The sequence below is a fragment of the Impatiens glandulifera genome, chromosome 7, assembly GCF_907164915.1.
Source record: "Impatiens glandulifera chromosome 7, dImpGla2.1, whole genome shotgun sequence".
Classification (NCBI taxonomy): domain Eukaryota; kingdom Viridiplantae; phylum Streptophyta; class Magnoliopsida; order Ericales; family Balsaminaceae; genus Impatiens; species Impatiens glandulifera.
In genome coordinates, this window is record NC_061868.1 from 50424165 (window position 1) to 50653492 (window position 229328).

Below are 229328 nucleotides of genomic sequence, written 5' to 3' on the forward strand. Positions count from 1 at the left end.
AGTGCCTTTACTTCGGCCACGAGATCATCGTTTTTCTTTTCCAGTACCGAGACTCGTTCAATTGTCGGATCAACCCGTTCGAAATCCTTCTGTAATTTCGAAGTGAGACTCTCCAGAGCTAAAATATGATGAGCGCAATTTTCTCGCTCACCGGCCTCTTCCCATAGTCCGGTGCTAAGTTGCTCCAGGCGCGTTTGATGGTAATCCACAACGTTCTTTGTCACATCGGCGAACTGCATGGCCGAATCGAAAACGGTCTCGCATCTATCCTTGAGCGGTTGAAGCTTGGAGACGTTGTGGTCAAGTATGCGGTCATCAATCTTCTCTGATATTGAAGTGTCAAACTGCCGGAGTCGGTCCTCAATCCGCTTCGAAACAACTACTTCAAATTTTTGAAATAGGTCATCAATCCATTCCTTAGAAGGAACTGAGACGGTGGCTGCCGGTGGAGGAGTGGGATCGGACTGCTCGGTTTGATTAGGGTCGGCTCTCTCAACATCGGAGTCTAGTATTTCAACAACCTCAGTAGGTGTTTCTAATGTGACCGCATCCACCAAGTTTAGTGCCGCATTTTCCAGGATCGGTACCTCGACATCCTCTAAAGTTTGTACCTCAACAGTTCTTGGAGTCGATACCTCAACAGTTCTTGGAGTCGATACCTCATCATCTTCTGGCATCGGAGTCTCGATGTCCCTCGGTGTCGCGGTGTCTTCTCTCGAAGTTGATGCCCAGTCCATTTGAAAGTCTTCGATGACCGGAGCGGTATACACCGGAACTTGTTTCTGAACGCAAATTGCTTCTAACCGCGCTATCTCTTGGCGTACTTCCCATTTGCCTTTTTCAAGTTTTTCTATTACTCGCGGTGCTACGGTAGACACCGATCCCCCTTCGGCATATTCTTCCTTAATCTTTCTGATACGCCTTCTTATCTGTCGAAGATGACTTCTCGGTATCAGTAGGCAAGTTCGGCACTGTACCTCATGAATGGTACCGGATTTTGTGAGGCTTAAGATATTGTCCTCTACGTCCTCCAACCTGGCGAAGCAATCCTCTTGGTTCAAGTCCGTCATCATGTTATTATAGTTCGTGTTGAAGCGGTGCTCATGCCACTCCAAGTATAAGTTTATAACGTCCTCATTCCGCCTGATGATGCCCTGAAAGATATTCTGGGCTAATCTTTCGGCCTCGGCATCATCGGCTTCTTCCCTGCTGAGGCCTTCATTATCGGCTCCCTCATGATTCCCTTCCCCACCCTCGGTGGTCTCAGGATTGAAGCTTTGTTCGGCATCGGTCGGACTCCGAGCCGAGAGATCGTCCTCATGGACCGTTTCATTTTCGGTTCCCTCTGAATCGGCTTCCTCATCGTCCCATTCTTCATCCTCTGTTTGTTGAGGTGGATCTTCGAAAGTTACTTTTTCTTTTCTCTTTCCTCCTGTGCTTGCTTTTGCCGGGGTATTTTTCTTTGCGGCTTTCTTCTTTCGGCCACCTGTGGAACTGGAAGCCGACTGCTTTCTTGGAAGAAAATGCCTTGATCGAATGATGCTGCGTTTTAGTATTCCAACACCGGGACCGACATTGATCTTTAGATGTAAGAAGATCTTGCCGAGTTGAACTGCATACCCCCAAGACCTATCTGAGTCCGGTCTCACCATTTCCATAAGATTGCCGAAGACCGATCTTGCCCAGTTGATCTCTGTGCCTTCCATTAGACGAAAGATCATTCTGATTTTGTCCTTGGTCAGATTGCTGAAATTTCCTCCCCTTGCCAGTATCGCCCTAGCAAATACGTCACACGCCGGGATGAGCTCCGGTTTCAGCAGTTGTTTCTTTCCGGATGTGGGAACCGGCTTGTTTGTTGCTGATACACGGTGGCAAGCCATCTTAAAAACGTCATCGTCCATCTCCGCTGTTGCGTCCATACCGGTGGTTGGGAGATGCAGACTTTCGGCGACTACAGCTTCGGTGATTTCTATTTGGGAGCCGCAAACCGTTGCGAGGATCCTGTCGTAGGAAACGGTTGCGGTTTTGAAGAACTCTTCAACCGCGTTCTTGTAGATTACGTGAGGTCCCTCCAGAAAATATCCCAGACCGGTTTTAATGAGTCGGTCAATTACGCCTTTTGCCTCGGTTGTTCCATGTTGCCGAATCTCATCAAAGTCTACTTGAGAGTATAGTTTGAACAATACCGCATCACGACCCATGTTTGAATAGTTTGAGAATGAGAGAAATCGGTTTCGAAGGATTTAGTAGCTTAGAGAGAGAAAGTGAATTTCTGTGAGAATGAAAAATATGACGAAGGCCCCCTTTTTATAGGCACGGTTTGGAAGCCAAACCGTCCCATCATGAATGGGCGGGAAATTTCCCTCCAAAACGAAAGGACGTGGTTTCGTGCGAAACAGTGTGCGGTGTCTTTGGGCGGGATATTTTCCCTCCAAAGTTCTTTGCCTATGTCATCGGTCACGCAATCATTTCTTTGAGACCGAATGGCAGATCGGTTTCTAATGGTGTTTCAGATTTTTGATTGATCGGTGTTTAACAGTTTTAAGCATATTTTATGAAACCGGATACGAACGATGTGAAGCCGGTTATGTTAGATAGATGCAAAGAGTAAAGAGAAGCGATCAGAACTCAAACAGTATTTTATTAGAATGGAAACCGATAGGATCGAAAGAAAGACACTTAAATAAAGATGTTTAATCAGTAAACACCATTTTGGAGTACTTTTCCACCACGGCATCTCTATCGAGAATATTTGAGGGGGATGCCGGTGTGCCCGGTCCAAAATCTGGCCGGTACTTGAGAATCAGCCTGCTGATGTGGGGTGCAAAGCCGAGACCCTTCTTGGTCCGCACCATTTTCCTCAAAGTTTGAAAGAGGACCGCTGCCCAATTGATGGGCGTGTGGTTGTAGATGTGGGTCATCATATTATAGGTATTCTTTGAAAACCGCTGATTTACAGATTGGCACAGAATGGACCGAGTGACAATCTCAAGAAGTAGCTGAGTGCTTCGACCGAGGCGGGTTTTTAACCCATAGGTTTCCACCGTCTCGAAGGTTCCTAAGCAGCGGTACACATAGTAGTATTCATCAGTGCCCTCCAATGCCGGAAAATCAGAGAACCCTTCTTTGGGCAGATTGAAGAGGGTGGCAAATTCGGCTTCATCAAGCCGGAAGGTATGATTCCTTACAGTGGTTACAATGCGGTCTCCCCAGTTAACGGCATTTCTGAAAAATTCCTTGACATCCTCAGTCAGTATGGGACCAGATTCGTCAAGGAAGGCTTGAAGACCGGTAACAATGAGACTTTCAAACATGTGTTTCTTTGGGTGGTCATAGTCCCATTCGGCCAAGCATGAGCCGAAGTCAACACTTAGGAAATTTCCCAAAGTTCGGCTTGGCATGATTATGATGTAGAGAGAGAGAGATTCAAGAGAAGTGCAAGTGATTGTGGATGTGAGAAAGTGAAGGGAGGATGGCTCCTTATATAGAATCGTTTTTGGAGGGAAAATCTGAGCATTGATTGTTAGTTTTGTTTTATTAAGGGAAAGAATCTTTTCCTTTCCAAAGTGCATTGGGAAGTGGCGGTTTGCAGATCTCGAGGTAAGTATTTGTTGGAAAGTGACCAGATTAGTTGGGAATTAAATATGCAAGTGGTTGGGAGTTATCTCATTAAATTGGATTATCTCATTAAATGCATTTAACACATAATGATATATAATAGATGGAGACCGAAGACGGTAGAGACAACACCGAAAATGACATACATAAATGATGAAGTTAATGAAAGCACAAATAAAACCGAAGTGGACATGGAGGAGGCCGATATGGTTAATGATGCATCCGGTACATGCAGCAAAACGACCGGATGCCAGATGAAGTGACTTAACGAGGAGGGTTGAAGTTTCTCCTCCTCCATTCTCTTTCAAACCGACTGTAGAAAGAGTCGGTCATTTCCCTAGTTAGCACCTGAGCCTGGTTCAGGCTTTCGCCAGGGCAAGTTGGAACACCGAGTTCCACCAGAAGGGTGCTCATTTGGGGAATGAGACCGACCGACTGGACGTTAATCATCCAAACTAAGGTGTCGAACAGCACCCGGGACCAGTTTACCGGTGTGCCAGTAATGATGGCGGCCATCATATTGAAACTTGCCACGCAGTAGGTGTTAGTGACATCTCTTCCAAAGATGCCCCTTCCTAACACATCATTGAGGAGCTGGTACTCAGCCCTCAAGAGAGATTTAGAACCATGATCATTGACAGGTTCATCCGACCGGGCAAAGGCTAGGGATACCTCAGCCTTAATGTCCGCAGGAGGATTGAGATCCGTGATCCCTTGCTTGGGCAGACTGAAACACCGACCAAAGTCCTGTTCGGTGAAGTCGAAAATTACCCCCCCAACTTTGGATTGGATGTGGGTCTCAAAATGGGGTGTTCCCCGGAATACTCTGGCATTGTAGTAGAATTCCATAACGGATGCAGGATAGATGATTTGCTTATCATCCAGAAAATACTGGAGACCAGTATCTTCTAACTTCTTAATCATCCGATACACTTCATAGTGTTCGGTACCGGTACAGGATTCAAAATCTACTTGGAGGATGTTTGGGAATTGAGACATGGTTAGTTTGCCTTAGTGAGAGAGTATTCTTGTGACTTGTGAGTTTTGTGGTGAGTGTTGCCCTCTCTTAAATACTAGTTTAGGGGCTATCCTATTGTCCAGACATTAAATGGAATGACATGTATTAACTGCAGGATAAAAGGTTTTTCACCAAAATGGGTATGTTTGCAGTCTAGGTGTCGGTCATAGGCCTGAACCGTGAAAGATATCAAAAGATCTTCACGTCTTTTTAGGCGCGACCAGTTTTCTTTGAAAAGGCAACATTTCAGAACAGATATCTATAAACATTGGTAGTTGTTCCACATCTGTGAAATTCAAATAATCTGGGATGACCTGCTTCCGAACCGGTCAATCATCAGTTGTTCATCCCGATGCGGTTAGCTGGTGTTTCCACCAAGTAGCCGGTCAGTTTACTCTGTCTGATGAGCTGGGCGGTTCTTCCATAGGCATCTTGAGAATTCAAAGATCAGCAGCTTAAGAAGAACTACCTGTTTTATCTGTCGAAGCCGATTTTCCTTTTAAGTATCCTTAGGAAGGATCTGACTGATGTCGGTTAAACCGAGAGTAAGTCTAAATTGAGAGAACTTAGCTTCCTGTAGAGGCTTTGTGAAGATATCGGCTACTTGTTGATCGGTGGGTACGTATTCCAGCCGGATATGCTTCAGCGTGACATGCTCTCGAATGAAATGATGCCTTATGTCGATGTGCTTGGTTCTGGAATGGAGAACCGGGTTGTATGTAATCGCAATGGCACTTGTGTTGTCACAGAAAATTGGGGACTCTTCGGCTGTGATGCCGAAATCCTTCAGTTGCTGTTGGATCCAGAGAAGTTGAGAACAGCAACTTCCGGCCGCCAAGTATTCAGCTTCTGCGGTTGATGTAGCCACGGATGTCTGCTTCTTGCTATGCCATGATACCAGTCGGTCACCAAGGAACTGACATGTTCCGCTGGTGCTCTTTCTGTCAATCTTGCAGCCTGCATAGTCTGCGTCTGAGTAGCTCGTTAGATTGAATGATGAGTCCTTTGGGTACCACAGACCGACATCAGGTGTGCCCTTTAGATACTTCAGTATCCTCTTTGCGGCTGTGTAGTGGGATTGCTTTGGATTTGCTTGAAATCTCCCACATACACCAACTGCAAACAGGATGTCCGGTCTGCTTGCTGTCAGATATAGCAGGGAACCGATCATGCCCCGGTATGCAATCTGATCTACTGATTGCCCTTCATCATCTCTGTCCAATTTAATGGATGAACTCATTGGAGTGGCCGCCGAGGAGCAGGTGTCCATACCGAATTTCTTTAGAAGCTCCTTGGTATATTTCGGTTGACTGATGAATGTTCCTTCCTTGAGTTGCTTAACCTGAAGACCTAGGAAGAAACTTAATTCTCCCATCATACTCATTTCAAATTTGTCAGTCATCATTTTTGAAAATTTATCACAGAGCTTTGGATCGGTGGAACCAAAAATAATATCATCTACATAGATTTGAACAAGTAGGATATGTTCCTTCTTTTCAAATTTGAATAAGGTCTTATCCACAGAACCGATGGTGAAATCATGCTCTACTAGGAATGCGGTCAGTGTATCATACCAGGCTCTTGGTGCTTGCTTTAGACCGTATAAAGCTTTGTTTAGCCGGTATACATGGTTTGGAAATGCAGCGTTCTTAAAACCGGGTGGTTGTTCAACATACACTTCCTCACGTATATCACCGTTCAGAAATGCACTTTTAACATCCATTTGAAAAACTTTGAAATTTTTGAAAGCAGCAAATGCAAGAAAGATCCTAATGGCTTCAATCCTGGCTACAGGAGCAAATGACTCTTCAAAGTCAATGCCTTCTTCCTGTTTGTAGCCTTGAGCCACTAATCTGGCTTTGTTCCTCGTGACCAGACCGTCCTCATTGAGTTTGTTTCTGAATACCCATCTTGTTCCTATGACCGATTTATCTTTCGGTCTGGGAACTAAGTACCAGACTTTACTACTCTCGAACTGGTTTAGTTCTTCTTGCATTCCCAAGATCCATTCCGGATCTGACAATGCTTCATCTATTCTTTTCGGTTCAATCTGGGATATAAAAGCAGAGTTAAAATATCCTTCCAGAAGTTGACTCCTAGTTCGAACAGGTTCTGAAGGGTCACCTATAATTTGCTCAGGAGGATGTTTACTGTTTCTTCTGAGATTCAGTTCAAGGATGTCTACCGAGTTACCGTTTAATTGATCAAGGCTAGACATGTCGGTAGGCTGACCAAGATTGTCAGACCGACCGGCTTCCTCGGGTTGGACCGAAGTGTCAGCTTCCTGCTGTGAAACAGTTTGATCCGGCTGGGTATCAATATTACCCATTAGGTCATGGACAAATCCCCTGAAGACCGGGGTCTCATCTTCGCTATCAGAATGAATATCGTTATTTTCCAGTCTGTTATGTAGATCAAAGCATGAAGCAGTGTTGCTTTCAACCGATTCATCGAAAACAACGTGAATTGTTTCCTCCATGGTTGCAGTTCTATTGTTATATACTCTATATGCTTTGCTTACCGACGAGTATCCTAGCATAATGCCGGTGTCGGTCTTTGCATCAAAAGCAGTGAGTTGGGTTTTACCATTATTATGAATATAACATTTACAACCGAAAATCCTGAGGTATTTAAGTTTAGGAACTCTGTTAAAATAAACCTCATATGGTGTTTTGTTGTGAAATCTGTTAATCAAAGACCGATTTTGTGTATGGCATGCAGTGTTGATAGCTTCAGCCCAATATTTCTGAGCAATGCCGGAGTCGGCTATCATGGACCGTGCGGCTTCCTTGAGAGTCCGGTTTCTTCTCTCGGCCAGGCCATTTGAGGAGTCATAGCACTAGACAACTCGTGTCTAATGCCGGATTCATCAAGATATGCAGTTAATGTGCTATTAGTAAATTCGGTACCTCTATCGCTTCGAATGCAATTTATACGAGTTGATTTTTCATTTTGCAAACGCTTAAGGAGGTTGATTAGGTTTGATACCGTTTCACGTTTAGATGGTAAAAATATGACCCATGTATATCTAGAATAGTCATCAATAACTACCATGGTGTAGAGCATACCGCCTAGACTTATGACCTGAATTGGTCCAAATAAATCCATGTGAAGAAGATCTAAACATCGGCTAGATTGGAGATTTCCTTTGCTTTTAAATGATGACCTAGTTTGTTTACCCATCTGGCATGCTGAACAAACCTTATCCTGGTTAAATACTATATCTGGGATGCCTTCAACTAATTTCTTACCACGAATGTAGTTTAAGGTTTTCATGTTTAGATGGTTTAGTCTTTTGTGCCATAGCCAGGTTTGATCAGTTTTAGCTATCATGCATATAGGGTGTTCTACTCTAGTTTTCCAGTCTACCTTGTAGATGTTACCTATCCTATTTCCAGTTAGTAGTACTATTCCTTGAGAGTTCTTAACTAAGCATGCATGTTTAAGGAATTCTACTGTGTATCCGGCATCACACATCTGACTAATGCTAAGTAGATTAAAACGTAGGTTTTCAACTAGAAGTACGTTGTCAATAGTTAGGTTACCATGGACAATCTTACCCTTGCCCACGGTTTTACCTTTAGAGTTGTCGCCGAAAGTGATAGGAGCACCGGTTACTGATCTAATGTCGGTTAGCAGATTGCTATTTCCGGTCATGTGTCTGGAGCAACCGCTGTCCAAGAACCATTCGGAGTTTCCTAGCCGTTTCTTTGGATCCTGCAAAACGTACATATTTACAACTATTTGGTACCCACAGTTACTTGGGTCCACATGCGATTAGTCCCTTAGGTACCCAAACCTTGATAAATCGAACGGTCTTCTTTGCTAAAGTTTCAACTGTTCTCCTCACACTTGGTCTGGTGTAATTCGGTTTCCCTACAGATGACCTAAATGATGATGGTCTTTGGTTTGATGATCTATAGTTTGATCTACGTGGTTCAGGGAAGTCTTTCTTATATTTAAGGATTTCTGCTTTCCTTTTCTCAAGGTCAAGCCATGAATCGGTTGGGCCAACATAGTCATACTTTGTCTTTTCTTCCCTATAATACGCGGTCTCCTCTTCTTCAGCTGTACAGGTGCTCTTAAGAAATTTTATAAAGGGAAGGTTTCCTTTTGTAAGCTTTGCTTTCCATATGGATTTTCGGTTTTTAGATCTGTTTTCTGTGTATCCTAGGACATTCTTACAACGTGGATGCCTGTATTCTTTATTCAGGTTCTTTACTATATCGCTAGATCTCCTATAGGCGGCCATCGTATACTGAAATCTGGCATTCTCTTTCTCGGTTAGTTCTCTAGTTGACTCATTGGGTTGTTCGATCTTAAGGTCTAATTCGGTTTCTAGGGTATGAATATCATCAGGTTGTATGGCTTCCGGTTCGGTTATGATGGGTACCTCTGGTTCTACTGGGATAGGTACTATGGGATCGGTTTTGATGTTGAGGTGCTTAGGTAACATGGTCAATAGGTTCTTATATTCTTCTACCATGTCATTCAATGCTTCATATAACTCATCTTTAGTAAATTCATCACAAGGAGAGTCAAATACCTGTTCCTCATTTGCCATGAGACATGTGAGGTCATCGTCACTGTCACTGTGAGCCCATAGGCTTCCTCCATCATCGGCTATCAGTGCTTTCGGTACTTCACTTCCTTCACCGGTTTGTTGATAGTTGTTTCGGTTATTTTGGTAGTCTGGTTTCTGTGTATCTCTCCTTGGTTTCCTGCATTCCCACTTAAAATGTCCCATACAGTTACAGTTATAGCATCTTATATTGGATTTGTCACCATAGTAGTTGTTTGTCGGTTGGCTCCTTTTCATGAACCTCCCAAACTTCTGTGCAAGCATTGCCATGGCGTCCTCAGTAAACTGTTCGGCGGTTCTGATCGGTGCAGGTGCAGGAATCGGTACCGGTGCAGATGTAGGTATAGGGGCAGGAACAGGTGCAGCCGGTTCCGTAGATGTGAACAGAGCTCTGGTTGACGTTGAGGCCGAGACTTCCTCTTCAGTTCTGGAATTCATCTCGAACTCATATGCCTTAAGATCTTCGAATACATCGTATAATTTCATCTTACGTAGGCTCTTTGATTCTCTCATGACCATCGTCTTTATGTCCCAAGCACTCGGAAGAGATCTCAAGACCTTCATAATGACCTCTTTGTTGTCGTACTTCTTGCCCAGATTTGCCAACTCATCTAATACACCAGTGAACCGGTCACTGTATTCCTTCATAGTTTCCCCTGGTTTCATTTTGATGCTTTCAAACCTCTGTGTGGCCACCATTATTTTGTTCTCCTTTGTTCTTTCATTTCCCTCAAAGATCTGGATGACCGTGTTCCAAGTCTCCTTTGCGGTTTTGCAGTCTCTGATCTTGCAGTATGTATTTCTGTCCACGCTGTTGGAGATCCGGTTTCTTGCATGGTTATCCAGATTGTTCCTTCTCCTATCATCAGCTGTCCATTCTTTTCTATCTTTATCAATGAATATCGGTCCTTCGGTCAGAATGGATTCCATTTCATCATCCAAGGTGACTAGATGTAGGTGCATGCGTGCCTTCCAGTTGGCAAAGTCATCACCTTCTAGCATTGGAGGCCTATCTTGATACATGTTTGCTTGAGTATTGAAACTAACTGCTCTGATACCAATTGTTAGGATCTAGGTCGCCGCTGGTGGACCGGGGGTTGGACCGTTTAGCGGTTCTCACTCGTAGGGTGGTGGTTAATCCGGTTAGAGATTAACACCGGGGTTTCAATACTACACAACCTGTCACAAACCCTTGAACTAGGTTCAAGCGCGGAAGAGGTTTGCTTTCAAGTTGAAGCGGTACACGTGTATGATAGGCGAAGTCGGTTTCGGATGATGGAGATTTGAAGAATGGTGGGTCGGTTTCGGTTATCTGGATATTCGGTATGGTTAGTAGTGAATCGGTTTGGAGCGGTATGGTTAAGTTAGTCGGTTATATAATGAAGCCAACAGAAAGTAAATAACACAACAGATTTTATGGATGTTCGGAGATAAAACTCCTACGTCACCCCTTCCTCTCGAAACCGCGAGAAGGATATTCACTAAGGAATACAAGTACAATTCGATCGAGACTTATTTCCTGCTCGATAACACTCTTACAATTCACACCGAAATTGTAGCACACACTTAGAATTTAGCACTTAGGCTTTCTTAGAATACCACACTGTTATCACTTGTAGTAAATGCTCTCAACGCTTCACTTGTCTCGCTTAATGTCCCACTTTTTTGTTGCTCTAGTAACTGCATTTACTCTTCTTCAACTGCCTCCTTTTATAGGTGAAATATGCCAACGGTCATATTTCACTTCCTTGAATCTGATTGGCTGGTCAGCGGTGCAGTGATTCAGTGTCTCAGACCTGCCGGTCTTCTCCTCAGACCTGACAGTCAATCTCAGACCTGGCATCCTGTTTCAGACCTGCCGGTCTGTAGAGCAAACCTGCCGGGTTTGTCTTTTACTTAATGTAGGCACTGTCTGCTTGGACAGTTGTCTGTACTTTGAAGATTTCCTTTCTGGCTTATCCCGAAGTGGAAAGATCCGGTAGTACTGTTTTCTGCAGCCTACAGTCTTTCCTCAGACTTGCATGGATATGGAAGTATTCAGTCTGTTCCTTTGGTATCATTCTCAACAGATACCCAAAGTGTCTTCTTGTGCAGGTCGGCCTCTTGACTTGGCCTAGGTTGGCCGCTTGACTTGGCCGAATATCTTTTGATAGTGAAGTGACCGGGCTTATTCCGGTTATGTTTGTCTTGAGGGTTGATCGGCTATTTGATGGATCTGGCTTTTAGGCTTTGGCCGATCCTTCCTCTGTTCGGTCGCGTACCGAATATTCTTGATCGGTTTGGTAGCTTGACCGGTTCGGTTTCTTCAGTTGGTTTTCTTTTGTTCATCCGGTCCGGTTCCTTGTTCCTGCGTAGGAGGTTTGTTTAAGTTAGGTTTATTTGAACCGGTATGAATTTATCTAACAGTAAGGTAGATGGATTTAGTCAACCGTTGCCATGTCTTCTTCCAAAGAGACAATTAATTTACTTTTTCTTTTCTTTTTATCACATTAAGAAGTTATTTTAAAATTCATAAATTACCATTATTTTTCTATACCATTAGGTTACAAAAATATGAAGAACATACTAATAATGGTTTTTGCATAATTTTGTTTTTAATGTGTGACAATTTTATGGATTTGTCTTTACTCTAATTAACAACTTAGGGATGAATTATACTCAAAGACAACATTATCAATCCCCATAAATTAGTATTTATCTACCTTTTTTTATTAAACTTTCATCTATTCTTATATTTTAAACTATTCTACCCCATATTAAAATAATCATCATGGTTGAATTATGAACATAGTTTAACTTGTAAGGTACTTTAAAAAATTTTTCAAAGTCATAACTTGATGAGTTGAAACATGGAAGCAAGTTAAAATCGAAAAAAATTTCAAATTCTTTACTCCCATTACATATGTGAAATAGATGCTCTACACTGTCGAAAATTATACGATAAAATTAATATAATAATATTAATAAATGTCGGATATTTTGAAGAATGGTGGGTCGGTTTCGGTTATCTGGATATTCGGTATGGTTAGTAGTGAATCGGTTTGGAGCGGTATGGTTAAGTTAGTCGGTTATATATGCCTAATCGATCGTCTAAAGATATTGTTACGCCCTACTTTCTTACTTTCATGCACCTTATTTCAACGTGATTTCAAACATAAAAGTCGGTACTACGGTCATTAAAAATGTTCCTATTGGACACGATCATTAAAAATGTTGAGATAGAAGTCGGTACTACGGTCTCGGTCCCTCCTCCCACACACATCTTCGACATCATGCTCTACTCCAAATCTTCCTTCACCTGTCATAAAATCCGTTTGCTGGATTTCTATACCACACAAGCATAGTGAGTCTAAGAACCCAACAAACATTTATAAGAAGACATTTTACTACATTGCATCCATGAGTATTTTTAAGGGTATCTCATCAGTCAATCATGTACAGTTTCATACTTGAGCCATATTGGGACCCTTAGCCCGGAGAGCTGATCCTCTAGGGTAGGCATCCATTCGTCAATTCCACCAGCCATATTTTGGGAGCATCGGACCACCAGAGCTCATGCTGGTAGTCATCCTCCCGTATCCGTCAATTCCTCCATCATTATCTCTTATATTCCATAGCCCTTTACTCAAAACATCCTTCTTTAGAAAACCATGGACTTGCAATGAAAATATACTTTGGAAACCTTTTTGCACCATTTATATAAAATACATGATAAATAGCATTGTGTGGGTTTTATAAAACGTTTAAAAAAGTATTTGCCTGATAATTCCTTGTTTGCGGAATCATCGGTCGGACCACTCGATCTTGGGTGTCATCCTCCACGGTCATAGATCTCTGTCAAGACCGCAGATTCCTCGGTCTAGAAAAGTTAAATTTTGGGACGTGACAAATATAATCCATTAAGCTATACCTTTTGATTCGTGAACTCGACACATATTGCAGTATGAAAAATGAGAGTTCTACGTGTTGCTCCTCTAGTCGGTCCACACGAGTCCGTTTAGATCTTGTTGCCTTCAATTACTAAGACGATAGAACAACATAGACAATCTTATTATTTTTTGGAAAAAAATTGTTATATCACAATAAAATCATTTTATCTCTCGTTGATTAAAAGGAGAGATGAAATAATGGCAGAATCCAAAGGACTATACTTTTTTTCTTTCGTTGAAAAAAGTTGTTATATCGCGGTGAAATCCTTTCAACTCTAAGTGTGTGATCTCACATGACCCAATTATAGTAACTATATGTTTAACCTTATTAATCGCAATTGACTTCTAGCAAAGCATTGCAACTCCAGAAATAATCGGATTAGATTATCTCTGTTAATTGTCTTACCCATTTAGTAATTACGCATTGAATTAAATGACACAATTACTTTTAAAATCACTCTGTTATACTAAAATGGTCACTAAGAAGCTTTTATGTGAATCATATAAATTATAATACACTATATGTTTAATGGGATTGAGATTGATTTTTCGCCTAATGCAACGCTGTTATAAAGGTCTACGTACTCACAAAATTTATAAACCAATGTATGTTGAGGACATAACCCACTTCAAATTCAAAATAATCCATAGCATGTTTCAAATTGGTTTGACATATTGTTTATAGGGTTTAGAAAAGTAATAATATGTTTTTTTTTTCCTGCATCGCAACACAAATGATATATATTGACGGGTAAGAAGTTAGAAGTTAATTAATAATGAAGTATTACTTTTATTTTATTTTTGTTAGGAAGTTAGGTACAGACTTTATCTAAAAGTTGATGGATTATCTTATCTGTATTTTATACAGTCAAGTTTGTATTCAACATTTATTTTAAAGATTGCAATTTAATGATTTAAGGGTTATAAAATGGTGAAAAATAACTAGAGGATCCGAATATTTTTATTATTTAAGATTTAAAATATTATTTGATTATATATAAGATGTTGGTCCAAATAAATAATTCAAATTATTGTTTATCAAAGGAATTTGTATGAATAGCTATGAGCCTATGCCCATGTGATGGGGCAGCCGACGGCTGATTTGGGTCAAGGGTGCTCTATCGTTACCCCAATCAGGGAAGACTAAGAAAAGTAATGATAAGTACTGGACATAAAGATATCATATATATAATCCATATTTATAGAGTTGAGGTCCTTGAGGAGTTGTTTGTTTAATTTTTTATAACTGTTAATCATTATGATAAAAAAATTCATTTCTTTTAAAAGGCCCCATTGCTCTCAGCTAAATGAGGCCCAAAAGAGTTGCCCAAATTTCTAAGCCCCAACTCATTTGTAATAGCTTATAGTAAGTAAGTTAAATACTTTTTAAAAATAGAAGAAAACACTGATATAGTTTTGAAATTTCTGTAATTAATTTGATATTCAACATTATATATATATATATATATTTTTTAATTTTACATTGTTGAACGTGTCTTATAATATTGAATTCACGTTGACATACTTAAATAGTAGTAATCGAAATATGAATATCACCCACGATACTATTATTATGAAATGAAATTTATAAAAGTCGTTCTTACAAGTACGTAGAGTCGGTTAATGTATTTATCGTCTTTCTGAAAATCTGTGTTCGATAATTTATCGGTTTTATGAATTTTATTTTTTAATTTTATATGATATCATGCTTAAGGACGACAATGGGGCGGTTCGGGACGGAAAATGCATTTATCATTCTTGCACTATTTTTATTTCAGATATTTTTTTAATACTATCCATGCGGACACCTTTTATAAAATATTTTTAAAAAAATAAAAATTATAAAATAAAATTATATAAACGAATTTTTAATATAATATATATGGTAATATATTAAAATTTTATATTATTATAAAAAAATCAATTTACAACTCTTATAGAATATAATAAATAAATAAAATATATTTGTAATTTTATATATTTAATTGTGTTTATAGTGTTCGGGACAGAATCAGAATTAAATCGGGGACTCAAATATCATTCCCTCCCCATTTCCGTTCGGTTTCATAGAAACGGAACAATTCAATTCGGTTATTACGAGCGGTTTCAAATTAAGATCCTTAATTATTCTTAGTTTCATTAGGCTTAAACGGTCTTTATTTATCATAATATATAATCCATTTAAAAATAAAATTATGAAATATAATTAAACTTGTTGACATTAAATGATAAATCAAAACATGTAAAAGTTTAAAGAAAGCCCATTTAATTTATCCCTCCATTTAATTTTGCATTCAAAAGAGATTTATTTTTAAATATTTTGAAAGACAAAATCTCATGATAGATTGAATGATTTAATGCACTATTTTATATTAAAAAGCTAATATCTATTATAAATATTTTGCATGTCAATAAATTAATAAAGGAATATTGTAATCCATATAATATATGCAAAATATTACAGTTCTTTCTTAACAAAAAATATATATTTTTTTAATTCTAAAAGTATTAAATATTTTCTTAATAAATAATTGACACAACTAATAATAATAATATAAATAAAAATATATAAAAAAGAAAACATTTGAAAATATTTCCTAAGAAAGAAAAAGCAATGACGTAAGTTTGATTGACGTTACTAGCATTCCATTTTGAGACCAAAAAATAAACTTGATAGATCCGAATATCTGATGGACGATTATTAACCGTGGGATGAGAGAGTAATTTTGTTAAGGTTGACAGATTGTTATAACTCCGTGATTTACCGTCGTCGGATCCGAGTGTTGGCAAAAGCCGAGTCACGCAAAGTCGGAAGGAATTCGCCATTTAGAATGCAGATTACTACTGCTTAATCTCCACCAGGATTTTCTCTCTCTATCTTCCTTCCTTCCTTCATTTGATTTCATCATCATCATCATCATCAATATACAATCAAGGATTGTTGGCCGACCGAGCGAAACAATCGAGGACGGAGGAAGGAATAGATAGAGCTCCGCTTATCTCAAACGCATCTTTTGCTGGCTGGCTGGCCGCCCGCTAACTGTTAAACTGAGATTTCCAGCAGGTACATTCGGCCGATTCATCGATCACTTTTTCTATTTCTTATATACACGACTTACTTCTGCAATTCATTGGATTCTAAACCTGTAAATATGTTTATTTCTATTGCAAGCTATTGTTGTTTACAGTTTTTACTTGTATTTTTTGAATTATCTTTCTCAGTTTCTTCAATCGGTTATTTTGTTGCTGAACCGATCTATGAGGTTAGGTTTGCTTCTGGATTGAACCGTTTTCCTTGGGAGACTTTGAATAATTATTCACAAGAGTTTTAATCAAATTGGAGTAAATTTAGCAGGGGATGTTTCCATTTCCCCTAATTTTTGTAATGTATTGCATTATGGAATGGTACAGCGTTTTCAAGAAACTTAATCAACCATCTATGGCTATATCTATGTCTATGTCTATGTCTAGTTCTTGTTATGTTTCCAGAGCTGCATTTTAACTGTGACCTTATGGAGATCGACAATTTGTAGCATTTTCCCTTACCTTGTGGTGAAACTTGGGACTTTTATGTTGATTTTCCAACGGTTTCTTGTATTTTCTCTAATCCCTGAACTGAAAAACGATGCAGCAGAGTGTAGAAATCAAGTTTTGGTTATGACATCAACATGCCTAAGTTGTAACTTGTAACCACAGTGTAGAAACTGATGATTAGCAAACTGATTTCTGGTTCTGCTAATATACATTTTGAAGCTTCTTCTGCCTTGATTTTACTTGTTTGAGACAATCTTAAAGAGGAGGACGTGTTGACTCTGCGTATCACTGTTCCATTTTTTATTATTATTTTAAAATGGTCCATGCGATATATGAAAATGAATTGTTTAAGCACAACGAATAAGCATGACATGAGAGAAAAAATCATATCACTGTTTCTGTATCTACACTTTGTATATGTCTTGGTTGAAACTGATTTTCATGAGATTGCTTACTGAGACATTTGACATTTTCTCTGTGCAGATGGTCTGAAATCTCTCTTGTGGCAGCCGTTTTCCCTAGCTACAAAATTCATCAGCAGATTGTAAAACGGAACCTGATGCAGGGGCAAAGGAGGATGTCTAATTCATTTACTGAATCTGTTGATCTTAACCAGGGATCTAATGACAGTAACACTGGTGTGGATCAGTCATCTTCCTGGAATAACATGTCAGGTCCTGGGGAGAGCCCAGTGCCAAGCTACAATCATTTCGCCAGAGACAGTGATGCATCTGCTGTTGGTAGAGGTGGTCATACTTTTCGTGGTTGGGACTTTGGTCAGTCTAGCTCGGGTGCGAACTTACAGAACCATGGATCTAGTGATGAATTTAAAAGTGTAAGTGGCCAAACCTCTTTTCGTGGTAGTTATACAGGTCTAGGATTAGAAGAAAGGATATTTGGATCAAGTGTCAGTAGTGGTATTGGTGCCAATCAGTTTGGTGGGAGACCTCAAATTTTGCCGAGTACTGGTCGGATTCCTAGACCCATAAACTTGAATAGTGAAGAAATGATAGAGAGTCATGATATTGAGCTGGGTATGGGTTCGTATGCTGGCCATTACCTCAATAAGTTGGACAGACCAGAGACAGATCCTTCCTTGAACAATGTAGGCACATCTTCTGGTAATCCTATCTACTGTGTTGAGAATGGTCAAGGCTCGGGTTCTTCTTTAGGAAATTGGGGTTCATCATGCAAAAGAAAGGCCCTTGAAGGTAGTTCTGGACACTATCAAGGTGGAAGTTCAAGTAGCTTCCAACAATCTGAGAACATTGCACGCCATAGCGTTCCTGGTCGTTATGCTGCTTCTACTTCCTTAAATATATCATCACCACCAGCGAATTCTCCAAGCATTAATCCTGAATACCTACAATATGGAAATCAGACTGGTCTGCCTACTGTGACTTCTGAAGTCTTTTCATCTTCAGGGTTGACAGGTGTTGCAGAAAGCTCCTCAAGAAACTCTTGCTCTAGACTGGATTTGGGGAGTCGTGAATCTCGAAGGTTTCATGTTCCATCATCAGGAATTGCTTTAGGACTCCCCGATGTGCCTCCCCACCAATTGTCTAGACCCTTTTCTTTTACTAGCCCTTTGGACCCTAGGTCGATTTCTTTACTTCCATCCACTTCAACCAACCCTCCAAACCAATACTGTTCTGAAAATAACCCTGATATCTCAAGGAACATACCCGCTTTCACCTGGAACGGGGGCCTTCACCATCAAGCTAGTGGTTCTTTTATGAGTGCTGGACAGAGAGGTCTCTCACTGCTTGAAGAAGAAAATTTCTACGACCTTTCTAGAAACAGTACAGAGCATCCCTATTTTACTCTTGGGACTGAGTTAAGAAGTATGACCCAAGATGCAAATAATAGGAATACATCTATTGGAAATCCAAGCAGTTCTTCAGGTGTTCTTCCTGGTTCTCGTACCTACTCTAACTCTGGTATATCTCCTTTCCCAAACCCATGGATTTCCCATCAGAATTCACCACCACAAAGTCAAAGGTTATCGGAGTTGACTCCTTGGTCTCTCTTTCCACCTGTTAACTCTGGTTCTGGAATCCAGAGAGGTCAATTACCTCACTTGCGTCCAAGTTCCTCACTGATTCAAGAAACTGGAACGCCTTCTGGATCTAATCATGGTCATCGTTCATTGTACCCGAGGAGAGGTACATGGTCGATGGATGTAGCAGATGATGAACTGAGTGGCTGGCATGCTTCATCTTCTGACAATGAAGGGAGACTGAGATTAGTATCTGAGGTTTGTTCATTTGCATCTTTCATGTTCACATCCTGCAGTCATATTACTTAGTTATTTTCAATGCTTAGGTATGTCAGTTTCGTTTATAATTCTGTAATGATCTGGTTACTAGTATTTCATGATTTTTGGTTACTGTTTATAACTCACATTTATGATGTTTCAGAAGGAAGCATTTTCTTTGCATCAGATATTTTTAACTTTACAGTAGCTTCATTTGGTTTAATTAGGTTTGGCCTTGCATGATATCAATTGTCAATTAGCTTGAAATCTCCCGGGCTTATAGTTTTAGTTAATAAATCTTTTATAGAATGTAGGAAGTAGGAACGCTTGACCAATGGTTTGAAATATTATGTGAATTAACTCTGCTATCATTTCAATTTCACTTCTAGATAGCTTATGTATCTCTGTGATGTTCCTCCTGTGGAGTTTCCATATTTCATGATTAAACATGCTAAATTAATATTATGTGAACGTTCCAAATTGTGAGCCTTGCAGAAGTATTGTTCCCCATGAATTACTTGTTATATGTGGCATGCTTGTGTATGAATTACAGTACTTTGTAGATACCATAATATTGATTGATGCCTCTTATTTTGTTTTTCAGATTCGACAAGTGTTGAATGCAATGCGTAGGATTGAGAATTTCCAGGCAGAGGTTTGATTCTCTAGATCAATGTTGTTGACTACGATTTACATATATACAAAATTTGACTTGGTTTTTTCCATTATGGCATCATGACAAAGCCACCCTTAAGTTACTTTTAAATTTACTACTAAATATTTATGATTAGTTAGTAACAAATTTTTTTAAGGGCTTAGTAAGAAGAGCTGGCTAAAATTTCTTCAGAAATGCGTCATTTTGTTAATTCTCTGGCTCATGGACCATGTACACCAGGATTACGTGATGTTCGACCCTTTCATAAATGGGGCTGCTGATATGCATGACAGACATCGGGGCATGAGGCTTGATGTTGATAACATGTCCTATGAGGTATGTATGTATGTAAGTATGTAAGCAAAGGTTTGTTCGCATTATCAAAAAACTAAATATAGTGTTACTGCAATACCAGGAGCTGTTGGCATTGGAAGAGCAGATTGGAAATGTGAGCACTGGGTTAAACGAAGAAACCATTATGAAGGATATGCAACAGAGCAAGTTCATGTCTCTTGACTCCTCACTGAAGTCTGAGCCTTGCTGTATATGCCAGGTAAGGGGGGGTGGGATTTTGTTGTTGAATGAGAAAAATATTGACGAGATTCATGTATATATTGTGTTGTTGTAACGCTGCAGGAGGAATATGCAATAGGAGATAACATGGGGAAGCTGGAATGTGGACATGATTTTCATACCAACTGCATTAAGAAGTGGCTGACAGTGAAGAACATTTGCCCTATTTGCAAAATGCCTGCTTTGGGTACATGATGATGATGATGATTTATTTATACAATGAATGTTTGGAAAGTGGGATCCCCCTTATTTTGGTTGAAAGTGAAAAAGGCTTAAAACTCGGTAACTTTGATCCCATAGACAGACAGACAGACCGACTATTATTACTTACTTTGATTATGACATTTACTTTGGTATGCAAAAAATCCCAGACCTTTCTTGCTCTCATATTATACAACTTTCAAAGCTAGGTAATTGGTGCATTTCTTCAACATATATTTTCAAATTTCATTAGTCTTTTTTTTTTTTCAAAACAAAATTTCCAGTTTGTTTTTTTGGGAATAAACCATATCTAAATACTTGTTAAAAATGTTATTTTTAGAATAAGAAAATAAACTTTTCATTAGACTATTGTTTCCCTGGAAGTCTTATTACAGATGTTTTTATTTCTTTTGAAATTTAGATCAAGAATATAGTGAAAAAACGAAAATACATATTTGTCCTTTATATTTTTACAAAGTGGTTTTTTAATTTAATATCTGTTTATCTTTTATTATTATTATTATTATTATTATTAATATTTAAATTAATTAAAAATAGTAATATTCATTTATTATCTAAATATTGTTTTAAATAAATGTTAATGCTATATGATTATATCAATTATGATTTCTTATTCTTTTAACTTTTTTGTATGATTTTTTACATTTTAATTTTTATAATTATATATAAACATTCTAACTCACAATTATATACAAATCTATATATATCTAATAACACTTAATTTAAAATGTTAGAGGTGTAACCTCCACCATCATTAACAAATTAGGTAATTTCTCTTTCCTAATAATTATTTATTTTAATTATTTTCTCTCTCCAAATAATTATATATATATATATAAATTTCTTTCCTAATATATATATATTTCTCTCCCTTAATTTAATTATTGAGTATTTTTTACTCTCTCTTACCATATAAATATTTATATTTTTGTCGCATTTATAATATAAAATATTTTTTTATCAATAATTTTATATTAAAATATATAATATTACATAACATATTTATTTTTATATTTAATAATAACAATATATATATAATAATGTTTAAAGTCAACATGCACCACATTAATCCATCGTCATTAGATATATAATCCACATTATCAAATATTTTATCTCTCCTCTCTCCTCCCCTTTATTTCATAATTTCTCTTTGCTAATAATTATTTATCTTAATTATTTTCTCTCTCCTAATATATATATATGAGGAGTGATAGAAGGAGGGAATTTAGTGAGGGAATTTGGTGAGGGAATGACATTGCATCACCTTCATTGCTTGGAAAATGTAAAAGTGGGAGGAAAGAGAGAAAAAAGAGAAATTATTTGATTTTTCTAGCGAATAAGATTATGCCTCATTCCCTCACCAAATTCCCTCACCAAATTCCCTCACCTAATCATTTCTCTATATATATATATAAAAGTTTCTTTTTTAATATATATATATATATATATATATATATATATATTTTTCTCCCTTAATTTAATTATTAAATATTTTTTACTCTCTCTTATTATATAAATATTTATAAATTTTTCACTAATAATATAAAATATTTTTTTATCAATAATGTTATATTAAAATATATAATATTATATAACATATTTATTTTTATATTTAATAATAAATATATATATATATAATAATAATATATAAAGTCAATCAGCACCACATTAATCCATATATAATCTATATCATTAAATATTTTCTCTCTCCTCTCTCCTCTCTCCTCCTCTTCATTTCTTAATTAAATTTTGTTTTTCTATTATTATATATATTATATATAATATATATTTCATTATCAGATATTATCTAAAACATTATCTATATTAATATTAATTCAAGATATATAAAAAAAATTGGTTATAAATGAATTTAACTTCATAATTTTTATATTTATTTATATATAAATATAAACAACTTTTTTTATATTTTTATAAATGCACCTACCTTCATAATTTTATATTTATTGGTTACCTTTTATATATATATATATATATATATATATATATATATATATATATATTATATTAGTTTTCATCATTAATTTTATATAAATACATTTTATCTTTTATCATACATTTTTTCACTCATCATATATATAATAATATAAATAATTTTTAAGTTAATATAAAAATTAATTAATTGGTAATAAATATTAAATACAAAATATATATGCATACACAAAATAATAAAATTATTTCAACAATCATAAGTGGTCTAGCGGTTTAAGTGTTCATATTTCATGCGAAAGATTAGGGTTCGAATCCTAGAACATGCAAATTTTAAACAAATCATAGGCATATGAAAGTGTGATGTTGGAATTAGTGGTTGGTTGGACGAGCATTTAAATGTTTGAGGTCACGAGATGGAGGTTGGGAGGTTAGTGGTTTGTCAAGTATGATATCAGAATTAGTGGTTGGTATGACGAGCATTTGAAATTGTGAGGTCACGAAATGGAGGTCAGGTGGTGGGTGGTGGGTGGTTTGTCGAGTGTGAGGTCGGAATTAGTGGTTGGTTTGGCAAGCATTTGAAAGTGTAAGGTCACGAGATGGAGGTCGAGTGGTGAGTGGTTTGTCGAGTGTGAGGTCGGAATTAGTGGTTGGTTTGGCAAGCATTTGAAAGTGTAAGGTCACGAGATGGAGGTCGAGTGGTGAGTGGTTTGTCGAGTGTGAGGTTGGAATTAATGGTTGGTTTGAAGAGAATTTAAAAGTGTGAGGTCACGAGATAGAAGTCGGGTGGTGGGTGGTTTGTCGAGTGTGATGTCGGAATTAGTGGTTGGGTTGACGAGCATTTAAAAGTGTGAGGTCACAAGATGAAAGTCGGGTGGTGGGTGGTTTGTCGAGTGTGAAGTCGAAATTATTGGGTGGTGGGTGATTTTTTGAGTGTGATGTCGGAATTAGTGGTTGGGTTGACGAGCATTTGAAAGTGTGAGGTCACAAGATGAAGGTCGGGTGGTGGGTGGTTTGTCGAGTGTGAAGCAAAATTATTGGGTGGTGGGTGGTTTGTCGATTGTGAAGTCAGAATTATTTGGTGGTGTGTGGTTTGTCGAGTATGATGTCGGAATTAGAGATTGGGTTGGCGAGCATTTGAAAGTGTGAGGTCACAAGATGAAGGTCAGGTGGTGGATGGTTTGTCGAGTGTGAAGTCGGAATTATTGGGTGGTGGGTGGTTTGTCGAGTGTGAAGTCGGAATTATTGGGTGGTGGGTGGTTTGTCGAGTGTGATGTCGGAATTAGTGGTTGGGTTGACGAGTATTTGAAAGTGTGAGGTCACAAGATGAAGGTCGGGTGGTGGGTGGTTTGTCCAGTGTGAAGTCAGAATTATTGGTTGGTTTGACGAGCATTTAAAAGTGTGAGATCACGAGATGGAGGTCGGGTGGTGGTTAACTAATTGTTAATAAATATTAAATACAAAATATATACGCATACAAAAAATAATAAAATTATTTCAACAATCATAAGTAATCTAACGGTTTAAGTATTCACATTTCATGTGGAAGACCAACTTTCGAATCCCAAAACATGCAAATTTATATTTTCAACGATGTATTCTTGACTATAATATATGGTGACGCAACTTCTAAACAAATGATAAGCATCTGAAAGTGTGAGGTCGGAATTAGTGGTTGGTTTGGGCATCTGAAAGTGTGAGGTCGGAATTAGTGGTTGGTTTGGTGAGCATTTGAAAGTTTGAGGTCACGAGATGGAGGTCGGGTGGTGGGTTGTTTGTCAAATGTGAAGTCGGAATTAAAGGTTGATGTGGTGAGCATTTGAATGTGTGAGGTCACGAGATGGAGGTCGGGTAGTGGGTAGTTTGTCGAGTGTGAGGTTGGAATTAATGGTTGGTTTGACGAGTATTTGAAAGTGTGAAGTCGGAATTATTTGGTGGTGGGTGGTTTGTCGAGTGTGATGTCGGAATTAGTGATTGGGTTGACGAGTATTTGAAAGTGTGAGGTCACAAGATGAAGGTCGGGTGGTGGATGGTTTGTCGAGTGTGAAGTCGGAATTATTGGGTGGTGGGTGGTTTGTCGAGTGTGAAGTCGGAATTATTGGTTGGTTTGACGAGCATTTAAAAGTGTGAGATCACGAGATGGAGGTCGGGTGGTGGTTAACTAATTGTTAATAAATATTAAATACAAAATATATATGCATACACAAAATAATAAAATTATTTCAACAATCATAAGTAATCTAGCGGTTTAAGTATTCACATTTCATGTGGAAGACCAACTTTCGAATCCCAAAAATGCAAATTTATATTTTCAACGATGTATTCTTGACTATAATATATGGTGGCGCAACTTCTAAACAAATGATAAGCATCTGAAAGTGTGAGGTCGGAATTAGTGGTTGGTTTGGGCATCTGAAAGTGTGAGGTCGGAATTAGTGGTTGGTTTGGGCATCTGAAAGTGTGAGGTCGGAATTAGTGGTTGGTTTGGTGAGCATTTGAAAGTTTGAGGTCACGAGATGGAGGTCGGGTGGTGAGTTGTTTGTCGAATGTGAGGTCGGAATTAAAGGTTGGTGTGGTGAGCATTTGAATGTGTGAGGTCACGAGATGGAGGTCGGGTGGTGGGTAGTTTGTCGAGTGTGAGGTTGGAATTAATGGTTGGTTTGACGAGCATTTGAAAGTGTGAGGTCACAAGATGATGGTCAATTGAGGGGTTAAGTGGGTGTCGAACGGATAAAATATAAGTTAATCTTAAGTTTAAAATGAAACTTAATTTTATCTAAAATATTTATAAATAAATAATATTTTATATATATTCTCATCCGTCATGCTAGTATTAATTAATAATTTAATTCAGATTTATAGTGAAAGAATGAAATTTTAAATATATATATATATATATATATATATATATATATAAATAAAAGATTAATTGTCAAAATATTTTGAATTTAGTTTATAATGAATTTATATTTATGGTTAAATTAAAATTATATTATATTTTATTTAATCTTGTTATATTTTTATTATCATTATCTAAAAGAATAATTATTATTTACATTCAAAAGAAAATTATATAATTAAGAATATTTTTGGACGATAATATTAAAAAAATAATATATATATCATTAAATGGAAATGAAATTGATAGTAATAAATTGTCATGTTAGTTTATTTATATATATATATATATATATATATATATATATATATAATAGTTTTTTATGTTAGTTTCTGGATTCAAATCAAAAATATCAAATACTTGGTAATTTATTAATATTTTTATGAAATAATTATATTTTACCGTAAATATATTAATTATAACCCGAAAATAAGTTGTTTCAATGCTCACACATATTGTATATATACATTAATTACTTTTTCTCTTTCAACTATATATACACTAAAAAGGCAAAGAAACTGTCACTTAGAGTAAATAATCTTAATAAAATGAAACTAGTCCCATTACAACTAAAGAGGAGATAAGTATTAAATATAACAACTTTAAGATCTTATATTAGAGAATTGTTTTAGTAAGAAGAAAAAGTACAATAAAGTTATTTTCATAATGACCAAAAGATTACTCAATCATTACATTAATAGTATATATATATATATTCAAATATATAAAATGTGAAAAGTATTATAGAAATCTAATTAAATTAGTTACATCTTTTTAAAAAGTATATAATTATATAAATCTCCTAAGGAAATAGCTGTAACCTTTTTCTTTTTCTTTTTTTGTATTTTAAATTAAATATTTTTTTTTATAAATATACAATTATTTTATCAAAATTTGAGAGATTATTTTTATACCTGTTTATAAAAAATGATTCTTAATAATAAAAAAAGTTAAATAGTTTTTTTACAAGTAGTCTTTCATTCTCTATAACTAGTATAATTATTTTTTTTAATGAAAATATTATAAGATATTTTTCTCAAAAATATAAATTATATATATATATATATATATATATATAATTAATTGATATAAAATAATCTAGTGCTAAATAAACAAGTTAATTAATATTCATAAATTAAATAATATATCAAGGGTTCGCCAGTTAGGGCTTCACCCGGGGTTGTGGGATCCAAATTGGATGTCCATTTTAAAAATTATTTCTATTAAAATAAGTGACAAAGGTAATTTTCCTACTTTTAAAAGTTATTGAAAAAACTATTATTTTAATTCATAAACTTTACATTTATAGTAACAAATCAATTAAAGTTCAAATAAATTACATGACTGAATTAGATAGATTTTGACAGCTCAAAGGTTTAAGTAATTAAGATGATTAAATTATTTAAAATTAAATTCAAATAATTTATATTATAATTAATAATATATTCTTTTATAATTAAATTAAAAATTAACATATAATAAATAATTATTTTAATTACATATGATATTTTTTAAAATTAAAGAACTAGGTTAAAATATCTTAACTGAACATTTAAAAGTAGAAAATATATATTTAACTAATTTATAAGTATTTATATGTTTTAATATCAATATTTGTATCATATATAAAAACTTCTTTACATGTAATATATTTATAAGTATTTTACTTATTTGAATAAGAATTAAAATTATCAAATTATATATAGTTTGTGATATATATATATATATATATATTAATGAATTATGTGTATCTAATTGATTAAATTAACTTTATAAAATGTGTGGTCATCTAAGTTTCAACATCTTTGATTAATTTTTATTTTTGAAAGAGTATTTAATTAAATAAATTTTACATAGCTATTGCACCCTTCATTTCTATAAATTGCCTAACTCTATCTTTCACTTCCCACCATTATTTTATCTGTTTGGTGCAATGGGTGAATCGGAAGAGAATGAGATGGCATTACGCGAGTTCTCCAACTCGGTTAACTCATCGGCAAACAAATCCGGAGGCGATATGTCTCCGGATTTAGGTTTTCATAGCCACATGATTAGTCCGATAGTATCTGAATTAGTGGAGGCGCTGCCTCCTCCGCCGCCACCATCTTCCTCTCCCGTTCAGAGGAAGAAATCAGGCCCCGGAGTCGGATCAGGTAACCAAAAGAGGAAAAGAAGTGTATCAGCTGCTGGATCAGATGATCACAATTTACATATATTGACCGAGAGGGAAAGGAGGAAGAAGATGAGAGATATGTTCTCCAACCTACATGCTTTGCTCCCTCAACTCACTTCTAAGGTATATCTATATATATTTATCTTCTATTGTTTCTCATTTGATTAACTCATAATAAATCATGTTATGTTAGATCTACTTTAATTGACAAATTGTTTTTTATTTATTTACGTCTCACCACAGTTTCCGTGACCTTGAGTTTCTATTGAATATATAGTGTAAATAATTTTATTCTTAGTAAAAAAATTGAACTTTGTTTGTTTAATTGAGTTTGATGTATATGTGCATGCCATGCTTGTAATTAGGTTTTCAATTATCTCTCTAGATCTCCCTCCCTCCTCTTTACAAAAAAATAAATAAATTACATAGTAAATCTTCTTCATAAAAATCTGAGTTATCTATTCTAAATAATAAGATTTATTTTGGGATTTATTATTCAAAAGATCCAACTTACATACATGATTGACAAGATGATGTAATTGTGAAACCCTAATAATAAGCATGCGATTCGTTCGAATTGTAGTAAGAACAATAGATCGATGTATTAAATTAAGAAACGCTTAAAACAATTAGGCGATTCCTCTATCTATTAAAAAACAAACTACCTATTATTGTTCTTTGGTTTAGCCGCCTTTGCGAGCATTTTTCTACGAAGGATACATCATTTTTTCACAGTTTTGCAAAGATCGCGATAAAAATAACAGATCAAAAATATTTGTGTATCAATCTAGGTTTTCTGCTTCAATTATATTTTTATTTATTTTTGTTTTTTGTTTTTGCTGGATATATTATTTTCACCAACCACACAGTGCACATTCACAAAAATGTGGTTCAAATGAAATGATGTTATTTTAAGACACGGGGAAGTGGGTCTTGGAGACTTAGACAAAATATATTGTTTGAGATAAATATAAATAAATTAAGATTTATTTTGAGTTAATTAGATTTGTTTGATATTATTGCTTTCCATGATATGATTGGATGGATGGATGGAATGAATGAAATAAAAATAATAATTTGATATTTGTGTCTTAATTAGGCTGATAAATCAACTATAGTTAACGAAGCAGTGATTTCCATAAAAAGTCTGCAGCAGACACTTGAGCAGTTAATCCAAAGGAAAAAGGTGGAAAGAGACATGAATGGGATTGGACCTGATCATCTAAAGTATGATATTATTCCTCCCAAACAGAAGTTAATAACAGATCATATTGAGGAAACAAGAGATGATCAGTCGACATTCATGGTGGACTATGTTTGCAACCATAGGGCCATCGTCTCTGGCTCTGGCTCTGGCTCCAGGTCAGGGTCCAGTAATAGCTTCCCTCCTGGGCTTTGGACATGGGCTTCTTCCAATGTGGTGCTGAATGTTCTTGGAGAACAAGCACAATACTCTATCTATGCACTGAATAATAATCCTGGTCTCTTATCTGCAATCTGCCACATTCTCGACAATCACAAAATCCAGCTTCTCACTTGCAACATTGTCACTCATCATGGCTGCACTATGTACACTATACATGCCAATGTAAGTTCTATTTCCTTTTTTACTTTTACACCCATTTTTAATTATTATTTCTTAACATTTTAATATATATATGATCATATAGGGAACTACTCCTGATGCTCAGCTCCCTGAGGGATTTCCGGTGGAAGAGATCTACAAGCAAGTGGCTTTGGAAATGAGTTTCTTGGCTACTTCCTGAACAACATCATCATCATCGTTCATTTCATTCTATAAACAATTCCTTCTTTAATTTGTGTGTTTCGGATTTTATTGTTGGAGTTTCCAAAAACAATTTCTGATTTTATTTATTTATGTTTGTTTTGAACTATTATTAATTAAGAATTCCATATTTGGGTTTTATTTCTGCTTTTTTTTTTTTTTTTTGTGTCACTACCAATTATTATTATTAGATATATCTCTACATAGTCCTCAATTTTATATGCAGTAGTACAATTCTTATACATTTAGAAAGAAAGGAATAAATCATCTTCTATTAATATTTTTTTTTTTTTGGTAGGTTGCTATACAAGCTGATAAAGATTTATATTGTCACTATCAATCATATTATCGTGAAAATTTGTGTTTTAAGTCATAATGGTTAAGATTTGTATCTCCCAAATACAACATGCTTGAAAACAATCTGTAAAAACACAAGAAAGAAGAACACAAGAACACACAGATTTATAGTGGTTCACTCAAATTAAGCTACATCCACTTCAGTCACCACCAGATTTACTATAAAGAAGAAGAAATATAGAGTTTTTGCCTCACACTTTATCTCTCTAGAATTCAGTCTTAACAATGTAAACTCTTAATAATCACATATTTATAGAGTACACATTCATGTAATAAACCTAAATAACTTTGGTCAGACCCAAGCCCAAAACCAAAAAGAAAACTCAATAAACTCTAATTAACAATGTAGAATTTATTATAAGTGTAGGCTTCATAACTCAACAATCTCCCACTTGGAGATTAACTTCATCATCTCTCGATCGGTGGCGGCTTTCCATCTAATGTCTTAACGAAGAAGACCAACTGAAGTTGCACACAACTTCAGTTTCTCATTTGTCACAGATTTCGTCAACATATCAGTTGGATTCTCACTCCCGGGAATCTTCTCAAGAGTTAATACTCCATCTTCTAAAGTTGACTGGATGAAATGATAACGAACATGTATATGCTTCATCCTGCCATGATAAACAAGATTCTTTGCCAAATGAATGACACTCTGACTGTCGCATCGCAACACACTTCCCTCGCAGTCTTGACCCAATTCTCGCAAAAAGGGTTGTAACCACATCATCTATTTAGCAGCTTCTGTCACAGCAACATACTCTGCCTCACAACTAGAAAGAGCAATAATATTCTGCAATTTTGAAACCCAACTGATTGCAGTACCTCCCAGAGTATAAATGTACCATGTTGTGCTCTTTCTACTATCAACATCACCACCATTGTCAGCATCAACATATCCTTCTAAACTCATATTAGACTTTCGAAAACACAAAGCGAGACCCGTACTTCCTCTTACGTATCGTAGTATCCACTTTACTGCTTCCCAATGTTGTCTACCCGGATTGTTCATGAATCTGCTAACAACTCCCACTGCATGTGCTATGACTGGTCTTGTGCAAACCATCGCATACATAATACAATCAATGGCAGAGGCATACAGAACAATTGCCATGTAATTTTTCTCCTCCTCTGTTGAAGGCGACTGATCTTTAGATAGTCTGAAGTGACTAGCTAAGGGGGTAGTAACTAGTTTTGCATCATACAAGTTGAACCTACTAAGAACTTTCTTCACATATTCTTCTTGTGAAAGCTTGAGAACTTCTTCATCCTTGAAAATTCTCATCCCAAGGATTTGTTTAGCAGCACCCAAATCCTTCATTGCAAACTTTTCAGACAACTCTTTCTTGAGCTTGTTAATCTCATACAAACTTGCTCCAGCAATCAACATGTTATCAACGTAGATGAGCAGAATAATGTACGATTTATCAAATCTTTTGATATAATAGCAATGATCAACTTCACATCTTAGAAAATTGTTATTTTTCATGAAGTTATCGAACTTCTTGTACCATTGCATTGGAGCCTGTTTCAAACCATACAAACTCTTCTGAAGCTTACACACAAGCTCATCTTTTCCTTTGATTTCAAATCCTTCTGGTTGTCGCATATAAATCTCTTCATCTAAATCACCATGAAGAAAAGCAGTTTTGATATCCATTTGTTGAAGATGAAGGTCTTTTTTCACAACCAAACTCAAAATAGTTCTGATTGTCATCAATTTAACTACTGGAGAGAAGATTTCATTGTAGTCAATACCTTCTTTCTATTAAAATCCTTTCACAACCAACCTTGCCTTGTACCTCATGGTTTTATCATGTTCATCTTTAATCCTGAATATCCATTTGTTGTGAAGTGCTTTCTTTCCCTTTGGTAGCTCAGTGAGCTCCCAAGTCTAATTCAACATCAAAGAGTCCATCTCATCTTTCATAGCAGACTCCCACTTAATCGATTCATCATATTGTATTACTTCCTCATAACATTCAGGTTCACCTCTATCTGTCAACAAGATATAGTTCAGAGATGGAGACTACCTCTCAACTGGTTTTCGATTCCTTGACGATCTTCTCAACTATATAACTGGTATTTGCTGATTTACCTTTGGGGCCACATTCTCAACGATTTCATCTTCAACAACACACTGGTCTTCTTCGACAGTCGGTATATATTCAGTTGAAAATTCTCTCAAATCGACTGTACCAATCTCTTCCAATTTGGAATCACCATCTAATGTCTTCCCAACACAATCTTTGTAGAGAACCTGTTCATTGAATATAACATTTCTGCTATGAATGATCTTCCGATTTTGATTATCCCAGAAACGATAACCAAACTCAATATCACCATAAACAATGAAAAAACATTTATTAGACTTTAGATCAAGCTTGCTCTCATCACATTCATTAATATGAACATATGATAAACAACCAAACACTTTCAAATAAGAAATGTTTACCTTTTTATTGCTCTAAGCTTCTTCAGGAATTCTGAATTCAAGAGGAACATAGGGTCCCCTGTTTATCAAATAGGAAACAGTATTAATAGTTTTTGCCTAGAAGGTTTTAGGCAGCCCTGCATGCAATCTCATGTTTCTAGCACGCTCGTTCAATGTTCGATTCATTCGTTCAGCTACTCCATTCTCTTGAGGCGTTCGAGGAACAGTCTTCACCACACTGATCTCATTCACAGCACAATACTCTTTGAAATCTGAATTTATATATTCACCTCCGTTGTCGGATTTCAAGCACTTAACTTTCTGATTTGTTTCATTTTCAACCAAAGCCTTCCATTTCTTGAAAATAACAAATACTTTAGACTTGTGCTTCATAAAATATACCCATACCTTTCTTGTCGAATCATCTATAAACGTCACGTAGTATTGTGATCCGCCAATAGAAAAACAGGTGCAGGTCCCCACACATCAGTGTGTACCAACTCTAGCCTTTCTTTCTTGAGCTCCATCCCAATCTTTAAGAAACTCACCCGTTTCTGTTTTCCAAGAATGCAGTTTTCACATAATTGATGTTCAACAGACTTCAGTTCTGGAATCTGTTCATTCTTCAAAAGAATTTTCATCCCTTTTCACTCATATGGCCCAACCTGCAATGCCACAACTCACTGTTCTTCGAGTCATCAACTATAGCAGCAATTGTTTCTCTACAAGTTGAAGTCGTGTATAACGTTCCAGTTTTATGACCTCGAGCAACAACAATTGCTCCTTTAGTCACTTTCCACGCACCATTTCCACAACTGAAATTGTGACCTTCTTCATCAAGCTGTGTAACAAAAATCAAATTGCGCATTAAACCTGAAATGTGTCTCACCTTATTAATCATCCAAACAGAACCATTTGCCATCTTCAATTTGATGTCATCAATGCCAACAATATATAGTGGCTCACCATCTGCGAGATAAACTTTCCCACAGTTTCCAGCCACATAATTCTCCATTAATTCTTTGTGAGCAGTGGTGTAGAAAGACGCTCCTAAGTCCAAAACCCATGAATTTATCGGGCTATCAATAGACAGAAGTAACGCATTAGTGACAGATTCTGTAACAACGTTGGCTGTATCATTTTTATCATCACTGTTTTTCTTCGGTTCTTTGCAGTTCCTCTTCAAATGACCCTATTTACCACAATTCCAGCACTCAAATGTCCGCCCAGACTTGGACTGACTCCTCTTGCTCCTCGACATAGATCTGCTCTTACCTCGGTTGAAATTTCTATCATAACCTCTGCCCCTGTTTTCCACATTCAGAGCAGATGCTTTGAATATTTCACCAGAATCAATTTTACGAACCTCTTCAGCAAGAATACGATCTCTAACTTCAACAAATTTCAGTTTAGCATTTCCAACTAAATTACTAATTGATGCCCTCATAGGTTCCCAACTATTTGGTAGAGATGCTAACAAAATCAAGGCACTAACTTCATCCCTAAAATCAATCTCAACATATAGCAATTGATTCACAATTGTATTAAATTCATTCAAATGAGTAGTGACAAAAGTACCATCAACCATTCTTAAGTAAAAGAGTCTTTTCATTAAGTGTACCTTGTTGTTAGCAGATGGTTTCTCATACATATCAAAAAGAGCTTTCATCAGACTTATGGTGGTCTTCTCCTTTGCTATATTGTGAGCAACTGTCTTGGCTAGCGTCAATCGGACAACTCCCAAAACCTGTCTATCAAGGAGTTTCCATTCAGCTTCATCCATCTTCTCTAGTTTCTCACTCGAAGGAACATGAAGCTTCTTTACATAGAGATAATCTTCAATCTGCATTCTCTAGAAGGCATAATCTGTCCCATCAAATCTTCCAATCCCATGTCCTATACTGTTCTCACTTGCCATTGTTTCCAATACTCAGATCTAGCCTAGTTGCTCTAATACCAGTTGTTAGGATTTGTATCTCCTAAATCCAACTTGCTTGAAAACAATTTGTAAAAACACAAGAAAGAAGAACACAAGAACACACAGATTTATAGTGGTTCGCTCAAATTGAGCTACATTCACTTCAGCCACCACTAGATTTACTATGAAGAAGAAGGAATACAGAGTTTTTGCCTCACACTTTATCTCTCTAGAATTCAGTCAATGTAAACTTTAATAATCACATATTTATAGAGTAAACATTCAGGTAATAAACCTAAATAACTTTGGTCAGGCCCAAGCCCAAAACCAAAAAAAAAAAACAATAAACTCTAATTAACAATATATAATTTATTATAAGTGTAGGCTCCATAACTCAAAAATAATAACATATTACAATTTGAAGAAAAAAATTTGTACAATTTTATAGAAGTGTTTAATCCAAGTAAACCAATCATGTCTCAACGAGAGAGACATATTTAAGATTTGTATTTTGGTGGGCTTAAAATAAATTATTGGGCTTAGTTTTTCCCCGGCTTGAAAAATAAAAAATACAAATTAAGTAAATATTTCATCGTATTATTGAATTAGAATTAAAAAAAAAAATAGGAAATTGAAGAGCAATTTAATATTATTTTATTAAAAAAAAAAGAATGGACTTGAGCCATTAAATACATTCCCATAACCTCACTCAAATCTCATCAAAATAATTATAAATTTATACACACAAATTTTAGTATAAATAAATAAATAATGAATCTCTCTTAATAATCAGCAATTTATATAGCTTATTTTTTTTTCTTGTAATTAACGTAGCTAATTTTTTTCTTTGATAATAAATTTTAATTTTTTCTCTCCTCTCTTCTAAAATTAATTTCTCTAGCTATTTCCTACCTATATATAATGATAATGTATATACATAAAAAAAAAAAAAAAAATTGGTTGGTGTGGGCTTAACCCCCGGTCCCCCACCCTTACATGGCTCCATCTCTAGCCTCAACAAGTGAACATATTTTTGGATACCTAGGGTTAGTTTTATGTAAATTTGAAATGTATATTAATTCTATCAAATATTTGTTGGATAAGTTATTTTCAATTTTATGTCATCATAAAAATTGTTTTTCTATTATTGTTTACTATATTTAATGGTTATTAAACTACAAACAAATTTGTAGATGTTCATTCAACCAATATTGATGATTTTATAGGACAAAAAGACAAAAAAAATTAATTTCTCTTTTTCAATTTTCATTTCTTAATTTTATTTTTTTATAAATTATTATAATTTATACATTGTCATTTGTTAACCTACATAAAAGTTGAAAGAATGACATAAAAGAGATCAAGATATGTAAATTTTAATGCTTAAACTATTACCAATGAAGTATAATAAAAGAATTGATTATAGTTAATAGAGGAAAAACTACATAAATGATCAAATAGATACTGGTACTTTTATGATAGAGAGCTTACTTTAATATGTTTTTCAAATCCATATATAAATGATAGAAATAAAACAGGATTGCACATTTGTACCCCAAATAAGTGAAGTGATGACAATAAATTAGCTAGCAAGATATTAATGCACGCTAGAGATCAACTTCATTATAACTGCTAGCATGTTCCTCCTTAATTGTTTTTTGCTGACTGAAAATCAATTAGATTGGTTATATTTGAATGTTGTGTTGGTACTTGTTACATTATTATTATTATTTAATATTATATATAATGACTTCCATTTATACACCTTTCTCATGGCCTGGGTCATGGGCATGCCCTAGGCCCCATCTCTGCTGCCTACTTTTCCAGCCCAAAGTCAAAGCAGCATCTTTCTTCCATATAATTAATGATCATGATCATGACAGACCGCCCCATTTTGAGATGTGTATGGAAGAACTACTACTTTGGAGAGACATCAAAATAATCGAAATCTTTTGTAAATTAGGCAAAATAGCAGTAATTGTTTATTTCTAATTGAGCAAGAACTTAAAGGTAAGATGTTATCATGTGATTGTCCTCTTTTGTTTTTATTGTTATTATTTAAAAAAAATTATCATAACTTTGTATTTATTGTTTCTTATAATTAAAATAAACAAATAAGATTTAAAGACAACTTTTTCAAGAAAGAAACTATTAGACTTTTCAGTTGAAACATTTTACCTTTTCAATTTGGATCTCGTATATACCGATGCATATGCATCTTTATGGTACACCCAATTCAGAAACTCAATTCAGGAAGGGATACAATATTTTTATAAAATTAATAACAACTAAATTAAGTTAAATTAATATTAATATTAAATTATTTTTAAAATAAATAAAAATTAAAAACAGAATATCCAATTTTCGGTTTCGGTCAGTGTCGGGTCAGGTCGGGTCGGGCGAGCCGGTTGGGTGGACTATACTATTATACACATTGATTCGATCAAACATTTTATTTATATTAATTATAAACTATATATGGGGAAGTAATTGGATCAGTTCATGTAATGATGAAACGAGGAACATGATTATCAAAAGGCAAGAGAGAGTGACGTTAAACAATGTTTGTTTATTAAGTGAACTAATCCAATAATTATAAGATGCCTACTTTATTAGTTATATTTTTGTATTGTAATCATATTATTTAAACATATACGCCCCTTTTTTTTATTATTATTCTATAAAGTTTATTATTTTAATACAACAAATTGAAACTCAAAGTTTTGAAACAACCAACATGAAATGGTTGATGAGAAAACAAAATAAAAGGAAAATTTTTCAAAATTTGGAACTCATTTAAATCAGTAGTGTGGAAAATATTAATATATATATTATATTTTTTATTTTTTTGTATAAAATTAGTGATATAATTTAATAATTTATTAATCTAGCTCAAATGAAAAAAAAGGATTTTAAAAATCTAAAACACTTCAAATTGAAGTAAAAAAAATGAAAGGATGGTAGATAACACTATTTTCTGAAAAAAAAAAAAAATGAGTGATAGAGTTGAATAAATTTAATCCTGATAAAAAAGACATATTTTATTTTTTAAGTGGGTCCCTGCTCTTGACACAACTGGAATTCCATTTTCAAGACTTTCGCTTTCTCATAAAATTCTTTGTTTTCAGAGAGAGAAGGGTTGATCTTCAGTCATATATCATCTTTCCAACATTTGAAATATCTCATTAATCAAGTTTTTGAATCTCGATTTACTCCTAGGTCTTGTTTGTTTGATGTTGGCTTATTTGAATTTGTGTTGTTTTTTTTGAAAAAAAAATATTTAGATTTGTAATTCATTAAATTAGTTAATGTTTTTTTCTTCTAAATTTAAAATTTATAATTTATAAAATAAAAATATTTTAATTGATAAATCAAGTGATATTAATAAATAAATAAAATAAAATTATAAAAAATATAATGATAAAAATCAACCTAGCTCATATAGTCATATTAATTACTTCTGAATTGCAATATATTCAAATTTTGAAGAAAAAAAAAACATTTTAATAATATAAATCTGATAGGTACAAGATACATATCCATACATACACAGATTCAATCTTCTCTACCACCAATAATAATAATCCTAATAATATGCCCTTTCTTTTTTTTTCATCTATTTCATCTCAAATTACTAAAATGAAACAAAAAAAAAGAAGTAGATTAATTAATTGAAAACAAAAAAAATTAGAATGGAAAGACTTGGCTGCAAACTACATCATCGGTGGTGTTGTTGTTGGATAGTCGATCCTCCGGCCATGAATCCCTGAGAAGCTTCAACAGCATCTGCGCCTTCCGCTTTGCTCGTTGCGTGCAATCGCTCTGCACAAGAAGCAGCAACTGTGTCAACACGCCCGCCGTCACAGCATCTTTCTGGCACCGCTCCGACGAAGAGCACACCGAAAGCAGAGCTCCAGCCGCATACTCAGTGGCTCGATCAGAGATTTTCAGAATTATTTTCACCAGAAGCGGAACAGTCAGAGCGTGATCCGCAAACGCCGCGCAACCAACCGGTAGACGACAGAGTAGCTCCACCGTCGCTAACGCCCTCTCTGAATCACATTTCTCTAATTCAGTCAGTCGATCGATCAACGTCTCCACCGCTCCGCCGTCCACCGCTTTGTGCCGGTGTTGTTTATTCAGACACAAGGAGAATAATGCCTTGATACCGAATTTCAGAGCTCGAGGATACGCCAGAGGACATTTAAGTATCCCGATTATACCTTCGTAGATGCCTTCGGTATTGCTGAACTGAGATCGGAGCTCCGGTGACCTCGTGCCGGAAAACACGGACTCGATGAGGGCCGCCGAGTTGACTCGCACATCGAGCGACGAATGGGATAGGAAGGAGACGAGGTACGTTATCCGGTTGGCATCCGAGGATACAGATAGGCACTCCGATTCAGAGAGCGAAAACAAGGGTAGTGTCGCCAGCGATTCATAACTGAGCTCGGAAGATTCAAAGAGGATTCGGAGGAGAATTTCGCTTGCTTTAAGAGATGCTATTAGCGATCGATTCTTGTCGCAGTCGCAAGCCAGCGTCCTGAGTTGTCGGATAGCTGAGATTCGCGATTGCAGCGAGAAGGAGTCGGATGATAGCTGAGTGAGAATGGTCTGGACGGTGAGGGGGGTGGCTGGTTGTTTTGGAGTTGGGATTCGCTGGACGCCAGAGGAGACGTTGGCGACGCACCATTCTTGAATAAGGCGGCGGAGAGTGTGGTTAGGGATGAGAGATAAGTCAGGTAGAAGGGAGCGGGTGACCGGACAGGTTGTGTTGCCGGTTGCAACCCATGACTCGATGCTTGATCGGTCGTAGGTTTGGCCTGTGGTGAGGGTGACCGGGTCACGCATGAGCTCAAGGGAGATCGGACACCTGAAATGGTATGGAATCTGTACGCCAACATCCAAGGGCTCCAAGCTGCTAGGCATGTTTAGTTAACACTAGTTTCTTCTTTCTCTTCTGTATGTATGCAAAAACAAAATGCTTTTTATATATATATATATAGTTCTACTACTAATACTGTCTGGGAAAGGACGAGACTGAAAATCTGATGGCCTGCGAAAGGTCTTCTTGTTCTGCACTTTGGTCCGCAGTGCTGCAGGAATTGGGAAGCAAATCAGAAATGGCAGAGAGAGAGGAAAGAAACAGAGATACAACAAAACAGGGAGGCAGCAATGCTCTGCTCTTATCTGACTTCACTGACTGCTTTTACCACCGCACGTGTGCCATTCACTAACTCAACCATGGTTAGTGATATGGGTTAGGTTTAGGGAAAGGGACATTATAGTAAAAGTTTGGTCAAATGTGAGGTGCGACTCAATGGGTCCCATCTTGTTTTGTGTTCACAATTCTTATTCATCAGTCCAAGTCCAGTGCACATCAGAGCTGGTAATTGTCTCCTTGTTCCTTTCTTAATTATTTCCACATTCAATTCAATTGAATGCCGTTATTTCCCATTTTAATTCAATTCTCTAATACTCTTACATTCGATATATCATTAGCTTATTTCTAACTTTTTTTAACATTTTTTTTATAATTTAGAATTATTTGGTGATAATGTTTATCTTCAAATGTATAATTTTTTTTATTTTTTTTATCTCTTTTAAAAATCAATTTATTGATTTGTAGAAAACATATATTATATATTTGATGGGGTACTATATTTATATATATATATTGTTTATAATTTTCTTTTATTTTTCTCTCTTTTAAAAATCAATTTATTGATTTGTTGAAATGCCAATGGAAAGAAAAACATATATTATAGGTTTGATGGGGTACTATATAATGTCCTACAAATATGTCATGAAATTCCTCCTCCAGAAAATGCCATCCTTGTTGCATCTGATCCACCACATATATTAATTTGTTTTGTTTGTTCACTTATAAGATTCTACCAACATATTCACATGCTCATGCATTTTTTTATGCTTATATATATATATTTTATATGAAGTTAACCTGACTACTCAAAGTCATCATTTTCATTTTTTAAATGATAATCAAATATATTTGACCTCTTAGACATTAAATTTATCAATTGAAATACCTATGTTAGGTTAGAATTTATTAAAAAATATTAATTAATAGTGATTTTGAGAAGAAAAAAAAAACTTAAGAAAATATTTGTTTATATTAATAAAAAAATTAAATAAAAAATATTTTAATATTTTGATTAATAAATTGAGTAAGGTAATAAATATTACTAAGACTTTGTTCGGTAAAGGTTTTATTTTAAACTTTACAAAATCAATTTTTCAATCAATCACATCACTTATTTCATTAACTAAAAGTTTAAAACACTAAAATACTATTTATTTTAAATTATTATTTTTTTTAATTTATATATATATATATATAAACATTATTTAAGTTTTTTTACCAAAAATAATTATTACCTTCTTAAAATTATCACTCATCATTTAATTTTTCTTTCTCTTACTTTGAAAAAAAATCTACAAACGAACAAGCTCTAAGAATAAAATAATATTTAATTATAATTAAAAAAAATAAAATCAAACCGAGCAAGTTTTAATATATATATATATATATTAATTTAATTCATGATTTTTATTTACAATATTTTACTTTATTTGAATTTGAAATAATATATATACATATAAATATGAATTAAGGCTTGTGGAGTGAATGGGGGACAGACAATGCGCCCCCAGAGCCATGTTTATGTCTGTGGTCAACCGGGCAAGTTCGACCGTACTGCTTCTCCGATTCACGTGCCCATCTCATGCATGCGTTACCAGCTAAGCTAAAGCTAACCCTTCTCTTGACCAGCCAATCCCCTTCTCTTGACAGACTATTCTATTTAACCTAGCCCTCACAGTGATTTTCTTAAATTTATTATTATTATTTTAAAATATATAATATTTTTTAATTAGATGAAAATAAATGAAGGTGCCAATCAACTAATTAGAATGGAAAGTTGCCCACTTTCCCTTAACAACAAATTTCTCCTCTTAATAACTATTTTATAATATTCAACTCATATACTAAGAGCTCGTTTGATCTGGGTTATTTGGGGGTAAGTTCTGTGTTTTAAAAAAAGCAGTTTGATATAATTTGGGAAAAAACAACTTTTTTATGTATATTATTTAAATATTCTCATATTTAATAAATAATAAAATATTTAAATAAGGGTAATTTAATATTTAAAAAAAATTGATTAATTTGATTAAAAAAAATAAGAAATTTAATAGTTGAGTTTTTGGGTACAATTCTCAAAAACATTTGAAACAAGCCATAAGTAACATATTAATAATATTTTATTTATTATATATTAATATTATTAAAGTTTTTTTTTTTTAATTATCAACCAAATTAATTTCAAAATTTTAATTTGGGAGAAATTAATCATTTTTTCGAAGACTTAGGAGTTTGAGAACTTATTTAGTAACTTTTTGTCATTCTGTTCAAATATTTTTTATCATTTTTAATATATATGGACATTTAAAAAAATGATAAAATATTATTTGTTTTAAATTAAAAGTATTGATTAATAAATTGATTTTTTTTTGTTAAATAATAGAATTAATAAAATAATATTTAATTAAGATGTAATGTTGATATTATTTAAATAATCTCAATAAAATAAGGCTATAGGTAATGAGTTATTTAAATAATATATGGATTATTCAACATTGGGGTTGAGATTTTGAGAAAATTTGTTTTTTTTTGTAAATATATTTTTTAAAAAGAGTGTTAATTATAATAATTAAAATTTAAAATAAAAATTATTTTAATATAATACGTAATGGACTAAGTATGTAATAAATGAGAGCAGTAGAACAATGTTTAATTAATTTTAAAATTATTTTATTTAAAACAAGTCTAATTTTATTCAAATTAATTAAAATCACCGCTCATAACTAAACAAACCATTTGCCAGGTAATGCACACAAATCGATGTGGATAGTTAAATAAATAAACTATAACATTTTATAAAAACATATATAGTAAATTATTTTAAAGTGTTAACATGCATGCATGTGTAATGATAATTTTGAGTTAATGACTATTAAATATTTGAATATTTTCCAAGATTCTCATAATCCCTTAAAAACATTATCTCTCCCTTAAGCAAAGGTATACAATTAAATCAAAACATGATTTTGAAGCAATAATACATATTTAAGACTAGCTAAGTACTAACCATTCATTGAAGACATGCTTTACTTATATTTTAAGTTCTAACTAGCATACATCACTCACTCTTTAGTTTCTGTCTTTTTGGTACTTAATAAAGTTGTCTATTTAAAATGACTTTAGTTCTTTTTTTATTACAAAGTATGCCATTCTAATAAAATTGAATCATTAATTAGTTATGTACTTTGTCCATTTCTGTTAATCATGCATTACTATACTCTGTACGTGTTTGAATTTCATATATAAGAGCTAGCTTAGGTTAATTAATTTGGCTGTTAGAAGTATGAACTTTGGCCATTTTGATATGCTACGATATTCATGTACTATAAAGATGACACCACTATGAAGTTTCTTTGTGTCTATCACTATATTTTAAATAAGAATATTGAATGTATCTTAGTGTTAATATATGAATTATTAAATAAACATAAATGATTGAGCATGGTGGTGGGTGTAATTGTAAAGTAGCTAGGGGAAAAGTCTAGTTGGCTTTTGTGATTTGGTCTAAGGTTAAATAAAGATGTCCCACAAAAGAAAATAATTGAGTGATACCAACGTGGATTTCCTTGTCCATAGATGACACGTGTACATCACCACAATAGTAGCTCATCGCGGTGGTCCATGAAGACTATGACCACCCCCACTAAGAACGAATCCAATAGTCTATAAAAAAGCTATTACACTATTTTTACATTACACATATATGTGCTACACTTCTATCAGTGCCAAATAAAAACATTATTAAGTATATATGTGACTGATTTTTATTTATTTTCTATTAAATTTTAATTTTACCGTAATTATATTATTACGAAGCTTTCGGATATTTGTTCCGGAAAATCGGTACAGAGTCTGTTGGGGAGTTAATCGTTTTTTTCGTGAACTTGCGAGCTCGATAATATAGTGAGTAACTTTTTTTTATGTCATATTTTTTTTTTGTTACGTGCTTAAACTATTTTTATCATTTTTAATATATATACACCTTTAAAAAAACAGTTATAAAGTGGTGTAGTGACAAATTAATTAATCCTTAAATTAATTTTCTAATCAGTATTAGATAAGTTATGGCCACTTTAAGTTGAGATTATATTTCAGCTGTACTAACTTTAATCAATAACAGTGCTCATGAGCACTGCATACTAAATGCATATAGGGACTAATTAGATTAGCTTCTTTCCTTATTTCAATTTTTTGGAGGATACTTTTTCTTTGATCATGTACTCACTTATCTTTTTATTTTCTTACAAATATAATATGCGTGGTTATTCGCTTCCAAATTACTTGACTACAAATTACATATTGTTTTAGGCATAAAAACATTGCATTAAAGAAGTTAACAAAAAAATAATACTTGAGATTTGTTTAAGGTGGGGTTATTTTCAAAAACATGAAATTTTATTTTATTTTTAAAAAAAGTTAGTACTGTTGGTTTATTTGTCTTTACCACTTTCTCATTATTAATCACATATTCATCAATCAATTACTAATATTTTAAGTGAAATTTTGTATTGTATTTTTAATTTAAGAGACTAGTGTCTTAAGTTAAAATTCATACTAGAGTACCTTAAATGAAATTAGAGACTATTTAAACAATAAAATGTGATGGTGTTAGACTCCTTTAGAAAATAAATCTCATTAAATCAAATATAAAAATATTATTAATTTATCTTTTTATATAATATTGTATAAACTAATTTTTTATCACATCTAAATTTATAACTTTTAAAAATTTCGAGGTTATTTTAAAAATATATTTTGAAATTTAAAAACAGCTCATTATACTAGATTTAAAATAAAAACAATTAGTTAAAAATAACAGTGTCATATATCCTGAATTAATTAAATAATGCACAAAATAAATAAATAAAATATAATGATGTATAAATAAAATAAATGATATAAATTTATACGTATATGTTTTTTTTTATTATTAATTTTACATTTTAATATTTTGGAAAAAAATAAAATTTGCTAAACGGACTAGCGTAAAATTTGGGAAGAATTTGAAGAAATAAAAAACTAGAATTCTAAAGAAAAAATAGTGAGAAAAAAATTATAAAAAAAAATTATGAAGGAGAAAGAAGATTTTAAACTAATAAATCTTTCTTTTAAAATAATTATATTTAAGAGACAATTCTACCCCACCCATGAGAATAAAAAATAAAATAGGAGAGGATTAAAAATTTATGTAGAGAGACTTGGAGGAGAAAAAAAACCTAAGTTAAAAAGAAGAGAAGAACTCCTAAATTGCTCCCTAGCGAAATTCGCTATTACCAAACCAAAGCTTGTCGGAGTTATTCGTCTGACCTTATGAAACGTCACCATTGATCTTCTAAGTCTTAGGTACTTGTTTTGAACAATTCACAAGTTTCCTAAGCTGTAAGTCATTTAATCCTTTTGAAATTCGATTTTGAATAAAAAACAATTAATTATCTTCTTTGTTTGTGTCGATTTAGTTTAATAATAGTTCGTTTAATAATAGTTCGATCATTGCTTGTATTGTTGCTCTCTTATTTACTGCAAAACATTAAGTAAAACATAATTGCTCAATTCAACATTTAATTCATAATTTGATTTAAGTAGAAATTTCGATTTGAGCTCTAGTTCAAGGATGACGCCTCTTGAATAATTTAGTAAGCATACCTGATAATTAAAAGTAATTAGGAACAAGAATTCTCTGTTTAAAGAAAATTAACAAAAATTTCGATTACAATTCATCTTTTCTTAAAAAAGAGAGTCAGTGATTAATCCCATTTTATGTCGATTGGATCCGTATAGTTAGCCTTACAGATGTTGAAAGACTAGTTATTGAGATAACAAATTCAAGGATTTGATATGGTCGAGAGGGTGTTGAAGTTGTAGTAAATGAGCCAATAATTTCTCGTGAGGATGAGATTAAGCATTCGTCTTCACACCCTTTAAGTTGTGAGGCCTTTCTGGATATCGAAAAAATGATAGTAGGCCGATGTTGGTATATTAAAAGCTGAGTTCATCAACTATTCATCTTATTTCAGATTTGTTGTCCGAAAAATAAATTATTGACGATGTAGAAAATAAATTATGGTCGCCTGTAGACATAATCCAATTCAATCATATTAGAACACTTTATCTTGAAATTAGTGTTCTTGAATCACTAGTTTTCATTCATGATGTGTCTAATGAAAAATCAATGTTTCTAAGACAGATTTTGATGTCAAGAAAAATATCCAAGTAGAATTCTCGATACATAATATGACGTAGAATGAAAACAAATCCACAATGAAGGAAGTCGTTGAATTAGAGACTAAAATGTGACCCAATGTGCACGTCGACTTTTCACCTAAGTTCAACTTCATCGAAAAATTATCAACATTGTCAGCTGAAAAACTAAATGATTTACCGTAGGGTTATATGCAAGTAGAAAAGCGTGGTTATTCCAACTAGATTTTATGATTGGAAATATGATTAGTTGGAACATTTATGAGTTAAATGATAGTTTGATTAGATGTATTATTAAGTCATTAATGAGAACCCTTAGTTGTGATATATATTGTTTTAGTGAGAATAAAATTTAAAAAATGGATTAATGCATCGTTAAGGATCTATGTAATTGACGTTGGTGTGGTTGAGAGACTCTTGATTCTATAGGGATGTCAGGTTGTGCCATGGAATGACGGCATGTATCAGGAAATCAGTGTTCTAAATGGCGGTCCTACACCGCCCTGCCTATATATGAGGCGGTCATTTAATTATTTATTATTTTTAATTAATTAATTTCTAATATTAATATATATATATATATATATAATAAAAAATACTTTTTACCTTCCATTTATTCACTATTTATATAAAATGACTTTTTACCTTTCTCTTTTTAATTTTTAGTCCGATTATGAGAGAATTATAAATGTAGTTCATGATGCATATATATATATATATATATATATATATATATATATATATATATATATATATATATATATATATATATATATATATATATATATATATATGATTTAGAAGATTATTTATGTTTATAGTCTTATTTTTGTTAAATGTTACTATGTTAGATAAATTATTAATATTAATTTTGATTTTTGGTAAAATGGTAATTATAGAATATCTTTATTATATTTAAATTTATTTATACTTATATAGTAAAAATATTTCAACCGTTTAGGCACCTAAGGCAGTAGGTAGTCACTTACCATCTCACCATTGCCTACCGCCATTTAGAACATTGGAGAAAATATATGTTAATTTGAGTATATACTCGGTTAATGTTCAATTAATTAAGAAATCGAGTGGATAATTTATAATTGGTTATTTCTACGGTGTATGGATCGTTTCTATCACAAAACATATGTCTTTAATAAGATGAATAACATTGCTAGTCTCTAGGACTTACCAATTGTTTTGCGGGCGACATGAAAGAAATTAGATCCATATCTAAAAGAAAATGGGCATATAAACCTATTAACATAATGCGCGAGTTCTTAGAGACAATTGAAAACCTTGAACTTATCGACTTACCTTTGAAAGGCGATCAATTCACCTTTAGTAAAGGTAATGACAATGGGGTCACATTCATTCTCATATCGATAGATTTCTAATCAATGAATCATTTTTTGAGAGGTTTCTAATATATTTCAAAAGGTCCTTACATGTTGTTCATATCATCGACCGATCATGATGGAACGACGAATGATAAATGGAATATGTTGACCATTTAGATTCGAAAATAAATTGTTGATCAAGAAAGACTTTACACTACGTGTGCATTCATGGTGGACGAATAAGACATCGGTTGATTCTCTATCGAGTAACCTTTTTATAAACTTAAGGAATCTGTGTAATCTTTTCAAAAGTTGGTTCGTGGGAGATCGTGCTTTATTTGTGCTAAAATCAATGACTTTTGTAATTAAATTAATGTCATTGACGAGCCTAAGGAGATTTGTGAAATTTCCGCTGAGTAGGCTAGTTCTCAGATTCACATTGTTAGTGAGTTGTTCGATATGTGTAAGGAGGAAAAAATTTGCACACCAACAAAAAGAGCTACATTGTTAAGAGTCGGAGATATAAACACCAAAATTTTCTATGAATCTCTAACGCGAAAGCAAAAAAAAATAATTGGATTAATTTGATCTCGATCAAAGGGAAAGTTCATGATAGTGAAATAAAAGTTTTTACGAGTATTTTCAAATTTTATAAGGGTTTATTTGAGGAGACATTTAAGGTCAAACCTAAATTGAATGGTATGATTTTTTATTTAATTAGTACAACGCAAAAAAATATGTTGGAGGCTCTTTTTTCGTTGGAGGAGGTTGGGAAGGCCATTAAGGGATGTAGAAGTGATAAAACGCTGGGATGCGACATTTTTACTTTGGCCTTTATTTTAAGAAGATGTGTATTTTCTCAAGACTAGAATTATGGTATCAATTGATCATTTATATTGTTTTTCATCATCATTTGACAATAGTTGAAACTCTATTTTGATATGTCTCATTCGTAAAATTTCAAGGACTATTAATGTGAAGAACTTTAGACTTATTAGTCTCGTTTCGTCTTTTAATAAGATTATCGCAAAATATTTGGTCAACAGGTTGCGGAGGGTGTCAAAGATTATTATATCTAGTAATCAGATAAAGTTAATCAAATGTCGTCAAATATTTGTTGTTATATTAATAGTCAATGAGTGTTGACTAAGCTAATTCAAGAGGTGACAAAATGTGTTTTTATCAAGATAGACATAAAAAAAACTTATGATCACGTAAATTGAGATTTTTTGTTTAATGTAATGTGCAGAATAAGAATGGATGTGAAATTTATTGATTGTATTAGATTTTGTCTCTCAACGGTTAAGTTTTATGAGAGTTCTCAAATATTTTTCAAGAGTTCCCGAGGCTTCAAATAGTGTGATTCACTCTCTCCTTTCTTAGTCATTATTGTTATGGAAGTCCTCTAAAAATGATGGATCTCGCAGAAAACTCGTAGCTTATCCGTGTAGTGAGCTGTAGGTCAAAAAGATAACATTTTGTCATATCACATTGGCTTTTTGTTGATAACACGCTCTTCATGGTTCATTTTACCTACAAAATTTTAAACACCGTCAGAATATTTTATGGTTACTCGGTGCATTTAATGGTATTCGAGTTAATTTTATTAAGGCAAACATTTTTTTCCTCATATTATGTTTTGAATAGAAGAATGATAAGATTGATAAATATTTTCCGAGTTCGATCATCCATTGAGTAATGTTTTTTTTTCTCATGTAATATTTTTTTATTGCGTTTAAACGATTTTTAATATTTTTAATAATTAAACATATTCCAAAGAAAAAACAATTAATCTTTTAACCTGATTGATTTTTGGATGTATGTGTAGACTCCATTAAAGTAAAATTCATTTAGTATTTTAAAAATTATAGATATTATAAAATAAAATAAGAATAATTTAGTTAATATTTTAAAGAAAGGGATAAATTTAGATTTAGGTCCAAAATTATAGATATTATAAAATAAAATAAGAACAATTTAATTAAAATTTTAAAGAACAAGGGATGAATTTAGATTTAGGTCCATTTGATTCAGCTTATCATTTTAGTATTTTGTATTTGCATAATAATTTAATACAATAATTTGTATAATAAATTAACACAAAAAATTATAATAAATATATGGCGTTTAAACCACAATTTTTTCTCTATCCTATTTTAGTATAATATTATTGTTTTTATATCTTTATTGCTTTTTAATATTTTTATTCATTTTCTCTATTTTTTAATTTCTCTTTTTATTATATATATATATTAAAATAAGGTAAACTAGCATGACACCACATTTATGATCCCGCTTTGAGATGAAATCGAATTGTTAACTCTAGAGTAGATACAAAATCTATATATATATAATGATGCTTAATTTTTAAAGTGTCCGGATTGCCGGGTCGAGAGCTGTGGTTAATTTGAATACTTGGGTCGGATTGTGTGTTTACCCGTTTTTAAATTTAAAACGGTTAAAAATAAAATTAAAAATGCTAGAAGTATGTTTCGAACTTGCAACCTAACAAAACAAGTACAACTCTTTAACCAACTAGGCTACAAAGACTTTATATTTTAAATTCAACACCAAATTTGATAAACGCGGGACGTTTTAACATTAAAATAAGTTCAACTTTTTAACTAACTAATCTATATATATATAATGATGTTTAATTTTTAAAGTGTCCGGATTGCCAGGTCAAGAGCTGTGGTTAATTTGGATACTTGGGTCGGATTGTGGGTTTACCCGTTTTTAAATTTAAAACGGTTAAAAATAAAATTAAAAATGCTAGAGGTATGTTTCAAACTTGCAACCTAACAAAACAAGTACAACTCTTTAACCTACTAGGCTACAAAGACTTTATATATTAAATTCAAACACCAAATTTGATAAACGCGGGACGTTTTAACATTAATATAAGTTCAACTTTTTAACTAACTAACTAACTAATCTATATATATATAATGATTATATATAATGATGCTTAATTTTTAAAGTGTCCGGATTGCCGGGTCGAGAGCTGTGGTTAATTTGGATACTTGGGTCGGATTGTGGGTTTACCCGTTTTTAAATTTAAAACGGTTAAAAATAAAATAAAAATGCTAGAGGTATGTTTCGAACTTGCAACCTAACACAACAAGTACAACTCTTTAACCAACTAGGGTACAAAGACTTTATATATTAAATTCAAACACCAAATTTGATAAATGCGGGACGTTTTAATATTAATATAAGTTCAACTTTTTAACTAACTAATATATAATGATGTTGAGTAAATGGATACTTGGGTCGGATTATGTGTTGACCCACCCATAAATTTAAAACGGTTAAAAATAAAATTAAAAATGTTATCCGTAATTTTTTTTACGGTTTTTTATATTATTACTCGTGCAAATGCACGGGCTAAATGCTAGTTATAATAATAAAACATGAATTTAAACATATATATCTTATTTTTTATATATACAAATACTAGGTCATATGCTAAATTTATTATATTGATTTATTCCCTCCACTTTATTTTTATACATTATTTAAAATAATATAATATTTTAAAAAATATTAATTATAATATTTTTTAGAGAACATATTAAACAAAATATGAACAAAAAAATAAGGTACACTTATATTATTAAAAAAAATCTCAAAAACTAAACACTAAACAAATTTTTAGATATGTAATTTTTTAATTTTATTTAATAGTTTTTAAACATATTCTTTTGTTTAATAAGGATTTTATTTAAAATTATATATTAATAAAAATTAATATATACATATAATTCCAAAAAAAAAAATCAGTTTGATTCAAGCGTTATGAATGGAACTAAATTCATGACAATTAGTCTCATACTAATTCTCGTTAGTTTAAAAAAAATATATAAATATAATTTATTTTAAAACAAATTAATTTTAATTTAAATAATTTATTAAAATTTAAAATTAAGTTAATAAAAAATATATAATATAATATTATTAAAAATATAAAAATAGATAAGTTGGGCTTATGAGTTGAATGAAACTTAGAAAATAAGATGAGTATAAGCCGAAACAAATTTAGCCAAATTAATTGTTTAATTTTGTTGGAACAGGCTAATGGAGCAAGCCAGGACCATTGAACCAAGGCGGGCCTGCTCACTGTCTGGCTAAGTTGAATGGGCTATTAAATAAAATCCCAATTACTTTGATTTGATTTCAGTTTGCTTTTAGAAAACCACTAAACACAACGATCTGATTTGAAGACTAATTTTCGCCTTCCCTCCCTGCTAAGTTCCAAAAACATCTTTGCAGCAACTCTGAAAGCTTGCTCTCTCCAACCTCTACTAAATGGCTAGGGTTCCGAGCAAGCACGGTCGCGATCAACCTCTGGTACTCTCTTTCTCCCCCCTCCCCTCGTTTTGCTCACTTTAAGTTTTGCTTGTTGAGCATTTTTAAACATATGCGTGCATCAAATCCAACGCCAATTTTGTTTTCTCAATTATGCATCCTGGACTATTATTTTATGCGATGGACATACTCGTTATCTTTTTGAGCGGGAAGCGGATGATGTTGTCTTAGAACATCAATTGTTTCCTTGTAAAATATGTAGTTACAGTTACAAGTTAACAGTAGTGAGAAGTAAAGTATTTTGATTATATAGATAATAAAATGTGTTAAGAGGATATTCTACATTGTGAATTGCACATTCCTTGTTTAATTTTGTGTTTTAGTTTTTCATTGTGTCTACCTCTTCTCTTTGAACTATATCACCTACCAGGATTTCCAGGGATTTTTGAACGACTTGCAGGATTGGGAATCGACAGTCAAGGACAAAGACAAGAAACTGAAATCACAAGCTAAGAAAGGAGAAAATGTATGGATCTTGTATTGAAAAAATATATGCTCTTAGTTTACCCTTACCCGGAAATTTCTAAAGTACAAGGGGATGACAATTTGAATGTTTGGCCTCTTAATGTACTTTTTTTTAATAACTTCAAACTGTGCTTTATTTGATTCTTTACTTTCATTATGTTAGAAGATAAAATACAACTTTTACAAGTGTAGTTTAATTTGGAAAGGTCAATTTTGTTCATGAAATGAATAATTTCAACAATCTGCACTCTGGGATGTAGGATAAATTGTTTTCCAATGATGTTTTTGTAATGTTAAACCAAAATTCCTGCTTAGTTATTGCATATTTTGTAGTAATTTAACCCAATCATTTAAAATCTATGAATCTGATATTGATTGACATGATTTGAAAGAGAATGTTATTACTAGTTCACTTGTAGCATATACCTATTGACTACTCGAGGTTCTGTTGTTCCAGATGGTTGAGAATTTTGGTAAGAATAAAATACCTGTGAAGAGAGTATCACCCTCTGATAATTCAAATACTACAAGGCAATCTGACTTCTTGAAAAACTACAACTCAATCGAACAATTATCAAGTTCTCTCATGAAAGAAGAAAGTTCTCCTAGTGCCGCTTCAGAAAAAGATCTGGTAATACAACTTCCTTACGATCTACTTTCTTATAAAATTCTTGATTGTAAAGTTGGTATAGATGTATGCATATTGCAGGGTAATGATTATTTTAAGCAAAAGAAATTCAAAGAAGCGATTGAGTGTTATTCTCGGAGCATTGGATTGTCACCAACTGCTGTCGCTTATGCAAACAGGGCAATGGGGTATATCAAAGTAAAAAGGCAAGTCTTCCCCTTCTTTAATCTTCATCGATGCTTATACAAAAAGAAATGCAGATAATAAAGTGTGTTTTCAATATGACTTCTTGTTAAATGTCCTAACAAGCCTTCACATAAAATTGTCCAACCACAACCGTTTGATCAGATTCCAAGAGGCCGAGCACGACTGCACAGAGGCTTTAAATCTTGATGATCGTTATATTAAAGCATACTCGCGACGATCCACAGTCAGGAAGGAACTTGGGAAACTTAAAGAGTCAATGGATGGTATGTAATGGTATGAGTTTCCTTACTGAATTTCTTGGTTATATTTAACAAATAACTGGTATGGCTAAATGCAGATGCTGAGTTTGCTTTGAGGCTTGAACCACAAAACCAAGAGCTGAAGAAGCAACATGCTGAAGTGAGAGCCTTATATCAGAAGGTGAACATCTCACAGTATCCAATATATCTTTCCACTCTTCTCAATGCGATATTCTCCATTCTGGATTCAAGTTTGATGCTTGAGAGCATTGATTCCTGCCCTGAATACTTGCTTCTTCTTTTTTTACCATCTTTATAATAAATCAAGGACTTTGCAAAATTATATTGCTTTAAATTTATGAAAATACATCTTGTTGAAGTAGTTTCGGCACAATGTTTACTGTTGCTGGTTTTGGATACTGGAATTGGTTGCATTTTCTTACTTTAGAATGTTGAATATGCTAAAAAAAAGTTTTTTTTATATCAACTAATTATAGGTAAAAGCTGAAGATATGAACGAGTTATATTGCAACATTAATATAATCAATTGACTAGATTTGGATTATGGATCCACCTCTTTTCTCTATTGGCATATAAATTCTAGCTAATTTGTCTGGAATAGACTAGCTGTAGGATGTGAAGCACTTTACACTGGGCAAGTGTTCTGTTATTTTCTCTTCTTACCTTCTTGCAAACTGGTGCGTTATCAAATGAATATAATCCTTTGATGAAATTGGATTATGGATGTACCTCTTTTCTCTATTAGTCCTATTATAGCTAGTTTAATGATATATTTTCCGGAGTGGATAGAATCTGAAGCACCTTTTTTTCTGGACAAGTGTTCTGTTACTTTTCTTTTGTTTACCTTCTTGCAAATTGATGCTATATGTTAAAACATACATTGCAGGCGCTGCTTGAGAAGGCATCTGGATCACTGAAGAAGTCTGTGCAAGGGGAGCAAAATGCTAGGAAGTCAAAAGTAGCCATTCTTGAAAATGCTGGACCGATACAATCGGTCTCAAATGCTTCTCAAAAGCCAGGAATCAGTACAATACAAAATGATGATAAGAAGGTTTTCATCTTACTAATCTCTGAAGTCTAGATTATGCTCTTTATTGAGGAATGTCTAGACTCTAGAGAATGCTACTTGGCTACTAACCTTTATTTCTGAAACTTAGTGATTGACAGCATAAATGGGTACTAACCTGTATTTCTGAAACTTAGTGATTGACAGCATAAATGGGTACTAACCTGTATTTCTAAAATCATGTTTTGTCACTTATTTTAGTTAGTATATCAATGCACCTGCTAAACTTACAAAAGGAAGGGCTCTCAAGATAGTTCAGACTCAAGTTGGACTTTCTTGTTCTTTTGGACAGAAGTTCTTACAGTTTCTAAAACCAGACAAATTGTGAAGGAATATAGATTAAGGAAATATTGTGTTTATTTGTATTTGCAAATTGAATTCTAAATGTATGATCTTTTAGCAAGATTTTTTATTGGCAAGTTATCATGAAGCAGGAAATATCTGGGATAAAAGCAGAAACAAGAACTTTGAGAGCAGACAAACAGGAAGTCACTGCTCTTCATGAAAATGTTGGCACTGAATCAAAGATGGCTAAGGTCAGAACATAAGATAAATCTTGTCTTACTGTATATATCATTTAGGTTTTATGACTTTAAGTTCCTGCAGTTTCACTAGTTTGATAGTGGCTCATGTTTTTACATAGTCATTACATGCCATCTAATTAATGGTGCAAGTGTTTGAAGTATATCACTTAACTTGCATTCATATTTGATCCATAATGTTGTACTGCCAATTTGGAAACACCCATATTTTATTTATCATATCATATCTTCATTTGTGATGACTGTGTGGAAGTTTATTTGGATTTGGGCTCTTTCAAAGATGCTACAAATAAAGAAAAAGAAGTCCATTTCCATATATGCAACGCTCTCAACGGTTTTAGTAAATTCCACAACTTTTTTTTATAAACAATATGTTCTGCAGTGGTACATTTATTTGTAAAATCACGATAAATTCAACGTGCCAACTGCTACCTCTTTTTTTTTTACCTAAACCAGAGAAATATTAAACAAATAGAGAATCTGGTGGAATGGGGCATACAATCATGGTTAGCCTCGTGTAACAAGATATGTATGTGAGTTATTTTTTGAACTATAATTTGCAGAATACTAAAAAACCTGGGAAACAGTTGAAGGAATCTGTCCTAGATCTTGCAACTCGAGCATCTTCTCTTGTGATGGTTGAAGCTGCAAAGAACATCACTCCACCTAATACAGCCTATCAGTTTGAGTCTACTTGGCGACGACTCTCCGGGGATCGCACTCTCCAGGTCAATTTATTGAAGGTTTGTAATGCTGGTCCTTTCTTGATAATTATCTTGACAATTTATTGAGCTACACATGGTGGATTCTGTTCATTTCAGATCTTCCTCACTTTTCCAGTGTTTTCATCCATCATACCAATGTGTGGAGCCTCTGAACTTTGCATATATTTATTTGTGTTGTAAAGTAGTGTATCATGACTTTCCTTAAAGAATTATTTTCTTAAACATCCATTATATGTTCACCTGATTGGAAGTACGATGCTGTTCTCTATTGGACTCTACTTTCCCAATTCTTCAGGCTGCATAAGTGAATTTTGAATAATTGTTGGGTAATCACATAAGTATTGCAGATTTTGTGCTGCTTGCTCTAGATGATAGATCCCTAGCTTGACTCACACATTTGAGTTGAGATACATTTTGCATGTGGTTGATATTTGGAAGGTTTCTCTTTCCTGTTAATGCTAATTTTGATATGTTCATTGACTGAAGCAAATAATAAGGATTTTCTTGTGTCATAAGGTTACGCCTCCAACTGCATTGCCACAAATATTCAAACATGCGTTGTCTGCCTCAATGTTAATTGACATGGTTAGGTCCATTGCCATCCTTTTCAGGTAAAGCTCATACTTGTCAATTTAATCTTCTTGCTTTACCATATTGGTCCCTGTTTTCAACCCCTTACCAATCAGGGGCACTCACTCTTGCCTTTTGTCTTATTGGCAGTGAAGAAATGGATTTGGCCGTCAGATATTTGGAGAATTTGACAAGCATATCAAGATTTGACACAATCATCATGTGTCTTTCATCTGCTGACCAAGCTGGTATGCATCTAGGCTAATTGACTTTAAATGCAGATTTTTTGAACATGAGATCAATGTATAATCTAGAAGCAGTTCATGCCTGCAATACCAAAAGGCAAAAACTAAGTGAGTTTTTATTCATTCTGACAGAACTCGACAGTACATGGAAAGAAGTATTCGGCAAGAGTGTGACGCCAATTGAGTATGTAGAGAGGCTTGAAGAACTTCGTCCCAGATACTGTTTAAAACATTGACCAGTTAAGTTAACCTATTTTGTTTGTTTGGAGCTCTGCAAGATTGAAAAATAAATATATATATTTTTTTTTGGAAAAATGATGGATGATGATGATGATGACAGAACATGTACATTTTTGAAATTTTGTTTGAAAATGGTTCTTCTTGTAACTGTTAGGGTTACCCATCATTTACCTTTTTCTGCCTAGACAAGTCATGATGGGGTTCATTCATACACAGAGAGGAGAGGGGAAAGAAATATGATGAGAACCCCCACGTGAAGAGTTGTTTATTGGGGACTATTCATTCCATAGGAGTTGGAACTTGAAAAATGCAAAAATAGGTTGGGGGATTTACTCAAAATGAACCCAAAAAAAACGTTGTCTCTTTACACATTGCTAGTCCGCAGTTCTGCTGGATTGGTATTTTATTTTCAGACAATAATAGTTTGAGCTAGTGTCCAAATTCATATTGCCTGCTTGCTTGCTTTTTTAAAAGTGTGATACTTCATTTCCATGTTTTTGCTAAAAGCACTAAAATAGGGAAGCATGATTTTTACCCTTCCACAATTCACCACCTCAAAAAAGTACTTCACAACAACAAACTTTAATCACGCCTTGCCTTGCCTTGCCTTGCTCCATTAGTTTGATTTATTACATGTTTATATATTAAACTTGCATTAATACTAATAGACAAGCTATAGCAAGGAATATAGGGCAAAATATGGTACAATTGTCTGGTGTAATCAATTTAATATTAGGTTGGTTTTAGAGTTGGCCTTATTTGGGATTATTCCAAATATTATTTGGGAAGAATTTTATTTGTTTATTCACAGATACGGTAATATAATCTCAGCTTGTGTAGGTTTGATTTAGTTTATATGCCTATTTTATTTAGTATTTTATATTTATAATATTATTTAATAATAAAAATTATATATATATATATAACCTTATATATTTTTATTAATTTAATTTTAAATATTAATAAATGATTTATATTTTAAAAAATAGTATATTTGAAAATAAATTATATTAATATATAATTTTAAATATTAATAGATCACTTAAATTAAAAATAAATTATATGAATATGTTAATTTTTATAAATATATAATTTTAAATATATTATATATATATATTTAATAATATTAATATCAATTTCTTACTTTCATATTATAAATTAATTAAACTAAAAAATAGTTTATTTTAAAATAAATAGTATAAATATATTATCTTTATAAGTTTTTATTAATATATATTTTTTAAATTTAATTAAACTTTGGTAATTTTTCTAGGGTATTCATAAGTACAATATTTTTTTTTGTCTCCATTTCTATTTTCAATTTTTTTTAAAAATATTTAGATGATTCACTCGTTTATGTACCTATTATTCGATGGCCATGATCATAGTCAATAGTTATTATATATCTTTTCACATTTTCAAACTCTCCTTTCTAACATAATATTTCAACCTTAAACTAATTTTAAGGTACTCTTACTTTATTAAAGATATAATTAATTTTAATTCTAAGTACTTTTAAATAATTAATTAAAGATATATTTTTCTTAATTATTTTATATATTAAATATATATTATAAATAATAAATAAAAGTATTTTGAAATGTATATTTTATTATTATAATAATTTTATAAAAATATTAAAAATAGTTGGAATAATGGAGTGAATGAATAAATGATTAGAAATATATTAAATAAATGAGAGAAAATAAATAAAATAATTAAAAAAGAATGAAATAAATGAGAGATATTGAATAGAAAAATATTTAAAAGTGATTAGAGAAAAAACGTTGAGATTATAAGTTTAAACAACGTTGAGAAGGGAGGTAAAAAGAAAATTAAGTTTAAACGCAAAAATGTGTTTAATTATAATTTTTTGCGTAAACTTATTACGAAAATTACAATAACATATTATTAGCAAACGCATATATAAACGCCAAATCAAATTACATCTTCAATTATTTAAAATTATATGACCACTGTACGTATAAGATACATGAGGATGATCTTAGATTGAGAGATATTGTAGGTCATATCAAAGTGTGAGATTGACTTGATATTGCATTGAAAAGAGATGGGGCCAATTATTTCTAAATGAAACATATATTTTTTTTATATATAATTGAAGAAAAATACTTTTAAGATAAAAATAATCAAATATTTAAAATGAATCAATTTTTCTAACTAGAGGTGTGGCACCTGATTAGATATTTAATTGTTGACCAAATAAATTCACCATATTTAATTAATCTGCATTTCTAGACCCAGAATTTAATAATTTTCCCCAAATACCCAATATCATTGGGTACATACACAAGTTTTTGTTACATAATTGGGACAGAAATACAGAATAACATTCATCCGATGTTCATTACAATTATTCAATTATTTTAAAAGAGTTTGACTTACAAGTCAATCTATACTAATTTTTTATTTTGATGATGAACTAATTTAATAAATATAAAAGTTATTTTTCCCGTATAATATGAGTAGAAATCACATCATTATCAATTCAATTCAACTAAAATCGAATGATTTAATGAACAACCTTTAAATTAAGTATTATAGAATTATTTGAATTGTTTCTATTATTAAGGGTTATTATGCAGCCGCTTAAGCATTAAGGGCCGCCCTTCCGGACACCCTAATTTTTCTTTTAAGAAAATTATTGTAAGTAGTTCTAAGATTAAGAAATAATGTAATAATGTTTTTTATATATTTAATTAAGTTTGAAATATATTCTTATATATTATTTTATTTTACATTTACTTTTATTTGAAATGGTTGCTTTTACATTTTTTTTTTTAATTTATACAATAGATACATAAAATAATTTAAAATATTATAAAAATATAAAAAAAAAATTTTGAAAATATGCACAAATTTCTTTTACAATTTTTTTTTTTAATTTTCTAAATTATATTGCGGGTAAAATTTTCACCTTCGTATTGAGATAACTTCTCCAACTCTATTTTCAAACGACGACGCATATGCTTTGTTTTATTTTTAGACAATGATATTGCAGACTAAGACAACGACATTGTTAATTATTTGTCTATTCTATATTTAGATATTGTGTGTTTGTTGTTTTCAAAATAATATCTAAAAAATAATGAATATTGATATTGAAAGAGAGAAAAATATTTGATAGTTAATATAATTAAAATTTAAATAATATGATAGAGATTAAAAAACATAAAATATGATATCGTAATACAAACCTGTAATATGTTTAATTTGACGAGCTAGACATGATTTAAAAAAAAAAAAGGTTATCCCCTGAGTGAAAATGAATTTAATTTGATTTGAAGACATTACATAATTAACCAATAAGAAGTTATCCCAAATTAAAATGAATTTAATTTGATTGGAAGACAAAATGAGTTTATTAGTCAAATATGCTCTAATTAAAATCTGATAAACATAGTATAATTAAAATTTTAGGCGATCAATGATTTCAAATTAATTAACATTAGTGTTCAAATTTTGATATAGAATAAGAATTGTTCATATTTAGAGTTATATTTTTTTTTTACTGTTTTAATGATTATAATTATTTAAAATAAAAATAAATATATAAAGCATAATTTTAAACAAAAATAAATGTACCATGAACAATTTTAAATAAAATAATATATAAGGAGATATTTAAAACATAGTTAAATGAGTAGATATTATCCCTAAAATTACAATAAAATTTAAGATATCTAATTAACTAAATGAATAAGTTACGTTAAATTTAATAAAATAAATATTAATATTTTTAATATATAAAAAAATAATAATAATAATCCCTTTATATTATTAATATTAAGATTTAAAAAAATATAGAGAATGAAAAGTAAGTGTACATTATATCTTAATACACAATGTGGTACAATATATCTTAAAAAGATTGTAATGGTCACATTATTATATAAGAAAGCTAAAGTAAGACCGACACAATCAAGGGTAATCTTCATTAAATTTGACAGCGAGAATAAATATATACTCTTTGTTGGGCAATTTGTTATCAAAAACATTTTATTAAATGTTAATTAATATGCCTTCTGCTCTCCTTTCTTCCACAAAAAGAGTAAAACGATATTTTTGCCTGATTGGAAATTCTTTTTCCTTGTTATTAGATAATATTATATAATGCATAATAATAATAATAATAATAATTAATCTTCAACTAAACTAGTGCTCTAATCAGAACAATTAGTCTTTTAGTACTTGTATTGTTTTTAAAATTAATTTCTTACAAAAATTATCATATTAATACATTTTTAACTCTATTAAATATATATATATATATAATATGTTTAACTTTTTATAATACTCACATCGATTGGTCCCATTATTAGGTGTCGTTTTTATTTATTTAAACTATCTACTTCTGAGAAAAATATTATAAGTTTGTATTAATAAATAAGTAATTTTTGTAGAAAGTTTAATATTCAAATATTGGTAAACAAATAGATATTTGTTATAATTTTCATTCAATATTATGTTATTAAAAAAATGATAAAAGTTATAATTGAAAGTAATTTATATGTACAATAATTTTTTGTATGAATCATTATCTCAATATTTTGAATTAATGATTATATTATATACATGGTATATTCATGTGTTATTTATAATTGATGATTACACAATTAAAATGGTTATGTTTTTATCTTTCTGTTATATAGACAATTTATTTATTTATTTTTGTAACTAGGGTTATTTCCATGGAAGAGAAATCACATGTTGACTGTAAATTCAGTATTATGAAAATTAAAATTGATTTGTTTGATTTAATTAGTCATTTTATATTTTAGAACATGAATGAAGTTATTTTCATTTATTTAAAGTATAAAAATGTATTTAATGGCTCTAAAAATATACAGGAGAGGAAACAGTACATAGCCCGGTATTTACGCTGACAAACAGTTATAGTGGAAAGAGAAAATGGAGTAGAGATGGTACATATACGAATACCCACCCGGCCCATACCATATACGCCTTCTCCAGTCCCCCGCAGCAGGGTAGTTTTCCCCATTAACCGTCCGTCCGTCCGTCCGCACTGTGCAAGAGCGTGCGTAGTAGTTTCATCCATTCATTCATTCATCTGTATCTATCTATCTATCTATATCGCTTTACCCAAAATATATAAAACTTTCTCTCTCTTTCTTCTTCCTTCCTTCCTTCTGCTTTACTATTACTGTTGTTACTTTCTTCTCTATAGATTAGAAAGTAAGTAAGTAAGAACATGTGAGGTCTCTTTCATCATCAACTCAGTCACGAACTATCGACATCTCAGGTATTCTTTCTATCTATCTATCTATCTATCTATCTACCTATCTATCTGGATTCTTCTTCTCCTTCTATCATCATTCTAAATCTCATCAACTAGATACAGTTTTCCCCCACTCACATGCCGCGGATCACATTATTATACTAGTTTATATTTTATGTTCGTAGGATAATTCCGGAACTCGCTATCTAGCTATTATTAGATAGATCATGCCAAAACATTCTTAATCAAACAAGAAACAGATCGATCGATCGATCGATGCCATCAGAATGTATTTTCGTCTAATTAAATGTTCAATTATGGAAATCAAATGTATCCGGATTCAGGATTATTATTCAGGATTGATTTGACCAATTGATCGCCCGATCAAACTCCCAAACGGAGATTTACTGTTCACAGAGTGAAATGGACGATTTCTACAGGCTACACTCTTCGATTTCGTGCTCAGATGATGATATCGCCGTTATGACTACTGGCCTTCCTACTGCTGTTGATAGTTTGTTACGATTCGAGATGCCAGAAATGGAAGAGGAGGAGGAGGAGGAGGATGCCATAGGTAAAGATGTACCTGATCTGATTAAAGCTCAGATCGCCGGCCATCCTCTTTATCCAAAGCTAGTTTCCTCTTATGTCGAATGCAAAAAGGTGATTGATTGTCTCTTAGTTTTCTACCATAACAGCACAGCATGTTCTTAATTAGATTACTGTCTATGAATTGCTGCTGCTATATATGTATAATAGGTCGGAGCACCGCCAGAATTCGCTTCACTGCTTGAAACCACCAGCAAAGATAACATCCTACTTCCAATCAGTTATCACTGTGAGATCGGAGAAAATCCCGAACTAGATGACTTCATGGTATCTCTTTCTCTCTCTCTCTCTCTCTCTCTCTATATATATATATATATATATATATATATATATATATATATATATATATATATATACTCGCGTAAAGCTGGTATTCGTCCGGCATGTTGTAGCATTAATTCGATTCTGAAACGATGAATAACATTCTTCTTCTATAACCTGCAAATGCAAGTTACTAAGCCTGTTTTCATCATCCTTCTTCTGCATGTAGTAATTAAACTATTGTTAGATTTTTTTTTTTATATGATAAGAGAGGATAAGGTCTCCTCAGTCAGTCAGACATGAGAATAATTAATTAATTTTATTTTCAAGTTGCAAGTAAAATTAATTTCAGCAATAAGCTTTCTGAATTGAAATTGATCCATTGAAGGAATCATATTGTGAGATTCTGCATATATACAAGGAGGAGCTGTCGAAGCCCTTCGATGAAGCCCAAACATTTCTGTCCAATATTGAGTTGCAGCTCAGTGACCTCTGCAAGGGAACCACCACGACTACGACCTCCTTCAACTTTGCCGACTATCATTCTGGTAAGTCTCTTCTTCCTTCTACCAATCGCATGTTATTCACCGGAATTTACCTACCCTAGCTAAACAAATAGAAAGCAAATTTATATCATCGATAAGTGTGTTTTATTTGGCGAATGAAGTATACATATATAGCTTAATTAGGTAGAGATTCATTTTTATAAGTTAAATAAAAATTATTAGTATAAAATTTTACAGATATTTAAATTATATAAATACTTTTGTAATATATTATATTTAAATAATTTTATTTATGTACTGTACAGGGCTTGTTCGGATTCTTTTTTTAAATCAAATAATAATTATCCATCTTTATCCATTAACTAAAATACTAATTTGAATATTTTATATATTAATATTTTTTTTAGATATGTTACTAAAAGATTGAATATAAAACAAACAAGCCCTTGAAACTGCTGAAATGTAGAACCTATGAGCTGTACGTGTAGTTCCGACCGTACTTCATGGCCTGCCGGAGCACCATAACTCACGCTACATGATACATCTTTCACTGGCTGTGTTGTCTTTTCTAACTCCCCCTTTTCATTACCCATGCTTTTGTTTATCTCAAGAATATATGCATAGTACAGTTTTTTTTATATATATATTTTATGACTGTTTTAATTAAAAGTTATTTAAAATATTTACAATACTAGAGCTTGTTTGATTTTTTTTTTAATCTGGATTTTGGATAAAATCTTTGTTTGTATAACTTAATTTGTAAAAACTAGTTTTTTAAAGTTTAATGACTACTCTATCATCTAAATAGATTAGATAAAAGATGAGAGAGAAGATATTAAATAATATTTTAGTGAATAAAATAGTGATGGGATAGATGAAGCCAAAAAAAGAAAAAATATTGGGTTTTGGATAAAATTTCCAAAAAAAACTAATATCAAACAAGTTCTAATGCTAGGTTTTCCTAATTGTGTTCACCTAATATTTAAAACAGATGAAGTTCATCCTAATGTTATCTTTTTCCTTTTTAATCTCATTGCAATCACGATTCAAATCAGATCAATATAATTGTGTGATTACTTGTATGAATGCCTTATTTACTTTGGGATTATTTGAATAATCTGAGTTGATTTTTTTCAAATAACCCTGTTTTATGTGATTTTGAAAAAATGAGTTATTTTGGATAAATTTGAATCCAGAGAGTGAATTGCAGTAAATTTGAAGTAACATTTTCAAAAAATATTATAAGGAATTAATTTGATGGTGAAATTGTACGTACAACTATAAAAATATTGGTTAGAGTTATTAGAAATAGACTAATAGAGTTGATGATGATATTTGAGAATTGATCTTGTATTCTCTTGTCCTGGATATGAACTTCTTTGGTGATTTGTTGAATTTTGGATTCAATTAGATTATTTCTAAATACTCTTGAAAAGAAATAGATTATTGGATGATCAAATTATTCTTAGTATTCACATATTTTTAAATGAAAAGAAAAATAAATATATTTTTGTATAAATTGAGAATTTGAATTATTTAATGGAATGATATATATTAGTTTATTTGGATTTAATTCACATCAAACAAGACCTTGGTCTAAACGTGATGATGATGGTTGTTTGTAATATTTTTTTCTCAGATATATACTATTCAAAATATTCATTTCTCAGCTCCCCTCTTTGTAATATTTACTTCTCTAGAACTCTATTGTACCTTTATCATTTGAAAAAGTGAGATATTTTATCATTGACTCATTGTTCTAAGACCACACACTTGTGTTCAAGGAAAACCAAACCAATTAGTCACAAGTAAACATTGTTTGCCAAGATCTAAAAGACCTCAACATCATAAGAAACATAATTTCCTGAAAAAAAAAAGAAGAAAAAAACGTCAACTACATCTTTTGTGTTACCGCCACCACTTTGTGAGAACTCTATTTTACTTATTGACAAAATATTATAATCTTCCTATTATTTTGTTTATTAATATAAATATTTTTACATTTAGTAGAACTTATGATATTACATATTAAATGTAGGAATCATCATTTGTTTTTATATATATATCACTATCAGAAGTCACTTTTTTCTGTTTCTATAGATTCTTCTTTGACCATAAGAAAAAATAGTAATAAGTACAATTTGTTCACGTGCAAGCTGCAGATTCACATATTTTTTGTATTTAACACTTAATTACTCATCCCCATGCACTTAAAGATCACAAATTTGAAATGGTAGGCAACAATTTGATAGATGTATTCTACCCCCCTTTATTTTGGCTGGTCAATTCAGTCTAATATGTCTGTAAAATAATATTGGAACTTGCAGTTCTGACTGCTCCAGCTAAGAAAAGTTCTGTAGTCTGATTCTGTAGTAGAACTTTAACTTTTGGTTATTTTTTTAGTTTCTTACAATTATTTTATTCTCATTTAAAGAAGAGACCTGCGTGAAAACTGTTGAGCCAAGTCACCACGTCAATCCATTTTCAACATGAAATTGTACAACATATTTATTTACTATTTTTCCCCTTATTCCCAAAAGAGCCTATACCAACACATAGATGTAGACAAAAAATTGGCAATAATTTGTAATGATAAGAAAAATTATATTATTGATACCCATTTTTTGTCAAATATTTTTCTTAGAAATCGTTGAGACAATACTGATATTGTTAAGGGACTCGGATAGTACTTTAGTGTTGGTGGTGAGTTTCAACAAATAAGTTGAATTAAGAATTTTTGGCTGATTTGTTTTACTGATTGTGAGTGGCATTATGAACCAGATTAAAGTCAATTGTAGACAAGTTACTGCTCTATTGTTAGGGTTTTAGGGATTTTTTTTTGGTTTGTTTTTTGCTAATAAGAATAAACTATTTGTGCTTCATTTCAATGACTTCTAATTTAGGGTTCCGCGACCTTTGCCATAATCAGTATTATTAATACAATTGCTTAATTTGGAAAAGAAAAATCTTAAGGTTCTAATTTGGAAAAGAAATTCTAAGCCTTAAGAACCTTAAGAATTAAGATTTATTATAATTATTTTATTTTCCTTGGGGGTAGAAGGTGTCCTGGTTTGATTTGGTGCAAGGCTCTTTTGGCATTTGATTTTATGAGTTTATAATATTGCCATTTGATTTGCTGTTGTTTCATGCTTTTGAGGCTTATTTTTTCCTTCAAAGGATGCTTGTCTCTTGTTGTTGCATTGTATTGTAATGGAGCATCCCACCACATTTTTACTCACAAAGTCGCTATCATCACGACTGTGACTAGTGAAAAGTTCTCTACCTTTTTCACAAAAAACACGGGGTTAGAATTAGAAACATCAAGAAAAAACAAGAATACTTTAAACTCATTTACATTATTCTTTTGAATAATACTGATCTATTAAACTCCACGCCTTGTTGGCACAAATTTGAATACTTGTAGTTGAAAATATAATATTTACCCAGCCTGCAACTATGTGATGAATTAAGAAGATTATTAGATGGGCAGTATTAATATACCTTAGTATGCATCTTAATTCACATGGGTTTCTTTTCAAGCGAGCATTAAGGATGTACAGCCTTAATGCTCCAATTGGAGTTATTTGTTAAGATGAGTGGAAGTAATAAAAAAATATGTGATGCTTACAAATATCAATCTATCTCTTTAAAATATATAGGGTGAGAGTGTGAGACCATGAATACAATTCTTTATACACTATTTTTAATAATTTCCTCAACATGTACTACATTCCAGACTCAGCAGTGGGCCTTATTGGTCCCAATGGCACCACAAAGCTTGATATTCCAAATTTCAAACTGGTTTAATGGCTTTTGAAAAGTTTTTCCTTCATTTTTTTTGGAATTAAAGGAGAACTAGCATGACACCTCACAGTCATGACCCCCGCTTAAACTCAAAACGCTTCTAGATGGAATCGAACCCGTGACCTTTTGGTCTTTTAAGCCGACATTTACCACTGACTACTTTGGTGGGATAAAAGTTTTTCCTTCATTCTTATGATCCACCGAATTATAATAGGGAGTTTCCGCATTTGTGGCCACTAATGTTTATTTGCATCTTAATTTTCACTTTTCGATAGACAATTGGAGATGCAAAAGTTAAAATTTCTAAAGAACTGCAACTAATCATGTCTAAGAGAGAAAGTTGGGCAAATTAAATGCTGCTTGAAACTGGAGACCAATAGGAACAAATTTACCTTATTTGGAAACATCTTCAGAAGTGTACTTCCAAATATACCAATTGTTTTTATTTAAACAATTCCTCTTTCTTTACGAGCTGAATCCACTTCTTTTCAAGCTATAACATGCTTAATGTCCTTAAAATACTTTGATTTCAGCTGATGTTTCCATATAATCTGAAGGAACTATGAAGTGAAAGATAATTGAAAGTACTTTCATGTTCTAACATCCCAGACACCTAAACTTCCTTTTATGGAGTTTTTTAGGTTGGACTAGGGTATAGAGATATATAGTAATTATTTATGAAGTTAGCATTGTAATTAGTTTTAGTAGAGAAGGGAAGCAATATATAAATGGTAGGTGTATTATATGAAGGCATTATGTTGATTATGTATGAACTGATATATGCTTTTCTCATCTCCAAGGTAATCTAAGTTATTCTTATTCTCATCTAAAAGTTTTTCACTATTTCTCTAGATCATAATTTTCTAACTGCTTTATTATGTTACTACTACCTAGTACCTACCTTAATTGGTCAGTTTTCCTAACTGTGTTTCTTTTGGTACAAGATGAAAGAGGGTGTTCATCAGACGAGGATTTCTGTGGCAGAGATGTAGAACCCGCTGAAAGCCAAGAGTCTTCCAGTACTCATGTGAACGATCAGGAGTTGAAGGAAATGCTGATGCAGAAATACAGTGGAAATCTCAGTGGCTTGAGGAAGGAGTTCTTGAAGAAAAGGAAGAAGGGGAAGCTACCAAAGGATGCAAGGATGACATTACTCGACTGGTGGAACAACCACTACAGATGGCCATATCCCACGGTATCCTCTTACTCATTTTTTATTTTGAAGATAGAAAGCATTAACTATTCACAAAATTTGAAAACGATAAAAAGCGTCCCTCAAGCCAATAGATATTGGGAAATAGTCAAATTCTTTCTTTCATTATAAGACACGAAATATGCCTCCACTAAAATATATAATACATCAAACCACCTTTTACCCAATAAAGCATGAGCTTTCCTCGTACAGAACAATAGATGAATATTCCAAAATCCCCAAACTCTAAAGAAGCACAAAGAAAATTAATTATTAGGTTGTAACTGATTGAACAAAGTGATTAGCTTAGGGTTCTCCTCTTCATCCTCCATTGTCCAAGAAAAGGACCCAATTTTAGATGGTTTCTGGTAGAGACATCTTTTATTGACTCTTAAAACAATCTCTTTAACCTTGAAAGTTTTATTCTTTTTCTTTCCAATCCTTCCAAAACATCTCTCCTCCCCATGCTTCAAATTGTTCATCAGCTCTTGTTTCCAATTTGTGTCTTCCTCTCAGTGCTTTTAGTAAAACTACTATTTTTACTTTTTGTCTTTTAGCCTGGTGCTTTGTGTTTTTCTATCTCGAAGATACCCCCGGTTATAAATCCACAATATTTTGAATATTTGCCCCATATATTAGTCCCAAAATTGATCTTGTTTTCTCTCCCTAATTTACATTTTCATATAAATACAAATTTTTCAATGATGTCTTCCTGGCAGGCAACACTCTAGACAATGTGCCTACAAAGTAACGAGAATAAAACCTAGGATGGGGATATTTGTATCAGTTAATTACTTCATATCTTTTGGTTGATGAAAAGTGAGTTTTGAAATGTTTATGAAAAAGAAAAAATATTATGATGTTTGATGGCTACATGGCAGTGAAATAAATTTTAATCTTAGCTCCATATATTTTCTGTCTGGGGGTTATTAGGACAAGGTGAATTATAGTTTATGTGAATTTGAAGTGATTCTATATTCACTTCCAAATAGGCTAAAAAACAGGTTAATATAGGCCTCATAGGACAATCCTCATCTGCCTTTGGGTCAAAATTGACCGTGTTTGGTGTTTTGGGCTGATACACGACCATTTCAAGCTGTTTTAATTTGTTTTGTTTGTTTTATTAGAAACCATATTTCTCTGAATTTGTATCTGGAAGAGTTTCACAAAGAAATCTAAATCTCAGTTTATTTAATGAAACAGGTTCATTTAATTTGATTTAATAATGTCGTGTTTCATATTTCAGTTTAAAAACATAAATATATTTTAATTTGTATACACAATGTGGGTAATTGAAATGGTTTAAATGAGATAAGTAGGAAATTAGTCAATTCTCCATGATAAAATAGGACCATTATATATTTTCACTCACATCAGCCCACTCTGCTTGGAACCTATTGTTTACTTCTGTTTCTAGTTGAAGAAAGCTTAAATTTGAGAAGATGACCGACTTATGATCATAGCTCCTTGATTAGGGCAGCCTACAATTTAACTGCCCTTAAGTTGAGCTCTACCAGTTAAAGTACATTTAATTTAGTTTCAGTTTCAAATAATGTTTGTTGAGTATAAACATATATATATATATATATATAATGGGGACAGGAAGAGGAGAAAACAAGTTTGTCGGAGGCGACTGGATTAGACCAGAAACAGATAAACAATTGGTTCATAAACCAGAGAAAGCGGCATTGGAAACCATCAGAAGACATGAGATTCGCCCTCATGGAAGGTGTCGGTGGAGATCTTGGTGGAGGAGGAGCACCCATATACTATGATGCTGATCATGTAGTAGGAAATGGAAATTTCCACCTTTGAGCACTAGGTCTCTAGCTAAGATCAATTACACTATATATTGAACTTAATTATCCTGATCTTCAATTAATCATGTACAAAAGGAAACCGGAATTTATTTATGTTATTGATCCTTCCTCTTCTTCCGGTCCCCTGTCTAAACTAGGGAGAATTTGACAAGTTAGTTGGAATATATATATATATATATATATATGTATCTTTGCTTCTCAATATGTTCTTTGGTTAGGATTTCCAAATAATTAGGTTATTCAAGTTTCACCCTTTTCTAGGAGTACCACAAGGGCTCCTATAGTGTATGGGCTAAAGTTGGACATTGGGTTCTTGTTTGTGGCCCAACCCAGCCTTAACCCCTGATAGTAGGGATGGAAACTATACCCACTACCCAAACCCGTTTCCGAACCCTACGGGGATATGTTAACTCATTCCCGAACTGGGGCACCAGAAACTTAAGTGGTATTCCCTTGGTCTCCCTCACATGAAAGGGGGGGAAAACAGTCATTTAAAATATATATTACTGTTTTGCCCCCTCCCTTTGAGAGAGATGTGGTTACTACATTTGCAATAAAAGAAAGAAAGATATATAAACAAAAATTGTCATCTTATACATGATATATAACAAAAGAGTCATGAGATGACAATAATAAGAAATCGTACTTATTACAAAATGCCATTATACAATACAAAAGTTGGAAGGATGTTGATGAGGCTGTTTTATTTTATGGGTAACATCAAAAGACAAAACATTGCAAGTAATGAAACTGTGTATTTATTTAGAATAATACCTACCAACAGTACTACAACAGTACGTACGCACTTCAATACTCCATCCATCCATCGAATCTATGTTGAAGCAATAAAATGATATCACGCGATGTGATCCTCTACAGCCAGTTCCTCCATCAAGTTCATCCGATTAAACCCCCTGATCTGTTGGCAGCAACAATTGTAATTAGGAAGTATGAGATTAGCTGATCCCATATCGGCCTGATACTGATGATCATGATCTGCAGCCACCGAAAATGACAACTTGCGCGCGATCACCACCGAGTTGATGACCTCATCCGTCGGATGGAACACAGACAGAACCTCAAACCCTCGAAGATCACTCGGTTGCACCACCGGATACAGGAAACCCCTAGCACCGTGGGCGCTCCTTAACATGAGGAACGCCCCGGGAGCCATATGCTTTCCTAAATGATCAATAACTCTCACCTTCTCCTCTTTATCCATCCCCACAAGAGCAGCCAGAAAAACAACCTCAAACTCCTTCAACTCGCTGCAAACATCGAGTACATTAGTCGTGTGGAAGACCATGCGAGCGGACAGGTCGGGATCGGACTGAACGAGCCTGGAGGCCACAGAATTGGCGGAGAAGTCAATGTCGTAGTTGTGGAATGAGGTTTGGGTTAGGTGGTGAGTGGCGAGAACAATGGAGGTGAGAGGGAGTGGGCCGGAGCCGATGAAAGCGAGTTTGGAGGGAACGCGGTTGATCATATGCTGGGCGAGGATGGTGTACTCGAGTTGGCTTAGTTTAAGGTAGTTGGAGAAGTATGGAAAGAGGGAGAGGTGGTTAAGTGGGTTTTGAAATGATCCCAAAATGGTGGAGTAGTGAAACTCGAGGAGGCCCTCGGCTTGTCCACATAGTTTGATGAGATTAGACCTGATTTGTAGAACATCTTCGGGGAGTTTTGTGACATCGAGGTTAGGGTAAGATGGGATGCATGTGTTGACTAGGTCTGTGAAGAGAGTGTTGACATCTTGGGAAGGTTTCAAGGTTTCTAGCTTTGAGATTTTCTCGTACAATTCGCACACTTTCTCTATCACATTATTTAGGTCTTGTTCTTCTTGATGGCTAACCATATTCTCCAAAAGAAAGAAAGATAGTTTACTACTTTTGTTGTTTGTCGGAATATTTTGATATCAGACACCCTTCTCCGCAAGACCTTATTTATGGGCACTTTTGTGGGGTCCACATAATTAAACAGGGGATTAGATGAATCTTTCTAGATTATTTGTCTAATGAATAATTTTTAATGATCAAATTAAAGTCATTAATTCTATAATAAAATCTTACAAAAATAAAACAACATGAATCATGCAAAAAGAGTAAAATAAATAAATAAATATGAGTGTACATAGTAGGGGTGGGGGACTAGATTCTGCTACTTTCCTAAGGTTTCACACACTACTACACTAGGTTTATGGTTTATTTTATGTGGAGAATATATATATATATATGGATGGCCGTTCAATGATTGGTATCAATTTGATTTCACACTAGCTAGTTAGTCTTAATAAATAAATAAGTCAAGCATATATATATATATATATATATATATATATATATATATATATATATATAAATATATATATATTACCTGTTATTATGTTATAGGCAATAACGATGTAGCTAGTCTTGGATTGGATTGGATTAGACAATTACATGAAGAATGCCTGATTTAATTTGGACTTAGCTCACAATATTTAATAAATTTAGGGACACATTCAATATTGTAATAAGTAGTATTGATTCACTTCCAAATATTTATATATCAATTTTTATTTCTGTTAATCAACTTCTTGCTTGCAATCTATCTGCATTACCTTTCATCAACTCTAAAACTATGCCAACAGACCTAATAATATATACCTAGGGTTAGGGTCCAAGTCCTGGTCCAGGCCATTAGGAATACATGCAAGAACAAATAAATTATTAATGATAAGTGTGAAGGCTACATACACATATATTTTATTAAATAATTATATATCTTCATTTATTTATTTTATTTTCAAAATAGTCTTTATATTAAATATTATAAAAATCATTTAAACACAACGACTAAGCATGACATGAAAAAATAAAATAAAAAATAATCCAACCGATTATTGAGCTCATAGTTGCTAGATCTTTAAAAGAAGAATAACTACTCGACCTCTCCTACTCGTGATTAGTTTTATTTTATTATATATATTTATTTGTGTCCCTCTCAAATTAAAAAAATGATAATTTAAACGTCTAATACATAATAAATATTTTGTCATCGTGATATCATACCAGAAGACAAATATATTATATATTAATTAAATCAAAGTGTGGCTGCAATAGGCCTGTTATATATATAAATTGCACACTCCATTTTTCATTTATGCTTTTGTCTAATTACATGCAATTAATTTATAACCCCAAAAATGTGCCAGGTAGTAGTAGAGTGAATAAATTACCAACCCTTCTGCTTAATTCATTTAATTAGGACTAGGATTATATACGATTCTAACATTAGTATATATATGTATTAAGGATAAAAAAAATAAATTATTTAAATTTATTATCATTAAAATTAAGACACTCAGTCACACTTTTAACCTTCAATATATATTTATAGTACTGTCCTCAAACTAGTATGATCGTTTTCACTAGAAATGGTTCTGTTTTTTTTTTTTTAATTAAAGGAGCATTATTCATGGCATTTATAAATTAAAATGCTGGTTTAATTATTCTTGGTAAAAAAACATGGCTCTGCATAAACTTGAATGGGCATTAATAATAATAATAATAATAATATTTTATAGTTATAGTTCTAGCTAGAGCTAGTGTGAGTAGTGTTGACATTATTGTTGGTGATCCTTTGAGCTCTTATTCAACTTAAATAATAAAGCCCAACATTATTGTGTACATGTACATTATGTCCCAATATTTAATTTAAATTTGTTATCTCCAACTTTCATTGGAGGATATTAATCCATCTCTTTATGCCAGTGCATGCTTTTTCACTTTTGAAATTTGAAATATATTCTTATTCATCTATTTTTCTTTTTCTTTAAGTATCTGAATATGTACATTTTTGGTAATTTATTTGAAGCTGTCCAAATAATTTATCTAAATCTCATGATGATGATGTTGGTGTGTTATTGAACTTATATTATATAATATGAGTCATACTATAAACTACTTTGTTTGTTTCATTGAAGATGTTTTCAAATGAAAAAGTGAATTTGATTGTCGGTTGTGGTGGTTGGTTTTTATTACTGCTTTGTCCTGTTTGTTTTCTGAATTTAATTCGTCTTAAATAAGAACCCCACTAAATGCGACTACTCGACAATGATAAAATTAGTGGGGAAATGGAACCAAATATTTCCACAGTAGGTAGTGTTGGGGCCTAAAGAAATGGCTGAATAATGGATGGTGGAGCTTCCTTTCTTAATTAATGTTCTTTTTCCTTTCCTTTCCTTTCCTTTCCTTTGCTTTGTCACCTTCTGTCAAAACTCTAACTTGTTGTTATTTGGTCAAATCAAAATGCACCAGAAAAGAAAAGAAAAGCCACCCCACCCCCATGTTGTTTTGCCTCACTATCAGAATTCTGATTCCCTTTTAAAGTTGCCCCCCACCCACAAAGGCCAAACTATGGCTCTATTTGGAAACCGTCCCACATTGAAATCCAATTTTTTATTATTTTCAAATAACCCTACGCAGTACATCAATCAAACAAACTCTAATAGGTGTAGGAACAATTCAAGTAAGTGTATGTATGTATGATACAACACTACATGCAGTTAGCAGCAATACAATCTAATTAATAATAATAATAATAATAATCAAAGATCTTCGCGGCTTTCATATGTAGGAGGAGTAGGAGATTCATAAGACTCCGTTTCATCATAATTTTCATAAACTGTTGTTGTTTCCTCTTCAGCACTTTCAAAAGAAGCAGCATCAGTTGTTGTTTCCTCTTCAGCACTTTCAAAAGAAGCAGCATCAGTTGTTGTTGTTGACTCCAAATCATTATTATCTTTAATTTCTTCTTCTTCTTCTTCTTGGAGATTTTTAAGACCATCACCATCAGCTTCACCAAATTGAAGCAAGAAATGAACTCCATTCACAACATCATACACCATCAATCCAATCCTTCCTCCAACCCAGCCTCCAAATTCACTTCCAACCAAATACCCGACCCGCCCAAATTTTTGCTCTCCTATGTACCCGCCCGCATAAGCACCAACCAACGTACCGCTACCCCTAAGGAGTCCTTCGGCTACAGTACCCCCATAATATAGTGCTTCAAAAAAATCCCATCCAGAAGAAATGATGGGGCCTATGATGCGTTTGGCTTTACGCGTCGCTAGCTTTGCTGCTTTTGCGCCTTCCTTCTGTGCTTGTTTGGCTGCTTCCTGTGCAATTAGCCCTTGGCTTAGAGCTTCTATAAGTGCCTTTTCAATTGCTTCGTGTCGCGATCTCTCCACATGGGACGACCTTATGTTGTAGAAGTAGATTTTTACGCTCTCCTTCACTGCACATGCCAGACTCCCTGTAGATCCGTCTAAGCAGTCAAAGATTGTGAATTTCCCACTCGTTGAAGAAGCCTCCTCACCAACCAGATGCCTACATTTATCAGCTGCAAAGCGGAAACAACTAATCATCGTGAAATTCAAAATGTTCTAAACAGAAAACGGGTTGTCTTAAGGTGCGTTTGATCAAACTGACAATAAAGTGTTAATTACTGAATTTTAAGTGCCAAATCAGTTGAAAATGATTGTTGAATAAACGACATGAAAATATCTGAAATTTAAGTACTGTAAGTTGATTTTATAAAATGTCGGAAAAAGGTGCTCAAGGACTATTTTAGCCTTACTGTAACGTAATTTGATTAAAGTTATGTTACCGAGTTAAGTCATTAATAGTAGTTTCTTCAATTAAGCTGCTTAATAAATCGAGTCAGACTTTTTCTAGCTAAATTGTTTAGCTTATATTTATATTTTTGCTGAGAGGAAGCCTCATTTTATACATATAGAAAAAGCAAATTACAAAATTGAGCACTGCTTGGAGGAACAATCAAGGAAGGACAACTCCAAAGTGCTGACAAGACTGAGCACAAGAACATAGTTCATGGGCTAGTTGAACAAATGTACGAGGTACAAGTACAATGGAAAGAAAGCGAGAAAAAGACTACATGATGTAGTTTACTTATGTTTTAGTTGATTCTACATAATTAAATGGTTTTAAATAACAAATATGAAACAAACTTAATTCAAAATAAACAAAGAGTTTTGATTATGTGATGTGTTAAACACTGCCTTAAAATGAGTTGAATGATCTTTACAAAAATCTTATTACATCATTTTATATTCCATTATCTAGATTAACAATTTAGCAAAGTCATAACCACCATAATGCTAGCATGCCTTTTTCATTTTTTCTGGAGAAAAAAAGGACACACTACTTAAGTATCATCATTCCTTCATTGGGCCTCTTGTTTCAAATGTATGGATCACTTTTGCATCTAGATGTATTGTTTTTAAACGACTAAATGTTGAGCTAAATAAAATAAGAAAAGGCTATCTACTTGAACCAATAATACTTAATCGACATGACCTCACTCACATCCTCAAGCAAGTTGATTGAGGGTTCTCCCAATGGATGATTCAAGACCACAAAATGAAAACAAACAACAAGTAGAATGATGACCACTAAAGGAAAGTTGACAGCTTAGCAAGTTGCTAAGAATCACAACTAAAGGCCGATTGACAACTGAGAAGCTTAAATTCAATTCAATCACAAGACAATCAAGATCCCACTTATACGGCACAGGTTATTAGTATATCCAACATGAAATGCTTCTAACATAGGAAGCAATAGCCACCACATCAGGTACGACTACACTTCATTCAAGAAAGTCTTCAAATGAATATAACTAGAGTGTTGAAGAGACAACCGTAATCATAAGTTGACATGCGGCGAAAAACTTATCACTTAATTATAATTATTAGTTACAATATTTACATTAGATTTAGAGCTCTAGTATGATTGTGTTGGTTAGTGATTGTGTTGTTAGTGTATATATAGCATTCAAAGTTGTATTTTTCTATCATATTATCTAGATTTCTCATATCTTTCTTTCTGACCTCCAATCCTAGATTTGGGTATACTTTTATGTTCCTGTTTAATTTGAGTTTAAGAAAAATAGAATAAGACACTTGATTCCCAATGAGCATAATGGTGGTGTCCGACCAACATGTAAAGAATCCAGATAGACAATTCTCATAAAGGAAAAATAGCACAGGACATAAGAAACTGAAACCAACAAGTACATGGTTCAATTCATGTATTATTGGCTATCATCCGTTACAGTCGGATCTCAAATTTAACAATTCAATTGCTATCAATGAAATATTCAAATTCATTAGAGAAGGGTCCAAAAATAGAATGCATAAACAGAAGATAGTAGTAGGGGTATAATATTGATTAGAAAGAAAGTTTACATACCAACCATACTGAGAGAGACAACGCCAATGATGAAGAGTAACAGTTGCACTCTCTTCTTCTGAAAATCCATACTTATCCTCAAGAATTTGGCGACCAAAGCTTTGGAAGTCTTAAAGATCAAAACAGGTTGACTTCTTCTTCTTCACGCAGATGAGTTCCTAGTGCTTCCGGCGAGTCTGTGCCGTTCTTTTGAGAGAAGAAAAAGTCAAAATCGAGACTTTGTGAGATCCCTTTTCCGCCTGCTATTGGGAGAAGAAAACGCGATCTATATATGCGTCCCTCTCTTCTCTTGCTAACCGCCCTCCTTCTGTGGAGAAGAGATCCAAAAGCGTCAGTTGTAGACTTGTAGTAGTAGTAGTAATAGGTCAAAGGCGTCGGTTGTACATCTTCCTTCCTTCCTTCCCTAGAGAATAAAGAAGAAGAAGAAGAAGAAGAAGAGGGAAATTCCTTTTGCGTGACTTATTGCATAATAATAAATTCATTTTAAAATGAGGAAAGCAATTTATGTTAGATTTTTGTAATACTAGTAATTAATTATAATATATATATATATATATATATATATATATATATATGGGATTGAGATTGCAGCTCTATCTATGGTATCTATATATACTTTGATTTGTTTGGGGGCAGTAACAATATACTTGTGAAATAAGAAGAAAACTTAAGGCATGATTTTGGTACTCTCATGTGTTAATATTTTAACAAAGATATCATTTTTCTAGCTAAAACCGTATCCTTGTTAGTTATCTGAACAAAAACGACACAGAAACAATGTTTACGAAAATATGGAATTTTATTAGGTAGGATAATCGAGGAGGAGGATGATGACAATTACAATGGTTCTTTTATTGGGACTCTTATGAGTTATCTTATTATTAGTGATCATTGCTAATTTGAAAAATCAATTAATTGAGATGTGTTTCTAAATGGTTACTTTATCCTATCCTGTTAGTTGCTGCTTAAAGAGTAAAAATAGATAGGTAATACTAACTTATGGGGGTGTGAGACTTTTCTGAAAACAAGCGTTTTTGCCCTGATAACGTTCTGTTCTGTTTCTGTGGTCAGCAGCCACCCATTGAATAAACCCCTTAAGTTCAAATTCTATTGATTTCTCAAAAATATCTTACAATTTTTAGTGGCAACCAAAAACCAGTCCAAATGAAACAAACAAACAAACGAAAGATTACGTGGTTCAATTCATGTATAAATCAAATCAATCAGCCAAAATAACTGTAATATAGTTAGTAATATATACACACACAGGGAAAAATGGAGGTTCTGTCTGTTAAAACATCATTAGCTTAGCTTAGTTAATAGTAATTCAATTTGGATAACCATTGTAAAGATGTCCATCAATATCTGGAACAAATCCTTTTTCCATCATCTCCTCTTTAATAATGTCATAAGTGATCTTATTAGGAACCAATCCCTTCTCCAACATCTCATTCACAAGCCTATTAGCTTCTTCAAGCTTCCCCTTCTTACAATAACCTTTTATCAGCACATTAAAAGTTACAACATTCGCCTTCTTTCCGTTCCTTTCCATCCTAGCCCTGATTTTCAAAGCCCCCTGAATATTGTTATTGCCCAGTTCACTGCAATATCCATCCATCAATGTGTTGTAAGTCACCTGATTTGGATTTAAGCCCTCCTTACACATCTCGTCCAGAAGTCCAGTCGCATTCTTCAGCTCCCCTCTCTTGCAAAATGCACCTACCCGTATGTTATATGTTATAACATCCGGTTTCAAACCTTTCTTCTTCATATCATCTACAAGCTTCCCAGCCATATCAATGTTTCCATTGTCTAGGAATCCTCCAAGTAAACAGTTGTAAGTGGAAACATTAGGAAGCACCTTTCTATCATTCTTCATCTCAAGGTACAAGGAAATCGCTTCGTCGGTTCTGCCCGATTTGCAATAGGCGTCGATTAGTGTGTTGAACGTCAAGACATTTGGATCGAGTCGTTCAACTAAAATATCATCAAATAGCTTCCTAGCTTCATCCAACATTTTTTTCTTGGAAAATCCATTGATAAGGGCGTTATAAGTGACGATGTTGGGTTTCAAACCGGACCCAATCATCTCGTCTCGCAAAAGAAGGGCATCGTCGAGCTTGCCCTCACTGCATAGTCCGTGAATCAGACAGTTGTACGTGACAACAGTCGGTCGCAGACCTTGCTCTTGCATTTCGTCGAACACCTTCAAGGCGGCTGGAACATTTTCGTCGTTACAAAATCCACTGATAAGAATGTTGAAAGTAATCACATTCGGGGTGACCTCTTTCGAGACCATTTCCTTCAACAAAGCATCTGCTTTGTACATTCTTCCTGTTCTACCCTTGTTGCAGTATCCAGAAATAAGTGTATTGTAAGTGACAACCGAAGGAGAAATTCCCATTGCTATCATGTCTTCTATAACATCCTTAGCCTTATGCAACCTCCCAGCTTTACACAATCCGCTAATTACTGTGTTAAAAGTAACCCTGTTGACCTTAATCTTCCTCTTCATCATCTCCTTGTAAACAATCTCAACGAGACCAAACTTACTTTCATCAACCATAGACTTCAAAATCGGATTACAAGATAAAACTGATAACTTAAACCCATAATCCCTTGCTCTCTCGAATGCTTCGAATGCTAAATTAATCTTCATATTATATACATATGCTAGTACTAGCATATCTACAATGATTGAATTAGCACAGAATTCATTACTCTGTGAAGAAAGCGTGTGGAAAATAGCCGAATTCGTGTACCTTTCTTCCTTGGCCATAAAATGCAACATAGACCTGATTTTTCCATATCTCTTCGCATTCGCTAATGAATGAAGTAATCTACAGAAAATTCCAAGACTATGCAAGACTCCGAATTCCTTTTCGTTCCAATCAAAGTATCGGAGGACTATTTCCGAATCGGCTCCCAAAGCGAACAGATTTTGAAGTAGGTTTACAGGGTTTGTGTTTTCGGTTGCGGATCTAATCTGGGGCCAGTCTTGTCTCCTTAATAGTTCAGCGACATTAGCAATATCGAAATTTTCTGAGACAGGAGGCTGGAATCCTGAGTCGGATGAAATAAATCTGAAGTGGGTGTGGAGGAAGTGATTGAATAGGGAAACTCGATTGGAGTGAAGATGTTTCTGAAACTGGAGACCAAGCCAGAAATTCATGTGCAAACAAGGGGCAAAGGGAACAAGATTCAGAGAGAAATGCAAACAGCGGGTAACAACGGATATCTATCTATCTATCTGTAAGATGAAAATATATTGAAATTGTTATTAAATACGACGAACTGAACAAGCAAGATGAAGAATTTTTTTCGAAAATGGTACAGTTTTGGTAAGGGTAAATACGTAATTTGAGAAGATAGGAAGCATAGTTTCGGCAAGGGCTTATAGAGGGTTTTGCGCTGCTCGTAAAAGCTGTCTTATTTTCCTTTCTGGCTTGGTCTGCAAGACATGATAGAAAACAATGGTGGATCCATTCCATTCCAGTCATTAGCGTAAATTGGCAATAAACTTAACCAACTGCATAATCACTGAGAAAAGGGTCAATTTTGGAGCTTAATCTTCACTATTTGCAGCCACTCATGTTGAAGGCCATTACGTCTTCGTGCTTACGAGCTCGATACCATGCCAAGGCCTCGACGTTGCCTACCTATAAACGTCTGGGGACTGAGTCGACTTCGCCATTATTGCGGGTGTTTGGTTCACTCAGAGAATCGAGTCGTCTAAACACTAATTTATACTGGAGAGTGTTCTTTTGCTCGGAATCCGGCGGCGATGGGTCGGAGCCCGTTGCAGAATCCGGTTCTGAGGCAAAGAAGGGTGAGGTGGAAGCTGAAGAATCGAACGCCAAATCTTCCGCTATAGTTCCTGTATTCAAGCCGGAAGATTGCCTTACGGTAAGTTTCCAATCGCCGATGATTATGTTTCTTAGATTCATACTAGGTTTATATTGTTATCATGGATTGCCTTACGGTAAGTCTCTGCTGAAGGAAGTTGTTTGACATGAAAAGAATGATGTAGATAAATTTGAATTTTCCTTGGACCATTTCACTAAATTGATCAATTTATACCCCTTTGAAATGTAATGTATTGTGTTATGTTCCTTGGAATTTTTGCTTGCTTTATGATTTATTAGGGGACAGAACTGGCCTTCTCTGATTGTGGCTGGTTTTTCTCATTTCAGCATTTCATCAACACTCTGAACTGATTTCTTTCAGTACGTTCCTATATCTTGATTGATAAGCATAATTTGTTCTATTTATAGTCCTTGATTTTTTAAGAGAGAAAAATGCATCAAGCCATCAACATGGCAGTAACCCTCATCTGCATTCTTAAAGCTATTTCTGATGGCATAAATCCGCTTCTGCATTCTTGCAAGAGTTATTTTGCCTATTTATAGGAAATCCCTCTTCCTGGCAACTCTGGGTTATGGTTGTGGACCAACCTTTTTTTTTTTTTTTTTTTTTTCATTTTGTGGATCCTAATATTCTCCCTTTTCTTTGATTTTGTTCTTCTCCTTACATGTATTGAATAAAACAACATATTGACACTCTCTTTCTTGTTTATATCATATGCAGGTTCTGGCATTGCCACTGCTACATCGGCCATTATTTCCGGGATTCTACATGCCTATTTTCGTTAAGGTGTGCTTGCTTATAGAGTTTGATGGATTCCAATGTTGTTATTAGGATTTGTTTATAAATAGATTAATGAGTCATCTTGTTCTACCATATTGCTTTCTAATATTATGCTATTTCTTTGCAGGATCCCAAGTTATTGGCAGCTTTAGTGGCTAGTAAAAAACGTCAAGCACCCTATGCTGGTGCTTTTCTTGTTAAAGATGATCCAGGAAGCGATTCTAATATAGCATCTGGTTCAGACACGGATAAAAGTATATATGACCTTAAGGGAAAGGATTTGTTGAATCGTCTTCAAGAAATTGGTACACTAGCTCAGGTATCTGATTGGTTTGACTATTCAAATAGTTTGACTACCACATGAAGAAAGAAGCCAAAGTTTCTGCATTTATTGCTTTGAGTTCAACAATCAATACTGCATGTTTGCATGATATGTTATTGTGCAAATGCATATCCTTACTTAAATGCATCTGACATATTTAATGCTATTTTTTCTTTCTTTCTATTTGGTCACATGATATGATAGATCTCAAGTATCCAAGGAGATCAGGTGGTTCTGATTGGCCATAGGCGACTTCGAATAACAGAGATGGTATCTATACATACAACAGCTTATTCATACATACAGTTTAATTATTTATGCTATGCTCATGCACTGAAGTTCTGTTCCTTTCTTCTTTTTGCAGGTCACCGACCATCCTCTAACAGTTAAAGTTGAACATCTCAAGGTATGACCTTGCATTTTGATCCTATCTCTGTGCTAGAGGTGTGTTTAGATCTTATTTGAAGGTTCATACTAAGTTTCCTTTCATGTTACAGGACATGCCTTATGATAAAGATGACGATCTTGTAAAAGCAACATCTTTTGAGGTCATATCAACTCTGAGGGATGTCTTAAAGACAAGTTCCCTGTGGAGAGATCAAGTTCAGACTTACAATCAGGTAGATATTTAGGTATTTTGCTCTTGTTTTTTTTTTCTTGTTTTTTTTTACAAATTTCACTTGGAATCTATCACTAGGCATCTGATTTGTCTAAAATTTTGGCTCATCATGCATACATTTACATATTTTTTCATATTTATGGATTGTTAAGGTACTTCAATTATCGTACATAGGTGACTTCAATTAAGGTAATTCAGTTTTATTATATTGAAATATATGGTTCCCTGATGAAAATGCGTGTTCTATTTGCAGCATATAGGTGACTTCAATTACCCAAGGTTGGCAGACTTTGGAGCTGCGATATCTGGTGCAAACAAACATCAATGCCAACAAGTTCTTGAAGAGCTAGATGTAAGTAACCAGAAGTACATTTTGATCGTTAAAGGTTGTGGGTCATTTATTGTATAAGAAAGTTATACTTGTTATAGTTCTATGTATTTACTTAAATTTCTTCAAGCTGCATAGGGTTAAGGCTGAGTGCCATTAACTTTTCTAAAGCTTGATTGTCAATGCATAAATAGCTTTAAGGTCAACTTGTGCAGGAAATGGTATAAACCCCAAGGAGATTTTTACTTTTCCTTTGATGAATTGGTTTATCATAGGTACATCAGGCATTTTTATTCATAGTGTGGGCAGTTCAGATAGTTTTTCATATTTGCTAGAAAAGCTTGTATGGTCCTCTCTTGTGGGGATAGAAAATCTTATCAATCTTCTTTAGATTTAGTATCAGGATCAAACTGTTTCTTAAACAGGTCTATAAAAGGTTAAAGCTTACCTTGGAACTAGTAAAGAAGGAGATGGAAATTAGTAAAATTCAGGTAAATTTGTGTAGTTTTTTCTTGAGAATAAAGTATCCCTGTAAAGTTGTGCCATTTTGTTTATAATTTTTAGGCTTTTGTTGGGTTGCTTGTAGGAATCAATAGCAAAAGCAATTGAAGAGAAGATAAGTGGTGAACAGCGTCGTTACTTGTTGAATGAACAGCTTAAGGCCATAAAGAAGGTATTAAGCTTAGATGGAGGTTCTGAGTCCTATTTAGATCTTAATACAAATTAATATTACACAAATCTAACCTTTATTTGAACATTCATTTTCTTCAATCAGGAACTCGGATTGGAAGCTGACGATAAAACGGCTCTTTCTGGTTAGTTATCCTCTATTATTTTCATTTGGTGATTTGAGATGACTTTTCTCTTATAATGGAATTTGGAACCTCTCCGCGAAACTATCAAAATCAATCCTAACCACTCATTTAATCTGAAACCAAGACCCAACAATTCATTTGATATTATGTGATAATAATTCTTGATATAAAAATAACGATATCGTTATGATGTATTATAATGGTGATATTTAAAAGCAAAACATAAATGTAAAGATATTAATGAAATCCAATATCATTTTGATAATATCAATAATACCGGTGATGATGAAAAGGGCCCTATTTGGAAACACTTTTGTTTTTTAATCTGGATCCGGATTGGACAAAGAAATCGCGAATGAAATTCTGAATTTAGGCCGTACTAAGTATTATATGCACACCGTTTCCAAATGTATCTTATATTCACACATGTATGAGAAATCTGGGAGAAATAGTGTTTCCAAATGAAGCAATAATAACTGTAATAAAAGTCAATTATAAGAAAATAAGCTTCTAACAATAAATTTTGAAATTAAATGTGCGGTGGAGATTTTGTTCGATTTGTGATCATCATATTTGGTAGATGGAAATAGTAGAGATAGTGTTGTATGGTAGGATCCAATTGCTTATAATACAATTTCAAGGTTCTTTTGATTTTACTGATATCAATTTATTTGTGATCTGTTTCATGCTTGTGGAAAAGTCCATAACGTTTCTTCAAATTTACGATCATGTTGCTAGAGGGTTATGTAATAATATTATACACACGTTATGGAACAGGACCTTGTGCATGTAATGTAGGGCTGTGAATGGTTGTTGCATCCTAATGGAATATTTCTTTGTTGACATTGTGATCTATATAGCAAGTCAACCATGCATATCAATAATGTTACTTGATACCTTTTCTTGGCAAACTTGCAGTAATTTTTGGTTGTTGCATACAGGAGGGACTCACTGTTGGTTGAATTGATATGTTGTGCATTAATATTCATGGTTCAACTAATATTTCCCCCCTTCTACGCAGCTAAATTTAGAGACAGAATTGAACCCAATAAAGAGAAAATCCCGGCTCATGTTTTACAAGTTATAGAAGAAGAACTAACAAAACTGCAGCTTTTAGAGGCTAGTTCAAGTGAATTTAACGTGACACGTAATTATCTTGATTGGTTGACTGCTTTGCCTTGGGGCAGTTACAGGTGTGTTATACAGAAACAAAACGAATCACTTTTCTTAGTATGTTTTATTTGGTCATTTGTACTGATACAATACATTTGTTGCTTGATTTTGGTAAGAGTCATTTACTTATACATCTGGAAGTTAATAACAGACACTTATGTTCTGTGACCCCAATCTCATTGCAGTGATGAGAACTTCAATGTAGTTCAGGCACAAAAGATTCTTGATGAAGATCATTATGGTTTGTCTGATGTGAAGGAAAGGATATTGGAGTTCATTGCTGTTGGGAAACTGAGAGGAACCTCTCAAGGTATCTATCTTGCTATTTTCCCAATTATTTTAACAGTATTGTTTTCATGTTGCTAATCTGAGATTTCACAGGAAAGATAATCTGTCTCTCTGGACCTCCCGGCGTGGGAAAAACTAGCATAGGCCGCTCAATTGCCCGTGCTTTAAATCGAAAGTTCTATCGGTTTTCTGTTGGTGGATTGTCTGATGTTGCTGAGATCAAGGTATAAAAGATAATTTCATAAATTATTGAACGGTAGCATATTATAGTTAAAAACTATATATAACTTACAACCAAAAAAATATTTTATTGGCTATCTAAATTAGTTTCATTTATTTATCACCAAACAAGGAACTATATCATCAACTATTTATCATCCTGCAGGGGCATCGTCGTACTTATATTGGTGCCATGCCAGGAAAAATGGTGCAGTGCTTGAAAAATGTTGGAACATCTAATCCCCTTGTTCTTATTGATGAGATCGACAAGGTAGCTTTTCTATTTTTTATTTTAATAGAATCCAATTGGGACCAATTTAGCTTGATTATGTTCTTTGAATGAGCAATGGTACTGTTCTTTATTTATAGCAATGTGATTACGCAAGATACAAATTTTAAGTTTATTTTGTTACTGCAGTTAGGAAGAGGACACGCGGGCGATCCAGCAAGTGCAATGTTGGAGCTTCTTGATCCAGAACAAAATGCAAATTTTCTTGATCACTATCTTGATGTTCCAATTGACTTATCAAAAGTTAGTCATCTAAAAGAAGAAGCTTTTAATTTCAATTCTAATGTCAGCAGAATGGCCTGTTTCATTTTATTACCACTAAACAAAGATAGAACAAACTTATTCTGCCATGTTTTCTCTAGTAATAACTTTCAGTGGTCAAGTTTTTAACATCCGTTCACTAGACATCAACTTTCATAATCTCTAATTTAAGTAATTTTTTCTTTCACAAAGAGAGCAGAAAACAAGAAGTAGTGGACCCTTTATTTGTATTATCCAAAAATACCTTGCTTTATTCTTTTATTATCCTAGAAGGTCTTTATTCATCTTTATGATGGAATTAGTGTGCTGGTATAATAATCTACCCATCTAAGATTCTTGTAGGGTCTCATTGGGATATCTCTTAGAGAATGATTGTAAACATTCTCTTGGATTTAGATGTGACCATGCTCACGTAGGTTTCCTATTATTGATTAATGTTTAGACTAGATCTTATTGTCATTTACTGAACAATTGTTAGTGCGCAATTGTGGAGCGAGATAGTAACTATTCATCTTTCTCATGACAGGTCTTATTTGTCTGTACAGCAAATGTTATCGAAACAATACCCAATCCTCTGCTGGACAGAATGGAGATTATTTCCATAGCTGGATATATAACTGATGAGAAAATGCACATTGCCAGAGACTATTTGGAGAAAGCTACACGTGAAGCCTGTGGGATCCGACCTGAACAGGTAATCTTGTGGTTTGTGTATGTGTGGCATCTTGAGCTGTTGGAAATGGCCCTATTATGAAATCTCAAATTGAAGTCTCTTATACATGAATATCATCCGAATTAACCTTTTATCAAATTTCAAATGGGCTAATGTGTCTGGAATTCATTTTCCTTGCTGCATAATTTTTCTGCGAAGGAAATCTACTATTTAATATCACCATATTGAAGAACTACTGTCTCACAATTAGACAGTAGAAGAGGTGTTAACTCATATTCCTTTGTGTTCTTTTTGGCTAGGTGGAATTGACAGATGCTGCTCTTCTTGCTTTAATTGAAAACTACTGCCGAGAAGCAGGTGTTAGAAATCTTCAGAAACAGATTGAAAAAATCTATCGAAAGGTTTGGAAAACAATGCATTTCCACTTCCATATGATAATTCTAGCCTTCACATTTCCTAATACAATTAGTTACGTGTCCTGAGATAATCGGGTCTGATTCAGTTTTCTTCTGTGATTCTGTTGTGACAGGTCGCCCTGCAACTTGTGCGGAGTGGGGCAGAGAAAGAAACAACAATTGAGGAAGTTCAATCTATAGAACCTACAGAAACCAAGCAAGAAACTGACCCTGAATTGGTGGATGAAGAAGTAGTGGTTGAATCATTGGCAGATGGGAATCTTGAAGTGGTACTGGAAACTTCTAGTTTTGACATTAGCATAAAAAACATTGATAAACTAAATGAACTTAGTTTTTCTTTCATAATTAATGATCTTTGTTCTAGATGTTCAAAGAATGTTTTGAACTTTGACGATAATTGTCACAGGACGATAAGAATGAGGAAGCGCTTACACCAGTAGAGAAAGTGTTGGTAGATACATCGAATTTGACGGATTTTGTTGGAAAACCGGTGTTCCATGCTGAGCGTTTATTTGATCAGACACCCATTGGGGTTGTAATGGGTCTTGCTTGGACTTCTATGGGGGGTTCCACCCTATATATAGAGACTATTCTTGTTGAGCAAGATGAAGGGAAAGGAGCCTTGCATCTCACTGGTCAACTAGGCGATGTCATGAAGGAGAGTGCTCAGATTGCTCATACAGTTGCCAGATCCATATTGTTAGAGAAGGAACCGGATAATTCATACTTTGCCAATTCCAAACTTCATCTCCATGTTCCTGCTGGAGCCACACCCAAGGATGGTCCTAGTGCTGGATGTACTATGATCACTTCATTGATGTCTCTTGCCTTGAAGAAGCCTGTTAGGAAGGACCTAGCAATGACGGGAGAGGTCACATTGTCCCGTAAGATTCTCCCAATTGGTGGGGTATGTTTTGTCCGAATAATACCAAATTATTTATTTATTTTGTAATCAGACCCATATGGAAACACTTATTGTTTTTGTATCTAGCACCCCAAAATTTGTTTATCTTTTTAAATCTAGAAACGGATCCAGATACAAAAACAATCAGTGTTTTCAAATGGGGTTTTATTGTCTCATCATCCAACTTTCATGAAACAATTGTATTCTTTTTTATGTTGGATAATTAGGTCAAGGAGAAGACTATAGCTGCAAGACGAAGCGGTGTGAAGATCATAATTTTCCCTTCTGCCAACAGACGCGATTTTGATGAGCTTGCGCCTAATGTGAAGGAAGGACTTGAGGTCCACTTTGTGGATGATTACAATGAAATACTCAATTTGGCTTTTGGCGATGAGCAGTCATCCGAAAAGTAAACAAGCCTCGTCTCTGTATCGATGCAAGAGTTTTCAGGATCTTGTTTCGTGTTGAAGAGGTTAGGTAGTGTAAGTTTAGTTTTATAATTTGGCTGGCTGGGCAGGGATTTGTTTTTCTGATCTGATCAATTTGATTCTTATTGATTATGTTTAAGGACGAAGTTATCCCATTTCTCATTTGATGAATTTTTGGGGGTGAAATAAGGTTTATGTGGCTGTAGAATGTATACGAGAAAAGAAAATGATCATAACTCGGATTTTTTGAGCCTCTTGAGACTTGGTTTAAAATGTCTTTTCTGTACCAAATGTGTGGGAAAATACATAGAAGAAGGGTCGTTCTCAAGGCCTCTATGTTCTTTAACTTCTTAAAGCATTTTGACTGTAGAAAGTGTATTTGTTTGATTGAGAACAACAAAAGCTTTCTGTCAGTCATGTTATGCAATACATTTAGAAGAAACACTTATTGTTTGTTCGATTTTTATAACTGTCTTCTATTTTTCCATGAGTTTGATGGGGTAATATACTAGTATTATGTATGGAATTATGGATTAGTTTAAGAAGATGAAGATTGTTCTTTTCTTTTTCTATCAATCAAATATGAATAGATTTTAGGTTTTATTCTCCAACAGAGACTACAATTTACAATTGTTATTCTCATATCTTTTAATATTTGGTGTTGTTAATATTTTTAGTGTTTTTATTTTTTTTAATAAAGGTATTATAGGATGGATAGATATGGTATACTTTAATTTTTATCTATATTTTATACATTACCTAAAATTTCGGTATAAAAAAATTTATATTTTTACCTTTGGGTATGATATTTGTATTTTTATACCTAAAAATCATATTAATTTAAATAAAATAAAAACTAATTTAATATGATTATTATATAAAATGTTACACAAATTAAAAAATATTTATTATAAAATATTTATTTTTTAAATTGAACATTTTTAAAAACTAATCAATATTAAGAATTAAATTTAGTAAAAAAAAATAAAGTTTAAAAAAAAAATTATAAGTATAATCTTCAAGTTAGAATAGAGTGAAGGCGATGAAGTATTTTATATTTGAGATAAACGATATTATACACACATTAAATTTTTTTTTTAAGTTATATGAAATAAAATTAATTTTATATATGATAAAATATAATGTTTAAAAATTATATATATATATATATATATACTTAATAATATTAAGTATAATTATATTATGATTTGATTTTAAAAAATAATATTTTTTAATTAAATTAATATTAAATTTATTTATATATTAAATATTTTTAATTTATATATATTATTTCAGTATATTGTATTTGATATAATTTTAAACTATTTTTATTATAAATGTATCCGTTCTAAACAATCTTTCTAATGTTGTTTATCGAATTCAGAAACAAAAAAATCACTTTGATTTAAAATATTTAGTAAAATTTTTTTATAGACCATTTTATTATTATGAAATTAAAAATACATATTATTAGAATTTTAATTATAATTTTAAAAAAATAATTATATAATATTTAAATTATTGAGATTTATAAAAGGAAATTTTTATTATTTATAAATTAATTTATATTATGTAACTCTTTATTTTGAATTAAGTAAAAATTAACAGAATTTATACTTTTTATAAATAGGAAGGATTTTAAGGAATATAAATATGAAGAAGAGAGGAGGATCTCTTGACCTAATTCGTTGCGGCTCATCGATCAAGCAGAGAGAGAAGACAGCGCCGCCGTTGTCTGCATTAAACGACGACCACCACCTCTGACCTAATTCCTGTTCTGTCCGGATACACCCTAGCGAGAGGCAATTCTCGGCATTTGTTTGGTCTTGTAATCAGAGCGACGTCATGGCAGGGGGGAAGATGAAAAAAGACAAGGTTCGAAGCGGCGCTGGTGCTGGAAATCAGCACTACCAGGGTGGATTACAATTCCACAAATCCAAAGGTCAGCATATTCTGAAGAATCCTCTCATTGTCGAAAACATAATCCAGAAGGCCGGAATCAAGACCACCGACGTCATTCTCGAAATAGGCCCAGGAACTGGAAATCTTACCAAGAAGCTTCTGGAATCTGGAAAATCCGTGATAGCAGTCGAACTCGACTCTCGGATGGTGCTCGAGCTTCAGCGCCGTTTCCAAGGCACCCCTTTAGCCACTAATCTCAAGGTGTACTTAAATTTGCTTTTATTTTACTTGATTTCCTCTACTTGGAGCGTGATTAGTTTTGTTAAATTAGGTTATCATTCTTAGATTCATTTTAGGCAACTGTTTTGAACTGGGAGCTTCATCTAAGTAGCTATTATCCAAATTTGTGTTGGGTTTGTTTGTTGATATGAACAATATCTGGAATCAAGCAAGATCGAACTCAAAATCAAACCTTTTTCTATTGCACAGACTCTCATTAGGTTTATCATTCAACAAGAAAGAAAACTCGATTCCTTGAGAATTGCTGTTTTCTTTTATGCTGATTTCCAAACTGCTCTCATGTTTTGTAGGTTATCCAAGGAGATGTACTAAAAGTTGACCTTCCTTACTTTGACATCTGTGTGGCCAACATTCCTTATCAAATATCTTCTCCCCTGACTTTCAAATTGCTAAGTCATAAGCATTCCTTCAGATGTGCAGTCATTATGTACCAGAAGGAGTTTGCAATGAGACTCATTGCACAGCCTGGAGACACACTCTACTGTCGGCTTTCTGTCAACACCCAACTCTTGTCTCGCGTTTCCCATTTGTTGAAAGTGGGAAGGAACAACTTCCGCCCTCCACCCAAGGTTGATTCTTCTGTGGTTAGAATTGAGCCCAGGAAACAAATAGCAGTAAGTTTCAAGGAATGGGACGGCCTAGTTCGAATTTGCTTCACGAGAAAGAACAAAACTTTGGGTTCGATATTCAGGCAGAAATCTGTGCTTTCTGTAATGGAGAAGAATTACAAGACATTCCAAGCGATACAACAGTCCCAAAATCAGATGAATGAAGAGAATGAGACTTCGGGAAGTGGTATGAATGAAGATAATGAGATGATGGGAATGGAGATTGATGATGATGATGCTGAGGAGGATGTTGAAGACATGGAAGAAGAAGAAGAAGATGGTGGTGACAGAAAAGAAGGGTCGGAGTTTAAGGAAAAAATATTGGGTATATTGAAGGAAGGAAACTTTGAAGAAAAGAGGTCTTCTAAACTTGCACAAGCTGATTTCATGCACTTATTGTCTCTTTTCAATAAGGCAGGAATAAGGTTCTCTTGATCCCAACTAGTGGAAGTTATCTCTTTTGTTTGTTTGCTACCAACCCCTACTTATTCATTTTTGTTTAGCTGCTTCTTGTTATACATTGAGAATGTAAAACTTTTGCTCTTTTTATTTATTTATTTATTTATCATTAGTATTACTATATAATTTTAACCCCGGTTTATTCTCGATGTGGCTTTTATGATACTACTGTATTTATTTGGCGAGGAATGAATATAGAACATCTGTATTCAATTTTTATAGAAATGTGTTATGATCAGAAGAAAGTATAGATAATTGATTTTGCTTATTGTGGACGGAATGTTGCAAGGATACTGATGATGAAGAGCACTACCCCAATATGAAGAGTATAAATGAAGAATCATTTCTTTATTATATTTATTTACTTTTTATGTTAAAATATGGAAATCTAAACAATTAATTCACACAATTTTGAATGATCTCATCTAAATTCACCATATTTGTTATTAATTACACAAATAAAAACTGCAAATTCTATTTTAAATTTTGTTTATATAAATTAGTGCTTTAAACAATTATATTAGAATTTGTTTCCCTAAACTCAACTTAGTATTAAATTTTATTTTATTATTAAAATAGTAAATTAAACATTCAAAAAATATCAACCTTGATTGACATGGATTATTTGTAATTATTTTTAAATAACTTCTTATCCAATTACTATATATTATGAAAATCCAATTCATCAACACAAATATCAGATTATAATTATTTTTACTTTTGTAATATTTAAAAATATTACACAATAAATTTGTCATTAAATAACTTCTTATGCCAAACAAGATGATTTAAAAACAAATGGTTGATTGTTGAAATGAATCCATATCAAACAAGGCAATGCCATTTGTTTCAAGTTGATTGCATAAATATCTCTACTACCAGTTGATTTGTAATGTCAATAAAAAAACAAATGTAAAATAAAAAACAAATGTAAGAGTGTATCAAAATTAAATAAAGTCATTCAAATAATCTAAACAAAATATTTGTAGTATTTACAAAATAGATAAATTAGATTTTCGAAAAATAATTCTCACTTAATAAATTGGAAATTACATGTAATAAATAAATTAATAAATAATACAATATAAAATGAACAAAATTAATACAAACAATGGAGGATCTAAATATACAATTTTACCAAATATTATGAGTGTGAGTTGAAATTATTTTTAGCCGAAGTTGGTAAGCAACATCGAAAAAATCCTAAAAAAATAATAATTAATCATCTTCGTATATTTTATATATATATATATATATATTTTATATATATATATATATATATATATATATATAATGGTAAGAAATTTTTACAAATCATGTGAGAATTCATTTAAGTGACATCCATATTAAAGATTAAATTAAATAATTAATTGTTGAGAATAAGAACAAACAACTCTATATCCGATAATCTTGTCTTTTTTGCTAAAGAAACAAACTCAAAAATATATTATCAATACCATTTTGAAAGTATAAACAACAAACAACCTACCAAAAATTGAGTTTATTATAAAAAAACACAGTAAAAAAACAAAAAATAAATAATTTGTACTTAAAAAAGAAAAGAAAAAGAAATGTTATAAAATGGGCAAGAAACAAATGTATCTACAATATCTTTATAACCCATTTATTAATAAATTATAAATAAACAAATGTTAATAGGATATACGTTACTTATTATTCAATAATAATTTAAACCGAACAAGGCTACTAGTATAGTATGTGGTTGGTTTCCAATTGTAGCCAGCCACGTCATAAACCATGACAAGTTATCCGATTTGTCATTCGATGATTCGTCCAAGTAAGCAAATGCACTGTTGAGCGGCCCAACACAATTGTAAAAACCGATCTTATCCCTCTGCAAAAGGTTACCAATAAAGATGAATTCCCCCGCACTATAAAATCTCCATCAACTCAGTCTTTCGTCTTCAGAAGAAGAGTCTCTTTCTGCAGTCAAGTCAAGTCAAGTCATGGCAATGAAGACGCGAAGATCTAGTTTGTTGACCTCCTTCCTCCTTGTCCTGTCCCTCCTAGCGATTGCCACTGCTGAAGTGTTCTTCGAGGAGCGATTCCAAGGTATATTTCCTCTAGTAAACACTAAGTAAGTGCATTGCCACTTCCTGCTCCTAATCTGCTTCATCACGACTGATGCTACCATTTCAACGATATGATCATCAATGGTTTTCGAACTAAATTACCTTTATGCTGGAGATCTTCATTTTCTTTTAACAAATGATGAATACTGTGTTTTGTACTCGGAAAAATGAATTTAGGTAAGGTGGTAGATAGATCTGTAAGTAAGTGCAGTACTGATGCTAGCTAGCTAGCTAGCTCGCATTTCCATGTCAAATTGTTAATACAAGATATCTTCTAGTTTTATTTATTGGCCATCGATCGTTGCTCCTCCTCCGTATGAATCTGTAATCTAGCGTTGCGTAATTAATATGATTTTAGTTCTCATCATTTTTTCTTCATCACAAAATACTTTTCAGATGGCTGGGAAGAGCGGTGGGTTAAATCTGAATGGAAGAAGGATGATGGTATGGCAGGGGAGTGGAACTACACTTCTGGTAAATGGAATGGTGACGCAAACGATAAAGGTACACTTCACTTCACTTCACTGATTTATATATTTATCATCTATAATCACTATGCAAAATATTCCATCAGACCATTCAGCTTGCATTGTGTTTAAACTTTACTTCATAATATCTTTCTACAGGTATCCAGACCAGTGAAGATTACAGGTTCTATGCTATATCAGCCAAATATCCTGAATTCACCAACAAGGATAAGACTTTAGTTTTCCAATTCTCTGTTAAGCACGAACAGAAGCTTGATTGTGGCGGTGGCTATATGAAGCTGCTTAGCGGTGATGTTGATCAAAAGAATTTTGGTGGTGATACGCCGTATAGGTACTGTTAAAGTCTTATTCGTTACTATTTTTCGAACAAGCTCTGCCTGTCTAGTCTCCCTTTATCATCTGTGTACTAATATATTTCCAATACAGTATTATGTTTGGACCAGATATCTGTGGCTTCAGCACCAAGAAAGTTCATGCTATTCTCACACGCAATGAAACAAACCACTTGATCAAGAAGGATGTTCCATGTGAAACTGACCAACTAACCCATGTGTATACATTCATCCTTAGACCAGATGCTACCTACACCATCCTCATTGATAATGTCGAAAAGCAATCTGGAAGTTTATACTCTGATTGGGATCTTCTCCCACCAAAGGAAATCAAGGATCCTGATGCAAAGAAGGTTATTGTTGTTATCATCAGAATGTTTAAATTGGTTGTAAACTGTACTTTGCAATATTAATAATAACAACCTGTCTGTCTGCCTATTGATGACAGCCTGAGGATTGGGATGAAAAAGAATACATTCCTGATCCAGAAGATAAGAAACCAGAGGTAGATAGATACATGCCATTTTTAATATCAAATACATCTGTGTTCCAAATATAAGTTTTGCAATTGAGTTTATAATTTTTTTTCAGGGTTATGAAGATATTCCAAAGGAGATCTCAGACCCAGATGCTAAAAAGGTATGCATCAATAATCATAATGTGGCCCTCATTTAAGGGTTTCTTTAAATATAAATTGTAAATATATGAGATGGCCTCCAAATCCAGCCTGAAGACTGGGATGAAGAAGAAGATGGCGAGTGGACTATCCCAACTATTCCTAACCCCGAGTACAATGGTCCATGGAAGCAGAAGGTATACATGAATTTATTTATTTTTATCTAAAGTATTGGAAGCATTTTTCTTATGATGATCATTGACTTCTTATTTCAGAAAATTAAGAATCCCAACTACAAGGGAAAATGGAAGGCACCCATGATTGAGAACCCAGGTTCTTTTTCGTTATCTTTTAGCTATTCCTTTCTAGGTTATATACGATGAATCTAATTTAAGCCTGCTGGTCAAGACAGATTTCAAGGATGACCCAGATCTCTATGTTTTCCCAAAATTGAGTCATGTTGGAATTGAACTATGGCAGGTAAGGTTTCTTTTTCTTTGACTAATTCACCCTTTTAATATGTTATATAGGTTTTGATTTTTTTTTTCTAATGCTTGTTGCTTGACCAGGTGAAATCTGGAACTCTCTTTGATAATGTCCTTATCTCTGATGATCCTGAATATGCAAAGCAGTTGGCCGAAGAAACGTGGGGCAAACATAAAGATGTATGATAAAATAAAATTTGAAATCCTGGTTTCGATACGGTTGATTATTGTTATTCATGTTTTAAGATTTTGTGTTTGGGGATTACAGGCAGAAAAAACTGCATTTGAGGAGACAGAGAAGAAGGGAGAAGATGAGGTTTGATTACTAACTAGTTTTTGCAGTTAAAATTAGAAGGGTGAACTTAGGATAAAGAAATCCATGCTTATTGTTTTAAATGTCTTAAGAGTCATATTTCTCTGCTGCATTCTCTTCTTCCACAGGATTCAAAAGAGGATTCAGTTGATTCAGATGTAAGCCCTAAGCATGCATGCATGCCGTAATTTTATTTATTATTTCAGAATCTGTTTGTGTGTGCTATTTATTCAGCACTGACCGAGTGAAAAATATATTTCAGGATGAGTCTGAAGACAATCGCAATGACAATAAACCTGAATCAGATGCAAAGTCTGATGATGAAGGTGAAGACACTGATGAAGATGATGTAGCTGCTGCTGCTGCTGCTAAACATGTGAGATTTAGCTATTTCAGTGATAGTGTGTAAGAAGAACAATATACACTTACACGTTTATATTGATGTGGTTTTTCAGGATGAACTATGAGGAGGAGAGTGAAACAAAGCAGATGGAGTTGGATTTTCTTTGAAGGATTTTTTAAATAATTGTTTGTCTCTGTTTGAAGCAGTTAGTTTGTCTTTGTTTTGTGATAAAAGATGAATGGGATTTTATAGATCAGATAAATAGGGTTTGTATTAGAATTTTGTTTTAAATAATGAATGAGTGAACAAGTGTGTCGGGTTCATATATATATATATATATATATATATAATATATATATATTATTAGTAGTATAAGTAGCTGCTGGTGTTTGGAAATGAAGAGAAAGTATAATAATAATAATATATATATTTATTTTACATTACATATTATTATTATTATTATTATTATTACATGGAAGTGAAAGTGGGTATTTATTTGATTTGTTGATGAGGGGATGAGTCAGTGGGTTTGGGTTTGGGCGTCTTTACAATTAAGACAGGACATTTGACATTCTGCGCGCAGTGGTTGCTAACACTCCCCAGAAATGCCCTGCCACCAACCCAACAAACAGAATTTAATTAATAATTATTGTATTAATGATAATGAAATCGGATGAGGAGACAAGAGACCTCTTGATTAGGCCATATCCGTGGGTTCCCATGAGAAGCTAGCATATCGACATCCAGGTTTTCTGCAGTTTCACAAATGACGTCCCTTGGATCCCCTGTCAGCACCATCGTCTCCACCTTAACAGCAGCCTGCACCACCCACAGGCAAATCAAATCAAATCAATTTCCCTACAAGTTGGATGATCCAAATATCCAATACATACTTCTTTGATGATTTCATTGCAGATCCTCTTGAATTTGTTGATCACGCATTGCGCCACCTCATTCTTATACTTCTCCATTGTATCAATCACGTCCGTGGACAACAGATGATACCCTCCTCCCCCTCCTCCTCCTGAAATCCACAAAAAGCTACTTAGCTTTGAAATTCCCATGGATAATCGGTACTCCTATATATATATATATATATATACAGGGACGTGTATCCTGTTCCTCCGGCGGCGCCAGGAGACTTGGCGTAGAGGAGGATGAGTGAGTATATCTTTGGAATTAATCCCACGAGGACGGTGATGGATAATGTTTTTCAGACACCATGTGAGAGCGTACTCGCTCTCCTCCCCTTCGTCCACCGCCAGCCACCATGATCTTTCGCTCCCTAGACTCGCCGCTATCACTATCACCCATCGGATAATTCACTTTCAATTCTTGATAATTCTCTTTTATTTCTTCCTCAGCTCCCTCTACTCTACTCTACTCTACTCTAACAACCACAAATATTATATTTATTATATTGCATATGGTGGTGGTGGAAGCAAAGGGATAGAGATGTATTTAGCGGTGGTGGTGGATCGAGGGGTTGGTGTTGCCATGTTTAAAATAAATAAATAAATAAATAAATAATCTTTTGGCGGTTTTTTTATACAATGGGCCGCCGGCCGGTATATCTTGTCCTAATACAGGAATTCTAGTTTTATCTGTTTTTTCTTTCTTTCTTTCTTTCTTTCTTTCTCATTCTCAAAATTTTATTAAATCCCTTTACAAATAGATTAGGTACAGAGTGACTAAAAGAACATAAACCTTTTCTTTTCAAGACAACCATATAAATAGGATGCAAATGAGTGAGCATCTGCTCTCACTCAAACAATTTTATGAATTTGAGATTCCACTCTTGTTACAAACTTAAATTAAAATTAAATTTTGAAGTTAGATATATAATTTAACAAAAACAAACAATTTTCAAAATAAAATATCAAACCAAACAATTTAAAATTTCAAAACATATCGCACTCTCTCGTTAAAACCTGTGATGATCACGTGGTCGTGTTAAACAACAAAACCCATTATCAGTATTGACAACAGAAATTAACCACAAATTGCAGTTATTTTACTTGGGTATATCAAATGCCACGTTGATTAAAGTAATGTTTAATTATTAATCATTCTAATCATGTATGGAACTCACTGTATACTCGTTAAGACTAAAACATATATTCTAATATCTTTCTCTCCTTGGAGAAGGGAGACAGTAATGAGAGGAAGGTAAATGTGATAATAAAAAAAAACATTGATTAATAGAGTATTGTTTAGAAAAAATGGTTATAGACGATGATAGATGTGAAAGGGTTAGGATTGTGGAAAAAGTTTTGATCGATGCAGTAGATGAATGTGATTGATTTTGCTTTTGATAACATGTTTGTTTTTAAGTTTGACATTAAAAATAATTCGGGCTATGCTATATGCAGTTCTTCGTATTCAGCTGGAAGTGGAAGTGGAATTTTGTGCAGTATAGGCCCATTTAATATAATATAATATAGTGGGCCTCGTTAAAATCACAGGGCCAACCCAACTGTCTAGCAGACTAGACTAGACTAAACTCATTGAGCTTAGCGCCAAAGAAAGAAAGAAAGAAAGAAAGAGTTTGTTCAGATAATCTAAGTATCTGTTTTGTTTGCCAGTTGCTTCTTTGCTTGCTGCTTCGTTAGCTCCGCCTCTGCTACGGAGCTCTCGAGGTGGTCTCATTACTTGATAAACATATCTCTTCAATTACTCTCTTCAACTCTCTTCTACCAATCCATCTATCTTCCAATATGCATTCTACTCTTTCTCTATCTTCGCCTTCTTCCATCGCTCGATCCGATCGCACCTTCTCCAGTGCCATCGTTTCTGCAGGAACTGGATCAATTGTTCCTCGTTCTCTTCGCTTCTGCGGTCTTCGAAGAGAGCTATATGGATTCCGCTCTTCATCTTCACCTCGCCCAACTCCACTCTCATCCCACACCCCGCATTTCAACAAGGTCACGGCCTCATTATCGGCAAATGGGACTTCTTCTAAGGATTTCGACTACGATTTGGTTATAATTGGGGCTGGTGTTGGAGGCCATGGCGCAGCACTTCACGCTGTCGAGAAGGTTTGTCCAAATTCACGACCACATTTCTCATTTCACCCCCAACCTTTTTTACTTGCAATGCAATGCAATGCAATGGCTTGTGAAAGTAAAGACCTATTATGTGTTCATACTAATAGAAGCTTTAAAATGAACTTTGTCTTTTCACTATTATACTTTTAGATGCTAAATATTGTGCTACACGATGCATCAACTTTCCCAGGGCTTGAAAACTGCAATAATTGAAGGAGATGTTGTTGGAGGTACATGTGTAAATCGGGGGTGTGTTCCTTCCAAAGCCCTCCTTGCCGTCAGTGGTCGCATGAGGGAACTTCAGAATGAACATCACATGAAGTCTTTTGGTTTACAGGTAATCTAACATCTTATACTTGGATCGTGCTGATTTTGCTATCAAGTAAATTGTAAAGTGTTAGGTAAGGTAACACTTTTGTATTCTTGTCTTTTATCATACAATATTACAACATACAGATATCTTCAACTCAGTGATCGCACTGATGCCTATTCTTACCAATTCCCATCAGAAATACATTCTACCCCAAGGCACAAAACTTAAATGGAGGATCAGATCCCAGGACAATGTATAACATTGTTTATGCTTGTCATTTTGCCCAAACCAACCACCTGCTACTATGTTAATTGTACAACCTTTATTAGTTTGCTTCTCATAGTAAATCTAAGGCAACAACTTATCTTAAAGGATTATATGGACAGAGAACACATTTGTTTTCTTTTTGTTTTCGCAATTTGATTCCAGAACGAACAAACTAGTTGAAAATACATGTTCTCGTATCAAATTTAAGGCCTTCCCCTTTTTTAAGAAATCAATTATGATGATCACCCACATGATGCTGACTTGTTTCTCGAGTGGCAGAATTCCATAAAATACCTTAGTATCTCATTCTTTTTTTTGTGATGTTGGGTTCAACACCCTCTATTATATTGGTTTGACTTGTCATTTGTATATCTACAATTATAGGTTGCAGCTGCCGGGTATGATAGACAGGCAGTGGCTGATCATGCAAACAACCTTGCTACAAAAATACGAAATAACCTGACAAATTCGATGAAATCACTTGGTGTCGATATATTAACTGGTGCTGGAACAATCTTGGTATGCTTATTATACTGGTGACATTCTTTGTTGTTCATTTAATGTTGAGAGAATAAATCTTGTGCTTTGATAGTAATAGAGATCCAATATATCCATCAATTGGCAGTGTGTAAATAATAGTGTTTTCTCGTATATTAGGGCCCACAAAAAGTGCAATATGGTGCTAACAATGTAGTGACAGCAAAAAACATTATTATTGCTACGGGTTCTACTCCATTCGTGCCTAAGGGTATTGAAGTTGATGGTATGCACTTTATCAATTAAGCTTTTCATTACTTCATTTCTTTAATCATTGTACTTGGTCAAAGAAAGCATAGCATTGTGTCTATGAGAATTGGGCTTAAGGTTTTTAAGCTATTCTTTGTATTGTCTATTATCTTATCTATTTTAATGATCAAAATATTTTAAATATCAATATATATTTAAATAATATTAGCTCAATATTTTATCACAAGAGAACTCTTTTATAGGCGAAATATAATATTATTTGACCTTCCTTTTATCCCCCTTCGAAAAAATGCATTTTACTAGGATTTTTACTTGGTACTATAATTTATGAATACCGGTTAATTTAATTTTAGAAAATATTCAGAACTTTGATATGGTCAAACTTTTTAATGGTCTATAGGTCTTTATAAATTGTTGGGAGTGTTTGTATTTCCTGAATTTCTTGGAGGTCTTTGCTGATAATCCAAAATTCTTGATAGGTCATTACAGATTACCCAATTATAAACTGTTACTAAGTGCTCTAGGTATCTAGAGTTTATTGATCCATATTGAGAATTGTGAACATGATTAATCTTTTAGATCACTTGAAATACCATTTCAGTGGAAATCTTAAGTTGTCCAGTTTATTTTTTTTAAGGATAAAAACATTTCATATGTTCAGTTATAAAATTTGATTGATTAGGTATTGTAAATATTTGCCAATGGGTCATGTCATATAAAATAGAGGTGTATTGCATTTACAATTTTCTTGGATTCCTTTCGAAAGAGACCACTTTGAAATGTCTTTATCCTTTTTAATGAAGTCTTTATCTTTTCCTTCTCCTTTTATAACTTAACAAAAGAAGCATTACGAGTCATCAGTGAATCATCAGGAAGATATAAGACCGTATCTGCATGAACTTTGGATACTCCTCTTAGAACCTTTTATTTCCTCCGGATTGGTTTACTTTCTTGGTCCACAAGTTAAAATGTATATTTTTAATTAATTTCCCTACTGTGTATGTTTACTGGAAATCCACTTTGGTGATTTTTCATTTGAGACCTTTTAAGTTACTGTGTATAATTGCTTGCAGGTAAGACAGTAATAACCAGTGATCATGCACTTAAATTGGAATCTGTTCCCGACTGGATAGTCATAGTTGGAAGTGGTTATATTGGTTTAGAGTTCAGTGATGTTTATACTGCACTTGGAAGTGAGGTACAATTATACCCTTTGGAAGTCGTTATATTGGTTTCGAGTTCAGTGGTGTTAATGAAGCGATAGTTGTGCAGGTCACATTTGTGGAAGCCTTAGACCAGCTTATGCCTGGCTTTGACCCTGAGATTGGGAAGCTGGCTCAGAGAGTCTTGATTAACCCAAGAAAAATTGACTACCATACTGGTGTATTTGCTAGCAAGGTCATTTACATTCAATAACTATTAATTAACTGTGTGTCAGATAAAAAATTATTTATAATTCTCCTTGGAGTTATAAATAACTCCAAATTTGTCCAAGTTTTGCTTGCATCCTCTTATGATTTGATGTTTTGATCAGATTACTCCAGCGAAGGATGGAAAACCTGTGACTATTGAGCTTATCGATGCCAAGACCAAGGAACTAAAAGAAACTTTGGAGGTATATTTTCAGTATATGGTCTAAAAAAATATGTTACATCAATAGAAATTGATGGTAAATATTTTTTTTTGAAAAATAGAAATTGATGGGAAATATTGATCAAGCAGTTTTAATATTTTAGTCAAATATATAAATGTACTTCTTCTAGATTACATTTGTATGTTGTTTTCTTGTTATTCATGAGCATACAAAAGTATATGTATATACATACATCAGATTTGAAAGACAAGACATTTTTTGTTACTTTTGCTTGTCCTTAATCAGTAACGGGAGAACATGTTCAATATCCAATTATGTTGTCATCCAATTATGGAACATTTGCTCCTGTTGATACAAGGCTCCTCAATTAAGAATTGAAACTCTGCTTTAAGTCATCACTTCAGTTAAAAATTTACAGTTTCTGATATTATAAAGTTCCAGAGATATTTCCATTCTCTAGATTACAAATACCCAAAATCATTTTTTGCAATTTCTGTTTTTGTGACACTGTAACATGCCATATACTTAAGGATTCTCTATGATTTTAGGTGGATGCTGCTCTTATTGCTACTGGAAGGGCTCCATTTACAAAAGGGCTCGGTTTGGAGAACGTAAGTGGTCAATAATACATGTAACTAGAGCAACCAACCAAATCTTCCATGCTACTAGTAACCAATTCTAGTAAGCTTGATGCATTTTTTATAAGCAGATTAATGTAGAAACTCAACGCGGATTTGTTCCTGTGGATGAGAGAATGCGAGTTATTGATGCAAAGGGAAAACTGGTAAACCTGGAATTTCTTCAATGTGTTTATGGATCTCTCTCTGTATGTATATGTTTCACCCACAACAGTTCAAACTTTCAGGTGCCTCATTTGTATTGTATTGGTGATGCAAATGGTAAAATGATGCTTGCTCATGCAGCAAGTGCACAAGGAATCTCGGGTAACTACCTCCTATCTTCAGAATATAGTTTTCTGTATTTGACATATTTTTCTTATGAGTTGGTTACCCTGTGTTGCTTTCTGGGCATAGTTGTGGAGCAACTTAGTGGAAAAGATCATGTGATCAACCATTTGAGCATCCCAGCTGCATGCTTCACTCATCCTGAAATCAGCATGGTTGGACTAACAGAGGTGAGAAATTTTCTTTTTGTCATTCTAGGAAAATTCCCCATCTTTAGAGATATGTGTGAATTTGCAGAGGCTTCTTTAATTATTCTTGCAATATCACATAAGCAGTGTTTATAAGCAATGCAAGTTAAAGAATTGAAGATGCCAGTAATATGCCTTCTGCTAAGCCTCTAGCACTCAGTGCCATTTTATGCAATTCCCTTTGGGTATCAAAGTTTCAAATAAATGGAGTGTAAAGTATTTACTAAGTGTTCTTAGTCCTTGGCATTGACGTAGATCTGAAGGGCTTCTATGACAGTGTTCAAAAGACAGTATCGGCCTTTTATCTTTCCCAAGTTGGGTTTATCCTTCTTTCCCGAACCTAAACGGAATAGACAAGCATGTATCAATAAAATCTCGGTGTTACAATTTCTATATCATCAGGTTCTTTATCGTGTCTTGTAATTGGTATCGGAAACTTCAAATATGAATGCTGTAAAATTGGCCTTTAAGCTGATAATTGTGTGGCCAATGTTCATAACAAAGGGTATTGGTTTCATAACACAATCGTTGTTTTCTTATATTTGCTTTGTTTTTCCACTTCTCCTTTGTAATGTTTGAACGCATCCTTTTTCAAAAAAGAATTATATATAATCATGTGAATTAAAATACTTGACTTTTGCAGCCTCAAGCTAGAGAGAAGGCGGTAAAGGAAGGATTCGAAGTAAGTGTTGCCAAAACTAGCTTCAAAGCTAACACAAAAGCCTTGGCTGAGAATGAGCCAGAGGGACTTGCAAAGGTAATATATACAATGAAGATCATTATCTCATCTAGATACTTTGATTACATACTTCTGAGTTCTATTGCTTTTGCAGCTAATCTACCGACCTGATAATGGAGAAATACTTGGTGTTCATATCTTTGGCCTCCACGCTGCAGATCTCATTCATGAGGCATCTAATGCTATAGCCTTGGGAACACGGATACAAGTATGTTTCTTAGTTCCCTTTTGTTATTGTAAAATGGCATATAGCAAATGCTGACAGGGAAATGTCTCAAGTATTTGAACATGGAATTATCAGTAAACAAAATAAAAAAATAATTAAAAAAAAAGGCGATAAAGGCACATGCAAAGTCAAATCCTGCTTTTTCCCAAAAAAAAAGTCAAATCTTGCTTCTTCTTTTTTTCTTAGCTTATACATCTCTGCATTAATTCAAAACATTTTTTTTTTCAAAATCAACCTTATGTTTCTCAATAGTTATCCCAATCATATGAGTATTATTTTTCTCCACCCTTCTTTTGTTGGTTATTCCGAGTTATGACAATGCAAAATCTTTCAGGACATAAAACTTGCAGTTCATGCCCATCCTACATTATCTGAAGTCCTTGATGAACTCTTCAAGTCTGCCAAGGTAAGCAAGCCTTTATGATTTATAGATCTTTACAATAATAAGCTTTTTAGCTAGGTTGTCTGTCAACTGCTAGAAGCAACAACAAATTGCATTTTTCTGGCTAATTAATTATAACTTACCAGAAAAGTGTCCATTTACTACACATTCAAGTTAGATATCACTAATTTAAAAAAAAAATAATTAAAATTAGAAAATTCATTTGCTTAATTTTCACATGAACCTTTCTTCAAATTTAATTTATTTGTCAAACTTCTTAGACATATATAGGCAGGTATACAAACTTACATTATTAATTTGAAACAGGTTAAAGCCAACGTTTCAAGTTCAGTTTGTGAACCAGTGGCAGCCTAAGATGATCCTCTTCTTCCAAGGCATAATTTATGATTTGGAATTAGCTGAGCGTCCAAATTTGCAGTTGAGCAATGGTTAAATAGATTACCTGTTTAATTATGTTATTGTATTTGTGCCATTTTCCGTAATGAAAGGTGCCTTATAATAAATACTATGAAGAGTACCAACTAGATAAGACAATTTATTTGGATTAAAAAATTATGGTGGGTAATAACATTTGAGGTGGTTGTATTTCTAGGGAAGAAGGAATGTCAAGTTTTCAATCCCATGATGATGTGTGTAAAATGATATGGAGTATAATCTTTGAAAGATTAGGGTTTAACATAATAATACTTATTCACCAAGGGATGGCTTGATGGATTCCAAAGAGAAGCTCTAAACATGTTATGAAGTTCTCTTTGTTTACTCAAACCTTGTTATAAATTGCCATTTTTTGTTTCATTTCCACAAATTTTTGAAAAACAAACTCCCACTCCCACATCATATATATATATAACAGCAAAACCCTAGTGAACCCCAATTCTTCTCAATTTCTTCTAGCTTACTGATTAACTTTCAAAAGGTAAAAGAACTAAACTAATCAGAGCATAACAGTCTGAATTTTTAGAAATATAAATCAAAATTTTTTAACCCAATGTACATTTAATGACAGAATTTGCAAGCAACTGGATATAAATTTTTTTGTCAGTCCGCCAAATTCCATCAACAACTGGGAGTTGGCTTCTTCTTTTTCACTTCTTTGAAGAACCGAATCCCCCAAATCCCATCATAGCTGCAACATCTGGGTCTATTTCCTTTGTTGTTTCCTCCTCGGCCAACATCTCCTTCTGCTCACATGAATAATAAAACTTGTAAAATTAGACAGCCACATTCGTCAATGATTGATAAATTTGAATGCTCTCAATATACTATTCAACCTTTTTCTCTTTCTTTTTTTCTCTGCGTTGGCGTTTCCTTTCCTCCTCTTCTTGTTGCTGTTTCAAGATCCTTTCATCCAAATCTAACAACATAAGAAAAAAACATATATGAATGGAATGAAACCATTTTAAGAAGCTTTTGTAGAACATTAATAATAATAATACCTTTTTCTGTAAAGCTTTCTACATCCTTCCTTTTCTTGAGAATCCCGAATCTCTCCTGAACCTGAGCACCATCAACATGATAATTGTATATGAACACATGAAAGTCGAAACCACCTAAAATTGATCGAAATTGTTTCCTGTATCCAATAAGATTTTCAAAAGGCAATACCACCACCACCACCACCTACCTACCTTCTCAAGGGATGCCCGTTCCACTCGCATAGACATGCCCAAAGCTCTTTGATCTATAGAAGAACCAACAAAAACCAATAAGAGCATGTTTCTGAGTAAAATGTAGATGAATTATGATCTACATACGTTTTTTTCCATTGATATGATCCAAGTAGTTTGCTGAATCTTTCACTACACATTCACAGACTGAGCAGAAATATCCTGCCTGTAGAAAATGTAATCATGCATACAAACAAACATGTGAGCAAATGTGGGGGGAAATGCAGGAAAAAAAAAAAAAGAGTGACAGGTTAAGAATATCAACTGTAGATAGAAGAAGTTGATTATGACCTTAAAAACACAACAAATTAGATGACATATGTCTATAATTAGATAGCAACCAATATACCTGCTGGCTTAAAGGTGCTATTGGAGTGATAACCTGCCATTATAAAAGAAAAGAAAGAAGATGAGGATACCAATAATTCGGAGCAAATGTTGGTATTGAAATTCTAATAGTACAACATAAATACTCAAGGGGATGTTTTAACAGTAGTGAAAACGGCTTCAAGTTAGGCTTCAAGTCAGTCATAATCACAATCTCATAGATAGAGCCAGAAAGGAAGTAAATGTGATATGCGTGAGCCAATTCCATACATATTTCTTAAATTTACAATGACAACCTCTCGACTAAATTTTATACATGCATATTTTGTAAATTTGAACATGAATGTCGTTGACAAAGAAAGAAATTGGTTAATGGTAGGTTTCATGTTGGAAAAGAGTAGGAAATAAAATAAAAAACAGATGCATATGATATGATACATTAATACACATATTTCAATTGCTAACTTCAAATTCAAAATACAGAACTAATTATTTCGGTTGTGAATACAGCATGATGGTGTACTGTACTAACCTGAGTCTTCCCCAGGCGGGATTCAAGATCAACCTCAAAATCCCTATGCTTCAATGGTTGCCTTTGGACAGCAGGACCTTTTGCTGTCATGTCATGTCATTCAGAATCAATTAAGAAGCATATTGTGAATACCAACAAACTATTAACTAAGAAGACGAATTCTCTTTTACTTACATTTTTTGGATTTAGACTTAGCCTCTTCCTACACAGAATGAATAACAAAAATAGAATGATCAAAACACGAAACTACAGGGAAGATCAATTTCTTATATTTTGTGAATAAGAGAGAGAGAAAGGGGATAAGCATGTAGAACCTTTTCCTCACGCTCACGAGCCCGTTGGAGGTATTCTTCTGGATCAAACTTCCTTCTGAAAGTGTTGTCAACACCTGCAGCCTACAAATACGATGAAATTCAGTTTGAAGTTGTGAGAGATTTCTACAAACAAATCATATACGTGCATGTATTGAGAGAGAGAGATGGAGCTTACGGGATTGCTAGACTGAGCCATTGTTCAATTTAGGTTTCCCCCGCAGAGCTTCTCTTTTCGTCTAATTGGTAATCGAGGAGATACAATGATCGCTTGATCAGTGTATATTTTAGTTAGTCTGAAAACGCAATGTCAAGTGGGTGTTTGGTCTAGTGGTATGATTCTCGCTTCGGGTGCGAGAGGTCGTGAGTTCGATTCTCGCAACACCCCTTTAATGTTATTTTTATTTATTAAATCCATATTTTTGGAATAAATAAATAACAGTGTAATAGCTTTTTCGTAGAAAAACACATATTCCAAGTAAATGGAACTAACTATAAATAGCATCGGTCAAACAGATCTTTCATTCTTTCTTTGATGCTCAGTTAAGACACAGACGACGACTCGATTTGCTTCATAGACGAGGAGAAGAAGAAGTTTGGGAGCTGCTGGGAGAAAATGTCTAGATCATCCATCACTGCGGCGATCGCAATCCTAGCTCTGTTTCTGATATCCTCCACCTTTGCCGATGATGTCGTCATTTTGACCGAGGAGAACTTCGAGAAGGAGGTCGGTCAAGATCGAGGTGCTCTCGTTGAGTTCTACGCCCCTTGGTGCGTACAAGTAAATTAGTAATATGTCTATTATCATGGAAATGATGGTTGTGAGGCCATCTGTAGTTAGATCTGTATTTCTGATCATTCATTCATTCATTGATCTCTTCACATCTAGATCTGAGACTGGAAATTGGATTTATTTAACTATGATTCAGTTAGTTATCTAGTGCTTTCTTTAATTGACTGATGGATCTCTTACCGATTGACTATAAAGATTTGAATAATAGTCTCAACTTCAATGTGTAGATACATTAACTGTAACGTTAAGGAGAAAATAGTTTCATTAAGCTGCATTCTAGCTCATTTTTGCTATCGTGAACCAGCATTACTTCGCAAACAAAAGAGTTTGATGACAACTATTAGCTTACCGATAGGGTGCGTATTTTATGGATATTTCATTCAATCTGTTACATAACAAGTTTAACAACCTGCTTGATTGTTGTACTATAACACTTCTCTACATAAAACGTTTGGCCTCTTTAGAGGACTTTTATGTCCACATCTATCTATCAAGTATTCTGGAGTTTTTTACTTCAGCATTTTGATCACTGTGTGAGATGGCTGTAGTGAGTTTGATTTTCTTGTCTGGCTTCTGATTCTACAATTTTGTATAACATTGTAACTTCCTCTCTCAAATTATGTTTTGCTGCTCAGTTCGGTGATGACGAATGTTCTATTGTAGGTGTGGACACTGTAAGAAGCTTGCTCCAGAATATGAGAAACTTGGTGCAAGTTTCAAGAAATCAAAATCTGTTTTAATTGGAAAGGTAGGTATAAAGATCTGCTATCATATTCTATTCTAAAATGAATTTCACAGCAGGGTGGTGAAATTCTGCTTCAATTACACTACAAATAGGTTCCTTCTAAACTGATGATAAATCTTCATTACCTAGAAAAGATATAAAAAGTTTTTTTTTTTCAGTTGCCTTTTGGGTATTCCATCCATAATATGTTTGTTATAAGTCAATAAGTTAGGTGTCAGCCCAGTTATAGTGTCTGGTGTTCTGTATATTGAGTTGAAGGGATTACTTGTTGCAGGTTGACTGTGATGAACATAAAAGCGTGTGTAGCAAGTATGGAGTTTCTGGATACCCAACAATACAATGGTTCCCCAAGGGTTCTTTGGAGCCTAAAAAGTAAGAGTTCTGAAAACTTAGTTTCATTAAATCTACATGTAAAACATTTCTTCCACCATATATGGATGTGAACTTATCATATAGTTCTTTATTTATTTACCAGGTATGAAGGTGCACGTACTGCTGAAACCCTAGTTGAGTTTGTGAACACGGAAGGAGGTGATAACCTTACTAATGGGAACTTTCTCTATTACCACAAGCATCTCTCTCTTTCCTTTGTTTTATGTCCTTGCTTATTGTCAATGAACCTTATACTCAATATAGATAATTCAAGGAGTTTATGTCAGCATAAGGCTGCACAGTCCTGACAGCCGGATACTTTGCCAAACAACATTTTTCTTCCTGTAGGCATAAATATTTTACCCATGGTGCAATATAACCATGTAGATGGCCTTAATTATAGACATGTTCTACAATTGTATATGATGAGATTCTATCCTTTCAAAAAGAAAATTGTATTTGTTGCTACCATATTCAAGATAATAATTCTGAAATACGCATGTCTCTTCTTCTTTAGTTATAAGAGTATTGGTTAGCTTCATAAACTCTGTTGACCACTAGTAGATGGTATATGCATGCTATTATTGTCATTATGAGCATATAAAACAAGTCAAAAAGTTATGTTTCCATTTTAGGATATTTTGTCTTCTCGGGAGTCTGTCTATGACAGTGAATTAATGCTTATTTACCCCCACCCCCAGGAACCAATGTGAAGATAGCTGCAATCCCCTCCAATGTTGTGGTGCTGACATCTGAAACTTTTGATGAGATTGTCCTGAATGAGAAGAAAGATGTTTTGGTAGAGTTTTATGCACCCTGGTAAGATTGTCCTGACTTCTTTTTGGGTAATTTTTAATCAGGCACGGGCATAAATATGTGCTTGTCGGCTTTAGTTGAGATGCAACTTGTTGGCTTTTAGTGACTGATTCATATTGTGTTGTTCTGCAGGTGTGGCCATTGCAAGAGCCTTGCACCTGTAAGTGGGTGATTGGCTCTTGATTGTAAAATTTTATCTCATCCATAAAACCTATTACTGATTCACATTTCATTTTATTGCCTTGTATGAAGATTTATGAAAAGGTTGCCAGTGTATTTAAGTTGGAAGAAGATGTTGTAATTGCCAACCTTGATGCTGATAACCACAAAGACCTTGCAGAGAAGTAAGTGAATAGTAATAAATAAATTTCATTTTACCTAGATAACGAAACACATTTAGGCTATGTTTGGATTGATCGAACTGGGACTAGAATTATAATTATATGATTTTACAAGAATTGGAATTGAATTGTAGTTCAATTCCTATGTTTGGATTTGTATACATTAAAATATTAATCTGGAACTAAAGAAGAATATAAAATAAAGTTGTTAAGAATTGGAATTTTGAATGACAATTCTACTACCTATCCAAGCATAGCCTTGAGGATTTGGCTTTGTTTCAAACAGAATCCTATTTTATATATATTGAGAAAAAATGTTGCATTATGCATACTATAGCTTGCATAAAATAATTGATTATGATTGTCTCAACAGATATGGAGTAAGCGGGTACCCGACATTGAAATTCTTCCCCAAGGGTAACAAAGGTGGTGAAGATTATGATGGTGGGCGTGACTTGGCAGACTTTGTAACTTTCATCAATGAGAAGTCTGGCACCAGTCGTGATACTAACGGACAACTTACTGCCAAAGTGTGTGCCCTTTTTATAGTCATTTTTAATATATTCATTTATCTTGAATTTATTGTTGTTGTTTGGTTCAGGCTGGTACAATGGAGACTTTAGATGCTTTGGTGAAAGAATTTGTAAGTGCTGGTGACGATGAAAAGAAGGTTGTTTATGCCAAGATGGAGGAGGAAGTTGAAAAACTTACCGGTTCTGCTTCAAGGTTATAATTTTTCAAATGTTCTTCATAGGAAATTATACTAATGAAATGGTTATCTTACGATCTGAAATGTGTTTTTCAGACATGGAAAAATATACTTGAAAGGTGCGAAGAACACTATAGAAAAAGGTGGTGATTATCCCAAGAAAGAAATCCAGCGGCTGGAGCGTATGCTGAGCAAGGTAAATTATCTGCGGTTGATTTTGACGTTTCTTTCTTTCTTTCTTTCTTCACTCTTTGACAAGTGAAGTATTGGATGTTAATATTAATTATGGGTATCTTGTGCACAGGCAATCAGTCCATCAAAGTCTGATGAATTCACTCTAAAGAAGAACATCTTATCTACCTTTGCTTAAAACTGCCTGGTATGAAATGAAATGGCATTATTATTATTATTATTATTATTATTATTATTATTATTGTTATATGGACACATTATTGATGAGGTTCTATTATCTTCACACACAAGTTTGTCTTCTGTTTGTATTATTATTACTACCTTGTAGAGGGACCCCCTCCCCCTTTTTGCAGTGTTAACGGATAATTTTGGTTATAATCGAAAGGAAACATTCATTAAATGATGATGTAGTTGAGGACAATGCATTAAATTTACCAAGCTTGATTTTGTTATTTATAATATTTGGATGTTGAAAAGTTGAATTGAGAAAGAAGTAAAAAGAAGATATCATATAATTCAAATACACTTCTCTACTACTAATATAGAAAGAAGAAAGAAGGAAGATTGTATGTAGTTGGAGATGGACCCAGTAGTAGTCTTATTACCCAGAAACAACAGCTAAATGGTCCATCGTGCACTGCAGACTGCACCACCTTAGCTTTATAGCTTATTATTATTAATTTATCTGTCCACTGTTATTGCATTATTTGTCAAACTCAAACAGATTGGCCGACCCACACCCACACCCAGAGGTTTCGACTTCAATACGTACGTACTATCCTCCTCCTTCCTCTGAGTCAGTATGTATTTGACTTGGTTCTAATTAAGATATAGATAAATAGATGGTAGTTAGCATGGGTAATAATAATAGTATAATACTCCTCCACCACCATCATCACCAATGGAAATGGAAAAACGAAAGATGAATAAAAAGGAAAAGATGTATATACACAGAATCCCCAACAAATCCATTATTTTTTATTTGATTTGTTAGGTGTTGGAGGAGGATGATAGGTGGTTGAGTGGTCTAGCTAGCAGCAAAAGCATTGATTGCTGCTGCAGCACTGTATCCCTTGGAGCTGAAGCCTAAGCAGCCGGCAAGCAATCCTTCCCTGTAAGGCAAATACGTCTTCTTCCTCAACTCCTCCGCCTGTGCTCTGCTTGCCTTGTAATGCACCTCGTGGGGCGATAGCACCACCTCAATCCTCCTCTTCCCCCCCTCCGCCACACCCCCACCTGCTTTCATTCTCTTTGATGATGAACAAATCCCACTACCCGAATCCTCCTTCTCATTCTTCTCATTCTTCCCACATTCACTACTACTAGCCTCCTCACTGTTTGAATTAGCACCCTTTTCTTTTATGTCCTTCTTCACCTTCACTGTAGTAGCAGCAGCAGCAGCAGTAGGAGAAAACGAAATTGAGCTCCAGAACTTACTACGCCTACCATTGTTGTTGTTGTTGCTGCTGTGTCCTTCGCTCTTGCTTCTGTACAGAAAATCCTTCAGAAACACTAACCCCCACCTCTTCGACCTCAGCAGGCTTCCCGATGACGACGACGACCTCGAGGAAGAAGAAGACGCCGACATTGACGGGGTTGTTTCTTCCCCTCCTCCTCCTCCTCCTCCGTGCTTGCTGCTGCTGCTTTCAACTCCTCCTGCTTCACTTATTTGGGACGACGTCTTCTCCTTGATCTCGTACTCCTCCTCCTCGTTCCACTCAAATGCCGGCATTCTAAGGGGAGACATAGATTTCGTCCTCCGCCTCAGAGATCTGTCCCACCATTTCACATCACGCCCCCCTCCCCTTCCAATGACTTCTTCTTCTTCTGTATCATCATCATTCTCTTCCGATTCATCCAGATCTAACAATGGCTCTAGAGTCTGCGGTCGGTGAAGGTGAGAGGACAGTTTCATTGGACGGATTTTTCCGTTGAGGAAGAGCTCGTCGGCCGAGCTCATTGATCCTCCTCCTCTTCCTCCAGATGCCGTGCCAGACATTCCTCCGAACCTTGAGGAGAATTCGAACTCGTAGGAGCTAGATGTTGTAGATGATGATGATGATGATGATGATGCTGCTGCATCGGAATTCATTGAGACGAAATGCATTGGACTGGCCGGAGCACTATAGAAGAAACCTCCACCACCACCTGTGGGACTGCACGGAGCACTGACGAAGGGAGTGGAGCATGAGCTGTTGTTGTCAATGTCTTCCAAGTACATCATCATCGTCATCATTTCGACGGTGTTCTCGAGCTGCTGCTGCTGCTTCTGCTGCTTCTGCTTCTGCTTCTGCTTCTCTTCCATATATGTGAACGAACGAACTCTGTGTGTAGTGTGAGATGAAGAAAGAAGAAAACGATAATCGAAGGAAGATATACTTGGAAATAAGTAGTACGTTACAGCTGACCTCCAATGTCTTATTTATATCTATCTATCTTCATTTTATTCCTACACAATTATTTCTTGCCTTCCCTTATTAGTGCCCCCCAACGATACTCTTTCATTTCAATATTATTATTGTTGTTATTCGGTTCAAATTGGAAATTCACCACAAGATTTTTAAAAAAATAATTAGGGAATGAGAAAGTATATCAAATCTTGCCTTTTCTTTTTTTAAACTTGTTCCATAAAATGGTATTTAAACATTTTGTATTGATAATTTATCAAAATGTATTTTTTATATTCTAAATTTGATATTTTGATATTTTAATTGATGAATTAAATAATAATAATAATAATAATAATAATAATTGTTATGCGATAAAAAGATGTATTTTAAGAAAAATTAAATAAAATATGCAACATCAAACTAGCTTGTCGGCACCTCCATTTGATTGTCTGCAACTTCTTCTTCTATTCTTCTATTATTGGATGGAGTAGGATTCTCCTACAATATTTATTATTAGTATAAAAGTGATTAAGAATTAATGATTGATGAAACATATTATTAATTACAAATAAGTGTCAACTAAGACCTAGACATTTATTTATTTCTATTATTAAATTAATGTGTGCTCGAAACATACATACATGTTGTCATGTTGGCTGATAAATAACAACCACCAATACAAATTAGAAATTATACTGACATATTTTATATTTTATTATTAATAATAATAAATAATATGATGTGGAGAAGTAAGGTTTATTAGATGACAGATTGAATCTCCTTGGTCTCTGATAATTAAAGCAGCAACCAACCAACCAACCAACAGCATGTGCTTTGGTTCAGAATTCAGATGATATTATGGGGGCCGGCCGGCCGGACAACAAGTTCAGTTTTCCCATCATCATCTAATCATACACTTCTTTCCAAAATGATACATACATACATACATACATACGAATTCATTCATTCATTCATTCAATCAATGTTATTTCATATCAAATAAAAATGAGTCAAGGCTTACTTAGTTTTTATCTAAAAATGAAAATGAAAATGAAAGTGCATGAATCTATCTATCTATCTTATCTTATCTATCTATATGATGGTCAAACTTCTTTCTTTCCACAGCTCAAATGACAACCAACACTAATCTACATACAAAGCCCCCAAGATAACTAACTAACTAACTACTACATACATCATCATCCCAGGAAAATAAACAACAAGGATTCAAACTAACTAATAAACACAAACAGAAATACAAGTTCCAGTAGCCAAGATATCAGAAACCAATTCGTCTACCAAGGAACTTAGTATATCTCTCTCAATCTCAATGCCTTGTTCGAATGCTTCTGTTTCAAAATCCACCCATCTCCCCTTTCCACAGCTCATGTCTCTCTCTACAAGCTCATCCACCATTACATCTTCTTCTTCCGCACAGATCATCCACCCTGACATTTCCTTGTGTAACTCCTCCGCCACCCACCAGTTCTTTTCTGTCCATTTTGACCACTCCTTGCAGCTTCCCCAAGACGACGACGACGACAGCAACTTGCGTCGGCTTTCTTCAAAACATTCCCCTACATAATCAAACAAAACCTTTCTCCACACCTTCAGACACTCGCCGCCGTCATCCTCATCAGATGATCCTATTTTCTCATACTCTAACCGATCAAACAAATCCTGCCTTATTGGCGGGTTGCCTTTGTCCAATACAACATCTTCTAGACTCAGTTCTGCATGGGAAATAATACATGCCAGATATTCTAGTTCCCAATTGAACGACTCAGAGAGTCTAGTTGAACTACCAAGGATAGCTGTGTTAGTAGTAGTAGTAGTAGTAGTACTACCGTCCTTGCCATTTCTCAGAGGAGAAGAATATGTGGAAGAGGAAGAATCTGATAGTTCCATGTCAACTTCTTCATATGCTTTAAGCTTTTGGGGAGTGAGATAATTCATTGTTTCATGGTGAATAGCACTTGACAACAAGGAGTTATTACTGCCTGAAATGGAACCCCGTGAAAAAATTCAATTAAAAAGCATTTTAGAATGTATATATATCTATATCTATAGATATATATATGGTGAGGTAGAGAGGAAAATGTTATTTGTAATCAAGTTAAAAGGCATCTCCAGCTATTAATGAATGGCCTTTCTAACTTAGTTTTTTTATTTCCTTCATTTTTCAAATATGACATGTTTTAGTCTTAATGAATGTTTCAAACAGAAGGCATATCCTTTGTTACAAAAGATTTAGTTGGCCAAATGCATATTCTTTACTAACAGAAAATTTTGATGAATTCATAAATGCATATTCTACTGTAGAGCTTCTTTAAGGACAATCCCAGTTAAGTTAATAATTGAAGATAAAAGAAATAAACAGACAGTTTGTACCTTTGCTCATCGAAGAATCATAACTTCCAACAGAGGACGAGGGTTCCAGACTATAGACTGGGCTGGCGTATCCACCAGCAAGTTCACTTTCGTATTCGGGATTAGTGCTGACACTGTTTTCTTCTATTTGTTCAAGTGGCTAACATATTCAAGAATTTAAATCAGATATTAGAAATTGAAAAAAAAATAATAAAAAAAAGTATTAAAAATACTTGTCGCTCAAGCATCAATGGTTAAGCCAAGGGTCTTACAAAAATAAAGGGGAATATATATATATATAAGGTATACCTATCATTTTATGCATGGACCTTTTTCATAAATAAAAAATAAAATATTAAGATGTGCCAAAGACCAAGTTAGCTAGCACATTATTCCAGGCTTTTTTTCTTGAATACCACTCAACAATGTCAATGTCAATCACAACCAGAAAGTCAAACTCCTAGAGGTTATGTCAACCTTTGAGCTACCAATACAGTCTTACCAGAACCTGATTATTCATACTATATGAGCTATCAAATTCCTTGAATAGTGAATCCCAGTCTCAAGGTGATATAAAAGGAAACTGGATAACACATTCCTAAAATAATACTTTGGACAAATCCACTAATTCCAGTTCCTTAAGTAAGAAGCTGATATTGTATTAAAGTGATAGATGTCTAATAGGCTAGTAGATATTATTTTTGTATGGGAAGTTATAGGCCTCTTGTAGTTAGTTATATTAGTAGTTATTTATCCTTTTGTTGTTATTTTTCAGTTATAGTATAAATATTTAGTTTGTAATGGATATTATATGTTGAATGAAGAAAAAACTATCTCTTCTAAGGCTTCTTCTCTCCCATGGAATTCTTCTCTTCTTTCTTATGGAATACTCAGAAATAAGATAAAAATTACAGGACGGTACCTGCTGTTTGCACACATCTTGCAGAAGCATATTGTCAACATAGGCCGGAATATCATGAATGTATGTTGATCTATCATCTTGATCATTAATTAGAAACTTTGGACCCTGTTCCAGTGCAGTAGTGCACCTCGCTTTGAGTTTGAGTGGTGAATGTTGAAGTTTCGATGAAGAGGAACTGTTCAGCCCATCAGGCAGCCTGTATTGAAATGACTCAACTCTGGATGACAATTCCTTGAGCTTTTGTTCTAAGAGCTCATCCAAGCCTTGGGAAGCTAAAGATGAACTTCCCGAGTCATACAGTTCACCACCTGAACCATTAGATCCATACCTTTCCCTTTCAGCTCCCCGGTCAGACAACATAGACATGGGCATTGATTTTTTTATTGGAGATGTGAACGTAAATGAAACTACATCCATACTGACTATCCTGTTAGTATCCCAGTTCATGTAACCATCAGTTGAAACATTATGCATCACGGACCTAGCTGCCTTGTGGGTCATATCCTTCCTTGCGCCACTTTCCACAAGATGGTCATTCCTGTTGATATCTGATTGATTCATCTGATCAAATGTCTTTGAGTTAGATGGATAAGGCTTCTTCCTCGAATCACTTTTCATTGAATTGATCTGCTTGAATGCACTCAAAGAGCCAATGTCTTTATTCGCATTACCAGTACCATTTATGCTTCTTGATTTTTGTTCGTTCTGTTTGGACCTAGGAGCCTTTGCAGTTCCTCTGTCTTTATTGGCAATGCAATTCTGCTTTTGATTATTTTGTTTGAGCACATCAGAAGCCCTGCTAAGAGAATTTTTCTGCACACTCTTTTGCATATTGCTTTGCCTCTTGTTAAGATGATTCAACTTCACAGCTTCATTTCCTTCTTTTTGATTGATGGACCCACTGTTTCTACTAGAGATTAATCCCCCTTTTCTCCGAGCATTTGCTTTTTCTTGTTTTGGAATTTGAACCGACTTATCCTTACTTTCCCTTCTCGAATCCAGACAAGTATAAGGAAGCTGGGGGTCTTTAGATCCTATCTGTACATTTTCCCTTGGCTGTCCTTTTCTAGACTTGTAAGAATTGAGACTTTTAAGTGTTTGAGAAATTTCACATCCCTTCTCTGATCCTTCATCTCTTTGTTTCAAATTCCTGATTTGGAAGGGAAGAGAAGATCTGAAAGATGGCATTTTATCATGGGATGTTGAACTAGGACCTTCACTAATAATTCTTGTAGTTGCCTCCATACTACTGTAAGCCACATTGGTAGGCATATATCCTGGACCCTTGATGGGAGGTAAAAGCCTATGAGTAACCGGCACTGGCCTTGCCGATTTAGGAGGCACAATTTCTAGCTGAAATCTCTCAATTGACCGACTATGCACCCTCTGCTGTGCTGAGCCTATAGGATGGGAGACATTTCTTGATGTATCATTATCGTATATGATATTGTGTTCAAAGTGGAAACTGTTTGTGCTCCTCTGGCCAGTAGAATGTTGAATTAGGTCATGGTTAGAAACTGGTGCCGAAGTTTGCTCACTGGCAGTTGATGCAGGCAAAGAATCTAGACCCATAAGCCTAGCAACAACACTTGGGGCTCTAGCTCCATATCTGTTGTCGTCATTAACACCAAGAGGTGAAGTAAATCCAGTGTCTCTATTATTAGCCTTGAGTTGAGACCTAGAGGCATTTGCATTCCCATCCATCTGAAGATAAGAAGAGGGGGTTAAAAGATGAAGCATGCAGAAATGTAGATGTCTGTGTATTATATGCTGGGTGAGGGTAGGCGGAAACCTACCAGTTGGGATTGTGTTGTCTTTGAAACAAATAATTTTTGCTGAGCATTTTTCACGCTTTCTATGCAGAAAAACGTTATAGGTTTCATTAGATGATAAACAACAAAGTAGAGAATGGAAATCAAATCAGAGAGGCGGGCGGTAATGAAATTAAGAAAAATAATAAAGGGTTTTACCGGGGGCGGGGGCGGCGGCGGAGGATAAGTGAGATTTGTTATTGGAGAAGAGGAGCTTCTTCTTTGGTTTGACATTCCAGTCAAATAACTGTAGAAATCCACCCTTTGAGCTTCTTTTCTCCACGTCCATGATATTATCAATCAATGAATCACGCTTGCTTGAGAATCATGAGGGACAGAAAAGTTAGGAGAAATAATCCAAGATTTCTAGAATTGAAAAACACCAATTCTAGATGATGGGCATGATTGATGTACATTGAAGTTGATATGGCAAATAAATAATAGAGAAATGGCAATGCATATATTTCAGCAGCAGCGATTAGAATGATTCATGGATCATCAGTAATATGAAGAGAAGACGAATGAATCTGAGCTAAACCTAACAAACAAATAAAAAAGGTAAATAATAATAATAAAAGTAACTCACCAGTGATTACGCGGCAAGCAAGCAAGAAAGAAAGAGGAGATCTACAATGCCTACTAAGTTAGGGTTCCATCTTCAGTCAAAGGCAAGCAGGCAGGAGAGAGAAAGAGAAGGTAAAAGACGATGATGAAGCACACAGAGCAGCGTTATTATTATTTAATTGTACCCTTCAAATTCAATTCAATTGAATACAGAGAGAGAGAAAAAGGAGTTTCTGGTAAAAGTAGCAATCAGTATTTATTTAAGATATAGCGTATACTTCATTTTTACTATTGGAGAAACCACGACGACCCGACCACGATTGACTAAACCGTTACCTTTCTTTCTTTCTTTCTTTACATATATATATATAATATATTTGTTTTATCTCCATTTTAGGTTTTACTTCACCTGCTGCTGCCTGAGCCCACAACACACACACTGCTTTCTTTTTACATTCGTTAATTTATTTATTTATAACTCAATCTAAGAAAATCTAATAAACTTAATTGTTATATATCAACAACTTAATATATTCTCGTTTTTATTTTTTATTTTTTCAACTACAGTCCTTAGGATGATGGGCCTGGACCTGGGCTTATTTAATATTTTTATTTAGATTTTTTTTTTTTAAAACAGTCAAATCAAATATGTATATATATAGTATATATTAAGAGATTTTGTATACAAAACTATTTGAATTATGCAAGGGTAGTTCAATCCATTATTCAGTTAGTAGGGTGATATCATATAATATAATTGGTGTTTAGTAAAGGAAACAAATACATAAATAGGGTTTGATTTGGTCCACTCTGACATTAATATTAATAATAATAAAAAGTAGTAGTAGTAGATACACTCCATACTTGCCACCAACCAGCCACATGACTTAGAACTGTTGGGAAGTAAGGTATCAATTCTTTTTCTTTTCTTTTCTTTTGGATATATAAATGCATGCATTATTATTATTATTATTATTTCAATCACAATAATTATTTATCTACTAAAATTATTAAAACAAATAGAAATGAATACAACAAAACAGTTGCATGTGCCTCAAGTCAAAAAGTGTCCCAAACACCCTCTGTCACCATGTAAATCTAAGATCCAAGTCCATCATCATCATCCTTTGACTGTCCAAATCAATTTTAAAATAAATAAACATCAGAAAAACACATGCATTAATAATAATAATAATAATAATAATAATAGTTGGCAATGGGATACATGATCTGACAAAAGGATAAGGCCATAATCACCAGTTCAGCAGCCATAGGTGTCCTCAATGAAACACCACATTGCCTTGCAAAATGGAAGCTCTCCTCTTCCTCCTCCTCTTACACTTAAAAACTTTGGACAAAATAAATAGTATACATAAATGGGATACTAATATACTTTCACTGTACCTTTTGATCCAAAATTAACATCTACTTACTTATACTTGAACCAGTCATTCACTTGGAACCTTTCATACAATTATCACAGGGATTTGGACCATATTTACAGCCATTGCTATTGAAGGACTCTCCAAAGTGCTCTATTAAGGTCTTCCTACGACATCCTTCCTGCACTCATAACAACAAGAACCTTTTGTAATGTTTTTTGCTTTATCATGGATGGAACATTATAAACACCTGTAAATAATATTAATACCACCTTAAGTTCGCAGTATTTCTTCATTTTCTCTGCCTGAAGCATGCCCGTCTTAAATCTGTTGCTTTTGTATCCCTGTCCGCTGCGTAACATGCAAACAACTCTGCTGAAATCCTTCTTCTTGTACAGCACAACACATACTGATGGAAGATTGTCTCTTCCTGCTCTTCCCGACTCTTGATAATAACTCTCAATTGATTTTGACAGTGTATTGTGTATAACAAAACGCTGAAACACATGGATGCTAGTATTTAGATTATCTTTTCTCAAGCTATCATTGATTTTCTTTTTCTTTTTCTTTTTCTTTTTCTTTTTCTTTTACTTTTTCTTTTTTAAAGAACAAGGTATCATTGAATTATTATTATTATTATTATTATAAGAAAAAGAAAAAAAAAATAATCTCTTTTGTGCTTCACAAAAATATGTAACATAGTAAATAGAGGATAAGTTTATGCAATACTCACAACATCGGGCTTGTCTATTCCCATTCCAAAAGCTATGGTGGCGCAAATAACATTCACCTCTCCCGTGTGCCATTTCTTCTGTACAAGTATCCTCTGGCGGGCTGCCAACCCAGCATGATAGTACACAGTCTTTACCTTACATTTATTATTCAGAAAGTTTGACACTTCCGCGCATTCACTTTTTGAAAGACAATAAACAATTCCACAAGAATTCTTGAAACGATCCTTTAGAAGATCTCCAAGTTGTTTCAGTGGCTCTTCAGTCTTCAGGGTCACCTCATACTTCAAGTTGGGCCTGTCAAAACTAGTCTGGAGGACAAGTGCTCTGGGAATTTTCAAGGAATTTAAAATGTCCTGAAAAAAAATATAAATATGATTGTCAAGGAAGATCTGTTCCGCCCAAAACAGGAATAGGCTAGAATTAACCAACATTCCGTACCAAGTTTGAGAGGGAAAGAGACTACCAACCCTATTACCTCGCGAACAGATTGGGTTGCTGTAGCTGTTAGTGCCATCACTGGAACATCAGGAAAGTTCTGCTTAAGACACCCTAAACTCCTATAATCTGGGCGAAAATCATGACCCCATTGGCTGGAAAATATACATGAAAGCCATAAATGACTGAATAAAATTCTTCAAAATGACCAGTAAATGAAGAGAACTGATGGAGAACTGATGGCCTGCCACGTAGGCCATAGGAGAGGCGCAGTGGAGGCAATCCACCAAAATCCACAAGGGAAAACATAATGGCAAGCGGTGCATAAAGTACAAGAAGTTGATAGATATGATGATTGATGACAATAGAACACGTTGGATAACGGTAAATACCTTACACAATGTGCTTCATCCACAACAAATCCTGTTAGTAGACCCTGTAACATAGGCAGTAAGCAATCTTAGAATGCTGACAGTTGTACAATATTTGTAAGGGCCTATAATTGGAAGATAGGTACATTATAGAGCATAGAGAGTACCAACAGAACGTCTCACCTTCTGATAAAGGCAATTTAAGATATTAAGAAAGGAAGCATTTCCAGAAATCCTCTCAGGAGTTACATACAACAGCTTGCATGAAGGTTTATCTTTCCTATACATGAAAATGGAACAGAAAATAAGAAATAAGAAGCATCAATCTAGCTGTAACTACAAAGAGGTGTATCACTGATAATTTAGATATTTCATTGTTCATGTACACAACATTACAAGGTATCCGAGCAACCCGTGTAGTACTGATGATTTAGATCTTCCGTAGATCATAAAAAGTATAAACAGCTTTACAAGGTACAAGAGCCATTTCAAACATATATGTGGATAAGAAAAAATGATTGGAGAAACTGATATAAATAAAAACATGGAGGAAAAGGCAATCAGATGGCTACGGACTATTGAGAAATTAAACAACTTAAATAAAATAAAACTTGTCTTAAAAATGATTAGAATATTGCCTTAATTCTTGCATAATAGTTGCTGATTGGGAAGAAGTCTGTTGTGAATTCAAGAAGGTTGCAGGTACACCAAACTTTAGGTTTAGTGTAATTATCTGATCCTGAATAAGGGAAAGTAGTGGAGATATAACAACAGTTACACCTGGTTGGAGAGTCGCTGGAAGCTGTAAAATAAGAGCCACAAGAAACTAGTCAATTACCAATATCCAACAAATTCCTTCTCATCACACCCAAGAGAAGATTTCAGAGGGAACTTAGTGCTATAAGTTTAAGCAGAATTTCAGGGTTGACAACAAAAGGAAACAAGGATGCTAGGCTGGCTACATGCCAAATATGCTGAATGAATTGACCTGATATGTTATTTTCTTTCTTTTTCAGGTGATTGGGTTTAGATATCAAAAGTTCAACCAAAGAGAATAAAAGGCATATGTACTTGGCAATATTTCACTTTCTGGTCGGCACTGGTAGTCCAGTGGATACAGTATCTGTTGTCTAAGAAATAGGTTGGTAATTTCGACCCTTATCATTGAAAATAAATAAATAACTTTTGAAATGGAAATCAAAATCACTTCATCAGCATGGTAAGATAGTCCAGTTAAGTTTCTGATTGGCTTCTATTCAGTGACTTCTTTTTCTTTTCTTTTTTACATTCAGTCACTCCAGAACAAGATTTGACAAGGTACAAGAGACTTAAAGCACACATAGGTTTCACATGTCTATCTTGACGGAAAAAAAAACTGACCTGATAGCATAGGCTTTTACCACCACCAGTAGGCATAAGAATAAAACTATCCTGCTTGGCCACCAATGCCTTACAAGCCTCATACTGCAATGGCCGAAATCTCTTGTTACCAAATATAACAACATTTGCCAATTCAATTTCATCCAACGCCTTCAGTTCTTCCAACCCCAGCATTTCACTTTCATTTTGTGATATTTTTGAGGCCAGGACTTTGGAAGACGATGCATTTGAAAGACAATTTATGCTGCTCTTGCGATTCTGCAAAGTGGGGGGGTAACATATCTTAGTATTTAAATCTATATTCAGAGGGAGTATCCGCAGAAAACCAAACATATTAATGCCTCATGAAAGAAAAAAAATGGTCAAAAGCAGTACTACGCACCCGATTTACTAAGAGCAACCAAAAGTTTTTTCTAAATACATCCACACCATCAATATACTTAAATGATCTTAGGCTCTACGTTCCTAATATAACCTACAAAATGTCCCTTGACTGCAATAACAGACCCAGTTTTATCTTAAATGTCAGCATAAATTCATAACAATGTTACCTTAGGCATTCCACAATAGAAGAGACAAAGAAGTACAAGTTTAACAGAAGTTCTTACTGAAGATTTATATGGATCTTCAGTTGAATTGAGATGTAAGCCCTCTCTCTTTCTATTATTTTGGCTAGTCTTAAATCCAGCATCCATATTGATGGTATTGGGAGTCCTGAAGCACAACTCTTTGCTTTCAATTGAAGAATCCAAATCCATGGAATTGTGGTCTTTCTTTGATGCTGGATAATCTTCCAAAACATGGCGTCTGGACTGATCATTACTAAGTTCACTAATATTGGGAGTCTTCTTGTCAAGAATATCAGCCAAAGTTCCACAAGCCTCGGATTCCATAGCTAGTAAATCATCCCAGTCTTCAGTGTCTTGCATGGACTCGGCAAGTGCTTCAAGAAAATCATCACCGCAGTGCTCCACGGTGATGAAGGCTTGCCCATCATCGCCTAGGCAAATAGACAGCAACAATGTGGTTAAGCGTTAGACGTATGCAACCAAATTTGCCTGAAGAAACAGCATTTCATATTCCAGCTGCTGAAGAATACACCCAAATAAAAACAGCATTTCATATTCCAGCTGCTGAAGAATAGTATACACCCAAATAAAAACAGCATTTCATATTCCGGTAAACATGTCGAATAAATAGCGACAAATGGACTCTATACTGAAAGGTCTAATCAACTGCGTGCGAATCAAACAGTGGAAAAGAAGAAGGGGTTCCGAGTTCCAACACGTTTATTATATAACTTTCTAAGAAATGCATATTTTGGCGCTATTTCTCCATGAAACGAGTTGGAATTCCTACCATATAATTGAAGAAAACGATCCAAGCATTTGTTGGACGATGACTCGTCGAATCCAAAATTAGTGGCTAAGCTAAGCAGTCTCGCCCTTTCCAGCTCCAGATCCCTTGTGTTGGCCATCTCTCTCCGTCGCTCCGGGCGGTTCACCAATTTCCCGCGCTTTTCTTCACCTCTCACGGCTCACGCACAATCCCCCCAGCCAAGAGCTTGCTTGTTTTTTTTTTTTTTGCATATTAGAACTAATTATGGGCTCTGACATTGACTTCATTTGAAATTTGGGCTTCTATTCTAAGACCCATACCGTACCATTACCAATTTTATAAATAAATGGCCATTTCGAAATTCACTTTACTTTTTACTTTTCCTAGGGCCTATGCCATCCAATAAGATACTTGTATCTTTCAAAATAGTCATTAATGTTCAAACCTACCACCTAAATAAATATATATATATTATAAATATTATATAGTTTGAAGAATAATTAATATATATGACCATTGACTTCAAGTAAGTATTAAATAAGTCACTAAAATGAAACAATATTTTTTTTTTTAAATCTATACAATATAATATTAATGAAAATATGTTTAAAATAAATTGAAACATTATTAAACTCTCAATATATATAAATGAAAATTCTAAAAAAGTGGTAAAGTCATTTCTTATTAGGTTGAGATTTATTTTTTATTACTGTAGAAATGTGACCGAATTTCTAATTTCATAATTTAATTTATTATTTATTTTTTTCATTCTATAAAAAATAACAAAATTATTTTCATTCACTTATTTCATCCATAATTATTCTTTATCTTTTTCAAGTTCACCCTCTTTAATTTATGTATTCTTTCATGGGAATCTACAATCGTTTTTCTAACATTAGAAAATGCTCGTTTTTTTTTCCAGTTTAACGTCTTGTTTAATTGGATCAGATTTTTTATAATTCGAATAATACTCTCAACCGTTAATGAATCGTTTGTTACTCATACCCTCCGATCGTATTGATGATCATCAGTTTGTGTCGTCTCATTCGTATCATCAAAGGAGACAAAATTATCGGATCTAAAGTTATTTTTGTTTTTCAATAAATAATTAATGAAATTGGTATTTTGTATGAAGACACTCTTACAAATATCCTATCATGTTATGTGCGAGTTTCTCAATTTTTTGGTCATATATATAGATAGTCAATTATCATTTGTCACGACATTTTTTGATCAAATATAGGTTAAGGATAATTTTAACTGAATATAATATTTGTTAGAGATTCTACAAACACGTTTCATTAGTTTGATTAGCTTGTTTTATTAGAACTCATCGTTTAAGATCTTAATTGAGTTTATTTTGAGTGACTTTTAACAACTTGTTCAAGAATTTTTATTTTTATTTAAATTGTTCATATAATTTGGCATTTGAATTATTAATTGTTTATTTTAAATTTTGTAGATGTTATTTTGTATTATTTAATAATTAATTTTTATATATAACTCTGAGTTGAATTTATTAAGAAATTATAAAAAAAAATCCTTAAATTTAAGGAGGAACATCTAAGTTCTCAATTTACATTACACTAATATGTTGCTAAGTTTTTAAATTAAAAATATATATATATTAAATATATTAGTTATCGACATGAATAACTTATATATATTATATTCACCTAAATTTGTCAATTCATATGCTAACATTTCTTGTTCACACGGTTGTATAATTGTACTCTTCGTTATTTTGCTTTTAGCATATTTTTGTTCATAGGTGCATCAAATTATATTCAATTTTTTTAGAACACATTTACAAGGATTTAGAACAGCTAAAATTAATAAGACTTTGGAGGTGGTTGTTTCTAGTTGAAAGAGACGAGTCATTTAGATTTAGATCGAAGAGACTAATATGTTTGTACTAACATGGCAATTAAGTGTAAACTTGCAAGAGACATTTTAAGGCACATTCCTAATAGTTCACATTAATTTACTTAAAATGTTACTAAACAAGAAAGTAAAAAAAAAAAAAAGTCAATTAAATGACTAAATGTTCTTTATAGGCTAGCTGGTAGTGTACATTTATTCTTCTAAGTTTATTTATTATTTTGTTTATTTGAATTTTACTTACATATTTTTTCTAATAACTAACCTTATAAAAAAAAGATTCATCTGCTTATTTACATGCCGGAATTATTATTATTATTATATATATATATATATATTTTTTTAATTAATACAGTTCATATAAGCTAATGTGTCATGAATGATGTGATAACACTTAAGTAACCTGAAAAATGAAAATTTTCTTTCTTATTAGATTTCAAGTCTTATCAAATGTTACAATTAATTATAGTAGTTGAAAAATGAAATTCTTCTTTCTCATGTATAATTTATAATGTTATTATTATAACGATTTTTGAGATTTGTTTCAGAAAATTAGTAGATTTGTTCGGAGAGTTAATCGTTTTCTAAAAAATTTACGAGTTCAAAAACCTATTAAATACATTTTTTTATTATGATCATAATCGTCTCATGTATAAAATTTATAATGTTATTGTTATGACGCTTTTTATATTCATTCCGAAAAATCGGTAGAGTCGATCGGGAGTGTTGATCGTTCTTCTCAATGATTTATGAGTTCGATAATATATTCAATAACATTTTTTTAATGTGATGTTTTTGTCGGTTATGCTTATAAGGTTTTTATCATTTTCAATATACATACTTTAACCAAATATATATATATATATATATATATGAAAATAAAATTAATTAGGTGATGTTAATCCATTAAAATTATACATGGAGATGATATTTAAAAAACAGGAAAATCCAGATGAAGAGAGTATTAAAAAAAACAGTGAAATGAGTATAGTATAGAATAGAATAGAATAGAATAGAATAGAATAGAATAGAATAGAATAGAATAGAATAATAGATAGATAGCAGGCAGCTTCGTTGAATTTAGTTCTTCCCCATTGTTTGTGTTAAGAAAGAATTTCTGGGGAATTCATGGGAAGATACTTGAAATTAATGTGGAATCGCGGTCAGTCAAGTCGTCTTTGTGAGTGTGTGCGTGCGACGGTGCGAGTGAGAAAGAGAGATTCTCTATCAGCAGGTCAGTCAGGGCATCATCTTTCTTTTAAAAAACCCTTTTTCTTTTGTTTGTTTAATTTCACTTTGATCGATTGATTCGATCGGAATCGAAGAAAGACTTTTGGAGAATGAATTCAAAGGTCGTGTGTGTGTGTGTGTGTGTGTGGCCTTGGAGTCTGGTCTGTCCTTTTACCGTAACCGCGTTTAATCTTCTCACATACTTTCTCCGCAATACTGTAATATACTCCATTAGAGCAGGTAACGCGTTCATCTTCTCACATTTGTGGTTCATATTAATTCCTAATTACTCGGCAATGTGGGTCTCACTCAAAATCTTATAATATATTTGTCAGTTTAACTTTTCATTTCCATGGTTAATTAATTAATTAAGCTTGACTATTTATGGAACGCGTTTTTTAATTTGGTTGTTAAGCTTGATTGAAGTTTCCCTATACTTTCTCTGTTGGTCGTCCATCTACATTTCCACACATATATATTGCCGCCGCTGTCAAGTGTGGAGTTCAAGTTACCATCTGCTTCAAATTTTATACTACTAAATATCTATCTATCTGTCTGTCTGTCTAGCTAGCTAGGAGTCTGATCAGTGCTTAAATTGATTTGATGATACCAAAACGAAACTTTACTGATTCTTTTGATCAAAAGGAGGAGGAGGATCAGTCTCCAAAAAGGCGATTTACGTTTGCAAAGTGGGTGCTTTTCATTGTCTTAATTTTGGATTATATCATGTGTTCATTTCTCAAGTTTCTTGTGTATATATATTCTGCCTGCAGTCTTGTCAGGGATGTTATGAGAGCACACATGTTGCACCAGACTTTGATCAAAATGGAATCCTTTTTACGGAAAGTGGTAGTAACACAAATTCCACGCCTATAATATTGATATATTCTGTTACTTCTGTCACTTGAAAGAAAGAAATGATGAAAAGATCTTCATCTGTGCAGGTGCAGGAAGAGGTAGAACGTGGAATTGTAAACCATTTCCATACTCTACCATCATCAATGACAATGAATGATCATCAATTCGAGAGTGGTAGTGGAAGAACATGCAGGCAGCTGCGTTTTCCTGAAAAAATACCCCCAGTCTTGTTTACAAACAACAGGATGGAAACGGAGGATGGAAAACCAATCAGGATTGAGATGTGGGATGTTAATTCTGAGAAAATTGTTACGTCGGGCTCTCTATCTTCTATCAAGGCTGAGATTATGGTGATGGATAGCGATTTTGAGCCGGAGGAGTTAGAAGAAGGAGATTGGACGGAAGAGGCTTTTAAATCCAAGATTCAACGGGAAAGAGAAGGAAAGAGGCCATTGCTGACTGGGGAATTGACAACTTGGTTGAAGAATGGAGTTGGTTACTTTGGTGATGTCAGTTTCAGCGACAACTCAAGCTGGGTAAGAAACAGGAAGTTCAGATTGGGTGCAAGAGTTGTTCCAAACGTATCCACCAAAACAACAAGGGTCAGAGAAGCCATCAGCCAAGCGTTTGTAGTCAAAGATCATCGCGGAGAATGTAAGTAGTATGTAGTACTCATATGTATATTGTTCTGTTTAATTAATTAATTAATTTATACATTCAAAATTCAGGCCAGAAGAAACATTTTCCTCCAAAATTGGTGGACGAAACATGGCGTTTGAAAAAGATTTCAAAGGATGGAAAGTTCCATAAGAGACTGACTTCAAAAGGGATTATTACAGTAAAAGATTTTCTGCAGTCATATTACACAGATCAGTCCAATTTGCGGCAAGTAAGTATGATATTGATCAACTTTGAAAAGTCGTAGGTGGGATTTGATTTATTATTTTTCAGTTACTTGGAGGAGGTGCGAACACGAGCAAAACGTGGGAGACAATAGTAGAACATGCTAATACAAATACCTGTACTTTAAACAACGCTGCTCAAAATTACGTATACTATAAGGAGGTGGGGGAGGCATTAGTGGGGCTGATTTTCAATTGTGTGTACAAGAATGTGGGAGCGAGTTTCGATGGCGGACAGAATTGGGTGTCATTGGAGAACCTCAATGCACATCAGATGGTGGGTGGGTGGGCAGGTTTCATTATATTATACTAATTTTTGATATAAAGACATATATGATAAAGTTTCCATGTGCTTGCTTGGTTGTTTGTTTGCTTGTTTGCATGCAGAGGGTGGTAGAAAGATTGAAGTGTGATGCATATAAGAATATAAATCAATTTTCTCCGGTTGATATTGGATTTGTGTCAAACATACAACAATGTGAGCTGACAGATCCATTCAACAAACAGAGTAGTTTGGGTATGTACGTAGTGTTGCTAGTTGCTACTTGTTGAATCTAGAGAATCTGTCTGTCTTATGTTGTTGTTGTTGTTTTTGTTTGAACAGATGAGCTGAAGAATGTGCAAACAATATTGGTACCGGGTTCTAATGAGAATGGGATTAATTATAATTTGTTACCTTTGAGCACTACTAGTTACATGAACCAGGCTGGAGATCCTATTTATGATGATTGGGCTGCTCTAGATCAACTTTGACTACCTTCAATCTCTCTACAACTCAACTCAAGTCAAGAAACAAACAATTCAATATGTTTGGTTAAATCTTGTACATATGTAAGATACAAAATATATAATATATATATATATAGTTGTTGTTTTTTAGGACAGAATATCTGGAATTGGACAGAGGAGATAATAACTACGATCCTGTCTTTCATTCCATTATGTTGTGTTTTGCTCAATTATTTTTTTTCTTCTATTATTTTGTCAGTACACTAAAATAAAACTCAATGCAATCTTCTTCTTTCTTGAAAGAAGCAAATTTATTTTATTTGCAATCACATGTTAATTAATTAACAAATTTCTAAGTGAAGATAAAACAACTACTAATGTTAATTTATTACATGCCTATAATATTTGTTGACAGCAGGTCCAATCAAAGAGGCGGGGTTGCCTTGTACTTGAACGATTTTTTATCAAATTGATTATTTAAAAAAAAAAAAAAACATAAATATGTTGCAAATAATATGTCATTTTCATTTATTTTTTTTTACTACAAATTAACTTCTTTTTAGTGTGTCACTAGTGAAATTGTGCTAAAATGATAATACATTTCAATAATGAAATGATTCCTATTCAACCTAACTTGTTAACACCGGCCGGCCGCATGCATTGAAGTAGAACCATATATATCTTATCATGTATGTAATGTATTAATTGTATAATCTTGCTGTTTCTAATTAAAACAAAATTCCACTTATTCAAATATTAATTAAAACAAAGAAAATATCTAAGATTAATTGATTTGGCCTAATAATAATTTCCTGTTTTTAAAATTAAAGCCACTTAGCACCTTTCACAACATTTAGGTTATATATCCCAAATTAGGGCTCATGATAATGTATAAATACCAAACTTATAATGACAACGTCTACTTCATTAATTTCACATATGGAAAACTATGTGTAACAGATTTGACAAATCACCCACTTTATTTTTTTTTAAGTACTTGAACTATTCCTCGATTTAATTTGATATTCAAAGTTAATTTATACCATGAATTTTCATTTATTTAATTAATTTTGAAATAATCCAATATTCTTGATGATATAAGTTCAAGTTGCCTGTTTTCAACTTACAATTAATTTGGTATAAAAAAGAAACTTAATTAATTTAAAGGTATAAAAAATTTAGGACTAAAAAAAGAACAAATATTTAATTAGGACTTATAAATAAATAAATAAAAACCAGTACTTATGCATGAAATGGATCACAACTCATGCCATTGTGGCTTTGTCTCAATCTGTTAGAAGAAGAAACCAATTAATTAATTAATTAATTAATTAATTAATATATTCTTCTTCTTGTGGCGCGCAATATTAGGACAAAGCCACAATGCCTGCCTTGTGAAATTTGTTAATTAAGGTTTCCTCTCTATTAATCAATTATTCGGTAAAATGAATCGTACCCGATCTTTGGGTTAAATTGTATTTATTTTAAAATAATTAAATATAACTATCTTAACTAGGGTAGAAATCATGATTGTATAATTATGTTAGTTTCTATATAAACAAAATTATAATTAGTTAGGATATATAAATTAATTGGATTATTAAAGATCACTTTTCTCCTTAACTATAAGCCTCTTTAATTTGATTCATTAGTAAATAATAATAATTAAAAAAAGGAGGATTTAATATACTATAATGTATTTTAGGAAATAGACATTTTACATAGGTTTAAAAATACTAAATAAGTATATTGGATTGAATTATTCTCGATGAAATACACTATTTCCTCTCCGACCAAATTTTCGGTGACCGGCACTGACGTGACAACTTTTAGTCAACAATGATTAAAAAATCGTTTACAGAAAGTTTTTTTTCCTATTAATATTTTATTATATTTTTTCTTCTCGTTTTTATATTTCCAAGAACCTTTTCGAACCTTAACTTTGTTTTTCTAACTACTAGACATAAAATATCTTAATTTTCATTCAAAGCGTAACATATAATAATAGGGAAAACAATTTAATTCAAGGCGTAACATATAATAATAGGAAAAATAACAGCCTTTAGAAAACGGACATTTTTTTTAATCACGGATGACATAAAGTTGTTACGTCAACGTTGTCAACAAAAAATTGGCCAAAATAATATTTTTTTTTTTTTTTGTAAGCACTAGACAAATTGCCTATTACTAAAACATAGGGTACTCTAAAATCTTTATTTCAAATAAAGAAATAAATAAATGGTTAATAATTTAATTAATATTTAATTGTGTATTATTTATTATCTTCAAGTAGTGATAGATTTCAAAATCTGATGATCTCAAATTAGTTCGATCGATCGATCCACCAATATATATATAAAATCAAAAATAATATCAGTCAGATATTGTTGATCCAAGTGGCTAAGGCCCTACAGGATCTCCGGTGGGACCTCAAATTAATGAATTTGCTAGCAGCTGCTTTTGCTTTAGCCTTTACCTAGCTAGCTAGCCAGCCAATACCATCATTTAGATTTTGTTTTTACCAAGCTACATTTTAATTGTGTTGCAATATAATTATTTATAAGTTCCTCATTAAAAATAGATAATTAAATTTACCATACACAATTAAAAATTAACTCACTAAAATATTTTAATACAAAAGTATCGAATTCAATTTTTATTAAAAAAAAAATTAGTTTAAAAGCAGAACAATGTGACTTCGTTAATTTTTTAAATTAAAAAATATATATATATATTATTAAAACTAGTAATGCACCAAAGTTGATCATCATAATTAATGCATTTTCATCATCAATATGCATGGGACCATCAACAAAAAAGATACAAATCAAAACAGGACACAATGACAAATACAATTCATGTACTTTATCAACCCATCTTTAAGTTTGAAAGAACAAATGCTTAGATATTTTAGTTTGCTATAGTGAACAAAATAAAAAATAAAAAAAAATGTCACAATTTTAGTTCCCATTTCTAAATAGACAGCATGATCAAAGGAAAAGGAGACCTTCCCCTACCCTTGGTCCGGTATGTATGTATGTAAGCGATGCAATTTGTAAACTGCTTTATTTCATTTAGTTATTCGTACAATCGCACATGGTGCATGATACGTAGGTGTCAATGACCCTTTACTAACATTGTGCAAGTGGACATACAATTTATTGTAATTATAATATATCAATAAAGTTACAAGTCTTCGTTCCATCCTTTATCTCAAACAAAATATATATAGTCGTTAGAAATAAGTAAGTCGCACAATTAAAGCTCAATAAATATATATTTATATTGTTAAAGAATACACGTACATATATATATAGTGACAAGTTAAAAGAAAAATAAAGTTATTTTTGTTTAGAAAGAAAGAAAGAAAAAGAATAGAGAGCATATATATATATATATATATTTAGAGATAGGCATGCTTTGTTGTTCTGCTGTGATAAGAAAGGGTTTCTTTTTATGCTTGATTTGGGCAAGTAAGAAAAATGTGATGCTTGCTCTTTTCTAATCCAAATGATCAACTCAAGAAGAAGAAAATGAAGCTAGCTAGCTAGCTAGATCTCATATCAAGTAATTAACCTTCCTAGCTAGCTAGCTAGCTCATCATTCTCGTATAATTAATTAAGTACTTAATCATGCATCCTTATATATATTTTTTAGAAATATGATGTAATTAATTTCTTGAAATTAGACTTTTTGACTTTTGGTCATTATAGCAAATTCATAATCAGTTGATTTCTCCCTATATAACTTATGATCAATAGTATATTTTAACCCTGCAAATATTATAACGGTAATTTATGTACAAGACAGAAAGTTTTAGACTATATATATATGACAATGGTTAAAAAAAAAAAAAAAAAAAAAGTGTTGTTAAAATTTCCTTATCATTTGGCTAAAAAATTAGTGAATTTCCAGCACTTTTCATAAAAATATGTTAATTTTCTAAAAAAAAATAGTAAAAATTGACAATTTATTTATACTAAATATAATATGTTTAAAAAAAATCACTTTCACATTTCTATTTTAAATATGATTTGTGATATAAATGTATAAATGTGAAAACTTAATTAGTTATGGAAACAGCTAGCTGGCTAGCTAGCTAGATTTGTGAATGAGTGAGTAATGTTAGCTAGCCCATGGTAATGGTATGACGTGGCCGTTAGTGGTTGGGTGGAAGTGAATGAGGGACCCCCAAATGTGATAGGCCCGTTCACATGCAATCAATCAATCAATCAATCTCTCTCTGAAGCGGGTCTGTTGTCTGTCTGAGTACAACAATAACAATAAGGACATAATAAAAAGGAAAGGATGGAGAGAAAACCATTTCATCATTCATTCTGCAGAGCAACCTTTGATTTGATTTGATTGAGGAGGACTTCATTCTCTTTCTCTCTCTCCCAAATAAACATTGAAATCTGAGTGAGTAGTGTCGGAATTAATCCAATCCATGGAGAGTACTACTACAGACTCTTGTAATTCGATGATGATGATGGTGGGACCTGATCAGCTTCCACCGGGGTTCCGTTTCCATCCCACCGATGAAGAGCTTCTAATTCATTACCTCAGGAAAAAGGCCGCTTCAATCCCTCTCCCCGTTCCTATCATCGCAGATATCGATCTATATAAATTCGATCCCTGGGAACTACCAGGTAAGTAATTCAATTTCATGAAAAAATGAAATGATATATATAATATAATATAAAATGGAATTACTACGTATATACTAGGTATGGCTTCGTTTGGGGAACACGAATGGTATTTCTTCAGTCAACGAGACAGAAAGTACCCGAACGGCGCTCGGCCAAACAGGGCGGCGACGTCAGGGTACTGGAAGGCAACGGGGACGGATAAGCCGGTGATGGCGCAGGGTGGTACTGGTACTGGTGGTACTGGTGGGAGGCAGCAGAAATTAGGAGTCAAGAAGGCTTTGGTTTTCTACGGAGGAAAGCCTCCCAGAGGGATTAAGACTAACTGGATTATGCACGAATACAGACTCTCTTCTTCTTCTTCTTCTTCTTCTGATATTATAAATATTAGAAATTCTCATCATTGCTTCGATCCCTCCAACAACAACAACAACAACAACAAGAAACCCTCCCTCAGCCTCAGGGTAATTAATTTCATAATTCTTTAATCCAATCTAATCTTATAATCTAATCTAATCTGTTTTCATTTATGTATAACTTGAAGTTGGATGATTGGGTTTTATGTCGAATTTACCACAAGAACAATTCCCCTCCCCCGAGAGATCATCATCATCATCATGACTCGCCAGCAGCAATACCTAATTCCTTATTACTTCATCCTCCTTCTTCTTCTTCAAGATCCGTCGACATTAACAACAACAACAACGATGTCGACCACATGAACTTATTTGAAGGACTAATAAGCGGCGGCGGAGGAGGAGGAGGAGGCGATATTGGTGGTCAGTTTATAACACGGCTACAGTTTCCTAATTATTCGTCGACAGGTCTGAACACAACAACAACAACAACAACAACAGAAGTAGTTCCGATGAAGAGGACTTTCCCTTTTCTATACTGGTCGACCTCGAATGGGTCCACGTCGACGGCGCCGGCAAAGAGATTCCATGAAGATGAAGATGAAGAAGAAGAAGAAGATTATCATCATCATCATCATCAGAATACTACGACGGAAGATGAAAGTAGTATTAATAATACTACTACTTCAATTGCGACGACTATGCTGAACCACCAGCATGTTCAACAGAGCCCATCATCATCATCATCATCGCACCAGCAGCAAGCCATGCTCGCCTCATCATGTCTTCCCTTTCAGCTTCCCGGCGTCAACTGGTACACTAATTAATTAGTTATGAGGATGCGGATCGATCCGATCATACAAACAAACAAACAAACTAATATCTTCTTCTTCACCGCTAGCTAGCTGGACATCATCTTGTCTCATCATCAATATATTTTTATTTTTATATATATATATCATATGGTAGCTAGCTTAGGTTGCCATATCCCAATATCTAGTTCAACAATTCTTATATATATATATATATGCATGCATGAAACATGTATATTATAATTATTTATTGTGTTTATGATGATATAAGACATTGCATATTTTATGATTTCAATTGTTTTTTTTTTTGTGTGGGTAAGAGAAAAATAATGGATTTCCCAAATATTTGTTCAATTTTGAATTATAGTACTAACCTCTCTAATTTCTAAACTATATATATATATTTTAAATAGTTAATGTGATAGTTATTTATTAAATTTTATTTATTTTGTAGTTAAAATTTAGTAATAAATAAACAATAACAATATTTAATGTGAAGAATTAATTAAATTAATGCATTAATTAAAGTTTAATCTCATATATAATTCCATTCCAAGGAAACAGCACAAGCCTACTTTATATAACTAACCACCATTCTTGCTTAATTAATTTTATACTTGCCATTTGATCGATGACATCCTACTACACCTAGCTAGCTCACAACCACTCAAAATACACAAATTATTTGTCTTTTCTTTTCTTTTCTTTTCTTTTGTTAATGTAAACCGTACACTTTATTAATATATATAGATACTTCTTTTAAATGTGCCTCAACCACATTTTATTATTATATATATTTGTTTCTCAAAACAGATTCACCATATTTTAGTTAGTGACACGCATTCATATTTATAATATATATATATTTTTTAATTTATTTTTTTTTGCCTTCCCTAAATTTATTGTTTTACGATATTATAATGGGCACCTTTTAATTTTAGTTTTTAAAAAAAAAATCTAAGTTATATCTCATAATATTTATTTTATTTTTCTCACTTAAAAAAACATTTATTTCAATTCTTTTATTTGCTGCAAATAATAAATCAAAACTTAAAAGTGATGTAAGCTAGCTATTAGAAGTGGAAGTGGTCATGCATGTCATCAATTGTTTTTTATGATGGTAACTTAATTATGATCAGTTTATCCTTTAATTAAAATATAAAATATTTCAGAGGAGTAATTAGTTGTTGTTATCCCTAAGAGTGCAAGTGACAGGCTAACATATCTCAGATTAGCTTCTACAAAATTTGTCCCAAATCCATCATTATTGCCTAATCTATCTATGGCTATGGTCCCAAACTCAGTTTTCTTTATTTTATTTTATATTCTTGCCAAAATAATTACCAAAAATTTCCAACTTTCTTTATAATATATCTCTTTCCAATTCAAACTTTTAATAACATTCAAAATAATTATTCACCCAGTTAGTTAGCTAGTTTTATAATAAATAAAAAATATCATTCTTCAAATTAAATTAAGTGATAAAGTTAAGCTAGATCAAAGGGTTAAATTGTCATTTAAGTATAAAATCTTAGATGATTTAAGTTGTTAATTAAAAAAACTATTCAATATTGCATGCATCAAAATATTTAATTAGTACAAAAGGCATTGGGCATTTAAACTAAAAACATTGGGCTTGTCTCAAGCAGCTCGAAGAATGACTCTTTACTTCGGGCCATAACAAAACCAAAGCAAGTTGCAATACAAGTATATATATGTAATCTCAAAAACAATATTTATTGGGTATTTTGATTTTGATTTTATTTTTATCGAATTTATTATCTAAAGAAAATTAATTTAACTTAAGACTACTTTAGCAAAATGATCATATCTTATCATTAGGATATCAATAAATGAATAATTTTGTTTGTAGTAAAAAAGAAAAGAAAAAACTGTGTCTCTCCAAACTCTCACAGATCTATTGCTATTAAACAGAGAGACTTATCATTTGTCAAGAAAAGTTTGTTTATCTATTATAAGAAAGAAAATTATAATTGAAACATTAATTATTAATGAAAAACAACAACAACATAATAATAATAATAATAATAATACAATTATTTAAAAAAGTTAAATACAAATTATATATAATTAAAGTGACATGTAATAAATTGAAAGAGAATAGAATAGAATAGATGAGATGATCATTTCCTGCAAACAATTCCATGGCCGGCGGCGGCGGCTTTACCGGTACAGTCAAGGGCGCCATAGTCGACCATAAGCATAGAGGTGGTGGTGTTAGTATTAATTATATGGGGAGAGTAAATGCAAGATGCACAATCGGAAGAGAGGAGAGAAGATGTTCTGTACTTGTCTTCCCCTCCGACAACCGGCATTGCGACGCCAGGCTTGGCCGGGTTCTTGAAATCCGGCTGGTACGTCCTGCCTAAAACACCTTCAACGTTGTCGGACAGCCGGTAGAATCTGAACTGTACCTCCAGATGAGCGAAGCAGTCGTCCACCGGAATCCTGTAATTGTGGACTCTGTTGTCCTCCTCTGTAATGGGCACAGCGCTGACAGAAATTTCAGCGATTTCCGGTAAGGTAATTAGAGCGGCGTTGGTGTCGGAGATTCTCTCGACAATGATGTTGTCGTCGTCCGGAGATCTCCAAACGGATGGGTAGCCTTCGGGGAGAGCCAGTTCTTGTCCGTTGTAGGTGAACTTGAGGTGATCCACTTCTTGGTCCCACGACTCAGCCCTGGTGGCATCCACGGAGAAATTGTGGCGGGAATCCGCCAAGAGAATTCCAAGGGCTTGTATCCATGTGAAATCTCTTGGCCTGTCGGCGGGACGAACGCCGATGAATCGACCGTTGATCTGAAGATGGGCGTCGGAGACTAGTGCGAACTGTTGGTTAATCTTGCCGTGGAAGTAGAACACGATTCCATCTGCGCCGATGAATCGTGGGTCTAGACAAGCTGCCCCGACACCGTTGCAGTTAGCCTTCCGATCTGTCGACGTTATATATTATATATATATTAGAAACAAAACAAAACAAATTTAACAAATGATAAGTAATTAATTAATGTATAGTACTCTTGCACTCGGCCTTGCAAATGGGTGAATTGCAGTTGATGAAACAGACTTTGGCATGCGGGTCAGATGGATATGGAGTCGGGCATTCACTTGGGCATTGAACCTGCTTGTAATAGCATTTGCTGCTCTTGCTCTTGCACGTCACTTTTGCTGCCCTTGCTTCATCCATTAATAATATTGATATCATTATCATTATTAATATTGTAACCATCAACCCTTTCTTCTTCTTCTTCTTCACAAACAAAAACTCCATTTTTGTTTGTTTGTTTTTTGCACTTTGAAGAACTAAATAAATAAATGTCTTGATATTGATGAATTGATGATGATCCCATGCATCCTTTTTATATACACAATTATTCATTTCCAACTAGTTAGGGCTTGTTTGGGAATCCTATATATATATATATATATATATATATATATATATATATATATATTGTGTGCACCTTAATTAATTATAAATTAATAAGCTACGTACACTCAAACAACCCCTTACCTTAATTAGATATTTAACTCATTCTTAGCATGAATCAAGGAGGAAGGGAAGGATATAAATAATTGGATGGTTGCAAGCTTTCAATTCCTTATTTTTATTATCTTTTTTAATCCTTTAATTAATTTGGTCAGTCAACTCAATGGTTCTCTGTCTTCTCTACTCCTCATGTTTGCATGTGAACCCTCTTTTTTTTTTTTCTTACAATTTTTATTCTATAACCATCCATTATATTATTATTATTTTTAAATCTATTTAATTATTTCCCTTATAAATAACTACTACACTATTCTTTTAAATATATGATTTTAATCATGTAGATAAGAAAGTCGTTTTCAATTAGCCAGAGACTCATGGCCTCTAGCATGTTTTTGTTTGTATGCAGTTTACGCGTAAAATAAAATAATAGTTGTTTTTTTCTGGTCTAAATGTCAGCATTTGCCTACTATGGAATGATCCCAAATTATTTTGACATTATTAATATTAATTATTATTCTTAATATAATTTGTGTCAAATGATCAAAATATTTTTAAAAATATACTTCTATTAAAGAATAAAGCTGGAGAATTTTTATATTTTGATAAAAATGATTGAATTAATTATGTCTAATTCAAGTAAACAACATCAAACTAACAAGGCCTAGAGGTTGGCACAATACATATGTAAATGTTTCAAAGTCAACATTTCACATGTTTACTTTGAGTGTGTACAGTTTGACTTCTTGTAACCTTTTACTTTCTTACAATAATTTGATTCCTACCTAAATTTTGCAAAATATTATAAAATTTAAATGAATAGAAAAAAAAGGTGGAGGATAAAAATAAAATTAAAATAAAAACAATTTGACGTAAATTACAGAGATAGAAAAAAAAAATCACAAAGTTACGAAGAAGAAAAAAATCACAAATTTAAGAAGAAAAAAAAAACTGAGAACCATGATGAATATATAAGTTAGCTATTAATTAATAGTTATCTTGATTATGTTTTCTTTGTGCCATTCTTTTATTATATTTTTTTTACGTTTTAATTTTTATTTTTGAATTTTAGTTACATAATGTCATAATTTACTTTGCATTAGATTAGTGAATATGTTAGTCACAAAACTTATAATATATATATTTTTAATTTAAATAAAATATATATTATTAATTTTAAAAGTGGTATAATTTGACCCATGATTGGAATGTTAATTAAAAAGTTTTCAGTCTTATTAAACTTTTATTTATCTTTTAACATTTTTTAAAAATAATATTAGAGATATGTAATATACTAATATAAATTTCTTTTGTAATTAAAAGAGACTAGCATGATACACTACAACTATTATCACCCGCTTAAATTTAGAGTGTTTTTAGATGAAATTGAATTCGTGATCTTTTGATCTTTAAATCACTAATGTTAAAATTAATAAAACAACAAATTTTAATTTTTTTTCTGAAAATTAGTGATATAAATATAAATGAGTATGTTTAAATTTGGTAGGACACGTATATTTAAATTTGTTTAGAACTTGGTCATTATATATATATATATTATGTATAATTGTATAACCTACTTATGTTTTCTTAGCTGTTAATTAAATTTATATTGATGTATGAAATTGTTTGAGATTCAAAATATTCATTTAATATTAACACTACTAATGTGTAGAGGGATGGTACTGCCTACTAAACTAAGTATATATATATATATATATATATATATATATATATATATATATATATATATATATATATATATATATATATATATATATATATATATATATATATATATATATATATATATATATATATTACAACTAATAAGTAATTAGTGTGATAAAAAAATTAACGTGTCAAGTAATTATTGTGATAAAAAAAAGTTTAAATGCTACAATGAATTCTATTATCTAAAATTATATAATTTTATTCCCACCATTCCAAAATTTTCAATTCCATAGTCACATGTCAACATTTTCTGCCAATTTATTGTCAGCTAATAATTGATTGCGTTCACCCTTTTCAGTTTTCACGATCTAGAACCCACCACCGTCATCTCCCAATATATATATATATATTTGTATAGTTAACTGATTATAATGTATTAATTATAAAAATAATTTAAATATATAAATTATTAATAATATATAAATTAAAAAATAATAATAAATACTAATACAGTAATAATAAGAAATTTATAAAAAAGATAAAAGTAGAGATAATTAATTAATAAAAAAGAATTAAAAAAAAAATAATATTTAATTAATAAATATATAAATTAAAAAATAAAAATTAATTTCGTTTATTAACTTGAGCTAAATAATATATTTATATTTTTTTATAATAAATATGTTTAAATAATCTTTTATTAATAATATATATTTAAATAAGCTAGTTGTATATACGTTGATATTTTCTTTAATGAATTTTTTTTCTAAAACTTTCTTTTTTTTATTAATTTTTATACATTATATTTTTTATAAATATCATTTTTAATATACATCGATTATTTTTTAAAAAAATATATAATTTATTTAAAACAGATTAACTTGACTTTGGGCTAAATTTTATTCCAATCTTTGGTCAAAAATCAAATTAACTAAGCTCATTAATTTTAAATAATTTGGATCCTCATCTTATTTTTATTTGATTATTTTTGGTATGGTTAAAAATTTAGACCCGAATTATTAAATATGTGAGATTCAAGTTATTATAGTTCAATTCGTTAATTTACAAACTCGAACTCAGATAGTAAAAATATAACTTTTCAAAAAATCCTATATAGTTACAGTATATATCATACAACTTTTTCAATTAAAATAGTGATAGACACTTTGCAAATAGTTTTATAATTTTGGATTTCAATCCCATATAATTTCATGTCTCACATAATACTGTCATCTAAAGAGAACAATTATTTTTAATTAAAAAATTATATGAATTAGAGTGTTTAATTTTAACGATAAAAATAATATATAATTATAAGGTGTCAAATCTTCCTTACCAACTAATTACAATGCATCATTAGTAGTAATCCTTAAAATATAACTGATATCATCGATCTATCAATGTTCATTAATTTTCTTTTCAATATGTTGTCATGTTCATGCAAATGACATCGATCCATTAAAAAAAATGAAAATTTGGAAATACATGCAATGTTATGTGGTCATATTGATTAAAGATCGAGGGAAATAGTTATCAGCATCCTTGACAAGTGAATGATTTTATAACACAGTAGTACTTATAACCATTTACAACAAAATCCTGAACAATATAATATAAGGTAAGTACGTAGAATTTTAATGAAATCTAAAAAACAAAAACAAAAGGTACGACTGAATTATTTTAAAGAGTTTGTAATATTGTCTTAATTTTTAATGAATGACACATACAAATGTTTAAACGATATGAGTAATTAATGATAAATGTCATAATATTTTGAGGAAAATGGAAAATTGAAAATTTTCTTTTTACTAATTTTGAACCCTGGCTTAAATTAATATTCAATATATCTATCTATATTTATTACCTTCACTATAATTTAAGTATGAATCGAATTCATTATCTTTATGTTTAGTATTTCTTTTTTCCGACCTTTGCGTTAGTAAATTAGTTTTTTATCTTAAAAAAATAAGAAAAAGAATAAATTAAGTTATGGTTGATGAGTGAGATAGTATATATATATATAATATATATGAGATAATATATATGTTTTATTATTAAACATATATGCACCACTGTGACAATTTAACTAATTCTTAATTGTTAGTCATTTATTTACTTGTCAATTTCTCCATTATAATTACAAGAATATTTGAACTCTGTATGTACGTAATATTGATCAAATGTACATTCCAGATTTGTTATTTATCTGAAAATTTGCTCAGTTTGATTTTAAAGTTTTTTTAATTTGTTCACATTTTCCTTTAATTAATTAATTAATTAATTCTCTCTGATTTGGACTATGTATTTTAAAAGAAAATAATATGTATACCTTAAGCTAGGAACAAGTTTTAAACAATAAATTAATATACAGGTCATGGCCTCCCTTCTTTTATTCAAGCACAAGCCCTCCAACTTCCTTCCTATTTTTTTTTTTTACAGGCTTATTACAATTAATTGTTTAGGTTATTTGAAAAATAATAAAATGACATATATAGATTTATTATAGGTACAGTGAAACTACCCAAAACATTCCGATCAAAATATAATTTGAGTGACAATCCAATTTAAGATTTCAAACTCTAAATCCAAACCCTTTTTTTTTTTTTTTTACTTGACCCCATAAAAAAGTAAGAAATAAATTATCCAAACTAATTTGACTGGCAAGTAAAATATTAATTATACAAGAAACAATGGGATTAGATTTTAGAAGAAGAGAAAATCATGATAATTTTTTTTACTTGACCCCAAAAAAGTAAGAAATAAATTATCCAAACTAATTTGACTGGCAGGTAAAATATTAATTATACAAGAAACAATGGGATTAGATTTTAGAAGAAGAGAAAAACATGATAATTTATAGGTTGCTTAAATCTGATGGTTGTTAGCTACTTACTTACTTACTATATATATATATACATGACAATATCACTACTACTATTACTATTACTATTAGTATTACTATTAGTATTACTATTACTACATTTATTAATTTGTTTGACGCCGGAAGGAAAATATTAATGGCGCCGGCGTGGTGGAGGACTCTGTCCGACGACAAGATGAGTTGGAGGAGAATTTGGTTAAAAGTTCTGTGGGTAATTAGAAGAGTGGCCGTTGTTATTGTTTCCATTGGCGCAATTATTATTATTATGGTTGTTAGCTACTTCAATATTATTAATATTGCTGAATTATCATGCAGCAGCAGCAGCAGCAACTCTAGTCCATTAATCCTCCTCATGATCATCAATATCGTTATCCTCACAATCCTCACATCCGACTTTATTCATACTTACCAAGCTCTTGCCGGATCTGACTGGATTATTAACACGCTCCAGACTGAATTAGGCTATGATTTTGCAGCGGAAGCAGATTTCTATACGGAGGACAATATTAAAACAACGAGAAAACTACTAGACTTAGATGGGATTTCTGAAGAAGATCAGGGAGGGGTGTGAGCGTGTTTCTCGTCAAAATAATATCATCCACATACTCTTTTAAAAATATGTAATTGATGTGTATGACATAATATTAATAAAGTTGTGTCAGATTTGAATTCAATAAAAACCAATTGATATAGAGCACTGCGAATTAGAGTGGAGTACACAACCCCAAAGGATATATATTGCTTTGTTAATTTTGTATATCTGATTAGAAATCTAGCTATTTCGTTGTTTCGTTGTTGAGACGTGCATACTTCTTCACCGTGAAAAAATACATACAAACCATTGATGAGAGATTACAAAAGTTAAAATAATGCAAATAGTTGTAGATTTGACTATTGGTTAAAATTCTCTTCATAGTCAATAATATATTGTTAATGAAAATCTGTTCTCATTACAATTCAATTGTCTCATCTGATTTCTGTTTGAGTTTGAAAATTCATTTATAGTCAACAATATTGTGTGACGAGATACGAGGGATAAGAGGCCACGTTTTATTTTGAATAAAAGCATTATATCCACCTGTATGTTAATGAAAAATGTATGTTTGGCAGCGGAAATAATATAAATGAGAGCAGAGAAAGGCATGAAACGTTATTTATTTTGAGAGATCATATAATGATTAGAACGGATAGACACATAATTTGTTATATTAGTTTGTTGTGAAAATGGGATAGTAGATCTAATATCCAATAGAGTAAAATTTATTAGATTTGTAACATTCACGAGTGTGGTTGAAATCATAGAGAAAGATCGTGAAGATAACAAATTATTATGAGGCGGTACATCATTAATCATTAATATGTTTGTTGGAATAGATGGTTCAACATCATACTTAGATAGTGCAAGTCATTATTTTTATATGGAAAAATGAGCTCGTCAAGTGTAACATGTCGAAAGATAAAATGCATCCAGATAAATGTAAAAACACATATAACTTTTGTGAGACGAACTATAAGAAAGAAAATTGCGAAGTGTAGTATAAAAATTGAGTTTATGTTGTTAATTATAAGGCGGTGTTATGGATATCAAGAACACCCAAAAATCTTAAAGAGAGGATGGTGATTAAGAAGTCCATTCAAGATGATGTCTAATTAGTCAGAGAATCACCTCTGGACATATTTATTCCTTAAGAAATCTGATTTTGGATTGTGTGGCATACATATTTTGTACATCTCGAACACTGTCGGAGATCTCGTCGGAGAGCATACATATATAGTTCTAATTCCAAGTTTGAAATAAATAATAGTCTGATTATGCATTTTGATTGTGTGTTTAGAGGATAAAAAATTGTTGTGCTCAAATTCGTTTGACGAAATTCCATTGAATATCCAACATTAGCAAAGCTACTACTCAAACTAACTAACTATAGTATTTGTCATCTAATCTGAACTAAAATATTTTTTTATAAAATTTACAATGATATCAATACAAATAAATAAAATCTACCTTTAGTTACCCCTCTTATATTAAAAGAGTTCATAAATAAGTTTAACCAGGAAAAATGATCATTATGTGCAAATTATTTATAATTATTGTTATTATTATTATTTATATTAATATTTTTTACTTATAAAAAGAGATGATGAGAAAAAGGATGGGTTTAGAAGGGCAGAGTCTAGCCTTAAAAATGGGAAAAATAAGTAGAACACCAAAACATTTGTATCATGCCGTTTAATTTATTGCATTTCACAGAATATATAATACTGTATGTATACTACAAACCTTTTTTGTCATTAGCCAATGCTGAACCAAATTTGAGCTTAAGCTAGGTTGCAAATGAAATTGAATAGACCTCAAACAAAGAAAACTAATTAATTAACTATATATACACTTCAATAATAATACAACAACACTAGTTCCCTTTTATGGTAAACAATAAATGCCCCAAGGGGAATGAATCAGTTTAGGTTTTAAGGCAGAATAATTCTTCCCATATGTATGTATGTATGTATGTTCTCGGCCCAAGGACATTGTGTGTGTGTTAAAAATATGATCTTCGCTTTGACATATGTAATCTTTAATTTTATTCCTTCTAATAATGATATCTTCTTGGAGTCAGCCTAATAAAAATATTTACATGGACATGGACATGGTGATAGGGAAAAGTTTGTCCAGGAGAGTATACACGCCACCACCTAAAAGCAAGGCGCCACTGTGGGAATGACAAAGATTAACCATGTATCAACAACAACTTTACAAAATATTAATTTTTCAATCTAATCACTATTATAACTTTTGATCAATGTGTTCTTGTTTCCTCAGATATATAAAAAAGAAGGGTTCTACGAGGTTGGTGTGGTGATCTATATAGCAATAACATACCTCATGGGGTTGATCCAAGCTGAAAACTTACGGAAAGAGAGCAGACCCTGAAATTACATATTAGATATGTTACATTCGCAATTTATCCCTTAATTCAAAACAAAATAACTTATAAATGTAACTCATTAGTTATAAGAGGCTCAGCTGTGATATGATTCTTATATACAGTTGCTCCTATACAAGAGTTTGTTCATCAAAACAATAAATACCTGCAAAGCTCCTGCAAATGAAGCGGCCAGAAGTAAAGGAGCAACGTATCCAGTTGTGTATGTCAACAGCAAGCTGCCGCCAACTATCGGATCCTAAAAAAAATCTTACCTTGTCAGGTACTACTGCTCAATTATGTATTACAACTCTCACATATGAACCAATTTAATGTTGCAGGAGGTACCTTTGTCGAAGCCACGTATCCAAGAAGAGTGGCCAGAACAGGTGTGCTGCAAGGTGAAGCAGCTAAAGCAAATGCAAGTCCAGCTAAATAAGCTTGCACACCTGTAGAATAGAAAACACATTTGTTGACAAATCAAAATTTTATTTATAGCTGCAATTTTTTATTAAGTCAAATTGAGCTTCAAGAGTAAATAATTAGAAACGAAAAGGATAGTATAAAACTCAGTAGTCCATTACTTGTGGGAAGGCTAGCAGCAGATGCACGGGGATCAAAGTTGTTGAAAAATGAGGGAAGCTGTAACTCAATGACCTGCATTGTTGATCACTAAAATAATGAACAAAAATGAAAATTACAAGCATCTAACAAATGTTAATGTCCACCTAGAATACCAGAAGAAACTACTTTGAACATTGAAGAGATGGGAGCACAATGGAAAATATATCAGTACTGAGAGGTAACAGCATAAATACAGACAACAGACCTCGAGGAGATTGAGACCCATAATTATAGCTAAACCAGAAGCTGCCAAAGGTAATCCCTGTCCTATCTGTCCATATGCCTTTCCTGCAAATGATGCTGCTATACCAAGGAGAGCAAGGGTAGTTGCCAATCCCAAAGAAAATGCAATCGAATCACCTACGACCTGAAAATGCAACATCTAGATTAGGGGACCTGTAGTAGAATATAGTTTTCAGATAATGAATGATGCTACATTTTGGAAGTATGAGCAAAAGTGTATGGTTGAATTTTCTTAAGTTGACATGATCACAGAGATGGAAGGCTTGAACTTGTGAATCAACTCAGAAAATATATAGAGGACCTTACATCAAAACATAATTCGAGAACAGGAACTATAGAGAGAACTGATTAGGTAAGTCGTCTATCTACCTGTGTCTTGCTTTTTCCAGAACCAAATGCTCCTGAATGTGAAGACAGAAAGTTGATTGGTTAGTATTAGTACATTGCACATTAAATTTACAATATTTTACTAACCAATATAGCCAAGGGTCAGTGGCAGAACACTCAAGGTACATGGAGACAGGCTAGTTACCAGACCTGCACCAAATATAACGGCCAAGCTGTACAGATGAGATGAATACTTATAAGTACTAGATTTGATCAGTTGTTAATAACTTTTTACTTGGCAATTTTAAATTGAAAGAACCACACAAAGACAAATGAACCTGGTGAAGCTGAGGGCTGATAGCTGATCACGAACAGCATCATTAGCTTGTTGTCCAGCAGAGTACATGAGACCTCCAAACCAGTCTCCAAGTCCACCATCTGCCAATATATAATTTGAAGCAGCACTTTCCTGAATTGGAGGGAAATAAAATTGTTGAGATTATACAACGGAATCATGTAAGCATGCAGGATTATAAGACAGTAAGACACATGTCTGGTTGTGAAGATAGACCCTAATAAATGCCCAATTGAACAACAAGGTGAAAGGAATATTAAGGAGCTTGAAACAAATAATACATAAAAGCAAGAATTTTGTTTTTTGAAAAAGGTCAACTTTCATAGGAAGGAAGAGCGCAAGAAGTGTTCAATGGTTACAAATGAGGGAGGGAAAAAAGAAATCAGAAAACAAAACAAAGGGAAAGACAAGAATATTATTGCTTGATAAGTTTTTTCAATCCCTAAATTTCATATGTTGTGCTTCAAGCAGATTGCTTCAATGTCACAGTGGCAATCATATTTTGAAGTCATGGTTTTCAAAAGTAATCAGAACAAATTGCTTCTAGTTAGGCAAGCCAATTACTCACCATAAAGTTATCCATAGGAGAAGCACTAGTAGCATGTGCAATAGCCATGTTTGCCACTGAAAACAATAGGAATGTGTTACCTTGTTGTATACTTGATTACAAAATTCTTTAGGATCGGTAATTAAAGATAAACAAATAAATGCTAAATTACCTGCTGCAACACCAGTAATCATCGCCACAGCTCCAAAACTGGTACTCTGGTTAATCGTGGGTAACGGATCGACATCCTGCACAGATCTTGTCATGAATCCCGTTGGCAACTTCACATGTCCTTTTTGAAGCAAGAAATTTCGAAAACAAAACGATGAGAACATATAGTGAGTGCGCCTGGAGACTGTAGAGTATTTAGGTCTAGACTCTAGAGTGAAAAATGGCCACTCATTTATAATCGACATGATATAAAGAGAGCAGTAGTTTAGAATGTGCAATAATCCGATTGATTAGAGTTTGCATTAATTAGTGTGTGCGGATTTCTACTCACCGCTGCTGCTGCTGCTGCTGCTTCTGCTGCGTCTATGATCAGGTTTGCAGCACCGAGTGATAGAACGATGAGTGAGGTAGCTGCTAAAGTTGTTTATGACCGAAGAATTCATCTCCTCTTCAGCTGGGAGAAGAGAAGAAGGAGATTGAGAGCAGCTAATACTGAAACAAATTGATTATCGAAATCGGATATCCCTCCACTATGCTTCTCTTTCAGCTGTCAAATGACCGGAGACCTTTCTCTTCAGGACTGTCGCCGGACGGACGGAGAATAATCAAGTACTAGCTAGAACGGGAAATTTGATAATATGACCCTAAGAAGGATATTTTGATTTTTAACCTCACTAATAAAGTTTTTGTTTTTTAACCTTTTTTTTTAAAAAATTTCCAATTTTACCTTTAATAACCTTTTTACTTTTTTTTTTTTCTTCCTTTTCCTTTCCCCTTCTCCTTCCCGTTTTCCCTTTTCTCCCCGTCTCTTCCTCTTCCTGGCGACACAGCCCCACACTCTTCCCCGGCGCCACCGCCCCGAGCCACCGTCCCTCTCTCTTCCTCGGCGATACAGCCCCACGCTCAACCCCTCTCTTTCCTTTGCTCAACCCTTCTCTCACTATGACCGCATTCTTCGAAACATGGTACTTTTTGCGTTTTTCTAGTTGATAGTTTGTTTAAAGTGAAAGTTCTTGATATACTTTGGTTGTTCCTCTAATTCTTGCTTTTCATAAGTTATTAAGTAGTATTTAATTAGAGTTGAAATGCTTAGTTTAGGGTTTGGGCTTTGGGCGTGGTCCTTGGGCTTTGGGCGTGGTCCTTGGGCGTGGGGCGTGGGTCGTGGCCCTTGGGCGTGGGTCGTGGCCCTTGGACGTGGGGCGTGGCCCTTGGGCGTGGGTCGTGGCCCTTGGGCGTGGGGCGTGGCCCTTGGGCCTTACTTCCCTACCCTGTTTCTGTTTTCATTATCTTCCTTCACTACTAGCTAGCTACCAGTGCTAATATCTGATTTGGTCTGTAAAAATAGGGAAATACCCAGAAAGTTATCGGGAAAGATGTCACCTTTTTCTTCTGTAAAGACTCTCCTCCTCCCTAGTTCGATGGCATGTATCCACATTCACTCTTTAATCTCTATTAATCTTGATCATAATACTGTCTGATATTCTCAATAATAAAAAAACTTGTATTTATTCTTCTACACATACTGCATCACTAAATTCCTTGTCATTTTTTGTTCTCGTAGTATTCCAGGAGATTTTGGATTCGACCCACTTGGATTAGGTAAGCGTGCATTTGTTTGATAGATTGAAGAAAACCAATGATATGTTAAATGGATGGTTTGATCTCAGGATCTGATCCGGAACTGCTGAAATGGTTTGCACAAGCTGAGCTAATACACAGCAGATGGGCAATGCTTGCTGTGTCTGGAATTCTAATTCCAGAATGGCTAGAAAGTCTGGGGTTTATTGAAAAGTTCTCTTGGTACGATGCAGTAGCACAAGAATACTTCGCAGATTCCACAACTCTGTTTGTGGTGCAATTGGGGCTAATGGGTTGGGTTGAAGGACGGAGATGGGCAGACATAATAAAACCAGGGTGCGTGGATATAGAACCGAGTTTTCCACATAAGAAGAAGCCAGAGGTCAATGTTGGCTATCCAGGCGGGCTTTGGTTCGACCCTTTGATGTGGGGTAGAGGGTCACCGGAGCCAGTGATGGTTCTTAGGACTAAAGAGATCAAGAATGGTCGGCTTGCCATGCTTGCATTCATTGGGTTTGTTTTTCAGGAAATTTATACAGGACAAGTCCCTTTAGAGAATCTTTCAGCTCATATTGTTGATCCAGGACACTACAATGTCTTCTCGGTACTGCAACTTTCATGCTTCGATCATATTCTTAATTTTCCAAATTGAAACATCAAATTTTGTACTAATTTTGAAAACATTTGGTTTGCAGGCTTTCACATCGCATGCTCTGCAGTAAGGAAGGAGCGCCAAGAATTTACATGCCACGATGCTGTGTTTCTTCTTGTCTTCTTGATTTTGTCCATTTGCAAATGTAAATATTATTTGAAAATGACCATTCGGATTATTTGTTGGTCAAATCTCGATGTGCTCTTAATGAAAAGATACGAAATTCATGCTATATTTCTATAAGTTTAAACATGGTGAAAGTTAAGCTTAAACATGGTGAAAGTGAAAACCATGATCCAACTTCAGAATTGAGCTCAAATAACATGCCTGAAATTCCTACCTAAGTCAAGTGAATTAGATGCAACTGCATAGAAACTTGACATGAGTTAGGTTCCTCAAAAAAAGGATTTCAATTTGACAGAATTCAAACCACTAAATCAAAGATGAGACAAAACTATAATAAATAAAAAGATATTATGTATTATGTAACCCCTGAACTAAGGCATTGCTTGATATTTTAATTATACTTTTCTATGAATATCTTGTTTTATATAAAAAAAAATATGAAAATTAATCCAACTAAAAAATCAAAAAGTAATAAGTAATGACAAAATATATACTTCCCCTTGAAGTAAGAATCATTTTGTAGATTGTATGATATGTATATACATTATACAATATACATAGGTCCAACTTTAACAATAAATGGCTATGTATGACAGGTCGTCCTCATGTTTTTCATGCCTAAACCCGAGCAAATAAATAAATGATTAATTATAGGAGGGAGATCTCTAAAACGACAAGTACAAAATATCACACAACATTGAATCTACATAAAGAAATTGACAAAATCTGAATGACTGACAATAATTATAGCATAATAGATTATTAGCGTAGAGAGAAAGGTGGACTTAATTTGATCATCCTCCCTATCGTTTCACACGCATATCTTTCACACATGAAATGATATGGGGTTTTCCATTTTCAGAATATATATAAAGGTGTGGAATCTGCGAAGTATTCTTGTGCTTCTGCATCGTACCAAGAGAACTTCTCAATAAACCCCAGACTTTCTAGCCATTCTGGAATCAGAATTCCAGACACAGCAAGCATTGCCCATCTGCTGTGTATTAGCTCAGCTTGTGCAAACCATTTCAGCAGTTCCGGATCAGATCCTGAGATCAAACCATCCATTTAACATATCATTGGTTTTCTTCAATCTATCAAACAAATGCACGCTTACCTAATCCAAGTGGGTCGAATCCAAAATCTTTTGGAATACTACGAGAACAAAAAATGACAAGGAATTTAGTGATGCAGTATGTGTAGAAGAATAAATACAAGTTTTTTTATTATTGAGAATATCAGACAGTATTATGATCAAGATTAATAGAGATTAAAGAGTGAATGTGGATACATGCCATCGAACCAGGGAGGAGGAGAGTCTTTACAGAAGAAAAAGGTGACATCTTTCCCGATAACTTTCTGGGTATTTCCCTATTTTTACAGACCAAATCAGATATTAGCACTGGTAGCTAGCTAGTAGTGAAGGAAGATAATGAAAACAGAAACAGGGTAGGGAAGTAAGGCTCAAGGGCCACGCCCCACGCCCAAGGGCCACGACCCACGCCCAAGGGCCACGACCCACGCCCAAGGGCCACGACCCACGCCCAAGGGCCACGACCCACGCCCAAGGGCCACGACCCACGCCCAAGGGCCACGACCCACGCCCAAGGGCCACGCCCCACGCCCAAGGGCCACGCCCAAAGCCCAAATCCTAAACTAAGCATTTCAACTCTAACTAAATACTATTTAATAACTTATGAAAAGCAAGAATTAGAGGAACAACCAAAGTATATCAAGAACTTTCATTTTAAACAAACTATCAACTAGAAAAACGCAAAAAGTACCATGTTTCGAAGAATGCGGTCATAGTGAGAGAAGGGTTGAGCAAAGGAAAGAGAGGGGTTGAGCGTGGGGCTGTGTCGCCGAGGAAGAGAGAGGGACGGTGGCGCGGGGCTGTGTCGCCGGGAAAGAGTGTGGAGCTGTATCGCTGTGTCGCCGTGTCGCCAGGAAAAGGAAGAGACGGGGAGAAAAGGGAAAACGGGAAGGAGAAGGGGAAAGGAAAAGGAAGAAAAAAAAGAAAAAAGAAAAAATAAATAAATAAAAAGGTTATTAAGGGTAAAATTGGAAAAAATTTAAAAAAAATGTTAAAAAACAAAAACTTTATTAGTAAGGTTAAAAATCAAAATATCCTTCTTTTTAGGGTCATATTATCAAATTTCCCGCTAGAACCACCACCAGTTGAAGGAGACCGACCAAATAAATAACCGTAGCCACTCTCAGGGTTATTATTTGGATTTAGGTTAAAATTATAACCTTAATTATTTGAAAATAATAATTATTCGGATTTTGAAAATATTAATATATAATGATAAAATATATTTTAATATTTTATTTAGTGAAACAAAATAATATGAGTGAAATATTGTTTTTTAAATTTTAGTTATTTAAATTATTCAATTTAGTTTTTTATTTATTTAGATAACCATTTGGAGCTTATTCGGTTTGAGGTTATTTTTAAAACTTAGAGAGAGAAAAAAATAATGATTGGTGATGATTTTAAGGGTTGATGATTATTTTTGATAAAAAGACTTAAAGGAGGGTATTAATATATATATAAATAAAATAAAAAATAATAATTTAAAATAAAGGGTATTTTAATATTTTGGTTAATGATTTGAGTGATGTGATGGATAAAAATGGTGAAATGATATTTGATTTTGTATGGGTTTTTTTAAAAACCTATACCGAACAAGGCCTTAGTTATTATTTTCAAATGACAATTTATTTTTTAAAATTATGACCATAAATCTAACTTTACTATTCAAATTCACAATTAATTGGTTAGATTAGGGTTGTCTTAAACAGTTTGACATTTCAGCTAATTTTTGGTATTTGTGGTAAGTTCGGCTCTCATACCAACAAATAACAATCATATTATATTTTTTATTCTAGGCTAGTGACAATAAAATGAGGATATTAATCATAAGTTCCTGGGTTCGAGCCCGTTAGACGCAAGTTTAAATGGTTAATTATGTTCGCGTGCTACAAACTTAATGCGTTGTCTCATTTTTAATTAAAAAAATAATAATATTTTATGATATTTTTTAATAAGAAAAAACAATTGTCACAATAGAAATTAAGAAAGTGAAATAAATTACCTCGTACGTACATTAAAACTATTTTGAAATATTAGGTTGGCTTGTTTGATATTCTCTTATGCCTTGTATTTGCTTACTCTATCCATCATACATACATGGACACAAATTAATGTTATCAAGGATGGAAGAAAATAATTAAAATAAATAAATAGCAGCTCACTAATTAATTGATTGGTCTTCAATGAAACAAACACTACATACTAAAAACTGATACACATAAAATAGATTTATATAAGTATATTATATTATTGTGGTCAAATAATATAATTAATTAAGTCCTTTTATTTGAGCCATAAGAATATTAAAATTAAAATTTAAGGTTGAGATGTATACAACATAGAATGGAATATGCTTGAAGGGGCAATTATAAATTTTTTGTGGTCCCTAAATTAAGTGAACTGATTGGAGAAGAGAAACCAAGCAATCAAATTCAAAACCAACCAAATAAAATAAAATGAAATGAATTGAATGTTTCCACGTATATATATTTTAAAGTAATTATTTGAACCATAAATGTTAATTTAAATTATAGGGCAAGACTTGCCTTCCAATAGAACTCAAGTTTTAGATGAAATATTTGACAACCAACTTACCTTAATGTGATGTTCATTAAATTTGGCTCTTCCTATATTAGTTATAATATATTGACATTAGTTGTTTATTTATTTATTTTTTTACTTATTTATAAGAATTGGTTTAAACAAAAGAGAAAGTAATTCAAAAGAATTAAAGTTAATACATTGACAAATAACTCAAATTAGAATACAGTGAATATAAAATCAATATCACTTATGATTTACAATAAAATTTAAGGATATTATTTAGAAATATGATTCACCATGATAATTCATAATTAACAAATTTTTTTAAAACTCTTTTTAACTAAGAGAACAAAATTGGTAAATTTCGCTCTCATTACAAAAAAATTGTTTTAGAAGTGATGCTAACCGCCATAGAATAAATCTCATATTGAAAAATGAAAGAAAGCCGAATAATAATACACGTCTATATATTTATAATAATTATTTTTGTTGAGAAACAAATTAATCATATTGTTAATAGCTATCTAAATAATTTATTTAGTTTAATAATTAAAAAATATATATGTATATATATCTTTAAAAAAATTCAAAACAAACCAGGATGAAGATTTTGAATATCTTGGAATTCAAATTGCAAATTGGGCGCTCATAATTTATAACAAAACAAAAAAATAAACAGCTGTATTTTAGGATAAATTAGGAAGACAAAATTCAAAAGAATTGAGGTGGGAAATGGATATTAGGACAAATGAAATTTATTTTCCTATTTTAAGATTAGGTGGGAAATTACAGGATTCATTAAATCTATAAAGATGAGTGGGGTCGTGTGTTTCGATATAATAATAAAAAAAAACAATTCTAAATTCAAATTAAAGCATAATTGATTTAGTTATAAAACCCAATTTATTTAGTTACAAGAATTGAAACTAAATAATAAAAATAAATTATAACATGATTTATTATAATATTATATTATAAAAAGTGATCGTTAAATTTGATTAGGAGAGTTTTAATTATTCTAAAACGTATATTTTGTTGTTATGAATGCTTAATTTGCAGTTTAAAAAGATGAGATGAAAGGGGGAGAGTTTTATTATTAAAAAAAATATATATATTTATTTATTGGGGACATGAATGAATCACTCTGGATTTAAGTAGGCACCTCGCGCTCTTAGCATCGGCTTCTTCTTCTTTTTCTTTCTTCACAATTCAAACGAGGAGGAGGAGGAGGAGGGGTGGTTGTTTATTTGGCAGGCAGAAGATTTCATTGAAAGTAAATATGCTGAATCGAAAGAGTTGCTGATTCATTCTTCTTCTGGCTCAGATTTCGCAGTAAGCAACTCCCCCAATCCGATCTCAACTCTTTGGGGGTTGTTGTTGTTCGTTCGTGTTATTGGGGGCATTTGTCATCATCGGCCATTATTCGAAGTTTCCAGCACAACAGAACAAACAAGTGCTTCTGCCTGTTTGATTTCTGTATGGTATAGGAATCCCGGGGTAAAATGATTCTTTCCATGTCGCCGTCAACGGTAACTAAGAGCTCTCTCGAGGAAATGCTGGAAGCGCTTCGCCGGAGGGATCATGACAACGAAAAGTCCAAGGATCTGCCACCGCCGCTGCCTGTTCGTCCGCCTTCCAAGGCTCGCCGTCCAGCTTCGCGGTGCCAACTGCCGATGGCTTTGGAGCTCGCCGCTGCTACCGCCTCATCCTCGCCGGCGAACTACTTGACTAGTCTTACTACCAACTCAGAGTCTACAAGACCACCCAAAATTGGTAATTTTGGGGGCGAAAATGACGAAGCGTTACTCGACGAGTCACCATGTGTTATGGTGATGGAGGAGAGGATGGGACAAAGCTCAGAGGAATCGCCGGATGAAACTCCGCCGACGGAGGACACTCCTTTGCTGCCAGAGTTTCAGGAATCTCAGTGGGAGAACCACTTCATTAATCAGGTATTATTGCCTGTCGTCATTATCTTTTGCTATTTTCTCATTCTAGCTAATGCATTCTCTTAGTCTAGCAGTTCAACCACTATAATTAATTTTGGCAAGTGATCCATTTAGAGTTAGTCCTTCAGCCGCTTACCATTTAGAGATCATGAAATGGTTAGTAATAGCTTCCAGCAAAACCTAGAAATGCTACTGCATTGAGTACTCAGACTATAATACTTAGTTGTTTCCTCTGATCTTAGTTTTTTTTTTCCCTGCAAACAACAATAATATCATTTCCTCAAACATGACGGTTTTTCCAAGGCTTTTTAAAGTAGAAAACTTTATTTCAGAATCTGCGGGTATGGTGTCCGCTTCCAAATGGGCAGTGGGAGTTGGGGAAGATATCATCAACTTCAGGAGGGAAGGCAAACATTTCGCTCTTAGATGAAACTGTGAGTCTCTAGATTCAGCATTTCTTTGTATCCTTATGAGGTGCTAAGTGAGTAATTTGATTAAGTGGGTCTTCCAAGTTATGGATTTGTATTATGCTTTCACTATAGGTTGTGGAGGTGTCGACAACAAAGTTATCACCTGCAAATCCAGATATCCTAGAAGGTGTGGACGATCTTGTGCAGCTCTGTTATGTGAACGAGGCATCAGTATTACACAACCTTCATAGCAGATATTCCAATGATATTATCTATGTATGCATCAATAGAACTCTCTCATCATGCTGAGATTTTCTCTCATCTTCTTAAATCCCTGGATTTCTGTTCTTTGACTTTTTTTGTTGTTCACACAGAACAAAGCAGGTCTTGTTTTGATAGCAATGAATCCCTTCAAACATATTGACTGCTATGGAGATGATTTCATAATAGCTTATAAGGATAAGATTTTTGACAAACCACACATTTATGCTACCACAGATACAGCTTACCGTGAAATGATGAGAGGTACTCTGCTAGGAGCAATCTTATTAGCAATTTTGTCTTGCCCTTACTGAATAATGCGCTTTTTTTATCTGATTATTATACACTTTATAATGCAGACAAAATCAATCAATCAATTATCATAAGGTTAGTTGAAGCATTTTATATACACTTTCTTCCAGACTTTAAGGCGGACTGTAAATGTCTTTGCTGTATTTTGGATTACAAAAGTTTGTTTTCTCGTGTGTGTAATTGATTTAAATATCATGCAGTGGGGAAAGTGGGGCTGGGAAAACGGAAACTGCAAAAGTTGCCATGCAATACTTGGCAGCTGTTGGCGGTGGCAATTGCGGGATGGAATCTGAAATTATACTGACGACGAGCTGTATCTTGGAAGCATTTGGGAATGCGAAAACATTGAGGAATAACAACTCCAGCAGATTTGTGAGGCTTCTATAATGAATTCAGATTCTACCCTTTTATAGTTAGAACTTTCACATATGTCAATATTATTTTTGCATCTTATTCTCGTATTAAATTAAAGCACTCACTACATAAATGTTCAAAATCAGAAATAATTGAGTCTAGCTTACAACTGGGATCCTTTGTTTAAGTTGACAATATAATTAACCCTTTTTTTCTGACGTGGCAGGGAAAGTTGACCGAAATACATTTTAGCGACACTGGAAAGATATGTGGAGCTGAGATCCAGACATGTAAGCACGTCTTATTTGAAAATCGAAGAAATGGATTTTAATTATATACTGAATGCATATCTAACTTGATTTATTCCATGACTTGTTGGTTGCTGCTTTATTCCTTACAATTTCATCCACCAGTTTTGCTTGACAAGGTAAGAATCTTCTGCATTGAATTGAAAGTTAACCAACATTTTAATATATAAAAAATGATGCTTAATAAACTAGTGTACTTTTGTGTAGTCAAGGGTTGTTCAGCTTGCTCGTGGAGAAAGGTCATACCACATCTTTTACCAACTGTGTTCTTGTACCTCGTCCAGTCTCAAAGGTTATTATCATTCTGTCATAATTTCAGTGAGAGCTTATAGAATTGTAATTTTAGAGATTATCACAAAAATGGCATCAATCGGTTCTCCCTTCAAGGGTATGAATCCCATTTATGAAGCCTGTAGATCAAATAAATTTGAGAAGTTTGTCTTTTGCCCCTTGAATTGTAATTTTAGAGATTATCACAAAACTGGCATCAATCGGTTCCTTCAAGGGTATGAATCCCATTTATGAAGCCTGTAGATCTAATAAATTTGAGAAGTTTGTCTTTTGCCCCTTGAACTTTTCCGAAAATAAACTAGAAGGCAAACAAAGGGTTTAGAATGATTGTTTTAAATTTTTCTGTATTGAAACAAAATAACGTAAGTGGCTCTGGGCTTAATTTTATTAATAAAAGACAGTCTTTTCTCAAAAAAAAAAAAATGGCAAGGCAAACTAGATGCCTAATAAGCTACATTATTCCTTGTTATTTAGCTAATTCTGCTGTTATATGTCTTACTGAGATGTGATTGTATTGCTTATTAACAAATCCTGGAAACTTGAGCGTCATCTATTTAATTTCTGGGGGTTTGCAGCTCAACTGAACCTCAAAACCGCAAGGGAGTACAACTATCTCAATCAGAGTGGGTGCATGGAAATTGATGATGTCAATGATGCTCAGAATTTTCAGATGCTTGTGGTATGTTACCAAATTCTACTTATACCCTTCAGAAATTTTCTGTACCAGTCTTATGCATAATCTTTCACAGGAAGCACTAGATACTCTTAAAATATCCAAAGAAGATCAAAACCATGCGTTCAAAATGATTGCCGCAATATTATGGCTTGGGAACATATCATTTCAAGTGACTGATAGTCGAGATCATGTAGAAGTGGTAGCTGATGAAGGTAAATCAAACTCTTTGATATGCTATTCATTCTTATACACTTGAGATGAATAGTAATAATAATAATCATGTATCTGGACAAGGGCTCATTTTTTCATTTATCAAGCAAGCAAATGCATGTAATTCAAACCTTTTTTCTTTTCGACATTTTTTAGTTTCGTGCAACTAAATCCATGTTTAACATAAATTCCTGTTGAAAGGGGTTGACACACTTCGTTTGCCTTTGTGTTGTAACTGTTTATGGAAATTTCCTAAAATTAGCTCGATATTTGTGTTAAATATGTAGTACTTAATGAAGTTGTTCAAAAAATTCATGCAAGAGAAAATTAAGCTTTTTTCACTTCCTTCACAGCCATTACCACGTCTGCTAAACTGATGGGCTGCAGTATCAGTGACCTCATGGTAGCTTTATCTACCTACAAAAGTCATGAGAGGAAGGATAAAAGTGTTGAGAAAAAATTAACAAAGCAGCAGGTGAGTCATTATAAAGATCTCATTTTGAAATACTTGTAACTTTTGTTTCTATATATGGCCTGATCCAGATAAGTAACAACCAATAAGCTATGAATCAGTTTCTTAATAAGTTTAATTTCCAAGAGTGTGTTTATTTGGTGCTTTTCCAGTCTTTTTCCTCTTTCAGCATTTATTTGATGCACATTTTCCCTTTATCCAGCACAATATTCTGCTTGATAAAAGAGACACGAGTTCCATCATATGAGCTTACTGATGCAATATGTTCTAACAGACCAAACCTGTTGTTTCATTTGTGTAGGCAATTGAAACAAGAGATGCTCTAGCAAAATTCGTATATGCAAGCTTGTTTGACTGGCTTGTTGAAACGATCAATAGTTCTCTTAAATTGGGAAAACAGTACACGTGGAGATCCATATGCATCCTAGATATGTGTGATTTTGAATTATTCAAGGTATGTAGCATGTATTTGTTGCTATATTATTTTCTGTCGCAATAGGGATAATTTCTATTTCTTTCATCTTTTATGATGTAGCATTTACCCATATCTTTTCCTTCTAAGCCCTTGTTTGATCTGTTTATTTGAGATTACCCAATATCCCATGGCCAATCCACTCATCAACCAATACCCTCGATTTTAAAAAACCATATTTAAAAGGGCAATATACTAATAGAAGCCCAAATAATCCGGTTATTTTAATGTGCACCTTAAACAAGGTTATTTTCCAATAACCTGGCAGTTATATAAATACTCCAAGGTCAAACAAGGCCTCATTCTTAGAGTAATAACTGTTCAGTCTTGGATGATGAATCTAATCAATATCGTTCTTATAATTTATTTTATGTTTTCAGGAATATGAATTGGATGGAACTGATTGGATGCATGAAGTAGAAGATTGCAATGATTGTCAAGAATGTCTGAAGCTCTTTGAGAAGGTTTTGTATCTTTTTATGTTCTTCTGGCCTTGCTCTCTAAATCCCTCCAAACTGATCTTTTAGATGATTTTGCTATATTTTAACTTTTATAAGTTGCTATAAATGGCAGATAGTGCTTACGAGTTTTGTTTTGGTAATTTCTGAATAAATTCAAGCCTTGTGGTATAGTGTTGTACTGTGTTTCTTTTTTCTGCAAACTGCTTATGAACGTTTCTTGCGTTCCACTCTCGATTTCAATAAAAAGTTGACATTTTTTCAAAAAAAAAATGTATTGTACTGTGTTTAAGGAACTATAGAGCAATAAAAATGAATGATGAAATTTTTGGGGGTTTGCCACTTCTGTTTATTCCTAGTTGCATTTTTTTTAAATGTCAACTTTTATTAAAAAGAGCGCAAGATGCGTTGAACGTTAAGTTGCATATTCTAATTATACTTTGCTTTGAATTGGGTAGTAAAGTAAATGTCTCTGTGTGCATGTTGCAGAAACCAATTGACCTATTATCTATGGTGGATGAGGAATCAAAATTGGCCAAAGCTATTCATCTTTCATTTACCACCAAGCTTAAACAACAACTAGAAAGCCTTCCTCACTTCACAGGAGAAAGAGATCAGGAAGTCATGATTCGCCATTATCCTGGAGAGGAGGTAAGGGGGGGATTAATTGAAATATTAGTTTATGTTGAAGAAACAACTAACCTGCTTGAACGGAATTTAATTGATCAATTTGATTGCAATTTTTTTGTGGCTATTAAATATTGCAGAATATGATTTGCTTGGTAGAATGACAATGATTTATGCTTTTGATTAAAGAATACGACTTGGTTGAAATCATTGTTTTTGCTGCATGATTTTATTTTAGGGGATATGTGACAAAAACGGATTGATGGAGAAGAATAAAGATTCACTACACAGTAGTAATATCCTCCAGCTGTTCATATCAAGCAGAAAGCAGCTCCTTAACCATCACCAGGAACCAGCTAGATCCTTAACCCACAAGCAAAGTGTTGGAATGAAACTGAAGGTAAATATTCTTTTGTGATCAGTTTGATTGAGAATAAAGGCATATACTTTTTAGATTCCATGGTTGCAATTTCATTTGGAATTTTTTTGCTTGTTTGTTTGACTTATAAATCATTTGCAGTGTGGATTGTTCAAGATAATACAAAAGTTGGAGAGCTCCACTTCACACATCATTTGTTGCATAAAACCAAATAATAAGCAACTGTCTGGCATCTTTGAAAAGGATCTTGTCCTAAAGCAACTAAGATGTGGTGGAGTTCTGGAGTTTGTTCGCATCTCAAAGTCGGGATATCCTTTTCAACTCACGCATCAAGAATTTGCAAGAAGGTGTAATGCAGCATCTATTTTAAGATTTATTTCTTCTTTGACGTCATTCTAAAAATATTTGGAACTTATTTCTCTCCTTTTTTTTTGCTTTAGGTACGGGTTTATACTTCATGAGGAAGACACTGCTTTTGAAGAAGATCCATTGAGCACATCAGTTGCCATTTTACAGCGTTTTGATGTTTTGCCTTGCATGTACCAAGTTAGCAGTACACAACTATATTTCAGAACAGGGCAGGTTAGTTAATTTTCCCTCCATCTGTTCACATTTGGAAACACTTTTGTTTTTTAATCTGGATCCAAATCTGACAAACAAACCGCAAATTAATTTCTGAATCTGGGTTTGACTTAATTCGGATACATCCGGTCTCCAAATGAAATCCCATCTGGATGAGATTTTTTTTTAAAATGTCAACTTTTATTAGAAAGAGCGCAAGATACGTTCAAACGTTACAACCGGATGAGAAATTTGAGTCAAAAGATTTTTTTCAAATGGAGCCATAGATTCTGTTACTCTTATGGTTGTGGATAATTTTCTCTCAATCCAACCTTGTGGCGCACGTGCATGCAGTTATAAAAAAGTCCATTGAACTTTATTATGCCACTCATTTTTACTTTAAAAATTATGCCAGCTCGTTAGTTCGTTGTAAACAAGGCATAAGTGACCCTCTATATCCATAATAAATTGAGGTTGTTAGCCAAAGAAGGGAATCCATCAATGAAGAATTAATCTTCACAATTTTTGAATACACTAATTTTTCACGTACTTTTCTTTTCTTGACTAAAGACTATCATTCCTGTAAAATGTTTGCATTGCATTCATAACTCTTTATAAATCCTTTTAATACAAGATGACCGTTTTAAAAATATATATCATTAAACTGCAAAAAGACGTAAATGTTACAACAATCATTGAATAGACTTGACCACTCCAGTGAAATCACTACAAGATTTGTCATGAATTATTTAAACAAGGGAAATATTATTTAGTAGATATTTCCCACTTTTTTTACCTTAAAATCACAAATGATGCTTTAAGGTTTCAAAGAGTCTTCATCACATTTTATGCTTTGATTATTAATCTTCAGGTGTTTATCTGTTGAACTTACTACAAGTGTGGCTTGTCTCCCGTAAGAAAACGCTCTCATTTTTATTACTGGTTGCAACAGATAACTGCATTAGAAAAAACGAAGAAACAAGTTTTGCAAGGCACATGTAAATTGCGGAAGCAGCTTCGTAGTCCTTGGATTCATCATAGCTTCGGTGAACTCAGAGAAGGGGTAATAACAATGCAATCATGTAAGTACTTACAGTAATGTACAGTTCAACTTTAAAACTTTATTTTGTTGGGTAGACCAGTCAAAAACAGGACTAAGTATTCAACAAGGAAATTATTATTACATGTGCTTTAATAACAAGTGTGTTAGATTTTAAGCTCAATAAATCACATCTTTTGCTATATATACTGTAACACACGAGATTTCCTATCACTATATTATATTATTCCTCAATTGTTCCATAACGGAGTATATGTTATTGCAGTTATTCGTGCAGAAAATGCTAGAGCAAAGTTCAATTCATTTAGAAAATCAAGAAAGGACTCTTGCAAGATACCATCCGAGCATCAGCTCGGGGCGACTATTTTACTACAATCTGGTAATAAAATAACTTACAACGCTTTTGTGACAAATCTGCAGTTTGATTCCGCAGAGGGAAGGTCTGAATCCTAGTCTTTCTATTATGTTGTAGTTACTCGTGGGTGGTTGGCTCGAAGGCATGTTAGCAACATGAAAGAGAACAACGATCGTGCTCATAAGAAACAAAAGCAACATAGGACTTCAGAGGATGAGGTAACGATCTTCATATTTCTTTACTATAATAAATATGATTCAACTGGGGGCAAATTGTTTCTATATACTCTATTTCTCTCAAACATGCTTACTGATGCTGCAGCAATGATCATACATTGCCCGTGTTGTTGGAATACAGTTTTTACAACAGACCCTTGATATAAGTAAATTTAGCAAAAAATAATTATTTGGAGGCCTTTATAATGAATGGATATAGCAAACAGTAACCATATATCTAAAATGATTATGTTGAACAGAGGCCGGAAGAGGAGTTTATTCAGGTGCTCCCTTCCGTTCTAGAAGATCTTGAAGCACGGGTTTCGGAGGCAGGAAAAATAGCAGAGCAGAAAGAGTGTGAAAATGTGGCATTAAGGAAGCAATTCCAGCAATCTGAAGCCAAATGGTTGGAGTACAAGGCAAAGATCAAATTAATGGAGGAGACTTGGAAAAGGAAGATGGTCTCCATGCAGGTAAGCTTGGGTGCAAGTATCTAAATTTTCTTAGCGCAGTTAAACGGAGATGATGGGAGAAACTAAAATTTGGTTAGAATGCTGAATGCAGATAGAATGCCCTTATTATAAGACTATTTGTAACGTAACGGGGCCTTGTTGTTTGATCTAGGGTTATTTGGGTAATAAAATAAAAAAGAGTATTTTGGTTGATGATGAGATGAGAAGACTAGAAGAGAGATGATAGTTAGAAACCCATATTTATAACTAGAATATTGATATGAACCTCCTCCTCCTTCCTCTATTAATAATTACAATATTATCTCGAGTGCAGGTCAGCCTTGATGCAGCGAAGAAGGCACGTGTTGGCGAGAAAACTGCCAAGCAGACTGGAAGTAGAGATGGTTATATGTCGCCACCAAACAACACTGAGGACGGCGGTTGTTCGTTGAATGGGTCTCAAAGTAGATGTACAATAAATGCACCGGTTAAATTTTCCAGCATTCTGAGGCTAGAAACAAACTGTGGAGTGAGCAGCACCGTGAGTCACTTGTCAAAAGAGTTTGAGCAAAGGAAACAGAATTTCAACGATGAAGCAAAGGCCGTGACAAATATGATTGTGCAGTCTCATCATCCTGACGTTGAAGAAGTACAGAAACTGAAAATGAAGTTTGAGACGTGGAAGAAAGAGTACAAGAATAGGTTAAGAGAGATGAAAAGAAAACTCATAAAGTCTGATATGGGAAGTTGCAAGAAGAAGTGGTGGGGATGGAGCAACAAATGATATCTTTTTTTTATATATATATTCTGTTAGTGATTGATGGAAGAAAGGATGAAGAACAAGAAGAGGCAGTCCAATTCCCTATCATTATTATTATTATTATTACAAATATTGTTGTTGTTGTAGTAATCCATCACACATAACATCCCTGTCTGTTGTTGTTAATGTTCAATGAAGAAGAATCCTACTTCTTTAAGAGTGAGAATATATATATATATATATATATATATATATATATATGGTAGAGAAATGTAAATTAGCCTCTCCAGATCGATCCTCTTATTAGGGATAATATATATATATACTATTTATAATCAAGCTTGTCAGCTTTAGAATCTTCTCTTTCAGATATCAGATAATCCTAATTAAATATTCATTGCCATTCTATTTCTACCTAAATACACCCTCTATTTCTATCTAAAACATCCAAAAGAATTTGTTTTGTTTAATTAGTGAAAGTTGCATTGTTGGGTGGTTATAATCCAAATATTGATACTTGTACTTGTCCATCCATCCATTCATCCCAATCTTCCTTCAACCACGGTTTCAAGTTCCCATTGAAATGCTATGCAGGAAAGCTCCCTTCTCCATCACCTGCCAGTACTGCGACATTCATTCGTATATCCCAATCCCCCCAAGTTCAACACATGCCAAAAGGCTCGGTGGTCAAGCCATAGAATGAATGTCTGTCAACAGCCCCAGAGGATAGCGTTCCCAACTTCCACAATGTTCTATCGGATCTCGTTCTTCTCCTGCTGCCAGTAATGGTAAATTCCCGTCACATTCCTTTTCCTCCACTCAATCAGATCGAAAACATATTCATTCCAAACGCCCATCCGGATCAAAATGCGCCGCCGCCGCCCGTATTAGCGGGTGGGTGGTACCTATGGAACGTCTCTGTACAGGTCTCCACCGCCCCCGTTTACATTTCCATTCAAATGAACAGTCAAGAAACACCACCTTTTCAAGAGCCGGGAAAACTTCTGGAATGTAGAATCTGAGGTGGTTGAGCATGGACAGATACTTGGGATTTCGGAACTTGATCGGGGGGATGTGCTTTGAGGTAAGTTGTTATTGAAGGGACTGGATTGTATGTACCCTTGAGGTTCATTAACATATATATATATATAGGAAAAAAGCTCACTTAAACGTATGTATTTGTACAACTAGCTCATTTAGACGTATGTACTAATAAAAGATCATTTAAACATACGTACTATCAAAAATTGGCTTATTTAGCCTCTTTTAGTAACCATGATTAACTTTTATTTTTAAATTTATATATTTATTAATTAAATATTAATATATTTTCTCTCTCATTCTTTTTCATTAATTAAACCAGGTAATTTATTTTATTCTTAATTTTTTTATTATTTTAATATTAATTTCTCTTTTATATGTTATCTTCCATTTTTTATTAGTTTTTATTTCTCATATTGTTTAAATTCTCATTTTTGAAAAATATTTAACAACTTATTTATAAATTTTATGTTTTACTATAATATTTTTTTAATGAATTTTTTTTATTTAATTTAATATAAATAAAAATGAAATTAATACTTTTTTATTTAATTTTTATTCACGACTTATAGTAGTAGTAAGTGCATTGTTTTGTCTAATATTTGATTATTACTCTTTTGATTTGATAAATGAGTTTTTATTATTATCCAATTTTTAATTCTTAATTAATTTATTTTTGTGTTGAAGAATTTTTATTGTTGAAAAAATTTTCATTATTGAAAGGATTTTCATTGTTATATTCAATCATTGATACCAAACAATTTTAAAATAATTAATAATTTATGTGAATATAAGAAAAAAAATATAAAAAAGAAGAAAAAATATAAAGTTAAAATAATTAATAATGAATGTTCATATATATATATATATAATAAAATTAAAATAATCAATTCTAAATGCTCATATAAAAAAAATAAAAAAAATAGAAGATTCATTTATTACTAATAAATGAAAAGAAGGAGAGAGAAAATATATTAATACTTAATTAATAAATATATAAATTTAAAAATAAAAGTTAACCATGGTTATTAAAAGAGGCTAAATGAGCCAATTTTGGATAGTACATACGTTTAAATGACCTTTTATTAGTACATACGTCTAAGTGAGCTAGTTGTACAAGTACATAGTTGTACAAGTATATATATAGTGGGAGTTGGTGGTGGGCTTGATAAAGTAAGAGTGCCATGTCTCGAATTGCAGTAGTGAAGGGAGGAGAAAAATATCATGCGTCTGTCTTCTTCTTCTTCTTAAAAGAAAAAGATTTTATGAAATCTTTTTAATTATTTATTTAAAATGAATTATAAAAAATTAATAATATTTTGACTCTGGAGGATTAGTGTGTTGTTGTTGTTAAACAATTATTAATTTTTATAATAAATATATGCTGTTAACAACATTCAAGTATAATACAATGAATGAACGAATGAAGCTTAATAATAATAATTGATTGACAGGAGACAAGAACATAAAATAAAATTTGAGGAAATTTTCAATCTATATATATATATATATATTATTTGTATAATTTCTTCTCCAGATAAAATAAATATATACAAATAAGGAGAGGAGAGGAGGGGAGGGTAGCAAGCAGCAAGCAAGTTAACAACATTGATTTGATGATATGAAAAGTAGGGGCAGACAGGCAGGCAGGCAGGCAGGCAGCCTCATCTGATCTGATCTGATCGTTCTTTTATGTGGTTCTCTTATTATTATTATTATTACTACTACTACACAGAATCTACACCTTCAACCTGTTGCCTTGCTAGGTATTTCTCCCTTCGTTCTTTCTATATATATATATATATATATAAAGATCAATTAAACATGAATTGAATAATCACATCATTTTCAAATTAACAAACAATTGCTTACCCATTCGTCTATAATAAGGCCATCCCCTCCTCCTCCTCGGACTGGTGGAGGAGGATTTGTGTCCACCAAATGAGGTGGTTTCTTGTGTGCTTCAACAGCAGCCTCTGCCTCTGCCAGCTGCCTTTTTAACTTCTCCATTGCCTACAACAACAACAACAACAACCACTAAGTAACTAACTACCTTTTCTAATTAATTGCTTTTACTTACAGGACCAGGCCGCTCTACATCCATGAACACCACACGCAATATCCTCTCTACAGTTACATCATCTTTTTGCTCCTCAAACTGCACACACACACACACTCAGATACATGTGTCCCGGAGATTAACATGAGGAGGCGGCAACTAAATCAAGCATGACAATAACAAAATAAGATTGGAAATAAGCACAGTGTATCTAATTAATTAAGTTGAATGTTACTTTTGAAAAAAGCTAACAAAAATTTCCAGCTACAGATGTTTGTAGAATTGGAAATGTCAGAATAATGAGACAAGTCTTCCAATTGGCACTATATATATCTTTTTCTAAAGTGAGAGAAGAAGCATATTGAAGGCAATCTCAAGAAATATATCTCTTCTCTTCTCTTCTTCTTACAGCTCATATATTATTTATTAAGCTAGCTAGAGATGACGACAAGTTTTAGCATATGTTTGGCTCCATGTTCTCTTATTTTTAATTAATTAATCAATCAATCATAACATGAAAAATTGGGCTGTCAGTCACACCACCTACCTTGTTGTTGTAAAGCAAATGAAATACCAATTATTTATGGCTAACTAATTATGGAGAGGAGAAGAAGCATTTATATAACTTACCAGCTCGGGTATATACTCAATCCCTTGTTTGACTTTTAGACTCATGATCTTAAACTTGGCCTTGCTTTTCTGAGTTAATGGTTTTTCATTGTTCTCTGGATGCTCCACATATTTGAACACTTTGAAATCAGAACGAACAAAGTGAGGTTACAACATTGTGTTGTGTGGATGCCAGAAGCAAGAAGAAGAAGAGTCATATAAGAAAGAAGCAGAATGCTAGTTGTTAGTTACCTGTTGCAATAATGCTTTCTCGAGGAGCAAGGATGCCTCCAGGCGGTCGCATATAACTGCTCTTTGGGGCTGTTGTTTGAAACTAGAGTAGAACATCATAAATAAGAAGAATATGTTTATTTAACAAGAGAAGAGAAGAGCAGAGCAGAGCAGAGTATTCAAAGAAAGCTATTAGTGTTGATTGATTGATACAAAGTAGTTATAACAATTGAAAAAAAGAAGAGAGATGAAACCTTGAAAGCCACATGAGACTTGCTGCTGGTGTTCTTAATCCTAACAGCACTTCTCACCTGCTTTCCCGGTTCATCTTCATGTCAACACAGGACAAGAAGCACAAATCAGAATACAGGAAAATCCTTAAGCATTAGCAGCAGCAGCATGATATTGATGAATGAATGAATTAATTAATTAATTTAAGAAGTCGTAATAAAGACAAGAAAGAACGCACAGGGAAAGTATAGATTGGTAGCCGGATCGAGACGGAGGCGACGCCTTGATGGAAGAAACGGTCTGGCAAGTGATAAAAGAGAATTGGAAGATGGAAGAGCAGCGTTTTCAATTCGAGTGTGGCTGCTAGTGCTAGTATGTATGTTGTGTGCAGCAGCAGCAGCAGCAGCATCAGAAGAAGAAGAAGAAGGTGACTGCCATAAGGGACAGAACCTCCACATCTTCTTCCTCACCCTCTCGGAGTGAGATTTCCGAGGGTCAGCAGCAACAGCAGCCACGGACATATAGAGAGATTTTGACACTGTTATCTCTCTCTCCTCAACACTAGTAATTATTAGCACTCAGGCAAGGCAACGTGAATCAAGCTCTGGTCCAGCCAATTTTGGAGGAAGAAGACGACGACGATAGATTTTCGGTGCAATCCTCTCGGAATTCAGATCGGCCCTTCCATTTGTATCTCTTCTTGCCAGTTTCTTCTTCTATCTACGACTTCTTAAATATATATATTCTCAAATTATTAAATATCAAAGTATTGACGTCCGGTCCGTCCGTCCACGGTTCACGTTTCTGAATTTGAGGAATTCAGTTCAGTTCCGTTCCGTTCCCACTCAATGAATTAATTCTCTTTTTTTCGCCAAACTAATTCACTTGAATCCTATTTAATTATTATGCAAATAAATTCGAAATCAAAAAAAAAAATCTACATCTCTCAAGTTTCACTTGAATATATATATATATATATTTAATACGTCCGTTAATGACGGTGCCGTATAACTTATTAGGCCTTGAAACGTTATTTATATTCTCACTGTCATGCACTTGTTTATACTACATATATATATATATAGTATACTCATTTTCTATATTCTCTTTTACAATATACATGTATATATGCTTACCACATTTAATACCAACTCATTTATCGCTAAAAACAATTCAAAATAAATAAATCTTATATTTATAATATTCTTTCAAAAATATATTTACATTTTTATTTTAAATTATTTAATTAATAATTCAATATATTAATATTATACTTATTTAGTTACTCATTATTATGTCCAAATTTATATTTATATTTATTTTCATTTTTATATAATATATTATTTGTTAATAATAACATACTATCCTTAAAAGTATATATAATTACATGTTGTTCTTTTATATACATTTATTTTTAGAAATAAAGATAAATAAATTCATTATGCCATACATTTACATTTTATTTAAATTGAGTTTAAGATTATTAAAAATTATTTCATTCATATATATTTATATAAATTTGTATCTATATACATATAAATACAAATTTATTTTTTAATAAGAATATTAAAATTATATTTAATATGTTATTTAATTGATATATATTTAATTGATATAGGTTATTGTAACCCCAGGAATCGCTCCCCATGTAGTTTAGAACGTGTCATGGACAAGTCACAATAAGGGAATATCGCGGGGTGGCTCGAAGTTCGATGCGTTTCAACCTTGGTTTGCGTGTCAGACGTCTTTTAAAATTAAACATTTAATTTTTAAATTTTTTTTAAAATATCAAAATCTTTAAAATTAATCATGTAAAAATAATTCATTTTGTTCAAATTTTAATAATCTAGGGCCAAATAATAATTTAACCAAAACCCAGTTTAAATTAATCAAACATAACTAATTTAATAGATTATTTATTTTAAAATCAGTCGTCAAATTATTTTAGAAAAATCAATAAAAGGTACGTGTATAAACGCTTTTTATACTAGAGTTTCTTTAGGGGGTCGTATATTGGCTACGCTCGGGAAAGAGTTTTCGCGCTATGTTCTCCGCGTCCGTCAAATGACGGTTTTAAATTTTAAAATAAAAAATTATGGTTATTTCAAGGATTATTTATAACATTTATTTTCTTAAATTAGTAGGTCGAGGGTCCTAAGCAATGATAGGTTTAGATTGCGTAAATAATTGTGAAAAACTATTTAAAAGGGCGTACCTAAGATTGCATTGATATTATACTAAGTAAAACCCTGAAAAATATTAGAAAAGTGTTAGAATTTAAAAAATAATTTTCAAATGGGGCCTTAGCCAAAATATTAGTTTAGAAAATATTCTGAAAATATTTAAATATTATTTTCTCACCTTTCGGGATTATTTGAAAATGGATTGGGGTTCGAAAATTACAAAAATAATTTTGGATTTTAAAAAGTGGAACCAAACAGGCCTTAGGACCGAAGTCCTAAGGTCTGAGTCTGGTTTTGGTGATCTAGGCTCAGACGAGCTCAACCTAGACTGGAGTGGTCTAGACTAGGGCTCGGGAGCATGGGTCTGTGGGTCTGAAGGGTTCGGTCTTGGGTTTGGGAGGCTCGGTCCCGAACTCGGACTACTCGATCCTAGACTTGGGAGGCTCGGTCCCGAGTTTAGTTTACTGGTCTGATATTTCGATCCTAGGGTTATAAGTACTCGTTCATAGGGTTTAGAGGTAATCGGTCCTAAACTAAGTAGTTCTCGGTCCTATGTTAAGAGGAGGTTCGGTCCTAGACTAGGAGGTTCTCAGTCCTAGGTTTAGAGGAGACTCGGTCCTAGGTTAGAAAAATCGGTCTTAGACTAAAGGAAGTGCTCGGTCCTTCCTCAAGAATATCGGTCATAATCATCTGTCATAGCTCAAGAACATCGGTATTGAATCTCGGTCCTAACTCAAAAACACTAGTCATCGGTTTCGGTCCTGACTACAGAACATTGATCCTTGGTTTCGGTTCAATTTCTTGGTCCCAGTTCTACATGACTCGGTCGTCGGGGACTGAGTGTTCTTGATTTGTTCAAAAATTTCAGAAGCCATAACTTTTGATACAGGTAATTGAATCATGATATGTAAATTGTAGATGGTTCATGTGATTATATAGAACAAAAACCCTAACCCTAATCACGATCAATCGATCTTTACAAAGATCAATTTTTAAAACTATTTTTATGTCAAAATTTGGGAGTCATTTTAAGGTCTGATTTTTGTTCTATTAGTTTTGAAATGATGAATATATAGTTGAAGACAACCAAAACAAGAACATCATAACATCACTGTAATAGTTTTTGAAGATGAAATCAAAATCCATTTTTTTCAAAAACACAGTTGGATCAAATATGATCGAAATAATGTTACAGTCATCTGGAAATCATCCTAACATGTTTAGCAACTATTTGAATAAAAACAATATTAAAACTCAAGAACATTAATTTTTAAAAATCTAGAATTTCAATTCAAATTTTCGTTTTTTTAGTTTAAGCTTGATTTGATCGAATCTCTTTCAATAGAAAGTTCATATAACATTTAGGAATTGATTCTAAACAAAGAAAATACATAATTAAACTCTAGAACATATCAAACCAATCAAACTTAGAAAATTTCAACTTTCAATTACAAACTGAAATTCAAAGGACTTGAATGCTTACAAATAGTTGGAAAACACTCCTTAGATGTATTGGAAATTTTCAGAAGCCTGGATCAAGTGTTTGATCGCCGGAGATGGTTTTTACATAACCAGTTTTGGCCGGAATCTGAATTCTTTGATTTCTATTGTAATATGAGATGTTTGTTTGATGGACTGATAAAATTATGTCAATTATTTTTAATTTCTAAGTATTTTGTTGTATTTATTTAATTTTTATAAGTCATAAATTATGCCTAATTTATATTTAAAATCCTAATTAAATAATTTCAATCCCTCATTGAAATTCAAAATTTTAACATTAAATTATTTTTGAATATTTATTTATTTTTTTTAAATAGAGTTTAATTAACACTATAATTAATTCTAATTTGATCTTTAATTTCATTTTGAATTATTTTGAATTAAAATTTTTTAAAATATTATTTTAATATTATTATAATATATATATATAATAAATACTGTAAAAATTTATAAGTATATGTTTCGTTTAAAAAAATTCTTTAACAATAAATATAATTATAAAATAACTTTATCCATCTTTTATTTTCTTATAACTTATTATTATCTGAGTGGGTAAAGATATAATTGTTTATATATATATATATATATATTAATTAAATAAGTGCTTATTACATATGTAAATAATATATTTTTAATTATTTATTTAGAAAGTTAACTCAAATAATTCTTCATAAGACTATAACTATTTATTTTCAAATAGTATTGTTTGATTAGTTTTTTCACATTAGTTATGTTTTTTATTTTATTTTAAAATATATTAGTTAATAATTTTTATTCGATTGTTCATAATATTTTTTTTATCAATAAAAGGCTCATTTCTTTAAAAATTAAAATACTAAAATGTATATATATTATTTTTCTTATAAAATTTATTAAGTACAAAAAATATTAGTCTGTTAAGTCAAATAATTAGTTAATTTATCAAATAATATTTCTCAAAATAATATATTATCTTATGTAACACTATATCAAACTAACCGTAATATTAAGATTTGGAATTAAAAAAACAATACTATTATTTATTTTGCTAATAAAAAATAAAACTATTTAGTTGGGCATTTAGATTATTATGTCGGCGGCGAAGTTAGTTGTTGAGGATATTGTTTGGTTGAAAAGTATTAATTAATTAATTAATTAATTAGTAGGTCTGAGTATTTATTATGACTTCACCAACAACTTGTGTGATTGACTGAGATGAGAGAAGAGTCAATTTACTTACTAAATTTGCATTTATTTAAATTTCGGGTAACAATTTATTTAAGCCTAGTTTTTTTATCTTTTAAATAGAATAACAAACACTTAATAATAATTTTTAATTTAGTTAATTAATTATTTTTAAAAATAATTTAAAGCAAATTATTAACTATAATTTAATCTAAATAGTTAATTGTCTTATTAATGTAATTGTTACCTTAAGAAAATAATATGTAGAAATATAAAACAAATTCTTTGAAAGTGATATGATTTTTCAAAATTGCACATCTTGACAAGGTAAATGATTTGTCAAATAAGATTGGATCATTACTTTAATTTTTATGTTTTAATCATTTTATCTTTAATACTTTTTATCTTCTTCTATAAAATATATAATGATTATTTGAAAAAAAGAAAAAGAAAAAGGCGACCTTATCCCAGGTCAGGCAAGGCCCTGAAACCATGATGGGCCAACAATTTGTTAATCTTCTAGTTGCGAGGCTTGATTTTGGGCTAATCAAGATATGTATTCTTTAAAGATTTATAACATTTTTTTTTTATAAATAGTTATATTTTAATAATTCAAAATTTTAAACTAAAATTATTTGATATTTTGTTTTCAAATAAATAACAGGATAGTTTAGCGAAAAGAAGCAAATGGGAGGAGAATAAACGAGAAATTGGATGAAATGGCCTTATTAAATGGTATAAATCCAAGAAAGAACTTGGTTATATAGTTTGCAAAAAAGACCTTTTTGTCCTGCGAAAAGTTCGTATTGCTCATCGCGCGTCTAATTTACCGCTCAATTACGAGAAATATTGCTCTCGCATTTTCATTTAAAACGCATGAGTTTATAAACGTGTTTTTAGATGAAACGCGTGAGTGACATTTCCCGTAAATGGAAAGTCGAGAAATATCACTCACGCATTTCATCTAAAACGCGTTTATGAACACACGCGTTTTAGATGAAAACGCGAGAGTGATATTTCTCGTAATTGAGCGATAAATTAGACGCGCGAGAGGCAATACAGACTTTTCGTAGGACAAAAGGGCCTTTTTGCAAACTATATTAGAAAGGGATCTTTTTTAGATTTAGGCTATTTAGAAGGGCCATTTCATCAAATTTCCCGGATAAACGGGTCTGGGAACAAGGACGACGGAGGAGCGGAGCAGTATCGCAACGCAACGCAGTACCGGACCGCAACGCAACTCAGTAGTACCGCAGCACAGACTCTGGCGAAGATGGCGATGAGGTTGATGTTGTCATCCCATTTCCGCTTGCATACCAACTTCTTTCTGAAGCCCTTCCCGCTATGTAAAACCCTCCCTTCCCTTCATCTCCTCCATTCTGCCCCCGTTTCCGCTTCCATTTCTACCGACCAACCCCTCCCCACCCCTTATTATGGACCATCGCTTCACAAGGGGGGTAAGATTCTCAACGGAGGAGGAGGACTATTGGTTGATGATGATGATAGAGAGGACGACGACGACGACTTGTTCGATGTCACCAGCTTCACTCGCGTCTTCGACCTGGCCGCCCTTAGAGTCCCCTCTGCTGTCTGCTTTTCCCTAGAGAGTCGCCTCCGCGGTCACCTCCTCAACTGGCCACGAATTCGCAACATTGCTAGAGTTCCCGGCGACGAGGTCGAAGATGACTTCGTCACTCTTCTCGGAGACAATTCCCCCAATGATACCAACTTGTTGGCTTTAAATAGGCGAATCTATGGAAAGGCCGAAGGAGACGGTGAGCCACTGTCTCCGGTGCTTTACAGGGATAAGCTCGCTAGGACGTTTAATACCCGGGGATTTTTTAACTTCAGGAACCTCGCCAAGTTGTCGAGGCCGCCGCCGCCGCCGTCGAAGAAGAAAAAAGACAACAACGGTGGTGGTGGTGGTGGTGGTGGTGGTGGTGGTGGTGGTGGTGGTGACGGGAGAGAGAGTAAAAACAAAGGGATTAGAAAGAACGACTTGTCCTCTGTCGAGCTCATTGAAGAAGAAGAAGAAGAAGAAGGCCAAGAAAATGGAGAAGATTTAAGTGGGTTGCTGGGAGATAGCTTCAAAATGAGCAAGTGGAAAGGATCGACGAGGTTGCTGCTCTTGGACGAGCGCTATGCTTCCAAACCTCTGGACGACCTACCCGAGGCAATTAAGGTTCCCTATAAAATTCAAACCTTTCGGTGACCCCTATACTACGTACCTTATGTCTCTCATTCACTCACTATGCTTAATAGATTTTGAGCTTCTAATTAGATTGATTTAGTTTGAGAATCTGGTTTAAATAGAGGTAGAATAACAATCCTCTTCCTTCTTTATTACTCACACACTCCACATATCCTCCTTGCTTATAGAATTGATTAGTTTCGGTTGTGTTGAATATGCAATACTCTAATAATTACAGCAGAATTTGACTTCTCTTTTGAACTGAGACTTATTTGTCTTATACTAGAATGTGAATGGGGTAGATTGTTGTTGTAGGGGAGGCCTTTGTGTTTCTTTTCCTTTTTGAGAGATGATAATTTCAAACAATCTGCTAACACAGGCAGTATTGAATGAAGGGAGGAAGGATGAGCCGACGGTTTTTAAGATAGTAAGATGCAAGCTGACGTTGTTCTATAATTACTGGCAGGCAAACGAGGTGCTTTTAATTTCTTATGAAAAGTAATGTTCTCAATCAATTTGCATTTATTATTTCTCTCTTGATCAATGACACCATTTGAGTCAGATTTTGGAGGTCTTGCTTCCAAATGGTATGGTTATTCCTTCCGCCTTTGAAACTGTGGGACACATTGCCCACCTGAACCTGAAGGATGAACATCTCCCATATAAGAAGATGATTGCCAAAGTAGGTACATTATTGTTTTGTATTCATCATCATTCAAAAAGTTCGAAGTTCTTGTAATCTGCTTTTTGACAGCTGCATATTTTATTGTTTATCAGGTGCTATTGGATAAGACCAAACCAATGATACAATCAGTTGTCAACAAGGTTGAGGCAATCCATAATGACTATAGGACAATGCAACTTGAAGTTTTAGCTGGAAACCACTCTCTTGTCACTACTGTAGTCGAGAATGGATTGCGGTTTCATGTTGATTTAGCTACTGTGTAAGTTCTCTTAAGGCTTGACCTCGCTAATATTATGATAAATACTGGAAATTTAAATTGGTTCAGAAAAATTCCAGAATGACTACATGTTGAAACTTGAAAGCCTATAGCGTGTCTTGAATTAACATTTAAAAAGTAGTATTCCATTTCTCCTTTCTTAAATGTACACCATTAAATACCTTTTTCCAAAAAAATACGTACAGTCGTTTTGTGCTTCCATGAACAGTGTGAACCTTCTAAGAGCTGTATCTTAGTTGAACATCATACCGAGTTCATGCCGTGTCTCCAAACTATTTGTATGTGAATCTTTTGGAACTATTTCTGGAAGAAGGTCTGCTTTTAACAAAATTCTCAGAGTGATGGGATTTCTAAGGAAGAGTAGAAACTAAGCTTTGAACATGAATTTTGATCCACCACTTTCTAATTTGTAGGTATTGGAATACCAGGCTTGGAACTGAAAGGCAAAGACTTCTCCAATGTTTCACCCGCGACGATGTTGTTTGTGAGTATATTTGAGTTTTCTTTTTCTTTCTATTCTGAAGTTCGTGATTAGTTTTCGTCATCGTTATAGTTGCTGCTGTGTTTGTAGCAAAAATGTTCTAAACGCAAAAATAAAAATGCATCACCATCACTGAATCTGGAATACTGTCAAACGAGCATCTTGTTGAGAATTTTGCTTAAATGAAGTTGGTCTGCCCTAATTGCAGAGTTAGTAGTGATGCGGGTTGGAAAAAATGTCTTGAATACTAGCAAAAGGGCTTATTTAATTATTAAAAGAAGACAAACTGGTGTATTAATCGGGAGTTTCAGAAGACTTATTCTGCATGCTTATTTTTTTTTGTGTTTGCGCGCCAATCATATTAGCTGATGATTCTTACATTACAAAATTTGAACAGGTTCTCTAGTTTTTTGGTGTGCTTATCATGCTTTACTAATTGGCAATTGATAGGCGATGTATTTGCTGGTGTGGGTCCCATATCCATCTCAGCAGCCAAGAAGGTGAAATATGTGTATGCTAATGATTTGAACCCTCATGCGGTTGAGTACCTGGAAAGAAATTGCTTCCTGAACAAAGTTGAAAGGAAGGTTCAGGTATGAATCTATATCATCATCCCAATCACCAACCAAAAAAGTTATGTTTTAAATTTTGGGATGAGAGAGCAGTAGGTACAAGCAAAGTGAATTGTGCAATAATAGGTTGGTTGGAGTTGGGAGTTGAAATGATGAATTTGTAACACAGGTGAATACATATGTTGGATGTGTAGGTTTTTAACATGGATGGGAGGAGGTTTATTGATGCGATGTTTAAGAATGAGAGCTTGAAGAGCATAACACAGGTGGTGATGAATCTACCCAGTGATGCTGCAGAATATCTAGGTAGGATCTTGTTTTGTCTTGTCTTGCAATTATGAAATGAAATGAAATGAAATGAAACTCACCTTTCTCCCCTGATACTATATAGACGTATTCAAAGAGATATATAGAGAGAAGGGCAAGGATGAAAAAATGAGATTTCCGAGGATACACGTGTATGGGTTTTCGAAAGCAGAGGATCCAGAGTTTGAGTTTGAGGAGGTATGTATGGATGGATGGATGGAAGGAAGGCAATGAATGTTTATTTGATTAATTTAATTATGAAGGTTATTTAATAGTAGTAATAATAATAAAACAGAGAATAAGGATTGCATTGTCGGATGTGTCATTTTCGGTAGAAATGAGGAGAGTTCGGCTAGTGGCTCCTGGGAAATGGATGTTATGTGCATCGTTTATTCTTCCTGAGAGTGTGGCATTTGGCGGTGGCAAGGAAAAAAGAAGGCGGGAGCATCATCATCATCATCAAACTCACATTTCTTCTTACTAGCTTCACAAGGCTTGAGAAAAGGAGGCGACAGCATCATCAAGGAGGAATCATCATCATCATCAAACTCACCGTTTCTTCTTACTAGCTTCACAAGGCTTGAGGCGCGCAACAACCAAGAATAAATAGGATGGATGCTGCTGAAAGGCTATTTCTTTCTTTCTTCCTTCCTTCCTTGTTGGACTGTATATTTTCTAAGTAATAGGAAGGTTATTCTTATTACTGTATTATGATATATAGCAAAGGAAAAAACCCCTCTAAAAAAGAAGGGAAAAAATGTATTATGTATGGACTCCAAGAAAATGAAAGATATGGGAGCGAGCTGGCTGGGCACGTATTCTTTTTCCGGTCTTTTGTTTTAAATTATATATTATTATGTGAAAACATTTCAAATAAACCCGAGTCATATAAAATTATTTTGTTTTTAAGTAGAGTTCTCCTATACTAGAATATATATTAAATCCAATAAGATAATAAAATGAAAAAGTAATTTATTTTCTCTCTGTAATTTCGCAGTCATTTCCATGATTTCATTTTAGTCCGTCTGTCTGTCTCTTGTTCTGACATTTTAGAGAAAGAAAGAAGAAGAAGCCTTTCCCTATATATATATATATATATATCTATCTACTGCTTGATCAGGTTTAGCTGGCTGGTTGGCTGCTGGGAAAGTGATATAAACCCTAACCCTCTCTTTATTTCTTTGTTTCTTCTTCTGATTGAGATTTCTGTAGATCTCTTCTTCTAGCTCTTCTGTATCAATAATCAACAAATATGCAGCAGCCCCAACAAACCCCTTCGGTACCACCGGAATCCGACCTACCTTCCCTGGCCGCCATCAAGGTCAAATATTCCCATTCCCGTGTTCCTCCTCAACCCTCCACTCCCATGGCCATCGCCTCCTCCACCCCCACCCCTACTGCTGGTGCCCAGCGCAGGATCGGAATAGCTGTCGATCTCAGCGACGAGAGTGCTTTCGCCGTCAAGTGGGCTGTCCACCACTATCTCCGCCCCGGCGACGCTGTCATCCTCCTCCACGTCCGCCCCACCTCCGTCCTCTATGGTGCCGACTGGGGCTCTGTCGATCTCTCCATCGTCGATACTGACCACGAATGTCACCAGAAGCTCGAGGACGACTTCGACACCTTCACCACTACTAAGGCCTCCGACCTTGCCCAGCCTTTGCTCCACGCTCACATCCCCTTCAAAATCCACATTGTCAAAGACCACGACATGAAGGAGAGGCTCTGCCTCGAGGTCGAAAGGCTAGGCCTCAGCGCCGTTATTATGGGTAGCAGGGGTTTTGGCGCTATCAAGAGAGCAAACAGTGGGCGTCTCGGCAGTGTCAGCGATTACTGCGTTCGTCATTGTGTTTGTCCGGTTGTGGTCGTCCGTTATCCGGATGATAAAGATGATGATGCTGTTGCTGCTGCTGCTTCCACCGCCAACTCTTTGGATGATCCAAAAGGTTTGGATTCCAACTCAAAATATATCAGATCTCAACTACTACTGTTTATGTCTCTCTCATGCATTAATTTATCCGCCTGAAATCTCTTGTCTTGTTCAATTATGCTAGTGTGTTAATCCTCCTTGTATATGGACAGTCTCCGTCTATCTCTTTTCCTATAACCATGTGTGTTAGTAAACATTGAATCAAATGGGATTATTTTGTTTATGAAACATGTGAGTTGTAGTAACCCAACAGTCTCATAGTATGCTGTTTGTGAAACCTCTCACTTTGTGATTCCATTATTTTGTTAAAAACCCTACAAACTAAAGTCACACTGTCTTTTTTGGCAGATTCCTAGGTTGTTGGTTCTTCTTGAACATCAGGTAACACATTTCTTGACAGTTCTATCCAATGATAACTATGAGATAATTTAGAAAATTTTCTTCTGTATTTCATTCCATGTATGACCAAATCAAAGACTGTGTTATTTTGGTATTGTGTAGAGAATGGAATGAATTGGCTGGCTGTGTACGACTGTCATGACATGTAAATGAACTTGCACTGATTTCCTCACTTGTGTAAGTTTTTGTTGTAATAACAAGCTTGTATTGTTTTGTATTGTATTTTGTATGCTTCTTTGTGTTGTTCCTCAGAACTAACCATGAAGGTAGTAGTGTCTATCGTCTTTTCTCCTTTTGGTTATGAAACAGTCAAGAGAATTTTATAAACCTCTTCCTGGCTGGTTTATGTCTATCTATGTTTATTAACTAATTAAATCCATCCACGTCCTTTTCGTTTTGGCTATGGTGGGTGGGTGGTGATATCCATAGGGTGACAGTACAGTACAAAAGGGTAGGGGGTAGCATTGAAATGATAAAGAGCAGTACAACCATGTCCAATATTTTACCTAACAACAGACAACCAACTAAACTAACATGAGTCTCAATTAATGCTCTTTTATCATCATCATCATCATCGGGGCAACATCTCAGAAATGGTGTACTGGTTGGAAGTGAATGCATGTTGGCTAGAAGTGGAACAATGAGCAGTAAGAGGAACCTCGGGTAAGTTTCTTTGTGTGAAAAAACCGGGCTGTTTTGGGGAAGGCAATGGCCCGGTGCTCCCCAGCATGAGGACGACGGATGGCATGGTAGGCCTGTCTGCGGGATGTTGTTGGACGCATAAAAGGCCCACCTGGATTGACCTCAATGCTTCTTCAAATACATTATTGCATGAACTCTTCACCCACTCGTCCAGCAGCTCCAGAGGTTTGTCTTCTTTCAATAGCATCCATGCCTTTACAACAACAACATTATGACTTCCTGAATTAAATATGAAGAAGAAGAAAGAAGAATCATTTATTCTCACATGTCCGACAAGGTTATGGCTGTGATCCAAATGGAAGAATCCTCTGTTTCTCTTCCCACACACAATCTCTAGGACCAACACCCCAAAACTATACACATCCGACTTGATAGAGAAAACCCCGTCCAAGGCATACTCTGGAGGCATGTACCCACTGTCACAAGCATTTCAACAGGGTCAAATCATTAGAAATACATATTATAATACAATTGGAGGTGAAGTTCATGGGTGTCTCGAGTATTCTTACTAAGTTCCCACAACTCTCCTTGTGTTGTCTTCTGTCTCATCTCCCCTAAAACTCCTTGCCATGCCAAAGTCTGATATCTTAGGATTCATGTTCTCATCCAACAAAATGTTGCTGGCTTTCAGATCTCTATGGATTATTCTTAATCTGGAATCTTGATGCAGGTAAACAAGACCTCGAGCCACACCATTGATTATCTCCCACCGTTTCGGCCAATTGAGTATGCCTCCATGGCTTTTGTCTGTGGATGCAATCATAGTTGAGAGGAACGAAAATGAAATATCTTTTTTAAGGAAGGAAACAAAGATTATGTCCAAACCGAAAATGAAATAATCCAAGCTTTTGTTGGGCATGTATTCGTAAATCAACATCTTTTCTTCTCCTTCCATGCAGCATCCTAGAAGCTTTACCAGGTTTCTATGTTGCAGCCTGGCAATACATAGCACCTCGTTCTTGAACTCGTCGAATCCTTGATTTGACTCCTTTGATAGCCGTTTTACAGCTATTTCTCGCCCGTCTTCTAACTTGCCCTAATCATCAACCATTTTGTTTTTGTCAGAAACGAATAAATGAACTTATAGATTAGCATTTGTTACCTTGTAAACAATGCCAAACCCGCCCTCTCCAAGCTTATTGCTTATGGAGAAACCTTTGGTTGCATTTTCAACAGTGGTCAATTCAAAATATTCTAGATCTTTCCTTTGGTCTTCCTTGGTGTGAAATTGGGTTAAAAAATGTCTCAAATTTCCTGCATGAAAATTTAAAATTGAAGGAGCCATTTTTTTTGTTGATGTTTTGGCTCTGGTTTATCCTAACCTTTGTGCTTGAGACGGAGATAGTGGCGTCTCCTAAGTGTAGATAATAATATGATGATACCAATGCTTATTATTATTAGCAGCGTCAATCCCACCGATAGACCCACGACAAGTCTGGTTCTTGTTCGGGTTCGGGACGAAGTTGGTTTTGTTGTCCCAGGCCCAGCTATTTACATACAAAGTCAGGAGTCAGGAGTCAGGATAGGATATTATTATGGAGGAGGAAGAAAGAAAGAAAGAAAGAATGAAACCCAATAATAGTAATTCAGAGGAGGCGACTCTGATATAGATATCCTGGCCGTTGTCAGTAAACTTCTTGGTATCAATGAGATCGCCAAACCAATGCAGACAGCCGCCTCCGGTTATGTTGAGAGTGGCGTACGCCGTACAGTTACACTTGTTCAAGCACTCAACCTCGCATTCCCTCAAATTCATACTCTCGTTAAACCAAGACCCCTGTGTGTCCGGCAACTTTATTCCAGAATACTTGTAAAACCCGTCGTCGTCACCACCACCGCAACTCAACTCAACCCTCCTCTTGCACCCCTTGGTCGCGTCCCCCATCGACCACTCCCTCGCGTTTCGCGGTTCGAATTTCTCCAAGCACTCGCAGATTGGCGATATGTTTACGTCGCAGTTACCGTTGGGACCGCAAACCGCGTACGTATCGCACGTCTCCACCGGTCTGCTCAGATACAACACCCATCCCCTCCTCTCCACCCATGTCCATCTCTGAACATATCCGTTTGCGTTTATGATAAATCTAGACACCACCGAGCTGTTTAGCAGCTCGAACGAGTAATAAATCTCTTCTTTTGATTGAACGAAATCAAACTTGTAGATGCTGTTGTTCTTGTTCAAACTTGGGTTTCCGCCGAATTGCTCCCCGTTCCAGGGTCCCGACCTGAACCATGGAACAGAACCGTTGCTGCCCCAAAATTGGGGATACCCGCGAATGTCGAGCCAATATGTGAAAGGGCCTTTGGATGGGTCGTTGGTGTTTTTCCAGGAGGATAAGTGCCAGTCCTTGCCGGTGAGTAAATTCCGGCCGATCTTCATCCCGGGCAGGAGGGTATCGCAGGGATAATCGAAGCTCTGCCAAAGATAGCCGGCCGGGTCATGGTTGTCGGCGTGTCGGAGGACGAGGTTACCGGAATCGAGGAGTTGGGCAACAACTGGAGTGTTGGATGGATGAGCAGTAGTGGTGGTGGTGGTGTTGGTGGACCAGAGGACGGCGGCATTGGAGGAGGAGGAGGAGGCGGCGTTGATAAGGAGGAGGTTGTTAGCGGGCGGTGAGGAAAACAGGAGGAGGGGGGTTGAAGAAGAAGAATTGGTGGTGAGGGTGGGGGGGGTGTCTCTGTTTGCGACCCAGACGACGGTTCTGTCCGATAGGTTGTTGTACCAGATGGCGAGGTAGAGGTTGGGGGATTGTGGGGGATTGAAGAAACCCAATTTGAAGGTGCCGGCGGAGGAGATTAGGGCGTCGTTGACGGTGAGGGTCTGGGTGGAGGTTATGGTGTCTTCTTCTGTTGTTGTTGCGAAAGAGGAGGAGAGATTGAGGAGGAAGAGAAGAAGTAAAAGTAGTAGTAGTGTAGAAGAAGAAGAGATGATATTATTGATGGCCATATATATATATATATATATGTATCTAGTTATTCCTCCTCCATGCAAAAAAAGGTAATGCAATGGAGAGAAGGGAAAAGGTATAGTGTTTGTTTCAGAAGAAATCAAATCCCCAATACATACATACATACATATATCATATACTTAAAAAAGTAAAAAATATGAAGAAGTGAAATGAAAACAAACAAGTGGTGCAGAAGAAGAAGAGCAGCACCGGTGGTCAAGGTCTTCTTCCTTTCCTTCTAAGGTGAGGTCTTTTTTACTCTTTTCTTCTTTCTTCTTCTTCTTCTAATTGTTTAGATACGGTATTTGAAATGATACGGCACTAGTATTACAACTATCTGAGGTGGATATCATATGTTTGACTTCTTCTTCCTTTTTAAAACTAGACAAGGACAATTCATTCATTATGAGACATATTATCCCGGAACCCTCCCACATTCCTTCTTATTCTTCTTCTTCTTCTTCTGACATATTTAATTGGTAAAACAACTGCAAGGGGTTGAAGATAATAGATCTTCTTCCTTCTCCTCCTCCTCTAATTTAAAATCAGACTTAACCAATCTAATTAATTCATTACTTGCGACCGAGTACTATATTATTAATTAATTCAGATCTTCTTCTATAATCAATTACTGTAAATCATCAGCTCAGCTAGCTCTCCTCTCACTATATATATATATATATTAACAATAAATTAACTCATTGTTTATTATTATTATTATTATTATTATTCAACTTTTGAATTATTAATTATATGGCGGTAGTAAGACTCCAAATATTTAATGTACAGCGCCATTTGCACTCTTTCCATCCTTCTTTCCTTCCTTGTGACAATCTAATTATAAATAATAATATTATTATTATTAATGAATAATAACGAAGGAACGACGACTACATGAATTTGATCAGCTCTGACGAACATGTATATATATAATCACAAACAAACCAAAATTCCTTAATAATAAAATTAGTTTTCTTTAATTAGTCACAATTAATAATGAATATTAAGAAAAATAAAATTGGGAGGGCATGTAATGTATGTATGTATGATCTATATAAGCCTAGGTTGATAGGTTGATAGATATTAATATTAAGTGGAGTTGGTATGTTTTGTTGTAACATTTAATTTGGTCAACATGGATTTAAACCATTGGACAGATGATTTTGGGTTCCTGGTAAGATTATTGTTGTAATCCACAAAATATAGTCCAAATCGAACGTTGTATCCGTTGTTCCATTCCCAGTTATCTAGCAACGACCACACGAAGTATCCCCTTATGTCACACTTGTCTTCCCTATATATATATATATATATTATCATTCAAATCATTAAAATCATTAATATATATATATTTAAAATACCTTATGGCATCTGCTACGTTGGAAAGATAGTCGGAGTGAAATTTAATCCTTTTGTGATCTTGTAGAGCCATCTCTAAGGTTATATGAGCCTTGTTTGGATCATCCATGCCTAAAATTTAATTTAATTTAATATTATTAATTTGAAGAATGGTAATTAACACTTAATTACTTAAGTGGTGGTGGTGTACGAACAACGAGCTATTATTAATATATTACCATTTTCAGTTATCATCATGGGTGGATTTCCATACTTGTCTTTCACGTAGTTTGCTACTTTCCTTATGCCCCACGGGACAATGTGAATCCATGGAGAAGAGGCCTAATTAATTCAATTAATTGAATTAATTAATAATGCATAATAATAATAATATGATAGTAAGTAGTAATTACTCTTACTTACTCTTTCTCCAATAGGAATTCCATGCCTGGAAGCTGAAGTTATTACCCCGGAGTCTGCTGCAGCATCCCTAAGAACAAACTTTCTGATTCCGTATCTGTCATTCCTCGCGTATAGGCTCGTGTAGTGATTTATGCCCACAAAGTCTATCGACCCCAGCAACGATCTGCACTCTTTCTCGCCGAACTTTGGCAGCCTTTGCCCCACCCGATTCTGCATGGAAACGGGGTAATGCCCCAGCAGGATCGGGTCCAGGAACCATCCTAGGGAAAAGTCTATGGCTCTCGCAGCCGCGTCCTTGTCCTCTTCGCTGTCCGTGAGGGGCTCGTACCATTTCGAATCGAGGGCGATCCCAATCACACCGCCCTGACTTTTCTGAAACATACATATATGTACATACATGCACTTATAAATGATAATAATGAATTAAAAGAAGAAGAAGAAGGTATAGCTACCTTAAAATGAGTCTGATAGGTTGTGTAGGCAGCTGCGTGGGAAAGAAGGATGTGGTGGGCTGCAATGTAGGGCTCGACGGATGATTTGCCTTTCTTGCAAAGTATTTTGCCGAGAATGGAGCATCTCCCCGGAGCCTGCACACCCAAGTCATAACCTTGGATCACCATACCATGAGGCTCGTTGAATGTTATCCAATGTTTCACTCTGTCTCCAAATGCTTCAAAGCATGTCATTGCATAATGCTCGAAATCCTTTCTGTTGTTTTAATTAAAAATATTCATTATACATTATCAACTCAGTCAATCAATCAATCTTACTTACATTATTTGTTTGCTTATCCACCCCTCATATCTATCTTCCAATATTTGTGGAAGATCCCAATGATACAGAGTAGCATAAGGCTCAATCCCTGATCATAAATTTCCAACATATATATTATTATTAATCATAAAACACCCCCCCTTCCCCTTCCAACTGCTTTAAATATTATTAATAATAACCTTTCTCAAGTAGAACGTTTATAAAATTATTATAGTGTGCTATTCCTTGAGGGTTTGGCTCTCCTGTTCCATCTGTCACAACATCATAATTAAATAACGTACATACATACATACATACCATATATACAAAGTTACAAACTCAAGGGATTATATATTGTAGTTTCCAAATTAAAATTAAAATCTTACTTGGAAAAATTCTTGACCATGATATAGAGAATCTGTACGCATCCATTCCCAGGTCCTTCATCAACTCTGTGTCACTCTGTAATTAATCTCTCAACTATTTAATTATTTCAATTTTTTTTATTTTTTATTTTTATTTTTCACCTTTCAATAAAATATTATTAACATTTTAAATAAATGGGCATCTGTTATAAACTAACTAACTAGCTAGCTAGCTAACTTAATAATAATATTTATTATGTTAAAATATAAGAATTTAATTTGTTCATAGTGTTAATATTAATTAGTTAGACATAGCTAGGGTAATGATGAATTTAGGAATTAAGTATATATGAAGAATGCTAGCTAGTATGGTGGGGTGGGGTGGGGTGGAAGGTGAGGTGAGGTGTTCCAATTAGAAGCTCAATTTGAACAGCTTCTTTTACACTAGTAAATAATTAATGTGGAAATTTGAATATGAATTGACTATATATATAACTAATTAATTAATAATGAAAGAATTTTATTTTATTTTATTTTATTTAGTTGATGAATTGAATCGAGTGTATGTATGGTGATTGATGAAAAGGTAAATAATAAATAAATACCTCAAAGCGATGATATTGATCAACTGCTGTATTGGCATTGCTGAAATCAAGAATCCTGCCTGGAAGTTTGATGAAGGTGTCCCAAATGCTAAGTCCCTTGTTTCCTTCGTTAACAGCACCTTCAAACTGGTAAGCAGAAGAGGCGGTTCCAAACACGAAACCATCTGGGAAATCAGCTCTGCTTAAAGAAGATGAAGATGAAGATGATGATGATGATGATGTGCAGCAGCAGCAGCATGCCATAAGAATTAGTAAGAAGAGAGGGGGGAGAGAGAAATGTGGCTCCATTGGTCGACCAACCAACCAACCAACCAACTACACTTGCAAGAAAATGAAATAGAACAGGGACGGTCTCTGTTTATAAGATAGATTAGATAGTACTTGAAGTAAGTTTTCTTTCTATTCTATTAAACAAAAACTTATTCGAGGTAGGAGTTGTTCAAATTGTCACTTGTGATTCTCAAGGATGGATGGATGGATGGATGGAGAAGATATCATCTGTATGCTTGGATTTGGATTTGGATTTGGATTTGGACAGTTTTAATTACATATATTATTATATATGCTTGGTGGTCAAGAAGAAGATAGATAGATAGATAATATAGATAATATAGACACACACCACACCAACCCTATTGTTGTTGTTGTTGTTGTTTCTGCTATACAAATTACATTCCAATATTCTAATTGTGCAAAACAACATAAAGACTTTTATACTACCGTACCTATTAAGGAATAAATCTCTCCCTCTCAACTCTCAACTCTCTCTCTTTCTCTCTTTTACATTCATTATATATATTTACTATCCATCCATCCATGTTAAAACTGCATCTTATAAGATAATCATCAATTTATATATCTAGGAATTTATAAACAAGTTTAACATTTTTTTTTATAAAATGTTAATGCATTAGAATACACACACAACACACTGAAAAGAAAGAAAGAAAGAAAGATATAGTTATAATTAGTATGACTTATTTTCTATAGTAATAATTAAAATAATATATATATAGAAATGTTAATTAAGCTTTGAGTTCAAGTTGGATAAAAATGATTTATAATTGGATGAGTATTTAAGATTACATATAAGTGAAGAAATTTAATTGTGATGAGAAAAGCCTTGTTTGATAAAATTAATTAGTTGTAATGATTGATGTGTAGTGTTTGTGAATTATGTAACATTTCATTTTCATTAACTATTATTATTATTATTATATTCATTATCCCTTCAGCAAGCAAAAAAAGAAGAAGAAGCAGCAGCAGCAGCTAAAGAAAAGAAAATGTATCTTACAAACAAACAAGCTATTATTATTATTATTATTATTATTATTATTATTAAAATATATATAATAACTCTGGGCCAAGGCCAACCTAAAACCCAAATTTTAATGGGTTCGGGTTACCCGAAACACATACAGCAGCAGCAGCTAATAAATATTTAATGGGGGTGGATTTGACCTGTTTGTTTCACTTTCATCCCATCAAATCAAATCAAATCAAATCAAACCAATTAACATTCATTTCGGAGGAGCTTAAACTTAAACCCATGTCGATGATGAAGACGGCGATAAGAAGCCTTTCTACTTACTTACATCCTCCTAAACCCTGCAATTATTACTTATAGGGCTTAGAAAACGGACCACCACAGAAGGGCTTCAAGAAGCCTTCTCAAAGCTCGGTCAAGTGATTCACGGTCGGTCAGTCACTCAGTTTTTTTTTTAAGTAATTAACTATACAGTAAATGAGGAGATTACATTTTTGATCTATCTTGTTGTTGCTGCTGCAGCTAGGGTTGTGACTGAACTGATCGTGTATCCGGATACTCCAAGGGCTTTGGTTTTGTAAAATACGTTACCACTGAGGAGGCCGCTCAGGGTATGCATGGTCGGTCAGTTGATGATGATGATGATGATTTAGCATTTCTCTTAGAATTTCAATAATCTAGCTAGCTAGCTAATTAATGGAATCATAAAAATGATAAAAAAAAATTCTTCATTTCTCAGTTCTTGGATGGCTGGCTGGCTGGGTTATATTTGCAGAGTATGCCCCGACCTAGATCCCCACCTACTTGACCTCTGAATTTCCACCAATGACTCACTCACTCACTCACTCACTCACATACATAACCAACCAACAGGTCCATAAACATAGATATATTGGTATGTTGAGATTTCAGATCTTCACCATCACCATCACCTGTTTATAAGTTGAAGAACTATGTCCATCCTAGCTAGTAGTCTTTACTTATCACACTTTTTTGCATTCTTTGAATTAAAACAATGATTGTATTTTCCATATTACATTTGTATGATAATCATATACTGTAGTTGGCTTAATTCATTTATCTCCCACCCAATCATTTGTTGTTGTTGGAGAGATCGAGATGATTTATATTCAATTGCAACTTCCAAATGATTTTGATCACACAGATACACAATTGTCCAGTCACATATATACACATATACACAATGAGAAAGAAATACACCATTAGTTTCAAATCAAAGAAAAGCCCCCCCCACTTCTCACCTCTTCATTCATCAAGGTTCAGCAGTATCATCAGCCTTTTTTCTTGCGCTACAAGCTTCCTTAATTAGAAGATTTGTGTAAAGATATTTACATTATTACTTCAGTTCCATTCCATTCCACGTTCTATAGTCTCTCTGCTGCAATTTAAAATTAACAGATATCAAAAGTTGTATATCCTTCTTTCCTTCCTAAAAATAAATCATCATCACCATACCTAGTAGTAGTAGTAGCAGCAGCATTAGCATTAGCATGCCACAATTTTGGAGGTTGATTAATGTAATCCAAAACTGGAATCAAATCTTTCGACCTGACCTCAATCGTACAAAATGGAATTCTTTCTATCTCAATTTCCCCAAGAGGAACATCATCATCATCATCATCATCTTTACCATGCCTTTTAATTATATTATTATTATTATTATTTGACATGGGCTGAAAGTATATCTGCCAAGGAAGAAGGAGATAATAAGAACAAACTATAGATGCTAGTGAACAATAATAACCACTAATAATACCTCTGGCTTAGTCCACAGAGCGACTCGAGGGTCATGCAGCATTTGTAACTCTGCTTCTGACATAAACACATGCTGCCCTTCCTTACTACTGACGACCTTGAGCTTATTGCTGCTGCTACTGTTTATGCTTATGCTGGACAAACTTCTTCTACTTCTTCCTACCTCTCCTCCTCCTCCTCCACATTCTTCTTCATCACATGCCTTTCTCATTTCTTCAGGAATTATTTTCACCCCATAGGAATTACCATTTTCACCATATATGTCAATATTCTCTTCCTGTGGTGCTCTCCTCCTCATGTGCTGCTGCTTCTGACAAATATTCCATTTTCTTACTGCCTCAACTGCCAAACCCGCTGGATAGGTCTCCTCCATTTGTAATTCACTGGATGAACCAAATCCAATTGCAACGGCGGCAGCAGCAGCAGCAGAAGATTCCAACCCAGATATTTCCTTAAGTGCATACTCAATGAGACAGCCAGCAGAAGGGGAGAAAACCATCAGATGGTTCTTTAAACCTTCATGCAAACCACTTGCACCATTTGAGAAGAATAGGCGGAAAGTAGAAGCAATAGCAGCTCCTCCTCCCCCTCCACAATCAGAAGTAATCCTGCCAGTGGCAGCTGCCGCAGCACTATTTACTGTGTTTCTCCAACCATTATTAGTTCCACTTCTTATTCTGCTAACGGCAGAGAGTGTAATAATGGGACCACCATTTCTAGCAGATGATGATTGAGGAGAAGGAGGAGGAGGCAGAGTAAATAGATGGCTTGTCCCTTTGGAGGTACTTATCATAATCCCACTACTGTCATCACTGAAACAGATGTCTTGTATAACCTGGACAAAACAAGTATTAACAACCTTACTGCAATCCAATTGAGAGATGATACAAAAATCCTTACTGCATTTGTAAGGCCTCGTTGCAGCCTATAGAGGTGAAGATACGACCCGTCAACATCAGGTCTGGAAGAACAACCTGTTGCTCTTGGAATTATCCGGAAAACATTAATATTATGACCCTGAACTGAGGCCGTCGCTAGAAGCATCCCACTAGGGTCAAAACACAGAGATGAAATAGGGCTCTTATGAGCTCTAAATTGAGCAATCACGGATTTGCTTACAATGTCCCTGACAATAACCTAAGAAAAAAGAAATTAGAAATCCAATCACAAGGGTGTAATAGTGAGCAAGGATAATTTCAAACTAGGAATAATATATATGAAGCATTATAGCTAGTGAAACATGGTGATCAGATGCAAACCGCTTTAATAATACTACTTTAATGCCAAACCATATAATAACATGTATTAAATGAGAAGAAAATTATATACCATTCCCACGTTCTCTATGTTTCCAAAGTGGCCATTAACAGTCCAATTAACTTTCCGGCGAGAAGTTCCAGAAACAACAGAAGAAGCATTATTGGTATCAGGTACAAGCTCGGAGCAATAGCGAGACAACTTCTTGTAGCCCATGTCACCAAGGGTGACTATCCCAGCAGCAAGCTGTTTGCTTGATGCTTTTGCATAGTGTGCAACCAAACTCCCGTTTGACTTTGAACCAGGAAAACTAGCCGAAGGTGTAAGAAGAGATTGAGGATTGACACGTCCAGAACTAGAAAATGTTACTGGACTTCCACTGTACGCCAGCCATCTTGGCCCCACAGCAAGAGGCCCATAGCCTGCAGCACCACCACCACCAAATCCAACAGGAAAGCCAGTAGTAGTAACCAGGGGATTTGTTACAATCGTATATTCCCTCTCTAATGTTGCAGCATCAAAGCAGTGTACCTACGAACAGAGAAAGCACATCCTTTTTTTTTTTATTATTATTTTACCATTACAACACACCAAAATAGCATCTGCAATACAGTTGCATCTGCAATACCTGAGTTGTTTGCGCAACTGCAACTATACGACTACTGCACCTTATAGAGCACACCATCGATCTAAACTTCAGCACATGAATATAAGATTGGGATTTCAAGGAATAAAACCATACCACTGTAGGCGTAAAACTACCATTTGCAGCCTCATGGATGTTTGGATAGATAGCACTAGTAGATGGAGTAGTAGCTAATAATAATGCATCCTGAATAATGTTCCCCCCACCTTCGGGAAGAGATCTGTCGGCACAAGCTGCCAGCACGGGCCTATATTCTGCAAACTTGTCCCCGGGTCTCTTTGAAGCTAAAGGCTTTGGAAGCATTTGCACAAAGGAAACAGGACCATCATGTCTAGCCGCTAATTCATGCACATTGTTTGCATCCTCAACATCCCATACCTGGAAACCAGATCTATATCCCAGTAGTAGAACTTGTCGGGGGGACTTGTCTCCATCAAATTCTAACTTATCAAACCCTGCCCAGAGTACCTTTTGATAGAGCCGAATGTGAGTGTTAAGGATTCTTCTCGATGAAAACAACAATAATCTAATGCTTGCTTGCTTGAAGAAGAAGAAGTAATTGAACAAAGAGCCTTGCCCCCATAATAAAACATAAATAATAGAAATGAAGTGAGTGAGTTAGGTGGGCAGCATACCTGCTGATCTTGGGTTGCATCATCGTTATTATTATTATCTCTGTCCACAATCGCAGATGCTGCAGTCCTAACAGTAGAAGCAACCGATGAGGCACCGGAGTTTACAATCCTCAAATAAGATGAAAGAGAACGGAGTGAAGTAGGAAGGAAGCCATTGGAGCGCCCTGGCCGTGAAGCTCCGCCGCCACCGCCCTGGGCTATCTGACCATCATCTTTCCTCATTCGCAGGCAGAAGAAAAATATAATTATTTATATATACAAAAAAGGCTGGGTGGGTGGGTGGCTGAACACAAGCTCCAAATGGAATCCCTACCACCACAAACAGGAAACGATTGAGCCCACAGCACAGCTGTCTCTCATTGACCGCCTTCCAGCACTCAAACCATCAATCAATTTGTTTTCATGTACCTCCTCTTCCTCTTCCTCTTCCTCCTCTATATCTATGATATCTATCTATATATATAGAACCAGTATTTACTATCTATTTACACAAACAAACAAACAAACAAACAAATGAAGATCCTTGGCTAACTAAAACTCAAGGAGGATCGTTTCGAGAAAAGAATAAAAAAAAATGAATGTTTAGAAAGAAGAATATACAGAAATAGATGATAGTTTATGTTAGGGCTCCCTTGACGTATTAGAGAGCGAGCGGTGGAATTAAGAGATGTCGACCCCCCGAGAAGATAATCGAGCAGAGCAGCATATGTATGTATCACTCTAGAGAGAGAGATAAATAAATAAATAAATAAATGGATTATATTTTTAATTAAGCGACCGAATGTTCGAAGAAGAAGAAGAACAAGAAGATGAAGAACGGATGATGATGATGATCCTGAAACCTGAAACGAATAATTAATAAATAAATAAATAAAAATAAAACACGACACTCTGCGCCTCACGTCTCTCTCTCTCTCTCCTCTCACGTTATGTTTGGAATTGGATTAATGATTACGAGTGTTCAAACTTCAAAGACGACCATTAATAATAATAAGATCAGAATAAAAACTAATTATTTATATATTTATTATAAAAAGAGAGTTTGACAATAGAGTCATTGTCAAGTTTAGGCCATCTAACGCAAATTCTTATTAATTATTATTATTATTATAGGGTTTATTCTATTTTTAATTTATTATTATTATTATAAAATTAATTAATAATTCCTATACACTTAAAAAACAAGCATGCCCTTTCTATAATTTTTGGTTATATTCTAGCTTAACTGACATAACCAAAAAAAAAAAAAAAAAAAAGAATGGCCAGCCTAGCGTAGCCTTATCTTGTTTTCCCTGAAAAGAAAAGAAGAGAAAAGAAGAGAAGAAACAACAACACTCTCATCATAAGTTTGAGCTCTCTGAAGAAACAAACTAGCTAGCTAGCATGGAGGCTGCTGCTTCTTCTTCAAAAGCTTTTCTTCTTCTTCTTCTTGTCCCTTCATCCCAACCAATTTCCTCATCATCATCATCACTTGTTCATAATTGTAAGCTCTCAACTCAGAAACATCAACAACAGTTGCTGACCAATATCAGATGCACCAACTCCTCCAATGCATCATCATCCTTTGACTCGGATGGATTCCCAATCCTGGGACGGGAAGCTCAGACGACCATTCCCGAGGACAAGTTTCCGATTGAAAAGCGACGGAGATCGGAGATAGTTAGAGAAAGAAAGTCAAGGGTGGGTGGCCAGCTGGTGAAGAAGGAACCGCCAAATTTCGAGATAGGGTGGAAGAGGACTAAAGAGATCCCAATGGAGGTGCCAACAGGGTATGTGATAAAGGATTTCTTGGAGAAGCTGGTGGGGCTCATGGATATGGAGTTTGGCTCAACACAACTGTTGGCAAAGACTGGAGAGATCGTGGCCGAGAGGGTGAGGGAGGAAGCTGAGCTGTTGCTCGAGGAAGGTAAAGTCGAAGAAAGAATGGTCACCGAGCTTTTTAGGGTCTTGAAGCTTATGGAGATGGACTTGACCATGCTCAAGGCTTCTGTCAAGGAAACTACCTTGTCTCAAAGACTTCAACAGGCCAAGGCTCGCTGCAGGCAAGCTATTCTTGTAGCCAACTCTTTTTGATTATTATTACTATTACTATTTCAATTTATAAATAATAACAGACAAACAAACAATCTTAAGTTAACTTTCTCTTCTTCTTTTTTATTCAAAGTGTCCATCACCCTATACTACCTTCTCTTTCTTCTTCTTCATCTTCTTCTTCTTCTTCTTCTTCTTTGTGTCCATCACATTCCCTCGCAATGATGCCGCTTCTTTCTTCTTTGTGAATTTGGGATTGATGCCGCCACCCCCCTCTTCGCAGCATGCTGCTTCTTCTTTATTCTTCTCCTCCTCCTCCTTCGATATTGTGGTGGTGGTATTGTTACTAAAAGTTTTTTGACATGCAATAATTACTTGACGAACATGCGGATCATCTTTTCGTACCCCCTTTAGAATTTCTTCTGCGGCCTTCTGGTCGCCTGAAGCCAGAAGGGCTTGATACATCCTGAGCATTACAATCTTAAACATATCAGAAAACAGGGAACAACAACCAATACAGTAGGTGGTGTGGTGTGGTGTGGTGTGTGGAAATAAAGGATCTCATATCTCAAGTGTGTGAGAAATATATATTATAACACAACTACTTGCCTTAAGAAACTTAAGATGTTGTAAGGAAGACCAGCTTTTGGGTACTCTTTCCATATTAAGTGACATGCATTCAAATCCTTTGCCCTGGCGCAAGCAGTAAGAAGAAAGTCCAGGCCTTTTCTGGAAGGTTCAATCCCGACTTTCTCCTTTATAGCTTTAAGTAAATCAATGCCAAATTGTACATCTACTGCCTCTGCTTCCGCAATTACACAGAAGGACTGCACCACGAATACTCATTTTTCATTAAATCAAATCAATGTGGTGGACCAAGTATTTGCATTCAATCAAAATCTTTTTATTGATGATGATGACTCCTCATCAAACCACAGCACAAAAAAAAATCTTCAATATAGTCAGTAGACTTTCATTAAGATAAGGTAGATAAAATAATACCTCATCGAAAAGAACTTGCAAAGCAATTTCATCGTGGATCTTTTCCTTGAACTGTTTCAGTAAATCAACCACCATACTGAGACAAAGAAACAGCTAAGGTCTGTCAGCAATCCATCAGCTAGATAAAAAGACTTTCATGACAGACAAGAATAGAGATGGAAAACCTAAAAATTATATCAGAATACAACTCATCTACCTAAGCTCTTTGCATTGAACACAACGCAATATGACTCTCCAGCAACCTTCTGTCCAGTAAATTGGATCATTTAAATCCTCAAGAAGCTGAAGCATCATCTTCAAGTATCCTTCTCTTTCTTGGAGATGCTCCTACAGAATCCATTAAAAGTCACTTGGTCTCTATGCAATATCCGGAAATTACTACTCCCTTCATTCCCATTTTAGGCAATAGAGAAACTCATCCCATCACATTTATTTATTGTAGCAAAGGAGATTCTTTATATATTTAATAGATTGACTATTACTAAGAATGCTTACAAATTATAGGCAATATTAGAAGACACTAAATAAATGAAAAACAACTACATAGATAAACATAACCTAATAAACAAGGATGCTACAAAATTATAGACAATATTAGACACTGAGTGTCCTATTTTCTTCTTTTTATCTACTTTTGTTAGGACACACTTAAATACTTTTACTGATAACAGTTCTAACTGCATTTTGTTCTGCAAAACTTCACAACTACACGTAATACCGTGTAAGATAACATAAAACGAGAGTAGTTTGAAGTGCGAGACTTACAATAAGACAAACAATTGTCTTAGGTTCCAGGATGCAGTTGGCTTCTTTGACTTCCTCAAATAAGGCAATAGCATCAGAAATTCTACCACGTGAAGCCAAAGAAGACACAAGCACACTTTTAAGCTCATTAAGGCTCTTTACGGGTATGTCTTTGGATAGTACTACCTGCACTAGTTAAATGTTAAAAGTCTGGACCAAATTGACTATGCAGGACAAACAGGGACTAAACTCAAAAAGTTAATTATTTTCTGTATAGAACTCAAGGATAGGAAAATAAAATATTAAATAACTTGAGTGTTGGTTGAGGAATGAATTTCTACTGGTAAGTAAGAGTGGAAAAGATGTGCACAGACATCATCATCTATATAAAAAGAACTGGGGACCTTTGTGAAAGTCAAAGAACTGGGACCTTTGTGAAAGTCAAGATAACTTTTAAACTCATTCCATCAGGCTGTTATGAAAAGAAAAGAAAAAAACTGGAAATGAATAAGATGCCCATGCAAGTTTTCCTGTGGATTAGCCAGACATTGTAAGAATTTGATAGTCATGGAACAACATAGAACATTTATGAAAAGAGGTGATTGGTTACATATATTTTGATATAACTCTGCACAATAAAATATGTGGGGTTTTTTGGTATGACCAATAGCATTTTCATTAAATAGAAAATTAAGGGAAAACTCATTAAAGCTACCGTCAACGTAAAGATAGTGTTAGACAATAGAAATGATTGCAACCAACAAAAAATTGACATCCACATGTTAAGTAAGATCCAGAAAATAGGGGTCAAGGAAAAGAAAGAGGCAATAACATTTTCATTAATACAAAACAGAATACTTGCGCGAAACTAGTATCACCAAAAGATTGTATAATTCAGTGATATATCACAGCCAATACTCAAAACTAGTACTACTTGGCAGTATTTTTATAAATTAATCCACATATATTTACAAAATTAAGAAATATGGCAAGCTTTGCACCTATATAACTGATGATGAATTATTTTTTATTTTTTATTGATGTCTGGAATCATCTAGAGATCTATCATATAAATATACATTTTTTAAACCCTTCCACCATAAAGAAAATCTAAATCATTTGTATGCATTGATATATCCATAATTTCAGCTTCTGATACACCATATTTATCATTCCTTAACTTTGGTACAAGACTTCTTTTTCCTCGCACACTCAATGTTACACATGTCATGGTAAAAGCAATTTAACAATTACTGATAAAAGGTCCTTCGTGTGTCTGATAAAAGGTCCTTCATGTGTCTGATAAAAGAAGCTCAGGCTTCACCAGTATGCAAGTTTATGGAAAGGAAAAATTGAAGCAACATAGAAGAAATTGAGTGAGAAAGAATTGCAAGACAAGTGGAACACACACCTGTTTTGCCTTATCGAACTGTCCACAAGCAGCATACGCATATATAAGAGACATCAGCACATGCTTTGTTACTTGAACTCCGGATCTCTCAAGTTCTTCGTGATACTACCAAATCACCCAACACAATCTCTAAGAACAGCAATATATAGTATTCTGCCTTTTGGCGATAAATAATTGGCAGAGAAGAGAAATCATCAATATCCCCAAAGCAATTAATGGAAAAGTCATAAAGCCAAGAGAAGGTTAAGCCCATGGAACCCTGCATAAGGAATGGAATTCTCACCAACCCCATTCATAAACCTACTACATATAAGTAAACTATTTACTACAAAAGCTAATACAGCTAATACAGCTGAATCAAAGTCCATAAGAAAGGGTGATGATTATAGATTTTTGACAAATCAACCATAATCACATACCTTAACAATGTCTTCTTCACAGTCACAATTTGCTATGAGATAGCTGAAGGTTTGTGAATCCGGATTTACATCTGCGTCTTTCATGTGTTTAAGAACCCATAGAGCAGATTGCATGTTTTTCTGCATACAGTTTTTAGGGACAAGTAGTAAATAGAAATTGAATGAAGAGCATATCATAAAGTTTTAGACACTAATAAGTAAAGAATGCATGAAGAACACATCATGCACTTATAATAAACAATTAGCAAGAAGAAATGGGATGAAAGAACACATCATACAGCATCAGTGACAAGTAGTAAGTCGAAAAGACAAAACAACGAAAAAAACCATAGGAAAATCCTGAGCTGGTTTCAATGCTTGCTGATTTTTTTATGGCACCTTGAAAACATATAACACAGAAAAAAGAAGAAGAAGAATAAGAAAAGGCATATTGCTGCATAAACAAAAGGCTATTAGATCAAATTACCAATGAGTGTGCCATGCACGCGTACAACTGAATCGGAATGCTGGATTTGAGATTGATGATGTTTCATACATAATAATAATGCTTGAGACCTCAACTTGAATCAAGGTTCTTTCAGAGGGAATCGAACTTGAGAACTCAACCTCTCAAGGATAAATTATTTCACTTGAGCTACCTTGGGTAGGTACATATTGGAATGATAATACTTAAGTTTCCAAAAAGCATTTTATGGCAGAAAAATATTGCAACTAATCTGCCCAAAACAGTCCAATATTGAAATATTTTTCAAAAAGTTACACTAGCTTCCACCATAAGATAAAGAGTGAATATTCACCAATTTATTATAGATGTACATGATCACGTGAATAATTGTCTCCTATTGATACGGGACTCATGACGTTCTAATGTAGATTACAAAAGAAAGTTTTATTCTCATCTATTGATTACAACATTGTTTAATCATAATCATCCCTCTGCTTAGGATGAAGCAGACATAAATCAAAACATCCTGACACATAATTCCACAAGGTTTGAACTATATGTATGAAGAACCTTTATGCCTAAAAAACAGAATCAAAACTAACTAAACAATGACAATGTCATCTTAAATGGAGCAAGAGACTAGATGTCATGAGAAGCTGAAATTTTAGCCGATGATGATTGGAGAAACAAAAACATTCCAACATGTACCAGAGTGACCAAGAAACTAACCTCTCTAAAATATCCTGCCATTATGGCGTTATACATATTAGCAGTGGGAACCAAATTCATTTCCTTCAGATCTTGTATATATCCATAAGCACTCTCAAACTGCATTGAAAGGAAAACTACCCTTGAATAAAAAGTGTTCCTGAAGTGTGAAAATCAAGGAGCCAAACAACACTTACATCTTTCATCCTTGTGCAAAGAGATACCATAATCCTGAATGTCTCATTATTTGGCTTCAATTTATTACGGAGAATCTCTGAATAGATTCGATGGACCTTGGAGATGAAACAGGAGTAAGATAGTTACCAATTACTCAGCGCGAGATAAGTTAACAGATATTATTAGATAACCACAAACTGGTCAAGTGTGCTTCAAAAATTAGTCTGTCTTTGTAAGGGACAGAAAAAAAAAGTATATTTATTGCAGTCACATCTGCAAGTAATTTTGTTAATTTAACTCAGGATTATGGGAAGCTTCCAAGAGCAAGAGAGATGTCTGATCTTATGATATTTCAGTTCGTATATAATGTTATAATAATTATCATGCATGCAGAGAAAACATATAAGACCTTACTCCCCTTAATTCTTTTTATATTTATCCCATATAAAACTATCAACTACCAAATAGAACTGAAAAAATAACGCACCCTACAAGCAATTCAAAAGTACTTACAACTCATGTGCTCACACTTCAAGATTCACACTATTTAGTACAAGCACCATGATTCAATAAATAACGCATTTACGTAAAACAAACATTATCTTGAAAACGACCGTAAATGCAAAAAAAACTAGCTCGTAGAAGGAAGAATCCAAGTATACCAAATTATAATTGCAACTGTCCTCACATGCATGCAAAATGGAATGGAAAGTCTGTAGAGAAATGTTTAGACCAGTTTCACACATGTCTTCTACCATATCCAGAGCCATGTGAACCTGGGGAATATAACAATGATCAGATACTATTTAGAGGAGATAAAAAAAATTACTTCAGCATAACCAATTGAAGGTAATTTCCTATGCATAAGCAAGTTGAGTGCACATGCCTATAATGATTACAATAAAATATTAAGAGTGCCTAGAGACCCATATGGAACCAAAATACAATGGGAAAAATAAACAATGGTGAATTGTAACTTTTCACATACCTCTGACGAATCAATACAAAACTGAATAATCTTCTCACTTAACTCGGGAGAGGGAGACACCTCCAACTTAGCATGCAAATTTCTGATTTTTGAAACTACGGCTTCAACCTTCAATACGAAATTGAACAGTAAAATGTTGATATTCAAGGGGAAGAAGATTGAGTAGTTATGAAGACAGAATGCAATGAAGGTTGATAATAATTATAAATTCAATCCCACAAGTTAGAACTTAATTTTTCTCACTCTGCCTCCATAGGGCATCCTGAACTATCAGAAAGAGTGATGTAGCAGATAGTAGCTCTAGTTGATTGAGCCTCTCATCCTAGCTTGATTTCATTCACTAGACTTGACAATTTATTGCATAGCAAACATACATTTCCTTATCGCAAGAGGGTTAGATGAACAAAGAATCACAATGATCCAGTTTGACTAATCATCTTACAACGGGTATAAAGCTCATCATTTGAATCAAATAACTTTTCAATGCTAGAAAAACAGGTTTATAACCAATTCAAGTCATTAGATCTTCCACCTGTATTTCACCATTCTTTTCAAACTCTTGTATTCTGGTGAGTTAAGCTGGTCAATAGAACTTTGATTCCATGAGTAATTCTTTTATGGAGGAAGAAAATCCATCGACTTCTTATCATCTCAAGTTTGAGAAGTCTCAACCAACCAAAATTGTTTCATCTTTCACATTTGTTTCGCTTATCCAACATTCCTTCAGACCCATATTATGTTTGTTAGCCATAGTTGTAGCTCTCTAAGTTTTTCTTTTTCATTTATCTTTGTTCGTTCTCTTTTGAGTGTATCAGGCTTACAGTACTAAAGAAGGCTAACAGTACTAAAGGAACACGCAATCAATTTCCATAATAAAGAGACCACTCCATACAGATTTGACTTCGAAATTGTGAGCTAAAGCAAAACACATAAACATGATGAAATTCTCCTCACCGTTGAGTTAGGCATGCAAATTGAATAGTGATAGATCATGTTTGTGATTTTTCCAGATTCAGTACCTGTATTGACAAGAGCCATATTTCAGTAGAATGTACATAAGGCTGTGATGAAAGTGGAATCGCTCAATATAAATCATTAGGATCCATTAAATGGTATCCATAGATAATGTTGATACAACACTCAGCATGAACTATGAAGACGGGTCATAATATAATAGAGATCTTGATGCATTGATACACCCATTCATAAGATAATGTTTGATACAACACTCAGCATGAACTATGAAGACAGGTAATAATATAATAGAGATCTTGATGCATTGATACACTCATTCATAAGAAATCAAGGGGATTTACCATGGCTTTTTAATGCTAAAATAACTTTTTCTGCAAAAGGCTCCAACAGTAGCCTTCCCAAGGAATTGAAGACCTTCTCTATGTTCTCTGTCGATGAGAATCTTGATATGTCCACAATTTCTAATAGTTGCAGAATGTCATCCTTCCTGTTGCTTTCACATAATGCCAACAAATAGTTTTCTGCAATATCATATGCATATCAACATTACTCCAAGGAATTATATATAGCCTATTTGGAAACGACATTTTAGAACATTTGTAGTTGTGGCTGGGTTGAGAAAACGGTAATTTATATTGAGAAAGGATAAATTTTCATTTTCTATAAAAGTGTGGTTGAGATAAGGGTCTCAATTTAAGAAACATGTACATTTTCATTTCGTACAAAAGTATTGTTGGTTTTGTGGTTGATGGGGGTGATCCAATTGGTATACGCCAACTTAAAAAATGAAAAAATAGCTCGAAATGTATTCAACTCGTAAATCGTTATGCCAAAACAGCTAATGGTGAAGTTAAAAGGCAGAGGAATTACATGGTGAAGTTAAAATGCCTTGATAAAATTTGAAAGATGCATGTTCCTATGATACAATTAAAACCCCAGACTCATCCGGACTTGTAGAATTTTCTTTATTCTTGGAATTTCAAGTGATGCATTAGGAGAACCTGAATCTATACTACTTCAACCCTGCTTCAACTTCTCACTGTTCAGGTTTAGGTGAAAGAACAACAATGTAACATATCCTAGATGTATTGAATCCTATTAGCAAAAGCAGAGGCAAATGACTTCAGATTGCATCTATATTTAAAAGGATGCATCAGTTTGGATTTGAAATCCTTAATCTAGATGTTCCAACAAACATGTTATTAGTTCATCTCAGAATGAGATCTCCAGATAAATCTAATAAAAGTTCGTTTTGCATGGTGGACTGGCAGATGTGAGAAAAATAGAGGAACCTGACTTGTTTTAAACATTTGTAGAGCATAAATTAGTGTCGGAGTCTTATATGGCTTCAGGATTCTCACATGTGTATGCATATTTCATTTTTAACAAAATACAAGAAAAATTAGCACATGCCTATAAATGTAAGGTTAAATTCAAATGGGTATGGAGAAGCATAATCACAAACTGATTCTAAGGACAATGTCAGCACCTTTTCAATGTTTTGCTTTGCCAATAATAGTTTGATAAGAATACATACCATCGCTCATTCGCTCGTATGAAACTCACCCCTAGACAATGAAGTTAAAATTTGAAGCGACAGAAAAAGAAGGGAGCAATGCAATCAACGGGTTTATAGGATAAATCTCTACATTAATATACTAACCTTTGAGACTGAAGTGGTCATTACAGTGAAAAACTGTCATATTGTCAAAAAGTCCCCGTACCTTGTCATCATTATCAACTCTAATCCAAAGCAACATCTCATAGTAACCTAATCTTGCAACTGATTCTGGGTTGTTATCAATGATAAATGCACGAAAGAATTCAAAATCTTGCACCATCTCCAAGTCAATCAGAAACATAAGGAAGGGACCATATGTTTCTTCTTGTAAAAGAAATCCATGTTCCCTCATTGATTCGAGAAGCCGATATGCCTTATGAATCTGTTGTAGGCGAGTTTCTTCACCTTCTGTTTCCCTGGCATTTTCTATGCAAACCCTTATTAATGCATTATACTCTTTTACACCAGTTTCCCGTCCAAGTTTACCAAATACCTTGATTGTAGCATCCGCCCCCAATTTTGTTGCACACATTGTAACCAGCTTGCTCAAACTTCTTTCTTGAGTAGTGCTGTAAATCCATTTCTGCTTTCTACAACGTGAGATCTCCTTCCGATGCATAGAATCTATACTGATTGACGGGCTAGGAAACCATGGTATTTCCAAAACACCTTTAAGTGAGTTTTCTCTTTTGGCCTCATCCTGATCAAAAGATACATTTGAATGCAATGAAGAACCACCTGGATGAAAAATAGAGAGGTTGGGGGAATGAAACAATCAGATTAGATTAGATTAGATTATGTCCTACCAGACCTTCAACCTAAACATGATGTGAGGGAATTTGTTATAAGTGTGCACAATGAAAGCTGTTGGTAGAAAAGTCTAGTGTACTCAAAATTCAGAAGATAATTCTTCTGTTTGACTATTTTCATCAGATAGATAGAAGAAGAAGATATTAATTCTTCTTTTGCAAGTACAGTAGAGAGAAAGCGTGTGTACCACATAGAATGGAAGATATTTGGTTTGACAGGTGCCTCCTTCCATAATCTGAAACAATAGTGGGAAAAATGGAGGCAGATGTCAAAATGTAACCACTACTACTACTAGTGTAAAAGGTCACTCTCTCACACTTGTCTAACTAGCATGTTGGGATTATTTCCCCATCACTCGGCCAAGAATGAAAAATGCGCACCTAAAGCAGACTCTGCCTCCAATTTCAAAATTTCAGCTGCAAAATGAGCCGTAGATTCAGTTGAAGATGAAAGCTTGTTTGTTCGCGGACGTCCCTTGGAAAACTTAGATGAATAATTAGGTGACGCAGAGTTGGAGGAAGTTCCAAGAGAGGACACGGCCTGTTTTAAGGTTTCGTTGTCGGTTGAGGCGGAGGAAGGGGGCTTCGAACCGGCGACTCTGCTGCCGGAGCAGAAAAGCGAGCTCAGGCTCCTCGCTTTGGAGCCAGACATTTGGCTGCCGGTCGTGTTCGTGGTTGTTGTGGTGAAGAGAAACCAACAATGGCGAGTTTTGTTTGGGCCTCCTCCGGTTTGTTAAGTAACTTAAGTTTTCATAAAATATTTATTTGCTATATCTTTTACTCAATAAAATAAAATAAATAATCATCAATAAATTCATTTAAATATTAAACATTTTTTTATACATACATCCAAACAAGTCTTATACTGGTAATTAAAAGAAAAATAACATATAAAAAATCAAATATTTAAGTAAACTCTAAAGACAAATTCATTTAAATTCAATAATAACGAGGGACGAAGGAAGGAGAGTAAGCCGAACAAACCTGAAATTTTGAACAACAATCACATTTATCTTTGTCCGAGGGTTAATAACTAACGCCGAAAAAAGTCCAGTTTAATGATAACTGACTATATAAAAATATGGTCAAAATAGCGAAAAACACATTAAAATTGTTAGAAAATATATGTAAAAGACTTTTCACACGAAAGATTATTTCTAAAAACTCCTTAAAAGATAAATAAAAAAGAACTCAATATCTGACATAATCATCTCATTTGCTAAAAAAAATAAATGAATACGGATTCGAGAAATTTTTTCCAACATAATTGAAGGATACGAGCAATAAATGATCCAAAAAAAATTAAAAGTATTATTCTAATTACAAAAATTCGAGATGACAAATCCAATCCGACTAAATAAATTATCGTACCGAACAAAACACATCACCAACTCAAATCTGAGTTATAGAAAAAAAAACAAAGCATCCTTTAATAAGATTACTTTTCAACTTTTAATAATATTTACGTCTTCAATTGTATATAATTGATGAAAAAGTTACCAAAGTTTTAATTTTAAATAAAGTTTCTTTTTCGATCACAATTCATATACCAAATTACATGTATTCAAAAACTTATTTATATATTTTAATTTAAAATTTACAAAGATAAGATAGAAGGGAGAATATGTAAGTGATAAGAAAAGAAAAAATTATTAATGAAGATAAAAGAAAAAAATAAATATATACTTAGTCAGCAAGTCTAATCAGTGTTACACGTGTAGTTCGCTGCCCCATTCGCGGTTAGTTCGATACTAGTCATAAAGGTAATGTATTGATCCATTAAGAAAATGGCACGTGTACAAAGAGAAAAAAAATCAACAAATAAGGGAAGTCATGTTTCACTTTTGTTGACACGTGTCACTTCATGAGTGCAATATGTCACGGGCTCAGTCTTTTCACTGACGATCCGTGCGGCACTAGTTACGATCTTCGCAAGAATAGTCAGCCTTACTCGACGCAGCACTCGGCGTTTAATAGAATTGACACAAGAATTCTAGAGAGAGAGTAACTCTTACAAAAAAACAGTATTATATTACTCGAATACTTGGTGATTTACAATGTAATACTTCACAACTATTTATAGGACTAATTCTAGCTGTTACATTGATTGTGCACTAATTTAGGGATTTCTTATAATTATCAATCAAGGACATTCCTAATTAAGGACATTCCTTTTATATGTCAATTAGTGATGCACTAATCAAGGAATTCCTTTTAACTCTCAATTAGGTGCGCTAATCAAGAACCTTCCTTCCAGTCTAGAATCTTCCTTAGGTTGAGCTTAAGAGGGCTCAAGTCTCCTCCTCTTCTTGGGCCAGGAGGATTGGGTCGTGACATACTCCTTAAGCCTCCTCTTCCTGGGCCAGGAAGATTGGGCTGTGACATTCTCCCCCACTCAATCTGGCGACGTCCTCGTCGCTTCCTCCTTGTAGGCTTGAATGATGTCTTCACATGAGATAAAAATTTTGAGCGACGTGCTGGCTTTCTAACCCGTTTCTTCTCTAAGAAAGGGCTTTCGTATTGCCTCACAAGCCCCTTATGAATTTTGGAAGATTGTCTCTCTTGATGGAGGAGAAGTTTTACTATCACTCGGTTTCCTCCGAACTCCAAGTGTCTTCTCTTCTTTTCCTCCCATTTCTTCATTCTTTTGGCGGTCTTGGCTATTTCGCACTACTCTTTCTTGAATGGAAACTCCTTTGGTTGCCTCTTAAATTCATCCAATTTGGGAGGTTTAATGCGATAAAGAACCGTCGCCGATGGTTTAGTACATTTGACTAACTCTTCTCTGTGATCCACCTCTCTCTTGTGGTGGGATTTCTCTGATAATCCAGTGGGTATTACATCATGACCTTTCTCTAGGACAGTTGTAACTTCTGAATGTATCTTCTCTTTAGACGCAGTTTTCTCATCTTCTTTCACAGTGACAAAAGATGATGGGTAGGTGTCCTCCGCACCTTTTGAGAGTTGCATGGCAGATAGGTGCCTAATTTCTCTTATGTCCTCTCTTGTTATAGGTATTGTGCGAGTATTACATTGCTCTAGAATGTACACTATATTGGCAGAAGGGAGTAGGATGGCATTTACCTTGTCTAGAAACTCTATGCCGAGAACCATTTTGTAGTCATCCATGTCGATAATAGAGAAATCCAGAAGGCCGGTCCACTCCCCCAAGTTGATCTTTACATTACGAGCAACTCCATAAGTCGCACTTGGTGCCGAGTTGACTGCTTTAAGCCACCCTTTCTCTTTAGTGTACTTAATCCCCAGTCTTCTCGCCTCCTTTACCTCTAGAAAATTGTTGTTGGCTCCCGTATCCAACAAAGCTTTAACCATGTGGTTTCTTACTCTAGTTTCCACAAATAGTCGTCTTTTCTTCGCGGACTTTGACTTATCAAACTTTGCTGTAACGCTACTAAGTAGGTTTAACGACCCCAATCGAGCTTCATCGTGAATGCGTTCTTGCTCATCCATCAATGTTGATAGTTTGTTCTTCATTGGGCACTCTCTTGCTTTGTGCGTCCCTTCACAAAAGAAACACTTTATCCGGGGTTTCTCTCCACGTTTCTCGTCCCGATCTTCTTTACCATTGTATTTGATAAACTTAACTGGGTCTTCATTGTTATGGAGATGGTCTCTCCACCATTTTCCCCATTGTCATTCCTCTCACAGGTTGACTTTGGTTTCTCTTGCCTTCACATCTCGACAAGAGATTCAGCCACGGCAATTGCGGAGCTTAGATCTTGGACACTACGTCGTTCCAATTCCAACTTCGCCCACATTTGTAGACCATCAGTGAAGGCAAACAAGGTTTCGTCGTCTGAGTAGTTAGGATCTCAAGAAGAGTAGCGATGAACTCCTTGACATACTCTTTGATACTCCCTCTTTGTGAGAGTCGCCGCAACTTGGCCCTTGCTTCTCGAATAGCGTTTTCATGATAGAACTGTCTCTTGAGTTCCTCCTTGAATTCACCCCAGGTATTGATAGAACATGTACCTTTTTCAATGTCGCTACTTCTTCGCCTCCACCACAGCATCGCGGTGTCTTCCAGGTATGTCGTGGCAGTATCTATCTTTCTCGTCTCTTCTACTAGGCCAAGTGCTTTGAAATACTGAACCAGACTCCATAGGAAGTTGTCGATCTCTTTCGCATTCCTCTCGCCTAAATACGCTTTAGGCCTTGGAACGTCTATCCTTATTGGATTGGGGACTCCTATAGGCGCGCGCCCGCACTCTTGCGCCACCGCCTTCTTGAGTAACGTCACATCCTCTTCGGTAGCTTGTAACTTAGAAATCATTACCTCGAGTTTCTCAGTCAAGGTCCTGATTTCACCAAGGAGGGTCTGCTCCACGATCTGAGCTTGCTCTTGACACTTGGACAAGCCTTCATTCAGGGCACCTTGCATTCCTCCTCGGAGCTCGTCTCTTTTCTTCTCAAGCTCGGCAATGCGTCCCTCTAGGTCCCCGTCATTATCTTGTCCGTACGCCACGGTGAGTTCTACCTTCTCCAACCTGGCGATAATGTCAACGATATCATCTCTTGATCTTTCTCTTTCTTTGGTAGCTTTGGTTCCTCCCGCTTGAACTTTGCGAGAGTTCCTACCATCTTCTCTGGTCCCGTGGGGAAGATTCTCTACTTCGTCCACGACCTTTAAAGTTTCTTCCGATCTTCTCGTCATTTCAGCTCTGATACCAATTGTCACGGGCTCAGTCTTTTCACTAATGATCCGTGCGGCACTAATTACGATCTTCGCAAGAACGAGTAACTAGTTAGCCTTACTCGACGCAACACTCGGCGTTTAATAGAATTGACACAAGAATTCTAGAGAGAGAGTAACTCTTACAAAAAAACAATATTATATTACTCGAATACTTGATGATTTACAATGTAATACTTCACAGATATTTATAGGACTAATTCTAGCTGTTACATTGATTGTGCACTAATTTAGGGATTCCTTATAATTATCAATCAAAGACATTTCTAATTAAGGACATTTCTTTTATATGTTAATTAGTGATGCACTAATCAAGGAATTCATTTTAACTCTCAATTAGGTACGCTAATCAAGGACCTTCCTTCCAGTCTAGAATCTTCCTTGGGTTGAGCTTAAGAGGGCTCAAGCCTCCTTCTCTTCTTGGGCCAGGAGGATTGGGTCGTGACATACTCCTTAAGCCTCCTCTTCCTGGGTCAGGAAGATAGGGCTGTGACAAATAGTATGGATAGCATTGAATTAACCATCATTCGTTACAAATCTTTCACTCCCCTATCATTACTCATATTTTATATTTAAAAGCAAATGAATAATTAAAAAAATATATAATTATACTTTAAACAAAATAATTAAAAATCACACTATATTATGCTTGTAAATTTATTTTTATAACGGAAAAGAAACAAAAAGTTTTATTTTTTATTTATAATTTTTTATTTTTTATTTTTTATTTATAAATTATTAATCTCACCCACTCTTGACGATAGTCATATTAAAAAAAAATTAAAAAAATTATTTGACTGTTTTGCCTTTTTCTCTCTATGAGCAGAAAAGATGCTCTCTTACGGAACTCTCATGTTTCCCTAACAGAGAAGGGCTCTGTTCCCGAACTTTTTCATAAGAATAATATTGGCTTCTCTTGCCTAACTGAGTAAATAAAATGTTTTTCTACTGATTGGCTGATTAAATAAATCATGGGGACGAACAAAATGCTCATCTTGCCTGTCTGCCTGAGTACCTTAATCATGGATGGGGATGACAGACAAAAAAAAAAAAAAAACAAGTTTACTGGAATTGTAGGAAATAAAATGTTTCTACTGATTGATTATTGGCTGACTAATTAATCCTCCATTTCTAGCTTAATTAGCTAGCTATTTGCTTTTGAATCTGATTGATTAATATCATCAAGAGTTCTTCCCCAGTTCAACTTTTTTTTTCACCAGTCTGACCGTATTGTGAAGGATCGAATCCAATATGCCAGCAACCTGCAGATCGATCGAGACACACACAAAACTAATATCATAATCAAAAGAATGAAGTCTAAGTTAAAACTAAACATATATATATATATATATATATAATATATTTTATTTTTCTGTTTTTCATTTTGATCAACCAATTGGGGAACGGGGATAATATATTATTAATGGAAAGTCATAATTTGTTTGTATAAATAATTTAAAAGTGGCATGCATGGAAAGATCACTAACCGTGAAAACGCCTCCTATAATTGCACATATGTTGGTGAGGAAGTGTGAAAAAGATTTACGGTTTTCTGTTATCAATACCTAAAGTTGGAGGAGACTGTAGTAATTAGAATACAGCTGCAGTAATACATATATATATATATATATATATATATATATATATATATATATATATATATATATATATATATATATATATATATATATATATATTGATGTTGTCATAGTCGATGATCTGGTGGTACCTGCATGGGAGATGGATCAAAATGGAATTTTACAACCGGAACTTGAGGACTGTGTACTAAGCTGCTGTGAGCAGTGTACTCGTATTCTTCAATCATTGAATCCTCCCCCCCCATATTGATTATATCTGTGTGTCACCACCTCTGTCTTCACAACTTGAATGTAATGCTCAATCTGCATTGCATGCATTTACACAAAAACCCAACCTTCTTTTAATAATATTTAATTAGTGCAATTACTCAAAATATCACATGATGTCACCAATTGTTTTTTTTTTTGCCATAGAGCACGCTGCCTGCTGTTGCTCCTCCTACGGGAATGATATTCAGACTTAAATAAGAGAATCTTACTTACAGTCACATTTGCTTTTGAATCACCCGTGTGAGTGATATATTCCTTGCCATTAAATCTCTCGCGTCTTTTTCCCAAATAAGGTAGCCACTTTTTTAAGTTACTAATCACTGGAGCAGAGATCTTTTTGCCAAATATTAAATAGGTAAAGACATGAGACATGTTCATCCGAGATGAGTCAAAAGAATGGGCTTTCGAACGAGCTGCAATTACAAGGTTGCCTGGAACCTGCAATGTATATAACAGCCCTTTGGGTGAAATAAGTAGCCAAAAATAGTATTTTAACAACAACAAGTTTCTTTCTGAGACTCAAAGGTGTTGATCAGATTGATATCAAAACTGCATAAGGAAAAAAAAGAAAAAGAGAGGGGGGTGGGGCACCTTTTTAACACGCACCGAGCCTTCAATTCTACACCCCCCAGTTAATGGTGCAGGCCTTCTAGCTTCGTCTAAGGTGCTAGGTTTCCCTTCCAGAGCTTTCTGGGGAGACCCCAAAGGAATAAGCTGAACCAAGTTTTCCATTGCCTGAACGAAACAGAATTGCAGGACAACATCATGTTTGCTGATCATCAATCAGAAGTGGAAAATAAAAGTTAATTGAGTGAACCCTCAAATATCTCACATTGACCAGGCTCTCAGTATCTCGGTCTCCATAGTATGATTCGTGCTCATGGTGTCCATGGTCCTCCCTATGACACAAAAGACCATCACCACTCACCAGATATGTTTGTACCAACAAAATAATAGCAAAAAGATTATAAATTTAAAATAAATATGCGGAGAAGGTGAGCACAAGTGCTCCCTGGATTAAGCTGCATTACATTAGCAAAAAATCTGTATAAAACTAGTACGATCAGGCTATTTGTGTCCTAGATAGTAACAATTTGTATCCAAACCAAAAGTTGGTTTCAATATCAGTTCCTTTTTTACCAAATGCTGATCTCTAAAGTTCTCAATTCAATAGGAAAAAAGATTTAAAAAATTCAGAGTGAGGTGACATGTGAGATATTAAACAATAATAGAAATACTGAAACCTTTGTTTCAATTTTATTGTTGAAAACTGAATGCACTTTCTGTTCACAACTTTATAATGCTACAAAATTTGACCTTCCGTCCAAAAAAAAAACTGAAACATGGTCTGTTGACTCTGTCCCATACAGGCATGTTAGTTTCAATGCTAGAGAAGTGATTTTGCGATTTTTGCAAAGACAGATGGTCATTAATGTTATGCACATATTGCAAACAGAATTTATGGAAGTATTCTATAATAAAGGGAGTACTGATTTTACCTAACATCGTTTCCTTTGCGGAAAATTCTAATGGATGGGTACCCTTGAACGTGATGCCTGACAAAATTATCAAAGGAAACATGAGAATTGAAGTAAATAAACACTAGCAATCTACAAGCATAAAATACAAGAGTTAAGAAGGATATAGTGCGTGTCCCCAGATGTCTATAATCTCTAGGCTAAAGAAGTTCCATGACAGTTCATCAACAGGGATATGCAAGAAATATTGTGTGTTTAAGCAAGTTACTAGGCCTATAACATTAAAGTAATGCCCTGAATGCAGTTATTGGATAGATATAAGTCCTTCAGTGACAAGCAGCATGAGTGAGTAAGACCACACTAAGATGGGAAGGAAGATCCAACAACAAATTCTAGTTATATTAAAATAAAGTTTAAATGAAATTCTGAAGAGCCAGACCTGGCACACCCAGACTGCCAAATAAGCAATTTGATCAGGATATAGACCAACTTACCAATTATGCAACAGTTAAGGGAATGTATATTCTGGAGAGAATGATAATTCATGTAACCTAATGTTTAGAAAAAAAAAATACTAAGATATGCTCCTTCTAGGATATATGTTGAATGATCTGCCGAAAGTTCATAACCTGCCAAGGGAAGGTAGAGCGGTGTCTCAATTGGCATACCTTCTGCAAAATTCAATATCTTCAGTGCAATCAACCCTCCCCATAAGTATGCGGCCATCCCTTTCTGGTTCATACCTGCACAAGTTTGAATCAGATATAGAACTGCATAGACTTTCATTTAGTGTAACCCTGATAAAGGATCTGTAGGAAAAAAATTAATACGTTACTGAACCTCTCATGTATTATTTTGGCTGTTTTTTCCCACGACGGTTTCTGAGGAAGAAAATGGAACAAATGAATAGCAGTTAATTCATAGGGAAGGCGTATTGTGTAATTCTCAGAATGGAGATTACTAATGAGTTGGAAATAGCTGAAAGGATGAATTAGTGAAGACTCTCTACAAAATGTTTTTAGAGATAGTGGCAATATGGAATTCAATAACAATTTTCTAGCAAATAGGAAACTAAACTGGCCAAGGTAAACAAGCTCAACCCAGCAAATATAAAAATAAAAGAATATACCAAGCGGTTGCTCCAGTAACACCAAGGAGCAAAGAAGTTGACGACCAAAATAGGATGCCTGAAGAGAAACATTTGCAACTAATACTATCAGTTGCTACAATAACACTGCATGAATATTAACAAATATCTGAAGCATTCAATGTATCAAAATCTACATTATTCGACCAACCTCTGTGCGAATGTGTACAAATTAGTGCCATTTAAGGGAATGGAACTTTCAGCATTTTCCTCGTCAGCGTCAACATCATCATCATGCTTAACATGTAATAATCAAGATTTAATATTATTAAATTGTGAATGAAGAATTAAGATTTTGGAGTAAAAGTTAAAGTTAGGATAAAAGGGGGGTTGAATACTAATATTAAGTAGAAATGAGGGGGTGGAAATATTTATGTGCCACTTGGCAATCATGCAAAGAAAGATGGGTGCAGGTCTTTCACCCATTTCTCTCTCTTTTGTGAGGATTATCTTCTCATCTATTTTTCTTATTCTTGAACCAACAGCCCTCTCCATCTTCATTTCAATTGAATTTCTTTCTATCTTCTTCAAAGTTAAAGTCTACAAAGTGAGTTACAACGGGAGGAATCACCCAACATCGCTAAGGGAATTTCAGGTAAGTGGATGTATATACATTTGGTCTTTAGGGCTCTACATTTAAGAGTACTAAGGTTAATTTGGTCGAGGTAAGTGGCAAGTAGTTTTAACGTTAGATGATTTTTATGTTGTGACTATGTAATGTGAAGAACGACAAGATATATATTAGTATGCGTAAAACCCTTAAGTGTGGGTCAGATTTAGTTGATGCATGTTAGTTTTCTTCCACTTAGTGGATGCATGTTATGTTTCTTCCACTAAGAAACTTAGTGGATGCATGTTATGTTTCTTCCGCTAGTCGGATGCATGTTATGTTATGTATTGCATGTATTTGCTAAAACCCTTAACCTATGTTAAGTAAAAAGTAAAGTAATAACAAGATGTTATCATGATTCATTATGCGCAAGTAAATAGATGTATTTTACTTCGCTTACTTAGCATTAGGCTAATAGTTCAACTTTTGATGTAGGTGAGGATGCTAAATCGCATTCTGATGTTTAAAGTGCAGTCGAAGATAAGTGATCGTGAGGTGATTTTGTGCTTGGCAAGGCTTATAGACCTGTAGAATACGTCAAGTAAATGATTTTGGTAGTTGTCATAGTAATTGACAACTAGATGGAAGTAATATATTTTGGGATTAGATTTTGTAAGAAATAGTAAATCTTGTTATGTTATGGTAGAAAATTGTAAGGCAATTAGAAATATAACTTATGGGAAGTTTGAATGTTTTTACTTTTCTTCTTGAGAAAATTAGAAGATAAGAGTCAAGAGATATAACAAGAACAAGAAAGTTTCATTTCTTTTACAAGTAATATGTACCAAACCTACAGGTTCCTTCCAAATATTTTTATACTAAATGTCGAGTCTCGTGACGATCTTTGGGTCGTTACATAACATCTCTTAAAACTGGCTCATTATAAGACTCATAGCGTGCCGGAATCAAATTCCGGCTAATGGGATACTTTGAAATAGCTTTTGTTATATTCAACCTGTTCTGTGGAGGATAATACAGGAATTCAACAAACTGTTAGAAAAAAAAAAAAAAAAAAAAAGGAAACATCATGAGGAGTGTATGTTTCTCAAACTGTTGGAAACATACATAATGCATCTTAAAACCCCAATGTGTAGTGTAGACCCTAAAGTTAGAGAAAATCATTTCTTTTGTGGAATAAATTCAGATATCACGATGAGCTATATAGGTCAACAACTAAATGAAAATATTAAACAGTTCTAACTTACAGTTCCGAGTTCGTCACTAAGGTCAACAGAGGCAAATTCACATGAAAGGGCTGGGAAACTGCAGAACAATTTAGAACTATTAGCTTACAGAGAGACAAGTTCATGACCAAAACTACATTTCCTTGCTTCAGCCGCAGAACTATAACATGGGGCAGGGTAAATTTTGAAGTAAATTTTTCTGGTTACCAGAAATAAGACCAACCTCACCACGACCTTTCTCATAGAGGAGGTCGAAGAACAAGAAACCCCATTATAAGAATTAGAAAATGTAAACAGTACCTAATATTGAAGTTAATCATGAAAACCTCCCCATCAGCACTCCTGTCAACAACAACAGATGTTGAGGTGCTCATTGTCAGATAATCATTTAGTTCCTGCCCAGAGAAAACAACTGTTCTGTTTATGTATGACATGACAGAGCATTTAAATATTCAATTATTAAGATCAAAATATATTAATTTATAATCGCTGCACAAATAAAAAAAAATAAGCTTGCATTAGAGAAAACTATATATAGAAGTGCATCCCGGGGATTAAAATAGACAAGCAGCATCTTACCATTCCAAACAGAAATACCATTGAAAGGGCAGCGATGATAGACAAAGCAGCACCTGATAATGATGCCTCTGTCAAATCTCTAGGAATTTTCCTATGATGAACAAGAAGAGATTGACTATTATTATTATTATTATTATTATAAGGATGTGAAAAAATAAGCTGAAATATCAGAGATGAGCCAAAAAAAGAAGATATATATATCTTCCAGACCAGAGAGAAATACATTAGGACACGCAGTAGTGACTCAAACTAGTTAATTCGAAACTCATTTGGGCAAGAACTGGACCAGCAAAAAGGATATAAATAACAGAATACATTCGGAGAGCTGTATAGTTTTAACTAATCAAATACATATAAGCAAAGCAAGCGGAGGCATTGGATTGGATTGGATTGGACTGACAGTATTTATTATCTATCGGGAGATCCCTGACGCTTACAGATATTGCTTAAAAGTAAAATTCTGCCAGCTGCCTGCTGGTACTAATTAATAATTTCATGTCATGCCCGCCCTTGGTATAGTATGTACTATGTACGTATATACACGCAAATGCCAGAACGTTGCGTAAAGACGTTACGGAAGGAAGGCGCATAAGTTTATAGAGACGTCGATCATCTATAGACTATAGGCCGCGATAACCATACTTGCGATGGATTAACCGATCGCAAAACTGAACATTAACCGATCTGCAGCAGGAAGAAGAAGATTTTATAGCATGCATCGAGAATTTGGAAATAGGATTGCAACCTGAAAAAATCCACGGATTTGAGCTTGTGTGTGGAGACGACCATGGTTGGTTGGTGCTTGGTGAAGACGAATTTCCAGAGAGAGAAAGAGAGTATAAGCTGAAATCCGTAAAGAGAGATGCAGAAAGGTATTTTAGTTGGGCATGCAAATGACGGTAATGACCGAGTGAAATGAATAGTCTAGTCCAACTTATATTCTTCTTCTTCTTCTTCTGTCACTCAGTTCAGTCAGACTGCTTGCTGCCAAAGAAAACAATTTGACCCAAAATAATAAAAATATTTGTCTACTTTCATTTTTTTATCATTTTTTAATTCATGTAATAAATTTAGTTGGTAAGAAATTTTAATCAAATTCTTAATTAATGTGCCTTCCTATTTTTAATTTAAAACCTATAAGAAATTAGCATGTGTGTGCTGTAAATCTTTTCCAGCACATTTAATACGCTTCTCCAAATGTCACCACCACTACATTAATTAATGCATTTTAACTAGATAAATAGATTTTACTATTGTCAAAATTTTGACAATTTAATCGATTTTACTTTTATTCATATAAAATTACTATTAGTTCAACCTTTTAAAATAAAACAAAATAATCACCCTATATATATATATGCAACATTTCACAACATCAGAGGTGAAAAAGTATGTTTGTACGTTGGAAATAATCTCCTTTTCATTTTTTTTTCAAAAAGTTTATTCAAATGTCTATTAGTGAATTTTTTTAAGAAAACAAAACTACTTGAAGATTTCAATTTTTTTTTAAATATATTTATTTTTCTTCTGTGCAATTTTTTTTAACAATAAGATTAATATTCATTTGGTTAACTTGGATATGAAAAGAAGTGCAAACAACTAGATTAAGTTCATAAATATATTTTTAATTTGTGTTATAAATAAATAAAATTGAATTTAAAGTATTAATTATTCTTAAGTGTGAATATGTGAGTGAAATATATATTGTTTTGAACTCTTAATTGTTTAATATATTATTGAATAAAGCTAGTTTGATGGGATTGTGTTGAGGTTTATATATTAATAAAATATATATTATTAAATTTCCATATAAAAATACATATTAATCACAATAACCCTTATTAAACATTTTTCACTATTTCAATAATTTATAACTAAAATTATTTTAAATTACATATATTAATAAATAACATAAATTTTAATAAAAAAACAAATAATTTACACTTAAAAACCACATTATCTTTAGTTTAAAAGAAACCGAACAATCACTTTTTAATAGTTAATAGCTTTAAGAAAAAATAATTTTGAAATATTTTAATAATTTATATTATATTTATTATTTTAATTAAATTATAAATTATATAGTTTTAATATTCTTATAGACTACCAATTAATTTAAAAGATCTTTTTGATTTAAACATATTTTTAATAATAAATGTTATTATTTTTAATTAGATATTAACTTTTTAAAAATTTATTTGTTTTTGCTTCAAATTATTATTAAATACAGACAATACTTTTATATTCTTAAATATATATTAATTATGAAACGCATTATATTGCAGCTATAAAAATTATTTTTATTTTTATTATTATTATTTTTTTTTATAACTATTAGTTTATTTTTTAAATTTTAAAGAATAGTATTTTGAATGGTTATCATTCTACAATATTATTATTAGATGTAAATTTTAATTATTAAATATATATTTATAACTCCGAAAAACTCTTTTCTCGAAAAGATTTAAGGTTCGAAATTTTTTAACTTTGAGTGTAGAAATATTATTTAATAAAAGATTATTTTAAAAGATTTATAAAAATATATCCCAATATTTTGAAATTATTTATAACAATAATTAATTTTGATCAAATTTCAAATAAATTTTTAGGTTTAAAATAATCAAATTAAAATTTAATTGCAGAAATTATATTTTCAATTAATTTAAATAATTAATTTAAAAGATTATTAATTTGTTAAAAGTTGTTAATTGATTTTTAAAATCAATAAAATTATACATCTACAAACGTATTTTTGACCAGAGTCTCTTTTAGATTTGACGTTTGGTTATATTCGGGAAGAACTTTCGCACTATATCATTTGTAACCTGTTAAAAACTGTCTTTACTTAATAAAGTCATGACTTTTGAAAAATTAGTTTTATTATGTTTTATTTAATCAAATATTATTCCGGTCTTAGACATTCACATATTTTTTCTTACATTTAATATTGTAGAATAATATTTAAATGTTAGTACATGAGGTTGATGTCGACAATTAATGAGGAAAATACAAAAATATTAGTTGAATATGGCTTAAAATTGGCTTGAATATGTTCCTAACATCCTTAGAAACATAATAGAAATGTTTATAGGGTGTTGTTCTTGACATAAACTGATTTTGAAAAAAATTAAAATTAATTTTGGGTATTTTTGATTTAGGTAGATTGTTTTTTCGATAGAAAGGTTACAAATAATTCTAAGATCGTTTTCCAATAAAAAATCAGATAATCAAACAATATATAAAATAATATATAAAACTAAAATGTAAAAATTTCAATTTAAACTTATAAATTGAATTACAGTATGATTGAAAGTTTATTGTGAGTTTGAGAACACTCTTTAACTCTTTTAAAAACTTCATGAATGTCTGGATCTGAGTTTTACAACCTTACACGAAATTTTCAAAATATAAAATTGAGATTTTTATTTTTATAAAAAAATTAGTTTTTGTTCAAACTTTATTGATATGGCTTAGAATTGGCTTGAATATGTTCTTAACATCCTTACAAACATAATAGAAATGTTTATGGGGTGTTGTTCTTGACATAAACTAATTTTGAAAAAAATTTAAAATCAAATTTGAGTAATTTTGATTTAGGTAGATTGGTTTGTTTTTTTCGATAGAAAATTTACAAATGATCCTAAGATCGTTTTTCAATAAAAAATCTGATAATCAAACAATATATAAAACTGAGATTTTTATTTTTATAAAAAAAATTGTTTTTGGTCAAACTTTATCGATATGGCTTAAGAATTGGCTTGAATATGTTCCTAACATCCTTAGAAACATAATATAAATGTTTATGGGGTGTTGTTCTTGACATAAACTGATTTTGAAAAAAATTAAAATCAAATTTGGGTATTTTTGATTTAGGTAGATTGGTTTTGTTTTTTTTTTATAAAAACTTACAAATGATTCTAAAATTGTTTTCCATTAAAAAATCAGATAATAAAAAATATATAAAATTAGTCGAACTAAAATGTACAAATTTCAATTAAAACTTATAAATTGAATTACAGTATGATTAAAAGTTTATTGTGAATTTGAAAACACTTCTTAACTCTTTTAAAAACTTTATGAATGTCTGGATATGAGTTTTTCAACCTTACACGAAATTTTCAAATTTTCAGAAAAACTTTAAGATCTTCAATGGCGGATTTTTGTTCTAGATCGATTGAGGCTTGAAGGTGGATCTCTTGCCTTCGGTATGCCCAGAGGAGACTATTTATAGTCTCTCAAGGTCGGTTGATCAACAAAGTGAGCTTGATTTAGTCAAAAAACCATCAATGATCTTTTGTTGATCTTCGATTAGTTTCCCGTATAGACAATGATGTTGCCTCAGGGTGTAGGGAATTGATCACCGAAGTAGGGTGATCATTTCACCTTTTGAACGAAGTAAAATGGTGGAGAAACGACAAAGTTTCATCTTTAAAAAATCAATATGAAAGTTGTTCTCATCTTGTTCGTCATCGTGAGGAAGAAGACAAACTAGGCGAAAAGATGTTGTTTTGAGCCAAAATGCAAAGGTCCGAAGCTCCGTCCACGTTTCGTCCGCGTTTGGGCATTCTGTTGCGTCTGTGCTAACGACACTAAAACGCATATTAATTGATCTAGTGTTGCGCGGAAGCGCCTTCCTTCTGTTGTTGCGGGCTACACGGCCCTCTATCGTTCGTTGGATGAAGCTTGAGCGCTCATCCGATGGCTACGGGGTCTGCTGCACTAAATTCTTCTAATTTCGACTGCAATAAATTCTGACACTTTTTCCAGCCTTTGAGTTTGTTTGAAATTGATTTTTTTTTTCAATATATTTTTGCTACATTTTCAACCTACAAACTATTTTTAATAAATGACATTTATTTTGTCAATTTATTTTATTTTTGTTTATTTGGGGGTTAATAAATAATTTATTGGAATAAATGGATACAACTTTTATTTTAAATTATTTATTTTGGGCTAGTTTGATTCAGCTTATTCTCAGCTTATTGACGCCAACTTATTCAGCTTATTTTCAGGTACGTTTGATATGATCTCAACTTATTTAATCGTTAAATTTGGGTATGTTTGATTGAGCTTATACACCCAACTTATTTATTTTTATTATTTATAATATATTATTTAATAATTAATATTATTTAATAATTAATATTATATATTAATAAATTATTTAAATTAAAAAATATTATATATTTGAAAATAAATTATATTAATATATTATTTTTATAAATTTTGTTAATATATTATTTTAAATATTAATAAATATCTTAAATTAAAAAATAATATATTTTCAAATTAATGATATGAATATATATTATTTTTATAAATATATAATTTTAAATATATTTAATATAAATATGATATTCTAAAATAAATGATATTAATAAAAAAATAATTATTATTATATATACTAGTATGAAACCCTACGTTCTACGGGAAAAATATAAACGAAATTTTTATAAAATATTTAATTTAATAAAAGAGAATATATTTATATGAAGAGAAAATATAATATATATATATATATATATATAATTAGAAAAAAATAGAAAAAATAATAATTATTAATTATTTCATAATATAAGTAAATTGTATAAAAATAAATAATAAACAAATAATATATAAATAATTGTGGAAAAATTATGTAAGGAAAAATGTATTTATATAAAATTAGTTATAAAATATATACATAATGTGAGAAAAAAGAATGATTGATTAAAACTGAAAATAATAATAATACAATACAAACCAAAAGCCTTGATTTAATTTAAACTATTGAAAGCAAAATAAAAATTTAAGTTAATACAATATTAAACAAACATTCATACAAAAAAATAATGTATAACTCTAGTATAATTTAAGATATCCTATATTATAATAATAGTTAATAATGTATACTAATAAAAAACAACTTCCATAAAATGAAATTAAAAAATTGTAAAATAAAAATAAAAACTAATTTTTTTGTCTTTTTTGTCCTATCTCTTCAACAACTTGTCTGTTGCTCCTCCTTAATAAAATTTAATTAACATATAAAACACATTTCAAAAACTTAAATAAGACATTAAAATAGATAATAAAAAAATAATTTATTTGATCACAAAAAATTGAAAAAGTACCTCTTTAACAGCTTTGTTTGAAATTGATGATCATCCCTAATAAAATTTAATCAAATATATATAAACTTTTCAAATATCTAAATAAGACATTAAAATAGATTAAAAAAACAATTTATTTGATAAAAAAATTGAAAAAAGTACCTCTTTAACAATTTGTGTGAAATTGATGCTCCTCCCTTAACAAAATTTAATTTAATATATAAAACACGTTTCAAAGTTGAGCATAAAGATATCCAAATATGTTTACCTGTTGAGTAATGAGTGATTGACTTGGATCAAACACTTTTATAATTGTAAAATTGTGTGATTTTTTCTTGAGGTTGTAATCAATAATTTTAACTTGGAACACAAGTTTTCGCGATGACATTGATGATAACGGCAATGGTAAATCTTTGTCACAACTCGGATGTAATTGTAACAAATCTGAAACAGTTAGATTAACTAACTTATTTACAACTCTATCAAAAAGCACAAATAGTGCAGCTCCTGACTCGTCACCAACCTCAATCTCTAATTTATATCTAAAATAGATACAAAATAATTAATGAAAAAACAAAATAGTTATAATTAAATATATGAATATAATTTATTAATGATCAAAGAGACAAAAATAAACACCTGGATTTTTTGTAACTTTAACACATGAGTTGCAAAAACAAACATCGCCCTCGAGCGTTACTTTTCTGCGACAATCATCACAAGAGTAGTAAAACCAACCATTGTAGTTGCATACATTATTGATTGTCGCTTCAACGGTACGTATACATTCCTGTTAACCAATAAACCAGTAAGATAACTATAAAAATATTGAAATACCAATTTTACCCAACCTTGCTTTCCTCATTTGACAATAGGTTGTATAATTCCTCAATTGTGTGTCGATCTTTTATCATCTCATCTTGTAAAGACATCGAACTTTCAACAGTATCATCCAACAAACATACTTGAGATGGATGGACAGCAAATCTACAATTAGTTGAGTAAGGTGACACAAAAATAATAGTCATTAAAACAACAAATATTTAAACAAAGAGTATTGTTTAAAGAAAGACAATATCAACCTTTCTCGCATAGTCACCACTCTGGAATCATTAGATTTTAAAAACTTGTGTGGCCGTTGTTGAAGAAAGGACATGATAACCTATTGAAAGCACATAAAATGGTTAACACAAACATATTAAGACATAAACATATTTTTTTTACAATTCATACCTTGGTATAACTTGACAAGAAGCCGATCACAACTATTACGATAGGATCTTGGTTGTTAGATCCTTCAACAAATTCAAATTTTCGGCTATGTTTCCCCATAAAGTTAGATTAATATCTTCTCCACTATAAAATAACACATAGAAAAAGTAAAAATTAAATATTTAATAAATTAAAATATTTAACAGAGTAAAAAAAACAAAAGAACTCATTTAACTTATAGATTTATAAATGACCAACCTATCAAATTGAAGGTTTTAAACCACGTTTTGCAACTGTGTTATATCCAGTTTTGCTAAAAGTCTTAGAGCCCAAACTGATAAGACGGGCTATAATAACTATAACATAAAAAAGGAAAATGTAAGTTAAAAATTAAATGAAAGACAATAGTTAATCAAAACACTACCTGTTAGTTGTGAGCAATTGTCACTTCTAGAAATAACCTCCTTGTAATCAGAAAAATTAAATTTATATCTCGGAATATTTAGAATCTCAGAAAGTAGCTAAACAAAATTTTCAAAGAGTTTGGAACTGGTTTGTACTGAGCGTTTGACTTGACAACTCGAAAATTTTGAAATATGTACATGTTACCCTCTTTTAATAAGTTTCGATGTCTTAGAACAAATTGACGATCGATGCTGACATGAATAACTGCACCTTATAAATTACATGTTAGTTTGCACTAACATACATTAATATATAACAAAATATTAAACACACTTACCTCCTTGTCTATTAATAAGAAATCAACACTTAGCAAGTCATTATTTTTTTTAGTATTTATTGCATCCCACATGTACATAACTCTTGCAACTAAAGTTTGTAGTTGCCATCCGTAGTCAAATCTCGATTCCAATCCAATGGAGGCTTGTTGTGTCATTTTCTGATATTTTGATATGATTTGACATTATAATAGTTAGTATAAATATAAACATAAAATTAAAATTTAAATAAAAAAGTAAAAATAAAAAACTTTAAAAATATTTATATGTAATATAGATTGAATATAACAAAAAATTAATAATATAATATATTAAATATGAGAATAAAGACAAATATTATAAAATAATGAGAAATAATAATATAATATATTAAAAAATTCTTTTATGATTAAAACTAAAATATCGGTGTATTAGCTTTAATAGATTCACCATCTTCTGTAAAAATAGTTATTTATTTTTATGAAATTTAATATATTATGCAAAACATTTTTTATATAAAACATTAAGAATATTTAAGTGAATAATTGGATTGTTATAATTAACGAAATATATGTGAAAAAAATGACCAAATATTTAAAATTAGATGTTAGGGACATAACAAACACATTTATTAAAAAAAAGTATTTATATATCATATGTTAATAATAATAATAAATTATTAATATAATATGAATATATTAAAAATGAGAATAAAGATAAATATTGAAAACTAATGGGAAATAATAAATAATTAATTGAATGTTATAATAATATTTCAAAAAAAAATATTTATTTATTTTGTGATTAAAAATAAATATTATTAAATACATTAAACTTTATCATGTGAAATTGTTTGGAATAGAAAAAAAATCTTATACTCAAAGATAGAGATCATCTTTTTTCAACTAATAAAACTATATGTATTTAAAAAATTAAATATATTTAACCTAAAAAATTATTTTTATTTTATTTAAATCATAAAATATAGTCATTACTCCTACTTTGACTCAAAAGAAGGATAAATTATATTGGATAACTTCAACTAAAGTAATTTTAAATATATTTAGATTGAATAATAATAAAAAGATTATTAATATAATATAAATCTATTAAATATGACAAAATATTATAAAATAATATGAATAATAAATAAATTAATTAAATGTTATAATAAGTAATAATAATATGTAAAAAAAAAATTGGAGAATAAAAAAAAATATTATGCTAAGAATAAAGAGGATTATATGTATTTAAATTTTTATTTTATTAATTAGTCATAAAATTTAATCAAAAGATAGGACGTTGTTGCAGCGGCCGGAAATTATCAAATTCCTGAAAAAAAAAACAATGAACAATAGATTGGTGAACATTAACATATTACCAATTTAATTATTGAATGAATAATGATGTTGATCAGAGAAATTGATGTTAATATAATTTAATTATTACTCACTTAACCAAGATGAAATTCAAAAGATAGGACGTTGTTGTAGTTGGGACAATCGACACATTCAACATTGACACATTCACAATTGACTCCTTCCCCATTGACATATTCGGCTCCAAACAAAGACAAAACCTCTTTTGATGGCGATTGTTCTAAAGTGGAAGACGCACCTCCTGTTGACGAATTTTTTTATGGAAAAGAAATGGAGACTTCACATGGTCATATAAAACACGACAATCTCGGTCTCGATGAAGAAATCTACGATAATTCAAGTTCTTCGATTATTATTTGCAAGTCTCCCAAGTGTACGATGACAAAGAGAATGCGAAGACAACCTACGTTGAAAAGATTATCATTATCGTGTTGACTTGGGAGAAGTAAAATTTAAAGAAGTATTTGAAGATGTTTTGGGGCTTGACGATATGATGTTGGTCGTTTCGATCCCATTTCTCAAGCATACTTAGCGCCAAGTCCAAATTGCGTCAAGATTTTGTGGTTCGAGAAATCTCAAGATGTTGGATCTTGCTTTCAGAAAATTTTATGGCATAAAACATGGAATGAGATGCCAAATACTTATTATGGTTTGAAGAACCACACGGATGCAGAGTTTATTATGGTTTGATGAACAATAGCATACCAATTTAATTATTGAATGAAATAATGATGTTGATGATAGAGAAATTGATGTTAATATAATTTAATTATTACTCACTTTAACCAAGATGGAATTCAAAAGATAGAATGTTGTTGTAGTTGCCTAAAATGATAAAATTCCTGAGAAAAAAAGCAAAACAGTGAAGCCGCAAAAGGAGACCGAATATGCAGAATATCACTCTTCTCTCTTAAATTGAACCACGTTGATGTAAAATTATTTATAGGACAACAAATATTTAGATAGAAAAGAAGATGAAAAGTTGGGTTGATTAATTGCAGTTACACTGTTATGTTTTTTATAATTATTGTTTTTGTGTTAAATTTTATTAATTATTATAATATGATAATTGAAAGTTAAGTTTTATATATAATTAATATAATATAATAATTGAAAGTTAAATTTTATAATTAATATAATATAATTGAAATTCTTAATTTTATTGTAGGTTTTAATGTTTTATAATTAGTAGTTATGCTAAACTCCAATAATATAGATAAATATTTGGTTTTAATGTGTATATGTACAAATATTAAATTTTAATATATTTTAATAATAATTATAACATAATATATATATACAAATTAAAATTAATTCATAAATGAAGAGAGAGAAATATGAAAAAATACATTGTGATATGAGAATTATTTTGGAGAGAGCAATGAAGTACACTCTCAACCTTTCAATTAAGTGTTATTAGATATATATATAGATTTTTCACATTTCACACTCTTTCTTATCTAATATTTCAGTGTCCATTTATTTTTTGAGCTCTCTCACCCTATTCTTATTATCATTTATTTAATTGTAATTCGATATTTTTTAACAATTAAGGTTAGTTTAATTTCTAAAATTATAATTATAAATAAAAAAAATCATAATATATTTATATTTTTATTTTGCTTAAATATTTTATATATTAAGATACATATATTATAATACTAAATAAAAATATATTTAAATGTATGTTTTTTATTATAATAATTTTATATAAATATATAAAAATATTATAAATATATGAAATAGATGAGATAATGAATAAAATGATTAAAATGGGACTTAAATTGATGAGAGAGAATGAATAAAATGTTAAAAATGAATGAAATAAATGAGAGAGAATGAATAAAACAAATATTTAAAATTGATGAAAGAGAAAAACTCTGAGATTATAATCTTAAAGGCGAGGAGTGATGTAGAGAGAAATTTGAATTTAAACGCAAAAGTGTGTTTGATTATAATTTTTTGCGTGAACTATTACGTAAAGTTACTGTAGCATCTTATTACGCAACAACGCCTATAAGCTGCTTATAAACGCTAAATCAAACATGCCCTTTAATATTCTTTGACTTTCTTAAAATTAATTTGAGATAAAATGAGTACATTATTTATTCTATTTTAATATCAATTAAACATGTTAACTTAGTAGATTAAAAAAAATACCATCAATATTTTAACTTCCTAATTTCAAAAACAAAATATCAGTTCAAAATGTTAACTTTTTAAATTAAAAAATTAACTTACTAAATTAAAAAAGAAAAAAATACACATTAATTTGATATTTTATCATCTTAAATTAAAAAATAATATCTAACTAACCTAACTCTAA

General features: G+C 33.4%; 32 protein-coding genes, 1 non-coding gene and 2 pseudogenes across 43 annotated transcripts; 18 read left to right on the plus strand and 17 right to left on the minus strand.

The window, feature by feature from the left end:
* Positions 1 to 15961: 15961 nt before the first annotated feature.
* On the plus strand, positions 15962 to 20378 carry LOC124944664 (E3 ubiquitin-protein ligase MBR2-like). Its single transcript, XM_047484978.1, has 6 exons — positions 15962 to 16211; positions 17165 to 18938; positions 19543 to 19593; positions 19834 to 19929; positions 20009 to 20146; positions 20230 to 20378. The coding sequence occupies exons 2-6, from the start codon at positions 17241 to 17243 to the stop codon at positions 20359 to 20361; spliced, it is 2115 nt and encodes a 704-aa protein (XP_047340934.1). The 5' UTR covers positions 15962 to 16211; positions 17165 to 17240; the 3' UTR covers positions 20362 to 20378.
* Positions 20379 to 27167: 6789 nt separating this feature from the next.
* On the plus strand, positions 27168 to 29191 carry LOC124910179 (transcription factor bHLH95-like). Its single transcript, XM_047450794.1, has 3 exons — positions 27168 to 27530; positions 28507 to 28995; positions 29078 to 29191. Exons 1-3 carry the CDS (start codon positions 27168 to 27170, stop codon positions 29171 to 29173), a joined length of 948 nt encoding a protein of 315 aa, XP_047306750.1. The 3' UTR covers positions 29174 to 29191.
* Positions 29192 to 37371: 8180 nt separating this feature from the next.
* Positions 37372 to 39055, minus strand: LOC124946197 (U-box domain-containing protein 26-like). Its single transcript, XM_047486770.1, has one exon. It carries the CDS (start codon positions 38829 to 38831, stop codon positions 37590 to 37592), a length of 1242 nt encoding a protein of 413 aa, XP_047342726.1. The 5' UTR covers positions 38832 to 39055; the 3' UTR covers positions 37372 to 37589.
* Positions 39056 to 50819: 11764 nt separating this feature from the next.
* LOC124910323 (RNA polymerase II-associated protein 3) lies at positions 50820 to 56469 on the plus strand. The gene is made up of 12 exons (XM_047450954.1): positions 50820 to 50948; positions 51337 to 51432; positions 51889 to 52062; positions 52141 to 52265; positions 52408 to 52529; positions 52604 to 52686; positions 53413 to 53577; positions 54027 to 54128; positions 54698 to 54877; positions 55376 to 55470; positions 55580 to 55677; positions 55807 to 56469. The coding sequence occupies exons 1-12, from the start codon at positions 50907 to 50909 to the stop codon at positions 55908 to 55910; spliced, it is 1386 nt and encodes a 461-aa protein (XP_047306910.1). The 5' UTR covers positions 50820 to 50906; the 3' UTR covers positions 55911 to 56469.
* Positions 56470 to 61056: 4587 nt separating this feature from the next.
* LOC124945996 (homeobox protein knotted-1-like 1) lies at positions 61057 to 69464 on the plus strand. Of its 2 annotated transcripts, none has more exons than XM_047486542.1 (6): positions 61057 to 61198; positions 61360 to 61837; positions 61934 to 62050; positions 62433 to 62592; positions 67299 to 67549; positions 69149 to 69464. In XM_047486542.1, the coding sequence occupies exons 2-6, from the start codon at positions 61598 to 61600 to the stop codon at positions 69359 to 69361; spliced, it is 981 nt and encodes a 326-aa protein (XP_047342498.1). In that variant the 5' UTR covers positions 61057 to 61198; positions 61360 to 61597; the 3' UTR covers positions 69362 to 69464. The 2 variants fall into 2 exon arrangements, with proteins under 2 accessions (XP_047342498.1, XP_047342499.1); XM_047486543.1 differs by having other exon boundaries at positions 61615 to 61837.
* Positions 69465 to 69990: 526 nt separating this feature from the next.
* LOC124946065 (nicotianamine synthase) lies at positions 69991 to 71259 on the minus strand. The gene has a single exon (XM_047486623.1). It carries the CDS (start codon positions 71216 to 71218, stop codon positions 70223 to 70225), a length of 996 nt encoding a protein of 331 aa, XP_047342579.1. The 5' UTR covers positions 71219 to 71259; the 3' UTR covers positions 69991 to 70222.
* Positions 71260 to 73833: 2574 nt separating this feature from the next.
* On the minus strand, positions 73834 to 77039 carry LOC124910740. Its single transcript, XM_047451421.1, has 2 exons — positions 76617 to 77039; positions 73834 to 74748 (listed from the first exon to the last, which is right to left on the minus strand). Exons 1-2 carry the CDS (start codon positions 76684 to 76686, stop codon positions 73952 to 73954), a joined length of 867 nt encoding a protein of 288 aa, XP_047307377.1. The 5' UTR covers positions 76687 to 77039; the 3' UTR covers positions 73834 to 73951.
* Positions 77040 to 77826: 787 nt separating this feature from the next.
* Positions 77827 to 79878, minus strand: LOC124946160 (pentatricopeptide repeat-containing protein At1g09820). Its single transcript, XM_047486730.1, has one exon. It carries the CDS (start codon positions 79786 to 79788, stop codon positions 77944 to 77946), a length of 1845 nt encoding a protein of 614 aa, XP_047342686.1. The 5' UTR covers positions 79789 to 79878; the 3' UTR covers positions 77827 to 77943.
* An 11-nt stretch (positions 79879 to 79889) lies between these two features.
* LOC124946159 (lon protease homolog 1, mitochondrial-like) lies at positions 79890 to 88279 on the plus strand. The gene is made up of 20 exons (XM_047486729.1): positions 79890 to 80522; positions 81204 to 81269; positions 81391 to 81582; positions 81790 to 81855; positions 81950 to 81991; positions 82083 to 82205; positions 82458 to 82556; positions 82958 to 83023; positions 83119 to 83205; positions 83308 to 83347; positions 84369 to 84540; positions 84706 to 84830; positions 84902 to 85032; positions 85194 to 85298; positions 85446 to 85559; positions 86104 to 86271; positions 86550 to 86651; positions 86780 to 86935; positions 87073 to 87573; positions 87798 to 88279. Exons 1-20 carry the CDS (start codon positions 80208 to 80210, stop codon positions 87981 to 87983), a joined length of 2856 nt encoding a protein of 951 aa, XP_047342685.1. The 5' UTR covers positions 79890 to 80207; the 3' UTR covers positions 87984 to 88279.
* A 1394-nt stretch (positions 88280 to 89673) lies between these two features.
* Positions 89674 to 91401, plus strand: LOC124944892 (ribosomal RNA small subunit methyltransferase). Its single transcript, XM_047485242.1, has 2 exons — positions 89674 to 90161; positions 90491 to 91401. The coding sequence occupies exons 1-2, from the start codon at positions 89844 to 89846 to the stop codon at positions 91241 to 91243; spliced, it is 1071 nt and encodes a 356-aa protein (XP_047341198.1). The 5' UTR covers positions 89674 to 89843; the 3' UTR covers positions 91244 to 91401.
* Positions 91402 to 93176: 1775 nt separating this feature from the next.
* Positions 93177 to 96269, plus strand: LOC124910430 (calreticulin-like). Its single transcript, XM_047451071.1, has 14 exons — positions 93177 to 93340; positions 93757 to 93864; positions 93987 to 94179; positions 94275 to 94533; positions 94629 to 94685; positions 94772 to 94819; positions 94907 to 94993; positions 95072 to 95129; positions 95209 to 95276; positions 95366 to 95461; positions 95550 to 95597; positions 95723 to 95752; positions 95857 to 95970; positions 96050 to 96269. Exons 1-14 carry the CDS (start codon positions 93235 to 93237, stop codon positions 96059 to 96061), a joined length of 1284 nt encoding a protein of 427 aa, XP_047307027.1. The 5' UTR covers positions 93177 to 93234; the 3' UTR covers positions 96062 to 96269.
* A 160-nt stretch (positions 96270 to 96429) lies between these two features.
* LOC124910180 lies at positions 96430 to 98586 on the minus strand (annotated as a pseudogene).
* Positions 98515 to 105045, plus strand: LOC124945766 (dihydrolipoyl dehydrogenase 2, chloroplastic-like). Its single transcript, XM_047486260.1, has 15 exons — positions 98515 to 98975; positions 99175 to 99321; positions 99949 to 100083; positions 100222 to 100327; positions 101385 to 101509; positions 101584 to 101709; positions 101846 to 101926; positions 102454 to 102516; positions 102615 to 102689; positions 102771 to 102849; positions 102940 to 103040; positions 103702 to 103815; positions 103892 to 104005; positions 104358 to 104429; positions 104733 to 105045. The coding sequence occupies exons 1-15, from the start codon at positions 98655 to 98657 to the stop codon at positions 104778 to 104780; spliced, it is 1707 nt and encodes a 568-aa protein (XP_047342216.1). The 5' UTR covers positions 98515 to 98654; the 3' UTR covers positions 104781 to 105045.
* A 241-nt stretch (positions 105046 to 105286) lies between these two features.
* On the minus strand, positions 105287 to 107563 carry LOC124945770 (zinc finger matrin-type protein 2-like). Its single transcript, XM_047486263.1, has 10 exons — positions 107442 to 107563; positions 107267 to 107347; positions 107127 to 107154; positions 106953 to 107035; positions 106443 to 106475; positions 106181 to 106259; positions 106055 to 106107; positions 105863 to 105923; positions 105698 to 105780; positions 105287 to 105607 (listed from the first exon to the last, which is right to left on the minus strand). The coding sequence occupies exons 1-10, from the start codon at positions 107460 to 107462 to the stop codon at positions 105512 to 105514; spliced, it is 618 nt and encodes a 205-aa protein (XP_047342219.1). The 5' UTR covers positions 107463 to 107563; the 3' UTR covers positions 105287 to 105511.
* A 16-nt stretch (positions 107564 to 107579) lies between these two features.
* On the plus strand, positions 107580 to 107651 carry TRNAP-CGG. Its single transcript has one exon. It is a non-coding gene; the product is annotated as a tRNA-Pro (tRNA).
* Positions 107652 to 107779: 128 nt separating this feature from the next.
* On the plus strand, positions 107780 to 111628 carry LOC124945768 (probable protein disulfide-isomerase A6). Its single transcript, XM_047486262.1, has 11 exons — positions 107780 to 108034; positions 108720 to 108804; positions 109076 to 109173; positions 109277 to 109332; positions 109875 to 109992; positions 110122 to 110149; positions 110242 to 110333; positions 110704 to 110860; positions 110932 to 111056; positions 111136 to 111235; positions 111344 to 111628. Exons 1-11 carry the CDS (start codon positions 107880 to 107882, stop codon positions 111407 to 111409), a joined length of 1080 nt encoding a protein of 359 aa, XP_047342218.1. The 5' UTR covers positions 107780 to 107879; the 3' UTR covers positions 111410 to 111628.
* A 36-nt stretch (positions 111629 to 111664) lies between these two features.
* On the minus strand, positions 111665 to 113630 carry LOC124945767 (uncharacterized protein DDB_G0271670-like). Its single transcript, XM_047486261.1, has one exon. The coding sequence runs from the start codon at positions 113534 to 113536 to the stop codon at positions 112259 to 112261; it is 1278 nt and encodes a 425-aa protein (XP_047342217.1). The 5' UTR covers positions 113537 to 113630; the 3' UTR covers positions 111665 to 112258.
* A 961-nt stretch (positions 113631 to 114591) lies between these two features.
* LOC124944986 (serine-rich adhesin for platelets-like) lies at positions 114592 to 119045 on the minus strand. Its single transcript, XM_047485341.1, has 4 exons — positions 118710 to 119045; positions 116914 to 118617; positions 116013 to 116151; positions 114592 to 115621 (listed from the first exon to the last, which is right to left on the minus strand). Exons 1-4 carry the CDS (start codon positions 118956 to 118958, stop codon positions 114858 to 114860), a joined length of 2856 nt encoding a protein of 951 aa, XP_047341297.1. The 5' UTR covers positions 118959 to 119045; the 3' UTR covers positions 114592 to 114857.
* Positions 119046 to 120261: 1216 nt separating this feature from the next.
* Positions 120262 to 125137, minus strand: LOC124945406 (ATP-dependent DNA helicase Q-like 1). Of its 4 annotated transcripts, XR_007099980.1 has the most exons (12): positions 124950 to 125137; positions 124199 to 124590; positions 123591 to 123848; positions 122849 to 123012; positions 122394 to 122490; positions 122232 to 122275; positions 121880 to 121994; positions 121404 to 121757; positions 120943 to 121167; positions 120722 to 120851; positions 120546 to 120636; positions 120264 to 120419 (listed from the first exon to the last, which is right to left on the minus strand). XR_007099980.1 is itself a non-coding variant. In XM_047485835.1 (11 exons), exons 1-10 carry the CDS (start codon positions 125065 to 125067, stop codon positions 120741 to 120743), a joined length of 1878 nt encoding a protein of 625 aa, XP_047341791.1. In that variant the 5' UTR covers positions 125068 to 125137; the 3' UTR covers positions 120447 to 120636; positions 120722 to 120740. The 4 variants fall into 4 exon arrangements, 2 of the variants coding, with proteins under 2 accessions (XP_047341791.1, XP_047341790.1); XR_007099981.1 differs by having other exon boundaries at positions 120262 to 120419; positions 120514 to 120851; XM_047485835.1 differs by lacking the exon at positions 120264 to 120419 and having other exon boundaries at positions 120447 to 120636.
* A 2735-nt stretch (positions 125138 to 127872) lies between these two features.
* LOC124945656 (calmodulin-binding protein 60 B-like) lies at positions 127873 to 130782 on the plus strand. 5 transcript variants are annotated; one of them, XM_047486124.1, is made up of 8 exons: positions 127873 to 128279; positions 128607 to 128728; positions 128813 to 128888; positions 128984 to 129551; positions 129626 to 129786; positions 129849 to 130076; positions 130187 to 130316; positions 130404 to 130782. In XM_047486124.1, exons 2-8 carry the CDS (start codon positions 128643 to 128645, stop codon positions 130550 to 130552), a joined length of 1398 nt encoding a protein of 465 aa, XP_047342080.1. In that variant the 5' UTR covers positions 127873 to 128279; positions 128607 to 128642; the 3' UTR covers positions 130553 to 130782. The 5 variants fall into 5 exon arrangements, 4 of the variants coding, with proteins under 4 accessions (XP_047342080.1, XP_047342081.1, XP_047342082.1 ...); XM_047486125.1 differs by having other exon boundaries at positions 128611 to 128728; XM_047486126.1 differs by having other exon boundaries at positions 127874 to 128043.
* A 4111-nt stretch (positions 130783 to 134893) lies between these two features.
* Positions 134894 to 135801, plus strand: LOC124910187 (NAC transcription factor ONAC010-like). Its single transcript, XM_047450799.1, has 2 exons — positions 134894 to 135177; positions 135256 to 135801. Exons 1-2 carry the CDS (start codon positions 134976 to 134978, stop codon positions 135660 to 135662), a joined length of 609 nt encoding a protein of 202 aa, XP_047306755.1. The 5' UTR covers positions 134894 to 134975; the 3' UTR covers positions 135663 to 135801.
* LOC124910186 (NAC transcription factor 56-like) lies at positions 135704 to 136357 on the plus strand. The gene has a single exon (XM_047450798.1). The coding sequence runs from the start codon at positions 135704 to 135706 to the stop codon at positions 136355 to 136357; it is 654 nt and encodes a 217-aa protein (XP_047306754.1).
* A 2086-nt stretch (positions 136358 to 138443) lies between these two features.
* On the minus strand, positions 138444 to 139703 carry LOC124910373. Its single transcript, XM_047451008.1, has 2 exons — positions 139381 to 139703; positions 138444 to 139295 (listed from the first exon to the last, which is right to left on the minus strand). The coding sequence occupies exons 1-2, from the start codon at positions 139631 to 139633 to the stop codon at positions 138487 to 138489; spliced, it is 1062 nt and encodes a 353-aa protein (XP_047306964.1). The 5' UTR covers positions 139634 to 139703; the 3' UTR covers positions 138444 to 138486.
* A 7053-nt stretch (positions 139704 to 146756) lies between these two features.
* LOC124945145 (cytochrome c-type biogenesis ccda-like chloroplastic protein 2) lies at positions 146757 to 150212 on the minus strand. Its single transcript, XM_047485528.1, has 12 exons — positions 149927 to 150212; positions 149597 to 149716; positions 149446 to 149501; positions 148861 to 148991; positions 148670 to 148755; positions 148565 to 148596; positions 148158 to 148319; positions 147913 to 147985; positions 147677 to 147777; positions 147495 to 147587; positions 147286 to 147332; positions 146757 to 147115 (listed from the first exon to the last, which is right to left on the minus strand). Exons 1-12 carry the CDS (start codon positions 150036 to 150038, stop codon positions 147037 to 147039), a joined length of 1092 nt encoding a protein of 363 aa, XP_047341484.1. The 5' UTR covers positions 150039 to 150212; the 3' UTR covers positions 146757 to 147036.
* Positions 150213 to 151127: 915 nt separating this feature from the next.
* LOC124910181 (photosystem I chlorophyll a/b-binding protein 6, chloroplastic-like) lies at positions 151128 to 151895 on the plus strand (the record flags this gene model as incomplete). The annotated part of the gene is made up of 3 exons (XM_047450795.1): positions 151128 to 151194; positions 151263 to 151777; positions 151869 to 151895. Coding segments are annotated over 3 exons (609 nt in total), but the record flags the coding sequence as incomplete, so codon positions are not given.
* Positions 151896 to 156818: 4923 nt separating this feature from the next.
* On the plus strand, positions 156819 to 166390 carry LOC124944551 (myosin-2-like). Its single transcript, XM_047484835.1, has 23 exons — positions 156819 to 157543; positions 157873 to 157974; positions 158083 to 158226; positions 158325 to 158475; positions 158571 to 158598; positions 158724 to 158895; positions 159104 to 159167; positions 159291 to 159304; positions 159393 to 159477; positions 160052 to 160155; positions 160226 to 160364; positions 160716 to 160837; positions 161136 to 161288; positions 161687 to 161770; positions 162254 to 162415; positions 162630 to 162791; positions 162912 to 163117; positions 163211 to 163352; positions 164284 to 164413; positions 164657 to 164770; positions 164864 to 164964; positions 165222 to 165434; positions 165748 to 166390. The coding sequence occupies exons 1-23, from the start codon at positions 157094 to 157096 to the stop codon at positions 166195 to 166197; spliced, it is 3492 nt and encodes a 1163-aa protein (XP_047340791.1). The 5' UTR covers positions 156819 to 157093; the 3' UTR covers positions 166198 to 166390.
* A 2277-nt stretch (positions 166391 to 168667) lies between these two features.
* LOC124945918 (vesicle-associated protein 4-1-like) lies at positions 168668 to 171062 on the minus strand. Its single transcript, XM_047486444.1, has 7 exons — positions 170583 to 171062; positions 170368 to 170441; positions 170135 to 170216; positions 169904 to 170022; positions 169295 to 169372; positions 169087 to 169227; positions 168668 to 169001 (listed from the first exon to the last, which is right to left on the minus strand). The coding sequence occupies exons 1-7, from the start codon at positions 170863 to 170865 to the stop codon at positions 168942 to 168944; spliced, it is 837 nt and encodes a 278-aa protein (XP_047342400.1). The 5' UTR covers positions 170866 to 171062; the 3' UTR covers positions 168668 to 168941.
* A 5312-nt stretch (positions 171063 to 176374) lies between these two features.
* On the plus strand, positions 176375 to 180424 carry LOC124910340 (tRNA (guanine(37)-N1)-methyltransferase 1). The gene is made up of 9 exons (XM_047450973.1): positions 176375 to 177376; positions 177765 to 177860; positions 177948 to 178067; positions 178163 to 178329; positions 178761 to 178831; positions 179279 to 179421; positions 179595 to 179706; positions 179792 to 179904; positions 180002 to 180424. The coding sequence occupies exons 1-9, from the start codon at positions 176468 to 176470 to the stop codon at positions 180188 to 180190; spliced, it is 1920 nt and encodes a 639-aa protein (XP_047306929.1). The 5' UTR covers positions 176375 to 176467; the 3' UTR covers positions 180191 to 180424.
* A 349-nt stretch (positions 180425 to 180773) lies between these two features.
* LOC124945000 (universal stress protein PHOS32-like) lies at positions 180774 to 182362 on the plus strand. The gene is made up of 3 exons (XM_047485358.1): positions 180774 to 181652; positions 181985 to 182017; positions 182138 to 182362. Exons 1-2 carry the CDS (start codon positions 180959 to 180961, stop codon positions 181990 to 181992), a joined length of 702 nt encoding a protein of 233 aa, XP_047341314.1. The 5' UTR covers positions 180774 to 180958; the 3' UTR covers positions 181993 to 182017; positions 182138 to 182362.
* A 115-nt stretch (positions 182363 to 182477) lies between these two features.
* LOC124944999 (G-type lectin S-receptor-like serine/threonine-protein kinase At4g27290) lies at positions 182478 to 185945 on the minus strand. 2 transcript variants are annotated; one of them, XM_047485356.1, is made up of 7 exons: positions 184310 to 185944; positions 184060 to 184224; positions 183840 to 183991; positions 183563 to 183773; positions 183247 to 183484; positions 183003 to 183153; positions 182478 to 182930 (listed from the first exon to the last, which is right to left on the minus strand). In XM_047485356.1, the coding sequence occupies exons 1-7, from the start codon at positions 185808 to 185810 to the stop codon at positions 182607 to 182609; spliced, it is 2742 nt and encodes a 913-aa protein (XP_047341312.1). In that variant the 5' UTR covers positions 185811 to 185944; the 3' UTR covers positions 182478 to 182606. The 2 variants fall into 2 exon arrangements, with proteins under 2 accessions (XP_047341312.1, XP_047341313.1); XM_047485357.1 differs by having other exon boundaries at positions 182792 to 182956; positions 184310 to 185945.
* Positions 185946 to 186650: 705 nt separating this feature from the next.
* On the minus strand, positions 186651 to 189638 carry LOC124944559 (beta-glucosidase 25-like). Its single transcript, XM_047484848.1, has 9 exons — positions 189170 to 189638; positions 188586 to 188661; positions 188400 to 188471; positions 188221 to 188308; positions 187899 to 188154; positions 187447 to 187818; positions 187263 to 187365; positions 187047 to 187155; positions 186651 to 186979 (listed from the first exon to the last, which is right to left on the minus strand). The coding sequence occupies exons 1-9, from the start codon at positions 189455 to 189457 to the stop codon at positions 186775 to 186777; spliced, it is 1569 nt and encodes a 522-aa protein (XP_047340804.1). The 5' UTR covers positions 189458 to 189638; the 3' UTR covers positions 186651 to 186774.
* Positions 189639 to 191596: 1958 nt separating this feature from the next.
* Positions 191597 to 195561, minus strand: LOC124944558 (autophagy-related protein 18f). Of its 2 annotated transcripts, none has more exons than XM_047484847.1 (7): positions 194751 to 195561; positions 194098 to 194583; positions 193542 to 194000; positions 193113 to 193349; positions 192214 to 193047; positions 191913 to 192142; positions 191597 to 191832 (listed from the first exon to the last, which is right to left on the minus strand). In XM_047484847.1, the coding sequence occupies exons 1-7, from the start codon at positions 194970 to 194972 to the stop codon at positions 191799 to 191801; spliced, it is 2502 nt and encodes an 833-aa protein (XP_047340803.1). In that variant the 5' UTR covers positions 194973 to 195561; the 3' UTR covers positions 191597 to 191798. The 2 variants fall into 2 exon arrangements, with proteins under 2 accessions (XP_047340803.1, XP_047340802.1); XM_047484846.1 differs by having other exon boundaries at positions 191597 to 191835.
* A 572-nt stretch (positions 195562 to 196133) lies between these two features.
* On the plus strand, positions 196134 to 196928 carry LOC124944560. Its single transcript, XM_047484849.1, has one exon. It carries the CDS (start codon positions 196134 to 196136, stop codon positions 196821 to 196823), a length of 690 nt encoding a protein of 229 aa, XP_047340805.1. The 3' UTR covers positions 196824 to 196928.
* Positions 196874 to 206725, minus strand: LOC124944557 (pentatricopeptide repeat-containing protein At4g04790, mitochondrial-like). Its single transcript, XM_047484845.1, has 16 exons — positions 206402 to 206725; positions 206209 to 206256; positions 205314 to 205949; positions 203992 to 204171; positions 203630 to 203694; positions 202676 to 202783; positions 202350 to 202463; positions 201708 to 201803; positions 201532 to 201630; positions 200358 to 200477; positions 199939 to 200043; positions 198549 to 198713; positions 197980 to 198110; positions 197784 to 197859; positions 197391 to 197608; positions 196874 to 197247 (listed from the first exon to the last, which is right to left on the minus strand). The coding sequence occupies exons 1-16, from the start codon at positions 206670 to 206672 to the stop codon at positions 196926 to 196928; spliced, it is 2754 nt and encodes a 917-aa protein (XP_047340801.1). The 5' UTR covers positions 206673 to 206725; the 3' UTR covers positions 196874 to 196925.
* Positions 206726 to 211789: 5064 nt separating this feature from the next.
* Positions 211790 to 218479, minus strand: LOC124910207 (annotated as a pseudogene).
* Positions 218480 to 229328: the final 10849 nt, after the last annotated feature.

Excerpts from the sequence above, each read along its gene's own strand:
- LOC124945918 (XM_047486444.1), bottom strand. The coding sequence starts at position 170,865 with ATGTCCGTGGCTGCTGTTGCTGCTGACCCTCGGAAATCTCACTCCGAG. Across the intron at positions 170,217-170,367 it reads AGTCTCATGTGGCTTTCAAG|TTTCAAACAACAGCCCCAAA; the intron begins GTTTCATCTCTC and ends GTTCTACTCTAG. Across the intron at positions 169,002-169,086 it reads GCCTTATTATAGACGAATGG|AAAGAACGAAGGGAGAAATA; the intron begins GTAAGCAATTGT and ends ATATATATATAG.
- LOC124945996 (XM_047486542.1), top strand. The coding sequence starts at position 61,598 with ATGGACGATTTCTACAGGCTACACTCTTCGATTTCGTGCTCAGATGAT. Across the intron at positions 62,051-62,432 it reads CCGAACTAGATGACTTCATG|GAATCATATTGTGAGATTCT; the intron begins GTATCTCTTTCT and ends GATCCATTGAAG. Across the intron at positions 62,593-67,298 it reads CTTTGCCGACTATCATTCTG|ATGAAAGAGGGTGTTCATCA; the intron begins GTAAGTCTCTTC and ends TTTTGGTACAAG.
- LOC124945406 (XM_047485835.1), bottom strand. The coding sequence starts at position 125,067 with ATGGCCAACACAAGGGATCTGGAGCTGGAAAGGGCGAGACTGCTTAGC. Across the intron at positions 122,276-122,393 it reads TAAATTGCCTTTATCAGAAG|GGTCTACTAACAGGATTTGT; the intron begins GTGAGACGTTCT and ends CCTATGTTACAG. Across the intron at positions 121,758-121,879 it reads CAACCCAATCTGTTCGCGAG|GACATTTTAAATTCCTTGAA; the intron begins GTAATAGGGTTG and ends ATTTTTTTTCAG.
- LOC124945770 (XM_047486263.1), bottom strand. The coding sequence starts at position 107,462 with ATGGCTCAGTCTAGCAATCCC. Across the intron at positions 107,155-107,266 it reads CTCGTGAGCGTGAGGAAAAG|GAAGAGGCTAAGTCTAAATC; the intron begins GTTCTACATGCT and ends CATTCTGTGTAG. Across the intron at positions 106,476-106,952 it reads CCCGCCTGGGGAAGACTCAG|GTTATCACTCCAATAGCACC; the intron begins GTTAGTACAGTA and ends TTATAATGGCAG.
- LOC124946159 (XM_047486729.1), top strand. The coding sequence starts at position 80,208 with ATGTTGAAGGCCATTACGTCTTCGTGCTTACGAGCTCGATACCATGCC. Across the intron at positions 83,206-83,307 it reads AGCTTAAGGCCATAAAGAAG|GAACTCGGATTGGAAGCTGA; the intron begins GTATTAAGCTTA and ends TTCTTCAATCAG. Across the intron at positions 85,560-86,103 it reads TTCCAATTGACTTATCAAAA|GTCTTATTTGTCTGTACAGC; the intron begins GTTAGTCATCTA and ends TTCTCATGACAG.
- LOC124946160 (XM_047486730.1), bottom strand. The coding sequence starts at position 79,788 with ATGAATTTCTGGCTTGGTCTCCAGTTTCAGAAACATCTTCACTCCAAT.
- LOC124945000 (XM_047485358.1), top strand. The coding sequence starts at position 180,959 with ATGCAGCAGCCCCAACAAACCCCTTCGGTACCACCGGAATCCGACCTA.
- LOC124910187 (XM_047450799.1), top strand. The coding sequence starts at position 134,976 with ATGGAGAGTACTACTACAGACTCTTGTAATTCGATGATGATGATGGTG. Across the intron at positions 135,178-135,255 it reads CGATCCCTGGGAACTACCAG|GTATGGCTTCGTTTGGGGAA; the intron begins GTAAGTAATTCA and ends CGTATATACTAG.
- LOC124910430 (XM_047451071.1), top strand. The coding sequence starts at position 93,235 with ATGGCAATGAAGACGCGAAGATCTAGTTTGTTGACCTCCTTCCTCCTT. Across the intron at positions 94,686-94,771 it reads CAGAAGATAAGAAACCAGAG|GGTTATGAAGATATTCCAAA; the intron begins GTAGATAGATAC and ends ATTTTTTTTCAG. Across the intron at positions 95,462-95,549 it reads CGTGGGGCAAACATAAAGAT|GCAGAAAAAACTGCATTTGA; the intron begins GTATGATAAAAT and ends TGGGGATTACAG.
- LOC124946197 (XM_047486770.1), bottom strand. The coding sequence starts at position 38,831 with ATGCCTAGCAGCTTGGAGCCCTTGGATGTTGGCGTACAGATTCCATAC.
- LOC124944551 (XM_047484835.1), top strand. The coding sequence starts at position 157,094 with ATGATTCTTTCCATGTCGCCGTCAACGGTAACTAAGAGCTCTCTCGAG. Across the intron at positions 157,975-158,082 it reads TTTCGCTCTTAGATGAAACT|GTTGTGGAGGTGTCGACAAC; the intron begins GTGAGTCTCTAG and ends CTTTCACTATAG. Across the intron at positions 160,365-160,715 it reads AGAAGTGGTAGCTGATGAAG|CCATTACCACGTCTGCTAAA; the intron begins GTAAATCAAACT and ends CTTCCTTCACAG.
- LOC124910323 (XM_047450954.1), top strand. The coding sequence starts at position 50,907 with ATGGCTAGGGTTCCGAGCAAGCACGGTCGCGATCAACCTCTG. Across the intron at positions 52,530-52,603 it reads ACTTAAAGAGTCAATGGATG|ATGCTGAGTTTGCTTTGAGG; the intron begins GTATGTAATGGT and ends GGCTAAATGCAG. Across the intron at positions 53,578-54,026 it reads TACAAAATGATGATAAGAAG|GAAATATCTGGGATAAAAGC; the intron begins GTTTTCATCTTA and ends ATCATGAAGCAG.
- LOC124944560 (XM_047484849.1), top strand. The coding sequence starts at position 196,134 with ATGGAGGCTGCTGCTTCTTCTTCAAAAGCTTTTCTTCTTCTTCTTCTT.
- LOC124945766 (XM_047486260.1), top strand. The coding sequence starts at position 98,655 with ATGCATTCTACTCTTTCTCTATCTTCGCCTTCTTCCATCGCTCGATCC. Across the intron at positions 100,328-101,384 it reads TAAGGGTATTGAAGTTGATG|GTAAGACAGTAATAACCAGT; the intron begins GTATGCACTTTA and ends AATTGCTTGCAG. Across the intron at positions 102,517-102,614 it reads AAGGGCTCGGTTTGGAGAAC|ATTAATGTAGAAACTCAACG; the intron begins GTAAGTGGTCAA and ends TTTTATAAGCAG.
- LOC124944559 (XM_047484848.1), bottom strand. The coding sequence starts at position 189,457 with ATGGAGCCACATTTCTCTCTCCCCCCTCTCTTCTTACTAATTCTTATG. Across the intron at positions 188,309-188,399 it reads AAACGTTCTACTTGAGAAAG|GGATTGAGCCTTATGCTACT; the intron begins GTTATTATTAAT and ends ATTTATGATCAG. Across the intron at positions 187,156-187,262 it reads CATGATGATAACTGAAAATG|GCATGGATGATCCAAACAAG; the intron begins GTAATATATTAA and ends ATTAAATTTTAG.
- LOC124944999 (XM_047485356.1), bottom strand. The coding sequence starts at position 185,810 with ATGTATGTATGTATTGGGGATTTGATTTCTTCTGAAACAAACACTATA. Across the intron at positions 183,485-183,562 it reads CTTGGATTATTTCATTTTCG|ACAAAAGCCATGGAGGCATA; the intron begins GTTTGGACATAA and ends TTGCATCCACAG. Across the intron at positions 183,154-183,246 it reads AGGAGAGTTGTGGGAACTTA|TGGGTACATGCCTCCAGAGT; the intron begins GTAAGAATACTC and ends TGCTTGTGACAG.
- LOC124945656 (XM_047486124.1), top strand. The coding sequence starts at position 128,643 with ATGATACCAAAACGAAACTTTACTGATTCTTTTGATCAAAAGGAGGAG. Across the intron at positions 128,729-128,812 it reads AGGCGATTTACGTTTGCAAA|TCTTGTCAGGGATGTTATGA; the intron begins GTGGGTGCTTTT and ends TTCTGCCTGCAG. Across the intron at positions 130,317-130,403 it reads CAACAAACAGAGTAGTTTGG|ATGAGCTGAAGAATGTGCAA; the intron begins GTATGTACGTAG and ends TTGTTTGAACAG.
- LOC124946065 (XM_047486623.1), bottom strand. The coding sequence starts at position 71,218 with ATGGTTAGCCATCAAGAAGAACAAGACCTAAATAATGTGATAGAGAAA.
- LOC124910373 (XM_047451008.1), bottom strand. The coding sequence starts at position 139,633 with ATGGAGTTTTTGTTTGTGAAGAAGAAGAAGAAGAAAGGGTTGATGGTT. Across the intron at positions 139,296-139,380 it reads TTGCAAGGCCGAGTGCAAGA|ATCGGAAGGCTAACTGCAAC; the intron begins GTACTATACATT and ends TAACGTCGACAG.
- LOC124944557 (XM_047484845.1), bottom strand. The coding sequence starts at position 206,672 with ATGTCTGGCTCCAAAGCGAGGAGCCTGAGCTCGCTTTTCTGCTCCGGC. Across the intron at positions 197,860-197,979 it reads GTTCAATGCAAAGAGCTTAG|TATGGTGGTTGATTTACTGA; the intron begins GTAGATGAGTTG and ends TCTTTGTCTCAG. Across the intron at positions 197,609-197,783 it reads TGCAAGTTCTTTTCGATGAG|TCCTTCTGTGTAATTGCGGA; the intron begins GTATTATTTTAT and ends TTCGTGGTGCAG.
- LOC124910179 (XM_047450794.1), top strand. The coding sequence starts at position 27,168 with ATGGGTGAATCGGAAGAGAATGAGATGGCATTACGCGAGTTCTCCAAC. Across the intron at positions 27,531-28,506 it reads TCCCTCAACTCACTTCTAAG|GCTGATAAATCAACTATAGT; the intron begins GTATATCTATAT and ends TGTCTTAATTAG. Across the intron at positions 28,996-29,077 it reads TGTACACTATACATGCCAAT|GGAACTACTCCTGATGCTCA; the intron begins GTAAGTTCTATT and ends ATGATCATATAG.
- LOC124945768 (XM_047486262.1), top strand. The coding sequence starts at position 107,880 with ATGTCTAGATCATCCATCACTGCGGCGATCGCAATCCTAGCTCTGTTT. Across the intron at positions 109,993-110,121 it reads GTAGAGTTTTATGCACCCTG|GTGTGGCCATTGCAAGAGCC; the intron begins GTAAGATTGTCC and ends GTTGTTCTGCAG. Across the intron at positions 110,150-110,241 it reads ATTGCAAGAGCCTTGCACCT|ATTTATGAAAAGGTTGCCAG; the intron begins GTAAGTGGGTGA and ends CCTTGTATGAAG.
- LOC124910186 (XM_047450798.1), top strand. The coding sequence starts at position 135,704 with ATGTATAACTTGAAGTTGGATGATTGGGTTTTATGTCGAATTTACCAC.
- LOC124944892 (XM_047485242.1), top strand. The coding sequence starts at position 89,844 with ATGGCAGGGGGGAAGATGAAAAAAGACAAGGTTCGAAGCGGCGCTGGT. Across the intron at positions 90,162-90,490 it reads CTTTAGCCACTAATCTCAAG|GTTATCCAAGGAGATGTACT; the intron begins GTGTACTTAAAT and ends CATGTTTTGTAG.
- LOC124945767 (XM_047486261.1), bottom strand. The coding sequence starts at position 113,536 with ATGGAAGAGAAGCAGAAGCAGAAGCAGAAGCAGCAGAAGCAGCAGCAG.
- LOC124944986 (XM_047485341.1), bottom strand. The coding sequence starts at position 118,958 with ATGTCAAACCAAAGAAGAAGCTCCTCTTCTCCAATAACAAATCTCACT. Across the intron at positions 116,152-116,913 it reads AAGATGTGTGCAAACAGCAG|CCACTTGAACAAATAGAAGA; the intron begins GTACCGTCCTGT and ends TGAATATGTTAG. Across the intron at positions 115,622-116,012 it reads TGATTCTTCGATGAGCAAAG|GCAGTAATAACTCCTTGTTG; the intron begins GTACAAACTGTC and ends GTTCCATTTCAG.
- LOC124944558 (XM_047484846.1), bottom strand. The coding sequence starts at position 194,972 with ATGAGGAAAGATGATGGTCAGATAGCCCAGGGCGGTGGCGGCGGAGCT. Across the intron at positions 193,048-193,112 it reads AACGAGGCCTTACAAATGCA|GTTATACAAGACATCTGTTT; the intron begins GTAAGGATTTTT and ends TGTTTTGTCCAG. Across the intron at positions 191,836-191,912 it reads GCTGCTACTACTACTACTAG|CAGAGAGACTATAGAACGTG; the intron begins GTATGGTGATGA and ends TTTAAATTGCAG.
- LOC124910740 (XM_047451421.1), bottom strand. The coding sequence starts at position 76,686 with ATGGATTTTCAGAAGAAGAGAGTGCAACTGTTACTCTTCATCATTGGC. Across the intron at positions 74,749-76,616 it reads TGTCTCTCTCAGTATGGTTG|CTGATAAATGTAGGCATCTG; the intron begins GTATGTAAACTT and ends TCCGCTTTGCAG.
- LOC124945145 (XM_047485528.1), bottom strand. The coding sequence starts at position 150,038 with ATGAATTCTTCGGTCATAAACAACTTTAGCAGCTACCTCACTCATCGT. Across the intron at positions 148,756-148,860 it reads TCAGCCCTCAGCTTCACCAG|CTTGGCCGTTATATTTGGTG; the intron begins GTTCATTTGTCT and ends TCATCTGTACAG. Across the intron at positions 147,333-147,494 it reads CATTTGCAGGAGCTTTGCAG|GGTCTGCTCTCTTTCCGTAA; the intron begins GTATTTATTGTT and ends ATGTAATTTCAG.
- LOC124910340 (XM_047450973.1), top strand. The coding sequence starts at position 176,468 with ATGGCGATGAGGTTGATGTTGTCATCCCATTTCCGCTTGCATACCAAC. Across the intron at positions 177,377-177,764 it reads ACCTACCCGAGGCAATTAAG|GCAGTATTGAATGAAGGGAG; the intron begins GTTCCCTATAAA and ends CTGCTAACACAG. Across the intron at positions 178,330-178,760 it reads CATGTTGATTTAGCTACTGT|GTATTGGAATACCAGGCTTG; the intron begins GTAAGTTCTCTT and ends TCTAATTTGTAG.
- LOC124944664 (XM_047484978.1), top strand. The coding sequence starts at position 17,241 with ATGCAGGGGCAAAGGAGGATGTCTAATTCATTTACTGAATCTGTTGAT. Across the intron at positions 18,939-19,542 it reads GACTGAGATTAGTATCTGAG|ATTCGACAAGTGTTGAATGC; the intron begins GTTTGTTCATTT and ends TTTGTTTTTCAG. Across the intron at positions 19,930-20,008 it reads TTGATAACATGTCCTATGAG|GAGCTGTTGGCATTGGAAGA; the intron begins GTATGTATGTAT and ends CTGCAATACCAG.